At 37.4% G+C, this 231,697-nt stretch overlaps 4 protein-coding genes and 2 pseudogenes across 13 annotated transcripts in view; 2 read left to right on the forward strand and 4 right to left on the reverse strand.

Moving 5' to 3' along the window:
* Positions 1-24,461, forward strand: part of LOC132119422 (nuclear receptor coactivator 3-like) — a 36,053-nt gene extending 11,592 nt beyond the window's left edge. The window contains exons 2-23 of the mRNA XM_059529358.1: positions 10,689-10,793; positions 10,890-11,050; positions 12,262-12,362; positions 12,602-12,776; positions 12,937-13,113; positions 13,236-13,322; positions 14,239-14,382; positions 14,619-14,766; positions 14,868-15,358; positions 16,053-17,050; positions 17,881-18,007; positions 18,206-18,364; positions 18,478-18,696; positions 18,773-18,887; positions 19,520-19,691; positions 19,833-20,198; positions 20,779-20,880; positions 20,964-21,029; positions 21,229-21,403; positions 21,576-21,756; positions 22,020-22,200; positions 22,616-24,461. Coding sequence (XP_059385341.1) covers positions 10,708-10,793; positions 10,890-11,050; positions 12,262-12,362; positions 12,602-12,776; positions 12,937-13,113; positions 13,236-13,322; positions 14,239-14,382; positions 14,619-14,766; positions 14,868-15,358; positions 16,053-17,050; positions 17,881-18,007; positions 18,206-18,364; positions 18,478-18,696; positions 18,773-18,887; positions 19,520-19,691; positions 19,833-20,198; positions 20,779-20,880; positions 20,964-21,029; positions 21,229-21,403; positions 21,576-21,756; positions 22,020-22,200; positions 22,616-22,627 — 4,443 coding nt within the window. The 5' untranslated portion in view covers positions 10,689-10,707 and the 3' untranslated portion in view covers positions 22,628-24,461. The remainder of the gene's footprint in view (positions 1-10,688; positions 10,794-10,889; positions 11,051-12,261; positions 12,363-12,601; positions 12,777-12,936; positions 13,114-13,235; positions 13,323-14,238; positions 14,383-14,618; positions 14,767-14,867; positions 15,359-16,052; positions 17,051-17,880; positions 18,008-18,205; positions 18,365-18,477; positions 18,697-18,772; positions 18,888-19,519; positions 19,692-19,832; positions 20,199-20,778; positions 20,881-20,963; positions 21,030-21,228; positions 21,404-21,575; positions 21,757-22,019; positions 22,201-22,615) is intronic.
* The window catches only part of LOC132119424 (DNA-binding protein inhibitor ID-1-like), a 300,095-nt gene extending 272,640 nt beyond the window's left edge, over positions 1-27,455 (reverse strand). The window contains exons 1-2 of the mRNA XM_059529366.1: positions 26,977-27,455; positions 26,831-26,869 (exon numbers count right to left, since the gene is read on the reverse strand). Coding sequence (XP_059385349.1) covers positions 26,834-26,869; positions 26,977-27,336 — 396 coding nt within the window. The 5' untranslated portion in view covers positions 27,337-27,455 and the 3' untranslated portion in view covers positions 26,831-26,833. The remainder of the gene's footprint in view (positions 1-26,830; positions 26,870-26,976) is intronic.
* A 24,506-nt stretch (positions 27,456-51,961) lies between these two features.
* On the reverse strand, positions 51,962-54,252 carry LOC132119187 (6-phosphofructo-2-kinase/fructose-2,6-bisphosphatase 2-like; annotated as a pseudogene).
* A 5,162-nt stretch (positions 54,253-59,414) lies between these two features.
* On the reverse strand, positions 59,415-68,329 carry LOC132119426 (protein PHTF1-like). 4 transcript variants are annotated; one of them, XM_059529370.1, is made up of 17 exons: positions 68,033-68,329; positions 67,514-67,608; positions 67,372-67,428; positions 67,218-67,287; positions 66,351-66,509; positions 66,006-66,186; positions 65,689-65,797; positions 65,427-65,603; positions 65,102-65,347; positions 63,344-63,472; positions 62,836-63,105; positions 62,483-62,614; positions 62,029-62,115; positions 61,383-61,538; positions 60,623-60,718; positions 60,412-60,537; positions 59,415-60,139 (listed from the first exon to the last, which is right to left on the reverse strand). In XM_059529370.1, the coding sequence occupies exons 2-17, from the start codon at positions 67,541-67,543 to the stop codon at positions 60,119-60,121; spliced, it is 2,046 nt and encodes a 681-aa protein (XP_059385353.1). In that variant the 5' UTR covers positions 67,544-67,608; positions 68,033-68,329; the 3' UTR covers positions 59,415-60,118. The 4 variants fall into 4 exon arrangements, with proteins under 4 accessions (XP_059385353.1, XP_059385351.1, XP_059385352.1 ...); XM_059529368.1 differs by having other exon boundaries at positions 67,837-68,329; XM_059529369.1 differs by having other exon boundaries at positions 67,687-68,329.
* A 17,060-nt stretch (positions 68,330-85,389) lies between these two features.
* On the forward strand, positions 85,390-219,830 carry LOC132119427 (membrane-associated guanylate kinase, WW and PDZ domain-containing protein 1-like). Of its 7 annotated transcripts, XM_059529378.1 has the most exons (24): positions 85,391-86,222; positions 149,539-149,655; positions 175,631-175,750; positions 176,735-176,941; positions 178,814-179,030; positions 179,966-180,048; positions 180,659-180,694; positions 183,671-183,728; positions 184,453-184,556; positions 185,634-185,750; positions 187,991-188,176; positions 188,260-188,895; positions 198,892-198,923; positions 200,357-200,600; positions 203,341-203,432; positions 204,716-204,908; positions 206,091-206,393; positions 208,736-208,939; positions 211,386-211,479; positions 212,930-213,017; positions 213,417-213,560; positions 214,748-214,886; positions 216,232-216,311; positions 218,003-218,207. In XM_059529378.1, exons 1-24 carry the CDS (start codon positions 85,925-85,927, stop codon positions 218,057-218,059), a joined length of 3,849 nt encoding a protein of 1,282 aa, XP_059385361.1. In that variant the 5' UTR covers positions 85,391-85,924; the 3' UTR covers positions 218,060-218,207. The 7 variants fall into 7 exon arrangements, with proteins under 7 accessions (XP_059385359.1, XP_059385361.1, XP_059385354.1 ...); XM_059529376.1 differs by lacking the exon at positions 216,232-216,311 and having other exon boundaries at positions 85,390-86,222; positions 208,772-208,939; positions 218,003-219,830; XM_059529371.1 differs by lacking the exon at positions 216,232-216,311 and having other exon boundaries at positions 218,003-219,830.
* A 2,731-nt stretch (positions 219,831-222,561) lies between these two features.
* LOC132119428 (rhodopsin-like) lies at positions 222,562-223,981 on the reverse strand (annotated as a pseudogene).
* Between the last annotated feature and the right edge of the window lie 7,716 nt (positions 223,982-231,697).

Here is a 231,697-nt window from a genome sequence, read left to right on the forward strand (position 1 = left end):
TTAAAACCACTGTAAACTTTTGACCCTGCCGGAGCTGCGCAGAAACGCCCAGAACCAGTTTGGAGTGGAGCCTACGCTCTTCCTCTGTTTACTCGGAGAGAGAGAGAGGGAGAGGGAGGGAGAAAGAGCGGAGGCTGGAAAAATGAATCCACACAGTCACCGTCTGGAATGAATAAGTTGTTCAACGGCGCAGGGCAGTCAACATGAGTTCAAGACGAAATAAAAAACATTTATGAGAAAAAAAGAAGAGAAATGATTTTAGGCTGCACAAGTTTCTCTCTCTTTTCTCCCTTCCTTCTGGGTTAAAAAAATCTTTGGTTGTTTTTCAGAGTGAAGCTGTGCTCTTTAAATGGGCTTTTTTATGAGGAAAATGAGGCCCACCCTCTGCTTTTTCCATTTGCCCTCAGAGTGCTGTGTTTTTATGTGTTTGAAAGAGTCAGTGCGACGTTAGCTCACTGGGTAAAACAGAGGCTAGATGACCAGGCACATGTTCCCCTTCCACCCCTGTTCCCCTTTTCTCCCTCACTTTTGCAGTCTTTTTCTTTCCCTCTTTGCTTTTTTACCCCCATCAGGCTGCTGAAAGCCTCTCTGTCATAGATTAATGAATGAATTTGCATAGTATGGACTTTGTGTTCAAATATATATATATTTTTTTTACCCCCATGCTTGCTTTTTTTCCCTCGCTCTCTTTCCTGCGGAGGTGATTCTGTCAGCGTTTGTTGTATTTTTCCTGAACTCTGCAGTTTTTCCATTGCATTGTTGGTAAAGTGGGTGCTTGTGCCAGTTTCTTGAACGAGAGAGAAGGCGAACGCTCAAATGCTATCCCCGTCTCCTCCTTAACCTAATACATTAAGATGTGTAATGTGTGCATGTGTTGATATTGCACAGCAGGAATGACTTACTATCTGGTGGTCTGTTACAGTAACACAGTTGGATTAACAGATTTATTGCTATGAACACAAAGTGGGCCTGTGGTGCATCCGTAAGCAACACCGCATACACTAGGGCTGCGCATTTAATCGGATTAAAAATGAAATCGCGATATGGCCTGGCGTGATATGGTAGTATTAAACCTCAAAAAGCTGTAATTTAATTCAATAAATGTACAGTACAGAATATGCTTCACAGTGAAGGAGAGTGCTCTGATCTGTCTCTAATCTAAATCTATTGCTTATTGTCCAAGCCCATGTAGCTTGTAATATGGTGTTCATACTTTCTGCATTTCATTGGTTTCATAGAGGGTTATTATTGTATAATAATAATAATAATAATTATTATTATTATTATTATTATTATAACAACAACAATGTAATTTATACAAAGTTATATTAATATAAGATATGTTCTTTGAAAAATGCAGAAAAAATGTAATATTATTTAATGAAAATTTCAATAAATTAAATTTATGCATTTAGCAGACGCTTTTATCCAAAGTGACTTACAGTGCATTCAAGCTATCAGTTTACCTAACATGTGTTCTCTGGGAATCGAACCCACAATCTTTTTGAAAACGGGATAAACTGTTCAGTTTTTGACTACATCGTTGTCATGTAAGCATAGTCTTTGTTATTACATGCCTTTTTACAAGCAGCCAAAATATATAATGTTGAATGTTTATTTTTGCATATTTCTTTATCAATAATTATCATATGACAGGTAAAATCACAGTATTTAACATATTTAATCATAGTATTGAATGAAATTCTGCAACTTTAATATGCAAGTACGGCCACTGCCTCTTATCTTGCTATAAAAATGTTAATAGTTTGTTGGAAATGGTTAAGTGGAAAGTAACTGAAATGAAAAGTCATTAAACTGGACTCATGCTTTGATTGTGATTTCATCCCCAAAACATCGGACCCCTTTTGCACTTTTTCCAGTGCTGGACAGTTAAGTATGTCCAGGTTTGGTGAAGTGAATTGTGTGTCAGTATGCTTAAGCAAGTGTTGCTGCGAAAAGCTTTTAGGTGTCTGCACATGTACACACATGCTTGGCACATGTCTGCGTGTCTGGGCTGTTCGCTATTGTTCTCTCACCATCCTCCTCCTCCTCCAGTCATAACCACTCTCTGTCCCTTATTCTTGAGCTGTTTTCTTTTTCTTTCTTACTCCGTCCCTCCTTCTCTTTTTGTTCTACCTCTGCTCATCTCTTACACTTGCTGTCTAGCTTGTCTCTGCTGTAGAATGGAGCCGTCCTGAGTGTTAATGTGGCGACTATCGCGGAGAAAGAGCAACGGCCAGTAACTTGTGCCACCTCATCCTCCTCTTGTACCGTGTCTAAATAGATTTAGCCACAGTTCATTTCCACAGTGTTTTTCATCTTCGTTTTGAAAAGGCAGAGCGCGTGTGTGTGCCGTATTGTCTGCAGAGGTTTTGTTGTGTATGTGTTTGTTTATTTAGTGAGTGTTTCACTGAGATCAGATTTCATGCTTTATTTTCAGGCTCTGCCAGAATGTGGTGGCTATTCTGGATCCGAGTCATTCCTCATATCCCTCTTCATCCATTCCTACAATTTACGTGCTCCATCTTTTTTTTTTTTTTTTTTTGAATATGCATTGCACTCATATGCACATTTAACAGTTTCACTGATTTCGCTGTCTGATGTCTTTTAATATAGGGTGACTGCATGCACCCTATTCAGCAAAAGCATGGGCAGATCGTATGCATAGTATACTTGCCTGACCCTCAAGAAGCAGCTCCAGTTCAACATTCATGCAATTTGCTGACTATTATTTAACGTCAATATGATGTTAAATTATTATGATATTAAGAAGACAAGTGAAAAATGACATAATAATAACACAAGTTGTAAAATTACAATTTACATGTTATAAAATCACATTAATACACAAATTCAGTTCAAATGAAAATGAAGTTGATCAAATAAATGTGTAGTGAAATACTGAAATACTGTTGCTGAAATACTGTAATGGTAAGTTATTATTAGTGAATAATGTTACAATTTGTTATTATTATTATTATTGTAATATAACGTATATTACAATAATACTTGAGACCTCCCCACAAAAAGAAAAAAAAGTGGAGCTAGAGTTGACCTCTTTGAGGTGTGTGAATATGAAATGTCATTTAAAGTAAACCTGTTTAATTCCATAATGTGGAATGTGTAATGCACAATTTGCTGTCTGGTGTCCTCTGACAGTCAGTGCGTGACTTATTTCTTGCATTTGCTTCACTGTAAGTGGTTTTTAAACATCTTCGGTTTTATAGAAAATGCCAAATGGAGTTTTTATGAGGTATTGAAAATAAGCAAATAAGTTCTTAAGCCTTAATGTCTGACTGAAGCGTGGTTTGTTAAATGGCTTGATGGCCCTTTTGGTGCACATGGAGGACTGAGAGTTGCAGGTGCCGCTGACATAATTATAAGTCTGTTTCTTTTCAATAATGTATTTCTTCTTTTAACTCGGTGAGATGGTTTTGAACGGCCCATTGAATCTGACTGCTGATATGTATGGTAAGGTGCTGAGGTGGACTGTGTGTTGTGTATGTGGCGACAGGAGGCAGTCCCATCAATAATGCAGGTTCTCTCTGTATGGGGTCAAGGCATGATGGGATATTAAGACGTTACCCTACTGGTCGTCAAGGAAACAGGCAGAGGAGACCACAGCAATTGGGAGGGTGATTGTGGTTTTGTAGCACACACATATATATATATATATATATATATATATATATGTATATATGTATATGTATATATATGTATATGTATATATGTATATATATATGTATATATATAAATAAATTAATGCATGTGTAGAATTTTTAGTCAGTAAATCTACAGTTTTTCATCTCTTTAATTTTCATTAATAACATATTCTTTTCCCCCATCCAGTGTATTAGTTTCCATAAAACTTGACGGATACATTTGTATTTACCATCGCCATTGAATTGACTGGTGCTGCATTTGTTTACAGGAGTTTTTCAACTGAATAGCAAACAAAGATTGTGTTTATAGTAATCCACTTATTAGTTATGGCTGGGCAATGGATTTAATGTTCACAATATATTAATAATATATTTTATATAATATATTTGGTTCTCAATTATATTATAAAGAAACCTTGTGAATAAAACCGTGCATTTAATGTGCTAATCAAATTAATTAGATTTTATAGTGTTAAGTGTTTAAAAAAATAAGGTAGAATAAGAAATCATTATGAAATGTTAAGACAGTGATAGAGATGATTGGTGGTGGTGACAGTGATAGAGATGATTGGTGGTGGTGAAATAAAAAGTCCTCATGGAAAAACACAGACAGATTAGCTTCGAAGAGACCGAACAGAAGAACCGGTTCAACCTATAAGGTTGAATATGTAAATATGATTGCAAAGAGCCAGCAGGCATTTTCCAGGAAGAGGAAGTGGTGACGCAAAAGTCGGTGTGTGTGGGAAGGCGCAAACAGGATGCCTGTTTTTGCTGCTTCCTGATTCGGATATTCTCGATAACTTTCCCATTAAAATAGCCATTATTCTCAGAAAGACTGGAAGTGGATCTTCGCTTGGAGATGCTCATCTGGTGCATTCTGTAAGAAGTCTTTGCAAGAGCTCAGCTATAATGAGCAGTGCTCTTGTATGTTTTTATCAGATATTCAGTTCACCTTTTGAACTTCTGATAGATGTGGAATTGCATCACTGTAGAATGGAGCCATAATGTCCTTAAAACAGTCTCTGCGTCTTGACTGTTAGATTGGAAACATCAGAGCAACATACAGACTGAAGTTTCACTTGATTCTGCCATGGGCTTCTACATTCCACATCTCCTGCTTAATTAAAGGCGTATGTGAAGTGCTTGTCCTTGGACTGAAATTTTCTCACTCTTGCTCTTTTTGTCTCTTAGCATTTTGCTTTCACCCATTGCGTTCATCTCCTCACATTCGCATTCACACTCATCCTCGCTCTGTCGTGCTCTCTTGAGGAGAATGTTGATGTGCCGTTTGGTTTTGTTGTAGTTGCACTCAGAGTATTGATGAAAATGGAACTGTACACTTTGAATGGAGTATTAAATAACAGTTTAAATGATAATTTCTGTCATTTACCCTTTCATTCCTGCTGAACAAACCCTGCTAAACTAGTCTAAGCTTGTTCACTGGTCCTTCTTAAACCAGCCAGCTGACCAATTTAGGCTAGAAAACTAGCTTAGGACCATTTTTTTATTTTATTTTTCCAAACCCGTATGACCTGTAAATGACCGCTACGTTGAATATAATATAAACAAATAGGTACTGGGGCTGTTGAGCTTTGAAATGACATAAAAACTCCATAAAAAGGATCATAAAAATGGCCCATGAGTCTCATTCACTATGTTCAAGCAATAGTTTCATTTGAGGAACACCCAAATTTAAGTTATGCACTGACAGTTTGGGCCTCTGCATGCCCAAATCTCATTTGCTCACATGTATATTCTCTTATAAAACAAATATTTCAGTCCTGGATGTGGATTGGTCAGTTCAGTGTATAGTGTAACGGTCATGGCTTAGAAATGCAGTGGAGAACAACAACCTCTTATCGTTACTTAAAACGTTAATCACTGTACATTTTTTTATTTTTATACACATTTAAGTATCTTTGCTTATGATCAGTGAAGGGAAAACAACATTTGGAATGATATGAAGGTAAGAGAAATTTCAATTTTGGGTGAACTATCTCTTTAATGACTTGACTTTAGATCTGAATGGTGCCTTGACCTTAACAGTCATGAATGGTTATATGTCTGTCATTTATCATTTGTTTAACTCCACTGCAGATTTCAAGGAGAAAGAAAGGGTGAAAGAGATCTAAAAGTAGAGAATCATTCTGAAGCTTTTTCCCGCTTTGTTGTAGGTTTGTGACAGACAGCCATACTTGTCAGCACAGGCAGTGCAGTATGGGCACAGTTGTGTAATGTCTCAAAGTCAGACTCAGGAATGATGAGCTCATACTGAGAGTTTGTAGGTGACTGAGGGCAAACTAGGGATAGTTCACCCTGAAATAAAAATTGACATCATTGACCCTCATGTCGTTCCAACCCTGTATGTCTTTCATTTGTCCGTCCATTGAACCATTTTCATGCTTAAGACAATGTAAAAGTAATCCAGAAGACTTGGATATGGTAAACAAACAGAAGCTCAAATGTGCCTGCTCGCTTGACACATGAGAATAAACCTCATTGGTTCTTGTGGTGTCATGCAAGCTTGTTTGCACTTCTGTTTACTTTATTTGATGCACCATGTGCATTGATCAATGTTTGTGAATAAAATCCCAAGTTAAACTAAGTTTTTGTAAACTAAGCAATTGTATCAATTTTGAAAACCTGGATTAAACGGCCCAATGCATATAGATTGCTTTTTACAATGTCTTTATGAACTTTGAAACAGAAAATGTTGTTTACACAGACTTCAAATGGTTGGACACAAATGATAAGAGAATATCATAGTAAATATTTTTACAAAATGGTAAAAAAAAATTATTGACGATTAAGAATAGTCTTATGTGTTGAGTATGTTTTTGAGTAAATGACAGAATTGTATTTTTGGGTATACTATCCCTTTAAGTGAGAGGAAAAGGCTGTTTGCGTGTATGTGTTCAGCAAGGGAAGGGGAAAAGACTGCAAGCCGATGGTCTGTGCTCTGAGATTTCCGCTGAACTCTGGGAGGGGTCAGGCGTGGGGCAAGGTCAGGGCTCTAAACAAACATACTCACACACATGCACGCATACAGCAGAGGGTCTATGACCAGAGTGACAGAGACTGATAACAGCAGCAGAAGCTAGAGAGAATGAAAAGAGTGGAGACGGAAAGACAGCCATGTGTGCATTTACACACCGTGACTCTTTAAAAAAACTGGACACTGAAGCCACACTTAAAAATGTATTACGTTCAGTGCCTTCATTTAGATGATGAAATGTTAAATCAAATGCATACTGAACTAATTTGACATTTCTGAATCATTTTTGTGATTACTTAACCATTGTGACCTTAAGGTGATTTCTAGGTGAATGTATGAAGTAATTTTGCCTCAGGTTCACCCTGATGCGCTAGCAGAATAATCACAGGTGTAGTTTAATCCATTAACTATAGATATATTTCAGATAAAGCAAGCACTGTACAGTCATGGCCAAAAGTTTTGAGAATTACATAAATATTAGTTTTCAAAAAGTTTGCTGCTAATTTGCTTTTAGATCTTTGTTTCAGTTGTTTCTGTGATGTACTGAAATATAATTACAAGCATTTCATATGCTTCAAAGGCTTTTATCGACAATTACATGACATTTATGCAAAGAGTCAGTATTTGCAGTGTTGGCGCTTCTTTTTCAGGACGTCTGCAATTCGACTGGGCATGCTCTCAATCAACTTCTGGGCCAAATCCTGACTGATAGCAACCCATTCTTTCATAATCACTTCTTGGAGTTTGTCAGAATTAGTGGGTTTTTGTTTGTCCACCCGCCTCTTGAGGATTGACCACAAGTTCTCAATGGGATTAAGATCTGGGGAGTTTCCAGGCCATGGACCCAAAATTTCAACATTCTGGTCCCCGAGCCACTTAGTTATCACTTTTGCCTTATGGCACGGTGCTCCATCGTGCTGGAAAATGCATTGTTCTTCACCAAACTGTTGTTGGATTGTTGGAAGAAGTTGCTGTTGGAGGGTGTTTTGGTACCATTCTTTATTCATGGCTGTGTTTTTGGGCAGAAGTGTGAGCGAGCCCACTCCCTTGGATGAGAAGCAACCCCACACATGAATAGTGTCACGATGCTTTACTGTTGGCATGACACAGGACTGATGGTAGCGCTCACCTTTTCTTCTCTTGACAAGCCTTTTTCCAGATGCCCCAAACAATCGGAAAGGGGCTTCATCGGAGAATATGACTTCGCCCCAGTCCTCAGCAGTCCATTCACTATACTTTCTGCAGAAGATCAATCTGTCCCTGATGTTTTTTTTGGAGAGAAGTGGCTTCTTTGCTGCCCTTCTTGACACCAGGCCATCTTCCAAAAGTCTTCGCCTCACTGTGCGTGCAGATGCGCTCACACCTGCCTGCTGCCATTCCTGAGCAAGCTCTGCACTGGTGGCACTCCGATCCCGCAGCTGAATCCTCTTTAGGAGACGATCCTGGCGCTTGCTGAACTTTCTTGGACGCCCTGAAGCCTTCTTTACAAGAATTGAACCTCTTTCCTTGAAGTTCTTGATGATCCTATAAATTGTTGATTTAGGTGCAATCTTAGTAGCCACAATATCCTTGCCTGTGAAGCCATTTTTATGCAATGCAATGATGGCTGCATGCGTTTCTTTGCAGGTCACCATGGTTAACAATGGAAGAACAATGATTTCAAGCATCACCCTCCTTTTAACATGTCAGGTCTGCCATTCTAACCCAATCAGCCTGACATAATGATCTCCAGCCTTGTGCTCGTCAACATTCTCACCTGAGTTAACAAGATGATTACTGAAATGATCTCAGCAGGTCCTTTAATGACAGCAATGAAATGCAGTGGAAAGGTTTTTTTGGGATTAAGTTAATTTTCATGGCAAAAAAGGACTATGCAATTCATCTGATCACTCTTCATAACATTCTGGAGTATATGCAAATTGCTATTATAAAAACTTAAGCAGCAACTTTTCCAATTTCCAATATTTATGTAATTCTCAAAACTTTTGGCCACGACTGTAGGCTTTGAGTATGCAGATTTCTTCAGATGTAGCAATAACATATTGTCACACTATATGGCTTCTGTTAAATGAATACATCAATTAAAAATACATTAAAAACACTAAAATCTGCACTCCAGTTCATCAGTTTGTCCAATGACTTTTTGAATTAATCTTTTTGAAATATTCAGTCAGAGATCCTTGTTTATTCCGTCTTGGCAAAGGAGGCAGTGTCTCCTCAAAATTGTTTCCCCCAAAAATTAAATGCTGCCAGTATTACAAAATATAGTATTTAAAAGAGTATAAATCACTCGTTTTTCTAAAGAAACACTGTCCAACAGCAACACCAGCAGGTAAAGTTACATCGGGAGTCTGCATTTCTCTCGTCTCCCCTGAGCCCATTGAGTTTTAACAAACCCCCTAAAGCGTAAGGTGGGCTTGGTGGGGGGTAATTGAGAATGAATGGGGGAAAATCACTTGAGTGGAGGCAATGCCATAAGTTCACAAATAAAATATCTTGTTTAAATTGTTCCTGTCCCAAGTTATTATTTTGGAATAAATATAAAATGCTTAAAAACACTAACTTGATGAGATTCATACTTGGCTTTAATAAACAGTATAATGATTACATTGTTAATGTATAAATATAAAATAAAAAAATTTCCCTCCCTGGTAGTGTAATGTTTAAGTAATGTTTTTTTTGTTGTTGTTTTTTTTTTTACCAAGAATGTGTAACTGGGACATGAATTAACATTTGATTTAAAAAAAAAAAAAAAAGAAAAAAAAAAAAAAAAGGCCTTTGCCTCCTCATTTCAGAACATCACCGCACACCACTGATCCACTGATATGTATATAATTTTTTTTTTTAATTTTTTTTGATTGACTGAAAAGTTCCCGCTCATAAGAGCCATTCATTTCAAGGATCAGACTACACTGGTTGGGCAGTTTGTTTTTTGATTTCCTAAAAAGAACTGGCTCATGAGAGTCATGCATTCTGGGAATTGAACTACACCGCTCATGGGTAATATTTATTTTTTTACTTTTCAGAATTCACTAAAAAGTACCGGCTTATAAGAGTCATTCATTTCAGGAATTGGACTGTAGGATCTTGGAGTCAATATTAGGAAAGTTCAAAAGAAGCAATTTTAAAATCAATATTTTACCCAGCCCTACCAGTGGCACAGAAACTATACTTCACCTTTCAAATAAATGCCACTTGGTTTGATATTTTGTATCTAATACAATGACATTCATACAAGTGTGGCTTATGTGTGATTAATATTTTGGGCCACTCCATGTCTTTGCATACATAACTTAAAAGGAAGCAGACATATTGAAAAGGGCAGTTCTAATAATAAAAAAAAAAAAAAAAAACCATGATCACAGAGAGGCAGAGAACTGAGAATATCACTAAAGAGGAGGAACTGTTGTCGTTGGTGAAGTGGGTGGAGCAATAATGGTAGCAGTAGGAAGAAACGTGTCATAATGAGACGTGTGAAGGAAGAACATATCACTAAGAGTAATTCAGATTCATTAGTCTGCTTTTTAATTAGATCATTTATACATTTCATTTATATGTTGTGCAGCGTACGGCTTCATGGATTGAGATAATTGATCCAGTCCCTGTTACAAAAATTGGCGCACACACGAAAACGCACTGAGGGTTGATCCACTTCCCCTGGGGCCCCGTTTCACTCCATCATAATCAGTGTCTCTTCTCAGACACATTGTCACAAACACACAAACACACACATGCAGCACCGCTGCTGAGGCCTGGAACATTCCGCTCATTCAGCTGTATGTGGGAACACTTAAAAATAAGCCATAGACATGAACACACTCTTGCAGTTTTTTCCTAAATCAATATAAAAAAAAAAAGAGATGAAGCCTTCCAGTGCATTGTGTAAACGTGCCAAAGTGAGTTCATTATTTGTTTGTGATAGTGCACTTGTGGCAGAATAGAAGTGCTTGCTTTGTTGTCTGTTCGTTTTGAGATCATAATATGCCTTCGGATGGGTTTTCTGCCCCTGATCTAACCTTTGTGTTTCTTAGGTGCTGATATGTTTTAAACATGAGTGGAGTGGGTGAGAACTCACTTGAGCCACTGTGCTCAGACCGAAAGCGCAAACTCTCCACATGTGACACGCCAGGACAAGGGTGAGACGTTTAATGGTGCATAAAACAAGCAGTATTTAAAATCTTTGAATGTTTTTCCTCCCTAAAATTCCGTCTGTGTGCGTGTTAAATCTACAGATGTGACAAGCGCAGGAGGGAACAGGAGAGCAAGTATATCGAGGAGCTGGCTGAACTGATTTCGGCCAACCTTAGTGACATCGACAGCTTCAATGTCAAACCAGACAAATGTGCCATCCTTAAAGAGACAGTGCGCCAGATACGACAGATCAAAGAGCAAGGTACACGTCTGCTCGCATGGCTCTTTTACATATTAGTCTGTGAAAATATTTACTAAACCAACAGTGTGTTGAGTTTCCTCTCTTTTATAAAAACGCTGCCACCTGGTGGCAGGTGGATTTGCATGTTACTGTAGTCTGGCCTCCTAATACATTTGAATGAATATTTGGTAATTGTGTAAATTCAGTATATGAGTGAATATTTGTAATTGGGCAACTTTGCTAGTTTTAGATGATAAAATTTAGTTTTTGACATTACAAAAAAGTGCAAACATGACTATCATCTAGTTAAACTAATTAGTAATTTTAGTCAAATATAATTTGCAAATCAATCAAGTAATTACATTTTCATGAACTTAATTATCATATTTGTAAGATTCGAGGTATAATTCCTAGAGTGATAGCACTGTGTTCATCTTTCTCATAATTATATAATAGATTCAGAACTATAGTCTGCACAAGTTTGTTGTGTGAGACAGGCCTATACATGCCTCTTTTCATTTGGACTATATAACCTAGAGTTCACACAGGCGTTGGTGTTCATTCTTCCTTACTTGACATTCCATCGCTTAGTAGTGATTTTCAGGAATGAAACCTACAAAATCTACATATCAAAATAAACAGACCTATTTTTCAGCTGTTGTCTAGCTATACTATTCTATAAGATGTTTTTTGTGGCGAAACAAACATTAATTAGCGCTACCTTTCTAAACTTTGGGGTTGGTAATATTTATCATTTTTGTGTGTGTGTGTGTGTGTGTGTGATTTTATGGTCACCATGACTGCCTTTATTTAATACAGTGAACGGAATTATATTGTGAAATATTATTGCGATTTTAAAATGATATTTTTCAAATTTTAATAAACTATTTTCTGTGGTCCTGATGGTCCTTGTTAAATGTTTAACCAATATTTTCTTGGAAAACATGAAGCATTGTTTTTCAGCATACTTTGATTGATAAAAAGTTTATTTGAATCTATCAGTATTTATTTGAAATAGCAATCTTTTGTAACTTAAATGTTGTTACCGTCGCTTTTGATTGATTCAATCCATGTTAATGGCTTCCAAAAAAAAAAAAAAAAAAAAAAAAAACTATTTTTGTAAAGATATACACTACTGATCAAAATTTTTGAACATTAGTGTATATCTTTACAACTGTGTATATGTTTCTATAGGGTTTCTAATATGTGGTCTGTGTTTACATGACTCACAGGTAAAAGCTCATGTGGTGATGATGATGTCCAGAAGGCGGATGTGTCCTCTACTGGTCAAGGGGTCATCGACAAGGACCATCTGGGCCCTCTCTTGCTCCAGGTTAGATTAAAAACTTAAAGGTCGACGGTCAACAGGAGCTCATTTGCTCATTTATCATACTGGCATCTTTGTACTAGCATGCAATTGTGAGTTAAAGTGTTTTATAATAATAATAATTCTGAATCTCTCTCTCTCTCTCTCTCTCTCTCTCTCTCTCTATCTCTCTCACACACACACACACACACACACACTCTCTCTCTCTCTCTCTCTCACTCTCACACTCTCTCACTCTCCGTCAGGCTTTGGATGGGTTTTTGTTTGTGGTGAGTCGTGAAGGCAGCATTGTGTTTGTGTCAGATAATGTGACTCAGTACCTGCAGTATAAACAGGAGGAGCTGATCAACACCAGCATCTATAACATACTGCACGAGGAAGACAGAGAAGAACTGCATAAAAACCTGCCCAAAAACAATGGTATATATATATAAAGTCGATGTATATCTATCTTTTAAGTGAATTTTGCTCTCAACTGTTCACAAAAAAATAAGCATATATGTATAAATCATGAAATCACGGCAGTAAGTTCAAGATGTGACTTGAGCATCATGCATAACATTTTTGTGTGTATGTTAAGGTCCCAGCAGTGTGTCATGGGGCGGTGATGCCTCCCGTCAGAAGAGTCACACATTTAACTGTCGCATGCTGGTGAAGTTTGGCCACGGAGGCGAAGAAGGCATTGGTGGGCCTCGGTACGAGACCATGCAATGTTTCGCTCTCACGCAGCCTAAAGCAATGATGGAGGAAGGGGAAGGTCAGTAGTAAATTCATGGTTTATTATTTCAGTACTTTTCTACAGATTGAATTCTGTATACTTTGTCTTATTGAGCTGCTTGTGAATTAGAAAAGTGTTTTTTTTCGCTTTCTGTCTATCAGATCTGCAGTTGTGTATGATTTGTGTAGCACGGAGAGTGACGGCAGTGGAGAGGACAGAACGTTTCAGTACTAGACATGAACTAACAGGTAAAATTGATTACGGTGTCATTTTAACTCCATGTTCATCTTGTCGATGAAACGATTAAGATAAAAAAAAAACTGTCCTGGAGCAGCCCAGCGCTGTCTCAATCATCTAACACACCTGATTCAACTCATCAGCTCATTAGTAGAGACGTTAAGACCTAAAATCGGTCAGAAAAAGTAAAGAGAAAAAACGATGCGTCCGCGTCATGTTTAGCATCTGCAGCTCTTAAAAGCAGCCAAAATAATCTAAAAACCCCGCTGCTGTGATGTCTGTTCATCAAAGAACAAAAGAACAAAGAGGAAATCAAGAACTTGTTAAGCTTTCATTCAATTTCTGTATATTTCCTACTTACTGTAGGGCACAGGTAGCTAAATATGACATTTATTATAATTATAGTTACTGTAATGTTGAATCTCAAAGAGAGATCAGTTGTATTGGTATCAGTGATACTCCCCTTCAGACAAACAATAATTATGACATTAAATATTAAAGATCTACTGTCTTTGTTGTTTCTACATTAATTTGAAGATTGAATGTGAAATTATTGCTATATAAAAGTATATTAAAAAACTTGAATGTTTGGTGGTATTAATCGTGATTCATTTAAGAAACGTGTGATTAATAAGTTAATTTTATGTTTAATCGATTGAAAGCACTAATATATATGATATTGGCATTTAATTTAGTTTGACATTTTAAAATGTGGAAATTAACCAGATACAACACACAATAATATTTTATAACTTTTATATAGCATATTGTCATTTTATTCACAGTTAATGTTGAAAAAGTTTAAAGGACACCTTCAACAGAAGAAAAAACAATGAAACTGATTACGGTGAAAAAAAAAAAAATTCACATAGAATTGTATTTGAGCCAGATGTAGTACCACACCTGAGTGTGTTCATTTGACCACAGGGAAACTGATCGAGATCGAGCAGCAGAGCCTGTTGCACACCACCATGCGTCCTGGCTGGGAGGATTTAGTGCGCCGGTGTATGCAGATGTTCCTGCATCGTAGTGAGGGTCAGCCCTGGTCCTACAAGAGACACTTTCATGAAGGTATGTGGTAATACACTTGCATGGATCTTTTCTCAACTCAGCTCAGCTTGAATCTTTGCATTAAATTGCCTTGAATAAATGCATAAATGAAGTAAAATGCTCCATAGAAATTATGTTGAAAGACAAAATGGAAGTGTGAATTCTGTAACTTGTTAAAATAGGCACAGAAATAAGTTCTGCTTTTGCATGCAGTGTGAACTGGGTTTGAATGTTGTTTGTATTCTTCTTCTTTTCAGCATATGTTCATGGTAGAGCAGAGACTCCACCCTATAGGTTTTCTTTGTCAGATGGCACTCCTGTAACGGCACAAACACGCAGCGAGCTCTGCCGAAACCCTGTCACCAATGACCCGCTCACCTTCCTCTCTACTCATCTTCTACAGAGGTTTGTTCCCCTCTACCCAAAGTCAACAGTTAAATACTGCTCTGATTTTACATGAAAATACCTCTGTGTTCTCCTCGCCTTCACTCCTCTCTTTCACATAGGGAGCAAAATGGATACAGGCCCAATCAGGGTGGTGTAATGCGGTCAGTTATGGGCAATGCCAATCCGAATGCCCAAATGGGCATGGGCAATACCAGAGGCTATGGCATGAACGAGCAAGGTCACATGGGTCCTAGAGGAGAAAGAGCTATGTACGGCCCAGGCAACAGGATGAATCAAATGAACCCGATGCATCAGATGAACCAGATGAATTCAATGAATCAAATGAATATGAATCAGATGAATTGCATGAATCAAATGAGCACTATGAATCAGATGAATCCAATGAATCAGATGAACTCTATGAATCAGATGGGACATCCTGGCATGAATCAGCACCAGCAGGGTCAATTTCACGGTGGTGGCTATGGTATGGGCATGACAAGTCCCTCCCAAGGAAGCCCTGGCATGAACCCTGCTCAACAGAATCTCATGGGGTCGCCACGGATACGAGGGAGTCCTAAAATGGGTGCAAGTCCCTTTTCTCCTGGAGGTAAGTGTCCTACTTTTGCAGTTTCGATTAGATAGATGGAACCAAACTGAATTCGATTGAAAGTTCCTATTCCACAAAATTCAAACTTGTTATTCCCAAAGTTATACACATCCCAAGTTTGTTTATTAGACATTTTAGCTAATGTGATAATCCTCTAACCTGCCAATAAATAAAGGTTGGACCCGATGGTTAGAAACTTAGCGATTTTGCCCTTTTTATCCACCTCATTTTGCAATGCGGAAGTAAGCCATTGCCTGTGAATTTCCGACTAACGATTCATTGGCTGCTTTACCTAGAAGAATGCAATAAATGGTGAACCTATTGTACAATAAACCAATGTGTTTATAATTACAATAATAGATTAAAACAATAATGTGATAAATAGTAGTTTGCTAAATTAAGCAGCATAATAAATTTTTTGCACGGCTAAAATAATGAAGTGAATCACACAAGAAGCCTTGCACTTTCAAGTTACGAATGGCTGCACACACTCTTACATTAAAAATAAGGTGGCTATTATAACACATTTTATTGTATTTAAGTCAAATCTGCAGAATATCCCTTTCCACCCTCAAAGAAAATGTGCAAAATGTTTTCAGATTCTACTAACCTAATTATACTGGTTGTGTTGTGTTTATTAGTGCGAAATTTGAAAACTAGCTCAAGATTTAGCCATATTTTCTTGATTTCACAGGTATGCACTCTCCCATGGGTCCTGTGGGTATGGGCATTAGTGGCGGATCTTCTGCTCCATCAGTTGGGAACACCTTCTCTAGCAGTTCTTTGAATGCCCTCCAGGCCATCAGTGAAGGTGTTGGCTCTTCTCTACCTTCAGCTCTCAACTCTCCTGCACACAAATCCGACAGCTCTCCCAGCATCAACTCGACCCAGTCAAGTCAGCAAGGCCAGACCGGCAACAGCAAACCCAGCGCTGGTGACTCCAAGAGCCCGTCAAGTGCTCACAGCACAGGGTTAGATCAGCAACAGGCCTCTTCGACGGAGACCACCGATAAACCGGACAGCCAGTCCAGCAAGGATGGTCCCACTGGAGCGGAAGTCAATCGGAGAGTCCCTGACGGAAAGGGCCACAAGAAGTTACTTCAGTTGCTCACATCCCCAACTGAAGAGATTGGTATTGGGTCTGGTGGACCTATCCCAGGACGTGCCTCCACTCCAATGGGTCCTGACTCAAAGGAGATGGGAAGTGGCATGATGAGTCCTTCATCGACTGGAGTGTCCTCCTCATCTGGTTCATCATCAGGAAATGGCATAAATCAGCAAGGCTCGGGAGGAGTGTCATCCACAGCTTGTCCCAGTGGCCATCACAGCCTACAGGAGAAGCACAAGATACTCCACAAGCTCCTTCAAAATGGAAACACACCCGATGAGGTGGCTCGCATCACAGCAGAGGCCACTGGTAAGTCCTCTCTTGGTCCAGAGCTCCCAGGCGCTGAGGGGAGGAATCTAGATCTCAAGCAGGAGCAGCACAGTCCGAAAGAAGGAAAAAAGCCACAAGCCCTCCTTCACTACCTCCTCAACAAGGATGACTCCAAAGAGCACAATGCAACAGAGGTCAAGCCAAAGCTGGAGGAGCTGGAAGGGAGAGGGGCCGCTGGAGGGCAGGGGTCAGGGGTCACAACCTCCATTTCTAACAACCAGGAGGGCAAAGTCAAGATTGAACCACCTGATGAGGTATTTACAGTTGATTCTTACTTCTCATATTGGGTTCATACTTTTAGAGAGTGAAGAGTGAAGTGACATTCAGCCAAGTATGGTGACCCATACTCAGAATTTGTGCTCTGCATTTAACCCATCCGAAATGCACACACACAGAGCAGTGAACACACACACACACACTGTGAGCACACACCCGGAGCAGTGGGCAGCCATTTACGCTGCGGCGCCCGGGGAGCAGTTGGGGGTTCGATGCCTTGCTCAAGGGCACCTAAGTCGTGGTATTGAGGGTGGAGAGAGCACTGTACATGCACTCCCCCCACCCACAATTCCTGCCGGCCCGGGACTCGAACTCACAACCTTTCGATTGGGAGTCCGACTCTCTAACCATTAGGCCACGACTTCCCTTGACTTCCCTAAGTCCTGACTTCCCAGGACTTAAGTGTTATTGACTTTATACTTCCCAATAACACTTAAGTCCTATATATAATTGATTTAATAATAAACATACATACTTTTAACAAAATAAATAAATCTAATATATGCTACTAAGGTTTTTTTAAAGGTAGCAGTACTTTTATTCAGCAAGGATGCCTTAAATGTAACAAAAGTGATCATAAAAGTGAATTTTATAATGTTACAAGACTTTTCATCAAAGAATCCTGAAAAAAGTATCATGGTAAAAGTATAATCATTGCTTAAAAATCTGAGCTATTGTTTTAAAAAACAATATGAAACTATCTTTGCGCACTTTGACAACCAAGACATTTTGCTTTGTTGATGTGGAAAATTCTCATGCAAATTGAGAATTATTATTCTAAGATCAATCCTTTGTTTTGTTTTTCCAGCTGGATAGCTTAGAGAGTATTCTTGGAGGACTAAGGAATTCAGGTTCCGGAATGTTTGCTGATTCTGGAACTGGAGGAATGGAGGGGGGCAATAAGCAGGGCAATGGACCTAACAGCACCGCACATGGTGAGTCACAACACACAGAGTGCCTCAAAGTCAGAAGGGGGATGTTGAAAATTTGTTGTGACTAGATAACGATATGTAAAGTTTAACAGAAAATGTACTGGACATATATTTTAAAGGTTACTGCTGATGACCATGTGGATGGCCAAAGAAAGCTGTCCATTTTTGTTAAAGCTAATTGTATGCATTATTGTGTTCCAGATCGGGAGGGTGTTGGTATGGGTTCTGGTCCGCGTGTGCCCTTCCAGAGGGCAGTGTCTGTTGATGGTAAACTCCTGAGCGGGCCAGGCATGACTGGTAGGAGGAGCGCCCCTTCCTCTCTTGTCAAACAGGAGCATATTGAAAACCAGATAGGCATGGGTGAGCCTCTCATATTTTTAAGTTTGAACATGAATGTTATGTATGTAACCATATAACTTTATTTGCATTCATTCTTTAGCTGAATTTTAACGCTTCCAACATGCTTTTCCCAGGAGGTCCAAATAGGCCAATGGGAATGCTCAATCGGCCCCCAATGGCAGGTTCTGGTGATTGGAGAAGGTCCAGTTCCGGCAGTCCTGTCGGACACCCTGGCATGGGTCGCACAGGCATGGACCACAATCCTAAGAGCTTGATGGGAGGACCCATGGTTAACCGATCAAACAGCGTTCCTGCAACCAGATCCATGTTGCAGCAGCAGTTGATGGATATGGGTAAGTTCTGTCAACTTAAAACCAGCAGCGTGGGCACATCAAATTAAATCTTTCAAACAACATGTTGTTTTTACAGGGCCTTATGACGTAGGAATGGGTTTGAATTCATTTAGTGGACAGGCACCTCCACCACAGTCCCCTTCGTGGCCTGACAGTGGGATGGGAATGGAGGGAGCACAGAATGCAAACAGGTGATGGAAATGAGGCTACACCAGTTCTACAGCTTGAGTTCATTTGCCTGCATACAGTTAATCCTAATGTTTAAAATGGTGAAAAACAGTATTTGCCAACTTGCTAACTTCTGATAGACTTATTCACTGAAATGGACATCTCACATCGAGTCACACACCTTCTCTCTGAAGCCTATCAAAGATGACCGCTCTTTCACGTCTGCAAAAAGAAGGCATCATTGAAAAATATTTTTCTTAATCCATTATTTATTTTTATTTTTTTTTGAATCCCTATACAGAAATGTATATGAAAGCAAATGTATGAATGAAAAAAAAATGTCTTTGATTATTCTGAATAATAAAGTCGTTGAGTCATTGTCAATCATTAAACCAATTGGTTCAATCTCTCTCTCTCTATCTCTTCATATATATATATATATATATAATATTTTTTCCTGTTTTAAACACAAAATTTTGTTACATTTATTCTTAAAACCCAATAAACTACTTAAGGGTATATTCTTTAAAAATAAGTATGTGCATCTGAGGATTAAGTTTAAATACATTGTAAATAAATCTTTTTTTAAAGAGGTTTAGATGGTTTTACCGCACAAAGTCAGTAACGTCCTCTCTGTCTGCTTTTTATATATCAGGCTGCCATTTAATAACTCTCTGGATGATCTTCTGGTCCCTCCGTCTACCACTGAGGGTCAGAGTGATGAGCGAGCTCTGCTGGACCAGCTGGACTCACTACTCAACAACACTGACGTCATCGCTCTGGAGGAGATCGACCGTGCCCTTGGCATACCGGATCTCATCAACCAGGTACCCTGCCAGTCTGCTTCATGGAACAGATGTGTTCAGTTTATAAACCACTATCTTCAATGCTGTGGCGTTAGATATGTTAGAGCTGCTGGCCAGCCACATTCCCTGAAAACCGTCATCTTGGTCTCATTCTCTCTTTAGGGACATAGTTCAGACCAACCCCCTCCAACAGACCCCTTCTCTGGTCCTTGCCCGGGACCTGACTCCTCTATGGGTATGGACCCCAAGGGCATGTATGGGCAGGGCTACCCAGGCCCCCCTTCCATGGGAATGCAGGGCAGATATGGCCGTGGTCCCAACCCTGGTCCTGGACCTGGACCTGGACCTGGTCCCATGCCAGGGCAGTCTGGAGCAGGGTTTAACCCCATGATGAGTCAGATGAACCAACAGGGTGGCTTTCCCGGAATGGGTGGTATGGGCGCTATGCATCCTCGTGCTAATATGACAAGGCCTCGGATGGGGAATCCGACCAGATACCAGCTCCAGCAGAGACTGCAGGGACAGCAGGTGTGCAGCTGCCCTCCAATAACACTCAACTGACAATTTCTGGAGGAGGTGTAATCGATTATTGTGATGTAACATCTTATGCACATTTTAGAAATTATAGTGTCCCAGAATCTAATTGCCTATATTATTTTGTGTAATGTAGGGCTGTGACTAATATTGAATAGTTAAAACCAATTAAAAAGTCAGTAACGATTGGTCAGGTTTTTTTGCTATGGCACAAAATAACTGTTGCTGCATCAGAAATTGCATACTTCTCTAATTTGTATGAGAGACCAATAGTATATCCAAGTTCAAACCATTAGTAAAAGCACCTGGATGACTTGCTACTTTGACGAGATTATAAAATGTGTATTTGATGGAGACTTTACCCATGAGGATGTGAGAATTAGTGATAAGTGAAGCTATGTAACTGTAGGTCACAGGATTTAGTACATCCAATTTTCATTTCATTAATGTTAAATTATATACATTTTAGGTTCTAAACTTGAAATCCTATATCCAACACAAGGAATGATATTTACACGATCATTTGATTAAATTGATTAATCAGATTCAACATTTGAATGTCCCTTTGCTGCAGTTTTTGAACCAGAGCAGGCAGGGCATGGGGATGAGGCCAGATAACAACCCTGCAGGAAACCCTGGCATGAGACCCAGCATGCAGCCTGGCATGGGCGGACAGGTATCTTTTCATCTTTTGATGATTTTTGAATCCTTATGTGTGTTAATTTCCCTCTTTAATATCGCTGTTCCTCCATCTTTCAGCCTGGTTTCCTGAATGCTCAGATGATGGCCCAGCGTAGCAGGGAAATGATGAATCTTCAAACAGAGGTATCAACAGATGATTTTCCAGATATACGTTTCTGTGTCTGTCAGTAATGTTGTGTGGAATTGCATATGATACTTAACAGCCATTGACAATATATGCAGTGTAACTGAAGTATAGGATTTTATGTAAGACTGCTATAGCAAATCATAACCAGTGTCTTATGTAAAATAGTTTTAACCCATGTTTTTTTTGTTTCTTCAGATGAGAAGACAAAGGATGATGATGATGATGCAGCAGCAGCAACAGCAGCAGGTTGCAGCCGGAGGCTTTAGTCCCCCTCCTAATGTCACAGCTCCTACAGTAATGGACAGCCCTATGGGAGGACCACCAATGAACCAGCCCGGCCAGCAGCCCTTTAACTATGGAGGGAACTATGGTAAGCTAGTTCTATTGGGATCTTGTTGTTACGATAAAATAATTTGTATTGGGGCATGGTGAATAACATAATTGGAATAGAATATCAGTTTGCTTGGGTATATCGATTGCTAATTACATGCTATGCACTTTCTTATTGCTTTTTTGTAAATATCTCTGTGTTGTGATTTCAGGTATGGGCCAGCAGGGGGACCCTTCATTTGTGGGAACAGGCAGCAGCCCCCCTAACAATATGATGTCTGGTCGTATGGCTGGCCCTCAGAATCCCATGATGCAGCAGCACCCTCAGAGCAACCCCATGTACCAGTCTGCAGAGATGAAAGGCTGGGGACAGGGGCCCATGCCCATTAATAAGTAAGTTATAAACCCTTATAAAAGTTATAAAATTAAGAATTAACATGAAAGCTAATTCAAAATATGAATGCCATTTTAATAGTACATAAATTATCCTACAATAATACTGGTGTGGAACACTGCTAAATCAATGCAAAACTTTTCAAACAAGTAGTGAATTCATTCAATCAATCCTGTCAATCACTACAATCAAACATAAATACATGGTCTTTAAGCTTTATTGGGTGTATCTTAATCATTCTCCGGTTTCATCTGTTTCCTAGTTCATACTCGCAGCAGCAATATCCCCAGCAGGGGGCGCCGGGACAGTACGGAGGAATGATGATAAACGGTTCTATGCAGGGGGGTGTAAATGGCAACGGTGCAGGGCAGATGCCTCCAATGCAGGGACAGATGGGCATGAATGCCATGGGCATGGGACGCATGCCAATGGGACCTGATCAGGTACAGACTGCATTGATTCAGTTATATTTCCCTAAAGGAGAAGTTCATTCAATAAAATGAAAATGTACTCACCCTCAGGCCATCCGATATGTAGATGAGTTTGTCTCTTCATCAAAACAGATTTAGAGAAATTTAGGATTGCATCATTTCCTCACCAATGGATCCTCTGCAGTGAATGGGTGCCGTCGGAATGAGGATCCAAAACCGCTGATAAAAACACCAGCAGTTTGAACTCTCATTCTGATGGCACCCATTCACTGCACAGGATCCACTGTAGTGTTACATTTCTCTAAACACATTCTGATGAAAAACAAACTCATCTTCATCTTGAATGGCCTGATGATGAGTGATTCCTTCAACTGCATTAAAACATGTCATGTGTTAAATCTGTTCATCTTTAATGTGTGTCTTACAGAAGTACTGCTGAGGCAATGAGCCATCTCTGTCAAATCTGGATTTTAACATGGACTCACACATCAGTCCAGTGATGAAATGTCAACACGGAGCTATAAAATCCACCTCGTAGAGAAGAAATCCCTGGAAATCTCCAGTGAAAACTTGACTGTGAGAGAGGGAAAGAGAGCGAGAGACTCGGGCCTTCTCTGCGGGCTTCTCTCTGAATGTGCCCAGTAGTGAGTGCAGCAGACTCTCTCCTGTCCCACATGGCTATACTGCAGAACACAACATAACCACCAGGGGGCACAGAGGAGGAATGGTTGTGGTACAACTTGACAGTGTGGGGGAGCACTTTATTTTAAGGCTAGTATGGAAAGGATAGTTGCAATATATTTCTTGCTTTTCTAGCCTTATAGAACGATTATGTGCATATTGTCTATTTTAAATTAGTTTCAGACAAGCCTTGTTTTAATGAAAACCGTGGGAATTGTAAACACCAGAACTTCATCACTTCGCATATCAAAGCAATAATCCTCCTCTCCATGCCATCAAAGTGGTATGTCAACAAATAGCAAATGATACCGCAGTATTTTTTTTTTGTGTGTGTGTGTTTGTGAATAAGATTGGAATTGTAAATACTGTATGCTACATATGTATCATACATGCTTTTACTACATACTTTTTTTGCACAGAGTTTGGGCCCGGATAGGTCCATCTTATCTATATTTTAGGTCAATACTGCTCTGGGTTTTACATCTATTTTAACTTTTTTCAAAGGGAGAAAATATTTAATCTTTTCCAGCTCAGCCTCTTTTTCTTTCTTTCTTTTTTTTTTTCAACAATGACCGCCATTGTTTTAATGGCACTTTTTCTAAATGTTTGACATCGGAAATGTGATGCAGCGACGGTTTCATGATTTTATTATTTCTATTTGTTCTTCTGACCGGAAAGAAATGGTACAAGTTTTCAGATGATACGCAAAGATTGTTTTTGCTCTTTAAGCTAGATCTTACTAAGGAAATGAACTCGTTTTCTCACTGTATTGTACTGTTGGTTCTTCAGAAATCTACCTTTAAGAAACATGCACAATCCAAAGATATTTTTTCAGTCTTTTTTTTTTTTCTGCTTTCTCAAGTTTGACTACAGAAATGTATCCATTTATATATGTTTTTGTGCAAATGCTCAGAGTAAAGGGTACATATCATATGAACATATTACTACATATTATGATTTTGTACTATATACTGTATACATAAAAAAAAACAAGTATACCTGTTTATTTTTGAGGCCAGTTAATATTTTAGCTGTACTGTCTGTGCTTTGGGGGGTTTCTCTATCATGCGGTTTCTTCGCTCTTCAGTTTGTTTTGTAAGATTTTGATGATTATGAATATCTACAGAACTGCCAAGACAACTTGTAACTACACACCTCATTTTAAAACTTTTCTTAAACCACTTTTAAGAGCCTCTCGTAATAAGGAATCCATTCTGACAAAGACTCTCATCAGTGCATCTCTGTAGTGCAGTGATCCCGGCCGCTTCATTAGTCCAGTCTTTACCATCAAGTGACTTCAAATAATGCTGATTCCCAGATGTGGGAATGACATTCAGTGGAAAACTAATAAGAAGTCGATCTCTTCTGGCTCTTCAGGAAAGCAACACTATCAGTAGTGTTCATTTCATTAGGTTACTGTTGATTGTGACAAAGTATATTTTGAAATGATAATTCTGGGAAATTGAGGTTATTCTGGTGTGTTTTCAGAACTGGTTGACTGAGGGGTGTGAACATGGATGTAAATTACAATACACTTAATTATTTTGCTTGATGTTGATATCGTTGTAAATAAAAGTTCTATTTAAACGTGACCTGTATTTCCTGCAGTCTTTCTGTGTGGGTGTGTGTGTGTGTGTGTGTGTGTGTGTGTGTGTGTGTGTGTGTGTGTGTGTGATTGTGTGATTGATTTTTTTAAAGTTGTAAATAAAACAAAAACATAAAAAGATTGAAGTAGTCTTTGTAAGAAAATACTTTTTGGAGTTTTTCTTTTTCTAAAAAAATTATTTGTGGAAATGACAACCTCTTATTGAAAAGTGTTTTCACACCAATTTATTATTATTGTTTTTTTTTTGTGGGTAGTTTAGTAGAAGGTGGAGTTTAGTAAATGCAGTCTACAAACTTTTAAAGTGGCTTAAAATTACTAAATAAGAATTTAATGTTATCCAACTATATACTTGATAGTTTTCTGTGAAGGTTAGGGTACAGAAAATATTTTAAGTTAAAAAATAAAAAGTTGTTAGTCAATGCAAAGTCTTTCGTTATATAACGTGTGTGTGTGTGTTTGGGATGACGTGTAAATAAAGTTCACCTTGTTACCACGGAGGGGCGCAAGAGGCTAAAATGTCTACATAACGAACTTTATCCAATCCAGTAGTGTTGCTGATTGTTTTCATCTACCTCAAAATTAAAAATAAATAGCATCTAATGACAACGATGAGAATGCGGATTTACTAAAATGGATGTGGCCTACAGAATATTCATCTCTTCTGATGTCTGAGATGAGTTTCAGTATACAAACATATAGCTAAACACCTCTTAATGTAGCATTGCCTTTATTTAGAGAGCAAACTCTTTATGGCTACAATTAATTTCAAGTAATTCCCACTGGCCCCAAAAAAGTTTTTTTTTTGTCTACTGTTTTCAAAACGCATGTTGCTGAGCTTTAGTTGATGTTCTGGTGGAAAAGTTGGCTGTAGTGTGTGGCGCAATGGCTAAAGGCGCAAAGTTCTTTTTAAAAGAGGCTTTCGTTGTAGTATGTGGGAAACTATACAGAGGGAGTGAGAGTTCCTTGGCCTTGTTCCCGGCCCATCTGCAGCCCGGGCTTGCGGATTACTGTTTGTTAATGTTTCAATCAGCTGTGTGCCGAGGAATGTGGAGCGATTTAACCTGAACTTCCCCAGGTGTGCGGCGGCGCCGCTCAGTCTGCGCCCTCCCCTGCCCTTGGCACAAAGCGCTCACACAAACACAATCACACACACTGGCCGAGCCGCGCATCGCGAGGCCTGCAGCTGCGCGCATCACACCGCAGGGAATGAGAAAAACATTGCACCAGGGAGACGGAATAAATCTTATAACGAACTGCCTTTTTCTCGGAAAACACTTAACCCTTCCGCTCCCCGCCCTTTTAAATAATGGGACGCGGAATTATAGAGTTTGGAAAGTGTTTACAAAAATCACTAGCTAAAAATTAATAGAAAATGAAACATTTATTTTTAAAACTAATTACTTGTGCATATACATTTAATTCATTTAGCCCAATTTAGTATGACATTAGTTAACCTCTCTTCCATCCTATAGATATTTAATTTACCTTTACCAGACGTTTACATTTGTTTGTTTACAGACTTTTCGTTATGGTCAATGTAGTTATATTAATCGGTTTTATCTGAAGATTAAATGTGGCTTTTTTAAGCCATTTAAAAAAAACTACTATCAGAAGTTTTATTGCTAATTTTAAGTTTAGTTTAAAAGTTCACTTTCAGTCTAATTACTGATGAAGCAAATCAAGTTGAAATTGACAAACTAATGACAGAATTATCAGGTTAAATGTGAAGGATATAAGATGGAAACAGGTTACATATTAATGTTCAATGTATTCACTAAATGACCTTTAACCTTGTGATACAAATTCATTTGAGACGTCAGTAAAACTGACCAACTAAACGTTTCTGAAAGAAACCGCATTTTCTCAACTCCCATCCATTCATCCTCACACCCAAAATTGATAACAAGTCCGAAATGGGTCTAATTTTCTTGTTTTTAATTAAAAAAACACAATATACATTGTAAAAAACACAATAAGGCATTCACATATCTGTCATTGTAATATACAATACATTCCTTCGCTCAGTAATCTGAGAAAACTTTACAACAAAATAGACATTTTTCTAACAAGTTATCAAAACATTGGAGAAACTTTGACCGAAAGGGAAATGCATGAACAATAAGTGAATGATCGCCATGGATTCCACAGCTAACACACATCGACATGTTTGGGAAGATCTCAGAGAGAAGGTCACACTTCAGCTCTCATGTCCACGAGTTTTGTGACTCTCTACTGAAAGTTGTTTTCCTCTACAACAGAAGGAGATTCTCCAACACAGTTCAAGGCGTCTCGGCGGTTCTGGTCCATCATCACCTCCGCGCACCTTGTTCGTTCTCGCGATGCTCAGATCACTTGACTTTAACGGCACATGATTCGGTCATCTGAACAGCCGTTCTGCAAGACAAGAGGGGAAAAGTCATTAGTGGAGTCTTTCGGACATGAATATGTCACTTATTTGCACGCAAAAGCATCATATTCTAGCAAATACATGTGGTATTTACCTCAACAGAGATGCTGGCCAGCTCCGCGTTCAGAGTCGTCAGGGGAGTGCGGGGAGCCGAGCTCTGGTTCTTCTTGCTATCCAGCTCCACCTGCAAGTCCCAGATGTAATCAATAACGTGCTGCAGGATCTCCATCTTGCTTGCTTTCTTGTTGGTCGGTAGCGTGGGCACCAGCTCTTTCAGTTTGCTGTAGCAGCTGTTCATGTCCTGGAGAAACATGGTCATCTGCTCGTCGAGCAGCGGGATCTTGCATTTGGAAATGGTGAGGCTCTGGTCGGAGAGGCAGCGGACAACATCCTCTCCTCCAACTTTGCTGCTCTTCAGCGCGCAGGTAGGTCCTACAGGTCCCACAACTTTCATTTTGGCTGTAAAGTTTGACGGTTAAGTCAAATGGAATGCGTTGAAGCGATACGCTCGTACTCCTTTAAGGTCTTCAGTCGTCGAGAGCGCGATGACAGTTCACCACATGCTTGCAGAGCCGAGCTGCTCGGTATTTAAAGGATTTTGGGGCTGTGAGCGTTTCTAAACGCTAGTGTTTGGAGGCTCGGGCCAATAGGGGTTCACCCTAGTCGCTCGCTCAGCCAATGACAGCGCGGCTCCGTTATCGCAGTTACAATATGCCGGGGGGAGGGTGTTACAAATGGAAACAAATGTGTTTCTCCTGTGAATGATCTGTGGATATCCAGCTGTCCACAGGTGAAGCAGACAGATCAGGCGAAGGGTGGGGGTGGTCGACGATCAACAGACAACAGTTATTACTTTTAAATGAAACAAGCTTTCTTCGTATGTGGACTGCTTCAAGACGCAAAGCACACTTTAAAATGTTTCTTCATCATCTTTGTTTCCTTCCATTTAACTTGCCACAGTAATTTCTGTGATTGCAGTGGGCACCTTAAACAAATGTGCGTGAATATAATGTCAGCATAACATTTTAAGTAAAAAAAAAAAAAAAAAAAAAAAAAAAATATATATATATATATATATATATATATATATATACATATATTTTTTTTTACTTAAAATGTTATGCTGACATTATATTCACGCACATTATACATACATACATATATATATATATATATATATATATATATATATATATATATATATATATATATATATATATATATATATATATATATATATATATATATATATATATATATATATATATATATATATATATGAAGAAGGGATCATCTGCTATTTTTTTTTTGTCACATGACAACAAAATGGCTTCATGCATGTTGGTTATGCCACAATGGCTTTTATTTCACTGACAAATGTTCATATATATATATATATATATATATATATATATATATATATATGTTCATATATATATTCCCTGACATTGAGCTTTAAAATGTTTTTTTTTTATTATTATAATTTTTTTATTCACTGTTATAAGAATAATAAAAAGTCGGCTATGCCTACACAATTTTTTCACAATGCATTTTAATCCAAAAAGTTATACATTAAAAAATCGTTGCTTAATATAAAAAAAAATGTCTTGTGGTTTGTATAAAATCTGATAAAATCGTGGTACAAGGCATGATATGAGATTCTGTGTGTTTCAATACATAAGACATTTATTGTGAACAGGTGCAAACTTATAAGATTACAGGCTAAGCTACAGTTAATGATATTTCGCTAACTTTTAACTATTCTGTATGCTCATATAGTATAGTCAATTATGGTACACTAAGTGCATTACTTGTATAGTGCTTAGGTTTATTGTGAAACCAAGTCTTGCCACGGTCTCATTTTTATTCAAATGTCTCTCTATCTGTTTATTTTCCACCAATGATTGTCTCATGGTATTTCTTTGAATGTCGCGCAAACCTCCAAATTCCTTCATATGTGCGCCTCGCCTTGAGCGCGCACTCACTCGCATAACTTTGCATCGCTGTGCTCTGATTCTTCCCCCAGATTGTCCAAACAAACCGAAGCAGACTGCCGGGCGCCAGCGCCGTGACGTCACCCATTCATTCGAGCCTTGACGCCTGTCAGCCTGGCGCCGAGCGGGCGGTCTCTATAGCAACAACAAACAACAGGCTAGCATCCCTCCGCTCTCCCCCATTCACCTGCGCGCGGCGGAGTCCTGAGAACACACTGGTCAGCGCTCGTTTATCACTTTAAACCTCTGATGCGATTACCGCTCCGCGCACCTGCACACTGCCATTGTCGTCCCGAAAGACTCTTGTAAAGACACAGAAGTGACAGACAAAGTGAAAAATGGCCTATTGAGCCAGAGGGGGAGTTTTAGATTCCAGGGACAGTTTTATTTTATTCAATTTTAAGGAAGTGAAATAAATAGCCTCCTGTTTTCAAATATAACAGTAATTATTTTTGGAAGTTATGCATTCTTAATTTTATTAATTTTGAGAATATAAAATAAAATTATATATTTTTTTTTTCTTCTTTTTTTTATACATGCATTACGTGCAGGAACATGCGCAGATTATTTTTACCGATGGTTCGGACACATAGCTGTACATCCTGCAGGAGTTCGAGGGACTGGAGCGTTTCTGGCTCGGTCACAGCTGAGCGGGGTTGAGGGGAGGCGGAGAAGGAGCTGAACAATGGGAGTGCAGTATCGGGACTGTGAGAGAGAATCTCGACTGGAGCCGACGAGTCTGGAGCTCCCCTCCACTCGCTCATCCCGCTTTTGTTCAGCTGCGCAAGCTATCAGCACTTCCTACCGACTCCAACAATAAGCCCTCACAGCTGGGCTCTCCAAAGCCTGTTTACTGCACATCAAGGCAAAGAGAGGCAAAGAGTGTAACATCCCCCTACACACACTCACACACCCTTATGAACTCTTGGTAAAATATAAAACATATTCTTAGAAGTGGAGAAAGGAAGTTCAAAGAAAACAGTGGCAAATTATATATTCTTTATTGTTTGATGACCTCATGCTGGCCACTGGACAGCAATCACTAGTTTTTATTCCTTCAGTAAAACTTTCAATCTGCATCTAGTGTGCGTTTAGTTTTAGTACACAGATATATTAACATATGTATATTCTGTAAAAGTATATACATATTTATATGCACATTTTTATTTAGTTATTTGTTTATTTAGTGTGTGGTTAATTTTTAAACTAAAAAAATATATATTTTTAAGCTATATAAGCTGTTCTTGTCCTGATTCCACCCTGATCAGATTTACGGCTAGTTATTTTTCACAATATGTTATACAGCAGAAAAGGCTGGTGTGGGATGAGTATGAATGCTCTTCTTCTTCTTGAAGCATCTGCATGTATCTTTGACTTGTCCCTCTCATGGGAAGAGTGGTCTCAGATAATTGTCCTCGAGGGAATCACATCCTCTCAGAAGTCATGTGATCGCTGTCTGACAAGGCTGTAGTGTTCTGTGGTGTGTCATCAGCTGGATGAACTCTTTAATTCACAACATCTCCGCTACACTCGTTAAGCAGTAGACAGAGAAAGGAAATGTTCAATGCAAAGCACAATAAGACAATACAGTTCACTAAGAACAGACATAAAATGAGCTTGTGTGAGTCATACTATGAAATAAAGTCAATGTGAATAGCTTTTCAAAACACATTTGACTTCCGTAGTATGACATATTTCTGAAACAGGGTAATAAGGAAAGAAATGTAGGGGCGGGAACTGATTTGATCCTTTGGGAATTAATTGGATGGTGGCTGATAAAAGCCAAAATAAATGTTTGCCTAATAGCTATCTGGAGATTATTTCGTATATTCCAACGGAAAACGTTGGAATATTCTGAGGCTTAAGTGTGGCCTAAGCAATGTCAGCAGAAGAGCAAAGTCATTACATGTTACAGTTGGCTGTTGCTTTAAGCCAAACCTTTTTTAAGGCATTTCCTTTATTAAAGGTACACAATTTAACAGTTAATGTATTCTATGACAATCAAACCCATAACCATGGTGGCACCATCTGGCTACTATTTCAACATTGCAACTTTTAAGATTTTTTTTTTTGTCTTTTTAAATTTAAAGTCAGCATGAACTGAAAATTCACAGTTATCTTTTTTTGAGAACCATGTTATTACTATTTTCAAATAGCAATGGTTTTGCTCTTATTGATTAATATTTATCTTTTTTATAATTCTTTATCAAATGTCAAAACTTGATATTCCGGTGATACGGGAGACTTCTCTCTGGTGATGTATACAGGACCAATCATTTTGGTTGCGTAAACTCTGCCCCATTCTTTCAATCAATCAACCTCAATCCAATCAACAACCGATGTTCAGATTGAAGGCCTCGCTACATTTTATTATTTTCAATAATCCGTTCCACTCGGATGATGACAGTATAGAAAAGAAATCTTTTGCTACTTTCATTACGTTGTGACTATATTCGGGACTTTACTCTTTTGAAAATACACATTCCAATTTCACTTTGCATTTATTAGATATCAGATATAGTCTTTTTGACATCATAATGTCTCAGTCCTGATGATATGTCAATGGTCTTGACACACAACACTCCTTCCCACATAGTGGTCCTGCTGTAGCAGATTGTGAACACTCTCCGCCTGGCTCCCACACACACTATCTAAGTGCCTTAATGGCTCCTAATTAGCTCCCCATCTGCTGGTGACAGACCACTGGTTGCATGCTGAAGCATTCAGAAAGTAGGCATTGTGTCCCGGGATCATTTCCACTTCATTGGAGATTGCCTGGAGAGGACTTGGACCTCTGGGAAGGGCTGGGACAGGAGAGCCGGGGTTACAGAGAGGGAGGAGACAAGCACTGGACTCCGGGAGGTGCACGGGATGGGACGGGGGAGGAGGCCGGTACACAAAGGGTGACAGTGTTGCGGCTTGTTGCAAATCTAATAATGTCGGAGCTCTTTCTGTCCCCTGAATGCCCCCAGCACCCCCCACTCACACTAACACATTTTGTTTTCCTCCTTTTTTCTCATGCTCATTGGCGACAGCTCTCCTTCTTCGAGTTAATCTGTGACTGTGTCATCTTCTGGGAACAGACGTTTGTTTTGTGCTGTTAGTGGGCTAATAAATGCAACCAGACAGCACCATAATAACATCCTCAAAAAGCGAAGTTTCACATACCTAATCCAGTCATTTCAATAGGACTCCATGTGATCCCTTAACGCAGATTTTGCAACAGGTTTTAAGGCTGCTTAGTTTGAAAGCGTGAGTTACACCAGGGTGACCATATGTCCTTTTATAATGTACAAGGACTGCAGAGAGCACGTCAATAGGAATACAAAGCCAAAACACTGACATTCTAGGCAATTAAGAAATCCTGGCAAGGACATGTCTGGGAATAAAGAGGGCATATGGTCACCAAGTTACTCTATTGGACAATGGATCTTTTTTGTCTGCAAACTTTTGTTGAAAATTTCACTAATGTGACCGCACCTTTAGGTACTATTTTCGGGATTACGTGATTTGTTTTTTTATGTGCATTCAAAAGTCTCAAAATCACTCCAGGGGGATTGAAGTCAATTGTTAAAGATGTTTAGATGACTCTGGTCCCATAAGAAAAGCTGAATGATGTTCTTGCCTTGCCCTCATTTGCATCACATTGCCATTTAATAGCCAGATCTAGAGGATATGTGTGTGTGTGTGTGTGTGTGTGTGTGTGTGTGTGTGTGTGTGTGTGTGTGTGTTTATGGGAGACCAGCTGCTCACAGCTGGGGTATAATGGCCAAGTTTTGGAGGGAAGTCCCTTACTACCAGGCAGCTGTCATCACCAGCAGGGGAGAGGGACAGAGGCCATTTAGCCAGAGACCCTCTGGAGAGCTTCTGCTCGTTCTATTCTAAACCCAGAGCTCCCTGTGTGTCAGGTGCAGTGCTATTTCCGTTATTGTATGGAGCTGTCAAAAAAGGTGCCGTCAGCAACTATTCGTGGTCCCGCAGCTTGTCACAACTTGTTGCTCATGGCATGGTCGGGTTGCATCTAATAGATCTTTGTCTGCTCAAGTCACCTAACTTCTTCCACATACCTCTACATGTGAAAATACCACCGAACCCATCTGGATACTGGATGAAAGTACATCCAAAAGATGGGTGTGATGATGGTGACAGCTGTGCTTCCCTCACAAAGCCCTATTCAGAGAAAATGGGACAATACCAAGTCCTGGTTACTTTCTCCTCTTCAGTTCCACGCTAAGATTAATTCCTCAAATCCGTTTTCCCAGTGGCAGTCTCAAAGAATGGGAAGCCCTCCTGTTTGTCAGAGCGTATTGTGCCAGATGCCTGAGAATGAAACCCATTGATGGTTCTGATAAATGGCCGGCGGCGTTGACACCGAACAGACCTTTCCAGCTCTTTTGTTTTCAGTATTGCATCTATGTAATCTGGATTATTGTTTATTGTAAAATGGTCCCCCTTCGGGCCGGTACGGCACTCTTAAGATACTTTGATTTGACTTGCATAGTCATTTAAGGAATATTCTGGGTACTTGTGGGATAATGGTGATTACCACAAAATAAATTTCAACCTGCTCTTACAATAAAAGTGAATCAGGTCAATCTGCAAATTTTAATTCAAAGTTTCAATAGTAAAGCCTTAATATGTTAACATTATGTGTGTTTATGCATAGCATATTTCAACCTTTATAATCCTCAAAAAATTTGAGTATTAAAAACACTCGTGATGAAAGTGCCTGAGAGTAATCTCAGGTTTTGCTATTAATAAATACATTTATATAGCTATATATATATATATATATATATATATATATATATAAAATCAACATTATGCTACAATTAAGCTTATCTATTAAACTTAACCTGTGTTGAACCCAGAATATTCCTTTAAGATTAATCATAGTGATCATTTTTGAATTGGTTATTTTGGTAATCATTATGTTTGTTTCTTGCATATAAAAGCTAACTTGCTCGACTGTTGGATCAACAGGTGTGAGGAATGGCGGAAGGCAATCGAGTCTGCAGGCAAGAATTGTTTGGTTTTGACTCATTGGTTTCATTCCTTTATTAGACTGTAAATAGGTTTGAAACACATCAGAAAGTGGTAACCAGAAACTCACATGTATCAGGTGCTGCTGTGAGGCTGTTTGTCCACAGAGCCGAGGCAGTTAGCCACACCCTAAAATACACACACTCACCCTGTGTTTCTCACACACACACATACACCCTCCACACAGGTGTTTAGCCTGCAGCTTTGATACAAGAGAAACTCATCAGCCATTTTGCCTGTGTGTTTAAAAGTGTACACTCACTGCCTAAAGCTGCCCATCTGCCGTATGACAGGGCTGGGCTGTTAAATATAATACAGCTAAAATTCAACCTCTCACCTGTTTCATGTACAATATGTAAACTCAATCAACTCCCACAAGAGTGGAATAATCTGTCAGTATGTCTCACGTGAAGATCAAGATACTACAGAATAAAAGTGTTTGAACATTTGAGACACACAAACGCAAACATAGTTCTGAGAAAATGTCTAAAATATTTTTTTTTGCAGCTACTACTTGGTTTGAATAGTTTTCTATTATCATTTAAAATTAATTTATTTTGTATTTTTTTTTACACAAGTTTATTTGTTAATTAATTGATTAATTAATTTGTAAATCAAAAAATTTAAAATATGTTATATATATTAATATGATTTATATTTTTTCTATTTACATTTATAAAACATTTTAATATGTTAAAAAGTGTCACATTTTTAATTTCTAATTATTTGAAATTATGTTTCATTAAAAATTTAATTAAAAGAAATTAAAATAAGTAAAAATAATTATTAAAAGAAAGAAAGAAAATCATGTATATATGTATATAGATATACATGATGAATAAATAAAAAAAAAGACTATAAAATGAGTAAATCATTGCCATAACATAAAAATAATGCAAAAATAAATAAATAAAAATCAGAATTCACATGCCATGAGTACTGCATTTTAAAGAATGCATTTTATGTAAAAACAAAATCCCTGCATTTTATTACATAAAACAAAAATAAAAATAATAATCAATCAAACTAAGTAAACAAATTAAATGGACAGCTCTACACTTAATCTTGCTTTTCTGCTGTTTATTATCTTTTATTGAGTTGTATTCGTATAATACAAATAACACAGAATGTTAGGCAAACACCGTTTTACAAAAACAAACAAACAAACAAACAATAAATAAAATAAATCCAATAATTAATTTTAAAATCATTTTTGTACAGTTTTCAGCAATGGTTGATGTAGTAGCGATCAGAAGAGTTTTTCTGTAAACAAGCCAGAGAGTCCATAGGAATGAGCACAGGAATGAATGAGGCTACAATCTGGATGCAAAGGATGCATCCCATCTCCCCTGGGCATTCTCACGGTGCAAGAATGTGTCCCCTGTACACACACACACACACACACACACACTGGCTCTATCTCTTTTCCCACAGCCAGGCCCGAGTAACCCCATACACTTGGACACACACACATGTTATCTACCAGGCTTGACTTGCAGGAATCCAATTGTGTGCAACAGGCAGCAGAAGGTGCCCCACTTCTTTTACATTCTTCTTTGCATTGTTTCAGGGGGTTACAGTAACAAAGGGAGAACGGGTGAACATTGTGTGTGTGGTATGTTCACACCATCGTCCTCTAGTGCCCGGACACATCTGTGTGCTTTACATAGACTCTAAATTACTCTGGTGTGTATGTGTATGTGTATGTGTGTGTGTGTGTGTATGCGGCGCTGCTGATGGGGGTTTATGGAGAAAGTTGAATGAAGAGAAAGAGACACTCATGAACAGAATTAGCAGAGCACATTCCTCTGCTTTCTCCAGCTCTCTTTATTCTTTCTTGCCATGCCTCCCTCCCTCCCACCCCTTCATGTGAAAATCAAACAGGTGGTTTGGCCCTGTTGGAGGGGCTGAGTCTTGCGGAGGTGGGCTGTCCCACAGCCTGTAGCATCTCCTCTCAGCTCCAGCTTGAGTCCAGTGTCCAGTTAAAGAGAGCCACTCTCATTACCATCTCAATTCTGGGAACGGGCTAGAGACCTCAGCTGCACCCTAACAGCCAGCCCATATGGTGCTTGCTTGGCAACCAGGCAGGAGGGGACCACCGTATCCCCCCAGACACATTCTCTCACAGACACACACACATTTATATTCACAAGACACATGAAGACCTATATGACACAACTTACCTATATACACTCACTCAACCTCACAACTGTGTACAAAGACACAAAAGTAGGCCATGCATTTATCTTAATGCACATACACCACCTGTTGCATCAAAGCAAAACAGACAGTTAAAGAGAGCCTGGGGCTCCCGCACACATTTCCTGGGGGAGCTGGACCACACAGCGCCTGTATGGAAGGACTAGTATTTATTGTATTTATTTCCTATTTTTTTATATTACATACTAATTATAAAATATAGAAAATAAGATGTTTTTAAATATAATACAAAAATATGAAATTATAGAAATTATTATAAATAATTATATAAACTTTTTAAACATTGTATTCATATTATTTACCAATATATATGCATGTCTAATTTCAAACATCAAGTGTTTAGTTTCAGACGCAGTTGTGATTTGGTCATGTCCTGAAGTAAAACAAATAGAAATGAATTCATAAATAAATTAATTTGAGGAGCTGCAACAAAAATGCTTCCTTGTACATTCTGCTGATTTTGAGCGATATTTTTTCATTATTTGTATTAACGACCAGTTGACCTCAACACCTGCAAGACCCTTCATAAATATGTCAGCAAGAACAAAGGAAGTCAATATGCAGGGTGTTTCTCTGGTTTGAACCATCAGAGAAGCCGAAGCTGTGAGGCATTTCCTTCCCGAACAGAGGAATGTTGCTGGATCAGAGCCTAATAGTTACAGGAAACGAAAGGTGCATGTGTTTATGTGCGCAGCTCTCTATGTCCTCAACCACTGCCAGTCCTCCCAGGTTAGCAGCTCATATCATGTTCACACGTTATCAGTCTCATCTGTGATACCGTCCCCATCATGAAATGTCAGTGTTAGCCATGCTGTATGTGAATCGTTGTGTTTGCACATGCTCAGTCCGCCCCTCTCTATGAAGCTGCAGCTGTGCAGCCACATACGCAACATGATTTCACAACATCCTCCTTATGCCTTCACTCTAAATATCCCCCTCCCTTCCTCTGTTGTTCCCTTTCTCTGTCTGTGTAAGTGTCTTCAGTGAAATGCCCTGACAGTCCAGCAGGTGCGGGATTTAGTCATCCTCTCTGCCCTACCCACACTCAAACATGTGTGGGTGACTCAACACAGCTCTTTATTAAGCGAGTCTATGTGATGTTAAGTTACACCGCAGCGCTAGTCACAGGTACATGTTGTAATCAACAATTTAGCCAACAATATAGCTGCTCTCCAACAGCCCAGCTGTGTCAGTGTTTACTAAAGCATCACTCACACACGCGGGCGCCAAGCACCGTGACTCTGGAGTTTCTGGACTTTCGTGTGTGTGTGTTCTTGCAGATGGGCCTGTGCTGCACTTCTGACTCTTTGTACAGCTGGCAGTAGTTTCTGTTTCTAGAGACGAGAGCAGGCTGAGTGTCACGTCACTCACAGTGATCACTCACTACTGTTTATCATACACTCATAGTGATAATCCGCCTGGTTACTGACACCTTCCCAAGTTTACCTAGTGATCAAAATGAAGACACACCATGGTTTTTCTTTTTAAACGAGCATTTGTAGCTCAAGCAGTAGTGCATGGTGTGACTTTGATTTTATGCATTTTAATGTGATGTGCTACACAATAAGTTGATATCAAGTGTATTTTAGTTAATTTTACAACTCAAATTATACAATTTTCACTGTTTGTATCTGTCCGCTTGTGTATTAACATTAGAGTATATGAGTGTTTTTTGTTTGATCTTCTCTAAATTTATGATTCACTCAAACATGTAGAGAATATATTTAATGTATATGGATAAAAAGTATAGTAACTGATCTACTTAATCTACTGTAAGATACTGTATAATTATCACACACACACACAGACACACACACAGACACACACACACACACACACCATGTTTTATGGGAACATTCAACAGACTTAATGATTTTTATATTGTACTAACTATTTTCTATCCCCTTACACTAAACCTACACCTCTCTCTACACACACACACACACACACACACACACACACACACACACACACACACACACACACACACACACATATATATACTATTTATATTTATAATTTTGCTAGTGTAATATTGTGATTGTAATAACTCTTAATACTATAGACGTACTCAAAAAAAAGACAAAAATATAAATATTATTAAATATATTTTTTTCAAATGTTATTTATTAATAAAAGCATTTTTTTTACCCATGAGGGGATCCCAAAGAAAAATTATATATATAGAGTATATATATATATATATATATATATATATATAGAGAGAGAGAGAGAGAGAGAGAGAGAGAGAGAGAGCATGCTCCCACATCCTTACAGATAATCATTTTAATGTCATATTTTGTCTTTATAAACTATGTGTTTCATGTCTCCCATTATGACCTAGATAGCTCTCTGTTTTTCAGCCGAACCATATGTGTAATCCACCAGCCATGGGCTCAATATGGCATCTTAACATATATTTACTCTGGCTGAGTGTTATAAGATGGATGGAATTTGAGTGTGAGACAGAAATCGGTGTGGTCATACTTATCATGATTTACACACATGCACATTTAAAGCACACACACACTCATCCCATGTTGAAGGTCTCCACATCTGTCACCAGTTAAGCCACACACTGTTGCCATATACATGATGAATTCATCCCGACACTGAAGGATACATTTAGAGCTGCTCTAACAGCATGAGTCATGGAAAAGATAATTGCCATGTGATTAACAATAAATATTGTTTAGCATTAAGAGTGTATATTTAAAGAAGTTTCCAGAAAGTATAACTTGTATGCACTTTCTCGGTTCGAGAGGGAAACAGATGGAGGATCTTTGGAAACACACAACAATAAAAGCCTGAAAGACAGGAAAAAGGAGAGTGAAGGATCAGAGCTGAATGAGAAGGAGTGAATGAATAAGTGAAAGAGAGTGAGAGAGAGGGATGGGAGATTGTCTTTCTGGAAGATGTGGGGTCTTCTTCACATGCTAATGGGATGTTTCTTTAGCGCTGGCCCCGTTAGCATAACAATGCTGAGAAAGTGAAGGAGCTAAACTTCAGCTTTCTTTGGGAACTAAACCCCAGCCTTTCTTCCACAGAAAAACACTCTTCTTCTTTTGTGAGAGCAATGAAAGTGGTTCTGGGCAGCTGGGTGAGGTGATCAAAGCCTCTGCTCAAAATGAGGTTGAAATGACCAAAGGTAGAGATGGAAAATCAGTGACATTCCTGAAATTCTGTAAGATATGATACTATGAGGAGCAGAAGGGATCCATGTTTCTATCGACCAAGAGATGGGAGTTTTTGTGTGTGTGTCTCAGTGTGCACCCTCTGGAAATGCAACACAATTTGATATATTATCGTACGTAGTGATAAAATTGTGCTGAATTATGTCTGCGATGTTTCTGTGGGTGCTATGTTGTGTCTGTCCAGATGCTAAGCTAATGCCAGTCAGTCACAGTAATGTAGAAGCCACTTCAGACTGACTGTCTTCCTTGAGTGTGTCCTTGTGGCATTGCTTTTTTTTCCATTTGCTATCAGACTTGAGTTTGCTATCTTAATAACATGAAATGGTCTCATGAAATCAGGTGACTTTGATCTAATAATAAGACTTATTATAATTATATTCTATAACTTTTTTATACCTTCAAAGAACCTTGCAGGATAACTCTTCATCATCAGGTTCTGCGGTATATGCTGCTTTTGAGAAATAAAACTTTGACTTTCACTTGACTTTTCCTTAGATTCAAAGTCCTGAGGTTCCAGGGCTGGTGCCACAGGTGCTAATGACCCATTAGCAACCTGATGCATCCTTAAAGAAAGGAAGTACCCCCTCACAAAGCCCTTTACAGTAGGTGAAAAGTTTTAGTGGTTCAACTTGCTGGTGCCACTTCGAAAGTGTGATAATTGTAATAGGCTATTGTCTCCAGATCTGTTTCCTTTCTAGGAGGGTCTCGAGCCATTAGCAATAAGAAGTACACTTAGCACCTCTGCTACTGAATGAGGAGGTCTATACCCAAATTAGATGAGTATGCAGGCTTTGCAGCCATGTTTGCGGTCACAACCCTTAACACACGATGACTCTGCCTCTGTATTCATGTCAGGTGCCGCTACACAAATTAACACCTACTTATCTGAGCTGATACATCTCATTTTAATGCATAGCAGCTATTTCCTTACTCTCTGTATGCTAAGTGTTCAAAACAGGCATGGTTAGCCTTTCAGTGCTTCAGTGCATCCCTTGAACACCGCTACGGTTCGTGACATAAACTTTAAAGAGTTTTTTATGAACCTGATGGGAGTGTAAAAGAGTCGTTTACTAGCATGTGTTTAAGACATTGTAAATATGCACCGGGCCGTGTCTTTGGCTTAATTAGTTTACAAATACATATTTAATCATAATTGTTTTCTTAATTATAGGACAGTGATGAACATAACACTAAGAAGACCACATATTCTTAAGTGTGTCAATAATATGTTGCACTGTAGATGAAAAAAAACCACTTACTTTTGTATAATAACAGACAGACCGATGGTCGTGTGCTGTCACACATCTGTTCTTCACTGGAGAGACTAGTACCATGGCGACAGGAGGCTGCCCGACTGGTGCCAGTGTATTTTTATGAGGCGGCAAATAATAACTCACAGCTGGCAGTGTGGGAACAGCTGCCACTAACATCACTACGCCCAGCATCTTTCTCTCTTGCTCTTTTCCTCCCTCGCTTTAGGGCCCAGACTTACTGGAGCCGAAGCTCCACAGCCCACTTCCTCTCTCCAGACTTCACTTCCTGTCATTTGATGGGGCCTCTACGAGCAGGCCTTGAGAAATCCATTCTCAGAGAGAAACCTTCCTGTTTCAAAGACAGCTGTAGAGATAGTTCCTGCTTTTGGCCTCACTCAGGGAATTGGCACACAAACACACTCACACGTGTGATCTGCTCTCACCCTGTTTGTACTGCTGATTTTTCCATTTCCCTTAGCTAAGCAGGGGACCGCAGTTTGCTGATGTGATCAGGAATCATTTAAGTGTAGAGTATATGTCAGCCTGTGGGCAAGTGAACAGACAGATCTGCTGCTCTTCTGCTCTTCCTTTATTTGCCTATTCTTGCCAAATTTTATTGCATGTTTGCTTACAGAAACTCACTTACACACCACTTCTACAGTAGCACTGCAACTAACTGACAATTCATTTATCTGTTGACAATTTGTTGTTGATTCGATGTTGAAAACAGATTTAGTGCAAAATGGAAATAATTTAAAAGAGAAATCTAAATTGCTATTTTGATCAATTTAATACATCCTTGCTGAATAAATGTATTAATTTCTTTAAAAAAAAAAAAAAGAGGAATAAGAAAAAGCTGACCCCAGACTTCTAAAAAGTACTGTATGTTCATCCACCTTGGCAGATAAAGCAGCATAAAAGTGCTGAATAGCTCTGGAATGCTGTAAGTGGAGAGGCCTTCATTTTTTCTGGTGATAGGCACTGATTGGTACGTGATGTAAATGGTATAAACCTGCTGCATGTGTGTGAGTGGGGAGGAAACTGCTGAGGCACTGGGTCAAAAAAACTCTCTGCTATTAAGAGAGCGTGTTTAACAGTTACACTTTCTACCTGATGTCTTCCTTATTTAATATTCAACTTCCCAAACATGTGTTGTCCTTCTGTCCATCTACTGTGCCCATCTGGAGCGTGTGTGTTTGGATGTGTGTGTTAGTGTGCGAGGGAAGCAGTGGGGTGCTTGGACCAGCATGTGTCCTCTCAGAGGGACACAAACAGGCTGGTTTAAACCTAACAGGCCAGTCATATGGTTCAGAAAAACCATTTGGCTGAGTCAAAATTCTTATTTAAGCAAATTTCTAGGATGCATTATTATTTATTTTATTTGATAATATGATTAATTTATTACAGATCACTATACTACATTATAATTGCAACATACACACACATTTATTTTATTCTAAAATCTTGAAAATCTGGTCAAACTAGTACTTTTCTGGTAATAGTAGCACTGGCCAATGCTACAGCAGCTAAACTGCACAGACTCGAATTTCAACTTTTGGTTTTGCACCAAAACAACAAAAAATTGTGATTTCACTGTTAATTCATAAAGCATGTCCATAAATTATGTGAAATTATAGCAATTCAGTCTCATAAAAACTATGAAAAAAACGGAACTTGTTTTAATTTACAGAGCAGAATATTATTCCAGTTATATATCTGGACGTGTATCATAACAAGCGATTAGTAATGAATTGTAATGTTTTCTGGCTCTTTAAATGTTATTCCTACTACTCTACTATCTAAAAATAAAATACACAGTGAAAAGTCTGAACTAACAGACTCATTTTTTTTTTTACTACATTTTATAAATCAAAACTAGGTACAAAATATAAAAAAAATCCCCTTCCTTCAATAAAATTGACATCAGTTTTGTTCTTCAAGTTAAAGTAGATTTTTTTTTTTTATATAGAATTTAGGTTTACATAGACTATTGCTAAATCATTATATGCAAAACAAGTAATGACAAGAAAAAATTAAATCAACAACATAATAACAAAAGTGTTTTAGAATAAGGTGTTAAATAATGTATAACAATATAAAAATATACATTTAAATATAATAATAAATATAATACATGAAGTAATGCATTCTGTAAAATACAGTAAATTAGAGTATTTTTCTTCATAATGTGTGTATAAATATATACATACATTTAGTTTAATAATAAAAAGAATGTGTCAATAATGTGAATATTGTCCACTCTGTGATAAATTGCTCATATGCTTCTCTTTTGTAAGTTGTTTTGGGAAAAAAAATGTCTGCTAAATGCATAAATGTAAATGCGAAGAATTATGCAGCAAACAAACAAACAAAACATTTTAGATCAAAATTTAAAGAGTAGCAGTTTATGAACAAACATGCATTATTGTATCTGAATCCTAAAATATAGTGTTGTCGCTTTCCACATTCCTTTGCTTTCTTTTTCTGTCTTCCATTTGCTTCCCTTCCTTTTTCTTTCCTCTCTCTCTCTCTTTGGGAAGCATGCCTTCCCCAGCTGTGTGTTCAGCCCCCACAGCGAGGGCTCAGGGCAGGCCAGGCTCACAGCTGGCCAGACATTGTGGAGCCAGTCGACAGGCGCATGGAGGGCTGCCCGCCCCGGCCTCTTCCTTTGCAAACATGCCCAGGTGTGGGGCCTGATGGCTGGGCCTCTGATATGTGTGTGTGTGTTGGAGTGGGGGGGTCAGAGCAGGAGGAGGCATAAAGGGTGGGTATTCCCACTGAAGCTGTGTCAACACTGAATGCATGGGAGTGTTTGTGGCATGGGGGGTGGGGAGGGGGCCGTACACAGCGATTACTGGCTCATTCTAACCACATTGTAGGGAAATTGCTCATATTTTGCCAAGCAGCCAGGCTGGCGCACAGGCAGATGTTTAGAGTGCAATGAAGGGCTTTCATTTCAGATGCATGCAGGCACAGCGGTTGTTTAAGTCAACAATGCATTCTCGAGTCTCGACACATGCATGCATGCATGCTTCTCCGTGACTGCATGTGGGAATTGTATACTTCACATGTCTGCTAAATTACAGCAGATGTATGATGTTTTGAACTCGTGGGACAGACGGTCCAAGCTGTTAATCTGTGATCTCATCCTGAGGCACTGTTCATTAGAGACGAGTCCAAGGGCTGGACAAAAGGTGCTTGAATGAGATAACATGCAATAAGCCTTTGAACATCTTATCTGTGGCCCAGACACACACACACACACACACACACACACTCTATCTCTCTAATGAGGTGTTTCTGTCTCTGTCTTGTGGACATCTCAGTCACAGTGTTTCAGTCCCTCTAGTGGTGGAAAATGGAGTCACAGATTACTGCACATCTGTATTCAGTCCTCGTCCCAGAAGACGAGCAAAAAAATAAAAAAATAAAATAATAATAATAATAATTTTACCCAATTAAAAAGTATCAGGGCAGTCATGAGCGTATAATAAGTGTTGAAAGGGTAATGATTTGCTCAAGCTGTCCGTGACTCTCAGGAGATCAATTCGACCAGTTTGATTAATCTATTAATAAAAATACCATGGTATTACCCTAGTAAAATTTGGTAAACAATGGCATTTTTAAATACAATGATACAACAAAGACTTTCATTGTATAGAATACAGAAACATGACATTTCTATGTTACATGCCTTAGAAAATGTGTAATAGATAATGGAACTACAATTCTTGCATCATAGTATTTACATTGCACTCCAAAGAACGTCCAAAATTACCATGCTTCTAAAAAATAATTAAATAAAAAAATTACATGGAAGTACCATGGTAAATGGCAAAAAAAAGAACACTGATTTGGAAGCCATGTTATTACCTTGATATTTTGTCCAAAATCCTGTTTTCAAAGAACTTGATTATTTAAAGAACTTATTTGTTTACATGATAACATGGTACTTTGATATACATGGTTGTAGTGAATGATTACTGTGTTAATATACAATGGTATTACCAGTTGCACTTACAGTACATGTACTTATGTGTACTAAGTACTGGGTAATATAAGGTAACTACACGGGTTCAGGATAAGTTTAGGGGTAGGTTCAAAGTTAGTACCTAGTTATTACCCAGTCAGTGTAATCAGTATAATAAGTAGGCTACATAGTGTGTACATGTGGAATAGGACTGTAAAATAAAGTGTTACTATATTACTCTTACAAAAAAAGTATTGCAGTGGTACCATGGTACAGCAATGGTATTGCATGGTAATCCTATGACATTTTGAAATATACCATGGTACTCTGAGGTATGTCCAAGAATACCATGGTACTATGCAAAAAAACAAAAAAAAACAATTCATATAAATTGGCCTTCATAATACTTGGCCTTGGAAACACCCAAGAAATATCCAAATCTGTGAATGTGTGTTTGAGAAAAGAGAACGTGAGGTAAAGTGTGTAATAGCTTGTGCTCGTCACAGTGTGTGCTTGCTGCATATTTGTTCTCTCTTGTGTGCATGTGCGCTGTCTTGTATCAGGGGAATGAATTGTTGCTCACCTGTTCACACACACACTAACAAAAGCCTGGCAGCGGAAGCAGCTGTCTCTCACAACTGTATTGGTACAATACTCGGGTCCCATACTCCTGTTTGCTCAGTACATATTCTCACCCTCCTCAAATCAAACATCACTTACACACACAGTCCTCATGTACAGTTCATGTCTCACAGTTTAAACAGCTGAATATTTCCACCCCCAGCCCTGTTTACCGAACGAATATTGGATGCTACACTTCCGTGTGCTTCAGGTGTGTGTACTTACTTACTATAGTCTGCAAATCAAATAAAGCTGGAGAATATTTTGAACAAAATGTATTGAATAGTTTTTATTGAATATTAGCTCACACAAAGGTAGCCATTTAGTGTCTTTCAAACACACATTTATATATTTCATAACCCAGATAAAAATTAAAAAATTAAAAAAAGCTGGCAAATTATTTTTTGGACCATTTGTATAACCACAATTTTACTCCAAATACCATGGTTAAACTATAGGAAAAACAATGGTTAATTTTCATAGCTCAGATTTCTACAGATCATTTCGATTTGGTTTGAGGTTGAGGAGGACAACGTGAACTTGTCAGGTTGACAGATGACTGTCCATACAATGTATGCATGTAGATACAAACAGTCTTAAGGCAAAACTGTAATAGATACTTGAGTCTTTACAGTACAAAACAATCGGGACACTGGCGTGTGTTCACCAGTCCATCTCATGTTGTGCTGCTGAGATCTCTAGAAACGATCCGTCTTTCACAGTCATGATTGGTAGTGCTGTAACTGTGAAGACGTGCTGCTGATATTTGCTGAAGACCTCAGGGGCCGCTCCGCACATCTGGAGTCTAGACTCAGTGGCTCTACAGGACTGAGACTCCCTCGCTCTCTTCCTCTCTATCGCCGCTGTCCACTGTTTGCATAGCTGCTTGTGTTTAATCTAAATTAAAGTTGCCCCCCTTCAAGTGGTTAATTGATTCTAGCGATGAAGGACAAAGTAACTGCAGCCGAGTGTCCTCAAAACACACTGAGAGAAATATTATTAGGAAGACTTGCGCAAACCAGCCTGTGAGCACCTGTGTTTGTGAGAGCGAAACAATACGATTATCACTGGAATTATTGGACTGAGAGGAGCCATATAGTTTCCTAAATGCATCCTTGTGTTTACAAAAACAGTCACACAGCGGCTGTTGTTAGCTGTGGTGCAATGACGAATGGCTGTGTGGTTTTGGGTACGTGTGGTTGAGAGGTCTGTTTTACCTGTTAATCTCTTTATCCCCTTCCACCCACTCTATAGCTTATACACTGAGAGCTCTAAAACTTGACAGTCGATTATTTTACAGACGCTCTACAGCGTCGTATATATATATATATATATATATGACACTGTAGAGCGTTAAACATTTTATCCACTGCATATTTATCAATCATTCATTCATTTATTCATTCATAAAAAATAATTCATAAAGTAACTATATTTAGTTCAAATATAAAACACTTCTTAAAACATCACAGAGAATTGCCAATATTTTAAATAAAATGTTTTATTTAATTTACTTATTTTTTATTTTATATGAACTTAGTTTAGCCCATGTATTAAATAAAATTAAATAGTCATTAAATAGTTATTACATTTGGATTAAAGTTGTCAGTTTGGGAAAATAAAAAATATAAAAATATAATGTTATAAATTATTTATATACCATTCAATTGTTTGGGGTAGGTATATTATTTTCATTGTTTTTGAAATCTCTTATGCCCACCAAGTCTGTTTTTATTCAATAAAAAAAGAAAATAGCAAAAAACTAAAAAATTACTTTTTAAAATAAATGTTTACTATTTTGATATATTTTAAAATTGGTAAAATGTATGATTCTTTGATGAAAACAAATTTATTTAAAATACATGTACATCTCACATTTGATCGATTTGAATGCATCATTGCTAAATAAAATATTACTTTCTTTAAAAAAAGAAAAATCTTGTGAATGGTGTGTGTGTGTGTGTGTTTGTATATATATATATATATTTTTTTTTTTTTGTTAAATTTATTTTATTTTGGGAAAACATGACAAAAATTCTGATTTAGATTATATTTTGCAATAAAAATAAGAAATATTTAAAACACAAAAGTAAATTAATCTGAGAAAATATCCAAGACATTTCTTAAGCATTTTTAGGAATTGTTGTTGTTTATTTCAAATATTTTTTACAATATTTTTACATTGGTTTATTTTTCCAAATGGCCCTCACAGTTCTGCATTCAAACCCTCAGGATGATGGAAAATCTGGTTGAAATGATCTTTGTGTGTGAGCGAAAGAGAGAGTGAGGGAGGGAGTGAGAGAGAGAGAGAGAGAGAGAGAGAGAGAGAGAGAGAGAGAGAGAAAGAGAGAAGGTATAAATGAACTCTTGATTTACAGCCCGTCTTTAGGTACAGCCCCTCCTTTTTCCATGTTCACCCCTTCTCTCCTTTCTCTGCCCATAATAATGGACACGGTGTTTTTATGAGAGTACCAGACCAATCCCTATTCACACTAATGACCTCGTTCAGCTCACTGCTATTAAACAGCTCATAAAAACCAGCCGTACAACCGCTTGAGTCACACAGATGCAACTACATGGCTCCTGATCCCAGCGTGATGTGGTTTGAGACAGCTGGGGATGACTATATGTCATCTAATCTATGATGGTTAGGCATCTAAAATGACCTGAATTAACCATAACAAGTTACAATTACACTTGGGTATTAAAATCAATCACATGAATGAATGCGGCCTCCACAGCGACCATACAAAGATGCAAAGCATGCAAATACAATTATTTGATTATATGAAAAGAAAGGCTTACAAGATTCATTAAAGGGAATAGTTCACCCCAAAATTAACATTTCCTGAAAATCTCCTCATTGTTTGTTTGTTTTTTCATCTGAACAGATTTGGAGAAATTCAGCATTTCATCACTTGCTCACCAGTGGATCCCCTGTAGTGAATGGGTGCCGTCAGAATGAGATTGCCATCTCTCATTCTGACGGCACCCATTCACTGCAGAGCATCCATGAGTGAGCAAGTGGTATAATGCCAAATTAGTACATTTTTAGGAAATGTTCATATTTGGGTGAATTATTCCTTTATATTAGCACAGTGTGAGACACACGTCAATGAAACAAGTCACAAACAGTCATACAAACGTATTTAACCAATCAGAGTCAAGTGTTCCAGAGATCCGTGAAATAATACTAATTATAAGCGACTTCTCTGAGGGTCACGGCAGTTCATGTTCTTTCCCACCCTGCTTGCTTTCTCTTTCTTTCCTTTTTCTTTCTGCTTGACACACTGTGAGTGAAGGATATCAGATTCCCCTGAAAGCTCTGTGACAGGTGAGCGCTGCTTTGGGTGACCTCCATCTCTCACATTACGGTGCTAAACTGCAACTCCCTGCTGTTCTCGATTACTCACGTATACCTGCACACACACACAGGTGTGATCCTTACACATCATTCTGTTTCGCTTGTCAGTGAAACTTATCATACATCACTAAAGCAGAGAGTTTTAAATTACAGTGCGTTATACACCTCTGACATGATCATACAAAAGTGACCTCTTTTATGTATTTGGGGCCAGGAAGATTTCAGTGGTCAGGGTTGCCTTTATTTGATCAAAAATACACTAAAAACAGTAATATAGTGAACTGTTATTGCATTTTAAAAGAACTGTTTTCTGTATGAATTTATTTTAAAATGTCATTTATTCCTGTGATGCAAAGCTGAATTTTCTGCATCATTTCTCCAGTCTTCAGAGTCACATGATCTTTCAGAAATCAGTGCTCAAAAACATTTATTATTATGAATATTGAAAAAAACTGCAATCTAAAATGCTCTTCTTTTAAAAAAGTAGTTTGAATGTAATCTTAATATTCTATGCTTTTTAAAAACAATTTTAAATATTATTATTATTATTATTATTATTTCATGTTTTAACTTTCTGTACATTTGATACTATTAAGTTTAAACTTAATGACCTCAATTTTTTATCAGTAATATTAAATATTTACACTGACAATATCACTGCATTGATGCTTTAAGAGGAATTTAATGTTAGCTTCATTGTGAGCCAATTTAATCTGCACAAGTGGTATCACTATAATAATATTATTTTTATATAACATTCATGTAAAAGACACATTGAGCAAAACCAGTCCTGCCAGCATCTCATGGGTAGTTGAGACAGTAAAAGACCTACTACACACAAAAGATTCCAGTGTGCTCCTCGATCAACCGAGCTATAATTACCTGTCTGCAACAACCACAAATTCAAAAGACAACAAAGTGGGAGAAAAGACAGGAAAAATTAATAACAGAAAGTTGATCTATGTAATCATCCCTAGTTGGGACAACCGTGCTTTTGTGGTCAGACTGGAACACTTGTGCTGAAGTGGAATATCTGAAAGTTTTCAAGGGCTCTTTAACATGCTCTTACAACACTCAGTGTGAAAGCACCTGCACTTTTCATCTCTCGCTGATCTGTGAAATGATGTGGACACATTCATTTTGAAGACAGAGTTGAATGATTTGTTGCACAACCTTCAAAAAGACAACATGTTTAGCATCCAAATAGACAAACAAGAGGAAATGTAGGTTGAAATTCTGTTTTGCATTCACTGTTGGCATTGAATACATAGCAGATTTAGATATCAGGGCATATTTCTTCCTTCACCTGCAGTGACTCAGAGCTTAATACTTCTCTTGTGGTTCTTCACTATCTCCATCAGGGTTATGTAACACCAAGAGGGCAGTGTGGGTGTGTTCCAGGTGCAGCCATTCATTTCTAGTCACACAAAGAACTATTTTGCTTTATAACCAAATCATTTCCAGGCCACCATCATTTTAGCTGTGACAAATTTCGAATCTAGCAGTCTCTACTAGTAGGTCATTGCTTGCATATAATGTAACAAGTCCGCGTCAAAAGCCTTCATATCGCTGATGCTACTAATAAAAGTATTTTGGCGCTATCTGGTGGCCGTAATGCCACTGTTACACCTGTTAACTATATATATATATATATATATATATATATATATATATATATATATATATATATATATATATATATATATATATATATATATTTAATTGTATGTATTTGGATCAATCAATATGATCAAATATGTCAAGCTAGTAATTCCAGTTTTAACAAACACATAACCAGAGAAAACATTTCTTGCGCAAGGAGCACAGACTACATTCAAAACCTTAATAAAAACAACTATATTTGCTAGCATTTCCAACAGTGACCTGATCTATAAAATATACTTCTTTAAATACTGAATCCTACAAATCTGTCATTTTGTTGTAATGCGACACAAACACATTTCTATAAAAATATTACATCGCTCGCTTGAACTTTACAATAATATACAATATCCCACAAGAGTATCATTCTTATTAAGAACATGGGCAAGACAATAATATTTAATTGTCATTTAAAACCTTTCATTAAGTGTATCCTTTTAAGCCACAATCTGCAAAACTTACTTGTTATAATATATAAACTGTTCCTCTGTATGTGTCAAATCTCTGTCCCATCGATTCCCTCAAAAAAGCTTTTCTTCTTTCTGATAACTGACTACAGTCTGGTGTAATAGTTATGATTGTGAAAATGCATCGTCACTAATAACACTGTATTGCAACACAGAATCTGTATGGAGGTTATCATCATTTTCACAATCCACGGTGTGATCAATTTAAAAGATCACATTCAGTTCATGGAGAGGATCTCCTTTGTTCAGTCATCATCTCATGATGATAAATGATTCACTGTAGTCATAGCAGTGGTGATTTGTCATGCAAGAGGCTGATAGGAAATATAGATCCATCACCGAAAAAGAAAGCGAAATGTGGGGAGTGGAATAATCTAAAAGCAAAGTTTCCTTTTCATTCCGGATTTGGGAAATTCCCCCATCTATCTCAATCAGAAGTGGAAACAGTCATTAACTTCACCCTGAGTCCTCAAACAAGCAAAAAAACTCAAAAAAAAAAAAAAAAAAGGTCAAGATAAAGTTAACTTTCAACATAAGAGACTATTAGGATTTTTAAGTTCTATAATTTATATCAGAATCCTTCCTAAGAAACTATCTAAATTTTCAATTTAAAACAATTAAAAATAGCTACAAATATAAAATAATAAATTGTATATATATATATATATATATATACACACACACACACACACATTATAAATGCACTCTATGTGATCACTTCAAATTAATTTGCTTATCCTGGTTTTATATACTTGCAGTATATAGATAATACTTTCACTTGGTGTAACAATGAATTAAAACTTTTGAAAGGGAAAATAGGTTAGATTTAATATAACATTATATGCGTTCCAAAATAGATATAATATCACAATCCTAGGACAACTGGAAAACTTGCATCTGATGTGTCCTGAGTATTTGCATAATTCAGTCACTCATCGCAATTAAGCCACAACAAACACACACACACACACACACACACACACACACACACACACACACACACACACACACACACACACACACACACACACATATATATATATACCAACATCTGATTGAATGTAAATGCAAGTTCTGAGAATCTTCGTACAATCAAAAGAGACTGTGAAAATAGAGAGAGGAGGATGAAGGGGAGGGGAGAAAGAACGAGGGGAGACAAGGATGGAGAAGAGAACTGAAGCCCAAAGACAAACTGGCATGTTCAGAGTACAACAATATTCATTACTGAAGCACATCACTTTGAAGAGATTTACCCCAAAATGAAAACTGTTGTCATTTATTCATCATCATGTCATCCCAAACCATAAGACTTTTGTTCTTCTACAGAACACAAAAAGAGATGTTATGCTGCTAGTTTCTATACAATAAATGAATTCATCAATCCATTTATTGGATTGATGGATGCTATTTGTGACCAAAATATGATTTCATAATTCCACTTCCTCCAGTGAAAAAGTCCTGTTATGTCCTCTCTCATCAAAATGCACCAACATATTTGTTTAGAACTGTTTCTGTCCAGCCCACCATAAGCAACAGGAGTGAGCCTCATGACAATATGAAGGGAACATTTCAAATAAGTGAGATCATCATCATCAATTCAGCAGTGATGCATTCAATTGTTCAAAAGAGACATTTTTGAGGCCAGTGAAAATGTTGGAAGGGTAAGTAAAAATATGCTGGCCAGCAGAAAAAAATATTTGTTGTTCTCAAGTGAAAGTGCAACTTGCCTGCACTCTTGTCCAAGAAATAGGTTAGTAGGCAGCGCATAACTGCCTGGTGGCAGATGACCAGTATATTGCCATGTCTCTAAAGCTCCATAATCACAGTCTCCAGTCGCTGATTCAGGTCCTGATATGACTACAAGAAGTAAGAGCCTTTTAAAACAGTCAGACCTTCCCACAGGAACACTGACATCAACAAAAGCCAGAAAAACTGCAGAGCTACAGAGAGTGAGAAGAAACATACTCTGAAGAACTGCAACAAAGTGATACGCTCATCACGTGCTGTACCTCTCCTCCTGGATATCTGTAGTGGTATTTGTCCTGATCCCTTAAAGCAAACTCTTCTGGGAATGTGTTCAAAATAATTTCATAGGTCATCTCCTCACATGAACATATAATACATATAAAATGCATGTAATCTCTGCTAGAATCTGAGCATACTAACAGCATCTATCTCATTGAGGATTTTCCATTGTTCATATGGAACTCCCAGCTCTTCAGCCATCTGTATGGTAAACCTTAACTGGCTGGTCCAAACCTACAAGTCAGACAGCTTATGCTCCTCAATGAACTAACGCAGGGCACTTGCAAACTACTCTCAAAGGAGAGAGAAAGTCGAGAATCTTCTGATGAATAAACGCTATAAAGGCAGCACTAAATAAGTTCAGACCTGTCTCCCTCGGGGGGGAAAGTTAAGAATCTCCTCCAATGTGGCTCTGGATGTTATGTTTGCTCTCTCCATGTCTGCACAGGTAGATGGAGTGTGAGTGCACATGGATGTTCATGAGGTAGTAGACAATCTTGCTCTGGATGTAGTCCTGAACACTGTTCACCAGGAACTGGCGAACCACATTCATCACTTTAATGAAGGACAAATTTCTATGAAAAATAAGTGAATGCTATGATCAGGAAAGTCTTTTTCTCTGTATCAGTGGTGCCAGCAAAGCCATTATGAAACTATTGTAATACACAATTAAACTTAAAGGGTTAGTTCACCTAAAAATCTAAATTAAGTCATTAATGAATCACCCTCATGTCGTTCCAAACGCGTGAGACCTCCGTTCATCTTCGGAACACAGTTTATGATATTTTAGATTTAGTCCGAGAGCTTTCTGTCCCTGCAACAATAGACATGCACTGAATTCAAATAAATTCAGTTCTCAGGAAAGACATGAATGAACCTGTCAGAATGTAACTAATGTAATGGAATACTGGACCTGTCAATAATGTAACCTTCAGAATATGTGTCGAAATTGTCTTTTTGGGAGAACTATCCCATTAAATTTAACAAAGATATAATCCTACTTTCAAATCTACATGGCTTCCTTATTGTCATGTCTGAAGAGGTTATAAGACTTGTATGCTCTAACTGCTTCCCTCCGGTACACCCCCAGGTACCCAAAAAACAAGAAATCATGTTTAATCTTCACATCCTTTATCGGTTCCTGTGCAACTGTAATGCATCAAGGTGACATCACTCTGCATGTAAAGATGGAACAGTTCAATTCCCATTGCTTTAGGAACCTCCGACTTCAGTTACAGTGATTAAAACACTTGCATTGTGGGTCAAGGAGTACTCAAGAAAGTTTGAGTTGAAATGTGTTGCCTACACATTTAAATGAAAATATACCGTCATGTCAGAATGCTCAGCTGAGAGCTAAATGATGCATGTAAATGTGAAGACAGATAATACTTATAGTGAGTGTCATTTGATATGTTGCAACTGTCTAAATTCAACTGCCCACTTATCCTTTGTGGGAACTCCTATCCAGTTGAGGGAGCGTGTGAGTTTCTTTGACATGTACGTCTTGCCTCTGTCAGAGAGGCCGGTCATTACAATCATGATGGGGGAGTTAGTCATGTAAGACACCCATGCTGTGGTCAGACAGGCACAGAAAAACAGACAGACAATATCAACAGCGCAACATGAGCTAGAGGAAGTTACAGTCTACTAACAATTATAATTTGCCAAATGTAAATGTGGGACACCAACAGAATATGTTTGCATTTGTGGTTTATGGTACTTTCCACAAACAAACTACAAAATAGGACCTGAAACTTTGTAACGGTTGACACCTGACTGCATTGACTCCAGTCTTCAGAATCACATGATCCTTTAGAAATCAATCTAATATGCTGATTTGGTGCTCAAGCAACATTTCTTTTCCTTTTGTCAAATTTGGGGCAAGTAATCAAGATGCAACGCCAGCCATCGCATGTAAACCCATGAGAGTAATAAACAAGATCCTTGGATTTTATAGTGAACTCAATGAACTCAAAAGGACTCCTAAAGGAATATCGATCCATTGCTTGACTCCATATAATTTATGAAACCCACACATTTGATTATCATATTCCTATTTACTTATTGTGTATGCCTTTTTAATAACTATTGCATAGTTTAACGATTCATATTCATGTTTAGTATGTATGCATTTCAATCTGCTTGCTTGAAATGTTTCTGACCATCAGTTATTTGTCAAATATATCATATTCTTGTTATTGAATGTGAAAGTGAAATGACATTCAGCTAAGTATGGTGATCCATACTCATAATTCGTGCTCTGCTTTTAACCCATCCAAAGTGCACACACACAGAGCAGTGAACACACACTGTGAACACACACCCGGAGCAGTGGGCAGCCATTTATGCTGCGGCGCCCAGGGAGCAGTTGGGGGTTCAGTGCCTTGCTCAAGGGCACCTATGTCGTGGTATTGCAGGTGGAGAGAGAACTGTACATGCACTCCCCCCACCCACAATTCCTGCCGGCCCGAGGCTCGAACTCACAACCTTTCGATTGGGAGTCCGACTCTCTAACCATTAGGCCACAACTTCCCGAAATCATGTCCATTATACCCTACAAGAGCGGGAAAATTCGGACCACGTGCTTGATAAGATAACATATGATTTATGATACCCAGAGCAAAGAAAATATCTGATTGGTCAAGACAACATTTGAGGTGTGGCCAAAAACCCAGTTTAAATACTCAGGACACCATCAAATTCTGCCTTTTAGTGGTGCTTTTAGCTTTTGCATTTCAGTTGCTGCTTTTAGTCATCACTTTTAGCGTTCTTTGAGCGCTGTTCCAGCATGCTTCGGCCTGCACGCCTGCTGCTACGTAGCCACGATGAGAAGAAACACCACCTAGTCTCGTCAAACTTTACTTTTGTTCTTTTACTTTAGTTTCTTTCCGTTTGAGAGTATCGTGTTCTGAGTTAAGTTTTGTAACGTCGTGTCTCTGAGTCTGACCTCGAGTGCCCGTTCAACTTCAACCAGCCCACACAACTCTGCATCATCAGACGATGCCCAACCACGAGCTTCCCGAAACGTCACTTCAGCGACTACTGAACTTCCAGGCAATCAGCAACCTCGGGAAACCCCCTTTACACAGGCAATGCAAGTAACTTTACCTCCAGACTCTGATCTGTACTGGTGTATCTAATATAATTTTAACCTCATTGAGGAACTCAGTGCGAGGGTTAATTAAGTGATTGATGGCTGTTCATGTTTATGCAATTTCACATATTGCTGTAAACTTGGGATTCCACATTTCCATTCTCATAAACTCATTCTTTCCTAACTTTCGATATTCCTGCAACTTGATTGTGTGAGTGCGTGTGCTTATGTGTTAGATTAGTTTATATGTCTTAGATTTATCTAATAAAGCCTTATTCATATTGAAAAGAGAAGTATCTTGTGTTTTGTGCTTACAAGTTAATGTCTTAAACTGCCGATCTTGTTACTGTGCTAATTGATAATGTTTTCACTATACTTTGGATATTAATATCCAGCGCAGATTTGATGTTAAACGGCTCGTTCAGTGAATCGCAGGGCGTCTCAGTGATCAGCCGTGAAACGGTGATTCTGTTCAAATTCCCTTTAAAATCTTAAATGATTCCCTTTGAGCTAAATTGACCTGTTTCCCTTACTATATAATGTTAAAAAGAACAACAATTACTTATTCATTATGAATATCTTTACTGTCTCCTTTGATCAAATCGTATCCTTTATGAATAAAAATATATATATTTTGGTGTATAATACGTATATTCACTCCAGTCTAATTTAAAGCATTATATTTCTTTCAATACTATTTATAAAACGGTATTCTGTCTATTTAATTATTCTTCCAAGATAAATGAATGTTTTTTTTTTTTAATAAAGAAAAGAATTTGGTATTAAGAAAATACTGACTCAGGTCAGCCATTTGATAATGAAAAAAAAAAGAATAAGAACAAACCTTAAACAAATGTGCCTTTACCCTGAAGCCAGCATAACAGACAATGCATATATAAATAAAGGGAAGCACAGCAGGTCTATTTTTATTCTAGACTGACAGTGAACTTCTGTTTAACAGCCTCAGTGACAGCTGACACTATAAGAAGGGCTACTGTGAAATGATCCAGGGCTGTTGTTAATAGGTCATGTGGGACACTCATCATCAGCAGAAAAATAGCACAAACCTCTGTAACACCCGTGAAACAGACCGGCATAACCAGCTGACCACCTTGGACTAGTTTAAACATTGTTTCATTCAATTTCTTAGATCTTTGGGATGTGAAAGAGTGTGTACTTACAGCATTTCTTCTCTTGACTTGACCTCTGGGCTCTGATTTCTTGGCTTCAGCAGAACTGGTTGGAGCAGCCTCCTGCTGCACCTATGCAGACAGACTTAATCCCTCACTTACTCTTCCTGCTGTAAAAAACATTCCTGAAGAGAGGAGGGGGCGGGAAAAGGACAATATACGCAACCTAAGTTAGTTATTGGCTTATTAAAAAGAACTAACGACAATTTAAAACGTTTTCTCCACGCAAAATGCTCTATTCAGTGACACTGCAGCTTCTGTTGTGCCACAGTCACAACAAACGTCGCAATACATTGTAACAGAAGAGGATGCTGGGGATTCCATGTTCGGTCATCAGTTAAACAGTAGCCTGTGTGGAGTTTGTCAGCAATCAGTCATTACATCATAGAATGAATAGATTAAAAATAAACACGACTGAGATACACAAAACTTTATTGTTTCTTAATTGTTGTCCCTTCAAGTGCTGTTGCTTCAGTCGCCTTGCACTTGACGACCTTCCATAGCAACCAGCGCCAAGAGAAGCGCGTGAGTGAAGTGAAGGTGTGTCTCGACGTCACTTACCGTAGGCTAATACCAGTGAAAGCATGTCACAGCGTCCGTCTATTGGTCTGTGACGTGAATACAGGTGCATCTCAAAAAATTAGAATATCACGAAAAGTTCTTCATTTTTTGTAATTTAATTAAAAAAAAAATTAAACTTTCAGATTCACTGTACACAAACTGAAATATTTCAAGAGTTTTTTTGTTTTAATTCTGATGGTTGGGACTTACAGTTTAGGAAAATAAAAAATTCAGTATCTCAAAAAATTCGAATATTTTCTCAAAGATTAATCAGAAAAAGATTTACAAGACAGAAATGTTCAAGATCTCCAAAGCAGGTTTAATTATGCTCCTTTTGCACAAATTACTGCTTCAACGCAGCCACGCATGGAGGCGCTCAGCCTGTGTCACTGGTGAGGCGTTACTGAAGCCCAGGTTGCTTTTATGGCGGCCTTCAGCTCCTCTGTATTGTTTGTCAGATATTACTTATCTTCCTCTTCACAATACCCCATAGATTCTCTGTGAGGTTCAGGTCAGGTGAGTTGGCTGGCCAATCAAGCACATATCATGGTCATCATGGTTTTGGCACTGTGGGCAGGTGCTAAAGTCCTGCTAGAAAAGGAAATCAGCATATCCTTAAAGCTTGTCAGCAGATGGAAGCATACAGTGCTCCAAAATCTCCTGGTGGATGGGTGCACTGACTTTGGACTTGATAAAACACAATAAAGCAACACCAGCAGACGTCACGGCACCCCAAATCATCACTGACTTCAGAAACTTCACACTGGACTTCAAGCAGCTTGGATTCTGTGCCTCTCCAGTCTTCCTCCAGAACTCGATTTGCAAATGAAATGCTAAATTTACTTTCATCTGAAAAGAGGACTGTGGAGCACTGAGCGACAGTCCAGCTCTTTTTCTCCTTCCCCCAGATTAAATGCTTCTGATGTTTTGTCTGGTTAAGGAGTGGTTTGGTTTTAGGAATGGGACCACTGTAGCCCTTTTCCTGAAGACGTCTGAGCATGGTGACTCTTGATGCTCTGACTCTAGCTTCAGTCCACTCCTTGTGAAGCTCTCCCAAGTTCTTAAATGAGCTTTTCCTGACAATCTTCCCAAGGCTGTGGTCATCCCATTTGCTTGTGCACTTTTTCCTTTCAGTCAACTTTCTATTAATATATTTAGATACAGCACTCTGTGAACAGCCAGCCCTTTCAGTAATGACCTTCTGTGGCTTACCCTCCTTGTGGAGGGTGTTGATGATTGTCTTCTGGACAACTGTCGAGTCAGTAGTCTTTCCCATAAGTATGGTTGCATGTTCTAATCTAGCCCAAGAGGTTCCCAGTATTTATACTCAAAATTAATAAAACGAATCAAGCTCAAAATATTGTAAACATTAGAATTAAAACCAAAAAAACTCTTGAAATATTTCCGTTTGTGTTCAATGAATCTAGAACATAAGAAAGTTTGCAAAAAAAAAAATTAATTACAAAAAATAAAGACCTTTTCCATGATATTCAATTTTTTTGAGATGCACCTGTAGAAGACTTTAACCAAACATTACAGCGTTCTGGTAAGTGGTGCTGTTGATTCACCTCAGTGACTCGACTCTTTTGAATCATGCATGCTTTCAATTCCCGAACGCATTCGTTCAGTGACACTTTCATCGTTACATCTTAAAATTCATGAACATTTTATTTAAAAAAACTATAAAGACAATAACATCATAAATTATTAATAATTTTTAATAATGTCCATTTGTCATTTTTACACACATTTCTTGTAGCATATTTCTTATTTGCTTTTATGATTTGTTCACGAACTATCCAGTGATTGCAGTATAAATGTATAGCAGTAAAATCACAGAACCCTCACTTTTCTAATAATGATAAATCAATTAAAACTAAAAATAAGATTTTTGAGTCGTCAGTTATGGTACATTCACAATACGTCAATGCTGTTAAAATTTTATCTGTGAAAACTTCCCCCACCCCAAACTCAAATATTTTGTTAATGATTGAATGAGGAAGTTTCTTAGAGAAAGTTTTTTTATTTTATTTTATTTTAATACAATGCCAGTAAAAGGTGCTCCCTCCAAGAGTTTCAGTGTGCATGTTTTTCAGTACCCTTTTCTAAAATCTCAAAACTTTCATTTCATTACCCATTCAGCAGTTGACAAATCCATGTCTCATAAATAGCTTATTTAAAAGTACTGTTATATGCATTTCACAAGGCACACAGTAGTTCTGTTTTAAGTGGTTGCTTCCCGACCAGATAATTATTTCCCAAGGATACATTTATGGGAAACAGCGGTCACTGGTTGGAATATAACGGCAAGCTGTTAAGTAGTTACAATAAGCAAGTGCATAAAGAAAACCCACTGGAGTCTGAGTGAGCTTTATGGTTCTACATTTCAAATACGAGGTCAACAAAAAAAGCTGAGCTGAACACAGGTTTGCTTGGACTGGCCGAAGGCACAGGGTATGGAAGAAAAGTCATGTATAAGTTTGGTCAGTAGATTTGCACAGCTTTTAAAAGATAGAGAAACTTGGTCATCTGTTAGGTTGTGCACAAGTCTCTCTGTCCTCAGTGTTAAGACATCACATCAAGGTTTGATCTTCCAGAGCTGTTAAAAAAAAAAAAAATACATGATGGATTTTGTTAAAGATTTTATGTATATGTTGTACTGTTGTGTGATAAAAGTCATATATTACAAAGAGTGAGCAGCTCCCACTATGCTGATAACACGAAGTAGTACAAATGCAGTTATGACTTTAGAGTCATAAAAACACAGATCATCAATAACTCCAGACATCTGCATGTCAGCGGGACAATAAAACAGACCCAGGATACATATGGAGATAACCACTGTGCTTGGTGTGCAAATGTTTCCCTCACCCGGATGTTGAACCCTAGTAAATCGCTGACGGCAGCTGAGATGGCTGACAGGATGACCACTCTCGTGATATTGTAGATCAGAGGGTTCACCGTCAGACCCAGCAGACGAAATGGAGTATCCAATTCCTGAAAGTAGCAAATGATGGTCATTTCAAGCATGGCATGGCTTATTTTTTTCTTCCAATGAATGGTAATTATCTGACGGTCTTACTTTCAGTAATTTTGTGGCCAGCCTCAGCACATTGTTTACTATGTTCAGCTGATCCTTTTTGTTGGGTTTCTTCTCCATCTTAAGATATAAGTTTATCTGAAACAAAAACACTTTACAGTAAGTCCCTAACTGCTAACATTAGTTAATTGCACCAGTTAAAATTAACTAACAATGAAAATAATTTGTTAATCTTAATGTTAATTCAGACATTTAATAATGCTAAATATCTTTAGCATTATCATTTATATAAAATTTTCAAGCACATTATGTGTATTTAGCAGTACCGTTTAGGAAATGGAATAAACAAATATAAAAATAACACTATATATGCGTCACTGTTCTTTAGTAAAGAGCAGTGAGGGATTTTTTATTTTATTAACATTAAAGGGATAGTTCACCCAAAACTGAAAATTCTGTCATAATTTACTTGCTTTTTAGTTTGTGTGTGCGCTTCAGGTGTACGCGCTCAGAAAAAGCACGTCAGAACAGCACTATGTAATGTTTAACCGGCAAAGCTTTAAAGTCTGCAGTGTCCCATGAGTGTAACTCTACCACTGAGTTATAACATTTGATGTGAAAGTATGTGGTGTTTTACAGTATATTGTGAAGGAGGCGCCAGAACTGCTACTGATTAGAGTGTGCGTTGTGGCACAACAGTAAAATATTTCTGTTATTTACGATATTTATACGACACTTTAATCATCCATGATCAAAAACCGTGATATTGCACACCCCTATGTGTGGCTGAGATTTATTTCACCTGTTCAGTCAGAAGCACAGAAGCATTGCTGTACTTTCGGTTGGTCTCAGCTCCAAGGGTAGCGAGGCGTAGGAGGAAAACCATTAGAGCAGCACACCAGACCATCAGCTCCCAGTTGGTCTCTGAGTCCAGAAATGTGTGATGACTGTGCAAAAGCTGAAACACAATACCAGTTATCTTTGCTTTATTAGATAGTCACATTTTCAAACTGTGAATAGATTTACCAGATGCAGTAATTTGATACTTTAGCCTAATATAAAAGATTGATATCAATTAATTAATTTTCTCTAAAAGATGACTTTATGGCATACACTACCAGTTAACCACATTTCTACTTCCTACTATCCTTACTAAATACAAAGGGCAAAAAAACTAACACAAAAGTGACAGTGTTAAACTATTATTATTTATATGAATTTTAACACTGCTAAATTATAATTCAAGTGTAATGTCATATTTATTTTTAAAGGTACAATGGTGTCTTTGTAGGGCGGGATTATAGAAATAGGGGGTGTTTTTATGTTTCAGAACAAACAACATAAAAGGTAGAGCATTTATGTAAATAGGATTAGATTTTTGGGAAGGTAAACCTTGAAAAGGTCTAAAGGGTATGTCGAAAACATTGTATGATAGAACAACAGCTGACCTGGGCACAGATGATGAAGGAAATAGACAAAGCCAGGAGGAAAATCGATGATACAATGACATCAACTGATCGCTGAGGACCTCGTCTCTGTTAAACAGAACAGAGAACTTCAATTAAACAGGTATCTTAATGTAATGTCAACTAGGTACATGCATTTTTAAACAGGACTATACAAATGTCACTGCCTGCAAAAAACACTCATTCACTGTCATTTGTGTTAACAAAGACTGGTTAAGCTAGTTGGATTGAAACTGAAAAGCAACCAAAGAGCTTTGATAAAATGTCTTAAAGGTTAAAGTAAGAATTCCAAATATGTTATGGGTAAAATTCTATATTATTTTGTCTAAAAAATAAAATAAAATAAAAATTATATATATAAAATATATAAAAAACAATCATTAATATCAGCCAAAAAATGATATAGTGCATCCCTAATGTAGTGGGAAGATGATACCTTCAGGAATGATCGAAGTGAAAGCCACATCTTGATATTTTGCACTTTCTTCAGCCGAAAGTGGGGAATCTCCGATTTTTTGGCTTTGCGTGCGGACGTGATATGGCTGAAGAGTTTCGCAAATAAAAGGCGCTGTAGATGACATCACATTTATTTAGAACAAAACATCCTGTTTAGCTTTATAAGATTTTGTGGCACTGAGTTTTGCATGTAATTTAACTGTTAATTTATGCAACTTGAAATGTAAAAATGTATTAGCATACTGAATCGAACAAATGTAAAATAACAAAGAAATTAACATCTAAGCATTTATTACAAACACTACATTGATGCCAAGGCATTTTCATATTGACCTGTTTATACGTCCTCTCAGCCACACACATCATGAAGAAGAAAAGTGCAGAGAGGAAAAGTCTTTCTACTGTGGTGATGATGAAGAACGCATAGGACAAGCCACAAGGCGGCCCCATGACCACAGCGGGCAGTTCCTCAAGGGAAACAGAATTAAGTTTGGCAACATCCAGTTTCTTTGCCAGTCTGAAGCAGTAGGGCAGCAGAGCCAGTGAGGTGGTGACCAGACTGCCGAAGAGCAGATAACCCATCCCTTGTTCAACCACCTTCACCTGGAAACAGAAATCCTTCAGCATGATTGTACAGCAACAGCACCTTAGGTATGTCTCAAAGAAAAAATACCAATGCAAAGCTCCAAAACAGTCAGCATTCAAATGCTTACAGAGGAGTTTACACTGAATTTGAATATAATTTGTGTTTAAAGAGGAAGTCAACAGTTCTCTTCTCTTTTTTCAAGCACTTTAAACCACTAGAGTAGAGATAAACAGGGCAGAGAAAGAAGGACTTTACTCGTGTGAGAATGATACCACTGATCTCCAGCACAGACATGTCAGCTTTCTTACAGTCTCCTTGCTCCCAGATAATGGCACTGACACGGTCTCTGGAGGGGTGACAAGCCTGCAGCCACGAAAACTGGTGCTAAAGGGAGAGAGAAATCATGTGTGTTATTCAAAGTGCATAGATAAATTATTATTATTTTTTTTTTTTTATGAAATCAATTTAGACATTTTTGGGGGACATGGCGTTAAAGATGTCAAGTGGGTACAATTGTCATAACATCATAACAAAGGAAAGAAGTTATGAAATTCTTGTGAAAAAGATAAGTATTGCAACATAACCTTTTATAACTGTATAATAATATTCAGAAAAATGCCAGCCAATCAAAGTCATGAGGTCAGACTAACATGCAGAAAAAAGAAAATGCAGACCCTCATGACTGTATATCAATACGCTTCTTAAAATATCAGAGAGATTGAGCACAACATGCAAAGTGCTCACAACTTGTTATAAGTGCTTAATCATTCATCTGAGGAAATGACATCATGGAAATTTAAAAATGAGTTTGCTGTTGCAGTTGGAGAATTTTCTTTTTTTTTTAAACACTGACCGATGTTTCTGTATAAACTGTGCAAAGCACATTAATATTTGTATGGGCAGTTATTGGTTAGTTTGTGATTGAATGCCTCCTGTCTATACAACATTAAAATGCTGTTTAAATTAACAATGCAATCTTAATTCGTACTGGAGTGGTAAAAACTTGCCTTTTCTAAGGGTTTAAATTACAAAAAAAAAAAAAAAATGTTACGGCTCAGTTTTGTTTTGGGTTTGTTCTGTTGTTTTCTCTTTTCCCTATAGGTTGCCAGATAAGGATCCACACCTGTGTTGAATTTGCAAAGCAGTATTTAAGATGGCTGTCCTTTGTGGGAAGGAGTTCTGTCCCCTGTCCTGCAGTTGTGCTCAGGAGCTGGACCTTCATATTGATTTTTTCTTTATTGTTTGTTTATTTTTTGTCGAACATCTTTTTTCTTTTTCATATAACCCCTAGATGTAAAATAAATATTTTGTTTAATTTAATTTTTGGACTCTGATCCCTTTATTTTGTTACTTCCTTGAGCCGGAACGTAACCATAAGAAAAAGAGTTTAGCCCAAAAATGAAAATGTACTCACCATCAGGCCATCCAAAATGCAGATGAGTTTCTGCATCAAAACATATTTGGGAAAATTTAGCTTTACATAATTTCACCAGTGGATCCTCTCCAGTGAATGGGTGCCATCAGAAAGAGAGTCCAAACAGCTGATACAAACATCACAATAGTCCACAAGTAATCCACTCCAGTCCATCATACTATCTTGTGACGCAAAAAGCTGTTTTTTTTTTTTTTTTTTTTGTACAAATGCACCAAATACCAAAACACTAAGTTATTAGTGTACAAAACACTAAACGTATTTTAGCTGGAAGATAGTTTGACGATTTATGATCAATTTTTATTTATTTAAAAACCAGCTTTCTGCTTTACAAGATGTTATTTGATGGACTGTCTGTGGATTACTGTGTTTTTATCAGTTGTTTGGACTCTCGTTCTGACGGCACCCATTCACTCCAGAGAATTCACTGGAGAGCAAGTCTAGTAACGCTAAATTTCTTCAAATCTGATCTGATGCAGGAACAAACTCATACAGGCTTGGTTGGTCTGAAAGGAAGTACATTTTCAGCAAATTTACATTTTTGGATGCACTTTCACATTAAGCTTATTAACACAACCCACCTGCGGTAAAGCTTCATCTTCATCACTAGTCAGAGTGATGTTGGGCAGAGGGATGGAGTGGTTAGGACTGTGAGGCTCCTCTCCACTTTCACTGCTTCCTGTGGAGGCGGAGTCAGGATCATGTAGAAGCTCCTCCCATAACATATCATCTGTGTCGGAGGCTGGACGTGAGCCCGATGAGGGCCGCAGAAGCTTGACTTCACGTGGAAGCACCAGGGCATCTGTTGGCTTGCCATTATTCTCTCCCTGTATGCATTCACACAACAGTAATGAATATTCTGAACTATTCTACAGACATTTACCTTGGTTTTACACAGATACTCACATGAGTCTGGGGTGGAAGATTGCTCTTGGGGATGCTGTGAAGTCTATTCCTGAGTGCCCGGGCGTATTTGGGAGGTGCGGATGAGAAGAGTCTCTCTCTTTGCAGCTCTGCTTCATCTGCTTCTTCCTCACTGGAGAGATCTTCAGAAGCTCCATACGGAGGCCTCCTCAGGGAGTTCTGCAAAGCCCACAGGATCTCGATCAGCACAACCATGAATGTTCATGACACTTCAAAACGAACCGCTCTAAGGAAACTGTTTTACCAGTCTCTTCTCTGATCTGTAGAGCCGGTGGTTGTCTTCAAGTTTGAGTTCTGCTCCCCCTCTGCTGCTCTCATCCTCAGACCGCTTGGATTTTCTACTCTTCCTCGGTCTGTGAATAAACACCAAAATCATTTAAAACATGAACACAAATGGAATTGCATCCAAATGGAGTACTGACCAATCAAAGCCAGGACCTATTTGTTTATATCTCTTATAATATAGACAAGTAATATAACTGTTTAAATTTGGTGCCTGTTTTGACACTAGGGTCAATGACATATTTTTTGTGAACAAATCTGACACAGCAGTAGCTTAACCTTTTCCTGCGAACAGGGCTGGCTGTCCGACTGGGGACAGGGCTGTTGTCCGGGCTTCTGGAGGACTCTGTGGATACTATTTGGCAGTGTACTGTACCCAACAACAGCATGAGACACAATGGACCCACAACCTCACTGGCACAGGCTGCAGGTACCTCGAAATACAACACAGCTCCTGCCACTGCAATGAACACAGATCCATCAGCTTATGATACCATACCGAGACTTTTCATTCACTTTAATTCATTGACACAGAATATTTTTCAAAAAGTGTCCAAAACACTTGAATGCTTAAGATATGTTCACGTGACTGTGCTTTGCTGAAAAGAAGGAAAAACGGCATACCTTGAAGAAGGTACAGAACTAAGATGAGGGTGGAAATGCCTTTAGATGTAACTTGGATCCACCAGTGAAAGAAGAAAGGAAAGAAGAGGACCCTGACCAAGCCTTTACGAGTCAGAGCGGTCCAAGGGCTCTCCGGTTTGGTCTTGCTAAAGGTAGATCCTGTGTTTGTAAAGATAGTATTTTAATTATTTAAAAGAGCTGTTAGTTGCCTTAGCGTGCAGTGATATGTTTAAATATGTACAATATCATTAAAAAGTCTGGGGGCAGTACAATTTCAAAAATGGCTTTATTCAATCAGTAAAATACAGTAAAAGCAGTAATTCTGTGAAATACTATTGATGTACATCATTTATAATAACTGAAGGAATAACATAACTGAGGGAATAAAATTTTAACTGAGATTCTTCGATGATGAAAGATGAAAAGATTTGAAATACAACTCTTTAGTAACATTAGAAATATCTTTAATGTCTTTATAAATGCCTTTTTGATCAATTTAATGCATCTTTGCTGGATCAATATATTAACTTATTTAAAAAAAATCATAGTGACCACAGACTTTTGAACAGTATTGCAATTTTACTATAAATTAATAAAATAAATATACATTTATGGAGAACAATTATACTTGGCAAATACATATACTTAAGTAGTTAACAAATAATTATATTTCTGTAAGTAATTGTCAGCAAAAATAGTAGCCCAGAGGCTCCTATGCGACACATCACATTTTATTATCTTTAGTTTACTTGTATGTGTGTCTTTTTACACATCTTATTCAGAATTAGATAAGATTACATCATTTTATTATATAATATTTAAATCTGGTTATAAACTGTAAAATATTCATGCACAAAAATACCTCACCTCTCACTAGATCAACATCAATGAGATCTGCCTTGATATGGCCAGTCTTCTTAGGTTTGCTTCCAAAGCCCTGATCACACAGAACAGAGTTTCACAAGTCACAATGTTCAAAAGCACATCAACGTAGCAAACAAAAACTGCCACTGCCAAATACCTTGAGCTCAGTCTGTTCCAGTGACTTTTCCCAAATCTGCTGATCATAGGCTCCGATCTTTGACACAAGATTAGAGAACTGTCAATCATCCCTTTCTAAACACAATCTGTATTTACTGTAAAACAGATCTAGTAAGGCTCACCTTTTTCTGATACCAAGCTATTCCTGCCATTTTTTTTTTTTTTTTACATTAGGTCAGTTCATCTCAGACGATAAGTAGTGCAGAATCTTTCATTCCTCGAAAGAGGCAGACATACAGATTATGCATCGTTTACAGTAAAAAGGAGACGCCTGTTTTCAAAAGAATGTACAGACTTATAGGTAGAGATGTATCGAGTATAAATAAAGAGAGCGGCTGTGTTTCAAAACCTAGTGAGCTGCCTAACTACACTGCATTTGATAAAGACCGCTAACGTTACAGGTAAAGTCGCATGCTTCTAGAAAATATTACAATATTAAAGATACCTGGAGCCCAATAAACAATATCTGGCTGTGACTCCTCAGCAGTTGTTGTTGAGTCTTGTCAACATTTTCAGATGTTTATGTTGGCGCTGAAACTAACCTCGCCCCCGACCCCTACAAAACTATCTGACGCCGCATCATAAACATCTCAATAAGAAGTTAAAACAACCATCTAAAGTAGTGAGCTGACGATAATTACTGTCAAACCACCCTGGCATTAATCCGGTTAAATCTCATCGACGATAAATTGATCTTCTTGTAAAAGAAAAGTGATTGTTAAAGTTCCCAGCCACTCTCATCAGCGCCTGGCAGATACGACAAGTGTGTGAAGCACGCGATGACAACGAGTCATCCAATGTGAATGGCGGAACTACATATTATACAAAATACATTTCAGTAGCTAGTGTAAAACGACAAAATAAAATAAACTAAAATAAGATACCAAAACAAAATATATATAATAAAATATCCCTAGTTAAATTCTGAAGTCGAATGTTCAATGAAACATTTTTGTAACATCTAACATCTTTGGTTGGAGTATTCAAATGTGTAAATGCTGCTTCTTAAACGAATCGTTCCTTTGAGTCGGATCTTTACGATGACTCACTTGAACCAATTCACAAAACCTGTCTGAACTAAAGTGGTCTTCGAATCAACTTTGAATCAAATACTAAAAACTATTTTCATACAGCTCATGCGATTATTATTTTCAAACATATTTTCAAAAGTGCTATAAATTTCTTTGTTTAGTACTACTTTAAATTATTGCACCTTTAATTATTTAATTTAGAAGAAAGTTAACAGATTTTTGCGTGGCCGTTTCTAGTGTTGAAAAAAATACGTAATCACGGTCCGTGTTAAAGTGTTTTTAACTGGTATAAAGTCATTTAAACCTGTGTTTAGTGACGTTTTATATGAATGTTATTATTGTAAATAAAACGTTTATTATATATTTATTGTTTATTCGCATGAGATGACTCTGTATATGTCTAAATAAAACGCCTTTACTCACCAGTACTCAGCAACTGTGATTGGTCCATCCTGATCAGCGCTGAGAAAAGTAACAGAACTAATATCACGATAATGTAGTGCCACAAGAATGTACCGCCATATTTTCACCACTAGATGTCAGCATTTTAATTACATTACATTAGTTTATTCATTTAGCTTTAGTCTCTTTACGTCTGAGATTAAACAGATCTTTTTACTTCTGAAACTGTTATTTTCTTCTGGAAAAATTCTGAAAAATTAATTCTTTTTTTAATATAATATTTGTTCTCACTATTCAAGCAGAAAATACACTACTCATTTCTATAATTGAATTCATATGCTTACTCCTCTATAAGAAAATTAAATATATGCAGAAATTAAATTCAATATTTCGACCCTAATTAACCCCATAAATAGTTAAATGGGTGTAGACTTTCATGACTCTTATTTGTTTACTGCATAAAATGTGAGCAATATGACATGTGATCAAGACAGGCTTTACCACTATCTGGAACATTTTGGATAAAAATGTTTGCAGGTATCAATAATTTAATAATAATATTTACTACACACTGCTTTGTGTTACTGTGATGACTGAAAACAGAGATTTTGATTTTTAAATATACATCCAGTAACACTCTTTTGGATGGGTTATATCACTTTCTTTGAACAATGCTTTGAATAGATTCGCAGCCACATATAATGAAGAACATGCAGAATAATCACAGTATTCAGCCCAATATTAGTCTGACATCATAATATCACCATATAAACACAAATTTCATGAAGAAATTTTGATTGAGATAAATAACTGACCGTGGCTATTATCTGGACCATACTGCAAGTCGACAGTGCCAGTGTTTAAGGATTACCCAGATTATCAAAATTACTGTGAATATACAGAAATGCTATATGTGTTGGTTACTGCATCGAGTCAATATAAGTGATAATATTTATTATAAACTATGCATAATTATCATAATCATTATGTTATTTATTAAGGATTATTGTATTTTGCATTATATATTATTTATTATTGTATTTTAAAAAATATAGTTAATGTTATTATTTTAATTGTTATTTTGATTTATTAGCAGTATTAATACTTCTAGTATTAAATTCAATTCAGTTGAAGTTTATTTGTATAGCGCTTTTTATGGTACAAATCATTGCAAAGCAACTTTACAGAAAATTAAATTTCTAGATTATTTAGTAGTAGCTTATCAGTGGTGACTGTCAGTTTATGTGCATATGGCAGAACATTTAGGAAAAATCAATTAAAGATTTAGTCAAACAGACAATGAACACTATTAACAGCAATTATTATATGATGCAATCATACCTATAGCAACATTTGTTAGTTCTGTTTGTTGATTCAGGGTTAGCATCATATGGAGTCCTCTGAGGGGTCAGCATCATCTATTCTCAGGTGTTCTGGATCCAGACTGGAGCTTGTGTAAATCCTAGTTACACAAAACAGAGAAACAAATAGACACATCATTAGCGTAGCTGCTGTTCCAACCAAGTAAAATTAATTTAACCCAAGCTAAAGAATAAGAATGCACTTTTGATCAGGTATAACTACAGTACAAGATTATGAGATGCATTATTCGAATGCTTGGTGAAAGAGATGCATTTTTAATCTAGATTTAAACAGAGAGAGTGTGTCTGAACCCCAGTTCCAGAGTTTGGGAGCCAAATGTGAAAAGCTCTACCTCCTTTAGTGGACTTTGCTATCCTAGGAACTAATTGTGACTTTAGGGAGCGTGATGGATTGTAACGTGGTAGAAGGCTAGTTAGGTATTTATACCATTCAATATAATGTGTGTGTGTGTGTGTGTCCATGTGAATTCATAAAAATTATTAGTCTACCTCTGTTTTTTTACATGCTGTTCTTTTGTCTGTGTAATTTGATTTGAGCGATGGACATTTTAACATGAATATACATTGGAAGTTCTAAGTGGGAAAACTCAGACTGTTACATGCACTTTCTCATTTGAATGCACTAATGGTTTCTTGCTTTCAATATACCTATAGATCACCTTTGTCCAGGAGATATTACCCAGTCCTCCGTTGGTGCATAAGTGAGCACTGTGTATACTTGTTATAGATTTCATTTCGTGAGTTTTCCCTCTGATTTCCCTTGCCCCAGTATAGGAGGCTATTATTGACTGGCATTATATGAAAAGTCTCAATCGATATTTCAATCCTAATACCTGGATCTGTCCTGCGAGACCCCTCTTAATGAGACTCATATGCAAGGCAGATCTCACCTCCAGCGGTTTTAAAAGATAGGTGATTTCACTGCACCTAGTTGTCTTGTACTGTATATCTGCCCAGTGCTTTTTAGACCTCACCATCAAAAGAGGTTTTTATTATTCATGGCATGGTGAAGTAAGTGGTGGGAATAGTGATTTTAAAACTCTGCATGCTTTTTTTTACATTCATTAATAAATATGGCAGTCAGCTGTGGGTCAACCACAGGTCTGGTCATCTTGTCAGATATGTGTTACATACACACCTAAACTGACTTTCATCCCAGTCCAAAACAAAGAAGCGGTGTAGCCAAAGATACTGAGGCTGGAGTTATTCACACAGAAATAATAACATGATATGTTCACATGCTTTAAAAAAAATTTACAAGCTGGCTATAAGTATTTATTTAGTTTACTGTATTTCACCTCCCTGATCGCAGTATTTTCTCTTCTCTCAGGCACAGCTGACGTGACATGCCCCGGGGACATACATACATACATACATATAGTCAAAGATGATGTACAGGATGAGATGACAGGAAAAACAGAATGTTTTGCCACCCTTTGCTCTATTTATTTCTCACATGATCCAGCTCAGAAGCAGAGTGTTTTTTGCTGACAACACTCTGGTCCACAATGTGCACGCTGTACTAGCTGCTCACTGACATGAATCACTTTGTTCCAGAGTTCTATAAATGCTAGGAATGTGTGCACATGCGTGTATGCATAATATGAGTTTAAATGCTTGATAAAATACTCAACCGGGCTGAATGGAATGAAAAGATACACTATTACATGCTTACGAGATTAAAGGTGAAGTGTTTGATTTCCGTGCACAAAATGTTACTGTAGTTGTTCAAGCATTAAAAATATTATTTGTAGCCCATTTTTCAATTTATTTATATTTTAAATCATATTTTTTGATAATACAATTGAATTTTTAATAATTTAATAATTTTTTATAATTTAGTTTTTTCATTTGAACAAATATGTAGAGATTTAGCATTACATCACTTGCTAACCAATGGATGCTCTGTAGTGAATGGGTGCCGTCAGAATGAGAGTACAAACAGCTGATAAAAACATCACAATAATCCACAAGTAACCTACAAAACTCCAGTCCATCAGTTAATGTATTAGTAAGAAACAAATAGATAAGGCATCTTAACTTAAAAATATCCATAATTTTGTCCATAATCTATAATAACGCTTCCTCCAGTGAAAAAGTCCCTTGTTGTCCTCTTACATCAAAATCCACCAACATATTTGCAATTGTTTTGGATGGTTTTCATTTGTAAACAGTGCTTGATCTAAGCATATTTCACTCCTGATTATGACAAGAAGAACTTTTCATTGAAAAAAGTAATATGATTAGTAATTAAGCCAGCAATGGTTTAGAAATGAAAAATGTCTTAATGATGGATTGGCATTTTACAAACCTGCAGCTTTTGACTTTACAGTAATACATTAATTGGTGGGACGTTAATGGGAAGTTGTGTGGATTACTTATAGTGATGTTGAGATAAACTCTTATTCTGACGGCACCCATTCACTGCAGAGGATCTACTGGTGATCAACTGATCTAATGCTAAATTTCTCCAAATATGTTCGGACGAAGAAACAAACTCATGTATGTCTTGGATGGCATACATTCAGCAAATTTTCATTTTGTTCCCAGGTTTTCCTCAGGAGGTAAAATAACATCTATTCAAGTCCATATGGCATTTTCCATAATTATTATGAAAATGAATGGCATACATGTAATCTGTATCTATGCATATTTACAGCCTATATTGTACTCCCCAAATCATATCACAGTATGAGCAGAATGATGTACGTGTAGACTGAGAGATGTAATTGAATGTGCCATGTCAAGCCCGAGGTAGAGAGCAAATGTTATGTAGCAAAGCAGAGCGAGAGAAAGAGTTAGAGAACAAGGCTCTAAAGGGACTTATTTTCAACAATATTTTCCTTGTGCGTATATAGCCACATTCCGGTAACACATGCATCTTCTAAGAGTTATTTTGGAAAGGCACCGTATTGAATTAATCTGGATTTGCTCGGCCTGAAACCTTAAACATTTTGAATTGACCTATATGCGCTTAGGCACCTTAACGATTAACTATACTACCCCTTTATTCTGACATATACATGTGATAAATGCTCACTTTCCTTATTTCCATCTGGATTTCAGCCAAGACTGCATTGAGCGCAGCACATGCAAAAGAAACATAAAGACTTTCTGCCACACAGAGCCTCAGATGCACTTTAACAAGAGACATTAGCATAAATTAGAGCGCTAGCATCAGCTGGCTAATCCGTTATCCTGAATTAGCACTTATAATGGCTCTGTCTCTGCTGTACAGGAAGACCTAATAAATGTGGGCCAGCAATTAGAGGTTATCTTCAAAAGTTATGTAAAAAGTTTAAAGCTTATTCTCTCGAGGCAATCCAGACCTTTTTTTGGTTATGAACAGAGCTTTTATTATATTATATTATATTATATTATATTATATTATATTATATTATATTATATTATATTATATTATATTATATTATATTATATTATATTATATTATATTAATATATTATATTAATATATTATATTATATTATATATTTTGATCAATTTAATGTGTGCTTGCTGAACAAAAAATTATATATATTATTTATATTAATTATATATAATTATATATATAAAAAATATGTCATAATTTGGAAGATAATGACATTGTTTGTAAGTCTAGTAGTCTTTGAAAGCCTGAAATATAGTATACATGCTGTGGAAATCTGTTTATTTCTTTTTCACTTTACATTCCATTTATAAAATATCCAAATATTTATAAAAGCTATCAAATATTAAATATCTTGTTTTTATTTCACTGTGCCATAGTCAGTACAACTTATTGTTGACTTTTAGTTGCTATATACAGTGTGTCAGGAACAATGTCATCATTTTCAAATGATAAAAACCAGATACAGAATCAATGAGCACAAGCGGAAACCTTTGGTGCATACAGTGCATCTCACCAGGGCCACTCAAAAAGATTATTCATCATCATCTAATGTTAGTCCACCTAAACAGTTTTTTTAACCAAATCACCATTGTTGTTTAACATAGAATAAGGTATCTGCCACTAGGGGCAGAAGTTTGGCCCTTGATCAGAGTGACGTTTTTGATCTCAGGTTTATTTTCCACTAATGTGCTTCATTATAGACACATTTGTTTCAGTGTGGTCTAATATTCATCTCATCATTGTGTGTCACACCTAAAATCTCTCCTACCATTTTATAAGGTGGCAAAATTTGCATTTAAAGGGTAAAAAGTCGTCGTCTTCCATAATCACATTCGGTATACTGTATCTAACTCACAGGCCAGTCAAGGTTGTGTGCTCACTGTAATTCATTCACCACTCATGCTCCAAAAAAGGAGGAAAGGATCAAAGATCAAAAATGCAGTATAATCTGTAGGTAATGTTGTTACTGAAACTGATCACAGCATAATGGAGCTCATCCTTCCACATCACTTTCAAAGCATTCCTGCAGTCTCAGAGGAAGCTGACACTGGAATCATATTAAGAGATACTAGGGCCACGCTGCATGTTCTGGAGCTGTTCCAGCTTCTACAGGAGCATGCTGGTTAGAAACACATATAGGAGCAGGAGGTGTGTCATCTTGTTTTTTGGGTGTAGCCTATAAAGGCTGATTCCAACGTTCATCCATGCTTAGAGTTAAAGTTTATTTAGATTAGCGCACATACCACTGGGTTTAATAGAATAGTTTTGCATGCACCCCTTCTCTAGTCTAGTTGCCAATGAATTCCAACATGGTTTATTTATTTTTTAATTTTTTTGTTTAAGCTGTGCTTTGATAATGACGTCCAAAGAAGGATTCGTTTTCACATTTCACAGTAAAACATTTCAAACTATTTCAAAAATCAAACTAGACTTTTAAAAAAAGCTAATTCTTTTTGATCCACTCACTAAAGAACTTTAAGGGATCATATTCTGACCAAAGAATGTTTGAAGGGTTTTATGGTACTTTACAGCAATTGGATAGCACTCAGAGTGCATTTATGTTATGCTAATGAATAATATTGCATCCACAGAGAAAGAGAGACAAAGAATAAGACTGAAGAAGAGCAAAGGCCTTCAAATTGAGCATCTATTAGTCAGCTGATTATATAGTAAATAAAGATTATGCAGCAAGAGTGAGACTGACATAACTGGATTCATGTGTTTACATGGATGTCCTAAATACATATCACATTAATGTTTCCTTGTCCATTATTATTTTAATTTGCCATATTACACATATTGGAAAGCTATTTACTCAGTTTTCACTCATGTGTTCAGCCCCTAAAGAGTAAAATACAATAATGATGATGCTGTATATAACAACACATGAAAAAATAACTGATAAGAAACATTGTTGTCTGTTGCCAGTAAAACTGATTTACAAAACCTATGCATTGTTGTTAAAAAATTGTTTTTAAAATTTTCACATTTATAATACATTCAGTGGTTTTTTGTATTTGATGTGCTTGCTTATATGATTTACACCTAGTGGTGTGAATGCAACACTCAACACTATGCCAAATCACTTTAGTCAAAAATATATATTTATTTCCCTGAATATTATGAATATGAGAGATTTACTGGGTAATGGGGAAGGGAAATTACACAAAAGTGGTATGTCACGGTTTTATGTTTGTTTTTCCTCTCTGCAAAGAGGATTTTTTTCATTATAGGTGAGGAGATACTGCTTGCCAAAACCCTAAGCAATGACTGGACAGCACTGAACTAGTGAACATCATGCCATGGACTGCAAAATCTGTAGGATATATGTAAGATTTTCATCTTTCCTCATAAATAAATAAATAAACAAATAATATGGTCTATAGTGAAAAGAGGAGGGTAAAAAATAGATCTATTTGAGAATTATTTATGTCATCTGTTCAAGTCAGACAATATTTAATTTCAGAAATGTATCAAATGTTAATGCGCAATATCATACTGCATATTCATTAGGGGCCAAGTACCGAAGGTGCGTAGGCACCTATTGTATTTGTTTCCGTTCTTATTAGGGGCCAAGCACCGAAGGTGCGTAGGCATCTATTGTATTTGTTCCCGTTCCTATTATTAGGGGCCAAGCACCGAAAGGTGCGTAGGCACCTATTGTAATCATTGGCGTTATTACGGGCCAAGCACCGAAGGTGCGTAGGCACCTATTGTAATTGTTCCCGTTCTTCTTATTATTATTCTTCCTTCTTCCGACTAGGAGTCTATGGCAGCCCATAGAACCGATTGCGGGAAAGTTGTAATGGTTTGACATTCTGATAGAGGACAGTGCCAACAATAAGTACACCAATTTTGGTGTGTCTAAGACATTCCCTCTAGCGCCACCAACTGTCCAAAATTTCACTTTTGTTTTGCTAATAACGGTTGAACTGTAAGGCCAATCAACAAAATTCTTTTTCCTCAGATTCCTGAGCTCATGCCGATTCGAATTAACCCTATGAAGTCATTTTACGTCATAGAAATATGGCCGCCATTTAGAATTTTTTGAAAAACCTACTTTTTCAAACTCGTCTTAGACGGTTTGTCCGATTTACACGAAAATTAAACCAGATCATTTTAAGGCAGTGCTGACCAAAAGTTATGGAATTCAAATTGATTCGTCAAACCGTTTTCGATAAACGCTCGAACAAATTTTACGTAGCGCTTACAAAAACAGTCGTAAGGGTGTATCTCTGCAATGATTTATCATATTCAGACCAAAATTGGTACATGTCATAACAAGCGTGTCCTGAGGCTACATGCTGCATTTCGGTGCAGCGCCACCTACTGGTCCGGAGATATGAAAAATTGCTATTTTTGCTTATAACTTCTGAACAATTTGTCCAAAAATCATAAAATTAATGAGATCTTATTAGATTCAGGGCAACATGCCGAGTCGACTGATATCCAATTTTACCATATTGGCCATTTTGACTGTCGGCCATTTTGAATTTTGAGTTAAAATGCTGTATTTTAAGAAAGCATCAACGGATTGTTACAAAACTTGGTATGGGTCATCAGTACAATGTCCTGAAGGAGCGTGAGCAGTTTCGAAACAGTGAACCGAAACCATTTTTATTTTCAGTCAAAACCTACTTTTTCGAACTCCTCCTAGACCGTTTGTACCGATTTTTACCAAAATTGAATCATATAATCTTCAGACTGAGCCACCTAAAAGATATGGATTTCGTGTTGATATACGAAACGGTTCTCATTTAGCGCATCAACAAATTTGCTGGAAGGATGCCAACATGCATTTGAGGCTGTATCTCAGCAAAGCTTTGACATTTTTGCACCAAACATTGTACAGTCATGGCCAAAAGTTTTGAGAATTACATAAATATTGGAATTTGGAAAAATAGCTGCTTAAGTTTTTATAATAGCAATTTGCATATACTCCAGAATGTTATGAAGAGTGATCAGATGAATTACATATGAAAATTAACTTAATCCCAAAAAAACCTTTCCACTGCATTTCATCGCTGTCATTAAAGGACCTGCTGAGATCATTTCAGTAATCGTCTTGTTAACTCAGGTGAGAATGTTGACGATTACAAGGCTGGAGATCATTATGTCAGGCTGATTGGGTTAGAATGGCAGACTTGACATGTTAAAAGGAGGGTGATGCTTGAAATCATTGTTCTTCCATTGTTAACCATGGTGACCTGCAAAGAAATGCGTGCAGCAATCATTGCGTTGCATAAAAATGTCTTCACAGGCAAGGATATAGTGGCTACTAAGATTGCACCTTAATCAACAATTTATAGGATCATCAAGAACTTCATGAAAAAAAGAGGTTCAATTCTTGTAAAGAAGGCTTCAGGGCGTCCAAGAAAGTCCAGCAAGCGCCAGGATCGTCTCCTAAAGAGGATTCAGCTGCGGGATCGGAGTGCCACCAGTGCAGAGCTTGCTCAGGAATGGCAGCAGGCAGGTGTGAGCGCATCAGCACGCACAGTGAGGCGAAGACTTTTGGAAGATAGCCTGGTGTCAAGAAGGGCAGCAAAGAAGCCACTTCTCTCCAAAAAAACATCAGGGACAGATTGATCTTCTGCAGAAAGTATAGTGAATGGACTGCTTAGGACTGGGGCAAAGTCATATTCTCAGATGAAGCCCCTTTCCGATTGTTTGGGGCATCTGGAAAAAGGCTTGTCCGGAGAAGAAAAGGTGAGCGCTACCATCGGTCCTGTGTCATGCCAACAGTAAAGCATCCTGACACCATTCATGTGTGGGGTGGCTTCTCTTCCAAGGGAGTGGGCTCACTCACAATTCTGCCCAAAAACACAGCCATGAATAAAGAATGGTACCAAAACACCCTCCAACAGCAACTTCTTCCAACAATCCAACAACAGTTTGGTGAAGAACAATGCATTTTCCAGCACGATGGAGCACCGTGCCATAAGGCAAAAGTGATAACTAAGTGGCTCGGGGACCAGAATGTTGAAATTTTGGGTCCATGGCCTGGAAACTCCCCAGATCTTAATCCCATTGAGAACTTGTGGTCAATCCTCAAAAGGCGGTTGGACAAACAAAAACCCACTAATTCTGACAAACTCCAAGAAGTGATTATGAAAGAATGGGTTGCTATCAGTCAGGATTTGGCCCAGAAGTTGATTGAGAGCATGCCCAGTCGAATTGCAGAAGTCCTGAAAAAGAAGGGCCAACACTGCAAATACTGACTCTTTGCATAAATGTCATGTAATTGTCGATAAAAGCCTTTGAAACGTATGAAGTGCTTGTAATTATATTTCAGAACATCACAGAAACAACAGAAACAAAGATCTAAAAGCAGTTTAGCAGGAAACTTTTTGAAAACTAATATTTATGTAATTCTCAAAACTTTTGGCCACAACTGTATGTCATTGTCACCTCACATTGACCATTCCACACTAATTTGGTAACAGCGCCACCTATTGGTTACATGTGATAAGCCAATAAATCCTATTACTAGTTGTTGTGTTTATTGTTTTCAAGCCATTTTGCCTAAAATAATCTTAAATCGGTTTTAATTACTCATTCCTGCCGTTTATCTGAAGCTTGCTTCTGTAGTGCTTGGCCCCGTTATTGCTGCTTGCACCTATATTTAGGGGCCAAACACCGAAGGTGCGTAGGCACCTATTGTATTTGTTCCCGTTCTTATTAGGGGCCAAGCACCAAAGGTGCGTGGGCACCTATTGTATCCGTTAGGATTCTTTTTATTATTCTTCCTCTTCCGCCGCAAGTCTATGGCAGCCCATAGAACCGATTGCGGGAAAGTTGTATAATTTGGCACACTGATAGAGGACAGTCCCAACATTAACTATAGCAAATTTGAAGTCTCTAACGCCAACTCTCTAGCGCCACCACTTGTCCAAAGTTTCAATATTTTTATGCGAATAACTTTTGAACCGTAAGCCAGAAAATGAAAAATTCCTCTGAATCCTTGGCTCATTCCAAGTCGATTTACCCCAAAATTCAAAAATCGCAAGGTTTAGTTTTTTTCTATTTGAAATTTTTTGAAAAAACTACTTTTTCGAACTCGTCCTAGACTTTTAGTCCGATTTTCATAAAAATTGGCTCAGATCATCTTCAGACCATGCTGCCAAAAGTTATGGAATTCAAGTTGATTTGTCCAACCGTTCTCGAATGACGCGTGAACAAATTTAACGAAAAGCATGCAAAAATGCATGTGAGGCTATAGCTCGGCAACGGTTTGGCATATTGAGACCAAACTTGGTGTGTGTTATAATAAGCATGACCTGAGCCTACCTGCAGTGTTTCGACGCTGCGCCACCTAGTGGTCAGAATATATGAAAAATGCATATTTTAGCTTATAACTTCTGAATGGTTTGGCCAAAAATCACACAACTGGTCACTTTAGATTCAGAGAGTCATGTCGAGTCGAATGATATCCAATTTTCCCGTGTCAGCCATTTTAGGCGTTGGCCATTTTGAATTATGTTTCAAAATGCTGTATTTTTTGAACGCATTATCGTATCATTACGAAAATAATTACCAAAATCTTCGGCCCCATGCCCTGAAGGTACTCAAAAAGTTTGGTGGCAACGCCACCTTGTGGTCAAGAGTTATAATGAAATATCACAAAAATGCTAATAACTTTTTAATAAATTATACAATTGAAATGAAATTAGTCTCGCTATATTCTGTGGGTCATGCAGAGAGCATCGATGCCAATTATGCGAAAATTGGCCATACTTCCTGCCTGCCATTTTGATTAATGTTGAAAACCTACTTTTTCAAATTCCTCCTTGACCGTTAGTCTGATTTTCACCAAATTTGACGTGTATCATCTTCAGACCATGCTGGCAAAAAGTTAAGGATTTCGTGTCGATATACGAAAGGGTTCTCATTAAGTGCATCAACGAATTTGCTGGAAGGGTGCCAAAATGCATTTGAGGCTGTATCTCTGCAGAGCTTTGACATATTTGCACCAAACGTTGTATGTGTCATCGTCACCTCACACTGACCATGCCACATAAATTTGGTAACAGCACAACCTATTGGTCAAGAGTAATAAACCATTCATTAACCATGAATAATTACACATAAAAATGCTAATAACTTTTTAATGCATTAGCCTATTGCAATGAAACTGGTCTAAAATTTTGCCATTTTGCCTAAAATAATCTTAAAACTGTCTCAATTACTCATGTTTGTCTGAAGCTTGCTTCTGTAGTGCTTGGGCCCATAATTGCAGCTTGCAGCTTTATTTAAGTTTGAGATTGATAAAGTGATGTTTGCCACTAACCAAGTTCAGTTACGATAAATAAAAAATATAGGCTATTAAATATTGCTTTTAGCCTTTTAAATGTCAAATCCAGCTAGAAACTAAAACAAATAAAGATGCAGAAACCCGATTTGAGAGTTCACAATGGGATTGTGTGGTGAAATGGTAATGCTGCACATATAGGCTAATGTAGTGCAGGTCAGCTGATAAATTACATAAAAAATAAATTCTAAATAAATACGTTTCAGATAGAATAAAAAATTCATTGGACTGACATACTGCATTATATGCCAGTGTGTTTATCTTGTGTTCATCGACTGAGAGTGAGAAGTGGGTTGGAAGAGAAAGATGTAAACCGTGCACCCTCTGCAATAGTGACTGCTTGCAGGAAGGAATGGAAAGGCAGATGGAATCAAATGAAAAGGAGAAACAGGGGTCACAGTCACTGCGCATCAGCCACTCAGACTTAAATGACGTGTTCTGGCAGGAAGGTTTGTGGTAGAAGGCCAGCAGTGAGAAAGTCCTGCCCACTCTCAGGTCAGAGAGGATTTGACTGGCAAAATGAGAGAGATGATGTTGCGAGTTGCACGCCCAAATATACAACTCTGCTTCCACATCAGTGAATACCTTCCTTTACTTCCTTTCTGAAACAGGAAGCCTCAATACTGAATTGAGGAATTTTTTATCACGCAATTGAATTGTGTTTTAGGACATCCACAAGAGGGACATCTGATTTGAGCTGGAGCCAAACAGCATTTAGTTACCACTTCAAATTTGCTCATGATTATTTCAAGAGTGAAATCGGGTTAGACATGTTACATCATCATTCAAAGATCCCAGATGCAGCAGGCTGACATGGCGTGAACGCGGCGAGCGTCTGATTGCTCCGCTGACGACTAGAGGAGAAGTTGCATGGTTTAAGCCTAAAAGCACTATGTTTTCTGTCCCATCCAGGCCAATGGTTGGCGTCTACAGGGAAAAGAAGTACTTTGAATGTTATTTTTAGGATCAGAGAGCTCATTTGCTTTTCCCAAGGTGAACTGCGAAGCCCATCTGATCACGACGACAGCCCTTCACGTGTCAGGCTGTAACATGCTGTCAGACAAACACCTGCAGGAAAAACACTGTATGACTACTGACACAGATGAGAAAGTGACAGTGTAATTGAAAAGAGACTTACATTATGTAAAAATACCTAAATGTACAAAGTATTAGTAATGGAGTGTTGGACCATGACAATATTGACATTGCTAAAAATTATTATATTGCTTGAGGATTTAATTCCTAGTACAGATACTGATACTTGCAACCTTGTACCAATGCCAATCTGATACAAGTACTGATTTTTCTTAATCAGTTTAGAATATCTACCTCACTAACCTGCAGTTATAAATTTATTTGGCTCATTATAAGTTAAGAGATCAGAAAATAAACACAAAAATATTATAATATAGTTTGTAAATATTATAATATAGTAATATTATATATATATAAATGATACAAAATATTATAAAATATTTTATAATGTGAAAATCTTACAACCCGAATTCCGGAAAAGTTGGGAAGTTTTTTAAATTTTAATAAAATGAAAACTAAAAGACTTTCAAATCACATGAGCCAATATTTTATTCACAATAGAACATAGATAACATAGCAAATGTTTAAACTGAGAAAGTTTACAATTTTATGCACAAAATGAGCTCATTTCAATTTTGATTTCTGCTACAGGTCTCAAAATAGTTGGGACGGGGCATGTTTACCATGGTGTAGCATCTCCTTTTCTTTTCAAAACAGTTTGAAGACGTCTGGGCATTGAGGCTATGAGTTGCTGGAGTTTTGCTGTTGGAATTTGGTCCCATTCTTGCCTTATATAGATTTCCAGCTGCTGAAGAGTTCGTGGTCGTCTTTGACGTATTTTTCGTTTAATGATGCGCCAAATGTTCTCTATAGGTGAAAGATCTGGACTGCAGGCAGGCCAGGTTAGCACCCGGACTCTTCTACGACGAAGCCATGCTGTTGTTATAGCTGCAGTATGTGGTTTTGCACAACTTTTCCGGAATTCGGGTTGTAAATCCAACACTAATTTTGTAAAAATACTACTGCTACATCTGTAAATGTAATATGCATGGGCGTAGGTTTGGTCTCAGCTTTGGTGGGGACACCCCCATACCCCAATAACCTTTTTCTATTATAAACACTACCTCCAGTACACTCACGTTTCTGTTGACTGCAAGATTCTAAGTTAAGGTACAGGCTAATTGACATTCAGTTAGGCTACTTGCTAACGTAGCATTCTATCATCCTGGGTAACACATACTATCACCAGTTAATACTATTTTCCACAGTAGAATCTTCATTTGAAAGCCTAGTCAGTCAATACTGCTAGTTTATTTATGTGGCTAGCTAGTTATTTTGCCTACTTACACTCTGACTCTGCTTTATGAAAAAGCTTCTTATGTCCCCTTTTTTCTTCTTGGGTGCAATCCAAACCGGAATATTAAAATGTTTTTACTCTGGCCTTTGTATGTGGCAGAGAGACAGCCCTGGTAACTTACCGTCGGCGTCGTCAACACACACACACACACACACACACACACACACACACACACACACACACACACACACACACACACACACACCACCCGCTAGCTGCTAATGCAAGCAAGTATATGAAAGCATATGAGTAGCAATATTCAATTTGGAATTTAATATGCAAAATGACAATGCAATATGTAAAATGGCAATGCATTTCTGTATTTAAATTAACATTTTCCAATACATTTGTGCAACGTTTGGTGCAAAATGAAAATGAAAATTAAATGACATAATTTTCATTTGCCATTTCATACACCAGTTTTAATATTTAAAATGAATACTAATTTTAACGCTTTATAAGTTGCAAAATTAAAATGAAAATGTATTACAGAAATGATTAGATATGTATAACATGTTCAAGCAAAAACTGTGGCAAAATTATCATTTAAATTTCACATTGAACATTTCACATTAAATTTGCACATTGAATATGCATTATGAGCCGATCACGTGTCCGCCCCCTCCCGCCATGTCAATCACTGCGTGAACAAGGCGGGGCTTGCAGAAGGTCAAGAGACACAAATCACAAAAAGATTTGAGTCTCTTGACCTTCTGCAAGCCCCGCCTTGTTTACGCAGTGATTGACATGGCGGGATGGGGCGGACACGTGATCGCCTCGGAATGCATTTTCAATGTGCACATTGAATTTTGCTACATTCATTGCGGGACATTGAATGGAAATGCAATCGTAAGTGTCTTGACTTTGAGTGTTAATGCAATTAAGAAAAATAGCATTTAAATTATAATTTTGCCAGTTTTTGCTTGAACATGTTATATATATCTAATCATTTCTGTAATACATTTTAATTTTAATTTTGCAACTTATAAAGCGTTAAAATTAGTATTCATTTTACATATTAAAACTAGTGTGTGAAATGGCAAATGAAAATGATGTAATTTAATTTTCATTTTCATTTTGCACCATACGTTGCACAAATGTATTGGAAAATGTAATTGTAAATACAGGAATGCATTGTCATTTTACATATTGCATTGTCATTTTGCATATTACATCCCAAATTGAATATTGCTACCCATACACTTCCATAAAAGTAGTCCCGGCCCGCACATGTAGCCTGTCAGATACCTCGCCGCCAATCAAATTACGGCGTTTATTGTACTGTCGTCGTCCTGGCAGTTAGAATCGATCCAAATAGCAGTGCAAAGATCCAAATAGCAGTTCAAATGAGCTTGCTAAATATTGGTGGGGACAAATTTGTAATCTCAAAATATTGATAGGGACTGGTACCTAGCGTCCCCCCCTAAACCTACGCCCATGGTAATATGCACAATACATTTGTGATAACTATCACTGCATTAATATAATATAGACACTATAAACAACGGTTTGGAATTTTTTTTAGGACAACAGACATGTCAGGCAGGTTGAACCTGAATAACAAGGATAAATCCCTATGCTAGGCTAAATTTCTACTCAAACCAACTCTCCTGGCAAACAGATAAAACTGGTTGTTTAAGAGTGTAGGGAGTGTAGTCATGTCTTTTAAACACTGATCTATATAGATCAGTGCTTTTAAACAACAAGTCTTAAACATAGACTCACAAGGACAAAAATTCTACGTTTGAAAATCTTTCATGATTTACGGCTCAGGCCCAGTATGGAAATTCTGGAGATGTTTTCAATCAATCTCATTACAATTAACCAGTTTTTAGATGCTGACTATAGCCTGGTATAAAATCCAGGTGCGATTATTTATACATGTCCGTGTTTGCATTTATTTATTGCAGAATTTGAAATATATATATATATAGTGTGGGATATATTTAATCAAGGGTTTCCAGAAATCGGCTTAGGGTCGTAAATATTCTTCTTCAATGAAAGACGGACTTTAGGACCTGGTGATGGACACAGTGAGGATTCCCTTAAGAGGCCGAAGGGAAATAGTGCGCATGAGCGCACGTTACATTCGCTCCATCTCTGGTTGAGAGCACAGAGCACGCAGAACAGGATGAAATGTATCAAAACAGACGTCAACGCTGTACCTGTTTAAAGGAGCCGTGAACCAGGAGGAAACATTCAGCGATACAGTCTGTGCTCCAAGGAAAACGGCGGAAATTTTACTTAGAAGTGTTGTAGAAAAAACTAACTATTTTGGAAACAGCTTAAGACTAAAAGTGTAGTTAGAGAGGTTTATGAAATTAAAAGACAAACAGATAAGCGCAACCGAGAGGATTAAAGGGGAAAGATGTTAAGAAGATGAGGAAAACAATACAGGCTAATTAGAGAAGCGGTCCGAGTGGGGATTTCATTTGGTCAACAGCCGGACAATGGCTTGATTTGGTTTTTTCTTTCTTTTTTTTGGGGCTGCGAAGAAGCTGCATTCATGACCGAGGAGACGGAAAAGAAACTTTATCGCGTGGGATATTTCATTCTATGAAACTATCGCGCTTTCTTGTCTTGTCTGTCAGCGGAACCACCTGTTTCTGGACGGATTTGATTGATTCATCATGTCCAAAGTGGTACAGAAAAAGAATCACTGGACCACCAAAGTTAACGAGTGCACGGTCTGTAAGGACGCCCGCGGAGAGCTGAACGTGCAGCTCCTCGGCGGAGCGGAGAACGGTGAGTTCGCTTATATCGGACACGTTAACGGGAATGCCGTACAGTACAGACATGGGAAAGTGTCCGAAGGGGAATTACTGCTGGAGGTGGAGACGCTCTCTGTCTCTGGATTGCCGCTGTATGATGTGCTGACAGTGATCAAGAACTGTAAGGGACCTGTTAGGTTGAAAACTGTGAGGCAAGGTAAGAAGAGTGCCTTAATTTTACTTTTGTTTTTCTCCTGTAATGCATTTTCGGTAAACAAATCATTAGGGATTGTTTTCCAAGTACCAGCTATGCATGAAAATATTGCATAATTTACGATTTGGGTGACTTGGCCAAGTAGAGAGGGGCCTTTAATTATTTAGTTTTATTTTGACATTAGACTGCAACAATAATAACATAATATGATATTATAAATTTATTTTTTATTGACACAATATTTTATATATATATAATTTTTTTTTTTTTTTTAATAGTTGAATGGCTGTTGCAAAATTTCACAGACAAGACCAAATTTTGATGGGTCAGTTCACAGGACCTGGGTTGTGCGTCCCTGAAAAAAAGGGCTTGAGCAGCAGTATTTAGAACTTTTCACATTTATTTTCATCTTTGTTTTGGAATGCATGTAACACATTTCTCAATTACGAGTGAATGAATCTCTTTTCTTAAGCATTGTGAAACTTTTGCCCCGGTTAAGTTAAGTTGAAATAAGAGTAACTTGACAATCCATGTCATCCAAGGTAGGATATTCTGTAGCCCCTTTACAGATGCTCTTTGATAAGTTTAAAGCATGACTCACTAAATAAAATCAGATGTGATGGCATTCTTCACGTCATTTATTTCACTTTAATCATTTATGAGGAGTTGTAATCCCCAGGTAAAGGCACTACAGACTGTCCATTGTGCTGAAGCTGTGGTGAGGTGACTCCCCAAATGGCTCTGCCTCGTCACATGGTTTGAGTTATTCTGCTCTCTCCCCTCTGTATGCTTTTGCCTATTTCACCAAATGACTTCAGACAATATCAGGAAACCAGCCAATCAACTCGGACTGCATTCCCAGAGCACTACTGGGCCCAGCTCCAGCTCTCACTCTCTTTCTCTCTCTCACACTATCCGCATATATATTCTGGTGTTGAGTTTCACTGTTTATAATCTATCATGCTGTCTGGGAATTTTTTGTCGTAACCAGTCTTAATTATGAAAATGTTTTTGGCAACTAATGCCATCTGTTTCTGAGTTTGTGAACAAAGTCTTCTTTTTTCTTTTCTTTTTTTTGTCTTGAACAGGCTGGTGATCTCAAACTCCCCATGATTTAGACTTCTAGGATGAATTATTGATATGAAATGCATTAAACTGAGCTTAAAGTGAATTTTGCATGGTTCAAGACTTCATACGCTTTTGTCCATACAAACAGCTGCGGGTCTTCATGCCAGTCATGTGGCCTTTTTATTTTTTGTGGAGCATTATTATTTACATTGCCTAATAATAAGTTCAGAGCCCATCCATAACCTTCAGCACAGTTAATGTAGCACACAACAAATTAATTTATTAATCTTCATTGATTTTTACATGAATACTCTCAGTCCTGTGGTGACCTCACTAATGCCTGGTTCACACGGGACGATTTTAAAATTGTCGGCCGATTTTCCAAACCTGAGAGACCCCACACACGGCGATAAAAAATCACGGGTCTAACAGTGTTGGTCGTACAGTGTGTGGTGTGCAGCCACACGGCAAAATCAACACATCACACACGAACTGATTTGACTCCCGAGCATTCCCAGGTCAGACGGGAAATCTCGCAAAATCCCTCGAGATCAAACGTGACTTCAGAGTAAACAATCATGGCGGACGAAGAGGATGCAGTGGCCATAGTTTGTCCTTTGTTTGTAACCGAAAAAAAAACATAAGAAAAAAAAGTAAAGGCGATTGTCAAAGAAGTGGAGACAAAGTCCTCCATCTCCGACATCCACCGGACTTTCTGGTGCGCCATGCCGCCGGCTGTTTTGACTTTGTTTCCCGGTACTTCCTCGCCGCCTCGTCACCTCGCTTTCTGATTGGCTACACGCCACAGTCCACAGGCTGCGTGATCGTTTGTCCTCGGGGGACACCACACACGAAAAGAAATCGGGCCAAATAAAACCAACATGTTGGATATCCCCGATTTGAGATCGGAGCGGTCCCGACGTCCTTCCGAGCAGAGGAGAGCAGTCTTAACACACCACACACGGCAGGAATATCTGATCAGATTATTTTAAGATAATCGGAGTATCCTTAAGATTGTCGGAAGGTGTCAATCGGGGCTAAAATCGGCCTAATTATCCTGCCGTGTGAACCAGCCTTAACAGTCTGTGCCCTGGCAGCTCTCTCTGGAGGAAATATGTAATAGGAATACTTTTCAATGCTGTTGTATTGATTGATGGAAAAAGCCTCTTACTCTTCAATTGAGAAAACAGTGTTATTGGTAATGTCAGCAAAGTTGTGGCACTTAGAGCTGAAAGTTACATGCGATGGAAGATTTGGAAGTCTTAAAGTGAGGAAAATGAATGGGTCAGTGACATGATATTCATTTTTTGTTTCATTTACTAATTTATTTAAAAATGCAATGCATCTTGTACATATAATGACATGAATATGTCTTCTTTGAAGAGCATCTTTAATACTTTATTGAATTAAATTATTTGACTATTTTTTTACATTTACTTTTTGGATCCATTGCACTGAATGGGTGCTGTCAGAATGAGAGTTCAATCAGTTGATAAAAACATCACAGTAATCCACAGGGAATACACCAAAATCCTGTCTATCAATGAATGTCTTGTGAAGTGAAAAGCTGTGTTTGTAATAAACAAATTAATCATTAAGATGTTTTTAATGAGTCGTCTATCCATAATATTGCTTTCTACAGTGAAAAAGTCATCTTGTCTGAATTAGAAGAGAAATATGAACAGATCAAGAAAAAACAGTCCAAAAGTTTAAACGTGTCGGTGTGAGAGGGCAACAGGGGCTGGACTTTTTAACTGGTTGAAGCATTAATAGATTAATATTTTGGCCAGAAGCAACAGGTTAAAGTCATGTGGATTACTTGTGGATTATTGTGATGTTTTTATCAGCTGTTTGGACTCTCATTCTGACGGCACCCATTCATTGCAGAGGATCCATTGGTGAAAAAAGTGATGTAATGCATAAATTTCTCCAATTCTGCTCTGATGAACAAACAAACTAATTTACATCTTGTCCAGACTGGCTGTTGACTTGTTTTCATGATGCATTTCACACCAGGACAATTTATCCTGTATCAGATTTCTCTAAACAAATGCTGATCCTAGATCAGTTTCCCACTCTGAGCTGCTTTCTGAAGGGGTGGAATGACACACTGCTCTACATCTCTCAGTCTGGGAGCTTCTGTGTGGGATTTAACATTGGGCTGGATTAGGCTATGCCTGGGGAGAAAATGCATTTGTGTATTTTGCATGTCCACAGCCTCGGTTTGCACAGGGATAATTCCAATCTATCCTAAACCAATATAAAGTGGACTGTGAAATTCCATTAAGCCAGTGGTCAGGGGCTACCATGAAGGTATTTAGTGTCTGGAATCTGGATCACATCAGGCTGTCGAGACTGTGCCCTTACTTTCTGCATGCATTTCTATTGTATGCATAGTCAAATTTCAGTCCTGCTGCATTTCACATTGTATATAAAAAAATTCCTTTTCATATATACATATGGCCGGCTGATAGATTTACTGCAGTGTAAATGAGCTGAAGGGAGGGGTGGAGGCCTCAGTGGGTAGGTTTCATGTGAAAGTGTTTATTTCCTTTTCCTTAGTTCAGTTTAAACATCTGTGTTGTTCAGGAGAACGAGAGGAACACATTCTGCTTCCTATCATGGTCGGTGAGTCAGGACAACTTAAAACAATGAGGAAAGCTACCCATTCTTTCAGTGCCCCAAGAAAGGAAAGACTGGTAATGGAGTAAATGAATGAACAAATGATCTCAACTGCACATTTTGGTAATGCACAGCGTATGATAATGCACAAAAAAATTGTATACTAAGATGTATTCATTGTCTGAAACAGAGAACATGAACAAGTTAAGGGTGGCCTCCGTGGCCACGACAGTATTAGTCGAGCGCTCAGAGAGTTCGGCTGAGACGTGACGAGGCTCTGGAAGTTCAGCAGAGACGAGGAGAGGCTCTGGTAGTACAGCAGAGACGGGGAGTGGCTCTAGTAGTTCAGCAGAGACGTGGAGAGGCTCTGGTAGTACAGCAGAGACGTGGGGAGGCTCTGGTAGTTCTGCAGAGATGTGGGGAGACTCTGGTAATTCCATGGTGTTTGGACTGGATTTAGGAAGATCAATGATGACTTGACTCTGCTCATGAAGATCATTGGTGACTTGACTCTGCTCATGAAGATCATTGGTGACTTGCATTTGTTCATGAAGATCATTGGTGACTTGCCCTTGCCCATGAAGATCATTGGTGACTTGCCCTTGCCCATGAATATCATTGGTGACTTGCCCTTGCCCATGAATATCATTGGTGACTTGCCCTTGCCCATGAATATCAATGGTGACTTGCCTTTGCCCATGAAGATCACCGGTGACTAGCCCTGACTCTGGAGTGTCAACGGTGACTAGCCCTGACACTTAAGTGTCAACGGTGACTAGCCCTGACTATGGAGTGTCAACGGTGACTAGCCTTGACTCTGGAGGGTCAACGGTGACTTGACCTGACTCTGGAGGGTCAACGGGAACCTGACTCGACTCTGGAGGGTCAACGGGAACCTGACTCGACTCTGGAGGGTCAACTGTGGCTGTCATCTTGTGCAGAGGCACTGGGCCGGCGGCCACCTTGTGCTGTGGCCCTGGCGACCACCTTGTGCTGTGGCGCTGGGCTGGCGACCACCTTGTGCTGTGGCGCTGGGCTGGCGGCCATCTTGTGCAGTGGCGCTGGGCTGGTGGTCCTCCTGTTTGTAGACCCCGGTCTAGAATCGGCCATCCCACCGGGAGAGACAGGTGTGGCTGGGGTATTCCACGGAGACCGATGTTGTAGGTAGAACACAAACTCCCAGAAATTAAAAGCGTCCAACTGGTCCATTTCCCTTCGAGGCACCGGTTCATCCAGACCGGTGTTGAAAATGTCCTTCAGGGCCACATCATTGTATCCCATACCATCTGCCAGGGTCCAGAACACATGTGCCATAGCACCCACCTCATTCCCCTCTTGGCGGAGGGTGGTTAATTTTATATGTTTCGCCCTCCGCTCCACCATACTGACTGGGGAATGGGAATGAAGTCCCACACTGCTGGATCTCGACATAGATGGAGTCCTTCTGTTACGATCGGAACCCAGAGAAACACAGGAGACGAGAGATCCAAATGCAGTGTGGTATGTAATGGGTAATCCAAATCAGCATCCAACAAGCAGGGGTCAAAACCAGAAATCAATCCAAACAAACAAACACTAGGGATAGGAACAGGAATAGGAACTGGAACAGGAAACTCGGAAGACGAGGAAACTCGGAAGACGAGGAAACTCGGAAGGTGAGGAAACTGGGTGACGGAATCAAAGGACTCCATGAAGACAAACAGAAAAAGACCGGTTAATATAGGCAGGGTAATTACTATCAAGTGAAGACACCTGAGTGCAATTAACAGGAGTGCAATTACTGTGATGAAGGGACAAGGCTTTGTGGGAATTGTAGTGCCTACAGTGAGGTGCCTATGGGGAAGTGAGGCCACTAGTGGAGACTCAGGGAAACAGAGACCAGACAGCGTGACAACAAGGCATTTGAAAAGTCATTGTTGATGATATCATCAAGGTGTAATAGAGGTCTTCATATAAATCAACTGGACCTCGGCATTCTGCTCACTCAAACATTGACATTTTTATGAATATAAGTGGTAACTAAGAGGAATTGGTTACACTAGTGTTATGAGGGCAGGGCAAAAGCACTTTTTCCCTCAAACTATGTGTTTCCACGGGGAGAGCTTACGTTCAACTAGTCTAATGGGGTCTTGTGACTTACTGCTGCTGGTGTGATACTACTGACCTGTGGAGGATGGCGTACAGAATTTCTTATTTGCCGATCAAGTTGGATGTTCCTGTTTCAATATCAAAGAGTATTTCATATAGGGAACATGCTCATGTGATGTGGCCCCTCCGCTATCAGACTCACAAAACTTATGTTGCCTTCTTGCTTGGCACTTAAAAAAAGCTCACCTACATTGTCTCATTCATGACATGGAACAAACTGTGTTAATTATCTGACCGTTCTGTTTCTTATGAATGTTTCCACCTAAGAGTACAAAGAGAAAAGGTCAATTGCTACTTTTTCCTTGTAATTGTGACTTTGTCACTCAATAATGAAAGTTTCTTACAATTGGGATAGTTTCTGGGCAGTCAGTTGGGCAGTCGTCAGTCGTGGCCTAATGGTTAGAGAGTCTGACTTGTAACCCAAAGGTCACGGGTTTAAGTCTCAGTACTGTCAGGGATTGTAGGTGGAGAGAGTGAATGTCCATTGCTCACTTCCACTTTTAGTACTACAGCTTGAGCAAGGCACAGTGTGTTCGTGGGGAAGTCGTGGCCTAGTGGTTAGAGTTTGACTCCTAACCCTAAGGTTGTGGGTTTGAGTCTCGGGCCGGCAATACCATGACTTAGGTGCCCTTGTGCAAGGCACTGAAACCCCAACTGCTCCCTGGGTGCCGAAGCTTAATGGCTGCCCACTGCTCCGAGTGTGTGTGTGTGTGTGTGTGTATGTGTGCACTTTGGATGGGTTAAATGCAGAGCAAGAATTGTGAGTATGGGTCACCAAACTTGGCTGTATGTCACGTCACTTCTCAATGCTGTGTGTGTGCACTTTGGATGGGTTAAATGCAGAGAACTAATTCCAAATATGGCTACTCATCACGTCACTTTTTTCACTAAAACTTTCTCATTTTAATCTTTAATCTCTCCATTATTAGTTTCAGTTTTTACTCTTGAGATGGAAATTGGCTATTGCAGTTTCTTTGCTGTTATAGTGTGTCAGTGTTGGAGATTATAGTGATTTTCCTTTCAATCCCAGGTTGCCAAAGAGATGAGCAAATATTCAGCTGAATGTCAGACACTCAGGGCTGGTGTGTGTTCAGTGATATGTCAACAGCTTACCTGTCTCAATAGAGGCTTCAGGGGAAGGCCTCTTAGATAAAACTCTTTCGTCTTTGTCTCACATTTAAATGCTCAAACATAAATACTGAAGCAAAATACTGTGAAATGTGAAATCTGACACTCTTATTTTTAATCTTCTCATTCTTATGTTACCCAGGCTCTTTCTCGATGTTCTGCTATTGTCTTTTCTTTCAGTATAATCTGAGTTTAAACAGCACTTTTGTTTATTGGTATTGGTAAAATAATCATAGCAATCCTATTCACAATGCTTTTGTCATTCTCCAGTGATGCTGCCCCACATTTCACAACATCACAGTCAAGGCGTCCAGCAAGCCATACACGTTTGGTTAGTGCTTATGAGAGATTTTAGTTTTTTTTTTTTTCTGGTCCTGTTTTCCATTAATAGGCACAGTCTGTCTGGATTGTCAACCAGTCACACAAGAACTGAAAGGAAGTGAAAGATTGGTGTTTTCTGAATCAACAGATGCTTTGAAAGGCAAACTTTATTGCTGTCATTCTGACACATGGACCTCTTGAATAAGGATGAGAATTGCACAAATGTAATGATTATGATGCAGATTCAGAGTCAATTAATGGTTGCTAATGGTTGATTGAAAACCTTTTTTTACACTCTCAATGTCCTGATTCACAGCTTCGCTCTGGGTCACAAACTACAGACTTTGACATCGATGAAAGTTGGAAAAAACCTGGAGGGCACCTCCTTTAGATAATCTTATATTAAGTGACATCTGTGGAGAGAGACTAAGGCTAGCACAGAGAAGCACAAGTTGATGGTTTCTCCTGCAGGGAGAAACGTTGCAGAAACATACTTGCACACATCAGATGTTCTGATCACCCATGCATATCCGCAGCTTTGCTGTCATTGACCTCTTTTCTAAATGATTTTCAGAGCAGTCTTTCACACATGCAATACACTGAACCTAACCTCAGGAAAATCTTGGCCTTTTTACAAACATATTATAGAGATCACTAATTAGCGTTTTGTGGTTCATTTACAAATGCATTGTCTTTCTAAGAGTTTTAATAAATTATTCTTATATATATATATATATAATTAGTATATAGTTCTTTAGAAACTACTACTGCAGGGACTTTGGGAAAAATACATTTGCTTTGAGATTTACAGTAAGTATTACATGTAGTGCTTATTTCCTTTTGTTGCATTCAAGAAGTATTGGCTAGTAAAAACGTGTTAGTTTTGATTGTCTGGATTATGCTGTGAAAGAAATGTTCAGATTAGACCTCTTCGGACTTTAATTGAATACCCCTGTTATATTCGGTTGGATTATGCTTCATCATCCCAAGGTCTCTGGAGAAGTTGCTGGGCGTCCAGCACGATGTGTTTTTCCAGCACAGTTCTGTTCAGCTGAAGCCCAAGGGTCTGAATACACGGATCTCATTAGAGAAGAGGCCTTTTCTTTTTCTGCCTCAGCTCGTATGGCCTTATTACTAAAAGAGAAACTGCAAGAAAAGGAGTATAGAGTTCGGAGGGGGTCAGACAAGTTCAAGAGGATTTAGACAGGCTTTTATTGTCAACAACAGCAGACAGAATACACACTGCCACCCAAGTGTCCGATATGGTCGGCGATTGGCCATGCATCATCCTTTGGAGCCTTCTTTTTTGTGCTTTTCTTGTTGTTTTTCATCTAGGAAAGCCTTGAATGAGCTAATCATTCTGCTCCTGCTCTTTTCAAGCGATTTCATTCCAAAATGCATTATATCAGAGATTTCAAATGTAAATTCATGTAGCCTACTTGTATGCATTAAGTCCCAAAATTATGAACTTATTTCCTTTGGGTGCCTAAGAATATTCTTGTTTCATGGTTTTCAAAACCTTTCTTTATCTTTGTAAAATCAGCACCATTCCCAAAATTAAGAACTGCTGTGTCTGGCAGTGTTGTTATTGTTAACTAAAACTATTAAATATGTTGAATAATCCGTAAAATAAAATATAAACATTAGATGAACAACTTTATGTAAAAAGAAAAGTTACTTTGGTATTTTCTTTGAAAACATAATTCAAAAAATTTAGCTGTTTTGGTTATTAACGGAGTAAATTTTTTTTTACAGTTGAAAATAAAGCTAAATATAAATATTAAAAAACTTACAAAAATGACAAAAGCACATAACACCAAAATTTAAATTAAATCTGAAAATATAAAAGCTAAATAGTATATAAATAATACTAAGAAACTTTGGTGTCTATAAACATTATATTTTGGCACGGGTCTTGCTTGAAAAGGAATTTGGTTCAGAGACTAATGTTTCAGCAGGAGGTACTTAAACACCCACCCAACCACATACACACCCACCCGTGGAAGGATGCACCCCACTTTTGGAAGGGAAAATGAATCGAGCAATTAAATTTAATAACCATGTGTTAGTATTTACAGAAGGAAGTCAGAATCTCTCCCGGAACATTCCACCTCCGATATAAATAACTTTTTCTGCACATTTCAGTTATTAAATCAAAGAAATCCAGCACTGTGATCCCTCCATTCCCTGCTTGTCAGTTATTCTGGTTTTCATTCGGTTCTCACAAACTAACATGCCATCCCTGCTTTCCAAACAAATCAAATCTAGGGTTTGAACTGTGAAAAACTCCATCTTCAAAATAATCGGCGTGATTCGAAACACTTGGTGTTGAATGTAATGACTGAAGCATGTTGATGTTTAAACCACCCTGATGTCTTTTGTTAGCGTGTTTATGGTGGGACGGGGGGGGGGGGGGGGCGTTTGACAGTATGCAGCTGTGGAGGTGAGGCTGCCATATGTTTACAGTAGGATTAATCCTGACAGCGAGGGCCACTGTACGCGACATCTGCTGTCATTGTTCCTCATCTTTGTTGTCTGTGAAATGAGGGACATGTGTGATCTTGTACTAATTTATTATACTGGATTTTGTGCAGATTTTTTTCCTCGTTAGTGTCTTATATTGCTGTGTGTGTTTAAGAAAGGGAGTCATAGTTCTCATCAACACCTTTTTAATTGCTTTCTTTCATCTTCATTAATCAGTCTTTACATGCTGTTCCTTGTGTCTCTGGCTGAGTCGTGGTGTTGTGATTTGAGAGATGTTTATGTGACCGTGTGAGCACAGTTGCATCCCAGTTGACAGTCAGAAGCTCACACACACACACACACACACACACGCACACACACACACACACACACAAGCACATATTGTCTGCTGAGATCCATCATATTCTGCCTGCAGTAATTCAGCAGGGTTTTTTCTTTCTCTTCATTCTCATAAAAGAATCATTTTTTTTACTCAATCAGTCATTTTTACTGTACTTTTTATTTTAATTTCAGTTATTTATTTATTTTTATCAGATGCAGTCCAATAGATAAGAATATTTTAAGATTACTTACACAATATTGCTACCAATAGCTATAGCTTTACTGTGTTCTCTTTCTGGTGAATTATATAGTTTATAAATTAATTATTTTATAACTTTATCATTTTTAATTTACTTTATTTACTTTGATTTTTCTAATATTCAGCAAGATAGTGTTACTTTTTTTAACAAAAACTCAAAACTGTAAAACTAATGTGATAAAACTGATAAATATGATGTAAAAATTCTGATTAGATATTTAATAGCGGCAAGTTAACTAAACGAACAAAGTAACAACACTTTCCCAATATAAACTATATAGCAACATTCATACCAATGTTGTCAAAGACCTACTGCATTCCCACTTCTACTCTGTTCTTCTCTCTTTCTCAAGATTCATGGCAGAAAATCATGATTTCGAGGGTGGCACATGCTTTTCTTAACCCTTTAATTTAGCAGAGTCAGTTTAAATTAGGCACTGATTTACTGGCATTGTCTATAATTGCACCAATAGCTCCGAAGGAGGCCATTCCTGGAGTCTGGGGCACCTCTCTTGCTCTCTGTGGATGGTTGGGTGGGAATAATTTATGCTATGCTAAGGGCTACAGTTCCTTTGCGGTGCAGTTGGTGTTTTTTTCTGTCTGTTTTTCATTTAGCACGGTTTTTTCCTCAGTAGTGGCAAGCTTTAGACCTCTTTTCCTTCATTACAGTGGGAAAGAAAACAAAGTTGTCTTTAGCACCTCTGAGAGGAAGGGAGGATGAGGCATGACTAACCAATTCTCTCCATCTGTCGCTTTTTGTGGTGGAAAAAAAATAGTTCAGACTTTGAAGTTTTTTTTCTTCTTTGGTCATTAACAAAGATGGAGAAATTGTGATTCTTAGGAGTCACTGGAGGAGAGTTTTTTTTTTCTTTCTTACGTTTGCACATATCTTTAGAGGTCATTATCAAAAAAAATTTTTTTTTTACTTTTTGATTAATGGTTCAGTGAGATTTCATGAAAGTGGAGAAATACATTAGAAATGTATAATTTATAGTAATTTAATTGATTGGTCCAGTTCATAAATTGGATTGGTTCACTTTCTGTTGCTTATATTTTAATCTCTCTCAGCATGTTTTTTTTTTTTTTTTTTGGAGCAGTTTACCTTGAAATCATCTCATCCTACATGAGTGGGCTGCACTGCATATACACACACAAACTCTTTCCTACATTACCTAATTGAATCAGTCCTGTTGCCAGGTATTGCAATTAAATCTCTCTATGGAGCGCATTGTCCTCATTTAAAAAGTGCAGACTGCAGCATCTCCTTCACTTTCATTCAGCCTTTCATTTCCGTTGTCCCCATCGCATATTGCATTCCTTTAACTTTAGTCTTTCTTACCCTCTTGCTTACTTGCATCTCCCTTTTCACTCAGTATACATCTGGGTTGACACATTACCTCATCTGTTCAGTACATTCAGAGAGGACTCTGTTGGAGATGTGGTTTAGCTGTAAGCATTGGGCTTTGGTGCTCATATGGTAAATGCAGGTTTGAGTCCAGACTGCATTGTGTTCATATCTCATTCTTTGTTAGAGCTGTGGCCTAGCAATTATTACATGCATTCCAATTAGCATTATTAAGATAATTTTATAGTTTTTATTCATATTTGATTTTTTTTATTTTTATTTTGTCCATTTTAATTTTTAGTTAGTTTTATTAATTTTAATGTGGTTTTGTCATTTATATATATTTTAAATGGGTAGTGTATATATATATATATAAATAATTGTCCTTATTTTCATTAACTTCCCTCATTTTCAATCAGTTATTTAACTGTCTTTAGTCTCTGATGGTATTTTAAGTTAATTTGTTGGTACTTTGCTGAAATAAACCCTGAGTAAAGTTCGAGAGTTGAGATAGGGAAACGCTTGGCATGAGCTGCATTCAATGTAATACTGTTTGCTGACTCAGATACTGCAGCGCTTAAGAAACAAGTCAAGTCAGAGACAAACTGATGAGCCCTTTCTGCTGTTTAGCCCCGACCAATTCCTCAGTGTCATTTCCTGATTCTTTTACTTCCTACTTTTTTGTGTCATAACTTTTCCTCTACACTTTTTGCTGCACATGTCCTATTCTGTGTAATATGTTTGTTCCTTTGGTCAACACCTGACCACCTTCTGAAGAGGTCAGGAGGAAGTATGGCTTCTTTAAGCAAATAAATGAGAAATAGCTGACAAAAATATCCAGAGTGCCAGAAACTTCACATGAAACCTGTTTGCTTAACACTCAGTAGAAGAGCCCAGGAATGTTCTGGTGAATGTTTACGCGTTTCCATGCCCTCTGTTTGCACAACGCGCTCTGGAAAGTCAGGAATCTCACTTAACTGGTCTCTGATATTCTGTTTTTCTGTCCTTGCTTTTGTCTCTTGTGCGTAATAGTTCACATATCTTATCTCATTCATGAAGCTGCTCTCTAAAAAAAATCCCTTTGAAACAGATACACTTTGTTAAGACATGGTGTTTCCATGTTTGAAAATACCTCTAAATTCAACTTGTTCATCTTTTAACCTAAAGTCTTATAGAGGTAACTGGTTGTAGATTGTGATGCTGCACTGACACTGACAGGCGCTAGAGTTTTTTACAACACTGCTCCGCTAGCAAACTGTGGACGTAACACACCTGCTCTCTGGGCAGGACCCGTTGGACAGGTTGGGGTGAAACTGACAAACATACTCATTCCACTTGTTAACAGGTGCAGAAAGAGTCCAGAAGAGAACTCTTATTGTGTAAGTGCCAAAATGACGTCACATCCTTTGCTGCACAATCTTTTACACCATTTGTTCTTTGTAGGTTAGATAACAGATTAGTTAACATACTTGATGAACTTTGACTTGAAAATTAAAGTAAATTTTTAATTACTTTTCTAACTTTTATTTAATTTTAAAATTGCTAGATAAAATCTATGTAGCACTGTTAGTGTCTGATTTTTAAAATTGCCCTAAAATGTGACAATGCAGGTTTAGAGTACATTTTGTAAATAAAATCTTTGCCCCAGTTGACATTTGAAGATCTTTTCTTAAGAAACTCTTAATCCTGCATTTTAATCACATAAATGAGAGTTTGACCCTATTAAACATTTGATCTGAGACTGTAATGCACACCAGATGAATGTAGTGATTGTATATGTATTTTGTAAGTCACCTCAGTCCTCCTAATAGGGTCAATCATCCTTAAAATGACTGAAATATTAATGAAGGCTTTTGCTGATCTACTGGGGGAGAGGCAGGGTCAGCACATTTGCATATTAACAATCCATAATATCCCACAGAAAATAAATGATGGGATTTTTTTCTTAATAATTCCTCCTTAGTGGTTATATAACAGTATTAAATATTACTGTTCTGGATTGTAAAGGACAATGGTACCAATTTCCCTGTATTTTCACTAATCCACCCGAGTGGAGGCTCATGTATCGATGTGAGGAGTGTACAGTCATCGGTCACGTGATTTAAGGCTTTAGGGCCCACCAGAGGGTCTTAATGGACTGATACACTGATTGATGTCAAACAGCCTTTCCTTTAGTAAGCCTTGGCCAGTAATTCTTAAAATTATATACATGTCTCATCATACAATAACACAGAATACAGAGCTTGTTTCACTGAAGATCAAATTACCTGCACTGACTGAATACACAGTGTGTACTTTGGGTCTATATTAATCACAAATGTCTGCTAGGGATGCATGATAGCTTTATTGACCAGTACTGCTTTTAAGTTTTGTACATTTATTGGTATTGATATGTTTAGGTTGAAATCGAAGCTTTTGACAGTTCTGCAATTCTGACTTTTTTTCCTCACAATTGCGAGTTAACATCGCAATTCAGATTTTTTTTCTCAGACTTGCAATTGCGAGACGAGTCAGAATTATTAGATATAAATCATTTCATTTTTTCCCCCCTTAGAACTGGACTTTATAACTTGCAATTGCAAGTTTACTGTATATCTCACAGTTCTGAGTAAAAAAGTCAGTTATGTGAGATATAAACTCGCAATTGCGAGGGAATAAAATGCAGAAATTTGAAAGAAACAAATTTGTTTAACCACTTGAGCTGTTATTTGGATTTTTTGAGAATTAGGCATATGCAATATTGGACCCACCGGTGGGTCCCCAGAGTTGATGTGGTTAAAGATTTTTTTAAAAATTCTCGCAATTTTGTGTTTATATGACACAATTCTGAGCAAAAAAGTCAGAATTGTGAGATGGAAACTTGAAATTGCAAGAACAACATCAGAATTGTGAGTTAAAAAGTCGCAATTGCCTTTTTTTTATTCAGTGGCGGAAACAGTCTTTCAGAAATATGGCTTAAAAAAAAAAAAATATATATATATATATATACATATATATATATATACACAATAGATATTCATATTTAATTTAGATTTATTAGTATATATTATTTAAGTTATTACAAAATTTCAAATTATTTTGATCATTATTGACCAAAATGCTGTTATTGGTGCATTCCATTGTGTAGAAGACATTAATCTAAAGCTTGGATTTTTCTATGTAGATGGGTCAAATTTTGAGATCAAAATTGCAGTCATGCACGTTTGGAAAGAATCTGGTGTTGATGTAATGGGGTTGGTGATGTAAAGAACAGGGACAGCCAGATGTGAAGTGTGACACCGCTGGAGGCGCCTGCCATTTTGTGGACCAGCCGCTGCTGTGAATCTAGTGGTTGTCTGTAGATGTCCAAACAGTGATGTCATTCCATTCAAACACAAACTGCTCTATTGTAAAACAGAGCTGGAAAATGTAATTATGGTTAACTTTTGTTCTCAAGTATGAATTTGTGGTGTTTTAATTGTGAGTTTTGCTTTGTAAGCCATGCAAGAATGTTTTAATGTTTATTTTGAGGGAGATGTTTTTCCGGACAAGCAGTTAAATTAGTTACATTAAATTTCAGTTAAATTAAATTTATGCAAACATCACTAGCATCCAAACACACAAAATGTGTTTTACTATAAGATATGAAGACATTGCCTTGATGGCTGATTTGACCTTTAGATGTTGTTGTAGTATTTACTCAATGCAGATAACGTTTTGGATGGATTCCAGTGGCAGTAGCTACACCCGTTTGAACCGGAGGAGGCCGGTCAGCCGCCCGCTGTGTGTTTTCCTGTCTCTAATACAACAGCAGGATGTTTGCAGTAAGCCTTTTCATGCCTTCAGTGCCACCCGCTCTGTCGGCTCTGTGAAGCATGAAGCAAATATCTGCAGTCATATTGTGTCCCTCTGAATACCAGAGGCAGAAATGTCTAGTTTACCTGTCCCGCTGTGGTTTCCCCAAATCTCTGTTTGTTGACCAGAGTTCATTTCGAGCTGTTCTGTGCCTCACTAGAGTATGTTTTTGTATGGTGAATCTTTAACAGAAACATAAAGCTCTTTTCTAGCCACTGTCTGCCTGAAGACACTCGTGTGGCCATCTCCAAATTACCAAGGTCTTTATTTCTTTTGCAGTTTGTCACTTTCTTTTACACTCTTTCGCTCTTTTTTGCTATTTCTTTCACTTTCTTTTTTGCACATGATTTCTCTTTTACACTTTCTTTTGCTCTTTCTTTCATTCATGCTTTCTTTGTCATTCATGCTTATTTTTTCTTTTGCAGTTTCTTTCGCACTTTTTCATTCACACTTTCTTTCATACTTTCCTCCTTTGCACTTTTGTGCAAAAAACTTCCTCCTTTGCTTTCATTTGTGCTTTCTCTTGCATTTATTACTCTTTTTTTTTCTTTCTATCTTGCCTTTTACACTTTACACTTTCATGATTTCTTTTGCTCCTCTTTTCTATCACTCTTTATTTCTCTTGTGATTCACTTTTTCTTTTGCTTTCTCTCTCCTTACTGTTTTTTTCCCTTGTTTTGCTCATTAGTTTTTTCTTGTTTTTTTTCATCTTTTTTTGCTCTCTATTTCTTTCTTTTTATTCTTTTAAGTTTCTTTTGCTTTATCGCTTTTCTATTTTTAATTTTCTATTGTGTTCTTTTGTCTTGTCTATTTTTTTTTTTACTTTACATACACTTTTTTTCTTGTATATTTGGTTCTTTCTTTTGCTTATTCTTTCTTTGCGTTTTACTATTTTCTTTGCATTTATTTGGCTCTTTCATTAGCGTATTTGTTTTATTTTCAATCTTCTGGCACATTTTCTTTCTTTGCTCTTGTCACTCACATATATAAGTGTGTGCTGTGGTGTGCAGTAACTGTAGAGTGACTCTTTGTTTATACTATCGGGCATATGTCATAGAGCTTATTGGAAATGGATACTTTATGATCAAGGAGGGGATGGCATCACGATTGCTTTTTGTGGTGTGTAATGTAATTGACATGTGTGCATGAAATGCAGAGTGTGTGTGTGCGTTTGTGTAAAATGGGAGTGGGAGAGATCGTTAAGCTGTCAGACCCTTGAGCAGAAGGCAGTAGATATTGCCGCTGTAATTCACTGGGGTTTTGGATTGGTCTGCTCTGTAGGTGTCCAGTGGGAAAGCCCCTCAGCGCCGCATGCAGCCTCTAGTTTGAATCTTTGTTTGTATGGCAGGAGGTTGTGAGATTTCTGCTCTGTGTTCAACAGAAAATCCTTCATTGTTTTGTTTAGCATACTGCTGACATATCACATGCTATTTTCTTTCTACTGCGTTTGGGTGTTTCATTGTGCTGTTTGTGTCTGTTAAGTGAGTGTATTCTCCTTCTGCTGGTGCTGGTGTGCGTGCTGTGTGATTGATGCACTGCGTCCTCAGTAGTGTCTTCTGCAGTTTTTTGTCTGTCCTCCGCCTGCTGATTGTCTCACTCTTTTAGAGATCCAAAATAACACTTACTGCTCATACTTCACATCAGCGTTTGGGCGACTGGCTTACCACAACAGTAGAGCACAGTTTGGTGTAGTATTGTGAGTGGGTGTTGCTAAAATCAGGCCTTTGTAGTTCGGATGTGTACTGATCACCACAGGATGTTAAATTCCTCAAAATATAGTCTTAGATTTTAACTAGTGCTCTCAGAAGTTTGACCCTGCTGTATTTATCTAAAGAGCTCTGGTTTGGAGTGGAAAGTGATGAGAAATTAATTATTGGCAGAGATTTATAAAGTACTAGAGACCCAGACTTGAGTAAAAGTACAAGTGCTCTATCAAAAAAATGACTTGAGTAGAAGTTGAAGTGCTCTTTAGGCACCACACTTAAGTAGAAGTACTAAAGTATTCAACATTTTTTGTACTTAAGTATTGCAAGTAGTCTATTTGAAAATTTACTACTCAAGTACTGAAAGTAAAAGTACAAGTATTGTGTTAAGAAAGTAGTCAAAAGTTTGAACATATTATTTTTACTATTTCAAATGATTAACCTAAAGGACAATCACAATTCCTTTGACTGTAACTTTTTGTAAACAAAAAACAGATTAAAGGGTTAGTTCGCCCAATTTGCAAAATTATGTAATTAATAACTTACCCTTCATGTTGTTTCAAACCCGTAAGACCTCCGTTTATTTTTGGAACACAGTTTAAGATATTTTAGATTTAGTCCGAAAGCTCTCAGTCCCTCCATTGTCCAGAAAGGTACGAAAAACATTATCAAAGTAGTCCATGTGACATCAGAGGGTCAGTTAGAATTTTTTGAAGCATCGAAAATACATTTTGGTCCAAAAATAGCAAAAACTACGACTTTATTCAGCATCGTCGTCTCTTCCGTGTCTGTTGTAAGACAGTTCAAAACAAAGCAGTTTGTGATATCCGGTTCGCGAACGAATCATTCGATGTAACCGGATCTTTTTGAAACAGTTCACCAAATCGAACTGAATCGTTTTAAACGGTTCGCGTCTCCAATAAGCATTAATCCACAAATGACTTAAGCTGTTAACTTGTTTAATGTGGCTGACACTCCCTCTGAGTTCAAACAAACCAATATCCCGGAGTAATTTGTTTACTCAAACAGTACACTGACCGAACTGCTGTGAAGAGAGAACTGAAGATGAACACCGAGCCGAGCCAGATAACGAACAACAGACTGACTCGTTCAAGAGTCAAGAACACTGATCTATATATATAACTTATATTATAGATCAGTGGTCAAGAACTGTTTCTGTCAGACGTGTCCGATTCGAGAACCGAGGAGCTGATGATACTGCGCATGTGTGATTCAGCGTGAAAGCAAACTGACCATAGACTGTAAAAAAAGATGGACGACTCGCCTTCGCTCTCTTCCATTGGTCAAAACTGAAGCCGCCAGTGTCCCGATATGGCGCTGACATCTTGGACTTGCGCCTGCGCAGATAGCGATCTAGGGACCAGTTCTGCGCAGTAGCTATGCGCAGTAGCAAGCAGGAAGTAAAGCCTTAAAGCCACGAAATCAACTGCCCCGCCCCTATGCCCCGCCCTCACTTTCCCTCGCAGAATGCACATACCGTAATCTGCACTGTTTTGGAAGTGGAGTCCTGCTCCTGTGAACTCTGTCTGCTCCGTTCCACTCCAATCTCATTAAAATAAGGTAAATACAATCTCCTCAGTCCTCTGAAGATCATGAAAAAAGCCTGTTGACGCTTCAGTGCCTCCTCGGCTCAGAGAGCTGTCAATCACAGCTGTCAATCACGACGTCACACCACCGTTTTTAGAGCATTAAATAACTATCTAAAAAACAACTTATTTTAAAAACGAACACTTGAATTTACATTAGCGTGATACAAACTACAGTAAATTACAAAAAACAGCTTCGGAAAAAAGATATTTGAAGGGTAATTTAATTGTTTAGTTGGTCTCGCGTCCTATTGAATAACATGGGGAGGCGGGGTTTATGACCTATACTAGGACCACTCACCAGGGGGCGATCGAGACGTTTTGGCTTCACTTTTCAGGGCTTGTGCGGCACGCTTGAAACTGACACACAGAGCTTCTGAACCGAACTGATTCTTTTGGTGATTGATTCTGAACTGATTCTGTGCTAATGTTATGAGCGCTGGTAAACCGAAGGCTTGCAGTCAACGCCAATGACGCCATTACGTCGAGCGCAAAAGAACCGGTGAACTGTTTTCTTCAATCGGTTTATTGAATCGAACTGTCAGAAAGAACTACTGGTGATTCGAAAACCGATGCAACCGGTTTTTGACTCGTGAACGAGTCATTATCTGGCTCGGCTTGGTGTTAATCTCTCTCTTCACAGCAGTTCAGTCAGCACGCACAGTCTTCTTAATCGCTTGATTCGCTCAATGATGTGCCAGCTTCATCAAACCTGCCATCTACAGTTCTGTTTGTAATGGAATGATTCATAACATTTTTATAATTGTAACGAGTAACGATGCAGCACATAAAAAAATATCGGAGTAAAAGTATTAAACTCATCGAAAATATGTACTGAAGTAAAAGTGGAAGTAGGAGAAAAAAATAATACTCTAGTAAAGTACAGATACCGCCTTTTAGTACTTAAGTACAGTAGTGAAGTAGTTCTACTTCGTTACTATACATCTCTGATTATTGGAGGTGTTTCTTTCAAAAAGGTTGTCTAGGTTCATACTCATTTTCACACTTGGTTTTGTTTCCATCCTGTTTTGACATCTTAGTCTTTAATATTAGTTTTGTTTTCCTGCATACTAATAAGTCCAACACAGCAACAATAGTTATGTTTTTATCCACCTATTTTAATGCAGATTTTGGGATATCACATAAAAAATGCTGAATGGAAATGCTAAGCTGCGCAGAAATTCTAAAATTAAAAAATGTATAAAACACATAAATTTATAACCAGTAAGAAAACATGCACATAAACTACAATGGAAACACATTTACTGAATAAATTCCTCAAATTCCTGTCTTTACCTATTTCTTTGTACTTTAGTTTTCTTGTCTTGTTCTGTGTTTTTCTCTCAATTGGCCAGTCCAAGAACACAATTGGGGAATTGAAAAACAGGACAAAGTGAATTTTTTAGGATGTCATTTCTGAATGTGGGCTGTAAACAACTCATTAGTGGGCACATACTGGCATCAGAATCTACCAGCCCCAGATGGGCACATACACCCCTGCAATCGGGACGGTGTGCTTGAGCCGGGCACCACTCACTGGGGGATTCTCACTCGCACATCTGTGCTTCCAACAGCAGTATTAGGTTCATACCTGGAATCAAATTTAGTTTATTTATTTATTTATCTTTCCATAAATTAAGCTCCACTTAGTCACTAAATAAAGTGCTATTTAACATAGGTGTTGAATGGGTTGTCGGATCTAATAAGTGTTGATTCTGAGTATGATCATTCAAATAAAAGAATATTTAATTTATCTTTATCAGAATTACAGACAAAAGAAAATGTTAAAATATGTCTTGAAAAATCCATGTAATGAATGTCAGTGGGGTCCAAATTAGGTTCTTTAAAATATCTTCTTCTATGTTTTATATTAAAAAAAAATAAAGTCACAGGTTTGGAAGACATGAGTCAATAAATGATGACAGAATTTGGATGAACTATCTCTATAAGTTTGTTTTATAATGGATATTTCCCTTTCCTTGTCTGCCATCTTGGATATATGCAGTGCAACAAGCTCAATGAAAATGTGGCCTCTGGTAATTTTAGTTGAAAAATGCTGTACTGAACTTATTGCCACTTAATCAGAGCTAGATGCTGTATCATACAACCTGCTGAAACTGCATGTGCATCAGCACCTTAAATGACATAAATGTGCTTGTCCTGCTTGCTCCAGTTCCTCAGATGTACAGTGTAACTAATTAACAGCGATAGCCAAAAAATGCTTTGCATGTTAATACTTCTAGATAGAGAAATGTAATTATTTTTCCTTTCTTTGATCATCTGTGTGTTGTCTCGTTCCTGCCTGATGAAGAAAGAATAGGAATGTGAGAGGAAAAATGATCGCTCAGAAGGAATAGCAAGTTCGATAGAGGAATGGAGGAGAGGGAAAGACATTGCTGAAGCTAAGCCAGTGTGTTTTCAGAGCTAATGATCTGCGAGCTGATCTCCTGTAGTTCATGCAGTCAGTGTTGATGGTATCTTCTTTTCACAAATCCATCAATTTAATGCAACCTTGCTGAAAAAGTATACAAAAAATCTTACTGACCCCAAACTTTTGAACAGTAGAAGTTGTAGATCATACTTCCCCCTCTGTTTGTGTCCTAATATGTTACCTTGCAATCTGTTTGGCTTGATTTAGTTGCTTCTTGCAGAATTTCACTTTCAGTGGGTTGCGTCATAAAAGTTAAGAGAACGTGTTATACCCATTCTGTGTAAGCTTGCTACACTCTGTTCTTTTTGTTTTATGCAGATTCAGTCCACAGTCTCTCTCTGAAAATAAATAGAAATGTGGGACTATGAGAACTGAAGAGAATGAATTCATGTGAACTGATAGATAATGTGTGACGGTATCTTTTTGTTCTTAGACTGGGCTTCTCTTTCCACTATCAGTTCTGCTGACCAGGCAAGGCAGATACTTCTATTTACAATTTGCACAACATTTTTCCCTTTTTACCGCCATTCCTTGTTATTAAGAATGTAATGTCGGGCTTTTAGTGGCCTAAAAGTTTTTTCTTTGTCAGGTAATAGGTTTAACTTCCATTTATGGGAAGTTATGGCCTTGTTGGTATTTCAGGTCAGTTGTAGCGTAACCTCAGTTTATCTTGCTTGAAAGCTCTAGTAAGATTTTAGGGGGAAGCCCTGTTTAAGTCATAAGCCAAAGAAATTAAAAAGAGCTTGATTTGAGTAACCTTTTAGTGTTAGATTATTTCAGTGCTATTACATCCTAACAGTATGATCTAAAAAGATGATGAAATGTCATTCACAACCCATTTTACTTCCCTAGTCTCATGTACTTCCAAGATACTTCCAACATAGAAAAGTGAAATGAAATGTAATAGAGATTGGTGACATATGATGAAAATAAAAGTTGTTTTAGGTTAATAAATAATGTGCCTTTATGAATCATGCGCAATAAGGAATGTTTATAAAAAGAATGTAAATGGGGTCAGTTTTGCTTTCATGTTGATTTTGAAATCATAAGGGATGGCGGAGGTATAAAGAAATATGAGTTGGCAAATCCGGTTTTGGAGAGTGAACTAAAACATACAGTAAAAGTTGTTTGCGAGCTTTGATGTGGTGCTATAGTGTGAGTGAACGAGAGAAAAAGTGAGTGGAGTGAAAGAGAAACGCACAAAAATGCCACACATGTCGATGAACTTGCTACAGGGGAATGTGTGTGTGGTCTGATGTCATGATTCACAAATTCATTCTGTCAGTTTCTGGGCTGTCTGACTTCCCCTCTACAGCCGGTTTCTGTCTGTGCTCTAGTTTCCAGTTATGATACATCAGCCTTCCATTTCAACTGACTCTTATCCTTACATCACTGTTCTATCCTAATAATAACTCTCTGTCCTGTTTTATTTGCAAGTTCTTTGAAATATTCCATCATGGTTCTGCACATTGACTTGATCTTTTGTTCATAATTTCTTTGTGGTTCATTGTCGTGCAGAAACGCTTGTGTACTAACAATCCTCACAAAATTAATAAAACCACTCAAATCACTGGAGTTTGGTTACATTGTATCATCTATGTGTTTGTGTGTACGGTACTTGAAATTTAAAATGAATCAGAGCTTGTTCCTTGCAGATTTAATCTCTCACACACAGCTCTGTTTTTTTTTCTTTTTAAATGATACCATGTCAGCCATTCAAAGCATATGTTAAGCTTACTATGAGTATGGTGAGTCGTCCGGACAGATGTAGATAAAGCTTATGCAAAATAGGATTCGTAGTTCAAAGTTAGCGTGAGGATAGAGGACAGGCCTGACAAGCTTCATTATTGTGCTTTGCTTTGGTTCTGTGTGGATTTAGGGGTTTAAGTCAGAATTCATAATCATGCTGTTGTCCGTGGACTGTAGCTGGTGGTAAACACAAAACATATTTCTAGTGGCTTTTGGAGGGTCACATAAAGGGCGTCCTGAAGGCATGGCAGCATAAAAAATTCCCACTCTTTAACTCTAGGGTCTTTTTGAGTAAAACATGATGTATGAACAATATCTGCTCCTGTGTATTATTAGGATGGTAAAAATAGATAGTGGGTCTATATACTTGTATATGATACTGTTTAGACTTTGTGTCATAATTTATTTAAAAAAAACTGTGCTGGTAACGGATCGATATCGCTACTGGCAGATACTCAGATTTTTTGGTATCAGATCGGTATCGGTTATGAAAAAGTATATAAAGCACTCTAATTTACATAATTCAAAGACATGACATTATTGTGGCAGACGAGCAAAGCATTTAATAAGAAAAAGTGGCTCTAGAAGTCCATATATTGTTTATGTCCATATTATTGACAAGAAGCATAATAATTGGCCTGCAGTTCATACCAGTTCATTTTAAAATTCAGTTTGTCATTCTGTCAGTCATGTTGTCAAAATTCCTTATCAAATTTTCATATACATAAAGGGGTATAATTAATTATGTAGCTTTCTATCACATATTTTATAAAATAATGAATCACACTAGATTCAAATGTTAAATTGGCTTCCCTTATTATAATAGTCATTAATATTAATGTTGTATTTGCATATTTCAAGTCTTTGACATTAAATGATATTTGCAACAAAATATGCTCCTAATAAAGATAGTCAGTGAACTTTTTATTCTCTCATTTGAGGGCAAATCCTAATGGGAGAAGTTACTGTGGCATTACAACATTGCAGATAACAGTTTGGAGTGAGCCATAACGTTTTCTAGCTATGCAGTGTGTAAGTTTTACTTCATGTATAAAATATATATTTTTTTATTATATTTTACTATCTATTATTCTAGTAATATCTATGTTGACAACAGTTGTGCTGCTTAATATTTTTTTGGAAATGGTGATACTTTTATAACATATACATATTGTTTTGAATCAAGTTTTTAAACATCAGATTTCCATTTTTTTATTGCCTCCTATTTTGACCTATTTTGGCATCATTGTTTTTTATTATAGGATCCTTGCTCATTTTTGGCCTTTTAAATAATTGTATATTAATAGATATCCTAAATTAAACCTTAATAGTGAGAGTGATTTTAAAGCAGCTGAACTGCCACCTGCCCCGAAGAGGTGTAGATGGGGGGTAGCTAAGTGGCCTGTCCCCGCTGGGCTTGTGGAGAAAGACTGATGAAGCATCTCCGAATGGTTTATTTGTGGGTTGTAAAAATTATTAATGTCAACTTTCTTTAGTGGAATTAATGATTGTAGGTGAGGAGGTTCAGGTTGTGGTGTTCTCTGATTGGCTGTTTGTTTGTTTGAAATATGAGGGGGTGGGCCAGTGCACTCATTTCTCTAAATCCTCTTGGGGGACTCATTCAGAGAAGCATCCCGTCCTGCAGCCCCACCCCCTAAAGTCTGCCGTCATTGTGATACACTTCACAGGGACTGAAATTAATGTTAATGATCTTAAAGGTGTCAAAGCACCTAATTGATCACCATGGTAACGTTTGTGTGGCTGGCAGTTGGTATCAGCACATGCAAGGTATGGACAAAAGACATCTCTGAATTTTGATGTCACCGTGCATTGTGAGCACAACAAATCAATTCGCACTCAGACGGAGTCTTGATTTGTGGGCAGAGTTATTTGCATTTTGTAATGCCTTTGGAAACCCCAAAAAGCAATTAGTGACAAATTTAGTCTGAAAATGTCAAGCCAACTAATAGATCAACCCCCCACCCCTGAACAAACAGCGTCAGCCATGCTGGATGTTACACTGGCAATTAATGAGACATTTTTAAACGTTTAGTGCGTGTCTTTAGGACGGACTGTGGACATCTGTCCAATAGTAAGTCATTACGGTTGAAACCAGTAATGCCATTTGTGTTTTGAATACGGAAGGTTAAATGTGCTCATTTATCTTCTCCCTGAAGTTGGCGGCTTTGCACTGAATAGTATGAAATAAATCATTTGTTATTTAACAGAGAAAGTAAAAAAAAAGACCATGTAGGTTTTTTAGTATACCCAGTTCAACACTACCAGGGATCACTTTAGTCTCTTTTCTTTCTTTTAAAAATATCATTCCCTCAAGCTTATTTTAAGTATTTGCATCCCGACAAGTTACAGGTGTTTAAAACCACACTTTCTTTACCTCCTGTCCCTTGATGCTCTTTGTTTGTGTCTTGTGGCGTGATTTCAGATTTAGTTCAGGTTGTTTATCCACAAATTTCAGACAGTTTGAGGAAATGGCACAGTAGTTGAAGACATTTTTAACAGTTAGTTTAATGATTTGTTTGTCAAGCTATTTTTTTTTCCATTAATAGCGGAGAACTTCACAGAGATATTTCAGTCACTGCAGATTTGTTCACACTATGGTTAAATAATTGGCAAATATATATATTATAATATATATATATAATAAATATAATGCTTTGTTTAGCAGGAACAAATGGATCTATTGAAGCTGTTTATCAAAAAATGGTCCATCTGTAGTTATATATGGCTGTGGAGTCGGCTGTTAAACACATAGTAGATGATTTTGTTGGATATGTGGAATGTGGCAGCTGAAATTGTCCATTCTGAGGTCTTCACTCACTCTTGCTTGAACACACACGAAGACACTCCATATTTCGTGCCAGGATTAGGCTTGTAACAGAGAACAGAGTGCTAGCAGGACTCAAATGAACTGAGAGCAGCCGAGATGGAGGGTGATTAATGCTTGATTTCTTTTTCCATTTGTTTGCCCCCTTATTTCACATCAAGTGACATGAATCTCCACCATCGGACATGTGATGTGCTTGCTGGAACAGACACGGACAGCAGAGCGGGGTATGCTAGTGCTGAAGGCAAAAAGTGATTTTTGTTTTTATTAGTGACGTAAAAGGGCTTATAAGGACTTAATAATGCAAATGTGTCCTATATGCCAAAAGTAGAATTTGGAAATACTTCATGAAAAATTTATTTTCAAAACAATGTCTAGCTCATGGTTGCAGGTGTCAGTTTGAAACTAAAAAATTGATCTAAAATTGGTTTAAAATGTCAAATTGTGGAGGGCACATAATTATCCTTTGGCAGTTCGTTAGACGAGAAGTATATGTTTTTCATCTTATATGGTTAAACTGCTAGTCTATAAGTGGCTCAGAGGTGTAGAAGATGATTTGTGACACTATTACAATGCATTTTAGAAAAGCCTTACAATTTTTCTCGGTCACTTTGGTGCATTTCTAAAATCAGAAATGAAATTCTCAAAACTACTTGTACAACCTCCACATCATCTAGTCATTTTTGCATATCATAAAACCAGTTTCTCATTCTTTCGAACAAGTTGCGATTGCTTTTGTACATTCATGCAATTGATTATGCACATTTATCTGCGGTTTCCTACTTTGACGAGTGGGGCGGGTCCGAGGGCTGTGGGAACGAGCGAGGCCGGTGGAGTGATTGGGAAATGAGCGACACCTGCAACCCACCACCGGTCTCGAGTCCCACAGAGGAGATGGAAGGATATAAAACTGGAGCGACGACAGTAAAGGATGAGAGAGGACCAGGCCTGGGCTTTATTTTATGTTTTGGTTTTTATTTGTGCGCATCAGTCGTCCGCGAGGGGCTGATGCTCTGTTTTGTGTTTATTTTGATTATTAAAGTTTCATTTTTATTGTCCGCCAGTTCCCGCCTCCTTCTCCCGATGATTAGGAAGGTTTTGATTATTACACCTACATTATCAGTTGCTAATGTCATTTTTACTCAAAATGTATTATATAGTTTTCTGTGCAATAGTCTTACCCCTTAAAACATCTAGTTTTTAGTTCATCGTATAAGTCATTGAATCCAAAATGGTTAATTTAGTTGTCATAAAGTGTCAAGCTATTTTTTTTACACATTATGATTTAACTTTTTAAATCTTTGTGCCCATATTTCTTTTTCATCTTCTATATCAGAATGCCATTGTAAAGGTTTATTTATTTATTTATTTACATTTTTGGACAGACCACTAGTAAAAGTGTAACTGGGAATTCTATCCAGTCTCTTTCAGTCAATATCCCACATACAGTAATGTGTAAATTTGTACGTTTGAGGAATATATGGCATACATAAGCATATGGCATACTGTTCAATACATTTACTTTCATCCAAACTGTTGCCATAGTTTACATCAGGTATTACTAACAGAGTGCACTGTTATATTGACAACATGACTAAGCATTTTGACTATCTTGTTTGTGAACAATGACACAAGGACTTTTCATTCTGATGGCACTGATATGTTCATTGACATGAATACTTGTTTTTGAGAGATGAACTAAAGATTTTGAGTAAGTTACAGGCTTTTGCAGGTAATCTATTTTATGGTGCTGTTTGTACGAATTGTTTTGAGAAATGCACAAACTTCTTTGCAAATAGTAAGGATGATTCAAGAAATGCACCAAAGTGACTGAGAAGAACTGTAATTGGTTTAATCTTTAATCACATATTGCATCAAATAGTCTGAGAAACATGCTTAGGATTTAGGGATTTGTAATGAACCACCCGTGAGATTACTTGGTAAACAGTTTATTAGTCAGCATGTACCAGTAATTAAATAAGCCCTAATTAATAATTAAATACTCAGCTTTAATTAGTCCTCATTTAGATTGAATTAGGAAAATAAAAAACATGTTTGTCTCTGAAAATGGCATTTTGTGTTCCACTGGATAAGAAAGGATTGGGAAAGGATTTGTTAAATAACTGTCAAATATAACTTCAGGTTACAGCATTTTTGATGGCACAATTCTCAATATTAACTCATATTATCTTAAAGGGGTCATACCTTAAGCGTGTGATGGAAATGTTATGCCCCTTATAGGGATGGGCGATATATTGCGTGCGATTGTCACGCGCATTTCGTCAGTAAAGCTGGTTCCCTGATTACCGCTAAATCTCCATCACCTGCTTTCAAATGGAGCGCCATTTAATAGACACGTCACACAACCGTAGATCACTGACAAGTTACGCAATATCACGTTCATTATCGAAGGCTATTCATCTGCGATAATGAACGCGATATTGCATAGCTTGTCAGTGATATACAGCGTTTTAGTTATTATCATATTTAGTCAACCTTGTCCTGTTTTTGTTTAGTCAGGTTTTATTCTGCAAAATGTTTTAGCATTAGTAGTCTAGATTTGGTCAATTAAATTTTTTTCGTCATGCTGTATAATGGTTAAACTGATAAAAAATATATATATTTTTGCTCAAAATTATAATCGCAATGATTGTTGTCATTTGAGTTTTTTTTTTGAAGCTGTAGAGCAAGTGTGTGCTCATGGTTGCCAGATTGCTAAAATTAAGCAAAACACCAGGCAGAACAGTGAAGCTTTTTATTCGGGAATTTGAACTCTTTGATATCTGGCAACTATACTCATGAAATCTCGCGTAGTAGAAGTGTGCAAAGCAGTCGCAATAATGTTTTTTTCTCCTTTTAAAAAAAATGTAAAAATAAAAAGAGGTTTTGGTATAGTTTTTTTTTATAGTTTTATTTTTTTAAAGTACATTTTAGTCTTGTATGTTGTTGTCAACAATATTGCATGTTGATATAGTCACAGTTATCATTTATTGACCTTATTGACATCTTGTTTTAGTCACGTTCGTTCAACCAATGGCAGATATAAGAGAAACTGTTATGTATTAAGAAGCTCCCTTTCGTAACGCTAAATGCTTCAATTTACATCTGTAACTAAACTTAAATTGTATTTTCAGACCTTGATTTGCTTTGTCTTTAAACTCTTTCGTTTCTTCTTTAAATCCATCGCCCATGTTTGGGATTGCACTTTTGTTTTGTCTTTTTGTTTCCCAGCACAACTAAAACTCTTCTGTCTTTGTTAGAGCCTCTGTCTGTCCACTCCCCAGTTGGTGCTTCTGTCCAACTTTTAGCGTTGAGAGAGTTTAAAGCCACACGGCTTAGTTAGCTCCGCTAATGGAGAGAGTACATGGAGGACTGCCCAGCCTTATCAGCTCTTGACCAGCGTCATGCTGTTAAACTCATGCTGCTCCAGCTGTCCAACCATGGGGACATCTCCCCATGCATCTATCATTAATTACTCAGACTCAGGAACAAGGAAAACTCTGCATGCCTGCTGCGTGACCAATGGTTGGCCTTCTGTATCCTGAGTGAGCCGCACCAGGCACTAATTGTAGCTTGTGGGATGCTTTATCTCCAGAACACATGGCTGGGGGCTAAAGCTGACTATCACAGGTTAGAACAAGATCATCTGTAGTATTTTGTTATTCATACACCCACAACATCCCTCTTTATGAATTCACTTGGCCTCTTGACTGCAATGCAACTTTAAGCTATACAATTTTCACAACTCAATATCCAATTAAGCGACTCATGATTCCCTACAGTCAGCATGCTCTTGATTTAAACCTCCTTCATAAGGTCTGACAGCTGATAGAAAGGACTTTTTTTGATAGAAATCTCTCCAATGTTCTGGATTATGAACTGAATTATGAATCGCGTAGGAGGAAGCAGCATTTTTCAGGCCATTAATGTTTGGTTTGGATACTAGAGGAGGTCAGACTCTGGGCACCAGTGCCAAGTTTGAAAATCTTCCTGTTGACTCAAGATAAACAGCTTATCCGACTGTACTGTTTCTCAATCCACTTTTTGAGGTTAATGATTTATAAATGAAGAATACATTTCAGGGGCCTCATGTATAAAACTTAATGTGGATTTCATCTGAAATGCATTTATTTTTCAATTCATACATATACCTGAACCTGTATGCCAGTTCGTTCTCCTAGATAGTGGGAAATTTATTCCTTGCACATCTTTAGACAGTATATAAAACATATATGAAACTTTAATTATACATAACCTCATCTGCATAGAATTTCTATATGCATATTGCCACCCATGCCTACCTACATATTTAATGGTAGTTTAACAACTAGGAAGATAGGAGATGATATTGATAATTTATTCTATTTATAATCTGTTGGCTTGGATATTGATATTTTCTAAGAAATATTTTATCTTCTTTGACATGAAAAAATGTGTTCATGAGAAATTATAAATCAGGCCTGACAGACATGTTGATGGTGAATGGATTTTTTTCTTTTTTAATAAAAAATGATTACTATATGGAACATAACAATACAGGATTATCATATTTGCTATTGAAAATGCATTAGAAGTAAGCGGTCTAATTCAAATTTGTATTAAATTAATCCACTTGTGGGTATAACATAGAATTTGACACAGGAAGACAGTTTTTAGCTCTGTTTATTCAACTGGAGCTTTTGTCGCTTTCTTCCACAAAAGCTTGAGTGGAAAAATCCTTATGAACCAAAGCCAGAGTCCCTCGGTTCTCTTAACACCAGTGTTTGACACTTCATCAAGGAGTTTTATGCTTCAGGATATGGAGTTTGAGTGGTGCAGTCCAGTTTATGTGGTCGAGGAGCAGGAGAAGGACGTAGATGCACAAATGTAAATTCCCATGAATTAAATTAATCCCACAGTCTCTAAATGTAGCTTTCAGCATCTGGGCATCTTAAAGGGATTTAGCAAGGTACTGTAGTGTGTTTACAGTGCAGGAAGTGGATTAGTTAAAGTACTCGAGTCCTTTCCTGAGACGTCTGACTCGAGTCCAGCTCCCTGTGGAGTGATCAGTGCTGTTACCTGCCTGCTTTAGCACTTTCACTGATTATCTGCTCTGCATGCAGTAACACACTGACAAAGAGGCTCATGGTATCTACTGAACCATCATGTCTAGAGCCTGTCTGCTCTCTGTCTGCCACTGCCTCTCACTCTTTCTTAACTTAACTTCTTTTGTGCCGTCAGTTTGCTTCTGTACACACAGAGTGTGGTTATTAACACGAGTGACAACTGCATTCAAACCCAATACACCCAGCTTTTAAATCTGTAATGGAGAAACAGTTGGCATTGACTGATTTGTTCCAGGACTGAATTCAGATTTTAAAAACAGTTGTCAGTAAATACAGCTGTCAAATAACCAAAAAGAGACATAATTATAGTGTGGTGTTATATTACTTTATATTTAAAGCAACTCAATAAACTGATTAAAAAAATTACTTTTAAGCATTTAAGACAAGTAATAGGTTATCCTTACTTCAGTTATAATTTTAATTATGGTTATTTACAATGATTTAAAGAACATTTTAAACATTCATTTAATTCTTCAAGTTATTCTTAAAGCTGCATTACGTGACACTTTTTTTTTTTTTGTTAAAAATGATCCAAAATCAATTATTGAGCAAATACATAACCAGTCAGTGTTCAAAACTATCTCCTTTGGCCCAATTTACAATGCTAAGCTTGTAAAAATGTTTTATATTTTGACTGGTTCAGGTCATCCATTTTTGCGTCATTATGTCACATTTGTATTCATATAGACCCTATCGTGTGTGTGGATGCTGCAGGTGGCGAATCATTTTTAGCCTCTTCTTACAGCAGTTGAAATAACTTGCCATTTTAGAATGAATTCTAAGGAACATCAAATTGTTTTTGTGTTTAAAAGAACGATCTCTTTTGAAAACATTTGAATGGTATGACAATTAGAGATTTCTTAAGGATACAATTCTTTTGTATTGCTATTTTCTTATTATTTTCTTGCAGTTCAAAAGTTTTAGAATTTTTGGGTGAGTACAAACAATTTGTAAACTTTAGAATTAAGTTAGCAAATAAGAAGAATTGCATTCTTAAGAATACAAACCCTGACTCTAAATGAATCAACCTTTGTTTTTTGTTGTTGTTTTTTTTACTATTGGCATGTTTTATTATAACAGTTTTGCCCTTGTTTTTCTTGATTATGTCCTTATAATCCTCAAAATCCTCCAAATAGATGTTTTTATTTTTCTTGATTTATTACTCATTTCATAATAGATACATTTTAAACCTTCGTGGCTGAAAATGTAAGTGGTAAATATGTTTTTAATGACTTGATTTCAGCCAGAGAGAATGCAGAACACCAGTTATCATGAAACAGAGCTGCAGAAATGGTGCATGGGGACTTTGTCTGGCTCAAAGTATTGTTCATTTCATTTATTAGGATTCCTAAGGCTCAAGATGTTGGACAGGAGACTGTGAAGGGAAAATATTCTCAGGTTTTCCCCTCATAGGATCTTGAGAGACATTTACACAAAGTGTTGTATAAAAACTCTTGGCTCTGCAGTTATTTTACCATCCTTCTGAGACTCTGATAGAACAGGCCGGACTGGCGCTTTTGTTTCCAGTGCTGTTTTGAGTTCAAACAGAGACAGAGAGACCTGCACATCCTGGCATTCCTCAAGCTGACTGTTTGTAGACATTTCAGTGAAGGACAGCTCATGGAAATGTTCTCTTTCAATAAAGACAGTGGAACTTTTGGCTGTATGTTGTTTTATTAACCGTTTGAACCTTCTCTTGCTCTCTTTTCCTTTTTTCCCCTCACTCTCTTTCTGTTGTTTCTCTCTGGGGCAAGTATGTTTAAACACTGGCATCTGTGCCTGAAAATAATTAGATGCAGCAGGTCACAAAAAATAGCCTTTACCGCTTTCAGCAGTTCTGTCACAGTCACACAGAGGGAACGAATGCACAGACTCTGGGCCGTGCAAGGGTTAAAGCAGAGGTCTTGTCATCTGTTGGGGTGTTTTCACTGGTCTTGTGCTTAGACCCTCAGGGAGCCAGAAGTTTGATCTAATTCACTAGTTGCTAAAATGTGCTGCTTTTGAAATGTATTCTCTCTCTCTCACTCCCGCTCTCTTAGAAATATAAAATAGTTCTCATTACTGCTTATTAATATCAAACCAATGTCATCTGTTGACACATGATATGACTATGTAAACAAAGAGCACATGCAAGCAGACAAACATTTTTAAAAGTTTAAATAAGAACTTTATTTAGAAGAAAGAAGAAGAAAGCAAAGGGTCTTTATTAGTCACATCAGAGTTCAGTGAAGAAGAAAAATTTTAATGTTTACTTAACAATGATCATATTGATGTGTACTCATTTAAATAAAACTATTACTCTGTGGAATACTAATAATCATTATTATTATTTATGTTCAGAGATCATTTTGATGCTATAACTATTTTAATAAAACTGTATTACTTGGTGTAATAATTATTTATAAATAAATAAATAAAAACTATTTAATTTTGTACTTCATTAACATTGAAGATTAATTCTGTAGCAATATTTCAAAATTGTGTTGTTGTTGTTAATGAATATATTATTAATACTACTAGTGGTACTGCAAACAAAAACAACAACAGTATTGATTATGATGATTATTAGTAGTATTAGAGGAAATATAATATTATTAACAACAATAATGAATAGTAAAATCTTCCTCCAAGTAATACAGTTTAATTGTAGGCTATTTATGGGTGCTAAACAGTTTGCCATTAATGTAAGCATTTTCGCATTAATATAAAATGTTTGCTTGTCACTTGCATTTAATCATGACTGCATTGAACATAGCTCATCCAGTCAGAATTGAAAGTTGCAGACCTCTCTTTTATAATGTGACCCTTAGAAAGTAAAGATTTAGTGTTCAGAAGGCCCTGGACAGCAGCACATGTTCTCATGGGATGGGTTGAGATGGGTCGAGCTGGAAACAATGCTAGCTCTGAAGGATGTCCCTCAGGCTGTGGCACACTGCCATATATTGTACCCAAACATCTGCAGTGTCTCTCTCTCTACCGGATGAGTTGAAGAGTTTCTCAGTGGGTAAAAGGGGGGGCAGGTCATGCATTATTTTATTTTTGTAGATCTTGCTATCTGGACTTTTGGTTTTTGTAGAGTATATTATTGACCCTGTTCACTAAATGCTCGTTTTTATCCTGCTCTCTGTATTCATTTGTTTTTCTGTAAGGTTTTAGTTGCAGTCTCTGAGGATGATGTTGGACATGTTGGACTGTCCCTGAAGCTCTTTTACTGCTGCCTGCCTTCAAAACTCCTTAGTTGTACTGAGAGAACTGAGATTTTGCTATCATTGTTATTAAATTGTTATTATCCATAATTTTTTTTCAAGTCGCATTTTTAATTTTGAGTTCATGGAGGTAAAAGATTATATACAGTGCATTCAAGGAATTTTACAGTGTTACAGTATATTTTTATAATCTTTATAAATAAATTTGACACTTAAATAGATCTAAAACTTTGTTGTTAAACTCAGCTAGGCCACCAATATCCCGCAAAGTGGCATACAGTCAATTTTACTGCATTAGAGAATTTTTCAATTTGAAGAACTTAGTCAGCACTGAGCTGAATTTTTTGCTGGCTATTTAAAGGCATTGACTGTATACAGTGCTCCAACATAGTTTATGCAAGCCCAATTGGGGCAATGTTCCCACCCACTACTAATTCATGTGAATTTCAGATTCATTGAGTAGTATGTCATTCGAAAGGCCGCTTTTGCATTCTCAGCACTTATCAGGATTCCTCCCTTCATCAAAAAAAAAGGAGTCAGTGAAAATGCTGTTGGAAATGGTCCTGTGATTAATGGTTAATAGCAGCCATAAATGGTGGTCCGTTTCCCTGTGTTGATGGTAATTTTAAGAAAAGCTTTTATGTATTATTGTTTTCCTCTCAGCAGTTTAATGTTACTGCAATGAATCAAAAAGTGAAATTCAGTTAGCATTTTATTTAATAATGAAATTTTAAAAAGGGAAAGAAAGGAAACAAAACTGCAGAATCACTGAAGTAGCACAAGAAAAGACCCTTAGGTCACTCGGCTGCCATCTTGGTAACAACTCTGAGCAGTGATTTTCCAAGTAAGATGAAAAGTAACATCATAATGCTCTATTATTTTAGGACTTGTTTGTATGCTATTATAGTATTTATTAATATATTTATTTTATATATAATATATATATATATATAATATATATATATATATATATATATATATATATATATATATATATATATATATATATATATATATATATATATATATAATTTTTTTTTTTTTTGCTTTTTACTTTTTCTAATTAGCTTTAATTTATTTTTATTTCAGTTTTAGTTTGACTCATTTTAGTATTTAATTTTAAACTAACTTTATTTCGGTTTCAGTTGCCAGGGCAACATTATTTTATTTATTTATTATTTCATGAATTATTTTAGTCAAGAAAATGTATTTGAAATATGTAGAGTTTAGTTCACTGTCACTCATCTACAACACTGCATGGTCATGTAAAATTACATAAATATTGTAATACATAAGACTTTTCTTGCTAATGGACAAAATTTATATGTTATATTTTTAAGAGTTGGGAGACTTTTTAGCCGATTCTTTAAACTAAGAAGAGAAAACAAATTGTGATGAAGACTACAGGTGCCTTGTTTGACCAGTTATTAGATGTTTTTTCTTTATTTTTGTATTACTTGGTTATTGTAACTCTCTGTGGTGGGAATCAACAGGTTCTTTTAAAAGTTTTGGAGACTTCAGACTGGTATATTGTATTGCAACAGTTGGTTTGCTATCTGATGTGACTGGTCTGTTCTTGGGGCCGGGCGATCATCCCTGCCGGACATTACAGCCTGCTGTGTTCCTAATCAGACCAAAAGGAAAGAGCTCTCATCTGATAGGGAGATGGACGGCCTTCACAATGGCCTTACCGTCAAAACCAAGTTCCCTTGTTTCTGTCTCACTCAGTCTGTCTCTTAGCATAATTAGAAGTGGAGGTTAAGGACATAAGGCAGCACAGGAGATCGGCCCGAGAGATAACCCTCTATTTCCTCCCTCTGCTTGTCTGTTAGGCGAAGTCGGATCCTGGCATGTGAGGCATGTGTTGTCAGAGAGAAGAGAGCGGTTATATAAACTCAGGATCGCTGCCCTGGGTCTCAGCTGCCCTGCTTCAGCAAATGAGCATGACATTACCACAGACCCCTTGAAATGTTTTCATGCGTGTGTACAGCTCTCCCATATCCTCTTAACACGCCATGCAGAACGATAGCGAGTGAAGTCAGATGGTTTGCATGACATCACAGAGAAAATAACATCTTGTCTGACTGTGTCAGAAAGCTTTAGATCAGAGAAAATACCCCTCTGCTTATTCAGTATTTAGACAAAAATAGAACGCTATTCGAAAAAATACAAAGGAATAACACGGACATCTCTCTCTCTCTCTCTTTCTCTTTCTCTCTCTCTCTCTCTCTCTCTATATATATATACAGTAGGGGTGTAAGAAAAAATCGATACACTTGAGTATCGCGATATTTTTTTTTGCAATACTGTATCGATTTTCAAAAACGCAATATCGATTTTTTTTTTTTTTTTTTTTTTTTTTTTACGTGCAAAAATATTCATGGTAAGACGGTTCACGTTTATGTTTATGTTTAAATCCCTATCGCTAGATGGCTATGCTGAGACGCACCACTAGTGTCCTCACAGTGTTTAACTTTTTGCTAGAAGCTAATAACAGCGTAGTAGTTATGGCTGAACCACATGTAAGACCGGCTCCCGCAGCATTCCGTGCTGAAGTGTGGAAACATTTTGGCTTCCAGTGTAAAGAGGGCACCACCGATATCGACAGGAGCCATGCAGTTTGTAAACTGTGTCAGGGAAAAGTCAAGTACTCTGGTAATACCACGAATTTGAGGGCACATTTAGCAAGACACCATTCAGACACTCAGTTAAACGAACAGCAAGCTAAACGAGTCGACTCGTCACAACTCACCCTTGCTCAAGTTCAAACGCACAAATTACCAACGACTTCAACTCGTGCAACCAAAATAACCCAGTCGGTAGTTTATTTCATTTGTAAAGACATGCGCCCGCTCAGTGTGGTTGAAAACGAAGGTTTCCGTTATATGGTGCAAACAATGGAGCCTCGTTACACTATACCGTCCCGGCAACACATCACTGATATCGCTGTGCCCAATCTTTACAAGGAGGTTAAAACAAACGTGTTGGAATGTCTAGCTTTAGCTGAGAAGGTTGCCTTGACGTGTGACGCTTGGACGTCTAGGGCTACCGAGTCATATGTGACGCTTACGGTCCATCACATAACTGACGAATGGAAGCTGGAATCCTGTGTACTGCAGACGAGAGCGATGTACGATAGCCACACCGGAGAGAACATCGCTGCCCTACTGAAAGAGGCCGTTGCTGAGTGGCGTCTGAACATAAAAGATCCTGTCTTAGTTACAGATAATGCAGCAAATATGCATGTGGCGGCTGAACTTGCCGGCATGAGCCACATACGGTGCTTTGCACACAGTCTTAACCTCGCCTCACAGAAAGCGCTGAAAGTGCCATCAGTGGATCGACTACTCGGCAGGGTCAGACGCGTCACCGCATTTTTCAGACGCAGCACCATAGCTAGCCAGCAGCTTAAACAAAATCAGCTCCTGCTCAAGCTACCAAAGCACAGACTAATTACAGACGTTGTTACAAGGTGGAACAGCTCGTATGATATGGTGGACAGGTTTTTAGAGCAGCAGCCAGCCATCTGTGCAGCTCTCCTTTCAACAGAGGTCCGCAAGAGTGAGAAGGATATATTCACACTGACTGATGCTGACATCACATGTGCTGAAGCAGTACTCAAGGCACTCAAGCCCATGAAGGATGCTACCTTAGTGATGTCAGAGGAGAGCATGCCTACTGTTTCCATCATTGCACCACTTTATGCAAAGCTTGTCACGGGCACAGAAGAACACCTGGATGACACACAAACCGTGAAGAGTATCAAGGCTGCTATAGCAAAAGATCTGGGAAAGAGATATGCTGGTGATGAACAGGATATACTGCGAATGGCATCAGCTCTTGATCCTCGGTTTAAGGATCTACCATTTCTCTCTGAAGCAGAGGCCAATGATATCTACTTCAAAATAACTGATGCTGTGGTGGATGACCTCACCAAGCAACAGAATGTAAGTAACAAATAAATACATCAAATACACACACAAATGAAATATTATGTTTAAATATTATTAAATATTATTAGGAAATATATTATCACATTAGGCCTACAGTGTAAATAAATAGTAATATAATCTCCATTTAATTGGACTTGAATCTATATACAAAAATAGTATGATTAATATGTATCCTCCTATTGTATGTTTTGATTATAGTTTTATTTTATTTTTCTTGTCACTTTATTTCATTTTAATTTATTAAGTTTCATCTCTATATTTTATGATTGTGGGAGGATCTTGGGCTTTGTTGTACATAGTTATACATTTAAAAATGTTTAAATAAAGAATCACAAAAAAAAAAAAGGATGAATTTGGGCTAAGATAAGATTTAGTTGGTGTACATAAATTTACTGTAAACTAATACTAGTTTGATTTAATGTTTTTCAGCAGCAAGGAGAGGTAGAAAGTCCAATGGAGGAAACTGGCTGGTCAGAGGAGGTTGATCAGCCAAACTACGAGGATGGCCCTGTATCCACCCAGTCCCCCAGCAAGAGACCAAGGAGCTCATGTGCTTTGGCAGACTTGCTTGGACCTACTTTTGCCTCTACCAAAAACAATGCAACACCAAAATCTGCACATTACACTGCAACAGCTGAGGTTAAACGTTTTAGGGAAGAACCCCCTTTGCCACTTCCAGAGAATCCTCTCAGTTGGTGGAAGTTCCATGAGCACGAGTACCCTCACCTATCCAAAGTTGCGAAGCGCTTTCTTTGCATTCCCGGTACAAGTGTCTCTTCGGAGAGAGTTTTCTCCTCTGCGGGAGATATTGTTAATGCACAGAGAAGTGTCTTAAAGCCTGAGCATGTTGATCAGCTGGTTTTCCTCCACAAAAACCTTAAGATTAAATAAGCTTCCCTTTTCATTGATTTAATTAGTGTTACATTCCTAAATGTTTCCTTTAGGAATTGTGTTTTTGTAACACTAAGTGTTATGTGTTGGATGTACCCATATTAGTGCAAGCATTTTTTTAATGACAGATTGCACCTCAGATTGCACCTAATGTGTTATGCATTAGCCTAGATGTCACAGTCAGGGGCTATGTATTTTCTTTAATTGACAATTTACATTTGTTCCTTAATGTTTCCTTTAGGAATCGTGTTCGTGTTTTTACAACACAAAACGTGTTGGTCTGTTGGATGTACCCTGTGTTCTAGGAATAGTGCAAGCATTATTTTTATTGACACAGACAGATGTCTTTTATTTTTTTCAGATTGCACATAATGTGTATGTGTTATGTATTGTGACAGGGGCTATGTATTTTCTTTTATTATGGCCTACTTGAGCATATAAAAATTTGCTCACTAAGAACCTGTGAACCACAAATCCCAAACTGTTTGATTTTCTGTGTACTGAATTGTTTACCAAAAGTAAACTTCTTTGAGTTTTATGCACATCATGTCTTTTTTAAATATTACTTTTCTAAAATTATAGTCCTACTTTAAAAAAATCCCAATATATCGCCTTATGCACAGTATCGAAATATATTGCAATATATCGAATCGTGACCCATGTATCGTGATACGTATCGTATCGCCAGATTCTTGCCAATACACAGCCCTAATATACAGTATATATATAGTGTAGTGTTACTGTGTTTTTAACACACATATAACAAGTAAAATTATTCTCATTTTTATTAAAATAATAATGTGGATATATACACTGTGTGTTTGTTTATAAAATGAATTTAGTTCTAATTTATATTTAACAGTCTAAATCATAATGTAATAAAATAATATATTGCATAACTACATTGTATTATTTTTTCAGTTATTTTATAGTTTATATATATATATATATATATATATATATATATATATATATATATATATTAGTTTTATATATATTGTATATATGTGTGTTTCATTTAATTATTTAAACCAAACATGCTAATTGAAAAATGTATACTAAAATAATTTTGATTGTCCCTTCATGAGTGTCCCTTCAGGGTGTTCAGGGCGTCAGAGTGCAGGAACGCTGTCAGTCGCTGGGGCTCGTTTGCTGTTTGCATGACAGATTCATTTCCTCAGCCTGCGCTGTCACCACAGTGATCTTTGCGTGCTTTTTCACATGTCTCTCACACTTAACGTGTTCAGCAAGCTAATTAAAAATGAACCAAACAGCCTTCTGACTGAAAAAAATTGTGTGAAGGTTCTTTTTAACAATGTGCATGAAAGCATTTGTAAGAAAACAGATGGATGCCATTGGAGAGCCTGTCTAGTATTACACCTCTCATTTCAAGTTACATGAAATATTAGACGCTGAGTTTCTGGTCTGCTTTGCTTTTTGTTGGCTCTGTCGGTCTCCCGCTCTATAACACACAGGCACACATGGTTTCTATTGAAGCTGACATTTGAGGTCATCATTGAGCAAGAATTGTAAATGGACTTGATAAGCCATGAAATTATCCTCTGTAGAGACCTCACTTCCATGGGATCAAAGATCAAAGATGTCAAAATGTCTCTCTCTCTCACACACACACACACACACACACACATCATTCATTCAGGTGCTGTAATATATCCAGGGTGCACTCAGAGTTCACAGGTACTAGTGTTTAGACGTCATGTTACTTCCCAGCCCTGCTAGATTTCATCGGTCACTCTTTTTCAGTGATTTTTTTCTCCTAATGGAATGTGTAAACTCCTTTTAAAAGGTTTATATACTATTTATCTTACTTATTATTTAATCACTTTTCGTTAGTTAAGTATATTTGCAACATGAACAGTAATTTTTACGTTAATCTTACTGTCATTCTTACACTCTCGCTCTGATTAAATGGGTGCTGTCCATTGAAGAAAATGCAGAAGAGGATTCAAATTTTTTATTTTTTATCAAATATATACAGCTTTGGTGAGCATAAATGACTTCTTTCAAAAATATTAAAAAACATATCTTACAACCCCAAACTTTAGGTATATGGTAGTGTATTTTTCTCCATCCTAAAAAAAACAACCACTGTTGGAATATTGACATTATTACTTTGATTCTGATCCTGTGTACAGTTCTACAATCACACCAATGAAATATATATACCCCCCCCATATATATATATATATATATATATATATATATATATATATATATATATATATATATATATATATATATATATATATATATATATTTATTATTATTATTATTATTATTATTATTATTATTATTATTATTATTATTATTAATTTTTAATGCATGTTTCAGCTTTTTTGTTTAAACCATGAAAGTCAGTGGGATTTTTGGGTAAAATATCCCTGTAAACAAAGGTGTGACTGCTGAGGTGAATTCAAATGTAAATGTGTCTCGAAGGGTTGGTGGTGAGGAGAGGTTGTGGTTCTCCAGCTCAAGAAGAAGTATGGAGATCTGAAGTGTGCCAGCGTGCTGACAGTGTGGAATGAGAGAGACCTGGAAAGTTTGTCTTTCCTTCCCTCAGTCCCACCCCCATCTCCCTGTAATCTCTATCACAGCTGTGTCAATTCTGTAAAAAATCACATTCTCCACAATCTGATCTTTGTCTGGTTTACAGACCCATTTCTTCTGTGTTCACCTCAGATGGCTCTCAATAGAATTCAACTTTATGTAAGTTTGCCACACAATTGGGGTGGTCTAACTCAACTTTTACCCACAAATACACAGAGGGTTCTAAAAATATCTGTTTTATTTGAACCCACGCTCTGGATTCAAAGCAAGATTAAAGCTGCACCTGTGCTTAAAATGCCTTTGAATCTCAAAACAACTTAATTCCCAAGTGTTTGTTTTTGGAAGCCTTGTGTAAAGTTCTGCCATTTGGCATAGTTTGGACATTGTATGGTGATTGTAGGTGGTCCGGGTGGGGGTGAATGATCGGAATAGTACTGGGATTTTTCTATTTCTCTATTTTTTAAAATTTTTTTGCAGATTCAGCAATGCTGTGTACATCTAGAGAAGAAAGGGGAGGTCTGCCGCCTTGGATTATTTCTTTTTTTTTTTGCCATCTGGAGAACTTGATTACTTTGGAAGTACTTGGATGTGTTTAGTATGTGAGCTGCCAAGAAATGGTAATTTGCTGTGACATGTTAAAATAGCATGTGATGGCATGATGAGCATGCGAGTCAGTGAGTCCTGCAAGAGTTAAAGTAGTAAGTAAAGGTTGAAGATTCAATGTCTTAATGTGGCATAAAGAACTTCAGCTAAAGAGCTTACACCTTAGTTAGGATCTCATCGTTCTCTATCTGCAGAGAGAGAGAGAGAGAAGTGGCATTAAAGCGAGGGATTGTTAAGAGTGGGATCAGGTGCTATGATGTTTTTATGATTTCACAAATACATATACTCTACTGTTCGAACATTTGGGATTGGTAAGATCTTTTTAATGTGCTTGAAATAATTCTCTTAAGGGGCAGTCACACTGCCCCTTAACATTCATTTACTTCCATTCATACGCATGCGAATGCGTCAGACCGGAAACGCAAGCTCATGCGAAAAATTCAATGCAATTCGCTGTTCCAAAATTCAAGTTTGATGAACTCTGACCTGTGAATTCGCATCACGTGAAGACGTGCGACCAGTAGAAGATCAATATGTCACTCTGACCTCTCTGTACAGTGACGTCTCTGTACAGAAATTAAAAAATGAAAGAAGCGCTAATTTTAGCTGTAGCGCAGCGTCCTATTTTATAGAATACATCTTTAAAAGAATATTCAAGTGGAAAAAAAGCTGCATGGTTCGCAGTGTCAATGGAAACAGGAAGAGATGGTACATTTGAATGAGGACACATTTTTATAATTTTTTATTGCTTAGTGTGTATATATTTATATCTAGAGAGAGAGACAGAGAGTATAATATAATAAGACGTTTTCGACACCATCGCAAAAGACACCGTACAAGCACAGATTAATCCATAGTTGTGATAACTGAGGGGAAACAGTCATATCCTGCTCCCGCCCATATTCGCAGCGGTGTCGACCCCTTTATGCTAACCAAGGTTGCAATTATTGAATCAAAAACAGTAAAAATTGTTATACTTTGAAATATTGTTACAATGTAAAATAATTTTTTTTAATTTTTACACATTTTAAAATGTAAAATTCCTAGCGGCCATTACGCCAGTCTTCAGTGTCACATGATCCCTCAGAAATCACTCTAACATGCTGACTTGATGCTCAAGAAAAAATATTATCTGTGTTGAAAACAGTTGTGCTGCTTTATGATGTGGAACATGGAAAACGATACGTTATATATGTTCTTTGGGAAAGTTTAAAAACTGCATTTATTTGAAATTGAAATTGAATTGCATTCATAAAAAATTCCTTTATAAAAAAATACCCTTGACAACCACAATTTTGAACAGCACTCTTTATGTGTAAGGTTATGAGATTGTCAACTACATTTTTATGTTTCATAGCGAAAATGTGAGTGATGCACTGTACATAAAAAAGTGAATAATACAATGAGCATTGGAGTATGTTTTACAAAAATATTATTTCATGTTTTCTACTTTAAAATGTCATGTTTAATTCGATGTGTTTATTATTGTTTCTTTGTAATTGCAACTGAGTAAAAAATCTGAGTGAAAATTGTTTCAAATTGTTTTAAACATTAACTGAACACTTTTCTCCTGAACAAGCATTATTTGAGGAATCATTTTTGTAAATAACTCAAATGGTACAGGCTAGTAGTCCCAAAATTTCATATTTAGGGTTAGAGGTTTATTCACTGAGCAGAACCTAATAGTGATGAAGTTCTTGGTCAGCTAAAATGGTTCATCAGCACATATGGTCCTCATGTGTGTGCATGTGTATATTAATGCTGTTCATTTTTTTCTGTATTTATGACCATCTTTTTCCTGTAATAACCCAAGATGTGTTCATTTAAATGTTTAGTCTTTTTTCCATGATCCTGTGTGGAGGCTTAGACGGTTTTGTGGCTGCAGGGCTAAGGGCATGGAGGGCAGGATTGAGGAGTGAATGAAAACATTTTGTTAGCATGTGGGAGGGACGGTCGAGCGAGGTGGGGTTGAGTCTGGATGTTCTGGAGTGCTGCCAGGTGGAGTTGTTGTATAATTGCTTCATTATCTCCGGTTCTCTGTATGTGAGCTCCTTCATTTCATTAGACGGCAGTAAACGCTATATAACGGCCCCACTGCATGCTTCCTTGACAAAGTATGCACCCTTTAGAACTATTAGCAGCGGTATGAAATCAATCATAGCTTTATTTGTGTTTCTCACATGTGTTACCTTTCAGCGGCAGTGTAATCTAACACAACGTCAGTGTTATAATTAGAGGTTTGTAAAAAAAAAATACTATATTGTGCTGTATTAATATTCTCAGAGCAAGACTCAGTATTATTGGGTTCTTCTTTTTACAGGCAATTTTTAGGCATGCTTAGGGTTGAATGCTTATTAAAAATAATGTTGATTACAGATGATAATTTTGACTTCAGAGTTACTGTAACAATTACATTGAAAGTTATATTTTAAGCATAAAAACAGTATTTTATTTTTATTTTGCTTCGCTTGGCTTGTTTTATTTAGTTTTATTTTTTTTTTGCTTTTGTGTATTTTGTATTGTTTTTTTTTGTGCTGTCAAATTTAATTAATTGTGATTATTTCTATATATTAGGGTTGGGCAAGTTAATGCATTATTGCATTAACGCATTAATTAATTAACGCGTAAATGCAGGTTTTTATTATTTTGAAAGTCCATTGCTCACTGGCTCTGAATATACAATTACAGACAAATCATGGGTCACAGGAGGGGATGCTCCCGATAAAATTATTTAGGCTAAGAATCAGCATTCACAAACCACTGTCCACTGTTATTTTTAACAGAAAAAAATGCAACAAGCTCGTAATCACGACTTTATAAATGGGAAATAGGAAGTTTCTGATAGCACGTGAAGACAGCAGAGTAGCGCTTGCTCAACACAGTGGAGTGCATTGTTTTGTTAACTTTGTGGTTTATTATTTTGAGACGTATGGGACGCGGTAACACACATCCCTCTCACAATATATTGCTTTACAGATCAGAAATATTCACGCAATCATGCAGCACGTATCAAAAGATCTACACTCCGGCACGGTTTCGCGCTCACACTCACTGATCTACTGTATATATAACTGAACCACGCTCTTACCCACCTCTTCCAACTGAGCCAGGGACTGTTAAACGGAGTGATCACACTAATCAAGCAAACAGGGCTTTGGGGGTTAAAGGTCCTATGACATGAAAATTTCACTTTCTGAGGTTTTTTTAACATTAATATGAGTTCCCCTAGCCTGTATATGGTCCCCAAGTTTCTAGAAATTTTAATCGGTGTAAATCAAGATTTTCCTATCTTTCTCTGCCTTTGAGAAAATGGAAGCTCAAACGGGCTGATCTTGAATCTCCTCTTTGTGACGTTGCAAGGAGAATTGTTACCTCCCCTTTCTCTGCTTTGCCCACCCAAATATTTACATATAATTCAGTCGCAATGTCAGCACAGGCGTTACAAACAGACTTTTATGATATGGATTCGACAGCACCGCCACAAACAGTGAGTAACAGTGTTCATTAATGATTTTGACATTGAATGACATTGTGATTTAACTACAGAGAGCGATCAAAGAATGCTCCCTTTTTTTCGGAGCTCTCACACATCGCGAGTATATCTGCACACTTGCCCAAACTGTCGTTACAATGAATGACGCTGTTATGCTGCACAACAAAGCTCTTACTGTATTCATGTGTTTGCTGTTAGTTGTGGTGAAAGCATTTTGTGAGAAAAAACGTGTTGCAATAATGACGAGATGACTGCATTCACGCGATAAACAGACTCTGTCTACTCAATGCTCATCACTGCAGCCTTTCATGTGATGGGAAAAGATCGAAAAATAATTATATAATCAACAAATCCACGATTCGTTAATCTCGACAGCTGTAATAGTAAATATATATATATATATATATATATATATATATATATATATATATATATATATATATATATATATATATATATATATATATATATTTGAGAGGGGTTCCACATGTAATACGCATTTCAAATGCAAAGATGTCAGCCAATCACAACAGTTGTCGTTTACTCGGAGTCTCACAGCAGACACGCCCCTTCAAACAGAGCATTCAAGCCAGAGGGCTAATAAAAGGATATAAAAATGCTTTTTATTTCTAAATTTTAAATGTAAAAATCTATGGAAGCAAAATAATGACTTATGTCTTTGAAACAAAAAAGCATGCTGAATAGCACTAACTGAAAAATAATGCATTGAATTAACAGTTCTTGCATTTTAATGCCTTGAATTTCCAGGGCTTGCATTGTTAGGTCCTGAAATTTTATATAGTTGTTCATTTAAGCTGTGAATATTTCAATTAAAAATATTTCACACACCTTTTCATAATTAAAAAAATCAATAATTCATATTCACGTTCCAGAATTCACTTCCAAAATATTAAATCGGTTAAAAATACGATGTATAATATTCAACAGGCAAATTTCGGTCCGTTTTATTTCACTTTCCAAATTCGCTTCCACAAATTCAGTGGTTAAAATTCGGCAGATAATTCGCCCTTTCACATCCGGGAGCTGCAGGAATAGCAGTAGAGCACAGAGGCATGATCTCCAACTGCTGTCAGTTGCTCACCAGCAGGTGGTGCAAGCGGCTGTTAAATAAGGCCAAAGCAACAGGTGGATTAAGTAATACAGTTACAAAAACTGATCTGCAGAAATTAAGCAAGCGCTAAGTAGAAGTTTTGATTATCGGGGCATGTGGAAAAGCTGATTGTGCGTATGTTTATTTCAACCTCTTTGCTGTTACCAAGTAAGCAGCTATGTTCAGCAGTTCCTTCATCTTGGCTGAGCTTTCAACGTTGTTACGGGAAAGGATGAAGCTGAATGTTTAGTTCTTGTCACATGACCTGCGGTGCGCTTGCGGCATTCTGAAAGTTGAGATGTTTTTAACTCGATGCTGTTCGGACGCGCCTGGAAAAAACGGGCGCGTCGCACCGCGTGCGCATCGCGACCGCGTCGCTTCCATTATGAGCGCGCATACCGCGCGCCTACATTGGAAATAACGAACTTGAGCGCGCAAAAGACGCGATAAGTGAACGCCCCCTAAGAACTGCGGTCTTCTACAGTACTTCAAATATGCTGTGGAGAATCACAGAAAGTGACCGAATTCAAGAACAGTGTTGCAGCATCTCTCATGCAACGAATAAACACCGCTAACTTGGAGAATACAGTGAAAACTCCTCTTCTCGCGTCTGCCCTAGACCCTCGGCACAAACATCTCAGGTTTCCCGATGAAAACATGAGAGAATTAAGAAAAAAAACTTTATTTGAACATTATCAGAACATTTTCCTTGATGCAAGTGGTGCGGATGCAGCCGCCGTCACCAACGATGAAGAGGATGCAATAACAACTCGTAGGAAAAGGCTGGAAAAGGCTGAGCCAGTACTTCAGCGATGATTACAGAGAGTCCAGCCGAGACGAGTGGGAACAGTTCTTGCTGGAGCCATGTATTCCATGTATTCCACCAGATGAGGATCCCATTCAGTGGTAAACGAAAACACGAAGCGCTTCACAAAACTTATTCGCTTAGCACACCGTTATTTGTGAGTCCCACCAACGTCTGTGCCGTCAGAGCGCGTTTTCTCCGCGGTCGGCCTTATTGTTAACAGACTAAGGAGCCGACTTTCCCCCGATCATGTTTACATGCCCGTATTTCTTAACAAGAACATTTGAAAGAATAGAAAAAAAGAAAAAAAGATTTGCTGACAGTTTAAAAGTTAAGTGTACAATAGCCTAATTGCTGCAGGCTGCTTTACGTTTTTTCTTTGTTCACTTATAATTCTTTTTTTGCTTTTAATCTGTACTTTTATTTGTTTGCACGCATTGTTAAAGGTTTTCAGCTACAAAACACGATGTGTAATGTTCAAGCTTATTGTGTGTAAGCTTGTTCAAAATGACGAAAACAAATGTTGCTGAAAAATGTCTGACTCATTAAACTTAATTTAAATAAACGAATATTCGAATATTATTTTTTTTGTGAGCTCAAATAGTCGAATGTGATATTTGTGGAAAACGCCCATCCCTAGTAAGTCAGTCTTGTATCTAGCAATGTACTACAACTGTTGGAACATGAAAACCCTTTCCAGGGATCTTTAATATGTAAATGATTGTATACTGTAAATATATGAAGGGAGGTATTGGCAAAATCTCACCTGTAGAAAATCACTATGAGAAATACAAGATTAAGAATTTGACTGTGTTATTTAGAATAAACAGATTTCTGAGGGAAACCGCGTGAAACCCTGAGCGTTCGTTCATATTTTACATCTGCTTAACTGTCTATATAGTTTGCATAATCATCAATAAAATGTATTCTGAGATCTGAGGTCTTATATCACAGTATTATTTGACTGAGAAGCATTACTCGTTATTGGGGAATCCTGGAGTGTGACGTCAGGGGATCCCCAGTATTACAGCACAGCGACTCACAAGCCATGACACAAAGTTAGGCAAACTAAACAACCGAAAGCAATATATGTCTTCCTTAGATGTAATGTTAGTTCTGTAATTCAGCGTTGGGTAAAACACCATAATAATCTCCTTTGAATGCTGCTTACTTGGTAACAGAAAAGAGGTTGAAATAAACATACGCACAATCAGCTTTTCCACATGCCCCGATAATCAAAACTTCTACTTAGCGCTTGCTTAATTTCTGCAGATCAGTTTTTGTAACTGTATTACTTAATCCACCTGTTGCTTTGGCCTTATTTAACAGCCGCTTGCACCACCTGTTGGTGAGCGACTGACAGCAGTTGGAGATCATGCCTCTGTGCTCTACTGCTATTCCTGCAGCTCCCGGATGTGAAAGGGCGAATTATCTGCCGAATTTTAACCATTGAATTTGTGGAAGCGAATTTGGAAAGTGAAATAAAATGGGCCGAAATTTGCCTGTTGAATATTATACATCGTATTTTTAACCGATTTAATATTTTGGAAGTGAATTCTGTAACGTGAATATGAATTATTGATTTTTTTATTATGAAAAAGTGTGTGAAATATTTTTAATTGAAATATTCACCGCTTAAACGAACAACTATATTACATTTCAGGACCTAAAGATGCAAGCCCTGGAAATACAAGGCATTAAAATGCAAGAACTGTTAATTCAATGCATTATTTTTTCAGATAGTGCTATTCGGCATGCTTTTTTGTTTCAAAGACATAAGTCATTATTTTACTTCCATAAAAATCATACTAACAATATAAGTACACCTAAGGAAACATTAAAAAGCATTTAAAGAAAAGGAAATAATCCATGTCATGGGACCTTTAAGATTGCCTAGTGTGAGGACACCTTAATTATTCTCCTGCATCCCGCACACAAGTGTTGTCCCGCGCCACGCTCTGCTGCGTTGGGTCCCGCAATCGTGCAGGTCTCTAATAGGAAGAGGCCTGTTATAATGTTAAGATCGAGGCTCTGGACTCTGAGCATAATTTGTTTTTATATAACAAACTATGAAATATTTTCTATAAAAACAATAATGTCCTGGCAGTGACAAATAGCTTGTTTTATATTTAATTTAATTACATTAATGTTATTAGTTAAGATTTACCAAAGGAATACTGCTGTAAAAAAAACACCTTATTTATATATGTATATAGATGTATACATTGTCTGAAAGCTGAATAAATAAGCTTTCCATTGATGTAGGGTTTATTAGGATTGGACAATATTTGGCAGAGATACAACTATTTGAAAATCTGGAAATTGAGGGTGCAAAGGTGAGAAAATCACCTTTGCAGTTGTCCAAATGAATTCTTAGCAATGCATATTACAAATCAAAAATTTAGGGTTACAAATGTTATTGCACTTTTGTTCATATAGCAGTAATTTTAAATGAAAAAAGTGCACAATACACTAATGCATTGAATGCATTATTAGTTTTGTGCATAACAATTGCGATTAATTTCGGACAATCATGCGATTAAACACGTAAAAAAAAATAACGTCACCCAGCACTAACCCACATTTACACACATGTTATGTAAATACAAACTTTTATTTTGAATGCGATCTAATCATGATTAATAAATTTGACAGCACTAGTTTTTTATTTTATTTTATCACCTGGTAGCTGGTGATTCCCACATCCTACTTGCATTGGGATGTTGCACAGTGTGTGAATATCTCAGAGTGAGATGGACAGAATAAAGTAGAGATCATTAATCAATGAAGCCTTTCGATTTAAATTCCGTCTCTATTGGCTCATATTCAGTGTCCTCTCTATGCAAACTGGTGGCCCGCTCAGAGAAGGTCGCTGATTGGTTTTGCTCAGTGAAATATAGGCTGCCCCTGGATCACCTCCCACTCTGTGCTTTATTTCCATAGCACTTCCTGTACATGTGCATATTGTTAAGGACAGGTGGATAAGAGGATGTGATATTTCCCAGAGAAGAAAAGATTAAACGCCAAGGCTCCTGTAATGAGGGGAGATGTGATTGAAATGGAGATGATATTATGAAGAACCTATTGTTGTGGTTCTTGGTATTGTAAAGAGGCTGATGATATGTAGCATGAAAGCATTTAGTCACAGTGAAGTGGAATGAATGATGAAGGAGCCTGCACTGCAGAAACCTGTCACTACCGGCTTCAAGATTAATTCCCTCACAGTACAAAAGAGTCTGCAGGCACAGCATAGAGAAACTGTTTAGTGTAGTTATATAAACTTCCCAAGATAGGCACTGTAATGATGCTGGATATGAAAAAGCAGATGCAGTGTCTCTGTGATGTGACGCAGGTGATCAGCGCAGTCATGCATTGTGCCTTTGTTTGCATCAGTGCAGGTTGGTTGGCTTGACAGATTGTGAAGCCCCTCGGGGTGTACGCCATTTACAGAGTCTGAACATATGGGTGCTTGATATTTTAAGCATGAAAATTTAGGGACAAAAATGAAATTGGGAAGGCTAAGCATTAAAATTGCATGCAGTTCACACTCCTTTGACTACTCGGAGGGTATGTTTTGAATGTTTTTGTATTTAAACCAAATTTGATTTTTTTTCCCCCCAAGGGTATCCTTGAAATGCAATTTTTATGATATAATGATGTGTTGCTATTTGTTTTTCTTATCTATTAATTTATTAAAAAGTACAATAAAAAAATGCAGTAACTACATATATAAATACACACCTTTAATGATGTGCATGTCTCTTAAAATATCAGATACATTGAATTTTTTATGACAAGGCAAGATTAGTTTAGTTTGTAAAATGATATGCTGTGTGATTCACAAAAAATTGTATATTTATGATTAATTCCTATTGTTTGTAAAATATAAATGCTTTGAAAAATACACTACCATTCAGAGGTTTGGGGTCAGATCTGGTCAAGATTTTTTTTTTTTAATGCTTTTGAAAGAAGTTTCTTATGCCCACCAAGGCTGCAATAATTTGATAAAAAAATGCAGTAAAAAAAGTAATATTGTAAAATATTATTACAAATGACAATAACCGTTTTCTATTTGAATATATGTTAAGAAATAATTTATTCCTGTGATGGCAAAGCAGTCATTACTTTAGTCTTTAGTGTCACATGATCCTTCGGAGTCTTGTCTACACTCATGTGTTCAGTGTTTAAGTACAAACAAATGAAATTACTTTTTTTGGTTGCACTAAGTGATATTTTTAAATGTATTACATGTATTGAAATAATACATTATCAAATGTATTGTTTTTCATTATTAATGTTAATCTAAAAGCCTGCCTGTATTTCAAACTACATTTTTAATTTTATAGATTTTTTTTGGTATCTTTATTCTGGATACTCATATACATTTTCATTTATTTATGTATAATATCCAACAGTATGCATGTAGAAAATAAGAGCTACCATGTTCAGACACACTTTCACTACACATTCATGTGCCACTGTTTGAGAGAGGCTTAAGACCAGATTTTATACTGATCTAGGATTTGAAGCTTTCTTTTATAGCTCATGCAATTTGGGTTAACTTTGCTTTTTTTAATCTGTTTTGGGATCATTTTGTTTGTTTATTAAATCATGTATTTCATTTATTATTAATTTAACACAACAACACAACACAGGAACCCTGCTGTGATGGGGTATGAATGTTTCTTATGCTGTAGTATGCTGCGTACAGTGCCACAGTATGCATTGCTCTAGAGGAGTGGATCAGAGCTGCATTTGGGCCACTGTTAGATTAGTGTCTCAAAGACTTGTTTGGGAAGGTGCCTAAGCCTGTGTTTATGATGTCCATGTACTGTATGTATGCAATCACTCTCTCTCTCTGTCTAACTGAGTGTAGTTTAATGTAGTAGACTGGGGCAGTTGTGTGCGTGCACTAGTGTTGCTAAATATAGACAGAGGCAGATGTGGTGTGTGGAGGGAGGGCCCGATGTGGATAACATCACCTTGCCTTTCACTGTCTTTGTCATATGTAATTTCCTGCCTGTGACTCAGCATCATCACGGCTGCAGAAGCTAGGTCATGGCCATGGGTTCAAGGGTCAACGCCAGCCTGAGGACAAGAGAATGAGCGGAAAAGCAAAAGATGGAGGGAGGAAAAGTCTGGAGGTGGATAGCAAAAGGTCGTGGGAGTGAAACCCCAGCATTAAATAGAAGAAGTGTTAGGTGGAGCTGCAGGGAATAACAGCAGTGAAGGAGAAAGAATGTGTTGTATGAATTAGCTGGTATCCATTTGAGCACCACTGTGTTTCACTTACTGTTCAGGTGATGGTTCATTCTTACTGTACAGGTGATGGTTCATTCTTATTCCTCTATATAATACCTGAAATGACTTTGCTTTTGTGAAGTATCCCCTCTGGACATCATTTCTAAATAAATGACCTTTAAGAAGGTGTTTTTCTACCATTTACTGATAAACTGTTCTATTATGGCCATTAATGTTTTCCGAATTGTATTACATACAAAAAAGCTATAGATTGTGAAATTAAACTTTCGACATTGCCTTGACAATCACTCAACAGATCAGCTTACCACATACCACATGCAAATGTTCAATTATGTTTTATACTATAGATTTTTTTTCAATAAGGCATTACAAACAGCTCTTCCCTGGAGTCCTAGTTGGATGAAATGGTTGGATGAAATTGATCCTGACACTTTATTATACATTATTCTGCGGGCAAAATAATCCTTTTAAATTTATAGCCATTCTAAAGTACCTGTGTATTTAAATTTTTTATTGGTTTTGAATTATTTAATTATACTGTATATATATATATATATATATATATTATATACACAAACGCACTCCTTGTGCATACAAAAATCGCACTGGATTATTACAATTAATGGCAAAAAGGATGATTGGAAATGCAAACTGATATTTCCTATTGACCAGCAAAAGGTAGAAATAACTGCCATTAAACAATTAATTAATTTTGGGTGAGAATACTAATGGCTTAACTTCTTTGTATTGAATGTGGTCACCTTTGTAGCTTCTAATTAACTAATAGCTAACTGTAACTAATAGCAAAATAGTCAATTTAATTAATTCCGCAAATTCCTTAACCGAGTTAAAATTGAGCATTGTATGTATGTTATTCCCAGAGAGTACATTAACTAGCCCTTTTAACACATAAATGTGGAATATATTCACACATGCCCCCTAGTGACGGTCTTGGAAAGATTTAAGATGGTGTTGGTGGTCTTGGCTCAGCGGGTTGATGTTTGCTTAGTCCCATGAGGCTCCGCGATGACGGTACATGTTGTATTTAGTTTTTGTGTTGCATCAGCAAAATTAAAAATCATTGCAGCTCAGTGAGAGCGAGATAGATAGGGTTCCTTTTAGTGTGGCTGGCATGGTGCCATACTCCTGAAGTGTTGGTTGGGTGGAGGGGTGCCATATTGACTTGTGAGCGTGCCCTGCTGCCACGTACATGGCAGGCGGACTGTTGTCCCTGCATGGGGTGAGAGTGAGTTATATCACAGAGGCTTTAATCAAACCCAGTGGTAGGTCGAGAGATCGAAACTGCAGCAAAGCAAGAGAGACATATAGTGTGACGGAGGGTAAAAGAAAGTGGCACATGCATCAAAATTATAAAAAAAGGAAGACAAGGACACATGAATGGATTGAGGGAACAATTAAAGTCAGGAGAAGAAGGAAGGAACAAAAGCACAGCAGAAGTTCAGAGGAAGAAAGGAGAATGAGGATGTGGCCCTCAGCAGTGCAAGTCTAACTCAGTGTTTTATTAGGAATGGGGCCTGTCGTTTCTGTCGGTGGTACTTTAGAAAGTTCTTTGGGTAGAGAAGGTGTAATATGTGTAGCCTGTCAGTGCCCCAAAGGCTTTACTAATGTTGTATAGGTGTGTGTGAGACGTCTAGTACCCTGTGGCAGGTGCTCATTTAAATGGTCAATAAGGAAAATGATTTTTTTATTAACCTAAAGCAACTAGTGGAATTATACAAAAATATATGTAAAGTTTTTTTTTTTTTTTTTTTAATTCTACCAAAAAAATCAACAACAATGCTTTGGAAGAACAAAACTAAATGAATTGAAACAAAAATATTACATCCCATTTTTTTTTTCAGATGAATAGTTTTACAATTTATGCCTGTATAATTTCTAGTTAACTAATTAAAACTTCAACTAAATGTAAAGCTAACAAAAACTGAAATAAAATTAACAAAAGCTTATACAACAATTAATCAAATTCTAATTGTGATTACAATTATGGATGTTACAATTATGTAAATGTTCAAATGTGCAATTACAATTAAATAAATAATAAATGAAAAAAGGCCACTCTCTTCTGCAAGATAAAGATGTGTTTTTTTTTTCTTTCTAGGTCATCTTAAGGGATTTTTCTCCCACTGTTTTAATAATGCATTATAATACTATGTATTTTTATTTTATTTAAAGAAGAAACCAAACCAATGTATAGTTGAAATTTAAAGCTAAATGCTATAGAAAAGCAATAAATGTTTTTCAGGAGTGTTTTCAACTTGTTTATTTTCTTAAAAAAATATGGCCTGCAGTTGCCTCAAACAATGGTATAAAGCTATTTAAAACAGCATTCAATGTAAATTAATCTTAATTAATAATCACAATTACAATTTCATTGGAAAAATCGACAATTATGTTTTTTAACGTAATTGTGTATTCCTTATATATATATATATATATATATATATATATATATATATATATATATATATATATATATATATATATATATATATATATATTTCATGCTATGAACTTTGTGGTCAGTATTTGGGTTAATGATGATCCCAGATGGACACATATATTGTAACAAAGAAACTGTAGATGATAAATGCAACCCAGGTCAATCCATTTCCACCTGCTTATACTGTCTGTCTTATAAATCTCCTTTTGTAATGCCCTGAAAGAGCCAGACTCCATGAAGACTTAAAACACATGTAAGGTTTGGCCTGATGAGGAAATTTGTAGGCAGACAAACAATGATGCTAAGCTGCTTTAACAGCCGTTCCTATCAAGCATATAATGAAAGCTAGCAGTGTTAATAGGCTGTGCTAATTAATTGTGTTACTTCATATTGGGTGTTCAGAGTCTTAATGCTTCTCTGTGAATCCTATCAGAAAGGTCTGATTTGTTTGGCGGCGTGAACGTTTAATTTGGTTGTCTGATGCCTGACGATTGAGTAAGAGAAGGGAACTATTTAAAAAAACTAATTGTATTATTAGTCTTACTTAACTGTTGAGGAAATTGAATGCTAATTGAATTAATAATTTAGGGTTAAAACAAGTCCTACTGTCCACAAACTTTTGAATGGTAATATATATATATATATATATATATATATATATATATATATATATATATATATATATATATATATATATATATATATATATATATATATATATATATATATATATACAATAATAGTGTATAAAGTTGTGCTTCTTCCAAAAGGGCAATTCAGAGTTCGTACTTTGAGATCCACCAAAGATGTTAATGCATTCACATTGACCCTGTCACATTGACTCATTAAACACTCTGATGCCTGCAGTCAGAGAGGACTAATATAAACGACATCTGATCAACACTGCATGTCTGAGATGAATCATTAGAGGCAGATTTTCTGCCCAGAGTGCTGGGAATCGATAAAAGCAATCTGGAATGTGGTAAACAATTTCACTTGCTACTGGACAGGGATGCGGCTGTAAAGTGTCTCTGTCATTTTTTATCTCGTGTGGTCATTTAAAATCCTCAGGATGAACGCCGATAGGCTGTGATTGTCATAAATTCCAGGACAAAGCATTATGTTCCTCCTCATAAAAGTTTAGCATGTTTTGAAAGTAATTACAGTAATTGCTTATATATATATATATATCTCACACTCAATATTAATCTCACCTTTGGAAGAGTATGTTGTCTTGAAAATATATTCAAAAATGTTATAACGCTTGTCATTTTATTGCTGTTATTTTGCTCATGTATCAAGTATAAAGTTGTAAAAATATTATGTACGTTGAACATGTTAACTATACTGTAACCGCACTCTTGGGTGCTGTAGTGGTTTAATATTTTTATTTTCAATATTCTGAAGTTATTTGTTGAGATAATAATTTACTGTTTGAAATAAAGGTAGATAATGAACACAGGTTCATATTCATGTGTATGGTGAGTACTTGTTACCATCGACCACCAGTAGGGGGCGGCACACTTAAACGACAAAGCTGGAGGAGTGATGCTCTGACCAGCATTGCCATGGCGACAAGGCCTAGTGTGATGCAGGCCAGGCGTAATGGAGGGAAACAGAGAGGGCAGTGTAGAGCTGAGAAAGAAACGAGAGCAGAATACCAAACAGACGTCTGTTTACAGACCTCATACCTGTGTTTCACATAGACTCTACAGAGCAGCATTTCACTATCTGGGCATTTTTGTTGCACTAGATTGTAGAAACTTATGAGACTGCATGTTTTTAATGATTACTAAGGTTTGTGTTATGGTTATGATCCTAATAACATATACTGCTTTGAAATCAACATTCTTTTTTTTATTCTTTGTTTTATTTACAGAGTGGAGAGGTGGACTGAGGGTAATATCTATGTGTGTTAGGAAATTGATCTTGTAGAGGCTCATTAGAAGACCATGAGCATGTTTTAAAATGATGGTTATATGATTCATATATATGAATGTATGTGTGTGTATATGAAAATATATGATGATTAATGTACAGTACTATACAGACCAAAAGTTTGGAAACATTACTATTTTTAATGTTTTTGAAAGAAGTTTCTTCTGCTCATCAAGCCTGCATTTATTTGATCAAAAATACAGAAAAAAATGTAATATTGTGATATATTATTACAATGAAAAATAATTTTTACATTTATTATACTTTAAATTATCATTTATTTCTGTGATGCAAAGCTGAATTTTTAGGATCATTATCACATGATCTTTTAGAAATCATTCTAATATGATGATTCATTATCAAAGTTGGAAACAGTTCTGCTGCTTAATATTTTTTAGGATACTTTGATGAATAAAAAAAAGAAAAAAAAAGAAGAAGCTGTTTTTAAAATATAAATTTTGTAATAACAATATACACTACTGGTCAGTAATTTGGGGTCAGTAATTGTTTTTTTCTTTATTTTTTTAAAATAAAATCAATACTTTTATTCAGCAAGGATGTGTGAAATTGATAAAAAGTGATAGTAAAGAAAATATATTATTATAATATATATTATTAGAATTTTTATTTTTATTTTGAATAAATGCAGTTATTTTTAACCTTTTATTCATCAAATATATTAGACAGCAGAACTGTTTCCAACACTCATAATAAATCAGAATATTAAAATGATTTCTAAATGATCATGTGATAGACTGGGTGTTACATGTGAAACTGAAGGCTGGAGTAATGATGCTGAAAATTCAGCTTTGCATCACAGGAATAAATTTTTTTTTTTTTAAGTATATTCAAATAGAAAACTATTGTTTTAAGTTGTAATAATATTTCACAATATTACTGTTTTTTCTGTATTTTTGATCAAATAAATGCAGGCTTGTTGAGCAGAAGAAACTTCTTTTTAAAAACATTAAAAATAGTAATGTTTCCAAACTTTTGGTCTGTACTGTATATATTATGTTTAATAGTAACATCATATTATTTTTTATTATGTTATATTTGTATTATGTTATATATACGTACAAAAATTTAAACAAAACGTTTTTTTTTTCAGAATATGTCAAATATATAGTTTGCTAATGATTTTATTCTGAAAACTATATATATAGATTTTTTTTAATACAAATAATTGAATATTACACACATTATATGTTATGTTAGTATTTGAGATATACATAAAAAAATATAATAACAAATATTACAAAATGTTATCATAAACCTACAACGTTGGTTTCTTGTCTGATAAAGTGATCTATTTTTTCCCCTCTATTTATTAAAATTAGCTTCTTGTGCTTTGTTAGGGACACACTAAACTAACGCTAAAGAGCCAGCGCTAAGGAAAGCCGACTGCGGCGTAGCCTAATGTTGCCTCGCATGTCCTGTGTCAGGGCAAAAATAGTTGCACTAGAGCGCGCCGGACAGACTAGTGTCGACGGTCAGCTAGCGTGTATGCTAAGTTGCAAAAGGCACTGGCATTGTCAGCACTTAGTCATTTTCTTGTGGATAAAGAAAAAAAGAAATGACATAGAATGACAACAGCACTTACATATTGTTGCTTTTTTTAATTGCTTCTGTTATCCTCAATTGTAAGGAGCTTTAGAAAAAAGAATCTGCTAGATGATTGAATGTACATGTAAATAAAGTTAAACTGCGCTTATCCCAAATACTACACTGGAACATGAATTTACACTGGACCAAAAACAAGTGTCTTTCCTCATTTCAGAAGTCTGCTGCACGTCACTGGTTAGACTGTGTGTGTCAGACACTTTCTTTACTTATCTGTCAGACACCAGTTTTTTTTCTCTAAAGCCTTTCTGAACAAAGTTATATTTCCTGCTTTTATGCACAGGCAGAGGAAAATGTTCAGAAAGTAGCTTGACTATAAAGAAATGTGCAAATCTGACAGTTCTTTCATTTTCCATCTCCAAAGCCAAGTGAGTAAAACAAGACTTTTTCCTAGAACTTAGGGCTGGCATCAGCTGGCAGAGATGTTTCTGAGTAGTACCAGGTCCTGTATTCACACGCACGTTCGCTCTCTCTTATCTCACCGTTCTGAATGCCAGATGCTTTCTCTGATCCAGTAATCTCTACTAAACACACTGAGCTTTAGTTTATTCTGATGGGCATTGAAATCCAGCAGGTAATTGGTGATACATCCTGGATACTGAGTCAGTTGTCTTACACGCGTAAATGCAGATACACATACATTGGAATGAATCCAGCCTGCTTTGGCTGTTGTGTTAAGTGGGTGCTCGCATTTGGGAGCTTATCAGTATCTCTGCCAGGTGCAGTTGGTTTGGTAGCAATTTGTTTTCTAATTAACTATTTTAGGAGGGATTTGGGGCTCGGACACCAAATGGTGTCCCCCATACCCCAATACTCATTAATATACACAGACTCAAAGAGTGACCAACCTGTCTATATGAACTGCCAGTTCTTGGTCTGTTTTTGGAGAGCGGCGGAGTAAAATACAAACTTAAAAAAAAAAAAATTATATAAAGTCAAATTTTTTTATTTTCACACGGCATTATGGACACACTAAGCAAAAAGATAAGATGTGCACCATTGGGTCGTTGTAATTTCTGTCTCGAGGGTCTGCATAAATCAGCAGAGAGTCAGCAAAATGAAGCAGAACCGCCGACCTCACAACAGATATCATTCAGCTTTTTGATAGCTGCAAGATGAGTTGGGTGCTTGAAAAACTGATTCGCTTAAGAAATATTTAATTTGATTTTGTGGTTCTCTATATGCTGGTATTTAATTTCTTTTTTTTCTGTGTGAATAATGTAGTTATTATTGGTTTTAAGTTATGCTGCTCCACCATTTGAAAAAGTATCTTATAATGATATTTTCTTCGCAAAACACTTGTATCCTCGAAAAGGTGCTTTTAGAGCCATTCTTTACACTGCACTAAACCCATTTCCATATTGCTCACAATACACATAATAACATTATATCTTGTGTAATCTACTCGCTGTGTGTAAAAAGTGCAGGGTCTGTGTAAAATGACACCCTTAACATTTTAGTGCACTACATTTTTGTACCCTTTTTTATCCACCAGAACAAATAATGCGCAGTAATTCAAGGCAGTGTTCCAGAAGCACTAGGCCTCCTTCTTGCTTGCATCATGTTTTTGCTCCTTCAAACACTTTGCTGATCACTAACATTCTCATCAGGCCAAACTGACACATTGGCTACTCATTTTACCTCTAATAATATCAGTAAAAGAAAAACCATGCACATGTATGATTCTGAATGTGCAGTTCCAGAAAAAAAAAGTTATAATAAAAATTTAAAGTTGTAATAAAATTACAATAAAATAAAGTTAACCATATAAATATGTGCTTTAATTTATTATTTTATCTTATATTTCTATAAGTTTCTATTAATTAGTTTATTTCTTTTCAATTTGACCTTAGCTGTGAATAATCACACAAACCCACAGGCCATCGCAGTATCTTTGAAGTAGTGACATAAAGGCTACTGTAAAACCCCACCAAAATGAGTAGAATAACTTTGTTTTATAAGTTGTATCCCCTGGCATCTTTCCACAATCTCTCGGTTTTCACATCTCTCTCTTGGCTTCATCTATGCAGGGCAAGATCGTAGATCTCATCAGGTTTTTTGTTGGTTGGCCAGGAGTCCATTTTTGCCATTGAATTGGACTAGTAAGCAGCTAATTGGAATAAAGTGAGTTTGGGATGATGGATGGGGGTGGGTGTGTAGTCTGGCTGCTTGAGTATAGGTTTGAGTAATGACTCGCAACCTGTTGCAGGGATAAATTCTCAGTGGCATGGCGCGACGCTAACGTCAATGCCAGACTGCACACACCAACTCAACAGGAATTTCACACTCGCATATTATTCCCATTTTAGTTCTGAAAAGGCAGTCTAATGGGTTCCACATCGAAGTGTATTTTTAGACTTGGATGTGGCTAGATTAAGAGACAATCCTCCAGAGGTTCAATTAGAAGAGAAAAGCTTTTCTGACCTTCTAGCTTGAACATTGCCTAGCAGAGCTGTTACTTGTTCTATAGCTAATTGTACAGCCTGCTCAACATGGTGGCTGTTACACAAACTGTGTGTTAAATGTACATTTTTACCTCAATGTAATGTGTGTATCTAAGGATATCTGCTGTGTTTTTGAATCGGTTTTCAGTTAATAGATGAAAAAGCTTGTCAAATTTCTGTGCAATGATTTAAGATGCATAAACGCTGTGGATTTGAAGACCACAATATTATATAGTTGTGGTCAAAATTTTACATTCACTTTGCAGTATCTGCAAAATGACTATTATTTTACCAAAATAAGAGAGATCATACAAAAGACAAAATCTGGAGCATCAGTGAGCATTTGAACTTTTGAAGTCCCTCATGCATGTTGTCCTCAGTGTAAAAAAAGATGGATCCCAAAATGATATACCCAACTGTATATTTAACATTTGTGAAAAATACTGAAAGCTATTTTTTATTAATTTTCAAATGATTCTTTGTGTTTCCCTTAAAATCTAGATGTAACAAAGCAACAGATCTTTTATTCCTTATTGTGACCTGCATTCGAGTGAAACAGATTATTGATAAAGGACAAAATGTAGTTTGGGACTTGGTTCTATTTGTCGGTTATTGATGGAGGCAAATCTGAATGCAAGTTGGTTGTCGATTGTAAGAAAGAGACTAAATAAACAGTCAAAATATAAAAATTAAAAGTATGCATGTATGGATCATTCACAATAAGATCAATAACATTCAATTAGGAAATTGATTGGGTCAATTTTCATTTAATGCTGACTTTAAAGATACATGAAGTTTCTGGATTTGTAAACCACAATATTAAATCTATTCTTTTTTTGCTTACAGTATTAAACACATTATTTTTGTGGTTATTATTATTAGTATAAAACACACTGTGATGAGAGTAAAAATGGAGGATTATTGTAATATTTCATAGAAAAGGACAAAGAGATTCAGTTTATCCATTTTTTACTCATCCTCCAAATATAAAACAATGTTTCTGCAAAATGGTTATCGGTTTCATTATTGTGATTGTGAAAAAATGTTGTTCTTTAAGGATACAAAATGGTGATCATGAGCACCCTCAAAGAGTCCAGACTGGTAAACTTTACACAACTGACAGTCTATGTTGGTTTATGTCACCCAAGTTTGCATCTGCAGGAGGACTTCAAGGGCAGAGGGCGACATTTGGGATGTGCAGCACTATGTATTGCCATGGCAACCAATTATGTATGTTCATAAAGCTTAAAAATGCAGGTTCATTTGATCAACGAGAGAAACTGATTACATCATTTGGCTATAATGAGACTATCCATTCAAAAGACTTCTCCAGAAATGCAATATTACCATTAATCCAGGAAAGAGAAGTCCCTTGAGTCACTAGTACATGTGAGAAATCGAGAGTTTTTTGGGAAGACAGTGTCGGCGACCGATCTGGCATTGGTGCAGGCACCCAGTGGAACCACATTAACACTTAAACAGCTTTTGGCTATTGGCATCTCTTTGAAATGGTGCTGGGTAAGCGATCTGTGTCTTCTAAACAGATGGTGGAGCTGAGGGTGGGAAATGTTTCACATGGCCCACTCTATTGCTTGCATTGGGTCGAGGTGGCAGCCAGGTATCCCCATGAGTGTGAATGGAGGTGTGCTATGATGTGTACGTCTTATGGATTACAGTTTCACACTCAGGAATGCTCATGAATTTGTTTTATTTTGTAATTGTTTACAATTTGAGAAACCTAGTTGCCAGACATAGTTGATGCAAACATCCAACAATATAATTGTAAACCTTTATAAACATTTATACAGTAGTGTTCAAAAGTTTGGGGGTGTTTTGATGGAGGTCTCTGAATGTCATATATTCCTACGATTGCAAAGATGAATTTACAGGAACTTTTATCCATTGGTGGTGAAATAATTAGTACTACAATATTACTCTGCTGAGTTTGTGTATGATTCATCGTCAATAACGTGTTTCCTTTTGTTTTGCAGGAAACAAACTTAATAAAGACCTGAAGCGTTACCTGAGCCAAAGGTTTCAGAAATCCTCCGCTGACTACGAGCTTCAGCAAACCATACGTGACAACCTCTACCGCCACGCTGTGCCTTGTGAGTACTTTTATTGTTTCTATTTTTCTCTAACTCCAGTGTGTGGTCTATTCTTTATACTGCCCTCTGCTGTATGTTGCTCTACTTTTTTTTATTATATTATTTTGCTAAAGTTCATTTGTAGATGGTGTGTGCGCAGCAAAGTGGTGGCTGGACTGTTTTTGTTCTGTGGAGGTGGAAGGAAGGACGGTGTCAATATTCACAGAAGTCCTCCTTTCGATTGAGTAGGTGGCAGCCATGTTCTTAGAGAGGTGTGATGAAATAGTGTGTGTTTTTGTATTTGTGTAGAAGAAGAGAGTATTGGAGTCATGCAGTCATGTGGTCGTGCTTGGACTCTTCAAGACCGATGTTTATAGACGTTCAGATAGATTTTCCCTTGTGTATTTTAAACCAATAATGCTTTATCAAGATGTGTGTGTATAGAGATTTACTTTTTCATAAATACGTACTACCTGTTACAAATGAGTTTTGTTTGATTAGTTTAGCAACAGGCTAATGCCAAGTCTACTGCTCATTTTACACCGATCAGTGTTCATTTCGTTGACGAGATGGTAACGAAATAAAAACTTGTTTTGAATAACAAAAACTATGATGAAAATCTATTGAGATTTTCGTCAATTAATAAAAAAGGGGAGGAAAATATTAGGGAGGGGCGAACTGGGAAAAGATCCACTCAAAACAAATGTATTTTTCAGGTTTATTGGGAGGTTAAATGCACACATTTTAGCTGAATTTATCTATCTGGCGGGACATAAGCTAGCATACACTAGCTGCACATCTCATAAGACGTTCAAAAATATCAATGTCTGGGATAAGAGAAGAGCAGACATATGGATAAAATTGAAAAAAGTGTGACAACGAGAAAGAGAACTCAATTCAGTCCAGTTTTCTGAGCGCACACAGCCAAATCACGGATATTCACTTGGTTATGTCTTAATTGAACGTAAACAGTTGGGAGAATATCGGATTTGTGTCAGTATATTGCATCCGTGCATTTGGTTTTAAAGGGAAAGCATCCTCATTTAGTTGCTGTTGTCTGTGTCATTAATATCAATCAAACAACTAAAGAATGAGAGAGATAATAACTAAATCCTCTTTACTGACTCATTTTAGTAGCCCTAATAAGGATTAATCTAAAATTAATTGATATTAATAAATATGTCTGCTTGAAAGAATGAAAATTGTTGTAAGCAAGTCGTGGGAAAACCCCCACTCTGCTTTAAACTGTTTGGATGGTAAATTTCGCATCTTTCTCCAGTTAATAGAACTGTAGACTTTCTCAGATTAAACACTCTGGTCCATTGGCTGATGTGACAGAAAGTGAGTGGTTGTGTGTGTGTGTGTGTGTGTGTGTGTGTGTGTTTGAGAGTGATTGATAGACATGAGACACCTGGAGGGACAGACGGGAGGGAAGGACCGATCAGAGTAGTGGGCTTCATCTCTTTTCTCAACTCCTCCACTGTTTCATGGATAAAAAAACATAGCTGTGGCCTGTGGTCTCCAAGAAGTCAAAGCCATCCAAAAATCATTGGTTTAAGTATAAAGTGAGTCACACCAGACAGAAGTGGTTTGTGTGAACAATGGGAGACAGGAGCAGGGCTTGAAAACGAAACAAAATTAAATTGGTTCACTCCGAGCAGAATCAATATTTTAACATTTCTGTTCCTGCCTTCCTCTGATGATATTACTGTTCTGAAACCGGTTCAGGTGGAAGAAATACCGGTTAATAACGTTATTTAAAAAAAAAAATTCCTTAAAAAGAAAAGGAAAAAAGAGTGATCTGGTAATGTTAGCCAACTAAGTTAAGTCACAGCCAACTTTTCTTTTCTATATTTTGGCCAAATGTATATAGGCTACTAAAGAAACAAACAAACAAAAAAATCTGTCAAAACTTTAAAGACATTAAAGTTTTTTTTAGATATTTAATAAAGTTTGCTGCATTATAAAAAAACTGCATTTTGAGAGTAAAAAAAAACAAACATATGTTGCGTCTTACGTCGCATTTTATAAACCCTATTACTTTCCAAAATAATAAAGGCTAAAACGTTTTTAGGCTAAAGCAAAATGTTAACAAATGAGATGTGAAAGAGGCCATCTTTGTGAAACTAGAGCGGCCATGTCTGAGCAGCGGGATGTGTCCAGATGCTCCAGAATCAACTTCTAAAGCAGTTCAGCGTTTGGGAATATTCATATAACAGCAGTTCTTGCTGATCCGGGGGTCAGTATTTATCTGTCATAACTTGTTAAATAAGATGAAAGGGGTGGCTGCCTGGAGATGATTTTAGGTCACTGCTGTATCTTAATTATATTAATCACATTATATGTACAACATGTGGGCTTGGATTTGGATCTGCTTGTCTTCACGTTAACCGCTTCAGTGGGAAAACTGATTCTGGAAACTGATACATTTTGATGAAAAGAACTGCATTTATTTGAAATATAGTATCATTAATTTACTCTCACTTTTGGTAAACTTGTTGCATCCTTGCTGAATAAAATAAATAAATTAAATTAAAAATAATAAATAAATCAATCAATCAGTCCTATTGACCACATAACTGACTATTGAACAGACTAAAAAGTTGCATGGGTCAAACATGATTAAACAATTTTTTTTAACTATGATTACCATTTATAATATAAACAACCACTATTTTTTTTCTCTGTGCCATATGTTTTAACTTGCATTCTTTACTAGTGATTCATTTTAACCAGATGTAAACATGTCTTGATGAAAGTATGTGCATTTTAATATCAGGTTTAAGAGAGAAGTTTGTAACTTGATGTCAGTTACCTGCTAATTCAACATGATGTGATGCTGGTGAACATGACAGCAATGAGTCAAGATTGATCAGAGTTTGTGAATGTGAGAATGGTTGTTTGGATGTGTGTGAGGGTCCATTGGTGCTTATGCATGAGGATGTTGAAGGGGTGCAGCTGTCTCTTTTGTGCACTGATGGCCTAAGCAGCTAGTTGCCTCACCAGGTGGCCAGTGGCTGAGTGTGTGTATAAATATGTGTTTGTGTGTGTGTGCCGGTTGGAGAAGAGTGACAATGAAGACATGTGACCCTGAGACTGGACTGCATGTCACTAATACAATCATAGATACAGAGGCAGATTCAGATCTCATTACTACCCTGAGTACTACAGCTGAGTCAGTGTTACTGTGAATGGAGTCAAAGTGCGGTTACTTGAGCAGTAACACAGATTCTTTTCAGAGATCTCTGCAATACTAGATTCTGATTTGTCAATCATGGCATTCTGGGGTAAAATGTTTTTTCCCAGACAACACAGCTGTGCTAGTTTCATTATAATTGTATAATTATTATATGTGAAAACATTAAATATATGATGTAGTAGTAGTAGTAATAATAATAATAATAATTTTTATATGATTAAAAAATTTCTAAGTAGCAAGCCATTTATATATATATGGTCAGCCAAATTATTTATAAAGTATGATTATGATGATAATGATTATTATTGATAATAAATATATATTTTTTATTATATCAAACATTTCTGTCCAGACAAATTACTTAATGTACAAAAATATTTGCAAAACCTACAGACATGGTACCTGTGATAAAACATGAACAAATGTGTCTTGTAGCCTTTCTTTATGAGAAAACAGACACATTCATGTTTCTTTGAGACAGATGGAAGCAAAATGAACTGCGACTAATGTATAATGTCCTGATGTGAGCTATGAAGCCAGATATCCAGTGCACATTTTATTCGGCTTCTGTATCTCACAGTGTTTATCTGAACTAAATGCTGTTTATCCCCTTCTGTTTCTCTCGTTTTACTTCCAAACCTGAACTCTAGCAGCTAGAAACAGGTGCATACGAAATGGTTTTGTGCTCAGAGTACATTTGATTTCTCTGATTGTTGTCCTGTGATGTAATAGCGAGGAACAAAAGGCTGTGCCCTTTGTTCATTCTTGTCTTTTCCTCATTTCGCGCTCCAGCTTTACACATCGCCGACACCGTCAACATAACAGATGCCACTGGAACTGCGCTCCCTCCCTCGGTGTTTTCACATTTCCTTCTCAGTCCCTCTGTTATCGTCTTCATCTATCAGTCTGTTTAAGCTTCCCTGTGGTTAGCCAGCCCCTGCTTGCCCTCTCTTGCTCCCCTCCTCTTTCCTGCATCCCCCCCACCTCCACACCCCCTCTTGGGCTCTCTCGCTCCCTCCATCCCTCCATTTGTTTTTCTGCTCGGTATCAGACAGCAGGATTGCAGCTGAAGACAGGTTGCTGCTGCGTTTTCTCGTCTGAAAGAAAGAAAGGATTACCGTCTGGAGACTGCAACCGGGTAGGCAAGTCCGTCTTATTTTTCTGCACACTTTCGGTCTCTTTTTGCGCTCTCATGAAATGCGGGCAATGGATTAGAGGGTTTGCTGGTGATGTATGGGGCTTAGTGCATGTGGTTGATGCCTCATATATAGGCTAAAGGGTTGGATTGGGGGTGGGGTTGTTGTGGGGTTGAGTCAGGGGAAAGAATGCGAAAAAAGAGCGAAAGATCGAACCTTTCAGTCACATCTCTTTCACAGGGACAGATGGCTTCTAACTGAGGAACTCTCATCAATATGATTTATTCTCAAGCCATTGTCTAGAGTCCCTTTGGGGGGCACGGACCTCATTTTTCCTTGGCTAGCATGTGTACGTGTGTGTAAGCATGTATAAGTGTGTGTGTGTGTGTGTGTGTGTGTGTGTGTGTGTGTGTGTGTGTGTGTGTGTGTGTGTGTGATGGAATGATGATGTGGCAGAGGGAGTACGGTGTACTGAAGGGCCATCACCCTTGATGTAATGAGCAATGATCAACTCACCACCTGAAAAGCGCCCAGCATCGAAGCAGCACAGGAAAATTTAATTTGCCACTGCCCTTCACACAACAGCACACACTACGGATCCCTAATATGCTGTCTCAGACAGGTTTTACTGTCCAGTCATATGCTGTCTTCTTATGTTAAGCATCACAAACATTGTTGCTAGGTAGATCTCTAAATCTGAGAGAATGTGTTTGTTCATTCTGTGATTTGTAGCTTTCGTCATTTCAATAAAAATATGTTTTTGAGTCAAAAATGCGAAAACACGAATGCAACCCAACGTTTGCATCTTCGTTTTAGCTACTTGTGTTGACGTAAAGCATTCACAGCTACCCATGTCTGTGAGAGCTAGCTAATTAGCATTTAGCATGTGTGTTACTCTGTCTGCCGACAAGCAAAGCGCTTCAGCCGCGGGCTTGGAGACAGGGTAGATCTGAAGAGCATCCCAGTCGCAAGTCAGCTACGATTAGCAGACAGAAGAGAGATAATACCTGCAGGGAGCTGAGGGCTCTCAGTAGGGATCAGAAACATTCAGGTGAGTTTTAGCATTGACAGTCTGTGGCTGGATGGTGTGTCGCACGGTTTAATCCAAAATGTGTTTTTATTTTTGCCATCCAAAATGGGTTATTCGTTGGTCTGGTCCTCTCTGTTTGGGTTCGTCCTGTGTTTCCAGGCTCCATTTTGATATGTCAGCTCAAGCTTGATATCACTGAGCAAGCATATGTGGGCGGCATACTGAGAAATTCAACTAAATCTGGCCATTTTCAGATTCTGAATACCATTCCACATTTTCTTTGGCCAACACCTTGTTCGACGTAGATGTTGTGATTTGGCTATTCTTGGCCTAAAAAGGCTCGTTCGCTCTCAGCACTTGATGTTCTGAATTCAAAAGCATTTTGTAAATTCATTTGCAAGTCAAAAGCCCCCTCAGAAAGTGTTGATTACCATGAGAGTGGACAAACTAGAGAGCAGCATCAGGCCTGTCCAGGGGGCACTACTTTGGATGGGTGGATTTAAAAAGGTTTGAGGAACAAAAGGAGAAGAATGTCCCTTCAGATATCACTCCATTCAGCAGAATAAGAAAGACCAGGACTAGGAATCTGCAGCAAGTTGTTCTTCAGAATTACTCCATCAAAACTAAAGTATCTTCAGTCTAGTTGTCCTTCACCCAAATGGAATGGCATCTACACATACTTTCCTTCCCAAAGAGCCATTATAAACTGACTGTTCGGTTCAAAAATGGTTCTATCACCATTCACCCACCCTCATGTTAATTCCATTATATATGACTTACTTTCTTCTGTGGAAAACAAAAGAGGAATGTTGAAGAATGTTTCTGTCCACAGTAAATGGGACCCAAAACAACATTGACATTTTTCTAAATATATTATTTTATGTTTCACTGAAGAAAGAAAGGGTTTGGAAAAGCATGAAGCTCAGCAAATGTTGACAGAATATTCATATTTGGGCAAACTATCACTTTGGTCATGTACTCATCATAGAAAAGCTCTTGATGCAGCTCTAGGTGCATACTAAGGCCTTCACCTCCATGTTTCACACAACAAAGCAATTATGCTTTTCTTCACTAGCTGAAAGTTATATATTATGTAAAAGGTGAGCTTTAAATCCAAATCACATCTTCACTGGGCTGAGAAGATGATTCTTGCTGAGCTCCACCCAGAAATAGAAGCTCGTACACAGGCTACGTGACACAATGTGTTTCTGTCGTTACCTCTGGCCTATTTCCTCAGGGTTTCATCTGGAGATGCGTGTTTGTCATATTACCACTTTAATCATTCAACTCTGAGGGCAACACAGGAAGATTGAAAGATTTGCTTGAGAATTATGGGACTTGTTTGATGGATGAGGGAAGTAATTTCTTTGAGTGGCTATTAATGGTCAAACGGCTATTCAAAACCATAATCAGTTGATTTGATTTAATTTCAAGTTCACACACACATTTTAAGCTTTATGTTGAAAGATGGGGGACAATATGTGGATGGATTTTATTCCAACGTGATAAGATTAATTTGCCTTAAACAAAAACAACATAAACATTTAAAGGGGTACTGGTAGTTCATCCTAGTTTTTTTTATTCAAATATAATTTACTCACCCTCATGTCATTCCAAACATGAATTACTTTATTTCTTCTATGGGACTTAACATTTCAAGTTCACATGCACATTTTAAGCTAAAATGAAGGATGGAGAACAGTTTGTGAATTTTAGTCCAAGGTGATAAACAAGTACCTAAAAACCCAACTAAAACATTTAAAGTGAGTTTGTCCATAAATTAAAATTCTGTCGTCATTACTCACCCTCATGTTGTTCCAAAACTTTATGACATTATTTCATCTGTGGTATGTAAATATATATATATATATATATATATATATATATATATATATATATATATATATATATATATGGGGGGGTGGGTATTTATATCCGTAAAAATTCAGTGAGGTCTAGTGTTGTTTTAGACCCTTGTAATGTTCATTGTACAGATAAAAATATTAATATTAAATATATCAAAAATTCATAAAAATAATTCTTAATGTCTAATTTTGTGTTCCGCAGAAGAAGTAAATCCTTTTAACTTTCATAATAAGAAATCTTTCTTAATTAAACAATATTTAGTGGGAAATAATGTAATAAATCTTTTTTTGCTTTTTTAGAGTTATGGATTGCCTTCTATGATATAATTGGTTAATATTATGATTCTCTGCCCACATGCACATTACATTTGGGGGCAAAACATTTTACATTTGGAACCCCTATAGAAACCTGTATACAGTGGGTACGGAAAGTATTCATACGCCCTTAAAATTTTCACTCTTTGTTATATTGCAGCCATTTGCTAAAATCATTTAAGTTCAATTTTTCCCTCAATGTAAACACAGCACCCCATATTGACAGAAAAACACAGAATTGTTGACATTTTTGCACATTTATTAAAAAAGAAAAACTGATATATCACATGGTCCTAAGTATTCAGACCTTTTGCTCAGTATTTAGTAGAAGCTCCCTTTTGAACTTACACAGCCATGAGTCTTTTTGGGGAAGGATGCAACAAGTTTTTCACACCTGGATTTGGGGGTCCTCTGCCATTCCCCCTTGCAGATCCTCTCCAGTTCTGTCAGGTTGGATGGTAAACGTTGGTGGACAGCCATTTTCAGGTCTCTCCAGAGATGCTCAATTGGGTTTAAATCAGGGCTCTGGCTGGGGCATTCAAGAACAGTCACAGAGTTATTGTGAAGCTACTCCTTCGTTATTTTAGCTGTGTGCTTAGGGTCATTGTCTTGTTGGAAGGTGAACCTTCGGCCCAGTCTGAGGTCCTGAGCACTCTGGAGAAGGTTTTCGTCCAGGATATCCCTGTACTTGGCCGCATTCATCTTTCCCTCAATTGCAACCAGCCGTCCTGTCCCTGCAGCTGAAAAACACCCCCACAGCATGATGCTGCCACCACTATGCTTCACTGTTGGGACTGTATTGGACAGGTGATGAGCAGTGCCTGGTTTTCTCCACACATACTGCTTAGAATTAAGGCCAAAAAGTTCTATCTTGGTCTCATCAGACCAGATAATCCTTCAGGTGTTTTTTTAGCAAACTCTATGCGGGCTTTCATGTGTCTTGCACTGAGGAGAGGCTTCCGTCGGGCCACGCTGCCATAAAGCCCCGACTGGTGGAGGGCTGCAGTGATGGTTGACTTTCTACAACTTTCTCCCACCTCTCGACTGCATCTCTGGAGCTCAGCCACAGTGATCTTTGGGTGGTTCTTTACCAATCTCACCAAGGCTTTTCTCCCCTGATAGCTCAGTTCATAATCAAGTCCAGTCAGTATAATTAAACAAAGCTGGACTCAAGTGAAGGTTGAAGGTCAAGGATGATCAGAAGAAATGGACAGCACCAGAGTTAAATATATGAGTGTCACAGCAAAGGGTCTGAAGGGTCTTAGGACCATGTGATATTTCAGTTTTCTTTTTTAATAAATGTGTTTTTCTGTGTTTTTCTGCCAATATGGGGTGCTGTGTGTACATTAATGAGGAAAAAAATGTACTTAAATGATTTTAGCAAATGGCTGCAATATAACAAAGAGTGAAAAATTTAAGGGGGGCTGAATACTTTCCGTACCCACTGTATATACCTATATGATAAATCATTTGCATTAGCACCACTGACATTTATTTAGAAAATATAAATAATATCAGTTTTGATTTCAAATTGTTCTTTAAGCGCTTTATTCCAAAATAATTAAGACAGTCATTGGTCAATACTACTATGTTTTGTAGAAGCTTAATAAAAGAAGGGAAATGACAAAAATGTTGTCACACACAGTAGCCACCCCCCACCACCCTGCCGTATGCCCCAGTGGCCTGTTGGAGTTCAACAATAATATTGTATGCATGCACACTGATTTTTATCTGCTAAATCTGATTCAGCCTCTAATCCCTTCGTCACATCATATTTGTGTATGGACTTGTGCCAGAGAGAGAGAGATTGAGCAAATGTCTTGTTTGCAGGGGGAGCCATGTGTGCATCTGTCTGCAAGTGTGTGTTGGAGAAGAAGGAGGGGGGATATGGTGGGAGAGAGAGAGAGCGAGAGAGAGAGAGGTGGGTGGGTGGAGGTTGATGAGTGTGAGCCTGAAGACGTTTAGCTCAGATGGTGTTTGCTGTGTGTGCCCCTCACATTGGCTGAGCTTCAGTGCTGGGCTGGACGGCTGCTTTACAGAGAAAGAGATCGAGAGGAAAAGAAGGAGGAGGGATGACAGACTGGCCAGCTCTTGCTAAAATGCAAGTGTCTGATGCTCACTGGAACAGGATTCTGTGATTTTCTGCTCTGGATTTCAGCTTGTTTTGGAAGATCTTAAGTAGATTGCTTACATTGGAGATAGCGGCTGCGAAGTTCTCTGCTAAGGTAATTTAGACATTTTTCATCGTCAAATATCACCTGGACTCATTGGCTTCCAGGGTCTGGCATTATTGGGGGTTGGGGAATGAGGGATGCAAAAAGACTGACAGACAGCTGGGAGCAGCAGTGCAGGCAATGTAGCTGAATATGTGACCATATTGAGGCATCCAAGAGGATGTGAGTTGTTGAGGATGGCAAAATGGTGCACCAGAGATGCCGCGGTCTGTGTTAGCCACTGGGTCGTGTAAGTACGTGCTCGTCTGCTTGAGCGAGTGGAGGCTGAATTAAGCTGTGATCACTTGACATGTTGGAGGCCATTATGTTTAGAGTTGAACAGTGTGGCAGACGTCTCTCTCCCAGGCCCCCAGCCATCCACACCAGCCCTATATCTGTCTCTCCGCTGCAGCCGGTGTCTCCCGCCGTATTTGTGTCTGAAAGGCTTTCTCATGCTCGTTTTCTCTCAGCCTTGTAAGCTCAGAAAAGAGTCAGTTTTTAAGGGTTCTCTGTGTCCTATTGGTGTTTATAAGTTAAATAGATGCATTCTCTGGCTTATAAATGACAGGTTGGTGTTTTTTGGCTCTCATGTACATCTAGGTTATTTGATGAGGATGAAGATTTGAGCCAAGTAAATCTGAAGCCAGGAATAGGCCTGCTGTGTGTGTGTTTGTATTGCATGGCGTTCCCTTGTAAGCTCGTTCAAATCAGCTCATCAAAGCATTGATCGTTAATTTCTGCAAAGCATTATCTGGCATGCCTTGATGGATTGATCAGTTGTTTCGGAACAGACATCATTGGATGGAGTAGACTGGATTTAATGGAGTCTTTGAGTGCTAAGACCATGCTTTGATTTGCATTGGAGGTCTTTTTTGGAGGGATATGCTTTCAGAAACCTACCAAATTTTGTTAATGGGAGTATGTGGGGTGGAAAATGCTAGAATCAGGAATCTGTGTTGCGGATTAACCCTTTGCTGGGACAGATGGTTCTGTCTCCCACTGAGCCGGAAGGGCTGACTGTCAACATCAACATGGGCGCACATCCCTGCGCCTTTCCTGATCAAGAGTCTTCCCTTTTCTACTGTCTCCCAGTTCCAGATCTCCCAAAAATGGGTAACATAAGATGCCAAGTTTCTTCCTATCTCTCTCTCTCTCCAACCTTCTGCTTTGTCTAAATATAAACCATTCTGGCTCAAAATAGTTTTGAAATAAAAAAAATTACTAAACTTGTTTTTGTGGAGAGATTGCATGTGTAAATGTTACATGATGCGCCTTGGTCCAAGAAAAACAATGTGCCAAATGTAATACAGATTCATTATATAGTAATCATATTTAAGTAACTTACTTAAAAACTTAAAGCTTTTACTTACAGTTATATTTGTTCTTCACAGTCTGGTTTGTGTTAAGGGTAAGAACACCACTTTACCATGGTAAAATCACTGTAATACACTGTCTCTCATTGCTTATTGTTTTGATAAGACATTTCAAGCTTAAGTGATGGTTGATTGCGAAGATGTGTTAATTAACCAATGATCGGTTATGTACGATGTGAAGTGTTGTTAGCATTACCAGTACAAGCTATTGTGCCATCCGGTGTGTTTTGATATATCTGTAGTGATCTGTCAACAGTTTGTGGGCATCAGTCACACGGAAGAGAAAGCAGAGGCTCTCAAACGCCTCTGCTGTGACAAGACTGTCAATATCTTGTATTTCTTTGAACTCTACTGATGTCGCCTCCAGCCTGGACATGCCATTTATTGGTGCTTTGCCTTTTGATTAATGCTTCTGACAAAGTATAGGTATGTTCAGATTCTCTTCTTTTTTTTACTTCAAAAATCCTTTCTTCTGTTCCATGTCAGTCAGGATATGCAACAGGTGGTGTAATAACTTCAGTGAGCTTGTCAACGGTTAAAAGGTTTACAAGCTTACTTGATTGTTAAGTGTAATTCACTCGTGTTTGTTTAATTATTTTACAGAGAATCTCTAGCCACAAAGTATTTGTAGCCCTGCTGATGGTTTCAGTCTTAGTGGATAAAAAAAGCACAAGTTGAACTGGATTCACATTGGAAAAAGCACGTTTACAAGAAATGTGAATCCAGTTCTACTTGTGCTGCTTTATTACTCAATTGATTTTCTGGTTTATTTTGCATATGATCTTTTCAGAAAACAGAAAAAAAAGTCTCTCTTTGTTTAGAAAATAGGACCATGACTCTTTCTGTCAGTCTGATGATGTTAAGCTGGTTAGATGAAACAGGCTATACATTGGTGCAGGCCATCTCAGACACCATTTACAACTGCTATCTTGTGGAAGTTATTAAGACCCTCCTTTACACAACTGTTAAAAAAGAAAGAAATATATCTATATCTATTTATATATACCACTTGATATCACATAATTCATTGGAGATACAGCAAAGATATGTTTTTACCAGGTGTAAATGACAATTTATAACAGTGGACCACAGTTAGATCACCTGGGACAGATGTTAACGTGTGATACTAATTACTTATATTTTACAATAAATCATATTGTATAAGAAAAACCATTGTAGGCCTGCTGTAAACAAAAAAGTAATTGTACATGCTTCTACTTGTACTGTTTTGCAGCATATTGCAGCATGTTGAGATATTTCCTTTTGAAACAGGAAGTTGTGGTGGGACATATCAAACGGCTCCCCCTTTTTAAAAAAGCCATTATCCTTTGTTTTATTCGTCAAAGCTGTGGTCCATTATTTGCTTTAATAATGACTATTAGAAGTAGGTGATAAATGGGGAGGCACCTTCATATTTTAAGGAGCATTTAATTTGACAAATATATATTTTTTTAAAAATCATACAATTGAGAGTGTAAGATGCGGCTTCTGTGTTTTTTATCTGTTGTTTCTTTGGAGAAATTTTGGAATAAGTTTTAAATTCGTACTACACCAACTTTTATTAGCATGATAATGGTGTATTGTTTCATCACCAGTCATGTCAGTGCCTTTCATTTATAGATTTAGAGAGAAGCACATGCAGGAAAAAAAGGAGAGATGACAAAATAGCAAAAAAGAGAGAAAATAAAGGAAGAAGAAGAATGAAAGTGAGCAGCCTGTATTACTCACTGGGTCAGGCTCATGAAAAATCCAGTCAAGCCGTGCATATAACAGCTTCAGCTCAGAACAAACACATTCCAGTGTAAAAGAGCATTTTTTCAATTAGTTTTTATGTATTTAACTGGGAGGGCATCAGAAGACGCAAGAAATTGCTTCTGTGAGAAGAGCGCAGAAGATTAAGCATCTCAAACTAACTCAGTTTTTCTTAGAGAAAAAATGAAATCATGCTTGTATTTCAAGCCAAAAACCACAGGCCCTTTAATAATTTTGGAAAATGCGCAAACATCCGAATGCTGGTATAGTAAGAGTCTTGACTATTATTAGAATGATGATGATGATAATGATTTGTTTCCAAATGTGTTAACAACAGCCTACGCTACACGGCTAACTGAATCACGGCGGTGAGGCTCAGAGTCACTTAAAGCGTTGCGTCTGATTGATTGCCTCTCAAGTTACTGCAGTATTGCTCTCCAGGAATGCAATACCTCCCCTTAAACGCCTCGATCCACTTTATAACTGGACAGTATGTTGCTATGTCCAATTTCACAATGCCAGGTAACATTTGTGTTGTGGCTGTGAGAGGTGAAGCTGACCTACTATAAAAGAAAACAAAGAAGCTACAAAACTTCTTTGTGTCTGGATTGGGAAAGGAAAGTACATTTTGTGGGCATTTCAGCATTAAGATAAAATATTTACAGTATTATTATGTCTTTAGATTTCTTTTAATCAGTGAAGGATTAGCCTTTGTTGGCCAACAAATACAAGACACAATGAAAGTATTTAATGCATTAAGGCTTCTGATGTTGTGGCAGTTTCACTGTGTTGCACACCTTTGCTTGACCTTTAAGGATTTGAATATAGATACATGCTAATTTTGAAACCTATTATGTTTAAGAGTAATCAGACACTGCTGAATCATACAGGCTTACTATTTTTGTCCACTTTGCAACTCTGGTTTATTTCTTCTCTCAGTGACAGATTAGTATGCGCATACACACATAGCGAATGGTTTAAAGTCAAAGCCTTGTTACACTCAGGTGAACCTAAAGCCAACATCCAGCTTTATGATTCAAAGCTGCCTGCTTTTTCATTTTTGTGTGCGTGTGTGTTTATTTCATAGCATTTTATTGTGACATTGCATCTCTGCCAATGTTTTGCTAAAGCTATTAAAATTTTTTTTGCTTTTACTTAGGTTTAGATATTTGAAAAAAATAAATAAAATAAAAAAATAACCATGAGGGTTTGGATTTGATTTATAACCCGTCCTAAAATATTTGCGCCATGGAGAGGAAAACACATATATTTTGCAGTTTTCTTTTTTCTTTGTTGACATTTCATTTTGAAAAGTAATTTTTTTTAAATCCTATAAAAAAAGAAGTCCCATTGTTTACTTTAGGGATTCATCCCAATTAATTGTATTTAATTGGAAAAAAACAAAAAACAAAAAAAAACTCTGTTTTTCCATGCAAACTTGCAGCTTGTTGAGGAGAGGTGTGCTTTTTCTTTAAGATGACACATAGGTTTATAGTAATAAATTAGTATTGCTATATAAAAATTTGTATAGATATACAAACAATAAAAAAGAAGCACTTGCTTACCATTTTGTATATGAATCAAATTGATCACTTTCTTTATTCAAGATGCTAATTGGAATGCTTAGATAAAATGACGTCAAATTAGAGCAGCCTTCTATGTGTGCCCTCTTGACTTGCCATTTTCTAGCTTTCATCACTTTCACGTGCACTGATTCACTAAGCTGTATAGCCAGTCAAAGTCATCTGTCTCACCGACTGCTCAATGCTAGCAGTGGCACAAAAGCCACCAACTGCTTAGCAACACCTTGGCAACCACACAAGGTTTTTTTTCTTTTTTTTTGGTTTGAGAAAATTTTAGTTTTTCAAAAGAACAAGGTGTTTAGAAATTATTTTTTCATCTTCTATAGGCATGTGAGTCTGTGAAGCCTTATGCCTAGAGATGTTCGTGGGAAGCTGAAGTTTGACTGAGCAGAACTTCAGGTTGTTATTTACAGTATGCTGACCAAGGGTCCGTGCAAATCCCTTCCAAATGGCAATTCTAAGGTTGTGCTTTTGAACTGGTCTTCCAAAATAATGCTTTGAAAAAACCAAAATGTATTATTGTTATACTAATATAATACTTTTTAATTTTATTATTATTATTAATAACTCCATTTTGTTTTAAAAATGAACTTCATGCTGTTCCAAATCTGTATAAAGTCCTGTAATAAAGTTCGAGTGTAGATCATATCAGAAACCTGAACTAGGAACACAAAACTGGGTGCTGCAGTGCTCCTGGAAACCCAGCACTAAAATAAACTGATTTATCAGACACAGCTATTTTTAGAGTCTGTTTGTGAGCTGGATGTGCACACACGGCATTGTTGTTTTTCTGATGTATTTTAGAACGTGTGATGGTTAAACTTAAATATGCCTGTCTTTGGTGCTTTCAGGTTCCTTGCTGGCCTAACACTTCACAATGCAGATATTTTTTTACACGCTGCATGTGCTTATGTCATATGCAAAGATGTGTAGAAAGATCAAGCTCTATTTTGTGGAAAATAAGACAGACCTGGCATGGAAACTTTGAATTGTAATATTACATTTTACAGCAATCTACCACATCCTGGAATGAATTATATATTCATTTGTCTTTTTGAGGCATAGAGATCTTGAAACTTGCTGTCATCTGAGATACTTGAGGAGAAATTACTTAAAATAGGGATCAGTCTTTCATTAAGAATGAATGAGCCTCTGTGTTTGCTGCCAAATCGCTGCACTCATTTCAATTCCGTTCACAGCTCTCCGATTCTGTCCTTGTGCTAACTACAAGTTCACTTAAAGGATTAAATCACCCCCCAAAATTAAAATTCGGTCATGATTCACTCACCCTCATATCGTTCCAGATCCGGATGACTTTGGTTCTTCCATGAAATACTTAAGATGTCATTTTAAGGAAAGTGCTTGCTCTAAAGCAAATGTTTTATTTTGCAAAAGCACAATTGTGTGCTATATTCCAAGGCTTCTGAAGTTATATGACAGACCAAACAAGATTTTCAGTTAATCATTTTGATGTGTTCAATAGATCAATGAAACATTTGATCTAGTTCACAGAAACAGTCTGAATGATTTGTCTTATTATTTTAGTCAGTTTGTCACACAAAACTCTAATTTTGTTTCAGAACACTTGGGATATAGTATACAAGTCATATGAAAAACCTTTATGATCATTTTATTGTGCTTATGTGTTCTTTTAGAAGTTTGAACGATTCAGTGTCAGTCCTTTTTTTAGGAATGCATGATATGGGTATCATATGGATTTTCTGCAAATATTTGAGATTCTATTTTAGTTTATCAGTTGATGTAAATCAATTGGCATTGGATCTTTAAATGTACATGCACACTTCCTTTATATTTGCATTTATATGACTTTTGTCATCATCTAACACTCACTTAAAATAAAAATAATCATAATAATACTGATATTATCTTTGGCAAGTCTAAATTAATATATACACTTTTCATACTGTACATTATAATGCTGTGATGCCTAAATTCACTCATAGCATTTAAAAAAAATATTTAATTTATTTAGACACAATAGTATAGAATTTTAATATTTACCATTTATTTGTTATTGGACAAATACATACATATATATATTCTTTTCTGCCAGAATTTTAATATGGGTAAATCCCTTTTTGTAATTGCAAAGCCTTTATAAAATGTGGGTTTAAAAAACATAAGGGTGAGTAAATGATGACATTTTTGCAGTATTTATCCAGATTTCCTCCTGTAGAGAGGACAGACAGATGCTAGCTCACAGGTGAGAGGAAGAAATGCCATTCAACATGACAGACAGATCCAGAATCAGTCATAAGCTGAGTCAACAGCTCAGTCAGGCTTAAGCTACATGGGGTCTAAAGGGGATTACTGTCTGACAGACTGATCTAGAATCAGACTGCATGTCAACATCTCAGCCAGACCTTGACTACACCTAGGTCAAGAAGAGACTTCTGTTCTTTTCACTGAAAACATTTACATTTGTCAAACCACAACGAAAGGGATGCCGCTTATTTTATCGGCACCTTTGAAGCATTGTATAGTCATTTTAATCTTGTTTAGTCATTTTTTTTCACCAAAGTCGAAATTTGATTTTAAAAAATCATTTGCACTATTTCTGTGACCTTTAGAATTAAACAGACTGTTTTAAATGCATCCAACATTAAGATTATCTAAATGTAAATGACCTTTGTTATGATTGGCTAACTTCTTTGCATATGAAAACTACTGGTGTAGTTCACGCTGTCATTCATCAGTACAGGCAATGATGTTAAATACTGAATAGCTGTTGATGTGTAAATGTGGGTGGTAATATGTTAATGCCCTCATAGTTTTTACATCAATACTGTGACGATTACAGATTGACCTGCTTTTGCAACTTAGTTTCCATAAATGGTCTTTGTGTTGTGAAAGTAAGTCTTTGGGGTCTGTTGAGTTCTTTTATATCAGAAGAGCTGGGAAAATCCTGTTTTCCATGAAATGACCCTTTTGAAGATGATTTAAAATCCACCTCTGTGAGGAAAGCATGTGAAAAATGTGAAATCTGATGGATCTGAAAGACTTCCCTTCTGGGAAGGAGACTGTTGAAAATTATAGATGCCCATTTCTACCTCCAAATTTTTAAAAAGATTAAATATATGTAACTTTTCAGTTATGAGAAACGGATGTGAAACTGCCACATTGTGAGAAATAAGGTGGCAACTGTGGAAATGGAAAGCTGTTTCCTCAATGGAATAAAAACATAAAAAAGGTAAGTGCGTCTTTTTATCTCACAATTACATTTGTGAGAACAAAGTGTGAGAAAAAAATCAAAACTGACAGATATAAAATCAGAAAGATGTAAACTTTTCTTCTTTTTTTCACAATTCAGACTTTTTATCTCACAATTGCAAGAGTTTATATCTTACAGTTTGGGTTAGGTGAGATGGAAACACTTTTACTCTGAGAAAAAATTACTTCCATTAAAAACACTACGTAATACATATAAACCAATATAGTTTAGAGTTATATTCGAGTGTGTATGTGTGCGTATGCATGCATGTGTTGCATTGTGGGAACTCCTGATGCTGATTCATTATGTAGCACCACTGTTCTTTTCCAGGGAGAGAATGTCTTCAGCCGCACATACACACACACACTTTACTGCTTGGAAATACAATGGCCAGCAAATGTGGTAGCAGCTATAGCTACTGATGCATGTGTGTCAGCGAGGGGGTTATCATTTAGTAGTGGGTTGTAAACCCCCATTAAGAGATTGTTTATCTTTTGGGCCCTGGATCATGCCATTTGGCGACAGCAACCCCTTCTGTTCGCAGTCACTGACCCACAACTGATGAGTGTGTGTAGGCTGGGATTGAACAGCTGCAGATTGTGAAGTTTGTTGTCACTTATCCTTACCTTTGGTGTTTTAGCACTTGGGTGCCTGATGAGCTTTCAGTGATCTAGCATAAGTATATTATCAGCAGAATCAAAAGTTATTATGCTGATTTTTTTTTTTAAAAAAAAAGGTCTATAAAGATAAGTGTATTCTATAGTGTAATCTACTCTTGTTAAACACAGTGTGCTGATGTCACATGTGCACCCAGGGATAATTAAGGCCATTCAGAATCAAACGGTCATGGGAAAGCTGTAAATATCAAAGAATTTTTACATTTAGTTTTTAATTCATGGAAATTAATACAAATTGCAGGGAAAATCATGAACCGTTCAAAAGTCTTTGCAAAGATTTTTTTGTTAAGAAATTTAAATTGATCAAAAATATGAGATAATTATCATGTTACAAAATATTTTTGTTACTAATAATTGGGGGTGTCCCCGACTAAGGATTTTCGTAGTCGAATTGGAATTTTCGAATCTTGCTGATATTAGACTAATAGTCAAATCATATGTTTGGGGGTGGGGCAAAATACATTGAGTCAAGTCAGACATTTGTTTTTCTTTTCTGTTGACGTTTTTCTTTACAAATCTTCATCTTGTGTTTCTAATTCGTGACCGGCATTTTGTTTTGTTCTCTCTTCGCACTCGTCACTAACCACGCTGCACTGATGAACTACAACATCCGCCTGCACGTCTTCCGATTCCCCACAGTCAGCAAAAGTGAGAAATTTTGGTAAGACTTAAGAATAGGTAACACTTGTTAACTATGACATTTCTCTCAATACATTTTTAATTAGCTGCTTATTAATAGTTAGTAAGGTAGTTGTTAGGTTTAGGTATTTGGTAAGATTAGGGATGTAGAATAAGGTCAAGTAGAATAAGGCATTAATATGTTCTTAATTAGCACTAATACATGGCTAATTTTCTAGTAATATGCATGCTAATAAGCAACTAATAAGTGTTACCTATTCTAAAGTGTTACCGTATTTTGGCCTTTATTCACCCCCCAGAGCCATGTAAGGGATGTTTTATTATGGATGCGTGCACTTTATTTCACATCTTCTGAACTGTTTACAACCCCCTTAACCCCATTGAAATGCTTGGAAGAGCAAGGACAATTTTTTATATAACTTCGATTGGATTGTTCTGAAAGAGGAAAGTCACATACACCTAGGATGCTTTGAGGGTGAGTAGAACAGGGACAAATTTTCATTCTTGGGTGAACTTACCCTTTAATGTTGCTTGTATCCGAGTATTCATATCTAAACCAGATGGAATTCCCAGACTACCACAATATTGGTATGAAAAATAATGCTTGTAGAAAAATGTAATTCACAATACATGACATTTCTCTCAATACATTTTTAATTAGCTGCTTATTAATAGTTAGTAAGGTAGTTGTTAGGTTTAGGTATTTGGTAAGATTAGGGATGTAGAATAAGGTCAAGTAGAATAAGGCATTAATATGTTCTTAATTAGCACTAATACATGGCTAATTTTCTAGTAATATGCATGCTAATAAGCAACTAATAAGTGTTACCTATTCTAAAGTGTTACCGAATTTTGGCCTTTATTCACCCCCCAGAGCCATGTAAGGGATGTTTTATTATGGATGCGTGCACTTTATTTCACATCTTCTGAACTGTTTACAACCCCCTTAACCCCATTGAAATGCTTGGAAGAGCAAGGACAATTTTTTATATAACTTCGATTGGATTGTTCTGAAAGAGGAAAGTCACATACACCTAGGATGCTTTGAGGGTGAGTAGAACAGGGACAAATTTTCATTCTTGGGTGAACTTACCCTTTAATGTTGCTTGTATCCGAGTATTCATATCTAAACCAGATGGAATTCCCAGACTACCACAATATTGGTATGAAAAATAATGCTTGTAGAAAAATGTAATTCACAATACATTTGCCATATTACTTTAGCAGAGACATCGTATCACAATAACCAAAGCATCTTAATAACTGAAAACGCAGCGCTGCAGAAGGGCTCTAAAGCGCTCACAGCTTGGCGTTTTCAGCTGGCTAAAAACACTTTGGTGAACTTAATGGTAAACATTGACTTTTATGCATATATCATGCATCAGTAACAAGTTCATATAATACATAACAATAAAAGTTATTTAGCAAATGCTCTCAGAGACAAGAAAACCTATCGTGTGCCTGATATAAAAGTTCACACAGGTGCTTGACTTTGCCTTTATATTTATTTTTGAGGCTGTTGATTTGCACACAATCTTCACTGTTTGGCATAGTGTGTGATATGCAATGGTTTGATCCCCTCAGAAATGAGAGATGAGGCTGCTTCAAGGGTTGTCCCTAGCAACAAGAAAATACATAATCATGTGACAGTCATGCTATTTATATTAGAGATGTTCATCTCCATAACTGAGGCTGATGTGATACGCATCTCGATGTATAGCCATTAATACAATAGATTAAATATACATGTGAAGCAGCTACCGATGCGATACGACTCACCCCTATTACGATGCAGTGAAATCTGCAATGCAAGCGATGCAATGGGGAAAAAGAAATATGATGGTATGCAATTCAATAGGGTACAGATAGTTTGCTTTTATTTAGTTTTATTGTTATAATTTGGTGGGAGCTGCAGCTCTGCCTCAGCCATGTTAATCTATATTCTGTGTGACTCTCAGGACATGCCTCGGTCTCGTAGTGTTGTGATGTGTCATATTCATGTAGCATCAGTGAGTGATGATGAGAGAATGCACTTGAGAAACGGTTTAGAGAGGATAAATCAATCTACATATAAAATATTGGTCACAAATTTTGGTCATTTTGTAAATAATAAAAGTATAATGCATCTACTAATCCATCCATCCATCCATCCATCTTCTTCCGCTTATCCGGGGCCGGGTCGCGGGGGCAGCAGTCTAAGCAGAGAACCCCAGACTTCCCTCTCCCTAGACACTTCCTCCAGCTCTTCTGGGGGGACACCGAGGCGTTCCCAGGCCTGCCGGGAGACATAGTCTCTCCAGCGTGTCCTAGGTCTCCCCCGGGGTCTCCTCCCAGTGGGACGCGCCCGGAACACCTTCCCGGGAAGGCGTCCAGGAGGCATCCGGAACAGATGCCCGAGCCACCTCAGCTGACCCCTCTCGATGTGGAGGAGCAGCGGCTCTACTCTGAGCTCCTCCCGGGTGACTGAGCTTCTCACCCTATCTCTAAGGGATCGCCCAGCCACCCTGCGGAGAAAGCTTATTTCGGCCGCCTGTATCCGGGATCTTGTCCTTTCGGTCATGACCATAGGTGAGAGTAGGAACGTAGATTGACCAGTAAATCGAGAGCTTCGCCTTGCGGCTCAGCTCTTTCTTCACCACGACAGACCGGTACATCGACCGCATTACTGCAGAAGCTGCACCGATCCGTCTGTCAATCTCCCGTTCCATCCTTCCCTCACTCGTGAACAAGACCCCAAGATACTTAAACTCCTCCACTTGAGGCAGGAACTCTCCACCAACCTGAAGTGGGCAAGCCACCCTTTTCCGACTGAGGACCATGGCCTCGGATTTGGAGGTGCTGATTCTCATCCCAGCCGCTTCACACTCGGCGGCAAACCGTCCCAGTGCATGCTGAAGGTCCTGGCTTGATGGAGCCAACACGACAACATCATCCGCAAAGAGCAGAGACGAAATCGTGTTGTCACCAAACCTGACCCCCTCCGGCCCCTGGCTGCGCCTAGAAATTCTGTCCATAAAAATCATGAACAGAACCGGCGACAAAGGGCAGCCCTGCCGGAGTCCAACACGCACCGGGAACAAGTCTGACTTACTGCTGGCAATACGAACCAAGCTCCTGCTCCGGTCGTACAGGGACCGGATAGCCCTTAGCAAAGGGCCCCGGACCCCATACTCCCGGAGCACCCTCCACAGGCCGCCGCGAGGGACACAGTCGAATGCCTTCTCCAAATCCACAAAGCACATGTGGACTGGTTGGGCAAACTCCCATGAACCCTCCAGCACCCCGTAGAGGGTATAGAGCTGGTCCAGTGTTCCACGGCCTGGACGAAAACCACACTGTTCCTCCTGAATCCGAGGTTCTACTATCGGCCGGATTCTCCTCTCCAGTACCCTGGCATAGACTTTCCCAGGGAGGCTGAGAAGTGTGATCCCCCTGTAGTTGGAACACACCCTCCGGTCCCCCTTCTTAAAAAGAGGGACCACCACCCCGGTCTGCCATCCCAGAGGCACCGTCCCCGACTGCCACGCGATGCTGCAGAGGCGTGTCAGCCAAGACAGCCCCACAACATCCAGAGACTTGAGGTACTCAGGGCGGATCTCATCCACCCCCGGTGCCTTGCCACCGAGGAGTTTCTTGACTACCTCGGTGACTTCAGCTTGGGTGATGGACGAGTCCACATCTGAGCCCTCAGCCTCTGCTTCCTCAATGGAAGACGTGACAGCGGGATTGAGGAGATCCTCGAAGTATTCCTTCCACCGTCCAACGACATCCCCAGTTGAGGTCAACAGCTCCCCACCTCTACTGTAAATCATATATAAATACTAATCTGCTAATCATCTACTAATAATTATATATAAATACATATTTTTTTACCGATGCATATGTTAGAAATGATGCATCATGATACAAATGCCAACTTGTATCTGATACACACTTTTTTAAATCAGTGCATCACATTTTTTACTTTTATGCAGATGAACTGATGCAAATATGTGAATCTTACCATCACTAATTGATATATTTGTGGATATGTTTTTCTGCTTGCAGTAGTGACATTGGTTCATATTTGTGCATGTTGTGTTAAGTGTGAAATTAAAGTGCTTTGTTTTCTATTTATTGTTCATAGGAGCAGAACTAGGGTGCTTTATGAAATTAAACTTCTATTTTAATTAATTATCTGAAGTAATAAACATATAAACACTGCAAAATGTTCTGCCACAAACTTGACTGACAGGCAAGTAATTGCACAAAAATGACAAATAGTATAAATAAAAATAAATAATAAACAACACAAATATGCCTTTAAAGTGGAAGTGAAGCAGTCAGTCAAGTTTACATCATTTAGTAAACTGAATTCCATTTTACTAAAAAAAATATATTAAACAATTAATTTAACCGTTTTAAAGAAAAAAGTATGTTTTGTTAATGTTTTGTTTTGTTATGGCTCCATTGGCCAGTGAAGTAATATAAGCATTTCTTTACTTTTTGAACACGTTTGTTTTTATTTTGAGCGAGATGAACTTAAAAGAACTGTTGAGCCCATAATAAGTGAGCAGTAAAGACTGAGACTGAGCAGTAGGCTACTACCGTTACGGGTGGAAGACCGGAACCTGCTGGTTCGGGGTTGTGATATTATAAAAACTTCACAATCATGGGAAGAAGGAGACGGGAACTGATGAACACTCAAATCAAGACTTTAACAATAAAATAAACAAAAAACAAAAACCCCTCACGGACGACTGCCGTGCATAAACAAAAACCAAACACAAAATAAAATCCAGGCCTGGTCCTCTCTCATCCTTCACTGTCGTCGTTCCTTTTTTGTATCCTTCCGATCACCTCCGTGGGACTCGAGACCGGTGAGTGGCGCAGGTGTCACTCTTATTTCCGAATCACTCCACCAGCTCTCGGCCCCACCCCACTTGTCACAGGGGTGAAGAGTGGTTTGGAAACAATACATGTTTATGTGGATACACATCAAGATTGTTATTCGGATATAATTTTGTGTGCATTTGGTCAAGAAAACGTGAAAGAGAACTCTAATAAATTTGGTTCTCGCATACACTGTCTGAGATGCGGCTTTTTGCCTGCAAACAGAAACTGTCGATCACAGCGCACGAGTACCGCACTGAGATCTCTTTCATGTGTCTCACGTTTGAATGGCTTAAAACTATCGTTATTATCACTGAAGCTGTCTACCCTGCTAAATTAATCCCATACTTACATTGTATGTACATCTGCGCTTTGTTGTTTATGATGAGAGAATTTGCGGTATTCAGTCATCGAATGTGCACATATTCAAACAAAGCTGATGAGTTTCAGCGATGACTCATCTGAACGCCTCTGATTGGCCATTGCATTCCTAAGCTCAACAGAATTGTGTGTGATTGGTTATAATTCTTAACACTGTAAAAACGCCTAAAATCAAATACAGTGAAACATGAGCAAATCACTTTCTATTAATTTATCAGCAACTGACGTAATAGATTACATTTGTTTGTGCAGGGGCATTTTTGTCCAATTAAGTGGAATTTTTGCCCCAATACCCCATGGCCAGGGGAAGGCTAAGTGACACACAGGCTTTGCATAGCATCCATTTTGGGGCTTGTGTTTTACACTAGTCGCTACCGAGAGGGCCTGTAAACCAAAGAGAATATTACATTGTGAGGTTGTTGAGAAAACTGAGTTATCATCAAATCTTTGATTTATCACCAGTGTCACTAAGATGGCTGCCAAAGAGCATCTCCCATTGTGGGGTGCTATTTATATCAGCTATTCATCAGCTCCATCAAATGATTGGGAGATACAGCACGCAAGAGGATGAGAGTGTGAGACATGCGGTGACTGCCAGCCCACCGTCTTATCCTTCAGCATCGTGAATCGCTGCAGAAGACCCCAGTGTCCAAGTGCAAATAAATACAGTCGCGTTGATAAGACTTGATTTATGACAGCTGAGATATTGATTACAGATATAACACAAGTGGCAAATACACTTCAATCTGTATGAGCGTTGTGTGTGTGTGGATGGATAATATGATCGATCATGGTGTCTAATAAACATGCTCTTGGGTTATCAGAGTACATTACATTAGGTTGTGTGGAGAAAGAAAGGAAAAAAGGAAATACGTGAAGCTTTGTTTACACCTGGTATTAAGAGGAATGGAATGATCTTCTTTTTTGTAATACCTAGACCTATTTATCTGACCCTATGAAAAGATACAGTAAAAACTCAGTGATATTTATGAATTAGTTCATGATATTTGTAATAAAATATTTAAAATATATATGTGTTTTAGTGAATTCAAGGGTAAGGAAAATGTTTATTCACTGATTACACATTAAATTGAAACTATTTTTGAAAATGGTGTAAGTCATATGCTTTTAAACTATATGAAACCAACATGGATACAAAAACAGTACATTTTGAAGGCCTTGGCACATGATTTAAAGTTCCACTTATCATTTAAAGCCCTTGTCTAGATGCATCGTTGATTGACGGGTCAGTGTTCTGGTTTACTGTTGTCTGGGATGTATTTGAACCCTTTTTACACATGAATTTAGCACTGACCATTTGTGATTGGATCGCCTGAGACTGATTTTAATAGAAAGTCTAAACGGGGTGTAAGGGAATGTGATAGAGGAGGCAGAGCAGTCATATGGACTCTTTGATCTCTAAAGCTGCTTTAATCTAATATGTAGTTACAGCAATACAGTGGGGATTGGAGCCACACTTTGCTCTCCTACAACCAATTATCATCAAGGTGTTACAACATCTTCACTTTTAGCTGTGCAAAGCACTCTCACACTGATTTCACACCCAGAGATTGGCTTCCAGGAGCCTGTATACTGTAGCATGTGGTTGTTGTTGGCCCTGGTTTAGGTGGTAATCATAGACATGGTGTTTATGTGGTTTTAAGCATAAATTAGAAGTTTCATGTTGTCAGTATCTTATGGGTTCTGTGTATTTTTTTGCTTGTCACAGGTACAACCCGCACCCCTCGTGACGGAGAGGTGCCAGGAGTAGATTATAATTATTTGACAGTGGACGAGTTTCTGAAGCTTGAACAGAGTGGGACACTGCTGGAGATTGGATCTTATGAAGGTAAACATTTATATGTTACTATGTTACTTGTCATAGTTTTAAAAAAAGTAAAATGTTATATGTGTACACAGTGTTTTGAGGTTTTTTTTCCCATGCAGAACAAAAATAAATACATGCAGTAGTTACTATTATCCATTGCATAACTTGGGATTTTGTATCTCATACTAAATGTTATAAAGGTTTAGTTGTGATAAACTAAGGCAGTGCTCTTACATCAATGACAGCTCACAGTAGCTGTGGATTGCAGGATGGCACATTTGGCCCATAAGGTGAAAATCTGACCTTTTGTACATAGTTACATGTTCAAAACTACTTATTTGATTAGTGACCCAGAAATAGTGCAGAAACTCAGTATTTATCTATTTGATTTCATAATTTTTGTTTAACATTTTTATATAATACATTTTTAATCCCATATTTTCAGATTATCGGTGTCATAAAAATTTACTTATTTAATGGGTGACCTAGAAATAGTGGATACGCTTAATAATTCTTATTTATTTAACATTGTAATTTTTGTTAATAATGTATAATAATATATAAATAATAATGTACAGTGCACAGGAGATGACATGGTCAGTTCACTTAGTTTTGTCATGGCCACAACATATCACGACAAAACTAAGTGAACTGACCATGTCATCTCCTGGGCTCCGTAGTTTTGTCAAAATGAATCTTTTAATTAATATTAAGGTTTACCACTCGGCTTGGTGCGGCTTAATTCTAAAGTATTGCGCTAATTTAATAATGTGGAGGGCTTTTCTTTCAGACAGACAGCTCTGTCCATTGTGTACACTCATTACCCTTAAACAATGCTGCCTGATTGTCCAGACAACACTGATAATGGTATCTCCCTTGCATAAACTTCATGAAGACAAGCAGTCATTTTCATAATAGAGCATTTTCAAAACCCCACATCATCATGTCTTGCATTTCCTTTAACCCTCCTGATCTGAATGCTGGTAATATCCTCTTGTTGCCTAGGTAACTATTATGGAACACCCAAGCCGCCCAGCCAGCCCCCTAGTGGGAAAGTGATTACTGGCGATGCTCTGCAAGACAGCCTTCCTGGTTCCCAGCAGTCAACCCCACGCCGCACTAAGTCCTACAATGAGATGCAAAATGCTGGAATAGTGCCTACAGAGACTGAGGATGATGATGAGGTTCCTGAAATGAACAGTAGCTTCACAGGTCAGCAGCGAGCCGATTTGTTTGAGTTTCTGTCTGGCACATGGGAGAAGGGAGGAGGGATGCCTCTGTTGCTTTCCTCTTCCTTCACCATTGTGATTCAGGGAGGAAGGGGGAAAGAGCGCCATCTGGCTCTGGTAGAGGGTTTTGTTTGTGTTCGAAAACACCAAGATGGACTCTTCTCATCTTTATTTATTGATCCAACAGTTATGCGCTGCCAACTTTTACACTCTGTATCAGAGTATTGAGAGGGTTGCGTTTTGTGGTGTTGTTAGAAGACATCTGTCTATGAAATAGATAGCCGCATGATGTCTTTGTAATCTAATAAAAGTGAGCAGCACTAATTACAGGTTTCAACAGTTTTGTGATGTGGTTTTATTGCTCGAATCAAAGATCAGTGCAAATGTCCACATTGCATTATATTACGAATTCAAATATATTCCGTTTGGTCCTGGACAACAATAAAGCACCACCTGTTCACCTGTTAATCAACCGTTGTGCTAAAAGAAGGGTTTGAGACTTCACCAAAGACATTTTCCTCATCTGAGTAGGTAGAAGGTGTACACATCTGAAGTTCAGTTAATACAGCTGCTCGAGCATTGAGCATTCTAAATGTCATGTTTGCTGTCTGATCAAAAACTAGGAGTACATTCGGAAGCAGTGTCTTTGTTCAGACATGTTTTTTAAAAACGTTTTTGTGCTTTATCAACATGAAGTAAGACACTGACAGTGAATTATGTATACGCTGTTGTTCAAAATCTTTTTTTTTAAGAAGTCTCTTATGTGCACTATATCTTTGATCAAAAATACATTAAAATAAGCTATTTTGTTAAATGTGTTTACAATTATATAAACTGTTTTTCAGTATAATTTTTTATATATTTTAAAATGTAATTTATTCTTGTGATTGCAAAGCTGAATTTTCAGCATCACTACTACAGTCTTTAGTGTCACATGATCCTTCAGAAATTATTCTAATATGGCGATTTGATGCCCGAGAAACATTTATTATTATTGTTTTCAATGTTGAATGTTTTTTTTTTGTGGAATCCGTGATGCATTTCTTTTCCAGGATTTTTTTTTATAAACAGAAAGTACTGAAGAACAGTATTTATTAGAAATAATATTATCATTTTTTTTTGTAAAGTTATAAATATCTTTACTGTCACTTTTGATCAATTTAATGCACCCTTGCTGAATAATAGTAAATACCAGTAGATGCCTGCTCCTGATTCTACAAGCTGGTCTTTGTAAGCATTATAACGAAGCATTATGCCGTTTTTCCAATCCATACTCCAGACTGTAGTTGTGTATTTTAATCAAGAGTATGTTTGGCTATATTATAATATTTTATATTGCATGTTATGTTCAATATCCAAGTTGATTTTTAGGGCCCTTGATTTAAAAAGGCAATAAGCTATGCTATTCATACAGGTTCACTCCTTTCATTTGGCAGAGTGGTTTGATTTAAAGCAGCTAATTCAGTCAGGCATGCCACATGTATTGAGGCATGCCCAATGTATTTGAGAGTCGATTTGTTTAGATTCCTCACCTCTTCAAGAAGGTTAAGTTTTAACGGTTTTCACTCTTATTGATTTGAGGGGATGTTGGTGATTCAATTTTTTTGGAGTGGGTGGGAAAGTGTCAAACAGCCTGGTGTCGGTTTGTGTATTTGTGTAAAGTAGAGGGTGAATAGTGTTTGGTCACTCCAGAGTTTACAGGAAGTGAGAGAGAGGTGGCCCGGTGCCACTCTCCAAACCATTAGCATTAGCAAGAGTACATTGCCATATTCATTTAGGATGCATTTCTCAACCAGATTCTCACGTTGAACTCAGAGGGTCTGCATTTGTGTACTAATCTTCTGTGTGCATGCAGGAGACTCGAGTGAACTGGACGACCACCCCCCTGTGCCTCCCTTTGCCCGTGACCACGTTCAACCATACGTGCTCAACAACACCTCGGCGTCAACCACGGAGAGCTCTCAGAATACACACACACACCCCGGCTATCCCACGGAAGAGGACCCTCTGGGGCCTCTGCCGGAAAACTGGGAAATGGCCTACACTGAGAACGGAGAGGTCTACTTTATAGAGTAAGAACTAACTGCTGGTCATATACTTTTATTGGACGGACATTTACAGTGGCCATGAAAAGCTTTTGGATTTGAAAAATACATGAATGTCTGCATAAATAATGCAAAAAAATCAACCCAAGTAGTGTTTTTATTTTTTTATATTTCATGCTTATGAAATATGCATGAAATATGTGAAGTCAGTTTTAAATAGATTAAAAACTAAAACGAATAAGGAAAAGGCAAAAATAAATAAGAACTAAATAAAAAATTATTTATTTTTTTTAAATTAGAATTAAAAAAATTAATTAATTAAAATTCAAGTTATTGCAGATATGGATATAATTGAAATGTAATGAAATTTAAAAATCATGAATTAGAATAGCTGTATTTTCATTAGAATAGCTGTTAATTATTAGTAGCATATATATATTCATATCTAAACTTATTAAATAAATCATTTATATTAATATTTTTTTTCAACATGTAGATAATTTCTTGTTGATGTTGATTTGTTTTGTGATTTCTCAAATGTTTGTCACATTCGGGCCTCCATACCAAAATGAAAGCAGAAGAAAAGTTCATTAGTTTGGAGATCACAGGTGGTTTGATCTTTTGCATCTAATGCAATGAAATACATACATGTTAAACTGCGACCTCATGCGACCCAAAATTGGTCGAATACTTCTTGTAAGCGCAATCTGTCTACTATTTTTATGTATAGACACAGACTGCACTATAAATAGCTGAGGATACAGTAGTTTTGTGTTTCTTATTTTAAGTTCTATTGCTACTGGCAGTTTTTCAGATCTCAAGACAGGAAGTATCAAACATTGTGGTATCTTTAGTATATGTTTTCCTGCCTGCTGGGATGCAGAAAAGAGACCACAGGATGTTGTTCTGCTGGCATCTTCTAGAACAATGCCTCACTGTCTGTGTTCTGCATCTACTCTTAGCCACAACACAAAGACAACATCCTGGATAGACCCCCGATGCCTGGACAAACCTCAGAAACCCCTGGAGGAATGTGAAGATGATGGTATGATATGTGTTTTTGTCATTTTTTGATTACATGCGTTGTGCATACATAAGCTTTTAGTGTTGCAAATCTAAAATGTGAAATAATATCTGTGTCACGATAGCAAATACAGTTTCAAACAGTTTCTGTAAATAACAGAAACTGAACTCAATAACTCAAGCCCTCCAGTCATCCATTGTGATCTCATGAGTGCCAGTAGATGGCGCTCTCGAGCTGTCACAGCTATAACAGCCACTCTCACCTTGTGACAAATAGACTAAGGCAGTTGCTATAATGCTACAAGGAGGGTCTGGATTATATTGAATCTTCTCACACAAAAACAAATAACTCCACTGAACCTCTGTAACCAGGTGTCCTATGCAGTGGAACCTGGAATGATTTCCAGAGCAGTTTTGTGATCATTTTGCAATTAATAAATGCCACAATTTTTGCATTTTATCATTAGAAAATAATCATTTAAACTGTGTATATAATATGGTGGCATAATTATAATATATAATATTTTTTTTTTTTTTTTTTTTTTTAAGTAACCCTCTCTGCCTCTCTGACAACCTTCCTCTCTTTTTCTCGCCCCACTTTGTGCACACCCCTTTTACTCCCTCTTGAGAAGAAGGGGTACATACAGAGGAACTGGACAATGATCTAGGTAGGCCACTATTACACAAGGGAAACACCCTTAGACACACAACCAGCATGTTTTTTGGAGTAGATCAATCCTACTGTGCTGCTTTAGAACCAGTTGTTTTCTCTCAAAACCTGAAACTGACTGTGGAAACTGACCTCACAATTGATCCCAGATGAGTGCAAATTGTAAAGTCTAACCAGAGTACACCTGATGCACCGCCGTGTTTCAGTACTGCTGTCATCTAGTTCTTTGGTTTTCATTTTGGAATGACCGTATAACACATTTCATTACTTTCAAATAAGGTTCAGTTATGTTGTCATTGCACTGCATGATATAAAATATTCATTGTTACTATTTCAACCGCTAAAGCATTTGCAGTGTTTAACTCAGGACTCTCGCAGGTGGGAGTTGTTCCGTTTTCATTATGCATGCAAATAGCTCAAGAGATCCGAAAGTATTATGTAGAGCTAACGGTGACAGTCAAATCAGTGTTTGTTGCTTTATTCAGTTTCACCATCATCAGAGCCCACTGTATTAGCACATAGAGCTCACTCTGCTGTAAGTGAAGGGCTGATTCATCATTAGGAATGGATTATGTGATGCAGGCAGTGGCCCTGAGAAGCCCTGTGTTTGTGTCTGGGCTGATTGGAAAAGCACGGTCAATAGCTATTGATTTGAGAAATCAGAGCTATTAAATTGATGCCATGACTGCAGGATGTGGGCAGTAGGTATAAGAGCATCCGGTCGCTCAGTAGAGACCTGTTCCTGTAGGGAGGTAAAATGGGATGCAAACAGATTAATGGCCAATTTGTCAGTCACACAGTCGCAGTAATGATGTGGGGGAAGGACAAGGACGTACTTTGTAGCAGTTGCTTTTGGTGGGCAGTTATGCTCTCTTCTTCATTCTCTTCAACTGACAATATAAATATATATATATATATATATATATATATATACACATACACACACACACACACACACACACACACACACACACACACACACATATATATATATATATATATATATATATATATATATATATATATATATATATATATATATATATATATATAATGGATAATTTATATTGTATTATATATTTTATTATTTATTATATAGTTGGTGAATTTCTAATTTTTCATTAAACTATTTTGAAAGGCAACTACAAAAAAGATTAACATTAAGGTTCTATTAGATAACTAGATTAGTTAACATAACTCATTTAAAATACTTCTAAAACATTAAATAATCTTAGTTGATGTTAATTGCAGCATTTACTAATGCATTATTAAAATGCATAAAAGATAAAGTTATCTGTTATTATTTTTATTTAATAGACCAAACATGGAACTAATATTTATTTTTATTACTTGACATTACATGAGATCAATAATCAAATGTATTGCTCATTGTTAGTTAATGTTAGTTAAAGCATTAACTAATATTAAGTAATAGGACCTTATTTTAAAGTGTTAGCAGTTAATAATTGCCAAAATAATAATGGTTTAAACAGGTTTCCCAAATACTCACTTTTGCCGCTATTGGTCAGACAAACATATAATCCCGCCCTCAGACTCATGCCATTGGTTGAGCCCGTATAGCTATGTGATCTGCTGCTAACAGTTCAATAGGTGTGTTACCTTTCTGAGTTTGCGAGATTCATTTTGTAGTGTGTGATTCCCAGATGATTCTGACTTAAATGCTGGATGACTAATACTTTGTATAATGTATATAGTACTGTATGTATCATCTGGGATGCAACTAATGTTTTGAAAGCTCCACAGCATTACAGTGTTTACACTTTTGGGTAAATCAACCTACAAAATGCTTAGCTATAGGCATTCCCCCCAAATTACACACTTCACCTTTATCAAGCATAGCAAAGATTTTGTGACAGATTGTCTTTTACCCATTTGTGCAAATCAGGGTTTCCGTGGGTCCATAAAATGTCTTAAATGATTTCAAGAGGTCTTCAATTTGTGGACGGAAAGACCAGAATTGCGGTACGGCTTAATGTAATGATTAAACTTCAAAAGTATATAATTTCAGTGAATAAAAATGACTGCTGCATGTTTCAACGTCAGATGCTGCGCTCTTCTCTGAACTGCCATTGCCTGGGAAACCGCTATATTTCTGCTGCTCCGAAAGCGGCACCTGCTCGCAGAGAATGAATTAGCATTTTTCAATAAGCCCTTCTGCTTTTTTTATTCAGATCAATGCAAAAATCTAACAATATTTTTATGCAGCAAACAAACAGTGTTTTAAATGTGAAGTGGTGGATCGACAAGAAGTTAATAGAAGCTCATATGATATTAATTTTATTTGTGCAGGTCCTAAAAAGTCTTAAATCTGATCTAAAACATCCTGCAGATACCAGTGGAAAAATTCCTGTAGTGTGAATTTCACCTGACAAAAACACTTGACTTGTTGATTAATTATGTTAAACTCTTGAAAGATCAGGAAGGGTGAAGATACACGAGAAAGAGACTGCTGAGAGAACCGTTCACAAGCAGATTGTTATTTGTAAGTAATTGGTGTTGGATGACATTTATAGATTCATTTGAACAGTGCGGGAGTCAGCCAAATTTGCTATTGCTGCTGCGGAGAGATTACAAGTTCTTGCTTTCACAAAAAAATTATAAATGTGGGCCGCTTTCATTGGCCAATTAGAAAAGTTTCTTTATGGGAGGTGTTGTGATGAATTTCCTGTGTGCTGCAGGCACAACATCTCTGTGGCATCTCCCAGGCATTAGGACATTTCTGCCTAAACAGGCATAGCTATGGTAAAAAAAAGCTATATTTTCATATGCACCTGAGCCTTTTCATGATTATTCTATTGTTCTAGAGAAGACATGTTGTGCATCTTTTCGTCTCAATTAATATGGAATTCCTTGGATATTGAAGCAGTGTCTACTTTGGGATGGAACTTGATAAAAGCCTTATTAAATGAGTTCTAATGAGTTGAAAATGTCTTCTGTTTTGCTCCTTTTCCAGAGCTGCCCACAGGCTGGGAGAAGATTGATGATCCAGTGTACGGGGTGTATTATGTTGAGTAAGTGACTCTTTAATATTACCTTCAAATCATCTTTAATATATGACCTCATCCTGAAACATCAAACTTCCATTTTTCAATTGGGCCTGTTCTGTTTTGGCTGTATACACCCTTTGTTACTGTTACCATTTTGAAATCTGGTTCTCTCTCTTTCCCTCCCCTTCAGAGGGACCCTTGGGTTTGTAGCGCATAAATATGAATGCATTCATATGTTTTGATGTTGTTTCAAAGCAGTGCCTCTGAGGCAGAAAGCCTTCCGTTTCTTTGTCATTGGAGATGTTTGCGTATATTTTGAGCAGTATTTGCCTCGTAAATTGCACCGACCATTTGGAAAGTGGCCTGGATCGCAGCTGGGTGTGATCTTTATTTTTTGGTAAATGTGGTGATGTGCTTTTATTTTTGCCTTTTGATCTTTGTTTATTGATCTTGTCCAGTCGGGCGGAGAGATTTTGCTTTTAAGAACATAAGATGAGAGAGAAAAGCAGACTTTTTTATCAGTTTAAATGAATTTTAAATTAATTCAGAGGCTTTCAGCCACAGTTTAAGCCACTGTTATTGCCTTTTCTCTGAATTAATTCACTTTATTTCTCGTCTGCTTACCTGCTGTCCTTCTGCTCAACCTTTACCTGCCATCTCATTCTATTTCCTGTTTCTCCCCCGGTTCTGTTATTGACTGTGTCCTCTGCTTACTCATCTTCATCACCTCTCTTTCTCCACCTTCTAGTCATATTAACAGGAAGACGCAGTATGAAAACCCAATTCTGGAGGCTAAAAGAAAGAAGCAACTGGAGCTGTCTCAGCCCGCTGAAGGTGAGCGGTATATCCAAGGTTCGTTTCAGGCCCAACATGCTGTTATTTCTTTTTTTTTCTTTTATGTTTGTGATCATCCATGTTTGCCATTTAAGAGTTTTGTTGCAGCTTTTGGTTTTGGAATGGTGGGATTATGGTTATTCTTTTCATGGCTTAAATTTGTTTTAATTATTTCATTTTGCTATATTCATTTCTGCTAAAACAGTGCTTTAGTTTAGTTTTTTTTATCAATCTAATTAATTCTTGAAAGAAAACAAAAAGTCTAAAATCAAGCATATACATGTTTTTATTTCAGTACATGACTTGATGCATTTAAATGTATACATGTAAATGTTTTAGGCCAGTTCTTCTTCTTTTTTTTTTTTCCGTAAATATATAAATAAGGATATTACTAGTTAATAACAAAGAGAAACCAGTATTGAAGTCTACATGAAATGCCATCTGCAACCCATTTTACGTCCATAATGTAATAGCCGTTAAAGTCAAAATGAAGTTTATTGAAATTTTTTAAAAGGATAGTTCACCCAATAATTCTGTCACCATATACTCACACTTGTGTTTTCCAAACCTGTATAACATCTGCGGAACACAAAAGAAGATATTTTGAGGGACGTTGGTAATCATACAGTTTTGAGTACATACTTATGTAGCATGTACAAAAGAAAAAGAAATAAAAAGAAAGAAACTGATTCTGAAAGCCATACGAGTTTGAAACTTTACCTTTAAGAAAATGAATGGGGTCGATTATGAGCTCATGTTGACTTTAAAGGTTACTCATTCTATAAATGGTCTAGAAAGTTGTACTGAAATGCAGGTTGTCATCCTGGGACATGTCCTTGATCTTGTTCCCAGCCAACTCAGCTGAATATTGCTTTCTTGATTACCTAATAACTTCTTCTCCCTCAATTTCAAGTATCTCATATTCTGCCACTGATTGTGATACAGTACAGAACTAGAGGAAGTAAGGACACCATAGGGGGCTCTAACTGCCCAAAGCTGGCAGCTGCACAGCCTCAGTATTAGTTTGATTAGACAGGAAATGCGACTGGCTTGAGAGACACACAAAAAAGGAAGTGCACCCCTTCACTCTTTCAGAATGGATAGAGGAGCATTCGTCAGGAGCACCGCTAGCGAGCTATGCTGCTAACCACCAAGAGACTTACAGAGAACCTGGCACCGCCCCTCCACTAGCATCCCAACTGGGGGCTAAACGTATGTGCTGCCTCCTTTTTTTGTTTGTAACACAAATACATACACACCCGTGTGTGGCGCATTCCTCTGTGGACATTCACTATTCACTCACTCCTGTTCACTTTTTCCAAATTTTCCTTCCCTCAGCTCTCTGTCTCTTGTGTCCCTGTGTTGTCTGAACACCCGACGATAAGCTGCTTATTTAAAGATTTAGCAAACACTCTTTTTTTTGTGTGGAAGATATTGCATTTGCATTTGCATGTGGGCACTCGTTCAATTTCTCTGGTGCTCTCTATAATGTCAGATACAAAAGATGCATTATGGTCAAAGTCAAGGATGTGTTGAATTAATGAAGAGAAATGCTGTCGTTTCACAAGATTGTATCTGTAATGATTTGACGCATGTAAATCCAGCCAAGGCTGATGCTCTAAAGAAAGAAACTTTACCTTGGACCTTAAATTTATACACACACGCACACATGTGGGATTATATACAATGGGTTTATAAGAGTCCATATTGAAAGTCTGGGATTCAAAAAAGTCCAATTTAAACCATTAAAAATATCTGTGCATTATTTCTGTTCTAAAACATTCTGACATTAATTGTGTTTTCACTCAAATTTTGTATGATCACAGTATAATTTGTTTATGAACTATTTGTATTAAATTAGAAAATAGAAATAAACACATTTCCACTAGTGGTCTCAGGTTTGGTACCCAATTGTATATTATATATATATATATATATATATATATATATATATATATATATATATATATATATATATATATATATATATATATGTATGTATATATATATATATATATATATATATATATATATGTATGTATATGTACAGTACAGACCAAAAGTTTGGACACACCTTCTCATTCAAAGAGTTTTCTTTATTTTCATGACTATGAAAATTGTAGAGTCACACTGAAGGCATCAAGGGCTGTTTGACCAAGAAGGAGAGAGATGGGGTGCTGCGCCAGATGACCTGGCCTCCACAGTCACCGGACCTGAACCCAATCGAGATGGTTTAGGGGTGAGCTGGACCGCAGACTGAAGGCAAAAGGGCCAACAAGTGCTAAGCATCTCTCGGGGAACTCCTTCAAGACTGTTGGAAGAACATTTCAGGTGACTACCTCTTGAAGCTCATCAAGAGAATGCCAAGAGTGTGCAAAGCAGTAATCAAAGCAAAAGGTGGCTACTTTGAAGAACCTAGAATATGACATATTTTCAGTTGTTTCACACTTTTTTGTTATGTATATAATTCCATATATAATTCCACATGTGTTAATTCATAGTTTTGATGCCTTCAGTGTGACTCTACAATTTTCATAGTCATGAAAATAAAGAAAACTCTTTGAATGACAAGGTGTGTCCAAACTTTTGGTCTGTACTGTATATTTCATGTCTTTCATGTCCAGTCATTTGCATTCGTGGTACAGTGTGTCTTTCTCTGCAGCTTTCTCTGATCCTGCTGTCATGACAGACCATGATGAACAGATCATAAATCATCTGTCTAGCCAATCACATTCTTCTTCTGTGCCCACTCCTCTATTCTTTCCTCTCATTCTAACTTACTAACAGCACTTTTGTTCTGATCTAGGACTGATTGCCAGCTGATGCATCTACTGTACTAACATTCATTTGGCCATTTTGCTGTAAAACCATAATGCACAACACCTTTATTTCACAGAATTATTCTCACAATAACGCAATGGTAATTTCCTTTTTGACAGAAATTCTTAAAAAAAAAGAAAGAAAAGGAAGGAAGGTTTGTCTTTGATATTGACATGACAGATTAAAGTTTTAAATGTTTTAAGCTTATTTAGATTATTTTAGTTTGTTTACTGTAAATTCCATAAAGTGTTAAGATGGATTGATGGATAGAGAGAGAAAGAGAGAGGGACAGACTGCCAAATTGATAGATTTAAGTTTTGTGGTACAGACAGATTGATAGTCAGTTAGTAGACAGACAGAAAGACAGACAGACAGTTTACAGACAGACAACCAGGCAGACCTAAACAAAATATGCTCCTTTTGTCAAGCCAAATTAATTACAGTGGTTGGTAAAGTTAACTTTGTTGCACGGCTTCTTCTTGAATCTCTTGGAGAAAAAAAAAGTTTTTTTTAAGATTTGCTGTGCTGTAATACACAGAGGTATCCGTAATCATCTCATACAGAGGGGCCAACAGATTTACTTTCACATGTTCCCATAGCTCACAAATAGCGCAACACTTTTCTTACTGCAGGAGGGAAGCCATTTTTCACAAGGAACCCTGCAGAACTGAAGGGGACATTCATTAACACCAAGCTGAAGAAGAGTAGGCGTGGGTTTGGCTTCACCGTAGTAGGAGGAGACGAACCAGATGAGTTCCTGCAGATTAAGAGTCTGGTGCTTGATGGACCAGCTGCCCTGGATGGAAAGATGGAAACAGGTACAACTGAAAACTGTGGTCACATAACACATCTTTGAGCTGTAGCCTTTGTTCTTGGGCCAACATATGCTTTGTTTCCACAGGTGACGTCATCGTGAGTGTGAACGACACTTGCGTGTTGGGTTACACACATGCCCAGGTTGTGAAGATCTTCCAGTCCATCCCTATCGGCTCTATGGTCGACCTTGAACTTTGCCGTGGATACCCCTTACCCTTTGACCCTGATGACCCCAACACCAGCCTGGTGACTTCTGTGGCTATTCTGGACAAGGAGCCCATCATCGTCAATGGAAAAGAAAGCTATGACTCTCCATCCAGCCACGGGAGTGAACCTACAGGTGGTGGCGGGAGTTTGAACGGCTCCAGTGACCCACCTCGCCCCCACAGCCCTTCAGCAGAGGTGGCTTCTAATGGCTCTCATGGTTATCCAAGTGATGTGGTGACATTGGCATCTTCGATTGCCACCCAGCCTGAGCTCATTACTGTCCACATGGAGAAGGGTGACAAAGGATTTGGCTTCACAATAGCAGACAGCCCATCTGGGGGAGGCCAGAGAGTGAAGCAGATAGTGGATTACCCACGATGCAGAGGTCTGAGGGAGGGAGACATCATTATGGAGGTTAACAAGAGGAACGTGCAGAGCCTGACACACAATCAGGTGGTCGATATGCTCAGCAAGTGCCCTAAGGGCAGTGAGGTGACCATGCTGGTGCAAAGAGGTAAGCTCACAAGGAAATTATGCTTTAAAAGTGGAGAAAAAGCGAGAAAAGAGCATGAGCATTCATTTATGGCATCATTAGACTACACTGATATTAAAATTCTGACCGATACCATTAAGCAGTAATTACTTTTATATTATGGCTGATAGCCAATAAATAGTCGATATTAACATTCAATACTATTTTGTCTAAAAATACACATAAAAAAAAGAGAAAAACTATCTGGTACTAATACACTACTGTTCACAAGTTTGGGATCGAGAAGATTTTGTCAAATGTTTCTTATGCTCATCAAGGCATTATATATATATATTAAATGCTGTTCTTTTGAACTCTATTCATCAAAAAAGTATTGTTTTATTGATCATATATATATATATATATATATATATATATAGTAACATTATAAATGTATTTACTGTCACATTTGATCAATGCCTCTTTGCTAAATAAAAGTATTACAAACTTACAAGTTTTAAAAAAAGAAATCCTACTGACCCAAGACTTTTGAACATAAGTGTATCAAGCAAACTTTTACATTTTGTTATCCAAACAGTATCCCATTTAGGATTTTCCCACTTCTAGACATCACATAAAATTGTTGTGGCTGCTGTTTTTGGTTTAAGTGGGTGCTTTTTCCCTCTTTTTGATGACATATTTCTGCTTTTATAAATCAAGTAAGCTTCCTTTCTCACTTTTTGTCCTTGAGGAATGCCAAAATCAACTGTCTGTTAACCCCATCTGAGACTGCCACACAGATTTGTCTCTTTGTTTTGAATTTTGGGAGTGGGGGGGGGGGGGGGTGGGGGGGGTTGAGATGAAAATGTAAAGGTTACCTGCTATTGGTGGAAAACCTCTGCCTTACAGACAGCAAAAGAGAGTGTTGGAAAACAAGAGAGACAAACCATAGGAACAGAGAGACTTTTGTGTGTAAAATGAGAGAATATTTTGACTACCAGCATCTGACTGTTAAAGAAAGAAGTTACTTCTCATAGAAAGTTGCAGTTTGTAAGAAATAATCCAAGAGTTTTGCGCACACAAATCCCCAGGTCTTTCAGGACTGGCTATAAAATCCGGTTTTGTCTGTTCTCAGAGCATTCAGTCATAGCCTGGCACTCGGTTATTAATTTGATGAATTGAAAGCACTTTTATCTGTCTTGTGTAAGAGCTTTTAACAGGGCCAGGAAATTGCTGCATGCCAGTTGCAAGGCCAGAGCCTGTTTTATTAAAACATCCCCATTTGTCATTTGCGACAGTTACCAGTATGTAAACAAAAGTGTGTGCAGTCCTTACATCTTTTATGGCTCGTCAATAGACCTGCCGCCTTACTATTTCGGTAAAGCATAATGCCAAATTGTCCAGAATTAAATGGCCTACTGAACTGACATCACATAAATTTTAGCGCAATTTAAGAATTAGACATAATAAGGCAATATATATATATATATATATATATATATATATATATATATATATATATATATATATATACAGTACAGACCAAAAGTTTGGACACACCTTCTCATTCAAAGAGTTTTCTTTATTTTCATGACTATGAAAATTGTAGAGTCACACTGAAGGCATCAAGGGCTGTTTGACCAAGAAGGAGAGAGATGGGGTGCTGCGCCAGATGACCTGGCCTCCACAGTCACCGGACCTGAACCCAATCGAGATGGTTTAGGGGTGAGCTGGACCGCAGACAGAAGGCAAAAGGGCCAACAAGTGCTAAGCATCTCTCGGGGAACTCCTTCAAGACTGTTGGAAGAACATTTCAGGTGACTACCTCTTGAAGCTCATCAAGAGAATGCCAAGAGTGTGCAAAGCAGTAATCAAAGCAAAAGGTGGCTACTTTGAAGAACCTAGAATATGACATATTTTCAGTTGTTTCACACTTTTTGTTATGTATATAATTCCATATATAATTCCACATGTGTTAATTCATAGTTTTGATACCTTCAGTGTGACTCTACAATTTTCATAGTCATGAAAATAAAGAAAACTCTTTGAATGAGAAGGTGTGTCCAAACTTTTGGTCTGTACTGTATATATATATATATATATATATATATATTTACAAAATGTTTGTTTATAGATCTTAAAGCTGAAAATAAAAACTGCTTTTTTAATTATAAAAGTCAGAGATGGTGGGTAATGATAATTTAATACTAAATTATGACTGTTTTTGGTGCAAAATACCTTACCTAACATTATATGTGGGCTTAATGGTAAAAATATAAAAACATTTATGTTAAAACTGCTTTAATTGTCATTGGAGTAATCCAAGTTTACACCAGAGACATTTAATGTCTTTAAAACGTGTGTGCATGTCTTAAGTATTCTGTGTGCTCATGTCACCTTTAATTGCTGGTCTAAATCCCACCATACACAAATAAGCAGATAAACACACACACCATTCTTTTTCATCAACACTAACCCATCACTGCCCTACCAATTAAGTAGAGTCTGAAGAAAAATGATTATCTGGTAGAAACAGGATTATCATCGCTTCATTCCTTTAAACACATATACACACACATATACACAAAAATACTCACATGTTGAAATTGCTGCACGTTTATTGAAAAACATATTATTTATACGTCTATTATTTGAGGCCTAAAACTGTTTAAATCATAATTTTTTACAGCATTTTTTGCATTTCTGTGGTTCAGTTAGGATATTTAAGTAGTTTTTATATAAATGCCTTAGAAAAAAACAATACTGTTGTGCATCTTGAGACAAAATAAATGCACCGACATATTTTAGTGCAAGTTTCTTTCAGTTTAAAAAACTCACTTACATTTTAGTCTGGGATTAGGCCTAAGTCTTGTTTGTGAAACTGGTATGTTTGCATATTGTTGACATCTTGGGGCTATACTACTGAGATATTTAACATAAAAAAATATAGTAAGTATTGTAACATTTGTGTATTATCCCCATTCACAGCTCTATTTTTTATTTATAACCCCCACCCCCCCAAGATTTCATTCTGATGATAACCATGCCTCAAGTGCTGTCAAATGAGCTCAACCCAGAAAACATTCCTTTAAAAACCAAGCAATAATTATGATTTTATGTAATGCTTGACTGAGCATAAAACCAAACCTGTGGTTTCCAGTGTTGGGCTGCAATCGTAGACGTTTTTCTCCCATGTGGCTTGACCGCTGTCAGTTTTTTTTTTTTCCTCTTGATGATTCTCAGCTGTTTAGGACTAAATGTCACGCTTGCAAATGCACAGTAGATTTATGCATCTGGTATGCCCTGAGTAATCAGTTTAACACAATGTGTGTTAGCGAGCTGAGCACATCATGACTCCGAGTCAGAGGCCCTAAGGTCCATTTTGTCTCCCTGTGTGTGTATGTTTATGTATTTACATCAGTGTGAAAATGCTATTGCTGCGACGTGTAGAAGGACATTTCTATCCTCATTGCAATTCGTCCTGCTGGTGTTTATCAGAATCTGCCACTTTGAGAAAGAGAGTAAGGGATGCACCGCATATGGATAGTGTGATGAACTGAAAAGGTGTGTACTACTATCTGATCCGCTCCCTTTATGAGTCATCAATCAGCAATGACATCACACATCTCAATTTCCCCAGCAGATATGAAACTGGCTTCTACTCGGGCATCGGCTAGTCTTGTCTCATTAGCTGCTACTCCAAGCATCGAAAAGAGTGTGTTAAGGTTTATTCCCACCAAGAGGGAAATGAAAACACAAAACAAATCGTAAAATGTTAAACTAATGACACCAAGAGCGAAACCCACTGTTTTTCTCTCTGACTGCCACTGAGATGGCGGGGAATTCTAAAAGATTACTTTTTGCAGATATTGTAGACTTCTTAGGGAAAAATAGCGTTTATCATGTCCTAAAAATTATATCTATAATTTTTTTTTTAATCACAGGTGTGAATAGGTTCATATAAATAAATTGTTCCATATAAAGCCTCTCATTTTAAAGATTGAAAGTCACTGCAAATATTCCCAGTGAATATTAATGCTTTTTCAAGGTGTTGTCCTCTTAAGTGAAGTTCATCAGCGGTGTAACACTAACTATATTGGTTGTCCACACCAACAGACTGTTATCGGTTATGTCATCTGACACTTTAATGCTTGATCTCATTAAAGGTGGGTGGATTCTGATTGGCTGTCAGTGTTTTTATAGTTTATAAAAAAAAAATAGCTTTGAAAGTAAATCCAACGACATGTTGTGTGGTGTTTACTGTTGTCCTTTCCAATCTCAGAGAATTAGAAGGATTATTAAAACTTTATAGTTATTATTATAGTCATTGTCCTTGGTGTGAACGGCCTTTAAACCTGCAGGAAAATTAATATAAGCTGGTCTTTTCAGGGTGGAACACCATTGCGGTCTCATTTTTCTTTTCTGGCTAGATCAATGCTGCTAGGGGAGGATAAACATCCATGATTAGTGATCTGTACAAAACTAACCTGATTTAATGTTTGAAAGGAAGGATTCCAGCAAGGTTTTTTTTTTGTACTTTTTGCTAAAAAATCTAGCAGCAAAAATTATTTGTGTTGCAGACACATACTCGGGATATCAACTGTCCAAAAGAAGTGGTGGCCTGGCTCCAAAGCAAATCAAGAGGTTTTTGGTGAAAAAAACATTTTTAGGTAATGGTTGTGAGGAGCAACTTCTCCCCGACTGCTCACCCTTTGACTTGAAGCATAGAACCCACCAATCACACGATTTCACACCTTGTTTCCATGACGATGCTCTGCCGCACTTTGCGGTGGGGTTTCCTGTTAAAATGATAGAGCGAAGAGGTCTTGCACACAACATGCAGACATATCACCTTCTGGAACAAAGGCCAGCAGGCAGTGAGGACAGACAGAGACAGACAGGTGTTTTCAGGACCACTCTGCATCTTATTCTTTCATTATGTGTTACCCTTGAATGATTTTGATTGACATGTTTGTGTGGACCAACTGAATCCACACAAGCGGTGGATGAGAAGTAGTACAATAGCCATCAGAGCTGTATCTATGTGTGTGTATGCACTGGGCCATTTTAACATTACATCATGCCCTTCCACCTCCAATTGCAGGCCATGCCAGTTTAAGACTATTCTAATGTACACAGCTGTGTTCTACCTAGTGAGCAGCCTACATAGGCAGTAGTGTTTTCACAATACCAAAATTTCAATATTCGGTGCCGATACCAGTGAAAATACATGGTTCTCGGTACCAATTTCAGTACCAAAGCAAAACACAAAAATATGCTAATTAAAAAAAATTCTCACTAAAAATTAAACCAATGCCATTCTTTATACTTATTTACAATTGTGTTTAAAGTTTTTCTACTAGTAATATAATTATGAAAAACGGTAAACAAGTTTCACCCAAATTTAATTTGTCTTTTAATTAATGACATTTAAACACCTTTATTTTTTGGTAAATAAAGGGGTTTTTCTATAAAAATTAAATCATGGAAGAAATATTATGTGATTTATTTCTTTAAAAAATAAAGTTTTATACATTTTTTCAACAGTAGTAGCATTATAACATTCCTAGCACAATGCCTTTATGTAAAAATGAACTTTTATTTTGACGGGTTACCGTGAATACCTTTAAATTGACACTGGATTTACTCAAATGAAACGGTAAAATGCTTGTGAAGTGACTCAGAACAGTTCTGGTGATGTTGTTTATGTAATTATGTCCTCATTGAGACGGCAGACACGCTTCAGTCTATGTAGTAAACAAACCTGCACGTCTCTGCCATTCATTCATTCCCACAGAGACGCGCAGAACATGCAGGATTCATATTTCAACCAACTTTTGCGGCTTAACATTTACAGATACTGGTCCATATGGACATTTGATTTGATTAATTTATGCTAACTTTGACAAATTCCTTGACTGTCCATATTAATGACGGTTTCATTTTCATGACTGAATTTTGAGATTCGGTTTGTGTTTTCTGCTTCGCGGAAATCATACCGCTGTATGCGTCAAGGACCAGGATGACTGGGTACTTGGTACCACCGGTACTTAAAGAAACCTGGTACCATGACATCTTCATTTTTTAGTACCGACTTAGTACTGAAGTACCGGATCTTTTGACAACACTAAGTTTAGGCAGTATTCTACAGTATTTGTAACTGTCAGGAGAACTATTTGAAACACACGAATAGCAGTTCACGTGGGAGACTCACAATTGAATTAAAATTATTATTGTTTAGTATTGAGTTAATTGTATTTTAATCAAGATTTCTCTTTGTCCGCTATCTTTACATTAAATATTTACAGTGTTAAATTAAGTATATTTAGAATTTATATTTTGCTACCTTCATATGCCTTTTTGGATTTATCACAAAACTTGTGCAAGTTCATGATTGGGTAAAATAATTCATTTTTATTAGTGCCATTCACACAAAGGCAAATACACTGAACAAAATTATAAACGCAACACTTTTGTTTTTGCCCCAATTTTTCACGAGCTGAACTCAAAGATCTAAGACTTTTTCAATGTACACAAAAGGCCTATTTCTCTTAAATATTTTGCAGAAAAACTGTCTAAATCTGTGTTAGTGAGCACTTCTCCTTTTCCGAGATAATCCATCCACCTCACAGGTGTGGCATATCGAGATGCTGTTTAGACAACATAATTATTGCACAGGTGTGCCTTAAATTGGTTATCTCAGAAGGTAGCACAATTAAGCACAGTCTCCCTGTTGTAACACGCTTCACTTCGGGAGTGTTTGTGATGTCCTAGAATGCTGCCTGCATAGGGATCTGACAAGATTTTGGAGTTGCACAGTAGTCTTGAATGAAAATGGTTTTGCGTCTGCTGTCGTAAGCTCCACACCAGAGACTCATATGCTGTTGTGGCGGCTCCTGGGAGACTGTCTTTCATTCCTCTGTGTGTCAGACTGCATCACTGACAGATGGTCTTGACCGTCAGAATCTGTTCCTATCAGCCTGACCGAGGAAGGGGGGTCCAATACAAACCCTTCAGTCTTTTTGTGCCCTTATGCACAATTGCACATGCATGTGCACATGCAGTCCATCATAATCGTCTCCTGCTAAACCTTCTTATTAGTCTCCTCTGTGTCTGATGTGATTCACGCTGACCTGTCACCAGTGTTCCCGCTGACCTGCGATGACATGTTCAACACTGATATGGAGGAAGCTCTTAGTCTCTCACACAAACAGTATTGTTAATTTGAGTTCAGGTGTGCGCTGAATCATTCAACTTAATTGCAGAACTGAAATATAACCAGTGTCAGTCAACATTTCTTGGCTATTCTGCCCAAGCCTTTGAATAAATAATGATTAGGTGGAGATCATGTGGTATCAGTCCTACACTAAGGAAGGATGAGGGGAAATGGCTGGCGTCTTGAAACTACCTCAAATTGCATGACTATAGGATTTGAAATGGGTCCAAGAGTTAAGAAGCAATCACAATAAGAGTCATCCACTTTTAATGCACTGGTCACTTTGTTTGATTTTCATTCATTGAGCAGCACTGCTTTATGGGATTCAGATAAAGCCATTATGTGCCCAGTAAAGTGAGATTGATTAATTGATTACAAGGTATTAGGCAGCATCTATTCTCTATAAGCAACAACCTCCAGACAATCTCTGTGTTATTAAATCAGACCCGCACAGATCCACTCTTAAACTCACAGACTTTTTTTTAATGCTTTCCTGTTGCAGCGCAACTGTGGAATAGTATTTCTGTGCAGAAAATAATATTATAGAAATTACACTTAAGTTCATAGGAGTCATCAATGTTTAGCTTAATCAATATTACAAATTGAATTGAATTGAGAGGCTTTAGTTAACATCTTTAATGATGATTCAGATAAACTGATTATTACTGGCCTACATAAAATGATTGTTCATTTTAAAATGACAGTTTCATAAATGTATAAATTTAAATTTAAGGCAATTAAAGGAATAGTTCACCCAAAAATTTAAATTTGCTGAAAATTGACTTACCCTGAGGCAATCCGAAATGTAGATCAATTTGTTTCTTCATCAAAACAGATTTGGAGATGAGTATCATTACATCACTTGCTCACCAGTTGATCATCTGCAGTGAATGAGCGCCGTCAGAATGAAAGTTAAAACAACTGATAAAAGCATAACAGTAATTCACAATTATTCCTTTAATATTATAAATTAAATTATTTAAATCAGTTGTATTAGAAGTTACATGTAAATGTAATCATTTTGTAGTTTAATTGTTGAATTAAAATTAAACAAAAAATAAATAAACAAGTGTATGACAATGACACATCTTTAAGGCCAGAGGTCAAATAATTGCAACGATTTAAGAAAAATTGCACTACCAAACTAAAAATTGTGATGCAGGCTTTGAAGTGAATACATAAAGGAGAGAAGAATAAATAGTGTGTTTGCAAAAAAAGGGCATGTAGCAGTGCTGCAGAAACTTTTAACAATTAATGGACTGTAGATGGCCAGAAGGGGTGAGGGAGGGTCGGAGGGTGGGGGCGGCAGACCGCAGAGGATGATCGTGTTTGTTTTGGCGATAAAGATTCAGGATCGAGGCAGGGCTTGATGGGACTGGTCAATTTGCAATGAAAAGGACGATGGAAGATTGAATACCTGGAGATGTATCAGAATAAAGAGCAGGCGCACTGGACAGGCTGTGCGCATGTGTGTTACCATGGGCGCGCTCACACACAGACAGACGACTTGCTCTCAAGCGAACGGCTTCACAATAAGCAGCCAGACTGGAATCAAGAGGACCGATCACACACACCTGCTCAGCATCTTATAGCACCATGCAGTGAAACATACACATGTCCAGCTGTGAAATCACTAGCACACTCGTGTTTGGCATGATCATGCTAATGAATCTTGCCATAGTGAAAACGTTGCAAGACATTCTTTTTTCTTCTATTTCCTGTTTCTTTTTTATGCTACAAATGACGTGCACATCTTTTTATGCATGAATGCATAATTTATGCATGGCCTGTCAGATGCAGCCTTTCTGATGGAGGCGTGGGACGGGGCGATGGCACATCGGCGTATGTAGAAGTGGGAGGGAAACGGTGTTCGGAGGAGAGAGTACGATGGTAAAGTGAGCGAGAGAATGCTAGCATTGGGGAGAGAGAAACGGAGAGAAGGAGCAAACACATGAAGAAGGAGCGAGGGTGATGCACATCGAAACAAGGAGGGGGAGGGCAAAAAAGAAGAAGAAGAGGGAGAGGGAGAGAAAAAAGAGAAGCTCAAAAGACAGGAGAATCAAGGACTGGCTCTAGATGCAGGATCCTTCGGCAACAACATCGCGAGGAGCAGGGATGCTGGAAGATGGTTTCAGTAAGAGGGGAACTGACCGTTGCCTATAATTTAATGTTCAGTATCTTGGACTCCTTCTCCATGGGTAATAGCTTAGCACCTGTCTGGGCATAAACCCCTCTCTGTTTCTCTTCCTGTGTCTTTCTTATCGCTCTCCTCTTTTTCTGTCTTCATCTCTCGCTCAGTGTCTGGTTGGTTTAAAGGGATCGTTCTCCCTGAAATTACATCTCTGGCTTCATGTACTCAGCAAAGAATGTTGCGTAGAACATAAAAGGAAATATTTCGCACAATGTACCAGTTGCTTTTTCCTTACTGTGGAAGTGAATGGTGACCAAAATTTTTGCTCATTTGCTTTCATTATGTACGGGAAGCTAGGACTTTCTGTTGAATATCTCCTTTTGTGTCTTATGTAAGCAAGCATGCTTCAGTTTGGTCGAACTGTCCCTTGAAGTCTAAAGTGTCTGCTTAGCATTTAATCATGATAATGGGGGCATTCCTATGATGCGGATGGTCCGTGCTGCCCTCTTTATGCTCTAGGAGTGAAGGAATGAGAGAAGAAACAGAAAGAGAGACGGGGCTGCCGCCGCACCACACGCCCTGATTGGAGTCATCCATCTGTCTTGGGATTACTTTCAGATTTGTGCCTGTGGGGAAGGTGAAATCTTTGTGTGCACACAATTAATATTTCTGTCTCTTTTGTTTTCTGTAGGGGTGGCACCTGCAAAGAAAAGCCCCAAACTGGTGAGTACAGCTGTCTTATTCTCATTCTCCCCTTACTTTGTCTGCGTTTTTTGTTGTTACTCTTCTCCATGTTGTTTCAAAATCCTTTTGCTCATTATCTGTGTCATTGGTCTAGTGTTCAAAAGAAGTTTTACTATGTTGCTGTTCTGGCAGAAAGAGTCTGTTATGCACTTTGTTCAAACACTCGGTGAAACCATGTGGTCAGGGATGGGAGGGGGGTGTTCACCCCTGGGAGGAGGGCTGATTTTATTGGTCACATGGGCGTCCTGTAACAGCCCTCTAATGATTTACCAAAGACAACAAAACCAGCAGGTTTCCAGCCTTGGAGCTTCAGGGACAGAATATAGTGATTTTTAATCTTTGGAGTTTGACCAGCCTGTTGATGATAGATGTAGGATTTGAGCTCTCAGTGAGTCTGTGGACAGTTGAAATAATAATCAGTGTTCTTCTGTTAAAATGGCAGCCTTGGGTTTCTCTACTTTGTTGAAATGGAGTCCATGCTTGTATGACTCCTCAATGCCAGATGAGCGTCTCTTCATTCTCAAATGTTCTCTGTTTTATTTTGATGGATTTATTAACTACTAATTAAATTGTGGCTTCATTTTCATTGCTGTATTTCTTCGTTCTGCTGTAATGCACGGATTCGTAGGTTGTGCTGGGAAGCAAAAGGATGCAGAGGTGTGTGCGTGGGTTTAAAAAGAACTTCAGATGACTTCAGTTGAAGAGGGAACATTACAAATGTCATAACCTTACCCCGCTAGTGGCATTTTATAACTAAATGTGATGTATTACTTATATTTGCAATTTATTTAAAACATGAATTTAAATAATTTTATTATTTATGTAATAATAATAATAAAAAAAAACTGGAATGAAAATGCTTCTATTTTGCATTTTTATAATTTTATTTTTATTTTTATTAATTATTAAAGAAAAAGATTACAAATTAAATTGTCAGCATAACAATTAGGGTGATAACTTCATTTTAATGACAGCAGCATTCATTTTGTAAGTTTGAGAAAAAAATGATTTTATTTATTTGTTATATTAAGATTAACCATATATATATATATATATATATATATATTTCATGAAACAAACTTACAAAATGTGATAACTAAAGATTAAATGAGTTGAGGGGCTTAGAGGGTGTTGGTTGAGAGGGTGAGGTTGAATAATAGTTGAGTCAGAACATTAAAAAAGCAGTTGAATGTGCCGATGTAATTCATGGCTTGAATTAATCCTGAAGGAGAGGTAAGGAGAGTCGTGTGTCATTCTGTCCTTCAACTCATTCATTCACTTTTCTTTTTTTTGTTTCTTTTTTTCTTGCCTGCTTCACATTTATACAGTGAATGCAGTGCATCTTAAAGGTCCCGGGGAAGTTGTGGTGCTTTTTTCTTCTCTACTCATGTTTCTTTTATCCCCCGCCACAGCAACAGTTGGAGCGCAAGGACAGTCAGGGCAGCTCTCAGCACAGCGTGTCCAGTCAGCGCAGCATCCACACTGACTCTCCCCTCCACGCCTCCCAGGCCTTACTCAACGAGTCGGCCGCCCCACCACCCCCCTCTCAGCCCCTGCCAAGCCTGCCACAGGACCCTCCGGTAGACGGAACTCTCCAGAAGAAACCAGATCCCTTTAAAATCTGGGCCCAGTCCAGGAGCATGTATGAAAGTAGGCGTAAGTAATATGGGGTTCCGGTGGAGGGTGCATTGGCAGCGGGTCACTTGGTCTCTCCTTTATATTTAGTTGGTAATGGGATATCATGTTTGGTTGGTTGGGAACAGGCTTCATTCCTTGTCTGATTATTCTGCTTTGCCATTTAGCTAAATATTACCATTTAGATCAACATCTGTTTGTTGGAGAAAAATATGACTTAACCTTGGTGTGAATAGATTATTGCATGGTTGGATTGGTTTAACATCAGTTGTAATTTTATGCCAAGTGTGGTTTCAACAGTTGACACCAATTTTAAAGCAAGACACTATAGGCAACAACAGGATTTTTGCATGCACTTTGAGATTTTTGGCTATTTGGCTATTTATTTATTTTATTTTTTTTGAGTAGTGGAATTTTTTTTTGAAAATGTATTTTATTTCACTTTATCTGTTTGCATCTGTAGATTTCCATTTAAATACATACTTTCGAAGGCTGTCTTTTTGCACTAAATAATGAACTTAAGTAGCACTAATTAAAAACATTAAAGACATTAAAAAATCTCTTATACATTTTTTTGAGTCTAATATGTCAACAAAATGAAACAAGATTTTTGAACCTGGCTTCATCCAATGTTCAGATTTCTGTTCTGGAAATTTGTGCAAATTAGTGCATATTAAATTTAGAAATGCAGTTCTTAATGTAATCAATCAACTTGGGAAGTAAGGTGAAGTAAATTTTTGTCCTACTCAACTGGGGTGGGGTGTCTTGCTTTAAGAGTGGATCTATACTTAAACAAAATTGACATTTTCAACCAGACTGCATGGCTGTAGTCTTTCAGTATTTAATTAGCTGTCCAAAGCTAATATAAACCATTAGCCATCAATTAGAATCTGCTATGTCTGTTGTGATCAGAGAACTCAGATCTGTCATCTGTACTTCCAAAGCTATTCATTAGACTTTCTCATTCCTTCTTTCATTCACTTTAGTTTAACCAACTCAGTGAGAATTCAGTGTGAACGGCGAGACACTTCTGATCAATTACACTCCTCCCTGCCATCAGTAGATTCACACAGTGCACTCTACAACACATCTTTTGACAAATGTGCATATAATTGCTAGTGGTGGAAGACAGTGAATCCTATACTGCTTTCATGTGTTCCAGAGAAGAGGGGCTAATTAACAGGAATATCCTTCAGTGGATGTTAAAATGCCGTGGAAAGGAGTGCTCCAATGTTTGGGTTGGAAAATTTAGCTAACTTGGAGTGTCTTCATTGTTTCCGTTTTTCTTTTATTAGGGTCCCTCATTAATAAGTCCTTAGAGGGAAGCTGTTTGGACTTGGGATGATAATCGTGAAGAACTAATCAGCTCCGCCTCTTAACTACTCCAGTTATTTAACAGTTTCATTAACAGTTCTTTTAAGTACTTTTCAGAAAAAAAAAAAAGTTCCATAGTCAAAAGATAATACAAAACCAGACTAACACTGGTTATGCTAAAGTTTAAACAATTCTTGCATAACTTTTACAAATTGTTTAATGATTCGGAAAGAACTGACTCTTTAGAATCATTAATTCGGGAATTGGACTACCCTTATTTAACATATGTTTTTGATTTAAAAAAAGAAGAGAAAAAAAGACTCATTGCAGTAATTTATTTAGAAGCTGGATTACAGGACTAAATGTTTTAGATTCACTAAAAAGACCCGAATCTTAAGAGTCATTTGATTGAGATTTCCAGTAGTTCTGGTGTATTTTTCCGATTCACTTTAAACAACCGGCTTATGGTTGGTCAGTTGCATAATCATACTACACTGTTGCAGTCCTTGAATGGATTGAAAGGTAAATCATTGCCATTTTTTTGACCAGCTTGATAACATTCAGTCCAGTAAGGGTGAGCAGTGAGCAGCTCCATTGAGAGGCTTTAGTGCAAATGAATGTAAGTTGAAGGTCAGTCTTTGTCATAATGCACAATTTAAATAGTCTGCCACAAACGTCCTTGATGCTTAATGGAAATCGAACAGTATGGGAATATTGCCCATGCAGCAGCCATTTTCTATGGCTCTGGAGCCATTCTGTTTCCTGTTTCTGTAACAGTATATTGCTGTACATCTGGTTAGACTAGAGACAGGTCCTTGTATGTGCCATCTGCTCCACACGTCCAGCTGCATTACAATAGATCTCCAGTAAAAACCTGTGTCAGAACTTTCTGCCCAGATCCAACAGCTCTCTCTTACTTAAAAGGCGTAAATATCTCCCGACAGAACATCATGTGATGCATTGGAGAGCTACAGGGTCAATAATGTAAAACCTGACAGATTGCTTCAAGTTTGCTTGTTGTGACTGATTTGACATGGAAGTGCTGTGGTGGAGATGGCACTCAAGCGGTAGTGTAAAGCTCAAGGGCACAGCTGCTTCAGAAGACCCCTGTATTCTGTCTTCAACTTCACTTGATCTGTAATCTAGATTTGTATGCACATGTGTCAGTGCAATCATTTTCCCAGATGGGAATACCTGTTTATCATTTTGTGCTATGTGAATTCATTCAAACAGAGGATTCATCATATCTCACCTTCATTGGTGTGAACCAATTAGAAAAAAAACCTAGATGTGAGATGCAATCATTAAAGCGACATTGTTTGCTTTTCTGCCACCTTGAACCAGCAGCCATTCTCAAAAGAGGGAGATTTAAGTTCTAAATCATAGCTTGTGCGTCATTCCGCAGCTCGATTGATCAGGGGCTAAAGCTATTTTTTCTCCTTTTCAGTACCTGATTATCAGGAGCAGGATATTTTCCTGTGGAGAAAAGATACCGGCTTTGGATTCAGGATCCTTGGTGGCAACGAACCTGGCGAGCCGGTGAGTGCAAAGCAATGAGTGCAGGCTTCATTTGTGCAATTCTGCAAGTATATTATGCTCATTAGTTTGTTAATTTATTATTTAATTTTTTTTATTATAAATAGTAATTTATTCATTTAATCAGTATCTTGGGGTAAGGGGTAGTTGTAATATATAAAACATATTTTATGTATAAAACTATTTTAACTATTTTAAATACATTTTCTAAATATTTTATAATTATTATACATGCAGCTGTCATAAGAAATTGTGACCAGTTACAGGACCTAAAATATACGCTAGCATATATTACATTGTCATATTTCATACATTCAAACACAAAAAGAATTTGTTCATGCTTTGAATTAGAATTGAATATGTTCATAAAAAAAACATAATTATTTTCTTTTACATTTTACCTTTTAATATTTCTTTTAGCTTCTATTTTTTATTTCAGTTTTAGTCATTTTAGTCCATGAACTTATTTTAGTTGTCAAGATAACGATTCTAAGTTTTTTGGAGTTTAAGTTTTCAAGTTTTTATTTTATTTTTTTTTATCTGATATTTAGATTTTATTTTATGTCAGCTTTTTTTTTATTAAAGAAAACTGTTTTAATAGTTTTGGTTTTAGTTATGGATAACAACACTGGTGAACACATAAATATGCTTGTCAAGTAAATATTTGATATTTTTATTTTAATTAGTTATAACGCCAGACAGAAATACACTTGCGCTGTTTGACAGTTCTAAAGGCGCCCGACAAATATAGACCCTTTGAAGATTTTCCAAATGTAATAGTTCAAGCTTGGCTGAGTTCTCAGATTCAGTCTTCACAGCTTGTGCATGATACACATTTCTATGTGAAATGTGCCCAGTGCATTACAAAAACAGGGAAAGCATCTGCCCTGTGTGTGTAGGTTGACAAAAGCTTTGATCTGTGCAGTACAGCCTCGATCAGTCAGAAAATATCTCTCAGACCACCAGTTCTTCCCTTTAATGAGGCCATGTTATATGTTTGAACTGATGAGCTGGTGTCTCGGACTCTAGTCCTTAAAGAATAAAATACAGAGCTGCCTGCAATGCTTCTCTTTTTTGCTTGTAAAGGGGTATAACATTTTCCAGAGAGGTTTTCTGTTATGAGAGCATTTCACAACCATTAGTCTTAAAATGAATGTGTTTCAGTGGACGAAACAAAGTTGACGAGTTTTGAAAAAAAGTGATGAAGTTCAGTTTGGCCAAGACAAATTTGTTAGTTGTGAGGATTTTTTTCTTTTTAACTGTGTGTCTCTCTCTTGGTTGTATAGATTTATATTGGCCACATCGTGAAATTCGGAGCAGCTGATGAAGATGGGCGTCTGCGATCAGGAGATGAGCTCATTTGTGTGGATGGAACGGCTGTTGTGGGAAAATCCCATCAGCTAGTCGTTCAACTCATGCAACAAGCCGCAAAACAGGGTCACGTCAATCTGACCGTGAGGCGCAAGACTGGATATGGATGTAAGGAGGCTCTAAAATATTATTATTAATGAGAGAAGTTACAGGCCATGAATATGTATTACTAGTCATGAAACTGTATTTTATGTTTTTATTGAAATATGTGTTTTGTCCCCATTTCAACATAATTATTTTATTATGTTATTTTAGCTGTTTTTCTTTGAATTATTCTGGCAACCAGGTCATTGTGTCACCTGCAGAGATAATAATGAGATAAGCCAGTGGCAGATACAAAAACATGAAGCCACACTGAGATTTTGTTGCTCATATTTGACTGACTAACTATTTATTCATTCATTTATTTTGTTTTATACACTACTTGAAAAGTTTGGCTGAATGTTTTTAAAAGAAGTCTCAAGTTTCATTTATTTGACCGAAATACAGTAAAAAAAAAAAACTATAAAATTGTGAAATATCATTACAGTTTGAAATGACTGTTTTCGATTTTGAAAATGTAATGTATTACTTTGATTTCAAAGCTGAATTTTCAGCAGCCATTACTCCACAGTCTTCAATTTGGATCCTGGAATTGTTACGACCAGAAAAGCTCATCAGTACTTGAAGTATTACAAACTTCAACATGTCTTTTGTATCAGTGTCATAATTCATATCAGTAGGTAGAGTTAATTCCAGAGTAAGTGTTAATTGCAGCTTAAATGTGCACTTATTGCACTCTACAACCCGAGCGTTATGACCAGCTTGACTCCTGGAATTGTAAATTATGCAGGATTTTACTGGTCTGATTATTCATTCCTATCAGACAGACTTTATTTAAATGAGAGTTCATGGCAAATGATAATGAGGGGAGGCTGACTCTGGCTAATTAATCTGCGCGGGGCTCTGAATCCATATGTCAGGTCTCAGAGTATAAGTTACCCTTTTCACTCATCCAAGATCACCTACCTGAATACAAGTCCCAATCTAACCATTATAAGAGAGCAGGACAAGAGATTTCATACTTCCTGGGAAATAGCGATTACTCAATTTTTAATATTCTGTGACCAGCTGGTTTATGTATTTACATGATCTGTTCAAGCAATTCAAAAGCACGTTTGGTTTGTAGATCATACACATGATTGAGTCTAAGCCTTTGCCTCTCAAGCTTATTGACAAAGAGCTGGTTTCTCCTTGAGCTGTAGAACATGAATCTCTCAGAGTGACCTTCCTAACACTCTTCCTCTTCAGTGGCAAAGGTGGATGGTGAGATGCCTCCTTCCCCAGCCTCCTCTCACCACAGCAGCACACATGCCCCGTCTTTGACCGAGGAGAAGCGCACGCCGCAGGGAAGCCAGAACTCCCTCAACACTGTCAGCTCCGGGTCAGGCTCCACCAGCGGCATTGGCAGCGGAGGCGGGGGCGGCAGCAACAACACGGTGGTCCCCAATGCCATCCAGCCCTACGATGTGGAGATCCAACGCGGAGAGAACGAGGGATTCGGATTTGTCATTGTGTCATCAGTGTCGAGGCCTGAAGCGGGCACCACTTTCGGTAAGATTGCACAGATAGTTTTGTGAATGAATGGATTGGATTTTTATTAAATAATTAATTGATGTAATGTTATTTAATTAATTACATTTAACCGTTGTTATTTTTTGGGTGAGGTTTATATTAAATAAACAGAATGGACCCTTTTCACATTTCCGTGGGTTCTCAGATGTCATAAAACGTATATAATGGTAAACGGAATTTACAAAATATATAATTTTTTGCACTCCAATTGGCACCAGTAGCAAAAGGAAAATCCATGACAGCGTTCCTATCACTTTCCAAAGGAGGTCAAAATATTAAGACATTGATTATATTGATCAGAAGAAAGTTAAGTGTCTCAGCCTTTGTATGAGAAACATTCATGCAGCATCATTAACCAGTTTTTTTTCCTATAATTTATTACCAAGCTTATAAAACAAAATATAGTGTAAATGAATATTACATTTAAAAAAAATATATATATATAAAAATCTTTGCTAGATTTACATTTACAATGTTATTAACTGTAGAAACGCATAATCACAATCTATAAAAAGGGTCCATTCTGCAGTTTTTTGTTTTGTTTTAAATTTTAAAAATAAATGGCTATCAATATGGCACTAGCATCACCAGCGTTTTGAGTTTGATCCCAGAAAACACTTAAAATTCCAAAACGTATGACTTGAAAGCACTGTAAATCACTTGATAAAATTGTCTGTCAGATGCATAAATGAGAAAAAGCAAAGTAATCCCATATTTGCATATTCATTTTTTTAATTTTTTGTATTCTAAAAAGAGAAAATGACTGAGAGATTCACATTTTTATGGGAGCTCTTTGCCTCTGAATGGCACTTTGGTTGTGGATTTCAGTTTTTGGTGGGTGTGGGTTCTTCATATTCTACTTATGCCAATCTGCATGTCCTGTGTTTTTCTTATTGCAAAAGGCAGTGTGTTTGCAATGTCTGCTTGATGCAGGGGTCGATGTCCACCCTCTGTGTGGGGCTCTATTTCTGCTCTACTTCCCAAAGCCAGACAAGTCTCCTCCACACAAGATTTTTTAAACAATTGTAATTGATAGAGAGATCAAGTTAGAAAAAAAGCAAATCAAGTATGACATCCCATGTTTACAGACTCAGATCTTTCTCCACCATGTTCATCAGAATGCTCCCGCTCTTTAAACTCACAATAGTGCCACTGGCAGCCTTCACATAAGCGTATACTGGATCCAGCAGGCTCGGTGATTGCTCCACGTGGGAGTTTTGTTCAGAGCTTTATGACAGAGGAGAGGAATGACAGATCCGTTTTTGAGAGGAATAAAAGCGAGGAAGCAGTGCTTGGCACTCGTTTACTACAGTGATGAAACGCATGAGTTCCTGTTCCAGAGTCACTGTGAACGAGGACCTCGGAGCATAAATCAGTCATTAGTATTACAATCAAACAACAAATCATCTTCATAGCAGTGTAACAAGCCTGACAGATTGACTGAATATTTTATAGTTGTAGCTACTAAAATGCCATCACAGCATTTAGATTGATCAAAAATGGCTATGACAACTAAAAATCGGTTGGTTGAAAGGACAGATATATATAAGAAAGCAAAACTTTTAAAAGGGATGCTGAGCCCTGATTCATCACATGACAAGGAGACATGGTTAAATGACAGAAATTATCAAAAAATAGCTAACAGCACCTTTAGTGCCACGATAAATTAACCACAAAGCACAAGCTTGAATAATCTTAATATAATCTACTCATTTCCATCAGAAAACTAGGCAGTCAGACTGGAAAACAGTTTTTGCAAACGTAGGGAGGCGGGATCCTGAAGGGAGAGAGTGTGGTAGAATTCCGCTAAAAGGCTAACAGCATCTTTAGCATAATGCTAAAGGGAACCACAAAGTGCAAACTTGAATAATCTTAATGATACCTAGTCATTTTTTATAATTCATTGAATAGGCAGTGTTACAGCACAGTGCAGTTCTCTAAGGGAAGAGTTTACACCTTTTTCCCATAATGAATAATTAAAAAAGCGATGGTGATTATTCACAGGATCTGAAGAGTGCTACAGAAATTATGCTCAGGCTGATCTACTGTAGCATGCAAATGCTTTTTAATAGTGCCAAATTCAGAAGATTTCCTATGTCCGTTCTTGCTGCTGCCCCCACCCCCACCAAACCTTTGCTGTCCATGCTGTAACTAGGCAGTCTTTGAAAATGTTAGCACTTTGGCTTGGTGTATGTGTAACCCCTACACATTCTCTCTTTCCTTTTTCTCTCTTTCTGTTTCCTTTTCTCCATCCCCACCAAAAAAAAAAAAACATAATCTTAATTAAAACTCATACATGCTCAATCAATGTTGGCCAAAAGCTGGAAACGCATGTGTGGCAATGCCTCATAAAATAGGTCGTATCATCGAGGGAAGCCCAGCCGACCGCTGTGGGAAACTAAAAGTCGGAGACCGGATCCTGGCTGTAAACAGCTGCTCCATCACCAATAAGTCCCACTCGGATATCGTCAACCTGATCAAAGAGGCTGGAAACACGGTGACGCTGCGGATCATTCCAGGAGACGGTCAGTTCCTCTCTCTCATTCTCTTTCCCTTCGCTCAAGCTGCATAGCTGAGGTGAGAACATATTGATGCATGTGGGTGTGTGTAATATGTGCAATAGCACGGCTTCTTAGCATACTGCTCTCATGTGCCTCACAGTAATAATGAAGATGATACATTCAGCCTTATTAGAAGAAGAATAATGAACAGGAACCTGTGAGGGGATCAACACAATAAATATTCAACACACTCTGATAACATTAGAGGCAGAACACCTTCATATTGTTTTGTTGTAATAATGACAGATGGCACACCGTGTTTTTTTAAATTAAAGTTTTAAGAAAAACCACATCTTTGATAATTAAGTCAGAACTAACTGAACGCTAGTTATTGTTATTTATTTGTCCAAAAACCTGTTTATGTATATATATATATATATATATATGTATGTATATAGAAAAAAATATATATAAATATATATAAATTTAGTTATTTATAGATTTTCTTTTCTGTTTTTCTATATATATATTGCTGTTCTGCAAATCATTTATCCCTTTTCCCTTTTCATAAAAAAAAATCAAATAAAAACCTCATCCATATCAATTAGTTTTACTAAGCACTTTATTTTCTTAGATTGAGTCTTATCTTACCTGCCAAGCGAGGCAGAACTGACACTTAAACACAGCAGAAACACAAGTGTTGGCCTGTGGTATTACAGCACATGGTATATATGCGTGCTTGCATGTGCCAGTGTGTCTGTGCACTATATTGAGTGTTTTCCTCAGAGGGAAGGCGGCATGCAATAATGAGAAAGTTGTTTCCAGTGAAGTCTTGGCTCCTCTCTAATACGTGATGCCAAATGCACTGGGGTCTGTCTGCGAGTTCTTCATACTCTTTAATCTGAAAGAAGGAGAGTGCTGGCATACCATGGGAATTTTCAAAATTGACAGACTGTGGGTGAGTATGTCTGGTTGTGTTTACAGGAAGGTGAAGAATTTTTTTTTTTACTTTATTGCAGTTACTAAAATGTAGTCTTTTGGTTTCTTTCTGGTTTCTGTGCTTAATTTATGCATAATTTATAGTTAAAAATGTCTTGTGCTTTTTGAGTGGAGAAAAGAGAAATAAAAAAGAGAAAACCATGAAATGAGGAAAAAGAGAGAACGGCAAGTCTGTTCCCAACAGAGTGATGGGGAAGGGCTATTTTAAGACGGTGGGATTCACGGGCTGTGCACTCATCAAAGTTCCCTCTCTATCCCACAGTGACTGCTCAGTGGGGCGGAATTAAAGCAGCTTTGAGCGCAAGCAACAGCAGTCCGCATTTCATTGGTGACAGCTGACTTAAGAGTTAGGCTGATGCAGTCAAAGCAAATGATCCGAGATCAGTTAAACTAATAGTTCACACAAAGATGGGCAAAAGGAGATGTTTTAAAGGATGTTCAAGCTGCTTAGAAGTCATTCTAATATGCTTATTTGGTGCTCAAGATATAGTGCTCACATTTCTTATTTTACCAGTTTTGAAAACTCAATAACTTAATGGAAACTGTGATGCTATACATGTGTGTATATATATATATATATATATATATATATATATATATATATGTATATATATATGTATATATATAATGTTACAAAATATCCTTTTTTTAAACTAAATGCTATTCCATTCACCAAAAGAAAAAAATGTATAATGGATTTCACCAAAATATTAAGCAGCAAAAGCTGAAGTCTGGAGTAATGACTGCTGAAAATTCAGCTTTGCCATCAAAGGTAAAGGTTACATTTTAAAATAAACATTTGGATGGGAAACATTTTACTTTTAATTGTTATAATATTTCAATAATATAAAAATCTTACTGTGTTTTTGATCAAACGAATGCAGGCTTGGTGAGCATAAGAATCTTATATCAAAAACATAAAACTTTTTTTTTTTTAGTTATTCCAAACTTGTTCAAGAATTGAATCATTACTGACAATAAATATGATATTCTTTTTCAAGTCTCAAATTGAATTTAAACTCTATCTAATCACAGTGCAGCATTAACGTTCTTTAGAATTTCTTTATGTTCCATCGAAAACCCACAGAGATGTGAGGGGGAATAAATGGTAAACAATATGCATCTGTGGATGAATTATCCCTTCAACACAAGCTGTTGTAAGTGTTAATGTGAGGTTAGATTGTGATATGTGATTACAGACAGAAGGGGAAATTGGGTGTTCAGCTTTGCGTGATTTTTGGGCATTAGGATATAATGTAATCTGTGAGACGAAAGCTACAGCCAGAATGATGAATGTGCCGTTGTTCCTGCTGCCCAGCTTACACAGTGCACTACTGCTGATGTTTTGATGTATGGAAAATGGGCCTCTGATGCTTGGTCCACAGGGTACACTTACACACTGCAGATGCATCATGGGTAATAATGTGGAGACTTATGTCTTTCTTAACATTTTGTGATGTTCCTCCCGCAGAGTCCTCCAATGCATCACTGCTGACCAACGCTGAGAAGATTGCAACCATAACTACCACACACACACCTCAACAGCAAACCGCACCTGAGCCAAGGTACACACCACACACCTGAACTCGACAACACCCGCACATTCCAGCCACACTGAGTTGGATTAAAAGAGGAGTTGCAAGTTATTTAATTCATGTCATATTTTTATTGGTTGCTCATTATTTACTTATGAAAGAAAATCACACCAGATCATTCCATTTAAAATGTAAAGTGGCTCCAAAATGTATTTGGACATTTAAGTCACACTTAAAAATGTATAAACTGTATAAACAACAACAATTGTTTCTCTATTGAGCTTTTTACTGTTTCAAAATGCTTTTTTGATAATTGTTGAAAATAAATGAATATCTTTATTCAGCAGGAAAAATAAAAGACATTTATAATCTTGCAAAATATTTGTATTTAAAAGTAAATGTTGTTCTTTATAACTTTCTGTACATCAGAAAATCCTGGAGAAATACTGCAGAATGTTTTTCACAAAAATGTTAGCAGCACAACATTGATAATAAAAAGAAATGTATCTTGAGCATCTTAGAATGATTATGAAGGAGACCGAAGGCTGCTGGAAAATGCAGCTTTGCCACAATAGGAATAAATGATATATTAACCCTCTGAAGTCGATTAACGCGGATACGCGTTTTGAGTCATTTTCTCCTGATAACCCCGAAAAGAACTTAAATTACACTTTCAGTTTTAATCGTACAGAGAAGAGCAATGCATCAATCGAATCTGTAAAGGGTCTACTTTTTTTTGGATACAGACATAATAACAACAAAACTTTGTGCACTTATAAAATAAAGATAACAAACAAGGTGTGCTGTCTGCAGCCTTTGTCTGCGCTGATCTTCATGTACAAACACGTCATTTAAATGAACTGTAACTCCGTGAATACTCAACGAAGAGACATGAGAGAGATATCTATAGAAAGCTTGACACATAATTTAGAAAGAAAAATTCTAGGCTACAAGCTCCAGTTCTCAAAAGTCCTGGGAACCAATGTTCTCTATGTGTTTTATGGCCTTTTTCAAGTGTTTTAACATTTTTAGTTTTTCACTAACCACGCATAATATTTTTTTTCTCAAAAACACAATCATGTACATACATGCATTTTACATATTATTATAGCCCAGTTTGTGCTGTTTACAGTGAGATTAGACTTTACCCATTCAGATATTTATAAGAAACTGAAAAAAGCACAAATGTCAGGGCATGACAAAACTTCTCCAGGCCCCAAAAATACCTTTAGACTCCAGAGGGTTAAAATGTATATATTAAATATTGAATATTTCAGTGTTTTTTTTATAATACATGTTATTAAAATTTCACATTATTACTGTTGTTATTGTGTTAAAACAAAAAACAAAATAAATAAATGCAGCCTTTGTGAGCACAAAATGCTTCTTTACGCAGTGACATTTAGACAATTTTAAATCTTTTGTGGGGGCTCAGTGCTCATGATTTTACAAAAGTTTTCTCTCTGTCTTTTCCCCCAAGAAACAACACCAAACCAAAACAGGAGTCTTTTGAATTCAAAGCCCCACAAGCACCACCTCCTCCAGCTCCAACACAGCCTTCAAATCAGGTACATCGCTCACCCCGTTCCTCACACTGCCTTCTCTTTTAGAGGTTTGCTCCTCTGAGAGGGGGCATGCCAGTAGTTAGACAAACTGTCAAAAACAAAACAAGGAAAAATGTTTGAAACACCAAAGCGAATTTGTGAAACACGCATTATGACTCATTTTACACTTGAGGTTCCTCGATTCTAAAGTGGAATTTTGAACGTTTAATGTATTTGTCCCTACCTTAAATACCATCAGAGTCAGATCAATTATTTAAGCTATTCCTCTGATGCTTCTGCTGTCAAGTATTTTTGACTTTCCTGCAGGTGGCTTTCATTTCCTGAAATGGGAGCCTAGATGAAAAAAAAATACACTGTTATAGATTCATTACTGACCTTGGCCTGTATTTGTTTGTGTTTTAGGATGCTGAGTTTTACTCTGTTGATCTGGAGAGGGACAATAAAGGCTTTGGTTTCAGCCTTAGAGGGGGTCGTGAGTACAACATGGACCTATATGTGCTGAGACTAGCAGAGGACGGAGCAGCCGTGCGAAACGGAAAGATGAGGGTATGTGCAGCTATGAATCAGCACACACCTGTTAGGATTTCATCATATTTAAGAATCTGAAACTGAGCAATCTGGACTTATTCATTATTTCACCTAAATGGATTGCCCAAGGATTAGTTATGATAAGTAGCTATTATTTATATGAGTGGTCTTAGACTGAAAATATATATATGGCCAAAAATATGGACACCCTTGGTAAATATGATCAAAGAAGGCTGTGAAAATGTATCTGCATTGTTAATCCTTTTGATCTTTTATAAAAAAAAAAGTGTATTAGAGAAAAACATTTATTTCATAATGATATTTCCCACCATTTTAAATTCTTATTATGCAATGAAAGGTTCGATTTTTCTGAATTTTTTAAATAAAATATCAAAAGGATTAACAATGCAGATAAATTTTCACGGCGTTCTTTGATCATATTTACCAAGGGTGTCCATATTTTTGGCCATGACTATATATATATATATATATATATATATATATATATATCTTATTATATATCTTATTATATATTAAATTACAGAAGCTATAATGACTATTTTTTCATATTAATTTAAATATTAAATTAAATGATTATATTTAATTAAATTGTATAATATTTATTCAATTTAAATGGATGCCCCAAAATGAGTTGTTATTAATTAAAATGCTTTATGTATTAATTCATTCATTAAAAAGTTGATAATTTGCTCTCCTAACTATGCATGATTAAACAGTTAGTTTTTGCATTTACCACTGTTTCTGCTGTCCTCCGTCAGAACATCACAGCAAATTCTATAATCAGCATATCACCATAGTTATCTTAAAAGTTCTTAAACTGTAGATTTTTAGTTAAATAAGATTAGACAAATTAGCTGTCAGCATCAGTGCTAACAAATGAAATGCAGAGCCTCCATGCTTAGCTCTGCAAATTAGATGAGAGGACAGTAGTGTAGGGACTCTGTGAAGCGCAGCGAGTTGTCAGCCAAACACCCATTTTTGTGGAAATGGGTATTCCCTTGACGATAAGTTCTGATAGTTAACCAGAGGCAGATAAGGAAATAGAACAAAGGAAATTCTACCTTCTTCTCCATCTTTAGCTTTCTCTGTAGATGACGATATTTACTGGATCTCACTGCCAAATATAGATCCCACTGCTTTATTTTTATGTTCTCCATGTCCTCTCTCTTTCTTTATGTCTCTAGGTTGGAGATGAGATCCTGGAGATCAATGGGGAGAGCACCAAGGGCATGAAGCACGCCCGTGCCATTGAACTGATCAAAAACGGTGGCCGAAAAGTCCACCTGGTCCTAAAGAGGGGGGACGGCTCTGTGCCAGAATATGGTGGGTCAATCTACGAGAACATCCCCTTCTCCCCTGTCTTCACCCCTTGACGGGTTGCCCCACGGGGTCGGCATCACCACCACCTCTTCTTTTCTGCACACTGGCCCTCTCCTCTGACTTCCTCCTGGGTGATGGGCCTTCCACTTGCTGCTGTTGCCCCCCTTGCCTCTGTGCACTGGGCTAGCCTTGGGACTATGGGACATGTGGCTTTTGGGTGGTGGTTGTAGCACAAGCTTTTCATAATAATTTACAAGAATAAAAAAAACACACACAAAAAGTGAGGAAGCAGAAATATTAACATTTCTAAAACTGAATATACGTTTATTGTTTTTCAGAGGAACAAAAAAAAACTATGACAAACTCTGTCATGCCCTCCACTGAGGTGGCATGACCATGTCAGTGAGTTGTAACATATTTATGATATTTATTGAAGGTGAATGTAAGCTACTGAGACTTCATGACTACAACACGTTCTGGTATCATTAGCTATTTCGGTAAACACTCACAATACTGTATTTCGTATATTCACGGATCTTTTTGCATGTTGTACATGTCAGCTGCTTCGTTGCAAACTTTGCAGATGGTTCTTAAACTCTACATTCCATTATCGTGTTTTTTTTTTTTTATTCAATGGATTGTTATCGGACGTTACATCCTTTCATTTACAGACAGAAAGCAACTCATTGAGCATAATGTCAGTGCCGCATGATGTCAGTGAACATGTAAATGTGTTTTGTTTTCTTGTCAATTTCCATAATATTTATGGAAAATTCATGTACTAATTTGCCACAGTTATTTTTGATGCTTTTGGTCTTGACCGTTTGAAGATGCTCATTCATGTATTTTGTCAAGTTCAGAATGTGACATAATGTGTCCTTTCCTGCACCAACATGACATCTCTGTGAGGTTTTATATTTTTATACCATTTTCTACTTGTTTTTCTCATTTTTCTCTTCCACGTCTCACCACTTTTGTTTTTTCTTTCTGTTTGCAATGTAAACTGCTTCATATGGTGTGTGTGTTTGTGCACATAAGCTTGTTGCGGCATCCACATCTCACTGTCTTTGGGTTGATTTGCTGCTGGTTGTGTGTGTGTGTGTGTGTGTGTATGTGCACATGCGTTTGGTTCCAGCTCTCTCTGTTAGTGTTGATTTTTCACTCAAGGATGGAGGCATTTTATGGACAATCTCTATCTTTGACTAATTGATAAAATAAACACGGTTTCCATTGCAAAAGAGCATATCTCTCTCACAACTGTTGTTTAAGGGATCTAAATACTCTGCTTCTCTCTCTTCTTTTTTATCTATCCTTTTCTGTTGTTCTGGGCTCTTCCTTCCACCCCTAGCGATGGTTGCTCCCCAAGTCGCTGCTTGTATGAGATCTGAAAAGACAGGAGAGCCTGCTTTCTACCAAAATCAGACCACGGTTTGTAGATCCTGTGTTCCGTCTCATCTCATATCTGGCAGTTTTCTGTGCTGTGGCTTCCACTCAACCGTACTGTCTCTTGCAAGTTCATTTACAAAGAATGCATTGCCAGTCCTGTGGCCATTTCTGACATTGTGACCTGAATGAGTGGGTTTCATTCTTGCATTTAAAGTTTGCTGACATCACCACAGATGAATTTAAACCCTCATCACTGAATGCAGTTTTTTATTATTATTATTAAGTAGGTGGTGTTTATTGTTTTGTCATGCGTTTCTTTTCTTTTTTTCGTCATCGTTTGCCACATACCAAAGCCATTAACTGGTACAGGTAAAACTTCTTTGACTCTTTGGATCCATGTCTATCTTCAGCATGTTAGGTTTCTCTCATTAAAAAACAACAAGCAAATTGAAAATATGTAGCTCAAAAGTGCTTCTACGTGTAGAGTGTTAGCTTTGACCTCAGATAAGTGTCGTGGGAACAGAACGGTTTGCCTGGAAGTTTTGCCTCAGGTTTGTTACATCCATTTTTTTAATCATTCAGACATGCCATCTCAAACCAGTCCATTATGTTTTGAAATTTAAACATTTGAAACAGCATTTTAAAAGCATCAATTGCATGTGTTCATTATTTGCATCAGCAGCAAAACTGTTCTTAATTGTTGATTAGTGTAGGAACAGAACCAGTAAGTACATTAACATGCACAGTTACAACAGATTTTTGCACAGTCAAACTCATATCAAACTCAAAAGTATACACTACATGGCAAATATTTGGAAATATATGTCACATAGAAGCGCAATGCCAAGTCTCTGCCAGTCATTCACTTTTCTGTGAAATCTGCCTGCTGATTGACTTTGACATTCATCAAGCTTTCGACGACTCCAGACTAAAAAAAAACTGGGTCATGTAGTGGATTCCAGTCTTGGCTGTTGTTTTAGTCTGACTGAAATCAGACTTTTAAAGTGCATGTACAGTACAGACCAAAAGTTTGGACACTTCTCATTCAAAGAGTTTTCTTTACTTTCATGACTTTGAAAATTGTAGAGTCACACTGAAGGCATCAAAACTATGAATTAACACATGTGGAATTATATATGGAATTATATACATAACAAAAAAGTGTGAAACAACTGAAAATATGTCATATTCTAGGTTCTTCAAAGTAGCCACCTTTTGCTTTGATTACTGCTTTGCACACTCTTGGCATTATCTTGATGAGCTTCAAGAGGTAGTCACCTGAAATGGTCTTCCAACAGTCTTGAAGGAGTTCCCCGAGAGATGCTTAGCACTTGTTGGCTCTTTTGCCTTCAGTCTGCTGTCCAGCTCACCCCTAAACCATCTCAATTGGGTTCAGGTCCGGTGACTGTGGAGGCCAGGTCATCTGGCGCAGCACCCCATCACTCTCCTTCTTGGTCAAATAGCCCTTGATGCCTTCAGTGTCACTCTACAAATTTCATAGTCATGAAAATAAAGAAAACTCTTTGAATGAGAAGGTGTGTCCAAACTTTTGGTCTGTACTGTAAATGTATTTAACGGGGGCAAGGCAGTCTAGTCTTTGTAACACCTTAACCTATAAGAGCTTTGAAAATATAATAATAATAAAGACACATTCACAATCCATTAATAACATTATACATGTTCAGGGCAGTGTGTGAGAACTGAGTTCACTCATAATTACTCGTATCTTACAGACGGCATCAACGACGGCAACGGCCTCAGCGCCGGTGCACAAACTGTTTCGGAAGTGAATGCAGCTCCTCCCGAAAGTCGACCCCACCCACCATCGGAGTCCAGCTATCCACCAGAACTACACAAATCATCACGAAATGACGACAGGAGGGCACGGGAGTCTGGCAAAAGGGAGCACGGCCACCGGTCAAACCACCACCACAACAACCACAGACACAGCTCCCCTGAAAAGAAGAACAGGAGCAAAGGGCACAGCAAGGACAGTGGAACCTCAAAGCCTCACAAGAGGAAGGGCGACAAGAAGAGGTCCAGCACGGATGACTCACACCATCACCACCACAGTCACAACCAGCACCACCACCGGAGGCACCGCTCCCCAGAGAGGCGCAGAGCTCGGAGTGCCGAGAACACCTTGGACAGTCGATACGACCGAAGACATGGTCGCTCACCGGATAGACACCATCATCGCCACTCTTCTCCTCGCAGACACAGTTCACCTCAGCGTTCTCCCCACCAATCCGGTTATCGCCGCAGTTCTCCTTACCGCCGTAGATCCCCCTACCGTTCCCCTCAACGATCCAGATACCAGTCTCCTTCGAGACGTCCTACAGCTTCCTCAAATATACCCTACAACAGTGAGTTGGACAGGGGGCTAGATGTGACCTTAAAAGAACCTCCTCCTCCCAAACCTCCATCCCGATCCGAGAGCATTCCATATTTGTCGGCATCTCTGGACCGGCTCGATCTGGAAGACAACCTTCCAAGAGAGCCACCCAGCTACCTAGATAGAGCCTATCATGACTCAACCCTTTTCTGCAGTGCTTCTCGTGTCGACACCCTTCCCCGTGTTCGGATGCCCGACTCGGATTCAGCCTTTCAAAACTACAACTCGTTATTGAGGGGCCGCTCCCCAGTGAGAAGTGGGGGCAGACAGGATGGATACCGTCGAGTCGAGTCTCCGGTTTCAAACTCGTACCGGACGAGGAGTCTAGGTCGAGACCTGTCTCCCATCAGAGGTTACCGTGTTGAGGAGGAAGAGGAGGTCGGATCTCAGCTGAGTGGGTATTATAGCACCCTCAGATCCAATTACAGTAAAGCTAACAACAAAGCACCTGAGCCGAGGAGGAAGGCCTACAAAGACAGCTCCAAAGACCTCAGCATCTGATGGGTCGGCTAGGAAGGACACCATTCCCAGAGCCCACTGTCCACACAAGCCTTCATCCAAGGACTGCGCAGAACCTGGATACTAAATTATTGATTTGAAATCTGGATGTTTTCTCATGGTTGAACATATTAAAACTCTCAACAGCAGAAGAATGTTTCTTTCCATCGAAGTGTCATTTTTTTTTTTTATTTATGACCCTTTTTATAAATCTGCTAGCAGTTCTACAGAGTTTGACAACTATGTATAAAGAAAACGATTATGTGCCTAACAGTACCATTCTTGGTGTTTTCTTTTTTGTTTTTCTTTCATTTTGTTTTACAAAGGACAGCCTTTTGGACTACAGTCTGATTATGAAAACTTCTGTTACAGAGAGCCCTCTCATGCACCGAGCAGCTCAGTCAATGTGGTGCTCAGACATATACTGTGCATGTCTTTACACTTTCAATGTCGTTTCTCTCTTATATTTTCTTTTTCTTCCCCAGTGCCACTGTTTTTTAGACATTTGACCAGAGTATAGCACAAGCCTGCATTCGTTTGTATATTTTTGACAGTTTGCAGTATGTGTACATTCAGAGGTGATCATTTTAAAAGAATGAAGGGATAATTAATTAAAAACTATGATGATAATGTTCAAAAAATAAAAAGTGTATATATATATATATATATATATATATATATATATATATATATATATATATATATATATATATATATATATATATATATATATACATACATACATGCACATTTTGATGGTCTTTCTTATGATTCTCAAGCTTTCCACAAAAAGGGAATAGGCTAGTTAGCAGGGCAAGCGGAGGATAACTTGGACTGTGAAATTTATTCAAGATGGATGCATGTGGGAGGTAGAGACTGTTTAACTGCACTAGGTTCTTCTCTAGCACTTTGCCAACATGTCTGGAAAATAAAGAGGAGAAGAGAACAAAGACTTCTTTATCTTCTTGGCAGTTCAAAAGGTGAAGGTAAAGAGATTCAATACACTACCCACGGAGTCGACAGCTTTTTAAAAATCCAGTGAGAACTGCTTCACAGAGGTTATCAGCTGAATAAGAGACTGAGCCTTTCTCTCTGGCTCAAAGACAATGATGTGAATGCATAAAAATTGAATTTTGTTCTCTACAGCCGTAGTAGGGATGGTTAAGAGTGGTTAGGGATCACTGGGAATTAGTATGTCCTCACTTCAACAACTTAACAGAATGAAAATAACCATTACCAGCTAAACAATGTGTTTTGAAGACCTTTATGTTTATGTACTGTATTTTTATTCAAATTTCAACTAATTTAGGTTTGCACAAAATCTAGGGTTTTAAAACTATTTAGTTAATGCTTGTACAGTTTGGTCTATAGCAAAATATTTAAAAACTAGAACTCTTGATTTTAACACGAAAAAGACCATCCAGAAAAACAATATGCGACTGAAAGCTCTAATATCTGGCACAAGATAAAGTAGTTGATTCATTCTTGGAATGACATGGTGTTAGTTGAGCAACCTGGTGGAAATGGCTGTTATTTTGACCTCATTTTAGTCCCACTGCTGCATCCAAGAATAGAAGGCCTACATTTTGGAAAATAAAAAAAGGATTGGAGTGACGTTAGCTACAAACGCTGTTGCTTTCATGGTGTGCAGATGTATGCTGACTTTCCCACATCCAGTTCTGAACAAAGAACATTGTGCCGTGCAATACACTGTCTGTCTGTCTGTCTGTCTATATAGGCTAGTATTTGTGCACTTCTCTTCTGTTTATGCAGGTTTGAATTTGTATTCTGGGGGAGGGGAGGAGGATTCTGGGTTGCTTAGTTACCTCAAGGTCATTTTTACAGAGTTTCATAGACATTTGTTTCCAGAGAGCATGGCGCAAAAACCTTGAAACGGCAATAAAATCAAGGAAACATTGATTAGACTTTAAATGTTTAATTTAAATGTTTAACGGACAGTGCATTTAATTGTAGTTGCATTTGTCAGTCAGTGTGATCGTGTTTGTCTTGAGGGTTGTAAGAAACAGACATTTTCCATAGTTTTGTATTGAACTGTTCAAATTTGAAGTCTAGATTGTAGCAGATTAATTGCAGTAGATAATATTAAGTATAAAACTTACATTGCCCTTTACATTTAATACAAAAGTGGTTCTTTGATTAATTGAACACCCTTTTATTCATCTCAGTTCTATTTAGCACACATTCTTTTGCAGCTGGTAGAAGGTAACACTGGGAATAAATTGTTGCAACAATCAATCTTCAGCTATAATGCTACTTATTGATATGTAGCAGTTTTATTTATTCTGCTCAAATTCATGAAACTAAATTATACAGTTTTAATATATTTACAAATGTAATTTATTTGTGTGATGGCAAAGCTGATTTTTCAGCAGCCATTACTCCAGTCTTCATTGGCACACGATCCTTCAGAAATCATTCTTATGATGATTTGCTGATCAATAAACATCCTTATTATTGTTACTATTATAATATATGTCTTAATATTTTTTAGAAACCGTGATATATTTTTCGAGGATTCTTTGATGGATAGAACGTTTATTTGAAATAGCATTCTTTTCTAACAGTGTTAAAATCTTTTTAAGCATTTTTTAATGAAGAATTTGTTTCTTTAAAAAAGCGTAAAGATATAAATAATAAATAAAATCTGTCCCCAAATATATAGAATCTGAAGTATGAATATAATTTATAAAATCAGGATTTGAACCTCTTGCAGACTTAATTGACACTGAGTTGGAAGTAGAAGTACAGTAGTAGTATAAAGTGCTGTTCTTGTCTAATAATAATAATAATAATAACACTTTTAATGAAGTCCGTATCGTATTTATAAAACATTTTAAGAGTATTCTTAAGGCATTATAATGAATGCATAATATATAAAACAAAAACTTATAATATGTTGTATCATCTCATGAGTAATCATAACAGTTGTAGTGCATTATACTATTTCCTTATTTGTGGTTATCTTTTTAAGATTATGATGATTTATAATACACAATAAACACATAACTATATATGCTATGCTATAACAAAAATAATGATAATAAAAATATTTTTTTTTTAGATATCTGATCAGATGAATGTGTAATATGGAACATTTGATTTGAACTATATTTATTGTAATATCAGTAAGATACTGTACAGATCTTATGAGATTTATAATCCTTTATAAATTAAGTGGATTTAACATGATGTTTATTGTGTGTTATAAATAATCATACTCCTAAAAGTTATAACCACAAATAAGTAAGATTTGTTATGATTAGTTATGAGATGAAATAACATACATTTTTTTTAATAATACATTATCCATTTATAATAATGCCTTAAGAATACACTTATAATGTCTTATATATATATATATATATATATATATATATATATATATATATATATAAAGAGCTTCATAGAATGTGCTACCATATTGAAAATAATAATAATAATAATTACTCATATAAGTAATTATTTATTCCCATCCACAGTCTGAGTTGTACTGAAATGTCTGTCCATTGATATATTAGTATGCAACTCTATCTGCCATGCCAGAATTTTCCATATGTCCTTACAGGGATGTAACTTTCATAGGTTCCAGGCAGATTAACTGTATATTCCTCGAATAGCCTAGAGCATGACCCTCAGGCAGAAGATTCAGAGCTGGAGACAGATGAGGTCTCTGTCTTGGACTTCGAGTTGGAAGTATCTTCCTCCTCATCCTGGAAAGGATCTTTTCCACAGCACAGTAACAGCATCATGGAGTGACGGAACTGCTTATTCATGAAGACGTAAATGAGTGGGTTATAGAGTGCTGAGCTCTTGGCGAAAAATGCAGGGACGGTCATAAAAATAGGACCGAACTGACTCCCCTGGTTGGTGAAGATATACCAGGCGACGCTGGCGTAGGGGAGCCAACATATTAGGAAAGCGATGAGCATGAGGATTACCATTCTAGTAACTTCTCGCTCGGCCCTCTGGGTAGTCTCCGATTCTTGCTGCTGGGCGGCAGCGATCTTGACAGTGCAAAGCAGACGGCCGTAACAGAAAGAAATGATGGTGAGAGGAATTGAGAAGTGCACAACGAACATGTAGATGACAAAAGACTCGTTCTCAGTCTCCGGATTCAACGTGTAATAGTCCACTCCGCATGAACACTGCAGGCCCTCCGGGATGTAGCGGGACCATCCAAGGAGAGGCGGTATGGCACACGAACAAGCCATTATCCAACTAGTAGCGACACCGAATGTGGCATGGAGCTGCGTAAAGCGAAATTTGGTGAAGGGCTTGCAGACGACCACCCATCTCTCAATAGCCAAGACAACTAGAGACCAGAGCGCAATCTCACCACCGAGAGTAGCAAAGAGACCCTCCAAGTTGCAGCCGGCACGTCCTAGGACAAAATATCCATGTAAGGAGGTGTAGAAGGTGGTCGTGAATCCACCAAACACCATAAAAAGATCGGCCACGGCTAAGTTCAGAAGGATGTAGTTCAGGGGGGTTCGAAGCTTCTTGTTATCAATGGTCACGTACAATGTGAGGCCGTTGATGGGAATGCAGGTCACGATGAGGAAGAACATGTATGCAGCGACTCAGTAGAAGGCCATCAGTGAGGCCAGGTAGAATTGTGGGTATTCATAAGGGCTGCGCACCACACCGGTCACATTGGACATCGGAACGTAGAAGTCTGGTCCCACTGTGCCATTCATGGTGAGCGTTTTTTGTTTTTTTTCACCTCTCACTGTAGGTTTGTTTGGTCTGGGAAATTGAACACACTCCGCTTGGGTGCCTTTAAAGGGCAGATTATAGATTAGCATATTTGACTGGTCAGCAGAACTGTGGTTCAGCCAATGCTTATCATAATCTCTGTCCTACACATACACACTCATTGTGTGATCAGGTTATGTGGATTGAATCTGTCTACATCAATTGGGTTAAACAGATCAGTTGGTGCAGAGAGCAGTGTATTCTGGGTTCTCAAACAACACACTTCATGTTGTCTCCTTATTTAGTCCTTTTCATCTTTCAAACATCTATTGATAATTATCTCAAAGACAACTAAAGAGAGTAAGAGTAGACATGAACATGCACATGAACTTAAAAAAAAGACTTAAATACTCGTTTGTATGAGGGAAATTATTTTTTTTAAATGTTCTATTGATGGTCTTGCTTCACCAGTTCACCAGTGTTACTCAGCTTTTTTTAAATTAAGATTTGATTTCCATTTCATATCTTAAATGATAACAATTAGAGTTTGACCCTAGCCTTAAACCATCCACTTAAATTCAAAACACTAATAAAAAAAATTGTAAAGCCCTGAAACTTGAATTGGTCTATTTGGTATTCAGCCCTGGAGAGGAAGGCTATACTTCAATATTTCTCTCAAAAAGATTATTATTATTATTATTATTTAAATGGGTTAATATCTTTTCCACGGAGAAACACAAGTGAAAACATGATGTCAAGTCAACAGATGTGAAGAGATGAGACTGAAAAAAAGCGTCAGGAGACAGCATGAGCCCTCTGCTCTGTGCATTTCTTGGTCAATAAACTTCCCACGCGCCATCTTGTGGCAGTTTCCCTGCAACAGCAGTCCTATCAATTAATTCATTAAGTTAGTTAGTAACGAACATCTCCCATATCCAGCAACTTACGTTGAAATCATCCCGTTCAATATTGATTATAATGACTTATAACTGCTGTCTTGTCAATTTATGCCTCTTACGACTACATAAATTTGATGTATGTTGATGTATTTGATCAAAATAGGGCAGTTTTAGAAATTACAGTTAAGCTATATTATGTGTAATAAGTTGTTTAAATGGAAAACAAAGAGTAAACATCCTCCTTTGGCACAAATTAGACACGCCCTCTGCTGCTGACACGCGACCCTGCAAGAGTGTGATGAAACACTTCAACCCTTCATCAACTCTATCACTGTCATTTATTTAGCATTGTCACAATTGTAAACTGTATAATTGTTATAATCTGTAAATTGTATCATTTTTATTATGATTTTAAAGGTCTTATTATAATATTTACTTTTTTGTTGTTTGCTTAGTTTTAATACATTATAATTTAATTATTTTATTAATTTTAATCGATTTCTATTCAGTTAAATTCAAGCCTACAATTTTATAAATAATTTTTGATGAGAATTTATGCTCTTATATTCCAAATGCAGGTGCACTAAAACTGCAGTACTGAAGTGTGAACCATTGCGCTTTATTTTAAACCTGCACTTGCACATTTCTTGGAAATGAATGCAGTATTTTCTCAAACATCAGTCCTTCACTCTCCAGGCGCTTTTGGAGGACTGGCTTCTAAATAGTATTGGCTTCTTGTTTTTGATGGGAGATCTGGCCTGGGGGGTTGAATTGTTTTATTCCAGTATAGTGTATTAAATGATCTGTGCCTGTGACACAGAAAAACCAAACAAAGGTCTTCTCACATCAGCAGAGCTTCCTGTGTGTCTTAAACAGCACTCTTATCTCTCTCTCTGGGTCCTTTAGTGCTGGTTCTTTGGATAAATCTTACAGGACTGTATATTATTCTGTTATTAATACATCAGGATCAAAAGCTTTTTGTGCTTACTGATGGTAACAGTCTGTTCCTTTGACATGTACTGGGTTGCCTCTAATCAAAGGAGGAGTTTTTTCTCAGGGCCTTTTTCAAATTATTATTTGGATACAGTGTATTTATGTGTGCACCATCCATCCATCATTTGTTCCTGGTACTTACAATTTTAATGACCTTTTTAAAAATTATACATCTGTCTGTTCAGAATGAACAACATACAGGTTTCATTTTTGATTCCCCATAACATACACTTTAAATTCTGGACTTGATAATGTGCTTTGGATTACTGTTAATGTATTCTATTGCCATTAATATAGATCTTATGCCGACTGAATCGGATTACTGAGAAATGTTTGCCTGTGTATGACACCATTTCTGTTCTTTTTCATGGCAGACATCTGTCCACTTCTTGCCGCTGAAATGTAATACCACAATAGGATTCTGTCACCCTTGATGGCCATACTGGAACTTTGGTGTCAGCCTGTATTTTGTTTCTGGCAGACATAACATGTGGCCTTCAGGTCAGTTTGAGTGTTGTCAGACTACAACTTTTTCTTTTGCAGTTTTAGGTTCCATCTCCCAAAGAGCAGTGTTGAAGAAACTACTGATGTCTGGATAGTCTCTCCAATTTTAGCCTGAGAGCGTTGAAAAACTGTTAGTGTTGCAACTGACCTCTTGTTCTAGTTGCTCAGTTTGTCTGGGATGTTTCTTTCTGTTTTGCCACATTAGACCTCAAACACGTTCCTTAGAAGTTTTTAAAGTTTTCCAGGTTTTTGCAAAAGAAAAATCTAGTATTAACTTCAATTTCAAGTGATTTATGACTGTGTGATCAGTCTTCATTGATGTTTGTTGATATTTTACATTTTAAAATCATTTTGATGCTTATTGCTTACAGGAAAGCTGGGCATTATCTGAACCAACATCTCATTTTAGTATGCTTTAATCTGACATTGTATGCAGTGTTATTTTAGTATTGTGTAGGCCTATATACAACAATTATCTCCTCTGTCCCCCTCCACCACCTCCCGCCATTTCTATAACAGCTGATGATTTCGCCACATTCTTCACAGACAAAACCAGAACGATAAGTAGTCAGTTCTCAGCCCCACACACACAGGACCAACCATACCCACTGCTAAAACTACCATCTTCTCTTTCTGTCCCCTCACTGAGGCAGAAATATCAAAACTTCTCCTCTCCAGCCATCCTACAACATGCCCTCTAGACCCTATCCCCTCACACCTTCTCCAAGCAATCTCTCCTACACTTTTATCAGTACTCACACACATTATCAACACATCTCTCCTCACAGCCACCTTCCCCACCGCATTCAAGTAGGCTCGGGTAACCCCACTGCTCAAAAAACCCACATTAAACACTTCACTTACAGATAGCTACAGACCTGTCTCTCTCCTTCAATTCATAGTAAAAACCCTTGAAAGAGTTGTTTTCAACCAGATATCATTGTTTCTTTCACAGAACAACAAACTGAATGCTAACCATTTGGGGAAGCCGTGGCCTAATGGTTAGAGAGTCGGACTCGCAATCCAAGGGTTGTGAGTTCGATTGTCGAGCTGGCAGGAATTGTAGGTGGGGGGAGTGCATGTACAGTGCTCTCTCCACCCTCAATACCATGACTGAGGGCCCTTGAGCAAGGCACGAAACCCCCAACTGCTCCCCAGGCGCCGCAGCATAAATGGCTGCCCACTGCTCCGGGTGTGTGTTCATGGTGTGTGTGTGTTCACTGCTGTGTGTGTGCACTTTGGATGGGTTAAAAGCAGAGCACGAATTCCGAGTTTGGGTCACCATACTTGGCTGTATGTCACTTCACTCACTCACTTCACTCACTCACTCACTCACTCATTCACATTTCAGGAGCGGCCATTCAATGGAGACTGCGCTACTCTCAGTCACAGAAGCCCTGTGGATTGCAAAAGCTGATTCCAAATTATCAGTTCTAATTCTGCTGGACCTATCTGCTGCTTTTGACTCTGTCAATCATCAGATACTCCTGTCTGCCCTCTAATCACTGGGCATCACAGGGATTCCACTTTGCTTGTTTGAATGTCTTACTGATAGGTCCTTCAGGGTGGCTTGGGGAGGGGAGGTATCCAAAGCACACCAACTTGTCACTGGAGTTCCTTAGGGATCAGTTCTTGGACCTCTTCTTCTCCATATACACGACATAACTGGGTCCCATCATACATGCACATGGATTCTCCTACCATTGCTATGCTGATGACACAAAGCTCTATCTTTCATTTCAACCAGATGATCCAACGGTAGCTGCATGAATCTCAGGCTGCCTGGTGGACATCTCGGTATGGATGAAGGAACATCAACTACAGCTCAACCTAGCAAAGACTGAGCTTCTCGTCTTCCCTGCCACTCCAACTCTATGATTTCTCCATCAAGCTAGGCTCTTCTACAATTTCCCCATCAACTTCGGTCAGAAATCTTGATGTAACCTTTGATGACCTGCTGACCTTCAAAGACCACATTGCAAAGACTGTTCAGTCTTGCAGGTTTGCATTGCACAACATAAGAAAGATCAGGCCCTTTCTAACGGAGCATTCTTCACAACTTCTTGTACAAGCCCTTTTAATTTCTAGGCCAGACTACTTCAGTGCTCTTCCGGCTGGACTTCCATGAAGCACAATCAAACCTCTACAAATGATTCAGAATGCAGCAGCATGACTGGTCTTGAATGAACCCAAAAGAGCCCATGTTACACCTCTCTTTATCTCCTTGCACTGGCTACCGGTTGTGGCTCGCATCAAGTTCAAGACATTGATGCTTGCATATAGAACAGCCACAGACTCAGCACCCCTCTACTTCCACTCAAAATCACTTTCCAGAACATTCTTGGCTGGTAGAATGATCTTCCCACCCTTATCCGGAATGATGAATCCCTGTCGATTTTCAAGTGATAACTGAAAAAATTGTCTTTCGAAACAACTTTACTTCATCTTAAAAAAAAAAAAAAAACGTTCTGTTTATTTTTTCTTTCTTTTTCTAGCTTGTACCTGTACTTATTAGAACAATGTCTAAAACTTGGTATTACAATCACTTCCTGTGTCTGTTTGCCTCTTTAAGAAGAAGTGCTTTATGTATCGTCCAATCGTATGTCGCTTTGAATTAAAGTTTAACCTTGTCTTAGCTGGAATCTATTGCTTATTTGTGTTTGTGTTAGACATCAAGTAGACTAGGACGTTGGTAAAAGAGGGACAAGTCTGGAATCTGCTGTGAATCCTTGAACAGACTCACTTTTCCACTAGATTCATCAGACAGACTGAACTCAATGTACAGTTCATTTTTAACATTGGCCTGACTGTAGGGGTCATTTGAACTGCTCTCCCTAATGTTGATTTATCAGTTGCAGTGAAAGAGTGAAAGACTGTTTGGACTCGGAACAAGTGATAAGCAAGCAAAATACGAGCAGAACAGACCAAAATGTCTTGACAATGAAGAACAGAAATGATATCTGGATAAATAAGATAAGATATCCACAGGAGATATAGGAATCCTCACTTCCAGCCACGGACATTATCCTTGTCATTTACTAACATCTTATCAATAATAAATCAATTTCAATGTGCAGTGAGGTGGTGTGTGAGAGGTATTCATTAGATTCATTACTGACTCAATAGAATTTCTATACAGAGTTCATCAGTTCCCTTCAGTGGCTTTGGTTCCAGAAGTATTTTCCCATTCATATTTTTTTTAAAGAAGTCTTTGTTAAGGAGTTATAAACATATAAACTATCAACTAAACCAATCAGCTACAAAGATAATCACAAAATATTAATTGAGCATAGGGAGACTGACTCGATTATGTCATTCACTAAGCTTCATGGGATCGGGCGTTTTTATAGCATCAATTAACTGACTTAGAATAACAAACACTTGAACATCCGTCAGTGTGATAACAAATACCTAAAATGACAGAAACCATCTTTGGTAAAAATTTATTTGGAATTTATGCGTGTTATTTGGTTTTTAAGTTTGGTTATGTCCTATTCTTTTATGTGGAGAGTGCAGGGTTTATGACCTAGTTATCAAATACCAGATACTTCAACAGTTATTTCTTAATATTCTCAGTCATCACTGGCAACACTGTATATCAAACCAATCATTCAAGTATCTGAAACCAGCACTACTTTCATGTCTTTCATATCACTATGCAAACTCAAACAGATTTCAGTATATTCTTTTGTACTTTTATTTAAAGGTGCACTGTGTACATGTTAGCGGCATAAAGCAGTGAGGTTGCGTATTGCAACCAACGGCTCAGTCCCTCGCTCATCCCTCTCTTTAGAGAAACTACACTGGCCGACACAGGTAATGATGTTGTCGGAAAAGACAGCAGAGAGCAATGAGATTTCTTTACAAAGGTAACTCATGGAATTAAATGTACTTAATTATTCAATAAATCAATGTTATTGTGAATGTTAATGAACTTATTCATCATTGTGACAGTGTTTTATTTGCAAAAACAACAAAGTGAGGAAACGCGCTCTGTAGAGCAGTTTGTCCGATTAAGGCTAATGTACAAACATGGTGGCGACTTCCATGGAAGGATACCTGTGGTGTATATACACCTCTGAAAAAATAGTTATTTATATTATTCTGCATTTCTGTAAATAGATCATTGTAAATATTACACATTGCACCTTTAATTGACTTTTGACACTTCTTAAGTTACATCATATTTATTATATCCAGGTTTAATTGTAAAAAAAAAAAAAAAAAAAAAATCCTAGATTTTCAAGTCTCATACATTTGGATCTCACTGTAAATGTTCTTTAACACGTGTCTATCTTTGTAGATCTGCAACGGCACACGTTTGAATGTCAGATATCACTGATATGGGATGCTATCAACCATCTTTGTACGTTTTTTCAAAGAGTTCAAAGAGTTTTCAAAAAGTGTCTTCACACAAGCTTTTAGAGGTGAAGATCACATTTTTGAAAAGGAAATATCTTTGCAGAAGATGCACCATTTATGTGCTCCATCTCTTGATCTAATCATCCACCACTTTCTTCTTCAACACTATCAGACTTGGTCAGCTTCTCTCCTTTCCTGCTTCGGGACATTTGGCAAGGCTGTCTCTCCCTTTCGTTTCTTTCTCTTCTCCTTGTCCGCCTGGACTTCCTTCCACAAATTCATTTTAAAGCTCGCCTAGATGTTTCAGCTAATGAATCTGGTTTATGTTTCAGCTATTACAGTAAGGAGTACTAGTAGGGAGGAGGTCGCATCCTCCCAGGATGATTACATCTCAGATATGACAATGCTAGACTGCTGGGAGCTGCATGTGGAAAGGCCTGCACAATGAAACTGAGGTGGGGTCACTTACGCTAAGATGGTACTGTCACATCCCATTCATGACCTTTAGACACGTTGTTAAACCATCTAAGAGGTAGGAAGTGATGCATGACATGGAGGTGTTCACAGGATGTGAACAATAATGGGTTGGGTTGACAGGAGGAAGTGACAGGGGTACATGCTTCTGACGTTGCACACAAGGGGAGGGGAGAAGGTGTGAATGTTACGAGTGCCAAAGTGGCCCAGTTCTGTGGGAAAAACCAAGTGAGCATGCTCAGCTGCCTTGTAGAATAAAGGCCCCTGGTTGTGCATCTTGGGACAAGTAGCAGATCTCATTCAGCACGGCTGCTGTGAAAGCAAAAAATTGAACTATTACACACTTGCTAATACACACAAACCTTGGCCAAAATACACAGAGCATTTCTAAGTGGATCAGATATGACTGAAGAAGTAAAGCCAAAAATTATAAACTACAGTAATAAAGGGAAGGCCGGAGATTATTGTGATGTCTTGTTTCAACGTCTGTGGCTCAGTGTTTTAAATATTTATTTCAACCTTCAATATTATGTTCCCATATCTATCTGATACAAATTAAAGCTGCTTTTGAAATCTATAAACTGGGT

The sequence above is a fragment of the Carassius carassius genome, chromosome 38 (genome assembly GCF_963082965.1).
Source record: "Carassius carassius chromosome 38, fCarCar2.1, whole genome shotgun sequence".
Lineage (NCBI taxonomy): Eukaryota > Metazoa > Chordata > Actinopteri > Cypriniformes > Cyprinidae > Carassius > Carassius carassius.

What these genes read in the sequence shown, in the direction of transcription:
- LOC132119426 (XM_059529370.1), bottom strand. Translation starts at nt 67,543, where the DNA reads ATGGCAGGAATAGCTTGGTATCAGAAAAAG. An exon ending in CACTTCGATCATTCCTGAAG is followed by an intron (nt 62,116 to 62,482) that starts GTATCATCTTCC and finishes TCTGTTTAACAG; the next exon opens with AGACGAGGTCCTCAGCGATC. An exon ending in TGGCCACAAAATTACTGAAA is followed by an intron (nt 60,538 to 60,622) that starts GTAAGACCGTCA and finishes TGCTACTTTCAG; the next exon opens with GAATTGGATACTCCATTTCG.
- LOC132119427 (XM_059529371.1), top strand. Translation starts at nt 85,925, where the DNA reads ATGTCCAAAGTGGTACAGAAAAAGAATCACTGGACCACCAAAGTTAAC. An exon ending in AATGAACAGTAGCTTCACAG is followed by an intron (nt 176,942 to 178,813) that starts GTCAGCAGCGAG and finishes GTGTGCATGCAG; the next exon opens with GAGACTCGAGTGAACTGGAC. An exon ending in CAAACCGCACCTGAGCCAAG is followed by an intron (nt 211,480 to 212,929) that starts GTACACACCACA and finishes TTTTCCCCCAAG; the next exon opens with AAACAACACCAAACCAAAAC.